The 219,475-nt window shown below is 44.8% G+C and overlaps 4 protein-coding genes and 4 long non-coding RNA genes across 13 annotated transcripts; 6 read left to right on the forward strand and 2 right to left on the reverse strand.

Moving 5' to 3' along the window:
* Positions 1 to 6,367: 6,367 nt before the first annotated feature.
* On the reverse strand, positions 6,368 to 7,610 carry LOC26533135 (uncharacterized). Its single transcript, XM_033380637.1, has 3 exons — positions 7,047 to 7,610; positions 6,745 to 6,983; positions 6,368 to 6,688 (listed from the first exon to the last, which is right to left on the reverse strand). The coding sequence occupies exons 1-3, from the start codon at positions 7,075 to 7,077 to the stop codon at positions 6,464 to 6,466; spliced, it is 495 nt and encodes a 164-aa protein (XP_033236528.1). The 5' UTR covers positions 7,078 to 7,610; the 3' UTR covers positions 6,368 to 6,463.
* An 8,087-nt stretch (positions 7,611 to 15,697) lies between these two features.
* On the forward strand, positions 15,698 to 17,048 carry LOC26533476 (transcription initiation factor TFIID subunit 5-like). Of its 2 annotated transcripts, none has more exons than XM_015180927.2 (2): positions 15,698 to 15,835; positions 15,889 to 17,048. In XM_015180927.2, exons 1-2 carry the CDS (start codon positions 15,815 to 15,817, stop codon positions 17,020 to 17,022), a joined length of 1,155 nt encoding a protein of 384 aa, XP_015036413.2. In that variant the 5' UTR covers positions 15,698 to 15,814; the 3' UTR covers positions 17,023 to 17,048. The 2 variants fall into 2 exon arrangements, with proteins under 2 accessions (XP_015036413.2, XP_015036414.2); XM_015180928.2 differs by having other exon boundaries at positions 15,706 to 15,835; positions 15,877 to 17,048.
* A 3,047-nt stretch (positions 17,049 to 20,095) lies between these two features.
* LOC117183208 (uncharacterized) lies at positions 20,096 to 155,464 on the reverse strand. The gene is made up of 4 exons (XR_001451278.2): positions 155,450 to 155,464; positions 55,582 to 55,741; positions 20,484 to 20,988; positions 20,096 to 20,421 (listed from the first exon to the last, which is right to left on the reverse strand). It is a non-coding gene; the product is annotated as an uncharacterized lncRNA (long non-coding RNA).
* Positions 20,271 to 21,327, forward strand: LOC26532566 (uncharacterized). Its single transcript, XR_004469402.1, has 4 exons — positions 20,271 to 20,407; positions 20,475 to 21,013; positions 21,083 to 21,254; positions 21,313 to 21,327. It is a non-coding gene; the product is annotated as an uncharacterized lncRNA (long non-coding RNA).
* Positions 111,088 to 183,891, forward strand: CadN2 (Cadherin-N2). 3 transcript variants are annotated; one of them, XM_001357019.4, is made up of 13 exons: positions 111,091 to 111,446; positions 154,544 to 154,687; positions 160,263 to 160,378; positions 161,562 to 161,726; positions 165,155 to 165,292; positions 167,120 to 167,540; positions 167,655 to 168,575; positions 170,735 to 173,060; positions 173,432 to 173,602; positions 174,946 to 175,187; positions 181,910 to 182,140; positions 182,242 to 182,415; positions 182,489 to 183,891. In XM_001357019.4, the coding sequence occupies exons 1-13, from the start codon at positions 111,392 to 111,394 to the stop codon at positions 182,788 to 182,790; spliced, it is 5,406 nt and encodes a 1,801-aa protein (XP_001357055.4). In that variant the 5' UTR covers positions 111,091 to 111,391; the 3' UTR covers positions 182,791 to 183,891. The 3 variants fall into 3 exon arrangements, with proteins under 3 accessions (XP_033236527.1, XP_001357055.4, XP_033236526.1); XM_033380635.1 differs by lacking the exon at positions 111,091 to 111,446 and adding an exon at positions 146,921 to 147,026; XM_033380636.1 differs by lacking the exons at positions 181,910 to 182,140; positions 182,242 to 182,415; positions 182,489 to 183,891 and adding an exon at positions 175,319 to 175,482 and having other exon boundaries at positions 111,088 to 111,446.
* Positions 158,856 to 159,487, forward strand: LOC26532348 (akirin-2). Its single transcript, XM_015180931.2, has 2 exons — positions 158,856 to 159,143; positions 159,212 to 159,487. Exons 1-2 carry the CDS (start codon positions 158,946 to 158,948, stop codon positions 159,422 to 159,424), a joined length of 411 nt encoding a protein of 136 aa, XP_015036417.2. The 5' UTR covers positions 158,856 to 158,945; the 3' UTR covers positions 159,425 to 159,487.
* An 11,028-nt stretch (positions 183,892 to 194,919) lies between the features above and the next one.
* On the forward strand, positions 194,920 to 195,705 carry LOC26534257 (uncharacterized). 3 transcript variants are annotated; one of them, XR_004469403.1, is made up of 2 exons: positions 194,920 to 195,517; positions 195,662 to 195,705. It is a non-coding gene; the product is annotated as an uncharacterized lncRNA (long non-coding RNA). The 3 variants fall into 3 exon arrangements; XR_004469404.1 differs by having other exon boundaries at positions 194,921 to 195,501; XR_004469405.1 differs by having other exon boundaries at positions 194,921 to 195,049.
* Positions 195,706 to 209,964: 14,259 nt separating this feature from the next.
* LOC117184161 (uncharacterized) lies at positions 209,965 to 211,134 on the forward strand. The gene is made up of 2 exons (XR_004469406.1): positions 209,965 to 210,622; positions 210,770 to 211,134. It is a non-coding gene; the product is annotated as an uncharacterized lncRNA (long non-coding RNA).
* Positions 211,135 to 219,475: the final 8,341 nt, after the last annotated feature.

The following is a 219,475-nucleotide window of genomic DNA, read 5'->3' on the forward strand; positions in this document are numbered from 1 at the left end:
TAATTATATGCAAATTAAAGCCGTTGGAAGGCTATATCTCGGCTATTTATGGGCCGATCGGCGAAGGACCGACTGTACCAGGGTCGTGAGGATTCAGACTGTGGAACGGCGTCAAAATCTCGACTACGAAAATGAGGCCGATTTTTTGCAAATTTCATGATGTAACCATCATGATTTTTCGCGAAAATCGTGAACAAATTGATGTCCTCTTTTCCGATGGCAGTCGATTCGCAGGACTCTCCCGATCACGAAGAGACATGCCTCGCCACAATCGGCCCATAAATGGCCGAGATATAGCCTACAGAAAAAACCAGTATTTTAATTATATGCAAATTAAAGCCGTTGGAAGGCTATATCTCGGCTATTTATGGGCCGATCGGCGAAGGACCGACTGTACCAGGGTCGTGAGGATTCAGACTGTGGAACGGCGTCAAAATCTCGACTACGAAAATGAGGCCGATTTTTTGCAAATTTCATGATGTAACCATCATGATTTTTCGCGAAAATCGTGAACAAATTGATGTCCTCTTTTCCGATGGCAGTCGATTCGCAGGACTCTCCCGATCACGAAGAGACATGCCTCGCCACAATCGGCCCATAAATGGCCGAGATATAGCCTACAGAAAAAACCAGTATTTTAATGATATGCAAATTCAAATCGTTGGAAGGCTATATCTCGGCTATTTATGGGCCGATCGGCGAAGGACTAACTCTCCCAGGATCGTGAGGATTCAGACTGTCGAATGGCGTCAAAATCTCGACTACGAAAATGAGGCCGATTTTTTGCAAATTTCATGATGTAACCATCATGATTTTTCGCGAAAATCGTGAACAATTTGATGTCCTCTTTTCCGATGGCAGTCGATTCGCAGGACTCTCCCGATCACGTTGAGACCGTTGCCGTTGGAAGGCTATATCTCGGCTATTTATGGGCCGATCGGCGAAGGACCGACTGTACCAGGGTCGTGAGGATTCAGACTGTGGAACGGCGTCAAAATCTCGACTACGAAAATGAGGCCGATTTTTTGCAAATTTCATGATGTAACCATCATGATTTTTCGCGAAAATCGTGAACAAATTGATGTCCTCTTTTCCGATGGCAGTCGATTCGCAGGACTCTCCCGATCACGTTGAGACCGTTGCCGTTGGAAGGCTATATCTCGGCTATTTATGGGCCGATCGGCGAAGGACTAACTCTCCCAGGATCGTGAGGATTCAGACTGTCGAATGGCGTCAAAATCTCGACTACGAAAATGAGGCCGATTTTTTGCAAATCTCATGATGTAACCATCATGATTTTTCGCGAAAATCGTGAACAAATTGATGTCCTCTTTTCCGATGGCAGTCGATTCGCAGGACTCTCCCGATCACGAAGAGACATGCCTCGCCACAATCGGCCCATAAGTGGCCGAGATATAGCCTACAGAAAAAACCAGTATTTTAATGATATGCAAATTCAAATCGTTGGAAGGCTATATCTCGGCTCTTTATGGGCCGATCGGCGAAGGACTAACTCTCCCAGGATCGTGAGGATTCAGACTGTCGAATGGCGTTAAAATCTCGACTACGAAAATGAGGCCGATTTTTTGCAAATTTCATGATGTAACCATCATGATTTTTCGCGAAAATCGTGAACAAATTGATGTTCTCTTTTCCGATGGCAGTCGATTCGCAGGACTCTCCCGATCACGAAGAGACATGCCTCGCCACAATCGGCCCATAAATGGCCGAGATATAGCCTACAGAAAAAACCAGTATTTTAATTATATGCAAATTAAAGCCGTTGGAAGGCTATATCTCGGCTATTTATGGGCCGATCGGCGAAGGACCGACTGTCCCAGGATCGTGAGGATTCAGACTGTCGAACGGCGTCAAAATCTCGACTACGAAAATGGGGCCGATTTTTTGCAAATTTCATGATGTAACCATCATGATTTTTCGCGAAAATCGTGAACAAATTGATGTTCTCTTTTCCGATGGCAGTCGATTTGCAGGACTCTCCCGATCACGAAGAGACATGCCTCGCCACAATCGGCCCATAAATGGCCGAGATATAGCCTACAGAAAAAACCAGTATTTTAATGATATGCAAATTCAAATCGTTGGAAGGCTATATCTCGGCTCTTTATGGGCCGATCGGCGAAGGACCGACTGTCCCAGGATCGTGAGGATTCAGACTGTCGAACGGCGTCAAAATCTCGACTACGAAAATAAGGCCGATTTTTTGCAAATTTCATGATGTAACCATCATGATTTTTCGCGAAAATCGTGAACAAATTGATGTCCTCTTTTCCGATGGCAGTCGATTCGCAGGACTCTCCCGATCACGAAGAGACATGCCTCGCCACAATCGGCCCATAAATGGCCGAGATATAGCCTACAGAAAAAAACCAGTATTTTAATGATATGCAAATTCAAATCGTTGGAAGGCTATATCTCGGCTCTTTATGGGCCGATCGGCGAAGGACTAACTCTCCCAGGATCGTGAGGATTCAGACTGTCGAACGGCGTCAAAATCTCGACTACGAAAATGAGGCCGATTTTTTGCAAATTTCATGATGTAACCATCATGATTTTTCGCGAAAATCGTGAACAAATTGATGTCCTCTTTTCCGATGGCAGTCGATTCGCAGGACTCTCCCGATCACGAAGAGACATGCTTCGCCAAAATCGGCCCATAAATGGCCGAGATATAGCCTACAGAAAAAAACCAGTATTTTAATGATATGCAAATTCAAATCGTTGGAAGGCTATATCTCGGCTCTTTATGGGCCGATCGGCGAAGGACTAACTCTCCCAGGATCGTGAGGATTCAGACTGTCGAACGGCGTCAAAATCTCGACTACGAAAATGAGGCCGATTTTTTGCAAATTTCATGATGTAACCATCATGATTTTTCGCGAAAATCGTGAACAAATTGATGTCCTCTTTTCCGATGGCAGTCGATTCGCAGGACTCTCCCGATCACGAAGAGACATGCCTCGCCACAATCGGCCCATAAATGGCCGAGATATAGCCTACAGAAAAAAACCAGTATTTTAATGATATGCAAATTCAAATCGTTGGAAGGCTATATCTCGGCTCTTTATGGGCCGATCGGCGAAGGACTAACTCTCCCAGGATCGTGAGGATTCAGACTGTCGAATGGCGTCAAAATCTCGACTACGAAAATGAGGCCGATTTTTTGCAAATTTCATGATGTAACCATCATGATTTTTCGCGAAAATCGTGAACAAATTGATGTCCTCTTTTCCGATGGCAGTCGATTCGCAGGACTCTCCCGATCACGAAGAGACATGCCTCGCCACAATCGGCCCATAAATGGCCGAGATATAGCCTACAGAAAAAACCAGTATTTTAATTATATGCAAATTAAAGCCGTTGGAAGGCTATATCTCGGCTATTTATGGGCCGATCGGCGAAGGACCGACTGTCCCAGGATCGTGAGGATTCAGACTGTCGAACGGCGTCAAAATCTCGACTACGAAAATGAGGCCGATTTTTTGCAAATTTCATGATGTAACCATCATGATTTTTCGCGAAAATCGTGAACAAATTGATGTCCTCTTTTCCGATGGCAGTCGATTCGCAGGACTCTCCCGATCACGAAGAGACATGCCTCGCCACAATCGGCCCATAAATGGCCGAGATATAGCCTACAGAAAAAACCAGTATTTTAATTATATGCAAATTAAAGCCGTTGGAAGGCTATATCTCGGCTATTAATGGGCCGATCGGCGAAGGACCGACTGTCCCAGGATCGTGAGGATTCAGACTGTCGAACGGCGTCAAAATCTCGACTACGAAAATGAGGCCGATTTTTTGCAAATTTCATGATGTAACCATCATGATTTTTCGCGAAAATCGTGAACAAATTGATGTCCTCTTTTCCGATGGCAGTCGATTCGCAGGACTCTCCCGATCACGAAGAGACATGCCTCGCCACAATCGGCCCATAAATGGCCGAGATATAGCCTACAGAAAAAACCAGTATTTTAATTATATGCAAATTAAAGCCGTTGGAAGGCTATATCTCGGCTATTTATGGGCCGATCGGCGAAGGACCGACTGTCCCAGGATCGTGAGGATTCAGACTGTCGAACGGCGTCAAAATCTCGACTACGAAAATGAGGCCGATTTTTTGCAAATTTCATGATGTAACCATCATGATTTTTCGCGAAAATCGTGAACAAATTGATGTCCTCTTTTCCGATGGCAGTCGATTCGCAGGACTCTCCCGATCACGAAGAGACATGCCTCGCCACAATCGGCCCATAAATTGCCGAGATATAGCCTACAGAAAAAACCAGTATTTTAATTATATGCAAATTAAAGCCGTTGGAAGGCTATATCTCGGCTATTTATTGGCCGATCGGCGAAGGACCGACTGTCCCAGGATCGTGAGGATTCAGACTGTCGAACGGCGTCAAAATCTCGACTACGAAAATGAGGCCGATTTTTTGCAAATTTCATCATGATTTTTCGCGAAAATCGTGAACAAATTGATGTCCTCTTTTCCGATGGCAGTCGATTCGCAGGACTCTCCCGATCACGAAGAGGCATGCCTCGCCACAATCGGCCCATAAATGGCCGAGATATAGCCTACAGAAAAAACCAGTATTTTAATGATATGCAAATTCAAATCGTTGGAAGGCTATATCTCGGCTCTTTATGGGCCGATCGGCGAAGGACTAACTCTCCCAGGATCGTGAGGATTCAGACTGTCGAATGGCGTCAAAATCTCGACTACGAAAATGAGGCCGATTTTTTGCAAATTTCATGATGTAACCATCATGATTTTTCGCGAAAATCGTGAACAAATTGATGTCCTCTTTTCCGATGGCAGTCGATTCGCAGGACTCTCCCGATCACGAAGAGGCATGCCTCGCCACAATCGGCCCATAAATGGCCGAGATATAGCCTACAGAAAAAACCAGTATTTTAATGATATGCAAATTCAAATCGTTGGAAGGCTATATCTCGGCTCTTTATGGGCCGATCGGCGAAGGACTAACTCTCCCAGGATCGTGAGGATTCAGACTGTCGAATGGCGTCAAAATCTCGACTACGAAAATGAGGCCGATTTTTTGCAAATTTCATGATGTAACCATCATGATTTTTCGCGAAAATCGTGAACAAATTGATGTCCTCTTTTCCGATGGCAGTCGATTCGCAGGACTCTCCCGATCACGAAGAGACATGCCTCGCCACAATCGGCCCATAAATGGCCGAGATATAGCCTACAGAAAAAACCAGTATTTTAATTATATGCAAATTAAAGCCGTTGGAAGGCTATATCTCGGCTATTTATGGGCCGATCGGCGAAGGACCGACTGTCCCAGGATCGTGAGGATTCAGACTGTCGAATGGCGTCAAAATCTCGACTACGAAAATGAGGCCGATTTTTTGTAAATTTCATGATGTAACCATCATGATTTTTCGCGAAAATCGTGAACAAATTGATGTCCTCTTTTCCGATGGCAGTCGATTCGCAGGACTCTCCCGATCACGAAGAGGCATGCCTCGCCACAATCGGCCCATAAATGGCCGAGATATAGCCTACAGAAAAAACCAGTATTTTAATGATATGCAAATTCAAATCGTTGGAAGGCTATATCTCGGCTCTTTATGGGCCGATCGGCGAAGGACTAACTCTCCCAGGATCGTGAGGATTCAGACTGTCGAATGGCGTCAAAATCTCGACTACGAAAATGAGGCCGATTTTTTGCAAATTTCATGATGTAACCATCATGATTTTTCGCGAAAATCGTGAACAAATTGATGTCCTCTTTTCCGATGGCAGTCGATTCGCAGGACTCTCCCGATCACGAAGAGACATGCCTCGCCACAATCGGCTCATAAATGGCCGAGATATAGCCTACAGAAAAAACCAGTATTTTAATTATATGCAAATTAAAGCCGTTGGAAGGCTATATCTCGGCTATTTATGGGCCGATCGGCGAAGGACCGACTGTCCCAGGATCGTGAGGATTCAGACTGTCGAACGGCGTCAAAATCTCGACTACGAAAATGAGGCCGATTTTTTGCAAATTTCATGATGTAACCATCATGATTTTTCGCGAAAATCGTGAACAAATTGATGTCCTCTTTTCCGATGGCAGTCGATTCGCAGGAGATATAGCCACCAGAAAAAACCAGTATTTTAATGATATGCAAATTCAAATCGTTGGAAGGCTATATCTCGGCTATTTATGGGCCGATCGGCGAAGGACCAACTCTCCCAGGATCGTGATTCAGTCTGCCGAACAGTGTCAAAATAATAAGAAAAATATCCCTGATCCCTTGGAAAGGACTCAAACAACCCCAGTCCGTCATATTTCGCCAATTCGTTTCAAGGATTATTTTCGAACTATTTTATTCATCAAAAGTTAGCTTATTATCAATAAATGAACAAGTGGAAAACAGTTTTATCTATCTTACACCTAACAACAACGAGATCTATCTAGAGTCTAGCATCCCGCGTAGCTTTTCGCTTGGTTACCATAGTCAAAGTCCTTGTTGTCGATGGCCAGGTCGAAGGATGTCGATAGCTTGTTAGGTTAGGCCTGGCTGGGATAGACCTCGGTCTATCTCGAATAAGCCTCGGTAATGCTTTGATAGGACTCTGTCTGGCGGGAGAAATCGTAAATGACTCGGTTTGGCCCAAAGCGTAGGGTGGATAAGTCCTCTGTAAGGGAAGATATATTTTAAAATACATCCACAATTATCTACTGATTTACTTACTCGTCTCGAAGCTGCAGCCCAACGTTTGATATGAATGGGGTGGTTGCTGACATTTCCCATGGGCGTGAACCAACACTTCCTTCGTCGATTTGATCCCTGCTGCAGGGATCCTCGGTGAAACAGCAGCGGTATCAGGGCTATGGCCCACAGTAGGAAACCCAGTGGCTGCCACAGTCCATCCGGAAGACCAGAAGGGTGAAGCCCCTTGTAAATGATGTTAAATATCGCCACCCGACCTGCTAAAATGAAAGGAAGAGTTAAATAAAATAAATAAATAACAAATGATAACTTTATAAATGTACCTGGCGCGGTAAGAGAAGGGGATCGCGGCATAGCAGATTGTGGCCAGGGAGGGTCTCGGCCAATAGAGCAGGAGGGAATACAAACTAAAAAAAAGAGGAAAAAGAAAGAGTAAATGGAAAGATGAATAGGGGGGAAATAAGGAAATCTTACCCGGTCAAAGCCGATAAGGTAAAGCAAAGTGCAGTAGGGATCGTGGATGCAGTATCGATCCGGCAACACCCAAACGGGAAAAGCCGCCTGAGGTCGCCCGATTCTAAAAGATTCCAAAAAAGATTCCAAAAAGAGCGGAAAAGTGATGGTTAAAGACTCGGTCCACTTATCCGGGGAAATATATCATAAAATATACTCTCAGTAGGAACACAAATTTCGCAATCTTTATTGGGAGCTGTGATCATCGGTATTCAATTAACTTTCAACAGGGATCCCAGAGTCTTCGGCTCTGGCGTTCAGCCACCTTCCGCTAAACAAACACCCATACTTTAAAATACGCTGGAAACACAATAGAAAACAGAAAATAAACTCTGAAAACGAAATAAGCATATTTTTGGGGGAAAATATTGTGTGTGTTGGTTGTACTAACACATGCAAAGCGTTGCTGTGCGTTAGTGGCTATACCATACACAACTATTATAGTTTACTGTTTCCCCAAAATATGATCCAAAGGAAATGTTACCTTTCGCTTACCTGTAGTTCGTTTCCATTTCTGTAAAGTATACCCGAATATCTATTCCTTTCAATTAGTTTTTCCGCTTAATTGTTAATAAATATTTAAGGCACAACCAATTAGGCGTCCAAAAGGCAAGCGGCACAAGAGCCATTAAATATTCAACTCCATATAAGTGTCTGTCTGTGTGTTTGTCTGTCTGTGTGAGTGGGTAGATGTTTAGGGAATGCCCAAAAAATTAATTTGCCTTTGCCTAAAGGATTCCATTCCGCCTGCGTCCCTCATAATCTGCTCATATTAAACTAATTGCCGTAAATTTCAACAACAAACTGCCATAAATGTTGGCCCATACTTTTAGTTGCCAAGAAACCAGCGCCCACCAACGGGCCCGCCTCCAAGACCAAGCTCAAGCGCAAGCCCATCTTACCGTCAAAAACTTGTCTTAACTTTAATTAAGTGGCATTATGTTCAATTAGGCAAAAGTTTCCAATATGCAAATTAACACAATTTGTGTGTAAAGTGCCTGCCCCGAAAGGGAGAAGAGCCGTGCCGAATGGTTGGCGGTCGGTGTCTATTTCTGAGGCAGATAAATTTCCACCCCACTCAGACACACACACAGCCCACAGATCGGGGCTGCCTCTAATAGAAGTGGGCGTGACAGTTTGTTAATAAATTTAGCATATATCTACCAGATATCTCTTTCCGTTTGCTAAGATTGTGGCATTTAGCTGTTGGCAATAAATAATTTATTATGTCTCAAATGGCAATTGGTTTTGCCAGGAATTGCTACGGAAAGGATGTGGAGGGGGATAAAAAGGATACTTAGAATAGTCAAAAGTAGTGACTCAGCTTTCGGCTAATTGATCCAAATGGGATTTCAATTAATATAATGTATGTGGTGAAAATACTCGCTGGTGTCTGGGGATCCTTGACTTTGTAGAAAGTTTTCTTTGAACAAATAGAAAAGAAACAAAAGAGAGCCCAAAGTAAACATCTGATCGGCAGTACAGAATCACATGGATACCAGTAAATGTTATCCTAATTAAATTCATCTGTATGTGCAAACTTGAAGTACTCTCCTTCCCTTCCCTTCCCATAACGACATCCTTCAAAGAACTTCCTGTCAAACCATAGCACATTCCATCAATTCCACAAATGACTGTCCCTGCCGCAAAGTTGGCCAAATATTTCACATTTAATGTTCAATGCTTGTGGCTGGGGAAATGGCTACCCATGGATTACCCATGGGGATAACCCTCACTCCGTTCGGGCTTAATTATCAAACGCAGGACCTTGGGACCGAGAAGCCTCTAGTGCCGCCCTCACTCCGACCCCTTAACTCCAATTGACGATTAAATTTCAAATGTCTAATTTGTAGTTGATGGTCGGATAATTCCCCTATTCACACGAACATACGTACATATACACAATAGATACACATGTGTGTGTTTCGATGCTTGACAGATGTAAGGGGCAAATGGTTATCCTTGTAATCCTTGTCGGCCATCAGGCATCAGGCATCCGACATCGGGGCATCGAGCTTCTAATTGCAGTCGCCTTCAATGAGCATGGATTAGAAATTAATTAAAGTATAAGGCTAATGTGACATTTGCATGTGTGTTTTCAGACCAGGACCCCACCCCCCGCCAGAAAGGACTCGGCGCAGAGGCTCTCTCTCCATTTGGCATAATTGTATGCCCTTCAAATGTGATTAATCAGCTTTTGCTAATGCGGGACTTCGACTTCTGACTTTGTGACCGGGCTTTGGCGTTTGTCATTGGCTTTGGCTTTTACTTTGACTTTGACTCGGGCCGGGCTTTGGCCGGTATCCCTTTATGCCAATTCAATGGCCTGAGATTCCATTCGAATGGCAGCGAAAGGGTTATGACATTCGCCTCAATGGTTCTCAATGGTTTGCGTTTGTTCTTTGGGTTTGGGTGGCAATTGAAGATTCTTTTAGCATAAGTTAAACCTTACCTTAACCAATTGAACTATGTTGTCATTTATCTTATAACAGCTCCTCAATCTCGTAGGGTGTCCATTCCAAGAGCTCTCTTTTACTAATAATAACCCTTTTCTATTTGATAATCTACTTCATGAGAATCTCAATAGGCAACTTTTACAGAACAAAATTAAATTAAATCTCATTGCCCAACTCTTCAGATACGTGTTTGCTTTTCACGGGCGTCAAGAGGATCTCCAGCACAGTCATGCAGTGATTCAGTTCCAGCCAATAATCACAGTGCTACCAAAGCCACTGCTCATACCTATGCATACATACGTAAATAAATAATATCTTCAATAACGCCATCAGCATAATCGGCTATTGATCACCAGGTCGATAAAAGTAGGACTGCCATACCTTATAGGAAATGCATGCGGTGAGAGTAAGAGAGATATGGAATGTACATGTTAGAAGCATTAAAATGAAAAGGACCAAGCTTACAAAGATATAATTGCTGTTGCAGACGATGAAAATAGCAGCAGTGAGGCAAGAGCTCGGAGCGACGCGGTCAAATCTTTATTCGCGGCAGATGCCCGATGTTCTTCCAGATGGCAAAGTCGCGGGGGCCTCACCAGATGTCCAAGTCCAAGTGGCGACCCCACCAGACAGACAATACTGGATGAATATCACTCCAACGATACCTTAAACGACGTCCAAGAATTGCACCTATGCATAGAAATATAAATATACAATATGAAAACACAGGAAATCCTTTTTCGACTATAATTGACTGACTGTAATTTCATGTGTTTAACCAGATCAAATTACGATGACCATACCATAGAGAACCGATTCATCTGTAAGGGTATCCAATGGTACAGCGTTTTTCTGAGAAGAGTGCCCGACTTATCGCACCTTTCTGCCTTCCCTCTAGTTCAAGGTAAGCAACAATAAGAACTTGTGGAATATCTCATGCAGAATGCGGATGAGCTGGTGGAATCCACAAAGTGCAGATAATGCGATGGCAGCTGTGCCTGACCCGCGCCCGCACCCGCGCCTCCCGCCACACTCCCTATACCTTCCGCTGTCAGGCAGAGTTTGCTGTCAGCCGCGTTTCCGGTTTCCGTTCTGCCGCTCTGACTAGCGCCACCTGGCGGCCGCTGTTGTCGCTCTTCAGTCACGTGATAAAGTTATGTGTTATGTATAAAAAGCCTTTTTTTTATGCTTTCCTATGGTGTTTTAAGAGTTTTTTTTTGGTTGTCTTTGCAAATAAATTGCATTTTTGTTTTGGCACCCGCTTTTCATATTTTTTCTGCCAGCATCTTCCAGTTTTTCTTTCAGTTTTTCATCTTTTTTGTTCTTGTTCAGCTGCTTAACCCCATAGTGGCGGGGATTTTTGTTGCTGTTCGTGTATTTATTTGCGTGTAAACCCGGGCACGTTCGCAGAGGCAGGATGGGGAGCGCGAGGACGAGGACATGCTGCAATCAGCGCTTTATGCATTCCTGCGCACCAGAGAGGCAGTGCAGATAGAGGACTTACCGGCCCCTTTACTTCCCATTTCGGGTTCAGTGTGCCTCTTTTTCCGAGTCCTGCTCCTATTTGTTCCCTGGGACGAGGGGGCGAGGGGCGAGAGGCGAGGGGACGTGGACTCCCACAAAAGGTGCATAATTTTAGTTAAATTTTTGGCATTTTATGCACGAAAACGTTTCTGGGTTAATTTACGTGCGCCATTCAATATATTGTGGGCAGAGGAGGTCGGTCCACGTGCACCCACCCGCACCACCACACGGGTGGCACTCGTGAAATGTGAGAAATAAAATTGAATTAACAGCTAAATGAAATGAAATTTATGCACCGCATGTGCAGAAAATATACGAGTATTCTTGTCGTCCGGGGCAACAGGTGCACCGACAGTGCCACTCACACGGAAATTGTCATTTCAAATGTTGAATATGAGCTCACACTCGTGCAATAAACGACCGCAAAGTGTTTGGCAATAAACTATTTAGTTTAACTGTCAAATTGAATTGTTCTCAACGAGTATTGTTTTATATTGCAATACAATTTTGAAAGCATTTTTAGTTATTGTAATGGTTTTATTCGTTTGCGTTCAGTTAAAATTATGAAAATATATAAATATTAAGGTGCAATTTCATTGGAAAACAATATAGAAATAATACTAGGTATATCAACATTTACGCGAAAGCGTGCCTAATATCTATGCCCCACACTTCTCGATCGATCGCTATTTTCTGCACTTACTTTCCGCACAATTTCACAATCAAGAGGTCAACTGGCAATTAAACTTTTCAAACCCGTTCGGTCATCGAAATTTATGCACAAGCCACAAACTAAAGTAAAACTCCATGAATCGAGAACAGATTAAATGCCCAAGTAACTTTCATGGTCGCCCTCAGAGGAACTTTTGCTGCCTTCTGCTGATTCCTGCCGCCTTCTAACCGCTCCAATCGTTTCGTATAAATGTCACAACAATTAGGCAGCGGTTATCTGTCCATTACACCATGAAAGTCTCCGGATAGATGCACATCTCCCTGTTCTACCCTATCTCGGCCCCCCTCTCGTACTTCTGTCATCATAAATTCTGCGGCCCAAGGCATTAAACAAACTGGGACAAAACTCATTTGGTAAACAGGCAGGATATGCAGGATGTGCACAATGGCTTAGATGCGACTTGGCTGCATGTGTGTCTGTGTGTGTGTGTGTGTGTCTTTCAACACACATTTGAAGAGTTGCAGTTGGGAATCTTCAAAAGTTTCGGGCGGTTTGGCCAAACTTTTCGTTACCCTTGCCTGCCTTTTGCCGTTTGCCTTTTGCCTGCTGGTCATGTTGGCATGGATTTTGTTGCAGAATTTACCACGTTTTTTCACAGTTTTTTTTCTCTTTGGGTGCTTTCGGGGGCTTTGCATACACTAGTCCTTAGCCTTGGCAGCGACTCTGGCTCAGAAAAGTTATGGCGAAAACACGGCGAAAGCCATGTTGCCTGCAGGTTGCATGCGGTGCGGCCAGGCACAAAAAAACAGGAGGGAAAATACTTGCTAAAAGTAAAGCCAGGTCTAGGGTCGAGAAATGCTGTGAAAATGTGTTAATTAGCCGAGGTGTCTGTGTGTGTGTGTGTGTGTGCATGTGAGTTTGGGAAAATCAACACTTGTCTCTGTCAAACACAAGACAACTAATTAGCCCGCTCTCGGTTAAGTGTGAACACAATGTAATAATGATAGCACCCGAGGGACCGTTTTGATTTCGATGAGTGCTGCGAAATTCGATATTTATTTATGCAAAGTTTAAGGTGTTCTGCCTTAACGGGCTTAAAGAGTTATCCTGCTTCATTTTCCAAACTTTTGAGGGGATAAGAAGGGAACTTCCTGTTATTAGAATAATGAAAACTTGTACCTCCTCAATTATTTCTTATTCCTTCATTCCTTTAATTAACACAGCAAATCGAATATTTCTTAGCAAATTTGCTTATATGTAGCTTATTTAGTTGTCTCTATAATCAGACCGTCATATCCATGTGCGTTCATTAATCTAGTTGAAAAGTCACAAATTGAACTATCCACAATTGATGATTCCTGTCCGGAGATGTCCCTGCTTCTCCGTGTTTTGCCTGCCGCCGATATATCCAGCATTCCACTCATTTGGTTTCATTTGTTATCATCAGCAACTTGATCTCTTCTGGAGAGTGGGAGGGACATGCTTTTCTGGTCTCAATTTGATTCTGCTTCTGGTTCTGGTTCTGGCTCTGATTCTGGCTCTGATTCCTTGTTTGGCTAATTTATGCGCTTCGCTAGATAATAAATTTTATATTTACGTTAAACAAATACAAATGCAAACAAAAACTCACATCAGACTCGGGTCCATATGTTGGCCTTACACTGAGAAAAAAAGAGTATCAATATTTGATAATTTTCAATGCATATTTTTGACTTGCCAAATGAGTTCTTTAAGTTATTGAAGATTATCCAAAAACTACAACTGTTTTTATTTCAGTGTATTGCTTACTCTCTTTTGCGCTACCCAGGACAATATGTCATTTGTTCCTGAATTCGCCAGAGTCCTTCAATTTTTTCCCGCTCCTCCGGCTCTCCTTCTTTCTGTACAAATATAAATATATTATATATCTATGTATATCGCGTGGGGGTTGTTGTTGTTGCCTCGATTCCAAACCATTTGTTATCGAATTTGTTTCTGCTTATTTTGTATGCCAAACGGCACAAGAGTCCTGCCTGCCTGCCTGCCTGTCTGTCTGTCTGTCTATCTATCCTGCCGCAGGGGTCTGGGTTCTTGTGGGCTAAAACAACGCCAACAGGCGACATGTGTCCTTGTGGGCCCAACACGAGCATGGCCACTGCCCTCGCACAGATATATGCATGTTAATTTGCTCTGATTCAATAGGTTCCCATTGAGTTATGGTGACATTAGGCAGGGGAAAGCCATCTGGGATGAGCATTCATTTGGTGACTATCCGGGTGGGAGACAAAGGACATTCTCAGCGGTTGAATGACTAAAACAAATTAACTTTAAACGGTTGAAACTAATTTAAAGTGGGAGCTCTGTATACCCTTTCTCCTCTATCATTGTTCATATATTAAGCTTAAGCTCTATTTTTCCCCAAAGATTTCTCCTCCATTTAAAAATAACTTCAATTGACTTCACTTGTTACTGTTCCTGGCTGTCGCTGCCTTCCGTTTCCGTCCCTGGGCATAAAATTATGTTTAACATGTTTTCAAAGGAAATTCTTATGAATGTTTATGCATTTCCGTTGCGCATCCACAAACTGCTCCTCCGATATACCGAAGCTCATTGAAAACTTGTACAAACTGTTGCCTGCCCCGAGTCCTTTGGGCCCTGCCTTGCTATCTTCCTGCCAGAGCAGACCCAACCAGATCCAGCCCGACTGAGGTCAGGGGTTGGATTGAATTGGATTTGGTTCGACGTAGCAGACTGTTCAGGAATGGCTTCGACGTGGGTGGCTGCTGTGGACTGGCTTTGAGGAGGCTTCGCTGCGAAAAGGGGGCCTCTTGAAGATTGGCTTCAAAGTGGGAGGCTCTCCGCGATTCGCTTCGATCTGGCAGCCTGTTCAGGACTGTGTACAAACACTTTTTATGTGCAAGAAGTAGTTTTGTAGTTGGCGGGAAAGTGCTCTTATTGCCACTCGTCGTTCCATGGACCTTTCCCTTCCGGGTCGCCATTGATTGGCAAAATAGTGTGCCGGAGGGGTCTCGAAGGAGTGAACTCTTGTTCAGCGAATAATAAATGCCAACTTATGCCAAATCACGGAACCATTTCATTAGTTAAACCTTATTTATAGGTGGGTTCGGGTTCGGGGAGGAGGAGCAGGAGCAGCAGCAAAGGACAAGCCCAAGGATAAGCCACAAATTTAAATAAAACAACATTACGGATTCTCTTTTTGCGGACCCCCTCTGACATTTACATATACATACTACATGCAACATATGCCACACGTACATGCATCAGAATATTGCATATTAATTTTCCAGTTTGTTTTTTATGATTTTGTATGCTTTCCTGTTTTTCTTTTCCCTCCCCTGGTGCCGCCCTGGTGCCGGCAACATTTTTTGTTTTTATTAATTTCCGCTTCAAGTTGCTGGGGTTCCATCTCCGCTCTGGATCCCATCCCTCACCATCTTCTGTGGCCCATGGAAACTTTTGCTTAAAACAAACAGCGAACAGGGAACGTCACGTGATGGACGGTCCAGAAACTCCAGGAGAAACAACAATTGAGTTGACGGTCGCTCGGTCGCTCGGTCGGTCGGTCGGCTTGATATGTAAATCATATAGCCAGATGTGTACAACATTTCGAGGGAGGAGTCCCCACATCCTGATAAATCATCATATGCAACGCGTGGAAGGAGTCTGGCTGCGTGCAAATGTAGGGAAATATGGCACAAAATTTTTAAAAATAATTAATGATTTAGGAAATTTCATCTATCAACTTCTTAAGTGAAAACCCATATCCTGAGCCCAACTATAAAATGTTTAAAAAACCTATGGGTCTATCATTTACCTTTCAAACAATTGCTTTGGAAGATAGCCATGCTTTTAAATTCATTCGTGTTAGAGAACGTTGCATATTCCCTAAACCTCTGTTTTATATTAAAAAAAAAATAGCAGAACAATGAACCATCCAGAGATCAATGTAAGTAGCAAGTTTAGATACAAAATAAACGCAAAATGAAGTTCGTCTTAAAGCAAAATCAAAGGCCCACATCCGGACCAATGGAGGGAGCCCAGAAGGAGAGCCCGAAGGCCAACATTTTCCTGTGCACAGTCGCGGCACTCAACGAGCAGGTCGTCACAGCGATTTTCTCGGATAGGCTTTGCATGATGGCCCTGGGCACGAGCGACTCCGTGATCTACATGTTCGAGCTAAATTTGATTGTTTCCCGGTCGAATGGGTCGGAGGTGGACGAGGTGGGGATGGATCCCTCCAACTCGGATGATCAGTTCACGCTGCGGGGGCTGGAAGGGCCACTCTATGACGGCGCATTTTGTCAAAAATGTAAATATTTCGTCAGCTGCGCGGTGGACTTCACCGTGCGGCTGTGGTGTCTGAGCTCCCGATGCATCCTGTTCAACTATATCGGCCACTCGTGGCCCATCCGCAGCGTGGTGTTCACAGCAAATGGCCTTTTTGCCACCGCTTCGCACAGTGGCATTGTGACAATCAGCAAAATGGACAGCATCAAGCCCTACCGCCAGTTCTCTGCGGCCAACAACGAACCCCTTACGGCCTGCCTGCTCCATCCTGCTGCATACACGTATTACTGTATTGTTGGTTGCCTCAACGGCGCCATTCGCATTTGGGACTATGCTGGTCAGTGTTTCGAGTGGCGAGTCTTCCGCGGCCACAAGTCGGCTGTCACCGTCTTGGCTCTCTCGAACTGCACTTTCTACCTAGCCTCGGGTGACGCCAGCCACATAACCCTGGTCTGGGACGTTAGATATCAGTGGGTGATCCGCTCCCTGGGCCAACACTTGGGACCCATACGCTCGATCGACTTTTCCCTTGACAATAACCTGCTGGTGATCGGGGCCGGGGATAAGTATCGGCAGCTGAGCATCTGGGACTTTAAGAGTCTCAAGCAGGCTGAGCCCCAGAAGAAGGCCTGCAATGTTAGCCCTTTAAGCAATGAGCATCTGCTGGTATTCTCGCATGTCAACGTGGCGGCACCCATCGCCAAGATTCGCTTCATCACCTACGATATCCTGATGGGTGTTTGCGTAGATATCCCACATGTCCCTTGGCGGAATCGGTCACAGATAAGCTGGATTGACAGGAAATGCCAAATGAATGCCTTTCTCAATCAAAAGATAGCGAATTAAATTGTAAACTATTGTTAGTAAATTGATATTTAAAGGAAATAAGTTATTTTCACAGAATTATCCGACCTGAGAGGCATAGTGGAATGAGAAGCCATACACTATATGTTTCCAAGTATCTGAGATGACTCGTTATTGCTGCAGACACTACCAATGGCTTACTAGAAACCAGAACGGCTGATTCAGCAGTTCATATCGATCAAGAGCTCATGGCAAACCATCTGTAAGTCACTAGATAAACGCCACTATAGTCACCAGTCTAAGCAAGTTCAACCGAGCTCAACTCGGGCTCCGTACAACGCCTGGCTCTGCAGTTACTAGAGCCATCCCGGGCACACACCACTCCAGACTGTCAATCACTGGAAATGACTTCTGCAGGAGCTGTCGGGACGAGGAAGACGAGGTGTCGGTTCCTTACTTCTTCTGTTCAAGACTTCGATGTCTCCGAAACCAGACCAGGCTTGTTGTAGAAGCCGAAGGTGTGGTCGGTCTTTAAACTTTAATAGGCAGAAAGAAGGTCCCACACAAGGCCCAAGTGAGCGCGCGGGAGGTATATCTCCATCTCTCCAGTGACTGCCTGAGCGATATTATACAAGGCTATCTATAATGATGTCTGACGGTCATGTCTATCTACATGATGTCTCTACAAAAACTGTTAGGAAGTCATTGTTATTGAACCTTCAACACATGTGTTCGGTGCAATAACTTCTCCCGTCTGTACATGTCCTTCGAAACATTACACGACAGACAAGCATTATGTATTTCATGCTCTCTAAAGAGCAACTTTGGAACTGTATCTATTGTCATCATGTTCTGGTTCTAAAGAATCTATGGAACAATATTCTGAGCATTTATGCCCTTCAACTCACGGTGTCTACTAGCTGTTCTGTCTGGTCATACAGTGGATGTACAGTAACCGCCATGGACAGAGCACCTAATTTTCCAGTAAGGACCACTTTCCTTTGTATCTTTTGCCAGTCTTTGTCGGGGTAGAATCCCGTGGCTCATCCTCATGCCGGCTGGCAGTGCTTCTTGGTTACTTTAAAATGCACAAAACCCTGTCCAGCAGCTGGTCCTTTATGGTCCTGTTGCCGTTCCCCCCGCACTCCTCAGCTGGCTGCAGCCGCAATCCCGAAATCCAAAATCCAAAATCCAACGCTTTATGTTTGTGTTAACGTGTGCAAAATCTGATGGTTGGCACTAACTTGCGGATTTAGGTGTTGAAAATTATGTGTAAAATGTGTCACAGTTAAGCTCCGCCGTGTTCCGTGCCCCGGCCCGGAGAGAAAAGGCGTGGCCGCACTACGTGGCGAGTGCTAAATGTCGCCCAAGGCCAGGCCATGCCACTGCTTTCAGCAGCTCCTCTTGGGCCATCCCAGCCCGGGGTAGGGTTCCCCTACGCATCCAGCACCGACACGGAGGTGGGGCAGGTCACATTTTCGACTCGTAGTTTTCAGCGCTGCCATCCGTTGCATATGCAGATGAGCGGGAGCCCTCTAAAGTCTGGAGCTGCAGAAGGATATGGGTATGGGAATGGGGATGGTTATGAGGCAGGTCCTGGTTATGGGTCTGAGTCTGAGTCTGGAACAGGCATCGGTTGATAGGGGGAAGCGTGTGCATTATACAAATGAGTTTATGCAATTTTCGACTAAACTTGAACTTTGGAACATTTTTGGCCAACTTCATGCGGAAACTTTCGTCTCAGATTTAAGCGTTTGGCAAAACTAAAACTCAAATTCTGATTCATTAAATCACAATTTCTAATCTCTGAAAAGTTATTCAATCATTGCCTAAGTCCAGACTTTGAAGACGAAAGTTGGATTGAGTTTAATATTAGATTTGAATAAACTTTAAGTCATATTGTTAAATATTGTTAAAGAACAAATCTCTTTGGAAGCTCTTTTTTCATCTTCCATCTTCCACCTCCCTGCTTCAGTTTCATTTTGCTATTTTTAATTTCATATATCCATCAAAGGCATTTATGACCGACCCGTAACCCTTGGGTGCGTGTGTGTCATTAGTCAGCCCACATATTGCCACTCCATCACCATCTCGTGCTCAGGCTGGTGCTCGGCCCCAGCCCCAGCCTCAAGACCTGCATGACACTCAAATTTGATCCAGCCGCATCGAAGCTAGGCTGCAGCTCCTGCTTTGACCCGATGGCTTCCTGTGCTTCTTCTTAATTAAAATATTTATTAAGCACTTTTGGTGCAGGCAACAAATTAATACCAAAGACCCCAATCATGCTGCAGCGTGTAGCATGCGGCATACAGTATATACATACGAGTATATGGTGCGGCAGAGAGGCAGACAGGCCGACAGGAGGCAAGCAGCACCAGCAACAATTTATAAAACAATGTTGAGGACACTGGAGTAGCAGCCAGCCCGCATCAAGGATATATTTTTTCAGGACCTCTCCTCGTTTATTCTGCCATGCAACAGCAGCGTCAACATTGCAGTTCCAGGCTGCCAACTTGGCCAACTAGGCATAGGGCGACACGGACACCATGGAGCTGCTAACAATCCAGCGCCAGCCGGATGAACAGCTTGCCGCTTAGGCCATTCGAAATATGCAGCTGCTGCTGCTGTCCCATCCTTTCGGTAGTCGGTAGTGGGTATGGAAGTATGGGAGGGGTGCGGTTCCCTTCAGCCGCTGGTTATAAAAGGGTTTCCACTGTGACAGCAAAGTCTGGTGTGCAATAACTAAAATATTTATGCGGCCAGGCTCTGGCAACATCCAACGCCTGGCATCAGCCTGACATAGCTCTCTGCCATTGCTTCCTGCTCGTCAAAAGTTTGACGGGTGTGAGGGAGGCGCAGGCGGGGGCGGAGGCCCTGGGAAAGTCATACAAATTCAATGAAAAATTGAAAAACTATTAAAATTGTAAATGTAAGCAAATCAAAAGTTTTAGTCAACTATTTGAAATTGCAAATGAAATAAACACTGGGGACTACAACCGGGGAGCACTTTAAACGGAATTTATTTATTAATTTGAGGAATTTGTTTAATTCTGAGTGAATGAAATGTTTGAATTGAAATTCTATTTGTATAGAAATAATTGTTGGTAATGGGAAATATGCTCAATGGTACTTGTGGCGAAATTTATTCAATGCCGGAATGCATGGGAAATTCAAAAGAATGGTTATCATAATTTAAAGATTTAAAGTCTAAAAACTCTGGGAATTTCGCTATTTCTATGCCTCATATGTAACATCTATATCTATCTAGTGTCCAGAGCCATACAGGTCATCAAAATTTGAAGTCTTCAATATGATCATTTTGTGGTTTCTCTTATACTGCTACTTGTGCCTTTGTTGTTACGTTTATATGATCGAAATGTTTAACTGGTACGACGAAGTCGACCTACTCAATGTCGTCGATCTGATGGTGAGCACAATAGTCTATGTATAAGAAAAAGATATATATTTTACTTGCCTGTCCCACTGTTATGCAGGGTAATTACCTTTGAAAGACAGGAAAAACAGGCACCGAGCACTGCATCTTGGCCTGGTAGCGGCCTTCTTCGGTGTTGGGCCACCAGATTTCGTCCTTTTTCAACCAATGGTCTATATCTGTAAGGAGTAGGAACACGAGCCATGTGAAAGATTCCCGAAATCAGTCCCTTTGATGTATAAGGCCCCACGGATGATCGGGAATACTGTTTCAAATGCGCTTTGATCCGTTTATTAGATTTACATTAAAATTGTAAGTTTTCTGGAAACTTACATTTTTGTGGAGTGTTTTTCTAGGACGACTAAGATCGTTCATATTGTAAAGAATTTTCCAAATCAAGTAGCCCGAGAATTGGGCTGTAAGTACGCCCCTTTTTGGCCAGGTTTGCTGTGGTCTGTGACTACCTTTGAAGCAGGTCCCACAGAATATCTTCCATATGGTTTTTATAGAACATTTTCAGAAGCCCCGGAGCAGGACCATGCAGGAGCGCACTAGCATGCCGGATATGAAGAAACCTGTGGAGTAGAAAATGAATAATGAGTATTGAATACTGAATAAATGAAAAGACTATGAAAAAATTCGCATAAATTGTATGCAAAAATCATTTAGAAATGTTTAATTCGCAAACACCCGTTTTTTTGAGAGCCATAGTCCGAAGTTAAGCGCATTAAAGATAATTGAAATTTATATTATGTAAATTGCCAGTAGCGGGAAAAGTAAAAGTGGCAAATGGGTGCAAAAACTGTTTCCCAAGAATACAAAAAAAAGGAAAGCAAAAAATGTAAAACAATAAACAAATTAAGTGCGTGACCCTCACAGAATATCTCGTATTTCTACAGTTTTTTCTCATCATAATTGTGATAATTGTTTTCCAATCGATGGAGCAGAAACGCAACGCACGCCATTCAATCAGAAAGTCGGCCCATTTCCTCCTGCCCACCCAATCCATCAGCCATCCCCGGCCTGGTGTTTCTTTTGCTCATTTCGCATAAATAAACGCATGCAGAAACGAGACCGTTGATGGCCATTTGAAAAGCTGCAGCTGGACTTGGTCTTCGAATGAAAATTAACACCCACGGACACTGCATAATGGAAATGGTTTTTGGAAAAAGAAAATGGCAACTCAATCGGTCAATAAATAAATTAGTTTTTAGCTAAATTCATGCATTAAAATGGTGATTATTGGCAACCTCCTGACATTTGCTCATAATTGGTTTTCAGTATTTTTGATGTCGAATCATTTGAATTTAAATTGAAGACTACCGCCAGGCTCTGTATTATTCATGACGCTTCATTACGTTCACGTGCACATTCATACGTACATATATATTACGTATACGTAGTGTATACGAGCTTTAAAATTGATTACGAAATGGATATCCGGCTGGAAAATCATTTCCGGGATTTTAGATAACAAAATTATTTTTATATTGTGCGAGCATTTAATTTAAATAACTTTATGAGCGCCTGAATTGGTTTACATTTGAGGAATAATTGGTTATTGCGAAGCACCAGTGAATGACCTCGTAAGTTCTTCAGGACCTTCATAGGTCTGGGCATAAAGGGAGCTCGTTCTGCTAATCGCTCCACTGCCAGAGACAGTCGAGTTGGGGCCAAAAACTGGGGCGGTGCACCGCCTATGGTACTACAGAGGATTGGCAGCTGTTTGGATGACTGGCTGGGTGGATGGCTGGTTGGCTGGATGGCAAGGCAATTGAAATGGCCTACCGACCTGGACTGCCAAACACACAGAGACAGAGCAGCATACAGAGCAGAGCTGGAGAAACCACAGAGCCCCTACACGGTAATTATCTAACAAGATTACGCAAAATGTGCCTCCCCAGAGCCGGGAACGGAAACAACGACAGCCGTTGCAGCCGTTGCATCTGCAACAGAGGAAAAGGCATCCCTCCAACAACGGCTGATGACAGTGGGGCAGAATGCAAAATGTTGTTAAGTCGCTGCCAAAACGCTCCGTTGCACAAGTGGACTGTGTTCGCTCCACCCGGAATGGTGGTTATGGGCGGTGGTGCATGGCTGGAGGAGGCGTCGGATTACGGCTCTTAATCCTGTGAATTTCTCGCTTTTACAACTGGCTTAAAGTGAAAGTGTGTCAAACTCAGGTGTCCTTGCATCTGCTGATGAATGCCGTTCACAGGCGGATGCTTGGCAGGGGAGAGATACGGAAATCATTCGCATTCCCCTCCGCATGGAGGATTCAGGATGGGAACCGAGGTAAGCATCTGTTTGGATCTTTTTTTTGGATCACGTTTAGTTAAAGTCGAGGCAGTGCTTTTCCGGTTCTTAAAAGCCGTCAAGCTAAGTTATTCATCATTCATTTCAGTCGCTGCATATTCCCAGCTCTGGGATGTATTTTATTTTAATCTCGCGCTGACTTTTTAAAGATTTAACACATGCTCGCTTTTCATATTTGTTGTTTTCCTTGGCCGAATGCAATTTTTATGCACTTCAGATGCACGTGAGCGTGTACTCCACAAAGAGTTCAGTTCAGAGAATTCTGCATGCTGAACTCGATATTTTATGTATATCGGTGTTGTTGTTTTTTTAGCCCTGCAAAGGTCTGCTTTCCCCCTCCCCCCTGACTGACTGTCTGTGTGTCTGTCTGTCTGCGTGGGTGGACGAGTGTGCAGTGTCTGTGTGCCGAGGAAAACGCGCATCAAATGCAAATTTGTCCCATTCTTTGTTCGTAGTTTTTTGTCCCTTCGATGCTGTGTTGGTTCTGTTCAGTCGCTTGTTTACCCCGTGTCTGCATGTCTGGGTCTGGGGATTATCTCTACATATAAGTATTCCTCCATGGAGCCGCTGTACCTGTGTTCCGTACAGATTATACATATATTTATATACTGGCACTTGTATATATTTATAATATGTATATTACCCCAAAGGCAAACAAGTGCAAATGGTTTGCTCTACTATCTGTCGGGGACATAAATGCATTTTGTAAATTTATATTTTATTACTTGGTTGGTCCTTGGTTTGTTTTATAAGGTATTAGGGGTATATGTATCCCGTATGGGGCTTGTGGGCATTGCAGAAAGAACTTATGATGATGATTGCTTCAGGCTACTGGTTGAATCAACATTATATTCTACTTTCCAGATGGATTTCCTTCTCAAAGTCAAAGAGGCTAAGTATCCCTTAGTCGACTTTGTGATTACACCCACAATAAAGTGCTAATATTGGCACGATCAGCAGTGGGTTTTCCCATTTGGTTTTTGTGTGGCTGCTTTTTCGGGGGGTTTGAGGAATGGCAATAGAATTCGGAAATGTTTTTGTGCTATATTTTTGCGGCCACGATTTGCGGTGGCTGTGCAAATGTTTTGTTATCTGACGACGCTTTTAATTGATTTTCCATGTGCGGTCGGACGGGGGCTTGTAATGTTTTTAATGAACTGCAATTAATTTCAGCTCAGGGATTGAAAATCTGGCAACATTAACATGCCGCAAAATCGATTTCTACCCAAAATAAAGGCGTAAGAGGCAAAGGATACGACTGAAGGTAATCTTTCGGGGAAACCAAGTCAAGGCTAAGCCCTGGAATGGCCTGGGAGACGGGGGACGGGGAGATGGCGAACCACATCAAAATCAAGTCAAAACCTAGACAAACACACTTGTTGGCTTATCATGTTACCCATGTTAAGCGTATTAATGGCAGCGATGACGACAACACCAAATGGGACAAGGACAAGGGCAAGGAGCACAAGGACAAGGATGACTATGTGCCACATCTCTGGATGTTGATCTTCAGGCTCCAAAGGCCAACAACAATAAAAGGGCATCAGGGCGACAGGGCGACTGCCAGTGCGGCAAACAAACAAGCAAACGGGCCAAGTTAACAAAACGAAAAGAAGGAAAAGTAAAATATTAATAGCCAGCTACTAAAATAGCAAAAGCAGAGATCCAAACGCAAAGAATCAGCATTCAGCATTCAGCATCGGGGTCGTGCCACAGACGCACGAGTTTTCACTGCCTTGAAGGAGGGACCGCCAAGGAGCAGCAGGAGGAACAGGAACAGGGCTGGGTAAGCCACTTGCTGGGGCCCTGGCTTAGTCAGAACTTGGTATGCACCCAACCATGATGCCATCCACCCCACAGTCCCCCTCTTTCCCTGCGTTGGGGTGTGTGTGTGTGCGTTTGGGGGAGTACGAGTACCGGTATCTGTGTGCGAGTGTGTGTGGGGCTTAACCTCAAAATTGTGTGCGGATGCCTGTTAATGTGTCATCTTCGTGGCTGCGTGTCTATGCGCTATACGAGTACGAGTATGTGGGTTCTGTGCACGCAATTTATGCGTCACCGGGAGTTGAACAGAACGCTGGTCGGGGCCCGAGTGAAATGTCTACGTTTAATGGAGAGTGTGGGCGGTGGTAAGGGACAAGCTGGGAGTATTTTGAAGTACTGAATGCACAATGGCTATCCAAGATTATCCGAGATGTATGTATATGAACCGAAGATACAGGTTTTCCAAAGAATCTACTCTTCTAGGAGGAAGCATTCTTCGAAATTCTTTGACTGATGGATGATCATAAAAAGTCAAGAATCATATGGGTAATTCCTGCTAAAATTCAATGTTTTATTGTGGCCCGTTTCCAACTCTTCTTTTATGCAACATTTACGCAGCTTCTGTCCGGCTTTTCCCAAACATTTGCGAAAACTTGTCCGCCACTTTTATGGTGGCCGCTTTTGTTGGCCGTTTTAAATATGTATGGGAATAAATTGCTATTCATTGGCAACACCAGCGCTAAGCCGTAGGGCGTGGCCATTTGTCATGTTAAACGCTAAACACGGCCGGACGCCAACAACAGCCGTACAGCCCTACAGCCGTACAGCCCTACAGCCGTACAGCCGTGCACCCGTATGGGTATACGTATATTGACATATTGCCGGGCTTTAGTTTCCTGCTTTTGATACGACGACTGGCCGCCAAGCGACCGCGCCATAAAAATAATCAACATAAATTCTGAAGAGGCCATCGCCTGATGGGCCGGGGGCGGGGGATTGGTGTGGGATCTGTGGAGGGGGAAAACAATAACAATAAAAATAATAAAAAATAAATAAAGCAAAACAATGCCGGAATATTTATGGGCACTACGAGCCCCAAACAAAAAACAAAGCATCATGGAACGAAAAAAACGAGAAAGATTGTTATGTGCCCAAATGACTGTGAAAAAAGGCAACATTTGCCCCCGCTCTGGCTTTCTAAATATACTTTTGTCTGCGTCTGGCAGAGTAAGCAAATCAACGGACCAGCCAAATGCTGCACTGGGAATAGGCATCAACGCAAACACACACCCACACACAGATGCAAACACAAACACGAACACCCTGACAGATACAGAAAGCACACACACACACACACACGCGCGCACGGCCCTACAGGAGCCCCTCACACGTGCACACATGCACACATGCACACGCGTCGTTAGCGCTAATGCCTGGTTACCAGGCAACAACTGTTCGTCGTTGGTCCAGAATAGAGAGGAACGCGGTATCAGGGCTTTAGAGGCAGGGACCTACGGCCTATAAAGGGGCAGAGTGGCCTTCAAATGTGCTTCATTTAGGATAAGTCCAGGTAAAGCTGAGTCTATCTGATTTCGGATTGTATATAAATACTTAGAGCAGTGAAAAATTACAAAGTACTACATTTTTGTAAAGGGTTTCCATAAAGATTTTTTTTGCTTTCGTGACTTTCGTGCTGGTGAAGCCTTGCCATCTCTGGATTTTGCCACCTTCTTTGTTTTGATATTTATTTATTTATTATTTATTTGTATGGAAAAATATATTATTTTGCTGAAAACTATGGTAGATAAGAAATCAATTTTGGCTTAAAAAATAAATGTGTTGGATATAATTTATTGCATGCAAAATTTAACCACATATTTGATCAACATTGAGGCTAAAAATTGCCTAGCTGTTTGTAAGATATTTTCTGGGGAGCAGTATAAATCATACCAGTTCCCAAAAAATGTACCCAATTGTTCTAATTTATTACATTTTTATATTAAGACAAACATTTGATATCCAGTGAGGCTAAACTTTGTTAGATCTCTGTCTGCTAAGCGGTTGAACAAATAAACGTGCGAGTCGCTTTTCTCTTTACCGCCGCCTTATGCTCACATGGCGGAGGATGTGTGTGTGTGTGTGTGTGGGTGTATTTTCCGAGCAAACAAATTAAGGCAAAAAGCCGAATATACGGAATATGCAAATCTAGTTGTTGCTTTTAATGTTTGCTGGCACCTCAACGCCTGAAAGCTTGGAGAAATTTCGCTTTGTGGTTTTCATTTTGATTTCAGTTTTTTTTTGTTACATTTTTCTCACACAATTTTTGTTGATTTTATTTTCTTGTTTGTTGGATGGCAACCTAAAAGTTTCTTTATGTAAATAAGAAATTTATTTTTATGTAAGCGCGAGCCTTAAGTTGTAAAATTGTTTGTTGCTCGGGCTTCCTTCGCCGGCGACTGCCTCTATGTGGCACCCTCTTCATCGTCATTTTTCTGGCGCTTCTTTATGGCCCGGATCCTTAATTTAGTAGTTGGCTCTGAAGACGTAACTGTACTTTTGGGAGTTGGCCCACTGCAGGCCCTTGTTATTGCCGAGTGGATAATGTCTGTATTTCGCTTCAGTTTCTGCTGCTCTGCTGCTGCTCCTCGCAACCTTTGGAGTTTAATTTGCATTTTTATGCTGTTGATTTGGAGTAGCATAAGTGAGTTTTGGAAGTGGCTGACAAATTGCTTTGGCAGTTCGAGGGATACTGGAAGGGCCCTAACTGCAGTCCTGAATATAACCATTATCTTCCCCTTTCCCAAAGAAACTATTACTTTCCATGAATCCATCCAATCCCAAATGGTTCCTAGCATAATTAGAGAATCCTTGAATGTTCCTGCCGAGTCCCCACTCCACTCCTGACCCCAGCTCTAGGCCACACTTGGCTCGGAACATTCCTATTCACATGCATGTCATGTTTAACCCACATATCCGCGAGGACATAAAACGTTGTTGCCTACTTTTCGGAGCGTGCACGCAAATTCCCCCAACGAAACAAACAGAACAAACGGAACCGACCAAAAAAACATATAAAAATAATAATTTACAGGAAATCAATATTGAAACAAAAGAAAAATACCGAAATCAGAGCAATCAGGGGAAAACCATGCGGAAAAGCCAAGCCAAATGGCAAAGAAGCGGGTCAAAAAGGGAGAGGGGGCGGGGGCGGGGGCGTGTAGCACCAATTGGCACTTCATCACTTAAGCACCTGAAAGGCATTTTTCACTTTCAATTTCAACGCAATGCCCCATAAAATCAAGCAAAAATGCTGATAGCACACAGACAGGCAGGCCCGAGCACATGAGTAGAGATTGTCAATCGACCAGCTGCTCGGCAATTTACACGCACGGCACCCAAATTGACAGCCGGAGGAAGAGCAACAACCAGAGGAGCAGGAACATCGACAACAACGACAACCATCGGGAATTGTCAACCGGCGTACGTGTGCACTTTGGGCGCAATCATAAAAAACAATTGAAATGTAAAATATAACATTTGTTTTCGCTTTTTTCTTGTGCCCTACAAGGGAGGGTACATGGGTTGGACCTGCGCCTTAATTTCAAGATGATTTCAAAGGATTAATTTCGGAATATTATAGAACAATAGGTCATGCAAGAATCACACCTCTGGGAATGCATAACCCACTCGTAAACAACAGAAATAATGACTCTCCTGTCGAAAGTCGTTTCAAGCTTGGAAAGGATCATCTTAGGATGGGATCCGCGTTTTATGCCACCATCTTTTCTTCCCTATTGATAGGCAGGGCATCCAAACTTCTACCACTTTTTGGCCATATTCCTTTCCTTTCCTGTTGTTGTTTTGTATCACCTGGTAGCTGAAGATTTCCCTGCTTTCGGGGCTGTTGTCGATGCTTTTAGCAATCGCGCGCTGATTGCGTACACGACGAGTCATCCAAATGCACACACAGCAATTTCTATTGTAAATTGTTCGCATTTCTCACACAAGCTCAAACAGAATACATCGCAAAAGTAAAGAATAAAAGGATCCCAGGACCGTCGTCTTCTTCTTCTTCTTCTTCATATTTTTGGCCCCAAGGCTGGCAAACAAATTTCGGTCATAGCCCTTTTGTCTTCCCCACACATGAGCTTCCCGTCAGCTTCTTTTCTTCATATTTTTTTTTTGTTTGTCGCCTCAGGGTTTTGAGTGGAGAGGAAGCTGCGGCGACATGTTGTCAATAAATTGACAGCAATTGAAGGTTTATAAAACACTTTTTTTCCTCACTTCTGGGACAGGAAGTGGGGGACGGCTCGGGGGTGGTGTGAGCGGCAATATTTGGGGAAAAAGCAACCCAGACCCAAAAGCAATAAATTTTATGGTAAAAATGATTTTGTGCACCTTGTGACCAAGTTTCTGGCTCCGTCCTGGTTGGGTCCTTCTCTTTCTCTGATAATTTGAAATTTATTGTTCCTTTCCTCTGAATTTTCGTCTGCATTTTCCCCCAATGCTTTAAAGGGTTCTGGTGCTGGTTCTGGTTTCTCTTTAATTTTTCCGAATCATTTCCATTCCAGCAAAATTGTCTGAGGGTCTCGGCTGGTTGCAAAATCCAATTTCAGGAAAATTAGCCTCTTGTTCAAAATTAAAGAGGATTTCTCTGCAAAAACAAAGCAGAACTGGAAGGTTTTCCCCCCAACCCCACAACCCCCCCAATCAGCACGTCTCCACCCCAGCGCCAGGGACTCAAGTGGCATTTCTTTTGAAATTAACATGTCACCGCCGAGAGACATTAGTGGTGAGGGAATGGATGTTGAACGTTGGTTTTTCCGCTGCTTGACTAGTTTTTACAGAGCTGTGGATGGCATTCGTGCACACCACAGAGCTGTGGATGGCGTTCGGCAATCGGCTACAGCGCTGTGGATGGCTTCCGACAGACTTTCGAACACTGTAAAGCTTCTGTCACTGCCCCTTCTGTTGGTCTACAGAGTTCTCCTCCCTGAAGAGACTGAGAAATGTTATCTGTCTCCGTGTGATATATTTGGGCTGTGGTTCTACAGAGGCAACATGTGGCCCATCAGCATTTTTGATGGACATCTGTCTAGTCCTATCTTGAACCTTACGAGCTTGGAGAATGCTTTGTAAATTTTGTATATATGTATTTAAATTTCACAAGAAAAGCGGGCTTGAGTATCTGTATTTTATACGGAAATTGACATCTCAAGATTGTTCCTAGGAACTAATTTCCTTTCCATGAATTGCCAAAAGTGGAACCAATCGAGAGCTGTATTCTTGGAAGGATTGGGTGTGCTCTTGAAGGTTCAGGCAAGTGGAAGGTTCTATATTTATTTTACGAGCATTTCCCCAACCATTTCCTTATTAACGCAAATAAAACAAAAGTTAATGGCGGCGGTTCACACCTCATTAAACGCGCTGCGCATAGAATATAGTAATTATTTGCAATTAATCTTGCACATGGAAAAAACAGTTCACGCTCGCAGCGAACACAATGCTCAACATGTTTATCGCTAATTGGCAGGGAAACAATTGAAAATACAATACGGAAAAAACTGTGCAAACAGCAGACGATGTCGATTATTAATTAAACACATAAATGGCTCTGCAAAATTGCCACTCATCAGAAATTCTGGTATTGGTAATATGTAATCGACGGAATCAAGTGCTCGGGGTGGCGGTGGATCTGGGGGGATCTGGGGGATCGGAGGGGATCCGAGAGTGTTGTATACACATGAAAATTTGATATGTTTTGGGAGAGTGGGGATTGTCAAAGCGTTTTACCTGCTGAATAATGCATGAGGCCTGGGCATCGAGGACGCTTCGAGTCTTTCGGTTTGCAAAATTGGATTCGAAACGCAAGTGCCGGCCCAGGGCCCAGGGCCCAGGGCCCAGGGCCCGCCCGAATCGATGCGAATCAAGGCCACTTCAAATTACACCTGTCCCGGGCTTTGGCTAATCCCGGGGGCACCACACACTGGCATCCAAACACTGCCGGCGAATTATTGCCAAGTCAAGTAGCAGCAACTCGGCTGCTCCCTGGCTGTGGACACTAATCTAAGCAATTGTGTTGCCCTGCTATTTGCATGCCTCACATATGGACACACACACCTGCCCAGCCGTTCAAAGCCATGCGAGTGCATATAGGTATAGGCCGTATCTATATGCCGAGGCTGTTTGTTATATTTGCTAAACGCTCACTGCAAACCGACGAGCACGAGTGCATTGGGAAACGGGCGCCGCAACATGGGGCAATTACAGATGGTCAGGGAGACGGTGGTGAGGCTCCACTGCCGCTGGGCTGGGGCTGGGTCCCGTCCCTCCCCAACCGAAAGTCATTTACATGAATATCATTTGGGCGGCACTAAAACAGAAACATTATATTGGCATTCCAGAAAACGCCCTCGGCGAAAGTTTTGACTGATTTCAGGGCTCAGAGTTGGAGAGACTTTTTCCTGGATTCCTTGAGCTACTCATGCAGTCAAATAGTTGGAATTGTTTTCGATTCAGTGGAAATTGATTGCCAGAACATCCTTTATTACTGGCAAAGTTGGCCACGTTTCGCCCTTGCAGTGTTTTTGGCCAGTGGAAATTGCCTCACTTGCCCTCTCTCTCTCTCTCTCATCCACACATTCTCTGAGCAGAGTTTTCCCGCGAGGAACAGGAGAAGGGGCATAGGGGCCAGGGGCCAGGGTACAGGGACACAGGACACAGTGTTGGTCCTTTCGGTTGTCGCCCAGTGGTTTTGTTTGGCTGGTTGTTTAGTTGTCTCTGGCTGCTCTTGTTTGTCATTTGTTTGCAGATTTTTGTGTAGATTCTGCGGCTTCTTTGGCGCTTGCTTAGTTTATTTATTGTGCCCACTCTTCCTCCCAGAAGGAGGGCGAAAATATGTCAAGGTGTGCTACAGGAGAGGCCCCGTCGTGTCCCGCCTGCCACACCAGGCCGTTATTAACCTTGAGTAATGTTTGCTGTGGCCTTGTGGCAGGCGTCGGCTCAATTTTTTGGCGACATTGTAAATAATGAAGACTTTAAGCTCTGGGAAATTAGCGCTACACTGCGGCTGTACTCGCACTGTTCTCCGGGCCTGTCATAATGAACTTAATGCGGCGGCTTAATGCCTGCCACAGACACCGGACCCGCATACGCATACCGTCCCCCGTCCCCCTCCACAATACACTTCTTTCATTACGTAATGAACGTAATTCCAGACACATGTGCAGGCCTTGTCAGGGGGGGGGATATACTCGTGCGTAGTCGCACAACAAAACGGTTTTTTGTTTATGGCATTTTAATTGCGGAAAATTATGCATTTCGATTTATTTGGCATAATTGGGAATAGGTTCCTTCCTCCTTCGGTGGCTGATGGTAATGGAACATTGGGTGGGGCTTTTCATTCATATTTATGAGTGTAAGACTTGTTGATTCTTAGAAACAATTTGAAATTAATATGGGAAAAGTTCAAGGGAAGTGGAATACATTTTCCGGCTGAACGATCGTGTTTCAGAGATGGATTTTAATGAGGCGTAATTTTAATTGCTGACGGATACGGATATTCAGTCATCAGGCTGTAGTTTTCCGGCTCTTTCCTCAACACATTCTATGCTCCAGTGGGGTTCATAGATAGTTTAAGCAGTTCTCAATATTCTATAAACGCTTTGACCCCTTTGGCCTCATACTATTTGCCATTTTGATTCCGGCAAAGCCACACATTCTGCTGCTGGAGTTTCACCAATAAGCTGGGAGGGCAAAAACCTATTGAAAAAAAGCATTCTGAAATACTTCCATTTCCATTTTCCATGGACGAAATCCCGGCCTGATCTCCCATTCGCACTCGTCTTGCACTCAAATTGTAAATGCACTTTGTGTTTCTCGCAAACAACAATTTTTGTGGCTTGCTTTTGCCTTATTTTATTTTCTCTTTCACTTCACTTTGGCTATAAAACATTATTTTATTTTATTTTGCTCTGTTTTGTTTTGTTTTGTTGATATTTATTTTGTGTGCGGTTGCACGAAGACTCCGGTGGCTCTTGCTCTGTTTTTTTTTTATATTTAATTTTATTTTATGCAGAACTCGAACACATATTTGAGATTTCTTTGGTTGGCAGAGCTGCCCCGTTCCCAGGCACTATCCAGGCCCTTGTCCTGTCATTGTCCTGGCGGCTCCTAGAACTGTGAGGGGGAGGGGGGCGGCTTCTATCCAGCTTCTGGCACTGTCGTTCTCGTTGTCGCCTTCCCCCATGTCGACGTTTATTTATGCAAATTTAATTTCCATACTAAACGTTTTGTGTGTGTGCGAGTGGGTGTGTGTGTGTGTGGGTGGGTGTGTGTGTGTGCGAGTGGGTCGACGATGTCGATGTGTATGGGGATGTTACGAAAAATTCACTTTGCCTGGGCCATTTTTGCCTGATTTTACTTACTCTTTATTCCTGCCGCTCCTGTGCGGGTGGGAAAAGTATTTTTCCGTTATTGCTTTTTATCAGTCCTGATAAGTACGGGGCGGAGGCCGTCGCCTCTCCCCGCCACACAGTTCTCTGCGCTGGATGGAGGCAATTTTATTACACTGCGGCGTTAAAATTGTTTGCCTGCTAATAGAAAATGATTTTTTTCTCCACTCTTGACTCTCCGCTCTCCGCTTGGTCACACTCTTCATTTGCATGCCCCGGGGCCAAGGGAGCAATGGCCTTAATTAAGTGGCAACACGGAGAGCACTGAAGGGAGCCAGAAGAATGGAGGTCTAGGGATATCGTGGCGACACAAAGAGCAGGAGCAGGAGCAGGAGCAGGCGCTTAAGCTGCTTGTCATATGTGCTTGTTCAGTTGAGTGCCTCAGCCATCATAAAGTTAATTTAAAAATTTCCCCCTTTCTCTCTCCTTTGCTCTCTTGGAAGTTTTCCATTTGGTTTAGTTTGTGTTCGGTTCACTTTTTTCTGGGGGCTACGAAAAACCTTGCCAGAAATCGGTTTTATGTAAATGACGCTCAGCGGCAGATAAAGCATTTTAATTTTTTCCTCTTTTTCTGTGAGCTTCTGCTGCTGTTGCCGTTCTTTTTCTGGCACTTTGAGTTATTGGCAAGCATACAAAAGAGCTTGGCATTCGGACATCTCCCAGGATAATACACTCCCACAGCAAACCCCCCACCCCCCACAGCCCCCCACACATATTGACCAGGGGCAAAAGTTTTCTTCTTTATAGCCTTCCTCTCTCTCTCTCTCTCCGTCTCTCTCTCTATCGCTCTTTTTTCTGTGGCACACCGAAATGGTTCCATTCGTGTGTGGTTATGTTTTCATTAGGGGAAACTTTTTTCTAGCCTCGCCTGAATCGCTTCATTAAGTAAATCTCTGTGGCATAATTCTGGAAAATTATGCATTTTTTGTGTGAAAAATATTATAAGTGATATTGTGCATTTTTAAGCCTGAATATAATTCTGCGGATAAAGAATGATATGTTTTTTACTGGTAGAGGAAAGTTAGGAACTGTTTTACAACCTTTTACCGCACCAGCTATGACGAGTGTTCCACTACAGTCTCTCACGGCAGATGATACCTGTGTGATTTACCAAGATGACCTCTTAGGTGTCTCTGCACATGCTACTCCCAATTATCATGCTGAAGAATAATGAATGTGTTACTACGTGCTTTAAAGGTCACCCAAATGTTTTCCCCCGTCATATTTTCATATAGATTAGGAGCCATTAAAAAGTAATGTTCTTTTAATGATGTATCCACAAAAAACTATTCTCGTGCGAGTCGCTCCAAACTCGTAAGACATTGAACTTTGTTGGACCTGGCACCAGACCTTGGCCCCTCGGCAGGCACATGTGTGTGTCTGAGGTCCAGACAGACACAGACACACAGACACAGACACAGACCCTGTCGCTCACAGCGTGTGACCTATTCAATGCACATGAGGGATACAAATTTGGGAGAATGCTGGCTGCTGGCTGATGGCCTCGAAAGAACTGCACTGCATGTGGCATGCTGAGAATTGAGTAAATAAAAAGCTGTTTGCTCCCGCAAGTGGAAAGTGGCAAGTGGCAAGTGGCCGGGCGAGCAGTTCGCTCAGAATTTATCAACGCGCTCCTTTTGCTGCTTGAATTAATTTCTGGAGAGGAGCAGCCCGAGCGGGCAAAGCCGAAACGGAAGTCCTGCCATAACGCAAAGGCAAGCCGGAAGCAGCAGCAGCAGCAGAAGCTCCTGTCGTCGCGCGTGAAAGGAGCTCGGCTAAAAGGATTCAGCCGCAATTTGTTTGATGTTTGCTACGTGTTTTCAAATACTTTCCTCAGTTTTCTCCTGTTTGCTGTCGCTGTCGTCGTCGTTCCCGTCCTCGTCTATGGCGTTGTTTTTGTTTTGTTTGTCGCCAGGCGACAGTCGGTGGCCAAACTGCAGCAACAAATGTGCAGAAATATTTCATAGAAAATTCCTTAAACTTGTTCGGAAAAAACTTCTGCTTGTGTGTGTGTGAAAAAGAAATGAGCATTCTATGGTGTCTGCAAAAATATTTTATGTTTCATGCGTGGTGGGTGGGTGGTGGGTGGTGGCATGCCTAATAATAAACTGTCGTTGGAAAAAAAAAACTTTTGAAAATAAGCTTGCAATAAAATATATTTTCTGTTTACTTCCGTATTCGCTCTATCAATATGATGCATTTATGGGAATTTAAAGCAATGTGGGGAAAAGTTTTCGATAGAAATGTGGAAAATATATTTCATAGAGCGATAAATACACACAGTAGGGGTCTTATAAGAAGAAAACCATCAGCAAGAAGTACGATCTTTTCTCTTTACTGTATTTTTAAAGTGTGACCAGCCTTTTTTGCAAAAATACCAAAGCCACTTTGGGTCGGTGTGACCTTTCTACGGCTCCCGTGCCCAAAAACCATTGCTTTTCTTGATAGAGCGATTCCCAGAGCACTTCTTACTCATATGACTCCAAGCCAACTAAATTCTAGAACCTACTTCTCCTATAAAAACCGCACAATAGTGGGCCAAAAATAAAACCAAAAGCCACCTCCTCTCTTCAACAAAAAAGTACCAAAAAAAAGATGAAAAAGTGAAACGTTTCCGCTTCGCACTTGCCGCTAATAAATGGTGAGAAATTTCCATAAAATAAAAGTAAACGTAAAAAAGCGCAAGCACACACAGAGGCACACACAGAGGCACACACACACAGGCACACACGCAGGAAGCGGAAACGAAGTTTATGTCTATGCTGTGGGAATGGCAGGAAGTAGTAAAATCCCTAATAGAAATGAGGCGTGGCCGGGCAAAGCAAACCACACAAAACTAATTTCCCCAAGGCGCGTCGGCAGAATAACAACCAACAGAAATGGGAGTAACCCGGCCCTCGGGCAGAGCAAACACCACCAACTCATTTCAGCAGACAGGATTAGCGAGGTATTCGCATGGCGTGTGTACACTGCACCCACGTACATATACCACCCTATATATGGGGCATCTAGTGGGAAGCGTTTATATGGGGGCCGACGACGCGTCGTAGGATATTGAAATGGTTAAACATCATTTGTTTCCTTTTTATTTAGTTCGACAAATAGGTCTGAAGATGGTAGGTGTTTCAGAAGGGTATAGTCAATACCAAAATGGCGAAATGTCAGCAAAGGTGGTGAAGTAGTGGCACTCAGCAGACCCTCAGGACTATGTGGAGGAGAGGGGGGTTCCAATCTGATCATCATAGAGTCCACGTTGCGACGGTTAGAAACCAAAAACGAAGATTAAAAGTGTTCCTTATAGATCGAACATTTTTTGGCGTGATGCATCTATTGGTGCAAAGCCGAGCTCGATGTGGAAGCTACTCTGTTGGATCTACTGAACCATCTACTTGAAAGGCTGTCAAGGGGTCCCCCCACACGTCAACCTGCCACACATACTGGAGCGCAATAGCAAGAAGACGGTGAATAAAGATAGAGATAAAGTTCCGGGGAAGTGACACAACCTTCGATTCTTCTCGAACTTGAAACTTTTCTTCAGCTGAAATGATTGGGTTTTCAATCGCAAAAACCGGGAGAAAGTGTTCCAGAAATACTCAACCATTTTGGGAAAAAAATCGACATTCCATTTCAAAGCAATCAAATCACTTGCAAACTGATTAATATATGGGAAACCCCCTATAAAAAATTGAGTACTAATATCCTCATCATATGAATAGATTATATTCAATCTCTGCAGTGCAAAAATAGGAAACATAACTACATTGTGGGTTAAAGTAAGCAGGAAATAACTGTTTTGCTAAATTGTTCCACAAAACTGTTTAAAAATTTCCTTTAGTTCCTTTTCATAATTATTTTATATTAATTATTTTGTACTTTATTTTATTTTTCGTTTATTTTATTTGCACTTGTAACCTTCCTGATGTTTTATTTATTTTTCTTCTCCACGCTGTGTGCGTTTTTTCACGCCTCAAACAGTGCGGCAAAGTATAAAAAATGTGGCTGCCACACAAAGGCTGGCTGGAAAAATACGTACATATAAATTAGCAGCAATTCGTCACCGGCCTCGGCGGCTCTTCGGACTGGCGGCTCGACGTACTCTGGCTGAGTGTTTTTCTTATCCGTCAGGCCAAAGACTGTCGACCGACGACGACTGTCTGCCTCTTAGGCATAATTGTTGCTTTACTTAGCCCGCCCACACGGCCACGGAGCAGGACCTGCTGCCAGCCTGTTTTCGCGTTTTCCGACTGCACCTTTTCACTTGTCTGGCAGCGGCAGCACTCGGCCTCAACGTTTTCATTTTCATTTTCACTTATTTCCTTCCTTCCTTGATTTTTGCCGTTTGCCGTTTGCCGCTACGGCTGCTGCCTTTATGACTTTTGCCTTTTAGTGGCCTCTTAAGGAGCTCAAAGTGTTTGGCAGCCCACGCGGCGTATGAGTAATGCCAGGGGAAGTGATGCCTGTTATGGCGTATACGCCCATTATTCCCGTGTTGCTAATCACAAACACCTTTGGGGCATATCAAAGATGATTCAACGTAATGTTGGGAGTGTATATCTCCCTGACAAATGATTTGATCTTGGGAGCTCCGCAACTATTTTGCACTCAAACTAGGTGCATAATTAATGTGATTCCCAGAGGAACTGCTCTTCAAACGTAAAGAAACATAAGTCTGTTTGTTCCTCCATCTTTGAATCTATTCCAGTGGCACACTTGTGATTCCTAGAGGGCACTGTTGTGTAGGAAAACAAAGCCAGGTACAAATAAATTACAATTACATATCATTTGAGGAGTAAAGCTCCTCGGTTGGGGCTACTGCTGCTCTTCGGCACCTCCGAGTGTTTGCATTCCGGTTATATCGAGCTAATGCCAGTCGTCACGTGGAGCGGGAGGGTGGAGTGGGCTTATCAAACTCTACAGCTGTCGTGGCAGGTCTTAAGTCTGCTGTGCCCGTATTTTGAATATTTGTTTGCTTTTCCATAGACCCCTCTCGCCGTCTCCCTTTGGCTTATAATGTTTCCACTTGAAATTAATTTCTCAAGATCTCAAGTGCACATGTGACGAGAACACAAACACAGGCACTGGCACTGGGACTGGCACTGGCACTGGGACTGGCACTGGGACTGGTACTGGGACTACGACTAAGACTCCGACAACATATGTGCACGCGTATGTCTAGGACAGGATTCCCTTTTCCAAACACTATGCAAGCAAACAATATTTTGCTTGTACACATATTTACTCGTAAAATCCATACACGAATACATACACACATACATATATGTATACTATATTGTATACTTTGTGCTCTCGGAGTGAGAGTCATGCATTATGTCGTCGCTTGTGAAATCTGTTCAATCTGTGCGTGCGATGACATGTGTTTTGTGTCTGGGGCTGTAGGTTGTCCGACAGCTTAGCTGTGGCCAAAAATTCTGCATTCGTATATTAATAACTCACAAGATAATTCGACCGGATGCCCAGGAGGCCATCGACGTGAGAGTGTTGCCATTAAAATGGTTTACTTTCGGTTAGTTAGCCATGGAATCCCATTTGTTAGCTTATCTAATTTGTAAGCGATAGAGTACGGCCACTTGACCTGTCCTGAACCCCATGGATTCTCTGCGATAATTTGCTTATGCCAGAGTAAAAGCAATTTTTCAATCATTTTTTACAAAGTGCCCCAAAAACCGAGGCATATGCAAGGAGCTGCGAATATCCTCTGTGGAAGCATGGATTGGATTCGAGCGTTTATTTATTTCATTTACCATTGAGCACTTACGTATTGGCAGCAATTTTTCTGCATCAAATGAAATTGAAGTTCCGCTGCCCTGAGTCCTGCCCTTGCCCCCGCATGGCCCCGCCCTTTAATGGTATCAATATCGTGACGCGGCGTGGGGCAAGGCAATCAACAAGAAATACATTTACCCCGGCACTCGCTATGCGATTTTCCTCATCGCTGTGCGTCTTTTCTTTTCCATTTTGTTTCCTTATGAAATCTCGCATGCTTCATTGCTGATGGTTTTGCTGGAGACGGGGATACGGGGGTGGGTGGTGCCATGGAATGCTCAAAACATTTGTTCATTTCCGTTTCACGACAATATTCATATTAGCGGCAAATTTTCTGTGCCTTCAATTGCGAGATTTTTGGCTCAATAAACATGCCTGGGCATTGGTCCATGATGATTGCTACCCCCCAATGCCCATTCCTCCGACCCCCCCAATTCATTTGTGATTCGTTTTTTTGTTTATTTTAACTTTTGCTTCGATTCGGGAAAATGAATTTGAAATCCAAACATTTCCATCAGGCAAGAAGTACTCGTAAACGATATTATTTATAAGGCATTTGCGCTGATGTTTTTATATTTATGGCATTGGGCCGAGATTTATTTTTATTGCCAAGTTATTACGCATATCGATATGATAATAAATTTCCCAGCAACTGAAAATGCTGTCGATGCTCGAGTGAAAGCTCAGCCGGAGCGTGCCGTTTCCTTTCTCCACTCTCCTTTCTCCAGTCTGGCTTTTGCTTTTTGGGCTCCCGAGTGGATTAAATTTTACATATAGAATACACATATATAGTATTTTGCTTACATTTTGGCAATTTTATCATTTCCTTTTGCTCGTTCTCTTGTCTGGCTAAGCCCCTTGAATTAGTCTGGGTAATTTTGTTGCCAACTCGAGAGCTCCTTCCCAGGAAGATGCATGTGCAACTGGAAGGTCCTGGCTTTTGCAGGAGCTATTGCATTTTTCTATATTTTTCGGATTTTCGGACTTGGCCTTTGCATGTCATTGAACTTGGAGATTGTTTTGCTTTTGGCAACTAAATGTACCATAAATTTAAGGCACATTCAATCCATCGTCTTTGGGCCATAGATCTGCCAGTCGTGCTTTCTGTAATTGAAATTTGCATTGCGGCTTTCGAACGAAGAATTGTTTGTACAAAAATTATAAAGAGGCAGTTTTGGGTAAACTTTTAATAAATTTAATTTGCAAAATGGTCAACGCATCAACAGAGATTTTCTGTCGGATTGTAAGAGAATTGAGATTGATGTTGGATGGCATTTCATTTATTAATATTTGCTTTTAATTTGCAGGGGAAAAGGTATTTTTGGATCAAACACAAACATTTATGCGGCGGGGATGAGGATTCTACTTATAGTTACTCCTCAAAGGGATCATAAACACACACACACAATGGAATTAATCAACGGAAGACCTACTTTGATTGACCCGAAACATGTCCACAAATAAGCCTGATTGTGTATTCCATGACAAGGCAATGGCAATGGCAAGTGCAAGTGCATTTCCATTTCCATTTGAATTCGCATTTGCATTTGCGGGTTCATTTAAGTCCAAGGAAATGAGCTCCTCTGGCAAAAGGACAACTAAATTTCAATTACGGTTTAAATGTGAGCACCGTAAATTGCGGCAAGTGTCCACGTGGGCAATCTGTTTGCATTAGGCCGTGAATGAGAATGTACGATATTAATGGGTAATTATGCTAACAAGTCAAAGGCCCCGACCCCCTCCCCCCTAGGCCATGTACCCGTACAATGCGGAGTATCTAATGCGGCTAAATCAGTTTAATTATAAAAGATTAACCAGACGGTGTCTGACAGCCAGACACAGTCTGCTGGACCCGGCCCTCTGCGGCAGGCGCTCGGCACGGACCCTCCTCGGACCCTCCTCGGACCCTCCTCGTATCCTCCGTGTGATTTAATTGAAATGCCCCACACAAAAGTCAATTCGAATCCAATAACAATGCCGTTGCCGAGGCGGAAGTTTGTTTTCGGCAACTAATCCCAAATGATTAACGAAAATGCGCGTGAAAGTGTTGGGATACTCTCCGGTCGGTCGGTGCCTGTCTCCCGGTGGGTGGGTCGCTCTCTCCCTCTCTGTCCCTCCGCCCGAGGCACATAATTCAATGCGGCTTAGTTGTTGTTGCTGTTCTTGCTTGGTGTTTGGCTCGCGTGTGTCAATATTGGGGGGAGGAAGTGGAAAGCATCGACTGTGTGCACACTTGTCATAGCGATGGGAGCGTGAGCGGAAATGGAATTCGAGTAATCGTGATGTGGGATAATCATGTTAATGGCACGGATTGGTGGATTAGTTCTCCCAGGAACTCCTCCCATCCCATCGCTCTCTGCTCCACCCATACCTGTATCCCATCTCTAGCTCCTTGTGGTGACTGGCTGGTGGTATCGGTTTTGCCGGATAACCCGGAGAGGGATGGAGTACAAGGCGTGAGCGTGGGCATTATATGCGTGCGGAATTCAATAAAAATTCTAATGGTTTTCTGATGATAATCTCATGGCTGTGGAAATCAAACAGCAAAGCGTTTCCCAGGCAATATTTGCACTTTGGTCTCCGATTGGGTTTTGGTTTTCCTGTCATTCGTTTTGTTGCTGTTGCTGTTGCGTCTGGTTCTGGTTCTGGTTCTGCTTCTGCTTCTGGTTCCCAAATATTTGCCACGCTCCAGTCTGTCAACTTGGTAGCTTCGATTGAATTCCTTTATCTGGCGGTGGGGCCATCTGCCCCGTGCCCCGTGCCTCGTACCCCGTACTTGCCTTTTGTCCCGCTTCTAACTCCACTTCATGCTTCGTTAACTGTAAATTCCTGGCAGTTCTAGAACATACGTTTGACTTTCTCGCCCCATCTCTTTCGCTCTGTCACTCTCTCTCTCTCTCTTTCTTTTTCGTTGTCGGAATGGAATGGCGCACCTTTTTTGCAGTTCCCCAACACGAAGCTTACATATTTGTTAATACCTATGTATATCCCCCGACGGCCGGGACTGCTCTAGAAGATTGGCTTTAATCCTATTTGCCGCATTTGCTGCTTGGTTAGGTTTTTTCATTTGGCCCCCAGCACACCCGCTCCTTCATTTTTTATTTATCCTTCTCCCTCTCTCTCTCCCTCTCTCTTTCTATTCCGGTTTAGAAGTTGCACTTTGACATTCTGATTGGCATTGACAATATTCTTTCTTTTGTTTTAAAGTTCTCTCTCTCTCTCTATCTCTGTCTCTGTCGCTTTGTCGAACCCTTTTTTGCCAGGTTCTGAAATTGAAAAATAATATAAACAGCTTAAGCTTAAAGTTTGCTTCTGGCGGCTTCCGTTACGACTGACTCGTTCTCTCCGTTTGTTTTTTAATCTGAGTAAACAGCCCTAGGTGGCAGACGTCTACTAGATGTGCTCTGATTAAGAAGTGGAAAAAATGGGACCCATTTAAATGAGATATGCCTCCCTAGAAGGTGCCTGGCAAACGAATCGCGGAAGCTGGCGTTTTTGGCAACTTCTTGGAGCCTTTAGCTATTGAAGCTGTTGGCCTCCTTAAACTCCTTTGTATCCCCATTCTCCTGCCATGCCAGACCGTTTACTTTCATCGTTTCATCATTGATTTGCTTCCACGCGAAGTGTATTCCATTGAAACGCACTCGGCAGACACTTTACATGCACATCCAATACCACTCAACGGCATTTCTCTGGCCCATTTGTTGGTGCAACGTTCCTCTGGCAACGGTTTGGCTTACTTTGGCTTTGGCAAACTTTCACTCGAATTTCTGTGCAGCAATCACATGTCGCTTGTGCGGCTCTGTGGCCAGCCATTGGCGATAAGTCCACCAAAAAGTCATTAAACTTGTACTCCAAACTTTTTTCTCGGGGCGTGGCCATGAAAAGGCGAACGAGAGTCAACTTTTATGCACATGGCCGCCGTCAATTCAATTCAATTCAATTTCTTGGCACTAAACAGCTGCAGGGCACACACACATACTCGAACACGGGGAAGCCTGGGGTCTATTTCCGGTTGACTGCAGCACTGGATGCGTGTTTGCTTCCGCATGTGCGCGTGTGTGTGTGTGTGTGTGTGCGCGTATCTGTGTGAGAGCGACTTCCACTCTGCGTGCAAATGGCGCAACAAATTAGCGACAAAACTTTACGGACGCCACAGCAAACAGCAATTAAAAATACAAGTACAACAACAGCAATTACAAAATGCTTTTGGCGAAATGGAAAGTTTCGGGGATTCCGGGGTGGTTCGGTGGTAGGGGGGGGGGGGGGGGGGGGGGGGTTTGCTGGGGGAAATACTGCCACATCAGCGCAAGCAAGTAATAACAGTTTTGGTTGCTTGATAGAGTCTGGAAATGGGGAGTCGGGGAGTCGGGAAGGGGGGACTCGGAAGCCAGCCTCATATTCAATTTCGTGCAGCTTTTAATTTTAATTAGCGCCAATTAAAAGGGAATTCGCGCTGCTGCCCTCTCCCTATCTCCCAGCGAGAATCTCTGGTGCTGCTCCTCGCTCCTCCCTCCGCCCTCCGCCCTCCCTCCGCCCCACAATGTGCACACGCACACAGAAAACAAATTGTCGTGTGTTTTCCCCGGCAGCTTGTGCCGTCTTAAACGGAGATTCTTTTGCCATATAATTGCTCTACGAAACTACGAATTTTCGAGTCGAATTTCCTAACTCTCATTTTGTTTTTGGTTGAGGTGAGGCGGAAACCAGAGAGACAGAGACACAGAGAGACAAAAGTAGTTTCGGAAGTTTAAAAAAAAAAAAAAATAAACCAAAAATGCCACAAAGAAGATTCTGCAGACGGGAGAGAGGATAAGCCAGACAGAGAGACGGAGAAGTGGAATTCAGGAAAAGGAAGCTCTACATAATGTGATAAACGCACTTGAGATGCTCTGACATTAATGGGAATTAACCAAGTGACTAGGTAATCAGATTAAATGCGAGTTGAAGAGCCTCAAGAGCTGAAGCCACAAGGAAAGGGGAGAGGCTAAGCCAAGGATCATATAAGGATACCATCATGTGAGCAGCAAATACAGAATATATTCGTACTGCAATAGAAAACTAATGAATGAAGTGGTTTAAAATTCAAATAAACAAGATTAAAGGCAAATACAATTAACATTCAGGAATGGATTAATAACCAAAATCATTGAGGAATCATCCCAAACAAATGCGATGGCAGGTGCCAGTCCTCTTGATCTCGTTTTAATTATGTGTGCAACAAAATAGTACATTCAACTGGGGCATATTCCCTCCTGTTTCGAATTGGGGCAGAGGATGTCTGCCGGGGGCCGGGCCACAAATTCGCATTTTGTCGAGCGTGTGACTCCCTGCGTCGCCCTCTCTGCAGCTCTCTCACAGCTCCTGGGCGAGTGTCCTCCGCCTGTGTTTGCCTATGTTTAATGTGTGATGCGGTGTGCCGGTTTTGCCTGCGAGTGCACAAAGTTAAATGGTTTTTTCATAGACCATCCGCCAGCAGGACGCACTGTCTCTCCTTGCTGTTCCTTTTTGTTGTGCGATTTCATTCGGTTTTTGGTATTTTCCACATTCGTTGAGGGAAAAGCAGATGCGAATGAGTTTTCGGTGCAAATGTGCAAATAATAAAACCAGTAAAAACACTGATTCACCATTTTTTGCATTGATGGCTCTTCAAATATTACGTATACGCAGCGCTGAGTGCTGCAGCACCAGGTCCAGGTCCAGGTCCAGGCGCAGGTCCTCCTGCCTCATTGTGATGCACTCGTTTCCTGCCAAATCAACTGTCAAATAGTGAGCGGTACTTTTGATTATCAGCCATTTTGCATACAGACTCATTCCCGAAAACCCATTCGCCCATGGCTGAGTGCGTGTTCTGGTCCGTGTACTCGTCCTTGTCGGCAGTCTCCCGATCTCCCGGTGTTCTGGTGTCCTGGTGTTTGTGTTTGCTTACCGTTGCTTTGCCTTGGGTAGTCGTACATTTAAATTTCCATTTGAAATTGGCAGCCCACGAGGAGGGGGGACGGAGCAGGTGGGACCAGAGGGATCCAAACAGACAGCTGTTACAATATTATTGACTCATATCGCATGCACGGCACAAGCTTACCACCGAAACCGGCTCCAGCTCCTGCTCCAGTCCTCGAGGACACCCTTCAGGACACACTCAGACAAGCTGCCTGCGCGATTCCTTTTTGATTTGCCATCGACCCGGAATCATGCCCGTACCGAGGTAGTACCAGGGCGCCCGGCTACCCGGCTACGGCTGTGGAGGGTAGAGTTTTGAGTGCGGCGAACTTGGCATAAAATTAAGTGCTCCATTTTAATTGAATTGATGTCGACGTCGACCTGGTCCCAGTCCCGGTCCCGGGGAGTGCTCCGAAACGTGTTCGTCCTCCATTGGCTCAGGTACGTTTTGACAATCTTGTGTCAATAAATGGCTGTGGCAGTGGCTGTGGCAGTGGCTGTGGCAGTGGCTGTGGCTGTGCCGTGCTTCAGCCACATATGTTGCCACTTGTGGGGATGGAATACCTTTGACTTCGTGTTTTATACACTTCTTTATTTTATTTTCGGTTGGGGTAATCATCGGGCCACCCGAACTCGTCGGGCACGTCTTCACTTTGGGTTCCTGCCTCCTGCCTCCTGCCGCACTGGCAAGTGGCAACATCTGTTTGATAATGTCTGCCGAATGTTTATCACTTTTTCCGTGTTATATTGTATTTTGGTTTTATTCCATTCATGAATGTTAAAGCTGAGATTTGGCTTTTCGAGTCACTCCCGGACTTTCTTTCAAATTATGCTCCAAAGAAGATGCTCATATCATCATCATCATTGGTGATCCCCCAAACAAAAAGAGATCAACAAGTGGATATAATAAATCATAGCTCCGTGACTTTGCACTGGAAAAAGGCCATTTAAATGGCAATTTTCGGGCTCAATAGCCGCCAAACAGTGGAACAGTCGATGGGAAAAAAGTTATTTCCATTCACGCCACTGAGGCGTTAATCGCTGGGGCCCGCAGTAGAAGAGATCTCTATGGCTGGTGGCTGGTGGCATGTGGCATGTGGCACCGTACCGTATTCGTTACATTTAAGTGGCGTTTGTTAAGTACAACACGCTTGACATCATTATCGCGAGTGTCAACAGTGGCTGCTCAGCCTCGGCTCAGTCCTGGGTCGATGGTGTCGCTTATGTTGTTGGCGGAGTCTGAAGTTTGCCCTCTGATTGACAGCTTTTCGGGGGGCCGGGGGGCCAGAGGGTGACAACTTTTGTCAATTGTCGCTCGAATCCAATTTCACAGGCCCACACATCAGCACACACGCAGCGACAGAGCGACAGAGAGAGGCAGAGAGAGTCGTAAACAGCGTTTTAAACAGCCAGGCGACATCGAACAGAGTCGCCGAAAAAGGCATCAACATTATTGGCATCGTCATCGTTATCTGACAGTTTGTGTCAAGGCGTTAACGGGGCTTACTCCTGGAGGTGAGGTCCTGGCGGAGGCGGAGGCTGCCTGGCAACTGTCACAACTTTTTGCATCATGTCACGCACTCCTAACGGCATGGAAAGTTCCAAGGGAAATGTTTAGCTAGAGGAGAATATTTTCGTGGAAATTTAAAGCAAATCATATTTTCATTTGCTTTATTTTAAGAAATTTATTGAGGAATAATATTGAGTAAACTTTGTTTGGGCTCCCGCCTGTTGATTACTTTTGCCACACAACTTTCTCCTTTGAGCAAACACAGGAGCACATCTGATGATGTTTGCTCCGATGAGGCACGAAAACTTGCTGCCAATAATCTTTAGTCCACATTTGAGTTTGATTCGATGCTATTTGCCTAGCTAAATAAACAGAAAGAGTGCAAAATTGTTTCCTTTGACTGGCTGTGCTGTGCAATTACTCCTCTACGCCAGCCAGAGCCAGAGCCAGAGCCCAATAGAATGCACTTCCCTTCAACGACAAAATGCTCTCTGGCCCGAGTTCCCCCGAGTGAGCCGCAAAATCTGTGCAAATCGGAAAATCTGAAACCTATTTGCCACAAAAAAGAAACAAAACAAAAAAACTGCTCAAAAGTTGTGTGTTTTTTGGGGGAACATCCAGTCAAGCCAACTCCATTTGCTCAGCCATAAATATTTATTTATTTTATTAAAAAATATTTTTGGTATAAATTTCATGGGAAACTAAGCCAGAACAGGCATTTCTGCTGAAGGATATTCATTGGGGGGGCGATAATAATTATATTTTACTCCTTGCCCAGAGCCGGGCAGGCATCAAAAGCTAAACCTTATGCTGGGAAGGCATTTACAAGTCATGGAAAACTACTCGTAGTTTCCGTGCAGTTGAAAGCGTATGTATAAAAGGGGGCAGCATGCCTGGATTCCCCGGGGGAGTGATATTGGGAAATTTGTCAGCAATTTGCATTCTGGCCGAGAGTTGGTCAAACCAACACCTGTTCGGGCATTGTGGAAATGCAGAGAAACATACGAGTATTTTTTGGGGAATTGTTTCTCCTGTAAAGATGACTTGTCAGCAGCAGTCGGAACAAGGCAGTTTTTCCATTTCCTATTTCCCATTTCCATAAAATATAATTAAAAGCAACACGAGGCGACACGCAGCGGCGGGGGCTGGCGAATGCCTTTCAGGACTCGAGGGATTTCTTGCATATTTTGCGGTGTCGTGCGGTGTCTCAACATATTTGGCTTTGCTTTAAATGCAATTATTGTTACGATTATTGTGCAAATTTCGGTAGCTGCCAGCCCCATCTCCCAGTCCCAGGCCCAGTCCCAGTGGCTCTGTACTGCTCGAGAGCATTTCCCCCAAAATAATTGCATATTTTATTGCTGTTGCTGTCGTTGCTGTTGTTGTTTGCAGCTGACAAATGCCTTTTGTGCTGTTTGTTTAATTGTAACTATGTCTAATTGGAAGCATCAACACTTGTTTTCTGCAGACATCTTAATTAAAATACATGCACATATATATGTATATATCTGGCAGCCTTGAGGTCTGTCTTGGCAGTGACTAAACTGAGCTGACTCCTGGCAGCCGGCAGTAAATCTGCAAGTGAAGTTTGAATGACTGCCAGGCAGGCCGGGGAATCGAGTGCGAGCGAGTGTACTCGTTGGACGAGGAGTGTATACGCCCCTTGAAATATTTATCTGACATTTTCGCATGCTTTGTTTCGGGCACCGCCGACAGCCAGCAGCCAAACAGGCAAGAGCCTGGCCAAAAAAGTATTCACGCTCGATTTGAGGCTCATCTCGGAGGCAGGCTGTCCTGCCAGAGGGGGAGTCAGAAGCAGAGCCAGCGCCAGAGCCAGAGCCAACATGTACACGTAGGCGACAGCTGAATGGATCTCATTTGAATGACCCGACACCAGGCCTCCATCCCCCACACTCATTAGTTGGAGCCCCCCGACTTCCTATTGTCTGGGCTTCTGCTTCGCTTGACAACCCGTTTTGGGTTTTGATATTTCGTCACTTAAGAGCCCCGGAGGCCCCAGATATGGAACCAGAGAAATTGTTTTTACACAAACAGAAGACCACTCTGGCTTTTCAGGTCTTAGGCAGCTGGGCAGCTGGGCAGCCCCGCACGGGGACAGGCAATGTCAGTCATAATCATTCTGCTCCCCCATCTGTGTGAGTGGTTGGGCGGAGGAAAACGGTTTTAGGGGCGGAATAGTTTAGGGGGTTCCTGGGGGGCGGGTGGGGGGGGAGAAGCATCTCTGTAACCGAGATGGTCTCTTGTAGCTCAGGAGATTGTTGCCCCAGGCCCAGAACCTGACAGGATATAAGCCAAACAATGGTTAACCAATTTAGTGGAATGTGTGGTCTGTCAGGTCCGCTCTGGCCCGCTCTGGCCTGCTCTGGGGCCTGGCTATTGTTCGGAATTGATTTTAAAATTAGCTTAATATGCCGTCGAATGGGCACAGCCGATTGGGCTTTAAGTTGAAGTCTTAGGGGCTGCCAACAGGACAAAGTCTCTGTTTGAGAGCTTATCCTTATCTAAAAGATAGCTTCTCGGCAGAAGTACGATTTTCTATTTTCTCTATTTGCCGATCATTTAATAAGATTAGGCGAATTATGCATTCAAAGTGCAGAAATGATGTCAGACACTGACAGAGACAATGGCGGAAGGGCCAAGGAGTGTCGTCTCGGCGAAGACAAAGGGCAAAGATGGAACGCAAATTGCATACAAATGCAGCAGGAGCTCCACTAGTGGCTCCACTAGCACTGGAGTCGGTGCCCTCGCTGGAGCTCACTGCTTAGCTTAATGTATTTCCCCCAGGAACTGTGTCCGTCCTCTCCCCGGAGTTGCGACTTACTTCCGGCACATTGCGACCATTTTATTTGGAAATATTTTTGCCAAGGCAGAGACTCCCGTTTCTTCTTTCCACAAGTTTTGTTTTCGTTTGGCTTGATGTCAAACGATGGCTTCGCTGCTGTGTGGAGTCGTGAATGGCTTCAGGCTCTCAAGTCGTGAATAAAGTTGCAAGCCTCCCCTCCCCCTGCCCCTTGGAGTCAGAGTGGGCGTGGGAGTGGGAGTGGCACATCTGACAAATGTCCCAAGTCAAACAATGGATTAGCAGGGCCATCTCTATAGAGCGATGCGATGCGGCCCCGCGCTGGAAATTTAATTTCGTTGAACGAGTAGAATTATTGACCCAAGTTTTCGGGCATAAATTTTTCGAGTGTCGCGTGTAATTTGAGTTCTCCTCAATTCCGTTTCGAGTGGCTGCCAAGTTGGGATCGCACTTTCGAGTGCTATTAGTGCAGTCAGTCATGCAGCTCCGAATTGATGTCGGCTTCTTTGACTTACGAGGCTCTGCAGCGAGCTTTTTGGCGCATTGCCGCTGCGAAAGTCATAATTCCTCACTTTTTCTGGACGCCCCCCCTCACCGCCCCCCTGCCTTTCGGTGCCTTTTTTCTTGGGCGCACTTTAAGTGGTGGAAATTGGAGAAAAGTGAAAGAGCTGCTGCCGTGGGAATGCCGAGAGAGTGGGCTCCGAATCCGGGCAGCCCGACAGTTTATATTAATTGTTCGACTATCTCCGGCTCGGAGATAAGTTTCCAAGTTTTAATTGAATTATTACAAAGGGCCGCGGCCATATTTCGGCGGCCTAAACAAACTTTCGCTATTGAACGTTTGCCAGTTAGTAAATTAGAGTATTACAAGTTTTGGCACGCGGCCGCAGCCTTTGCATAATTTAATTATGCCAACTCTCATGCATATTTAATGGAAAAAGCCTTTTAACGCCTCCCATATTTATGTATTTTGAGGCGAGAGCCAAGAAAACCCCGCCAATATTTATATATTGTTATTGAAAGTGCAAAATGTTTTCTTTGGAAAGTGTTTTTTGCTCGCTCCTAATTAAGTTGCTAATTAGTGGAGACACGTCCAGGGGGGACACATCGATTTTCCAATTTCCATTTCCATTTTCCGCACCGAAATGTCGACCACAGAGACGGCGTGACATGGTGTTCCTCGACAGCGGCGTGTCGTTTAGATATCCTTCGATCTGGGGCGAAAATTGATATGCCAAAAGAATGCCCGCGCGCACAGGCAGATGGATGTATCTGTATCTGTAGCTGTATCTGTATCTGTAGCTGTTGGCGTGGCTTTTAAAAAGTGTTCGCCAGCCAATATTGATAGCATTTCCCATGTGTGGGCGTGGCGGTGGGGGTGGGGATGGGGGTGGAGTGCGTGGAGTGGAGAGGCCTCTATTGCTTCAATTACTGCAGCAGCAGCAGCAGCACCACCACCGCCACACGAAAAAAAGATGGAGAGCGAGCGAGAGAAATGTTTGCGCCGTTTGGCAACTCTGGTCAGTGGTCCAGCGGCTGTCTGTGGATTTTTGCGGATTCCTCTCACCCCCCCCCCCCCCCCCCACTCCGGGGACATATCAATTGGCCTGCGGTGGGCGTGGCCAGTTTGAGGAGGAACATTCATGTCAAATGCAAGTCTGGCCCCGTTCTGGGTGCCACATGTTGAAAATTGATTGAATATGAAATTAGTTTGTGCAACTAAGAAAATATTGGTTCGCCGAAACACAAATTAATTTGGGCACAAACCGATCCAATCAGCGAAACGCCCGGCATACCCTCTACAATTAGCGGCTGACCAAGAACCCAAAAAAGGCAACAATCCGAATAATCACAGCGAAATGTATACGAGTGTCTGAGGGCAGCAATAAAATTAAACATAATTACAACAATGTGCCCTCAGAGCCAATACAATACTCGTAATGGGAGGCAGACAGGGAAAAGGCAGATACATTTGTGAATCGAAATAGAAGATACTCTGCCAGAGATGAAACAGGCTTGAATGTACAAAGAACTGCTCTCCAAGCCACCTCAAGACACTTCTATAAAAGACCTTCCAATGAATGGTGGAGCATCTGCAGTGCCGCTGTCTTTGCATGGCAAACATCTTCCCAATATCGTAATACCTTCTGGGAGAGTATGAAAAACACTAGCAATACTCGAACGAACACATGCAAACATGTTATAATTTGCTGGGCAGTATGGAAAATATTCTCGTTAACTCCCGCATGGAAATGGGCGTTTGCCCGTAGAGGACTACGATATTGTGAATCGCTGGCAAAAACTAAACAACAAATATAAACCAAACACACACAGAGATTCGTGTGTATTGGACATTTACTATGTACAATAGATGAGCATAGAGCCGGGAAGGGGGAGAGGGGGAAGGGTATGGGGCCAAACGTGGCTTTTTATTAGCAAAAGCTGCTTGTTCGAAGAGTACGTGCCTCGAATTAGTTTTTTGCGATTTGAATAGAATTGTTTTGAATAAATTTGAATGCCACATGCAAGCTTACGCCACACCCCCCGCCGCCCACTCGTACCAACGAGTGCCTGCAATGGGCGCTAATAAATAGGCATCGGTTACCACTGTGGACTGTGTGCAGCCGACATTCGATTATTCCTGCAGGCAGTATTATAATTAAACAATTGCATAGACCACTCGATAGACAGCGAAATGCAAAACATTGTCTAATGAGGCGCCATGGGGTGTGCCGTTGACGATTGAAATGATTTGAATGCCACTGAAGGATGTGTCAATGATGTCCTGGCTTCATGGTTAATGGAATGGAGTAAATAATTATAGTAATTTGTAATTTTAGACATTCTACAGAAGCGTGTCCATCCATCCACTAATTACATTAAACGACCATTACATGGTTTATTTTCAAAACTATTATTTTCTTATCCCCGTCATAGGGCAAAATATTTATTTTAATTATTCCATTTAATTAACTTTTGCAGTGCAATTACATTATTTATTATTTTTCAATTAGAGTCAAAATCAGGCGAAACAAATTTAAATGCCAAACAATTAACTAAATCAAAATTAGTTGCTGTCCATTATAATTTTAGTTGGGCCTAATCGGGCACGAGGGGGCCAAAGGTCAAGGCAACAGCGAGTGGAGACATAAAATCCGCCCATAAAATATACTACACCCGTAAAATCGGAGCGGAGAGAGGGCTCTGGCACAATACACTCGTAAATCTATGCGTGTGTGTGGGTGTGTGTGTGTGTGGGTGTGCGCCTCGGTGTTTAGGTGCGCGTTAACAAGCCAAGAGCTTGTATAATATTTTCTAATTTCTCAATTTCCCACACATTGACATCCGGAACTAATAAAAATAAATCGCACTTTGATATCCGCTACGCTCCGCACTTTGTTCGTTCATTTAGCTCCTGGTTTCGTTTCGTTTTGTTGCACTCTGCAAGAGGGTACCATGGCTATAGCAAGATGTTTGCAAAAGAAAACCGAATCGATTCTTTTGGGTGTATACTTAATGATTTGCCACTGTATTGTGCACTTTTTCGCCGAACAATGTCTTTTAGAAGCATGAACTGAATATGCGAATGGACTGAAGGAACAGGTTTGAATCTGGATCATTCGCTAGTCCTGGTGGTGCCTTAATTTGACTCATGTTTGACTTTGAGCGCCTGAAAATGGGGACATAGCACCAATCAGCACTTTCGGATGAGGGGAATATTCTAAATTTCAACATAAGCTAAGCGGAATGGCAGCCCGTGAAGAACTGAGTGCTGAACCCAAGGCAAACCGTCTTGAGCAATATTATAATCCAGTTGAAATCGCCACAATTGGATCTCAACATGAAATAAATCGTTTGCAATCAAGCTGTAACCTTTAAATACCACACAACTAATTTAAATTTAATTACAAATACCGATTTTCCAGTTATCAAAAGAATATAAGCTAGGGTATCCACAGTTTCGGCTCTTCTCAACCGTTTTCTCTACGACTTTGTTTTACTTTTTGGTTCTCTCTTTTCAATAATCGTAATACCCACACTCGTACATAAACCCGCAATCGCATACCCCAATACACACACTCCTGTGTGTGTGTGTGTGTGTGTGTGTGCAGCTGTATCGGCTGTCAGTGTCCTGCCCCACTAACATTTTTATATCATTTTTAGTATTTCTTTTTCATTGTTTTTCCGCCCGCCCCTAGAATTTTTCCTCTTTTTTTTTTGGTCTCACGAGTTAGCGCCAACAATAAATAAATACGCTCACATTTTCACACACACACACACAGCCCATAGTCCAAACACAGATGGAAGTAACAGGAAATTTATAGAGCTGACCGGATGTGCGTCTCTCTGGTGACACACGGAACGAGATACGATACCAGAAATGCCAGTGTTTGCCAGACGATATGGAATAGTTGGAGAGCAAGCCTCATAGCTGGTGAGCACTGTATATATTACAGTTTATGTGCAGGCATTTATGCCTCTCTGTGTGTGCCTGTGTGTGTGTGTGTGTGTCTCTATTACAAATACAAATAACAGCAAAATGACCAACTAAATAAATAGTTTTGTAACCACACAGAGACAGAGAGACAGAGAGACACAGAGTCAGGCGGAACAGGCAAACAGCACTACGAGCACAGCCAAACATGGCCCCATCCTTCGAGGACCTTCGAGGGGGGGGGGGGGGGGGGGTTGGGCACCCAATGCCCAATTAGATTGTGAGCGGATAATACGAGTATTTGCAGTAAATTAAAGGCAATAGTTTGCGTAATTATAAGCGGTACTTTCTGGGGGAAATAAACTATAGATTAGTCCACGAATTGGGGAAAAAGTCCATCTGGATAGGTCCAAGATGCAGCGAAGGAAGTGTTAAGTATCTCTCTTCCCCCTTCGACCAATAATTGCAACCCACCAACACCGAGACAAGAAGAGACTTTTAATGAAATTTCGGATACATTTTAGGACCGAAATGAACCCCAGAGTGCGTGCAAATTATCTGCAACGATTGTCTATCCGACGAATTAGAATCCCTTTGATCGATAATTACATTGCACCTGGACAAATTGCACCTTCTCGAGTGTCCCTGCTCCGCCCTTGGCTCGACTACTCCCCCAATCAATTGTTCCAATCGAGCACTTGGGGCTCCCTTGGGTGGCGATTCCACTTGAAAATAGAGACAACTCTGCTTTTCTGCTTATTTCCTGCAGGTCCTTGCGCTGCTCCTGCTGCTCCTGCTGCTGACGCTCGTAAATCCTGCCAGAGGAATGGTATATATATCACCAGCTATACAATATAAGGGACTCTGGCCAAGACGAGCCAAGGCAAGCGTATTATTGCTTTCTTTTCTATTTTTTATTCCTTTTTTTTCTGCTTGTGGTTGCAGCACAATAAACTTGCTCGAGTTGATGATGAGGAGCAAAACAGTTTCTGGTTTAGGTACAGATACTCGTATCTCGTATCTGCTCGTGTGTATGTATCTTTCTGTTCTGCAACAGGATGGAGCAGGTCAGCAAATGCAACAAAGCTGCTTATCGTTTAACGCTCTGTGTAATGCGTTTAAACTTGATGATTGATTCTGGGCCAACACCCCCCCCGCCGCCGAGCCACCGAGCCACCGAGCCCCCATATCAACCGCCTCTTTTCGTGGCAGGGGGGAGGGGCAGGGCTCCCCCATTAGCTGCAACTAAGTGCAGATACAGATAGAAGCTGAACAAAAGTTTCTTGGTCAAACTTTAAGGGGGGAGGGGGGGACAGGTCCAGGACTCGGTCTATACATTCCAGCCTAGGCTTAACTATGGGGAATCCTTCTCTCCGGGTCCTGGAACCCGCTGCTGGCGCCATTGTTCCATTCATTTTATGTTGTTGCCTGCGTTTTATTGACTGAAGTGTGGCCCGCTATGGCGATGGCTATGGCGATGGCGATGGCGATGGCGGCCATTGTGCCCTAAACTAAAACAAAGTACTGTTAGAAGCACTTTCTCTCCCTGTCTCGCAGTGTCAGTGTATGTGTGTGTGTGTGTGTGTGTACTAGTTATAGCCCGTTATATGCGTGCGTGTTACTGCGCAAAGATGCGCCATAAATTTCGCGCGTTTTCGCCTTCAATTTTTTTCGTTTGACTTTTAGTTTGGTTTAAACTCCTGGAAAGGATATACTATATATGTACTCCTACCCCATGATTTTTACTCTATACCCACCCGATCAGTTCTAGGGATATTCGACACCCTACAAAGTCCCATACCACTATCAAAGACCCCCCTATAAACTCTATATTTATTTTCAAGGGTATCCACATATTCGTATCCCTTGAACAAGTCTCCTCTTGTCGTTTTTTGTTTCGTATTTTTTTTACGAGAATGGCACAATTATTTTTGTTGCTTCTAGTTTTTTCTTTTTATTTTTTTTGCACTATGTGTGGCAATCTTTTTCTAAATTTAATGACTTTGGCAGCTCTTTGCCAGTAAATCAAATTGTTATTGCCCGCTCTCTTGCTTTTTGTCACTTAAATTAATTTTATGGTGTCTGGGATGGCAAGTGTTTGGTCTGTGGGGCCTCCCATGGCTGGGAAAAGGGCAAAAAACTTACCAGTCTCTTCTTCGGCTGATCCCCAGTCCAACTAATTAGCTGAAAGGAACTGCCACGGTGCACTGGGTAAATTCCGAATGGGTTCGAGGGGGGCAGATATTGGACTTCCGAATGCTGGAGGCTGGAGGACCACCTCCGGGACTTCCTTCGGCCGGGAGCTCTGGAGGAAAAGGCGAAAAAGTCATAAATTTGTATCATTAATGCAGGCACAAAAAGCTGTTGAGCTGTTGAACTGTGAACTGCATGGCCCAGAAGTGGTTGCCCTTTCCTTCAGTGGGAATTTCCGTGTTCTCAAAGAAAATTTCGATTGAATTTCTGCATGGGAATTGGCAAAAGTGGAAGAGACCTTAAGGCGATTGATTGATCTATTAGCATCTTAAAAATATAAAACAAATATACTTATCAGAATTGTGTGAGGACTCCAGCGGAATACCTTTTTGGGTGAGCACTTCCGTGCAGAGAAATTTATGACCCGATGCTGTAGTCAAATATTTTGTCCACGCACTCAAGTGCCAGAGGCAGGGACAGAGCCAGAGGCAGGGACAGAGCCAGAGCCAGAGCCCGTGGCGATGGCGATGGCGAGTGGCAAGTGAGACTTTTGTTTGCATATTTTTTGGCATAGCACTTAACGCCCGTCGCCGAATCGTTGAGCTGACCACAATGCCCAGGTTCAACATGGGGTAGCCCCATGCCGGGCTGTGCCACACCACACCACCCAGACCAGACTCCACATCGGATCTCGGTTCGGAAAGGAAGGCTTATCCCCGGCCTATGGTCGGTACGGTTGGCACTTTATGTACTTGCATTTTCCCATTTTCCCATTTCCACATTTAAAACGCGGCATTTTCCTCTTTGGTTTCTGTTTTTTGTTTATGTTGGTTTTCCATTTTTCCCATTTCCATGCCGTCGTGACGATGACGGGGGCTCAGGTAGCGTTAACACTTGTTTAAAAATTTGTTATTGGATTTCTTTTGTTCCCATCGTTTATTTATTGTGGCACTCGGCGACAGGGAAGGGGCAAGGGGCATGGGCACGGGCATGACAATGGCCATTGGATCGGGATGAGACTGGTCGGCAGAGCCGGGAGAGCCTGGAGAGGAGATGACTGACAAGTTGGCCTCATGTAGGTCAGGCAGGACCCAGTCCTTGCCGCGGGCCTGCCCCTCCTCTTCCCTCCCTCCTTTTGTGGCAGCTGATTGGGCGGGAGCGCTTTTGTCACTTTGCATTGGCTTTATCGGATTGCTCGTAATATTTCTGACAAATTGAATACAATTGCGCTTAAGCTGAAAAGCGCATTAACCAAATTGGATATCAACGTATCGTATCGCCGGGCTATCAAAATTAATTTAAACCGGCATATGCGATGCAAAAATCGCAACAAAATGAACAGTCGCTTTGATTCGACGGACAGGGTGGGGCAAGGGTGGAGCTCTTGAGAGGAGGAATCGCCATAAACAACATAATTATAATTCCTATAAATGGGTGCATTAAATATGGTTTATTTATTGACTTTTGTTTCTTAAATTCCAATGGAAAAACTTGGGTTTCCCCATCCAGGATTACTTTAGCAAATGTCTGTCCTTTGTCGTTTGTTGCCAGCAATAAAATATTCCATAACTCACCTTTTTGTATGCGAGTATTAATATAATTAGCTTTCCAACAAGTTGGCTCTCCCCTCCCCCTCACCCTCCCCCTGCTCCTTCGCTTTCTCTTTCTCTTTCCCTAATTGAAACGACAAAACTTCCCACTTAAGCTTCGTTTCTTGTCTCTTTGCTCACATGCGAGGAAATTGGCCTGGCTGGCCAGCAAGTAAATTAAGTTAATTAGAACCAAATGAAATATGAGAAAAGTTGCCATTCAAATGCGGCCAAAGACAAGTCCGGGCCCCCGGGCCAGGGCGCATTATGTTTTCGGGGAATTACAGGTTTTACACGGGCACGTTTTACACTTCAACAACATTTCCGCTTGTTAAATTCTCTGGCCATTACAATTGCGTAAAATGATTTTGTTGTTGTTTAAATTAAAGGCCACCACCGGGGCCCCCGGCCAGGTCTGTGGCTCCAGGTCGCCGTCTGTCTGTGGCTACTGGCCTCGTCCGGGCTCTTTCTGTGGCTTCCAGTCGGATTTGTCTGCCAGTCTGTTCCCGTTCCTGTTCCCCGGCCTCCTCGTGGCACCCACAACAACGGGCGGCGCCGCCGTGAACAGCTGCGCGTAATTTTAATGAGAATATTCATTCGTGCCCGCAATTGAGACAAGCATAGAGCGGAGAGTCACGTGGCCACGACGGTTGCTTGGTTGTATTGGCCTGGCCCTGACCGAGCGCCGGCAGCGGAGTTGGTGAAAGATTGGCCAACACATTTACCGGCAGGCAGCACTTAATGTAATGTAATTTTATGCTCTCGGTTAATTATTCAGCAAATTTGCAGCCCGCTCTTTCCCCGAATGGTTAATATCAGTTTACCAAACACTTTGATGTCGCACTGCCGAAACAGATTTTCAAAGCATTTTCTACAGAGCGGAGATCCCCCTATGCCCTGGCTGGCTCCTGGTTGCTGGTTTTTGGGTGCAAATTAGGGAAAACGCAATTCAATTAGTTGAATTTCTCAAGTATGTTTCCTCCAAGAATTTATCAGGCCATCGGCTGCTGGCGGGGAGGCGGGAGGCGGCTGTAAGTGAGCACTTAATTCCATCTTCTTCTCGGTGATTTTTCTTTTGTCACTTTATCCATTCAATTTCGAACACATTGCGAAATTCCGCATTAAAAATTAGCCTCATTTTCGTGCCCTGCCCTGTCATCCGGCCATTAGGGAAATGTCACGACCAAATTTTAGACCGCTTTGATTCTGGTTTCGCATTTGATCTCAAGGCATAATTTGAGTTTGCTTTGCCGCCTCTCAGCCCCCCCTCATGTCTGTCTTGAGTGGAGCTTTATCTATTTTTAGGGATTTTTTTTTCTTTGCTGCCAAAATCAATAGATGATGAAAAGAGGGCTACATATATATAGCTGCGGCAGAAAGCAATTTATGAATTTCCCTTTGAGCTACATTACTCCCCCCCCCCTCCCCTCTGTTCATCGTCTTTGTAGAACGGCAGACTCTTAAAAACAGCTCCAAGTGCGTCTCCATTTCTTCTCCGGCTTGTGGTTTTTGGTTGCATTACAAAGAGGTAAAGACCATCCTTTGTCCTGGAAATAATTTAAGGCCTGGCCGGAAATAAATGGCAGGTGCGTGGCGTTACATAAAAAAAGGAAATAAAAAAGGAAAAACAAGAAAATCTGCATTAACCGAAAAGGCATTTAGACACGCCCACTCTGGGCGGGGGGGCAGTGGCAGGGGCAGGGGCTGTGGTTGGGGCTGCTTTGGGCTGCAAAAATTAAAAGCAAATTTCCGACACTCGAGAGGCTGGCCTCTTTCTCTCTTTCTTTCCCTATCTAGCTTCCCTTTCACTCTCTGTCGCCCCGTCCTTTTCTGGCAGTTTTACGAGCCGGCTTTAAAATCACGTTAATGATATTTACAGCGGCGGTCGTGAGAACTGAGCTGAAAATTCGTAACTGGAACGCCAGACCCACTCTCGGCCTTTGACCAACGCCTCGTCCTGGCCGAGACGCTTCCGTTTTGGCCCTGGCACCCGCCCTGCCTCTGCCCCTGGCCCAGAGTGTGGACTGTGTGAATTTCCCGGTGTTGGCCAGCTCTACTCATTTGCATAACAAAGTCCAACACCCACCCACTTTCTCCCTCTCTCTCCCTCCACACACACACACACACACCGCTGGTATTTACAACATTTAAATTAGACATTAAATTTGAAAGATGGGCTGCCAGGGAACTTGGGCCATTTCGTCCTCAGGTGTGTTCGTTTATGCGAGATTTGGCCCAACAATCTTCGCTTCCTGTTTTTTGTGCGCTAGATTTTCTGCCAAATTTATTTAAGCTGCAGATAATTTTCGGTTGCTCCTCTTGATTTACTTATTTACTTTACTTTTACTTTTATGGCCCTCAAATGACATTCTTCTGGAGCCGCGATCTCCCCTTTGTTTGGCTTGTTGTCGGGGTGTGTTTTCCTCGGTCGGGGGCGATTCGGCGATAAGCGTAATGCCCTCGGTGCCAGACCAGTCTATGCATTAAGTTATGGCCAATTACACAGAAAATAGCCAACAGAAACGGGAGTCAGCAAGTTCCACAATCGTAAATATCTTCGCAGTGTTTCACTTAGTTTAGTGCGAACGTATTTTATCGCGATTTATGTGTATTGGATTGTAATTGCTTTTTGTGTATCGATGTTTGAGGAATTTTGAGGCATACGAGGTCGAGAATTGAACCAATCCACAGAGATTCGGTATAGAGATTTGGTATAAAGGACCTCAGAAAGAGTTCCTGAGAAAGAACAACATTTCGGAGGTGGATTCACTAGCCAACTATTACTAGGCCAACTATTAGTTACACGTTTGAGTCTTATATAAGTGCTAATGAGTCTAGTTCTGTGAAATAAGCTTTTATAGATAATTAATATGCACCAAAGAACACCCAATAATCATCAGAAATAGCGTACAACAAGCGGGTGCCTTGTGAGCCGCGGCAAGGGCAGCGGCTCTACTCTAATACCCATTAATCAGGTCGTACGAGTTCGTGTATATCTAGTATGTAATCTTATGACTTATGTAGCCTATACCTTCTATTTAATGCGTAAATATTTCGCTCACCTCCTCTAGGGGGCGCACACTGGACGAGGAAGAGTTCGGTAGAGCTCGTGGAAGCCCTTCCGTAGCCCCCACAATTTCATATCTTCATTCCCTTTTAACAGTGTGATATCACAGTAGTCTGGACCCAAAAATTGGTTGCTCTACTTCTCAAAGTCTCTGAAATCTAGGCACTCATGAAGCCGGATAGACAGACATGGCTCTATCGACTCGGCCTTTGATGCTGATCCAGAAGATACACACTTTATTGGGTCGAAAACGCTTCCTTCCGTGTGTTGCACACATCCCCAAATCTAATCTAAGAATATTTGTAAGTAGCCCCTGGCATTCCTGTCACTCCTGAAGATTCCCTAATAAAAAACTCAAGTTACCCTCGGCCAAGACCAAGTCTCATCATCATTACTCGTACTTCTTGTTGAGATTAAAGATTTCAAGCCACATTGGGGCAGAAGTACCTGCTGCACTTCATATACAAAATATGCCCACTTACAGCCATTACGACTAAAAGCATAACAAAATACAACAGCCAAAAGCGCAAATTAATTCTCATACAAAAAGTTTATCGCTTCCGACTGTCTGTCTGTCTGTCGGGAGAAACCACCAGATATGGAAGAGAAGTGGCAGGACCAGACCAGAACAGACCAGACCAGAGGAGCACTAAGGAAATCAGCACATTTGGTTTTAACGACTATGTTTCCCGGCATTTTTTTCTGGCTCTTCCAACGGCCACAAAGAATATGCTACAGTGCTGGGCTCTCTCTCTCGCTCTCGCTCTTCTCCTTCTTTTTTCCTCCGTTATTGTTGCTTTTTAATGTGCATTTGGTGTCGCCGGTGGTGGTGGTGGTGGTGGAAACACTGGCGCTAGTGGTGGAAACGTCGTCGCCATTTGAACATTTCGGCATTTCAAACGTCACCCGACGAGACTCGAACATTTGGTGGGTTTCCTTCTGTTCCTTGGAACTGTTATGGGTATACTGATATTTTGGCAGCGCTTTGGCAGTTCCTTCTTCCAGCTAATGATCGTTGAAAAATGGTTTCCATTTACATGTATATTTTTTGTAATACCATCAAAAAGGTATCCATCTGGGGCTTTCCTTCTGTTAAGTTGGCAGCGCTATGGGGAATTTCCAGGAATAAACAGATTTCCCACTCATTCTGCGGCTCCTCAACGAATGCCAGGAGTAAATATCCAAATATCCATCGCGCATTCATAAGGCAATCAATCTTCGGCTTTCCCACAGTTCCGTTTCGTAGGGTGACATTTTGAATAAGTTGGCAGCGCTATGGGGGCTATAGGGGGGCTGCTGGAACTCTGCCAAAGGCATCATCGCCGAATCACATCAAGTATGATTCTAAATCTCATCAGATATGCATACCCTATCCATTCACATTCATAAGGCAATCCATCTTCGGCTTGGGGCTCTTCCCCATTTCCCCATATGGTCTCTGTGAATTCGAGCAGCTGAGCAACCGCTCCCCGACTCCCGACCGAAGGAGCACCACAATAGGAACCAATGATGGCAAACTGTTATTATGCAAACAAATTACATGGCGGACACCAAAGGGGGGATGCCTTGCCCTCCTTCCCCCCCCGACCATCTCGTGCCGTCCAGCTTTTGGGTTATTTTTCTAAGCGTCGACGTACGGGTATTTGCAGAGTTATTATTTGGCAATTTGTGTGCTCCGTTTATTGCCCAATGTAATTAAAATATCCAATTAGAGTGAAGAGCGATCTGCATACGCCCCGCCCTGCCGTGGTCCTGGGCCTGCCCTCGTCCTGGCCCTTTTACGAGCTGCTTCTCCTCCACATAACTAATGGGCCAACAGGACATCAGCAGCATCAGCCTCAGCCTCAGCCTCAGAGCCTGGAAGGGAGAGAGAGAGTAACATAAATTCCCTTTTGGGTAAAATTAATAAAAATGATTGCACTCGGTTGCCCATCGCCTGTCCGGCGTACAATGAATGAATGGCGCATGCCAGCTGTTGGCCAAACATGCTTTTGATTGCCAACAACAACAACAGCAACAGCAACAGTAACAGGCCAGCATTGTTGTAAGCCAGAAACAAAGCGGCCCAAACAGCAGAGCAGAAAAAACGAACTGGAGCTCGTCTTTCATCAGCGCGTGCATAACAAGCAGCTCGGCTCGGCTCAAACTAAAGCTGGCGAGAGGCCTGCAAGGGCCAGGACTGCCAGGACTGCCAGGATTGTTGGACTGTGGGACTGTGCTGTCCCGGGTCGGACTTGAATGTCGCTCAAACTTGGCTCACATGAGCAGCAGCCCGGGCAGAGCGGGCCTGTACTTGGAAAACCATTTCGAATGTCCTTGGTGTCACTGCTGTCCCTGTGTCATGCCACTGCAAAATGACAAACAGTTCGCGGAATGTGATACAAGCTCAAAGCAAACGAGGAAAAATAAGGGAAATTCAAGCACATGTCTGGGGTTCGACCCAGGAGATACCTCAAAACAAGCTTGTGGCTCAGGACTCCCCAGTTCGAGCCGAGAGTAACCAGAAAACCTATAGACCCTTCGTGGGGGGGAGCGTAACACACACCATTTGTGGGAAAGTCTCTGGCAAAGACCACTCCGAATGACAGACAGAGAGAAATCCTTAAACACAGCTGCCAGGACTACAGCCAGCAGCTACAGGCTCAGCTTTAATCCAAAGGAATCCCGAAAAATTGCTGCCCCCACGGCCCGGGGCAGGGCCCGGCAACCGCATTGCTTATAAGCACTTCACATCTAATCAATTATGCCATCTGCACATATCGCTGGAGCTCTTAGCGGAACACATTGGCCAATGGCCACATAACATTTAAATATGCATGAATTCTTTAAAGCCCCGCCAAGGATCCGGCGGAAAGAAATTCGAAAGGATAGCAGCAGCAGCAGCGACCAACGTGGAACAAACAAATAAACAATGAAAAAGAGCAGGAAAATAGAGGGACAGCAGAGGCAGAAGCCCAAAACAGAGCAGAGACAGCGGAGACCCTGGCTGGAGTAGAATCTGAATCCGAATCGGAATCAGAATCACATCTGCAACAGCAACAGCAGCAGCACGGCAGAGGCAGATTCAGAGAAAACAGAGAAAGCAGAGAGCGGAGAGCGGGGCACAGAGACAGGAACCAGAGCCAGCATTGCACGGCTCTTGGTGTGCTAATTCCGTTAGCAATTTCACTTGCCGGCCGGAAAAATAAGGCAACAAAAATCAAGGAAAGCGCGGAAAATTATGGCGCACTACCCCGAGGTCTGGGGATACTCTTACGAAGCGATACTCATGAATGCGATTCAATCTGAAGGTGTATTGGGTCCTTGACAGGTTTTAATAGCCAAAGTCCTCCGTAGTTTCCTCGGACCCATCAACCTTTCCGTCTAGTAGTTCCATCCGTTCAAGCTGCCACCTTTTGGGGCCACTTCAGGTGATCAAATTCAATCTTGGTAGAAGAGGAAACCCCGAATAGGTATCTGGGTCGACAGTTTTTAATAACAAACTTGACGCTGAATGTATTATGCTCGCCGGAACAGTGCCTGGGATATGGGAGTACAAGTACATCCATGGAGGGAGGGGGGGATGCTGCAATGAAAAACGAGGCGAAACTGCTTAACGGTTGCCGTTTTCTGCTGCCATTTGTCCTGTCAAATGTGCTAAGGAAAAGCGGAAAAGCACGCAAAAACAGAGCAACAGCCAAACAGAGCGAAAAAAAAAGAAGAATGAAATGGCCAAGCAAATTGCACGAGTGTGCGTGTATCTGTGTCCGTGTGGGACCGGCCACATTGCAACAGATTAACGTGCTTGCCCTGGCTTAAGCATTAGCAAACCAGAAAGGGCAAGATACAGAGAGAAAGAGATACAGAGATACGGCGAAGGCGAAGGCGGGGACCAAAGTGGACGCCGCACAAAAGCAACGTTAATTGCATTGGGGGTACACACACACACACACACACACACACACATGTGGGGCTCCACACACACACTCGTTTACGCCCTGCACACATCGCCTCCCTTTGACAACCCCAAACAAATTTTTAAATAAAAGAAACCACGCACTCGCGTGTTTGCTTTCCTTTATTTTTGCTCCTTCCGGCGGGTTGTTTTTTGTATTTATTTGCATTAATTGGATTTCAATGTGTAACCATCGGATACATTCAATATAAATTGGATACATGGCATCCGGCAAAAGGCTCAAAGGGAAGCGGCCAGCGCTGAAGGAACTTTAAACCAACATTAACGAGAGGCCATCCAATCCTCCATCCACAAGGAGGGGCCAAAAACGGAGGGAGCTTTAAACGGAGGGGGGGATACCTTTGAGACCGCAAAAAGTGCCACAGGGCCGGGCCAGTGCTTAAAGTAGTTTTAAAATCAATATCATGTTACCAATCCAATCCAATCCAATCCACTCCACTCGAATCCACTCCACTCTGAGATTAGAATTAATGGACTAAAATAATTAGTCAGCCCCTGGATTCTGGCTAAAATCACTGAGTACTTGTGGGCTTAGGCAAACAGATGATGTGGCTCTGGGCCCGGATATATGAGGATATATGTACAGCCAGGCCGCAGCCAAGTGCAGCGGTGACAATAACAAATGAACCCTGTCAGGGGCCATGACAATGCAGAGGACACGAGCGGGAGCGGGAGCGCCAGGGCTGAGCTCCAGCATATTGAGCGTAAAACCCAAAGATTTAAAGGTACATGAACAAAGAGATGATGCTACTTAGACATGTGTCTCTCGGCTCCCCTTACAATTTATGGTGGCGCAGGGCTCGGTCCTGGTCCTGGGGCCTGGTCAGTGCAAGCCTTTGGTCTTCCATCCATCATCTTGCCAGCTCCTGCTTTTGCATAGACCAAGTCAAGGCGATGCCCGGCCCTAGCCATAGACAAAAAACGGTGCGGAAGAGAGAGAGCTATTTCATTCTGCCAAGTGGCTGTTTATGATGTTGTTGCTGGGCGGAAGTTATCAGCTCAAGACCACCACCAAAACCAGACCAGGAGGAAGGCCAAGACCCAGGCCAAGCCCAAGACCCAGGCCAAGACCAAGACCAAGACCTAGACCAAAAGTCAACTCTTGGTGTTTCCCTAAAATTTCGTTAGTTTGGCATTTTGTTGCCTTACTTTTTGCTCTTTCATTGCAGCGATGTTGGTTCAACATATGCCCTCACTTATTGGGGGTAGGATGGTTTCCCAATGGGTTTTGTAGGGGCCAAAAAACTGTGGAGAGAAGGGCGTTCTTCAGGTTTCAGCTTCCTTTGAAGGGTATTCCACACTTCGTAGTCCACCAAATAAATTCTCCATATATATTTTTTCTTAGCCTAGCTGCAGGGCTCAGCCAACAAATGGTTTTCTTAAATTGTTTGCCCGCTTTTATTTTTCTTTTTTTCTATTTTTAGTTTATTCCAGTGCACTAGTGGCTGTTGTTGTTGTTGTTGTTGCTAGTGGCTGTTGAAAGCTTCCTTAAATAAATTTTTTGCAGTTTACAGTTTCCGCATTTCGGTGTAGAAGACGAGCCTCAGCCGGGGAGTGAAAAAAAAACATCCGCTTGTTGTCCTGGCCAAAGCCAATCATCGGCGGAGGCTTCTTCCAGAGCTGCAGGCCCTGTTATCCGCCAGCTTCCTGCTCTCGTTCGCTTTAACAATGTTAATAATCTTATTTTGTGCCTCAATGGAGCCCCAGTGCCCCCTGCCCCCCGTCCCAGTGCCCCCTGCCCCCTGTCCCAGTGCCATCCAGTTCCTGTTTTTCCTTTGGCTAGGAGTAGCCTTTGTTGGCAGCCCAGAAAAAAAGAACAAAATGTATGCATGGCATTTTATTGCATACCTTAAATGCAATTTTTGTAGCACAATTTTTGGCGCTGGCTCCTGCCCGGGTTCCCCTCCAGGGCTACCCCCCTGCCCACTGATTTTTGTGACTTTTTCTGGCCAATTTTTTGTTGCTGCTTCTGTTGCTACTCCCGTTCGGGTCTCTGCCATTTTTATCATTCCACGCAAAGTTGCAGCAACATTTGTCCTTTGGCCGGCCCCGGCCCCGGCCCCGGGCCCTCGTCCGGCCCTGGTTCCGAGTGCTTTGCGCCGTTTGCAGTGTCATCTGGGTAGTCCTTTTTTTCGGCTCGCCTCCCAGCAAGAAGTAAATGGCACTTGCTTTAAATGATTTCTTGTTTGTGTTTTGGCTTTCGGTTTTGGTGATTTAAAAGGCATTCTTAAAGATTTGGACGGCATTTGGGATGTGATTCATGGATGGGATTTCTCCATTTCAGAGCATTTCAGAGACCCTGCACTCGTCGGTTGTTATCTCGAGGAGTTTTGTCTCTTCGGCTCGAGGTTATAAATCGCACAAACTACAAATAAAATCCAGCCAATAATATCAGAGAAACAACAACAACAAATAGAGAAAACCAAACATCGAAAGGAGGTGAATAAAATCTTTTTACCAGATGATGACAGCATTATAGATGGGCGGCACTTGGGGGCGGTGCCAGTGGGTACCGGAAAAAATTATACACGAAAAAATAAGAAAACACAAACAGATTACCAGCAAACATGAAACGGAATGGAACGGAACGGAATGGAACGGAACTGAGGCAGGAGCCAGAAGTAGTAAAAAACGTGCGAGGAGGCGGAAAGCGAAGGAGGGAGGATGGGAATAAATAAATAAATAAATAAAATCAGGAGCCAGCACTGATTTCGTTAGAGGTTTCTCCCTCGTCCTTTGCCTCTCCGCAGGTCCGTCTGGTCACCGCCCATCCACATCGCTGGATCCCTGGATCCCTCTTCCTGGTCGGTTCCGAAAATGAAACCCAGCCAGGCGAAACTCAAACAATAAATGGCATAGATAATGCCCCAAAATATTCAATTAGTTTATGGCCACGTTCGCCATTTGCATTTACCGGACAAGGGGCTGCCCCTTGCCGGTTTCGACAAAACTCCAAAAACTTCAGCCCCAGAAAATATCCCAAAAATTAGATCCCTCTCCCGCCCGCATTTCCACCTCTTGATATATTGTGTTGGCTGCTTTTTTTCACCTGCTCTCCAGTCCTTTAATGGGCTGGCCACGGGGGCCATGGGGGCCAGGCGGCGGCTGTTGCCGTGAAATGAGAGAAACGGAAAAAATGTTGCATTCAAATATTTTTATTGCCTGCCAAGCACAAAAGGGAAGAAAGATTCTTTCCAATTGAAGAGCAGCAGCAAAAAATTGAATATAAAAATTAGGTAATGGGTGAAAAGGGAAACAAAACTCGTAGAACTTTTACAGGTCATAAACTCGGATTTTTAGCAGGCCGCTGATAATAATGAGTGGAGCTTCAAAAGCAGGGATAACAGGGCTCCGTAATTTAAGGGATCCTAGGGGCACCGTAAAGGGATTTTAAATGTATCTTTTATCCATCTTACCTATACCCAGAGAACTCCTAACCAGATCAATCTTTCTTTTCCCATGAAATATTCATCCTTACGTTTTGATAGGCTGCCCCTGCCGCCCACCAATCCCCCCTTCGAATCTGGCAAGAATCATATATGTCATCCTGCATCCATCTCACTTATCGCAGACACAGAGCCAGATACAATTCGCAATCAGTGTAGGGACATGGTATTCCACTCAGTCACTCATTATTCACGCGTTTGGCTGCTGTCGCAGACAAATTTCGGGGTTTAGCCTGCACATTTGCCGAGACCCTGACAAATTAATGCACATTTGCGATAACATCTTCAATTCAAATCACGCGACACACATCACACATTCTGCACGGGTGTCTGTGGCGGGGAGGGGGAGGGGGAGGGGGGTGTCTGGTGGACACATGACATATGCCATATGCCATTGAAAATCAAACGGCAACTCATTTGCTGCAGCCTCAGATGGTCTTACCTTCCAGCAAGACAACAGGGCGTTGTCCTTGTCGTTGTCTCTGTCTCTATCTCTATCTCTGTCGTTGTCGTTGTCGCTGTGTTGTTCTCCATTTGATTGTTGTTTTTCCGAGGCGCGTACATCATTGTTGCCTGGCAACGTCGCCCAGTTCCAGCCCCAAAACGCTCATTTGTGCGGCACCAAGCCGACGAAGGGGGTTTCATCTTTATTTCCATCGCATGGCAGCCTCGCAAATGCGCAACAATTCGCTCAAGTGTAAATAAAGCCAGGAGCCCCGGTCTGGAGCCCGGTCTGGAGATGAGCCTAGGTTGGCGTTATTCTTTCCGCTCGCCCCAGTGGCGTCTGCGGCATTCAAATGATAAAAAAAACACACCTGCACGGACACGCTTGGGCAGGGGCGGGGGCAGGGGCAGGGGCAGGGGCATGGCAACGGAAGAGACAAGGTGAATGTTTCTGATTCTGCAGTTATATTTGTTATGATGCAAAAGCAAACAGAGTCTCACCAGAAACTGGACAGCTTAGGGTGGACAAATCTCCACCCTGAGGACATTATTCTTTATAAATTAACAAACTTTAAGACGTAATCTTCCATGGGAACTTCTGTTTCATGGCAAACTTTCACCTGAACAAAGAGTATTCGCTCTTCATTTCCATCTGGCGACAGTTTTCCCGCTTTTCTGGCAGCTGTTGTAGCATGCCACGCCTCCTTTACATACTGCCGCACAGATATACATATAATATGTGCGAGCGAGTACATGGAGGATGAAGAGGCGACACAGTAGCATGACTGCATTGTCTGTCTATCTGTATCTGAGTCGGTGGCGGTGTCTGTGTCTGTGCCTGTGTCTGGGTCTGGGTGTCGCTGTTCTGTTCTGTCCTCCGCGAGGTGAACGCATTTGGCGCTCACGTGCTCCGGCATCCACTTCTGTATCTTGCTCAGACAGCAGTCCCCTGACTGCCTGGCTGCCTGCCTGCCCGTGTCCCCCATTATGTCAGGGCCCCTCAGTGTATCCGATTGTTAATGTATTTGCCAGGGCCCAAGTGGCTGCACCGATGCCAGGGCGACCTGTTTCGACGCCTCCCACTGTCCTGTCACAGAGGCGGGGGTGTTGGGGTGTCCTAGAACCTGGCAGCATGTTGCCACTGGAGAGATAATAAGTCTGGCGTAAATTAGTTTGCCATTTTGAGTTATGAATGCGCATTTCAACGGAGTGCTGCCAGTCGGAGTGTGCACTGGATCACAATGGATTTGGCTCAGGAGACAGCAGTACATTTCCGCTGGGAGCTCGTATAAGTCCGAGTCGTGGGTGGGGAAGTATTTCAAGGCTGTCGGACTTAAAGCTGACTGCCACTTGGCTCTTCTATTGGCACTAGTGAATATTTCATTCTAAGGCTGAACGCATAATTAAGCATTTGATGTCGACAGCCCATGTGCCGCGTTAAGGGTCCTGACTAATATGCCCAATCATAAAACTAATCCTCAAGGCACAAGGAAAACCTCATTAAAATAACGCATACGCAACGTTGTGTGTTGACAGAAACACAACCGACCCGAGCAGAGCAGAGCAGAGCCGCACATAAAACAAGCAAACAGAGGCCATAGTTAATGTGTCTGCCTCCGACTCCGTCTCTGGCCTCGACACTGGTTTTTGCGGCCAAGAAGTCCAACCAAGCGAAATTAACATAAATGAATTTGCAGCTGTCCAGAGGAAACCAGTCCGAACTCGAACCCGGGAACCCGGGGAACACTCCAGACAAATGTACAAATCACACTGACCTGCAGTTAAATGTGGCGAGACGTGTGGGTCGCTCTTAGTGTTCTGTGGGCTAAGGGCCTGCCTGCCTGCCTGAATTAAAGATGAATGAAAACTTGTGCTAACACCATATAAATCATTTATGCCATGCTAAGTCCAAGCCGAGGGCGAGAGCGAGAGCATGAAATGAATCCTGGCAAAGGTGCCGAGCATATTAAGTAATGCACCCAGGGACTGGGGACTGGCCTCACTTCGATCCCCGAGTCGGCTTTAAGGTTGGCGAGGCACTAACCTACAACAATACGCCAGATACGGCCGGAATGTGTGTCAGCCGAAGGGAATCGGCCCAGAACGGGGAGAGCCGCGACATGCGCACTGCCCAATGGAATCCACAAACAACTCGACTGTCGGCATTCGGCTGTTAACATTGACCAAGATACGGATGGCTGTTGGCTTTGGCTGTTGGATGGATGCCGCAACTCCGACGCCGTTGACGCCAGCATCCCATCGGCAGTCAGGCGGCGTTGCTGTTAGCGTGCAGAACACACACCTTCCTCGAGACAGGGGCCGTGTCGTCCCAAGCATCCACTCCACACTCCAGAGAGGCGCGTGCAATCGTCGTGATTTACCGGCGAACATTCCGTTCTGTTTGTTTTTTCCCCGTCATTGGTGCTAACTCAAGTGTCCCATAATTGACAGACCTGTCAGCGTCCAGCCCGGCGATAATCAAAGCCAAATCGAATCAAATTGAAGGAGAGAGCAAGTGGCAAAAATCGTTTCACACGGAGCCCCACAAAGTGTGTGTTTAGTGCTCGACTTGTTGCCAGAGCTCCACCGCCTCCACCTCCACCTCCGCCTCCGCCCACAGCCTCCTTTGATGGACGGTCGTGCCTCAAATTAAATGTCAAACCGGTGGCAGCACTCCGGTCCACTAATTAGCATTGGCCGCAGTCCTGGTAGGGGCTCTGTGACCCTATAGAGGATATTGCCAAGGAAGTTGGAGGGCGAAACACAAATCAAAATACTAATGAAGCTCAAATGCAAATGCGAGACAGAATAAATCAAAATTTCAAAAGAAAACACACTTCGTGAACTCATCAAAATATACACCGAAAAATTTAAATAAATATTCCACAAATAAAGAATCACAATAGAGATTTATCGAAATTTATTAGTGGCGCGAGCATCAAAAGAAATTCAATAAATAACCCAACAAATAGCCACAATAAATTCCGTATTAAACGATTATATCTTTTCATTGTACAACCGAATGAAAAAGTGAACTCCCCGGCCAGATGAATGCTGCGAATAAATCAAATTAACCAATCGAATAGTTTGTGGGATCAACAAAAAAAATTATAATAGAATTTTGCATGACCAAAATACATACATATATTCAAAGGCAAAACAAAAAGTGATTCAAATTAATCAAAAGCAGCCCGACCATCTGTGTATGCGAGTTGGTGTGTGTCTGTGTGTGTGTGTGTGTGTCTGCCATTAAAATCTGCGGCTAAAATCTATGCACAATCCATAATCGCAGAGCTGCGATTGTCTGGTGTTTGACCCAAATCTGTGTTAATCGGCGGAAAAAATTGAACTCCGATCGAAAATTGAAGCAAATTTCATTGACAACAAAATGGCGGAGCGCATATAAAATGCAATAAATAGCAAATGGCAAAGTTTCAAAACGGCAAACGGCAATAAATCAATGGCATAAATGCATTACCCAGTTCTCAGTTCCACAAAATACGATTGGATCTGGTCTCGCTTAATTGAGCATGCATTAAAATAATAGCGAAATATAAATTAATCCCGTCACCCCACATAGAGGAATGCTTACTTGATTTGGGCTCTTGCAACATTCAAAGCCCCTGCGTAGAGCATACAAATGTTGCATCTGTGAGTGCGAGTGCGAGTGTGTGCGAGTGCGAAGGTGAATTAAGTGCTTTAATTAAATGCACGGCATTAAAACACGGACAGCTCGGATTACCCCTGCGAATACAGCCAGAAAAACGATACAATTCGGTAAGCAATTTATTCTAGATTCAATTTAAAATACTCGCAAAGCAAATCAAGCAAAAATATAACCGAATGAAGCATTTTTATGGACACTAATTGACACTATATAAATTCAGCAAAATGATAAAATAGATAACAGCTGGCGATTGTCAATCAATTCAATTGAATTTTCTCCATAAATTTATTAAATATTTTTTAAATAAGTAAATTATATAACACAAATCTCTGTGAAAATTTCAAGTTCAGCCAAAGAAATACATATATTCAATAAATTATTCATTGATGCTAGAACTTCGTCGGAAAAGCCATTGAGGCTGAAATAATTTGCCAAAAAGGACAATAAAAAGTAGGAAGTGCGCAACATTTGTTTTGATTTTTATTGATTTCCCCTCGGCATAAAAGCGAAATTAATTGATTTCTAATGTTGATGCAGGGCGAAAATAAACAGAGCACTTGACAACATTCACTCAGCGTCGCAGCGTCGCAGCGTCGCAGCGTCCTGGCGGAGTGAGTCCCCATCCCGAGTTCTTTTTAAGTCCCTTCCCCAGTGTATGGTCCCCTTGGAAAGTAATTTGCCGGCGTTTTTCTTGTTTTCCCGCCCCAATCTTGGTTCTCGGAGTTTGCTTTGAGTGTTGATTTTGGGGCAGCAGCGGCGGGAGAGCCCGCCAGCAGCTCTCCATCAAACAGCGACTTTGTTGCTATTGCATGTAATTAATTTTCCCGCTGGAAGCTGGCGTTCGTTGCCTTGGCAGCGAAACTCTGCTATAATTAATTTAAATTTAGCTTAAAATGTTTTGATATATCGTCCAGGACTTGCCTCGTGTGGCTTCGCGTCGCAGCCTCCGCGCGGACAAAGAGCAAACGTCGCACAGTGCGTATACTTAATAATTGGAAGTCATGAATTCGTAATACCTTGCGCCCAGCAGCGTGGCTAAGTCCTTGCTAATTGGCACCATGAATTTTGTTTAATTTTAAAGCGCCTGTCGGCGACTTTTCCCGCCGACTTTGAGGAAGTTCTGGCAAATGCAATTTTCTCAAATTGATCTCAATGGAATTTCTGCGCAAACTTTCCGAGAAATACTTTTTTGCGACCGTTTGAGTCGACTTTTATGCTTTGGACTTTCTGAAGTTTCGCTCCACAAAGGCGAATGGATTATGGATTCGGGGGGCCGGGGGAAGGCCTACAACATTTGCTTAATTGGCGAGAAGTACTTTTTCCGCTGCATTACTCGATGGGGGCATGCAACAGGAAGGGATTTGGGGAACTAAATCCAGGGGAAGATAGGTTTTTTTTCCAAAAAAGCATACCAATAAATCTGTACAGAATATCGAGAGCATCTCTTGGGAAGGCTCTTACTCCTCTTTGGATTATCATGCTGAATGCAAGCTAAGCTCGGATTACGGCGCTAATAGTCACGGCTGCAGCACTCTCCGCTGAATCGCACTTCCTTCCTGCCGCGTGCGCTGCAGCCGCAGCATCCACAGCATCCACAGCTCCTTGCCGCACCGCAAACGGCGACGTGCTCAAGTGCATGACAAATATGTTGAGGTAAGCCGATCCAAGGCAAATGCTGCCAGTGGCAGACGTGGCCGACGTGGCAGCTCCAAGCCATGGCCATTAGCGCCACCGCACCGCTGCCAGCCTGCCAGATGCACGGGCAGCAGTCGAACGACGCTAACAATTTGTAAGTCATGTGTAAACATCATAAGTCAGGGCGTGCATTCGTTCCAATTATAAGCACTTAATGTATCTCCCGAGAGCGGAAGGCTACCCCCCAGCCCGCTCCATCGTGTCCACGTAGGCGCATGCTGCATATATTACGCATACGCCACGTAGCACACTCTGCCAGTAATAAAAACAAACAAAATATATCCGCATATGTATGTGTGTGCTTGTAGAGGAAGCTGTCTGAGTCCTTAACGTCCCCCCTTCCCTTAACCCCGGAGCTGGTTAAACAGCAAGCAAGTAATTAGATTTTTCCACATGAAACAGTCGCAGACACGGACTCAAGCCCGGAAGCGAGGGAGAGCGAGTCGTGCCGAGCAGTGTGCAAATACGAGTAGTTTCAAGTGCAAACAAAGAGCCTGCCACGCCCACGAACAGCTGCTTGCCGCCCATACAATTCAATTAAAAAAAAAATATAAAGAAAAACCGTGGAATGGCGTGGAAAACTTTCGCTGGGAAAAACTTAATGCATTTAATGCGTGAGGGGCAAGCAAATGGATTAGTGAGCAAAAGGGAACTTTTGTTATTCCCGTTAAGCCACACAACTCAACGTGCCCCGCCAAAGGAGCAGCCCCCCCTCCGACCCACCTGCCATAAAGTAGTCGTTGTCATATATACATTGCCATATGCCACATGCCACATGCCAAAATCTCTCGAGTGCCTGCACGTGTGTGTGTGTGTGCCCCGCAGAAGGAAAACAAAAATATCCCAGCTCCAGAACGAGCATTGCAGCCCTTTGGGTATAATACTAGTGTGTACCCTGGATTCGTGGCACAGGAGGGTATGTTGTTTGCCTGTCGCAAAGGCAGAATCTATACAAAGAGTAGTTATGGAAAGTGCTCACAGTTTAGGCCTGGGAGAGGCTGCAGAGCCACAACTTTAGGGGTTCATGGAATCCACTTTCTACCCAGATTTGTTCCTCGATAATTATCTATCCTTCAAACACACCCTTTTTCCTACTTCTTGATACATAAAATGGGTATTCCCAGGAAATACTTTCACCCTCTCACGGGTATCTCGTAGTCGTTGCCTCAAATATTTCATGCTGGTTATATTTGGGTTTTGTGCGAGTCCCAAAAAGTTATGCTTGAATCTCGCATTACACGTCCATTGTACACACATACACATACACTCTGCATATATATATATATCTATAGATGTGTGTGTGTGCTTGTGGAAGTTTTTTTAGCGCCCCAGCAAAAACACCTGACTGCCGAGACAGGCGGCAAGTCTATGCAGTGAAACGAGTACAGAGGCTGACAAAAGAATTAATAAACTTTCCGGACGTTGTTTAATTACCCAAAAGTAGTTAAAGTTGAGATGGGCAAACTGTAATTACCGAAAAGTATGGTTTTTTGATCGGCTCTAGCGATACTCCTACTCGAAGGCTGCTCTTGAATGCTAATCTCTAGACAATGAAGCTTTAAACATGTCCATTGACTACTCAACTGTTTCGTGACTTTCATTGGAGCACAGGTTGCCTGTATTTATGACAGACTCCATCACAAACTTATAATACCCTGCTCTTTGGGTAAAAGACAACAAATGCTGGCCCCCGAGGCAGCAGCATGTTAAGCTGCCCAAAGTTTTCGCATATCAAGTCTCTCTCTCTAGCTCTGGGGCACAGATATACATGTATATTGTATGGGAAATGCATACGACGGACAGGCGGGCGTGGCGGGGCGGCGAGGGGAGGGGAGGGCTAGGCAGCTGCCTCAGGTTGAAATTTTAAAGTCCAATTTATGCATATTTTAAATAATATGGACTTTAGTGCATATGCAACCGCACAGAGGAGCTCAGGGTGTGCTGCATCTTGGTTATTGCAGAAGGTGAAACGCTGGAAGGCTTTGTGTTTTTGGCTCTAGACAGCGGGACAGCGGGACAGAAGGACGGCAGGACCCGGCTTCTTTTGTGGCAAAATATTCGAATATTCTACTCTGTGTGCACATAGCAGATAAAATAGCTGCACATAAATCATGTCATGGCCGAGATAAAGAGCGAAAATATTCTCTCTTTCTGCACTGTTCGGGGACAAAAGCGTAGGGAGGGGCGAAGCAAGTGAAGACTTGGTCAGGGGACTAAAGAAATACACAGGACTCTGTTTGATTCGGACTGAAATGCATTTGTAAAGGTCAAGCGGAATGGATCCACAGAATATAATTGAATTACCTTTGAGTGGGGTCCGAGGCGGGGTCCCTGAGGGGGGGATAACATGAGAAAGAACTTTCAACAATCAGTGGATACACAGGCAAAAGAGTAGTCATGCAATTTAATCATAATTTTCCTTCTTCTCGGAACTCTCGTTCGAATCGTATTCGATTCCCCCGCCAACAAGTTCTCCCCAAGTGTGACGCTAATCCCCAAGTAATTGTCTGCTTAGCGCTTACTGCCAATTTATTGAGATTTTTTGTGCTTTTCCCCTAGCGTTCACGCTCTCACCTGTCGCACGTCGTTAACTGTGTCGAAGGTCCTTGGCCAAAACCCAACCCCCACCCCAACCCCATCCCAGAGCCCGAGAATATGGCTGAAGTTTAGCTGGAAATCCCTGGCACACATAGTTATCACGTCGCAAACTTTGCACACTTCAATTTTTATTATGCGATTTTATTTATTTTGATTTTGCCCAGGGGAAACTTTTGCGACCCGATAGACAGGGAGCGAGCGTCTAATGATGTTAACAGGCAACGGCTTATCCGCCGAGCGAATCATCCAAGGATTTAATAAGTTTGATGAAGTGAGAGTGTACCTGGGAACAGGGAACAGGGAACTGGGAACTGGGATCACGGATCTGGGAACATTAAGTAACTTGTGCGGAAAGTTCAGGGCTTTGGCCCCCATTTTCCAGATGCTTTTCCCCGGTCCACTCGGCGCTCGAGTTGGTTCTTAATTAATACCAGGCGTGTGCTGAAATCAACAGTTTCTCTCTTGCCGAATATCCCCTCTTCACCCCCCCTCAACCAATGAACTGTCCTGCACTTAATATATTTTTCAGCTTTTTTCGTTCTCTTTTGCTTGTGAATTTTTGCCCCATATGCAATTTCAATTTTCTCATAAGGTAAGAGGAAAATGCAATTATTTTTGCGCCACTTTTGCACCCACTTCGCACAGCGCAAGGGTGGGGGGTGTGTGGGGGGTGGTGGATCCATGTCCTTTGGTGCTGCTTCACCTACAGCTTCGGGCGGCATTGATGGTCATAAATTTTTAAACAACAGAAATTACAATTACTGACCGCGCCAACAGCAACAGCAGCAGCGGCAGGAGCAGCAGGGACCCAGGGAGAGTGCAGAGAAAATTGTGAAAAATGCATAATGAAAGCAATCCATATTAAAAATATAAATCACGCACTGCGCCAAGGATTCAACAGGACAGGATGATTGCAGAATGGCGGATGCAGCCTGCAGGACATGCAGCATATGCAGGACTCTCTCTGGGAACAATAATCATACGGCCAGCTGTCAGTCAATGCGCCTGCGGCCCGGAGTCTGGTCAAATAATTAATTGGCTACATTATGGCACTCGGCCCTCAAAGACTTGGCCGCGACAGGCCATGTGTGGGCGGGTGTGGGTGTAAAAGACAAGGGGGGAGGGGGGGTAAACCGAAGTGAGCGGCAGAGCCAGAGCTGGAGCCACCTGTCAGTGGCATTCATTCCCTGTCATCGTCGTCGTCGTCGTCATCGGCCACCATTATGGGGCATAATTTTCAACTTGTTGTGGTCGCCCAATTGCCGTTCATTAAACGCGCGTAATTGTGGGCAAAGTGGTTTGGCACTCGAGTGCCCCGCCACTCGTTCGGCGGTCGAGTGGTCGAGTGGTCGAGTGGCGCCCGCACAAGTCTTCGGGGCCCGGCCTTTTCGCCCGCAAAATAAGAACAAAACGAATGGCATTCGCATTTAATTGCCTTGAAATTAAATAAAGCTCTCGGTGGGCCGCAATTTGGGCTCCCTAGCAAAATTAATTGCAAAAGAATGCACCATTAGCTCTGCGGGAAAACATCAGTTGCCATATTATGAACTATGAACTCTGTAGTAATATATTTCTCAGAATTTAATACAATTTTGGGCAGAGAATTTCCACAGCTACAAAGCTCTGATTCCGAAAAAAGACCAAAAAATAACAGAGTTCAAAACTAAAAATCCAATTTCGAGCCTGCTCTGTTATGCTGTATATTAATTAATATATTTCCTCGTATCAATATTCAGCTTTTGCCGTTTGTTGATGTTTCTGCCCGTTCGACCGAATATATTTATTTATTTTAAATTCAGCCCCAAGGAAGCCCGGCAGCTGCATTTTCCTTGGAGCGAACAACATTTCTGCACTCTGGCTTACGGAAAAGTCAAGACAGAGACATGCCAGGGACAGGAGCGAGGACGAGGACGAGGCCCCAGCACAGCCAATGGATATTAGCCTGCATTCGGAGCAGCTGTTGTGCCATTGTCGCTGGGTCTGTCCTTGTTTTTATAAGCTTTCTAGCATGTAATCAGTTAGGGATATTCATGGGCATGACTATGATTTTAGTCCGCCCGAAACGCACACACAGGCGTGTACATGGACGTGCACATGTACATGGATGTCTGGCACAGATTTGTACATGGCTGGCGCCAAGTCACAGCAAGAAAGCAAGAAATCCAAGGAAGGATAAAAAGAAGGACACGGGCCAGAAGGCTGCAATGCCATGCAAATCCTGCTGAGCAACAGAACTCAACATGAGTGCCGAGCGATGGAGCCACTTGCTCTGCGCCGGGTCCTTGCTCATCAACAACATCCGTGTCCAGCGGCAGGGCGGGGACCAGGACGTGTGTGTGTGGGGGCTGGCTGGCCCTAAGTCCATAATCAGGCGATTTGCAGGCATTACCGAGGGGCCCGGCCTGTTGTCGTACGTCAGCTTTTGTCCATGGTTGATCATTTGCTGCACACTGGATTCTGTTCGTAATACTCTTGAGAATGTCTTGGCCGGTCTGGGCACACATGGAGCGGCACTCCACTTATGGAGGCTGGGCTGTGCCGGCTCTGATTGGTTGCCGGGATCTGGTGCGGCTCCTGCTCGTTCAATTTGCTTATGCAACAGACTTGCTTAACTGCAGCTTTGTCTTAATGTTTTTGCTCTCCCCCCATTCTTATCGGAGCCACTAATCTAAGGTGGACCGCAAAAAGGGGCCGGCAAACTGTCATCTATCTTCGGGCCTTATGGAAATCCGTTTTCCCACTTCTTGGGACGGCTTTTCCTTTCTTTTGCTCGCCTTTCGTGTCGTCTCTGCCTCTCTGCCTCTCGGTTTTTTGTCCTTGGTCCATGGTCCATTACTAAAGTACAGGACTCGACTTTTTATGGCTCCTCACTGCATATGCTGACATCTTGCACAATTTCCAGCAGAGTCCGCTTCTTTCAGCTTTCATTACGTCTCTCCCTGCAGTTGCCACTGCCCCTGCCCCTGCCACTGCCCCTGCCACTGCCACTGCCATTGCCATTGCCCTTATTTTCTTGTTACACTTGCTCCAAGAATTATTGCCTTTTGCATATTCCACTTTATTCTCCGACTCTCTCTTTGATACTGTCTCCGTCCCTGTCCCTGTCTTTTTTCTTCGTTCTTTTTTCCACAAAAATGGCAGCTGACACTTGCGTTTAACCGCACAGATTTGCTCCTAGAACGCTACGTATCGTATATACCCTTTCCTTTCTCTACCCCTCTGTGGCCTATCGAATTGCGGTCCATCTGTTTGCACGTTCATTCGAAGGCAAGTTGTAATTGTCGTTTGTATTACCACCGAAACGACGTCAGGCCCGAGCCTGGCTCCGACTTTGGGGCGTTGTGATTGCGGTTTCTCTACCTTTTGCTCACACTCCGTCTCCACCTTTTCCGAAATCCTTCTCCTTCTGTGGTTCTCCCCTAAAAAGGGAACAAAAAGCTTGGAATTCAATTAAGCCGAGACATTTCCTGTAGGCCTCACACTTCAATGACTTGTCTTTAAGGATCTTGTCGCTCTATATAAACACCGAAATTGACGTAAAGTTAATCTGTTCCGATTTGTAAATGAAACTGGATGTTATTCCCATTTTATTTGGCCTTCTGTATACATTTGCATCCAATTTGAGCCCAGTTTTCGGCTTCTGATGGGTTTTTGAATGGGTTCGGACTGCTTACACGTTTGCTTGTTTCGGCTGAAAAGCCAAAAACAATTTGCATTTGCCCCCCCCCCTGCCACCCTTCTCCGTTTCCAATATTTTTCGATGGCCCACACGGCGTATGATGAATTTTTTGTTACTGCCACGCCCCAGCACACTTGCAACCGACTCAAAAGTGGGGCATAGTGAATAGTTTTCTTCTCTTTTTTTTTGGGGTGAAAAATGTATACATTTTTGGTGTATTTTTTGAAGGAGAGTTAGTTGCAAAAATGTTGCATACCCTGCAGGATTCTCCATGGGGTGAGTGGGGGGGGACTCTTCCACAGGGTACTCCTCCCGTTGAGTCCTTCATTTTTGTTGGGGTTTTCAATAAATTTTTGCTTTCGTGTTATTTGAACTCCATCTGGCAGATTGTTGTGCTGGGCATATGAAAAATATCCCAGGATTGGGTTGAATTTTGTATTCCAAGGCACTCAAAATACACAAAATAAACAAAAATACACAAAAATACATTTCCGATACAAGGGAAAGGTTTCCCGTGCTCTTTAAGGTCATGTTTTTGGGGCCTGCTTAACTTTCTAATCATCCACTCGAACATAAAGTCCAAGGGTAAATGGCTTAGAAAATGTTCGCCAACAATTGCCATAAATAAACCCCACTGCCCTGCCACCATCTTGCCACCAGTCCTGGGACCTATTGATGATGACAAAGCCGACAATACGCAAATAAGGTTTGGCTAAAAAATTTATTTAATTTCATTTTATTGGATGAAAGTCAAAGGCGACACAAGTCGCCAGACAGCCAGACTAAAGAAAAGCCCCAAGGGGTGGGCTGCCCCGCAGGAAATGCGAGGGGGGGGGGAGGGGGAATGTTTTCCAAAGACCAGCGCGAATCCAATGCGAAATCATTAATCTTTTCCCGCTGAATCAGCTCAAAGAGCTTTGGCCCCAAGAAGCAGAACTTCTGGCGAGACGGGAAAAATAAACAAAATAACCAATTTGATGCCAAGTCAAAAGCAGGCCAAAAGCAGGCCAAAAGCAGGCCAAAGGCAGAGGGCGTCTCCGGTCTGGCCTGGTCTTTGAGCCATTTGCAAATGAGTCGCCAGCATAATGATAGCCATGTAGCTATTTACTCGAGAACAAATTGCAAACCATTTTGCACACTCCATTGACTTTGGTTTTCGGGTTTTTCCTCCTCTTTCGGCGGCTTGGGGCCTGTTCAATTTTCATTAATTTACTTATAATTATTTGCTGACATTTTCATATTGACTTTTTCCAAGGCCTCCTCAGCGCCGCCTCCGCCTAAACAATTGAAATTAAAAATTCAAACGGAAGTCGGGGACCCGGCAAATTGGTTCTTTTTGTCCCTCAGCAACAATAAAAAGAGGATACAAAAAATGAGAAATATGCGCCTGTTAACTTGTTCATTACCCTAATGGAGCGCTTTTCCATGCATTCTTCTTCGTAATATCCCCTGCCCATTCCCATTTCCAGTCCCACTTCCTCACACACATTTCGCATCCCTTTGGCCTTTTCTTGTTTTTTTCCCTGTTGCCTTCTTGGAGTCGGCCTTCGTCGAGATGTTGTCCTTTGGCTCGTTACACTTGTGGCCCCCCCCCTTCGTTGTGTGGGGCCAGGAAACATGCCTGTCTGCCTTAATAGAGTGAAATTCCTCACTGTTGTATATTTCATTTAAATGACATTTTAATTAATGTCAACAATTTTGCTATTGCCGCAAGTCGACGCACTCATTATGACGGCCCTTCGGCGCACATTTTCCTGTCTGACGCCTTAATGTGATTATTTCTAATTAGATATTGTCATTAAAATATGTAATTCGTTGAAGGGCCTCCCCACTGCAGCTGTAGTTATCACCTTTGCTTGTTGCTTGTTGCTTGGCTACGAAAAATAATAAATAAATGGCATTCCATGGAGAAAAATCCACAGCCAAGTCAAGTACTAATCACAGCTTAGTGTCTGGATTAGACCCCACCCAGGTCTCTGCCGACAATCGAAGGTTTTCCAAAGGCAGAGACAGAATTCCAATACCCCCCCCCTTTCCGGGGCTCAATCAAATTATACACAAGAGACCGACAAAATATAAAACGAAACAGAAAGGAATGGAAAGGGATGGAAAGGGACTTCGCCTTTCTTCCATTTCGGTTGGAAAACTTTTAGTTACAATAAATTATATGCAACAGTTTAAGGGGGGGAGCACAGTGGCCCCAAACGAAGCCAGAAAGAGTTAACGACGAGGCTGTGAGGGCGGGCCCTCGACATGTTTTTCGGGGCCAAATAAAGCACTTGAGGGAATTGCACATAAAACGACTGACGGATGGGGTCTCGGGCCCTAGGCCCATTATTGGCATGTGGCGAAAAAATCTTTTCATTTGGGAAATGCCAAATATTTGCAGGTAAAAAATAGAAGACGGCAGAAAAGGGACAAATCCCAATATGCCAGGCACTTTATTGCAATCCCTTTAAATAAGTTTTTGCCTTCCTCACTTTTTGTTGCTTTCTACCTGGGCCCAGGACATGACCAGGACTCCTCCTCCGTCACGTGCAAAGGCGCCAAGCACTTGGCATGCTCCCCCCCCCTTTCGAATCCTTTCTCTTTTGGCTCCCGGCAAAGGCAAATAAAATATGGAATTACTTAGCGGCTCTGTCAGAGCGTAGACACTGGGATTGTGTGCGTCTCTCTATTTGCTGGCGGTTGCCTTTGTGCCCCGCCACTGTGTTGGATTTTATTTGCACTGATGTGATTTGTTTAGAGCTCTCCACTCCACTCTCTCTCTCGCTCTCGAAAGCATACAAATGTCCCATATGTCAGGTTGTCTTTAAATTCTCGTTGAGAGTTCTCCGACTTTGCAGGGGAATAGCAGCAGCAGATGATGATGTGTTTTGAGGGCGGGGGAGGGGGGGATTAGGGGGACTAAGTGCTACACATGTATGTGCTCTGGCAGGGCTTTAAAAGTAATTTTTTGCCGTGTTTGTTCCAATTGTTTTTGCACTTGAATCGCAAACAGCTGCACACCCGGCGTATGATTGATATTTTCGTGCTGCAAAAGACAAATCTTTTTCGCAGAACTTTCCCATTAGAACAATCTTCTTATCGCATCAATAATTTACGAGTACTCGCGGATTTTAATCAAAATCACGAATAAAAACTTTGCCAACTTTTCTCTACTATCGGGAATTATTTCCGTTTTCCGTTTTCCGTTTTTCTCATTAAAAGTGAGCAACGGGGAAAAAAAAACTTTTGGCCGCTCGGCGAATAAATTTTTGTATTAAAAACGTTTTCCGTCTGACAAAATTCTGCACGCTTCATAAAACTGTGGCATATAAATAAAATTTTCATAAGAAAGGGCCGGGAATGTCCTTTGTAGAGGGTCCTCCGCGGTAGAAGGGTTGCCGCGAGGCCTGAGTATCTGAGAAAACTCATCAGCGATTCAGCATGCGTGGTTCTTATGAAAACTTGATGCCTTCGTGATGACACTCATTGTCTTGAGTGAAAAGTGTGGCAAATGACATGAATGGAGCCCTCCTCACCCCTCCCCTCTCTCTGTTCGGTGGAAATTTCAAGCATAACTGGCAAAGCTTTTATAAAATTGCCAGAACACCCACACAATTCAGTCGCGGCCCGATGCCTTTTGTTCGGAGGCCCCTCTCTTTTTAAACATTTGCTACACATTTCCACCGAACGGCAAATGACTTTCAAGCTTTCATTTCCTTTTCAGTCTCGGCTCCGCCGGAATCCACTGCCTCCCTCAGTCAGGTGTCCTCTCCCTCTCTCCTGTTCTCTCTCCTGTTGTGCTCTGCTGTGTGTTTCTTGCAGTGCATAAAAAGTTTTCTAATGAAAAATTCAGCTGAAACGATGACGTCAACGCCAACGACAACGACAACGACCACTCAGCCTTCTAAAAGATATACTGGAAGTGGAGCTAAACTAATGCTGTGCTAAAGTTTTGCTTATGCTGGAAAATGCTGGAGTGACCAGATAACTGGCAAATGTCGTATTCAGGAAAGCACTCCCTTAAGCACCCTGAAGCCGCCTCCAATTGCGAGATGAAAGGTAATCAAATTTCAGTTGCTAGTTTACAGGGCAAGTTTTCACTGAAAAACTTTTAAAGTTTTCGCATCCTGAAGGTGACACAAATGGAAATTAAGTCTCGCTTATAAATGGATTTATTCCGCGTGGAATTCGAATTTATTTAATTATGTCCCAGAGTGTTTTTGTGTCAGGAGCTTCGAGAGTACAATGGAATTTATTGAAGAGTTTTCTAACCATTCCTAGATAAAATATTGAGCCGCCTCTCTTTCCCCTCTCCGCAAAGACATTGTCTCGATTCTTGTTCAAAATTAATTTGATTGTAGTCAAAACATGAAAATTTCATTAAAGCCTGTGCCACTGCGACTACCATCCGCATAATTTATAAAGTGTCGAGCTGAAAACTGCCCAGGATCCTCCAGGAGGAGCAGGAGCATCCCAGCAACCAACCAACCAACCAACCAACCAACAAATCCGTCCATTTATCCATTGAGTGAAGGTCCAGCTCCGGACCATAACAAGGCGTAACTTACAGCGCACTTGAAGGGCCAGAGAGAATGAAGCAATTTTAATTTTCTGCTCTTGGCCGGGTAGTAAAACATCAGCAGGACTACCAGCGCCAGCAGCAGCAACAAGGCCAAGATAAAGATGGGGGGGTATGGGGGGCAGAGTGCCTCGACTCTGAAGTTTTTGCAGTCAAAATGCAGTGGGTGGGTCCTAAAGTGTTGAGCTTCATAAATAAAGACGGGGAAACCGAGACGAATGGCGGCGGCGAGTGAAAGAGGAAGGATGTGGTGAAGCTGGTGGCGGAGCGGCAAACTTACACACAGCCATCGCTGGCTGTGTTGTCCAGTGTAAAAGCATATTTTCTGCTTTTAATTGCAATATATTCTTTTAGACAAAATGACTGATGATGGCAGGGCTCTCGCCCGCCCTGGCACTGGCACCAGAAGCAGAAATATATTGCCATGAAATTTGCAGATGGCACAGGAAACGGAAACCCGACGGAGACAGGCATGTCTCCATGCTGGCAAACTCCGTTTGACTGCTAAATGAACAAGGAAAACCCATTCACCCCACGCTCCTTCCCGGCGATTCCTCTGGAAAAACTTACTCAAGGCAGAGCTACGGAGGCGCTGCGGTTGCTGGTCATTGCGGTCCTTGTTGTTCCTCGCCTGCTGGTTGCTTGTATCCGTTCTCGAATCCTTTCCCCGTCTTCGGGCCACAAATAACTCAGAGATACACTGGCAGGGATGAGCGGCTCTGCTCTAAAAAGGCCTCTGCGTCTGCCTCTGTCTCTGCCTCTGCTTCTGCCTCTGCCTTTGTCTTGGCCATCGCGACCGCCATTTTGGATGATGAATAAATGAAGGCCTTTGTGTTTTTGAGCGTGGCCAAAAGAGAAAATTGACCACTTTCATTTACTCGACATGCATTTCTCATGGGCCCCCCTCCCCTCAGCCACTCCCCTCCCCTCCCCTCACGGAATGGAATAATTAAAATGCTCTCTCTGGCCAAATGCTCTCCGTGGCACATCTTTAAACCTTCAGATCTAGTGGGGATTATGCAGTTTTGAAGTAATTTATAAACATTTTTTGCGGATATCTATCGTCTGCTTCAAGTATGAACTACAGCGCTCATTACTCAGTGAAGTTCTCTCCTCATTCACTCTCGCCGGCTTTTATATAAATTCCATAATTTATTTCGCACTGAGTTTTCAGCTTTTCCGAGCGGCAGGCAGCCAGACAAAAGAGAGCGAGAGAGCGACGAGCGAACAAATTTTCGCTGAACTGCAAAAATGGCAAATCGCTGAGAAAACTCATAATTTTCAACCGTCTGCCAGGCTCCGAAGGCGGCGTAAATTTTATTATTGGCAATGCCAAATGCACACCCAATCCCTCCCCCAACCCCCCCTATGAAACTACAACAAAGTTTCGGATAAAGTTTCATTATGCTATATATATTTTTTTGCTGGGGCTATCCAGGGCCCCCCCCCCCCCCCCGCGCCACCGGCCCAGCCACCCGCTCAAACAGATGATTAATGAAGCTTTGAAAAGTTGAGTGCAAATTTAATCAAGCGCACAAGCAAATCGAAACAATTGGAGTAAAAAAATGTAGGAGAACTTATAATAAGCTCGAAATTGGAACAATATGCAAAGGGGCAAAAAATATAAGAGCCTCAAATGGAATCAGCAAAATATGCCAAGAGATAGAGGGACAGAGAGAGGTGGAGAGACAGAGGGGGAGAAGGGGAGACAGAGCATCGAGCTTAGAAATAAATTATGCCATAAGTAGGACTTTGGCGCTCTGTGATTTATTACATAATTTTCGACATGTATTTATATTGTTTTTGTGGCTCTGGAGAGGGGATTGGGAGGGGGTGGGGTCTGAGAGGGGAGTGGGCTCTGCGAGGAGAGGGAGTAATGAATTATGCAAATTTCTAGCGGGGAAAATACGAGTAATGATAGATTCTTTCACAGAAAAAGGCAATTATTAAAGTTTAACAAATTCACTTCACCAGATAATTTATTAATTAAAAACTACCTCTAGATATGTAAAAAATAAATAAAAAATATACCTTTTTCTACTTGCAGTTGACTTCCGAAATACACACAGATAGAGGCGCTAAATGTGAGTTAAATTTATGTAAAATTAAGGCAATTGTATCTGTGATTATCTCTGAAATTATCCCCTAAAATCTATGTAAATTCGATAGTCTCTTTAATGCCTTGCTGTCGAACAGTTAAACCCACTTCTAAAATCCAAATTAAAGTCCTTCTTATGCCTTATTTAATTTTGAGCTGCAGTTCAAACACCCCTGATATTTCCAGTGAAAATCTTCGCCCTGAGTTCCTCATATCAGGACCCTCTTCAAAATATTATAGGCCCACTCTCTCCGCCCCAACTCTCTCTGGCGCCTGAACCCTTTTCTCGGGCACGTGTTTCGAATCGAATAGAAGGGGAAAAAAAGCCCGCTGTGGAATGCTTCAATCATTAAAGACAACTCCATTCATCATGCGCACCCTCCGATGGCTGTCTGTTTTATATATAAATTTCATTAAACTTTATTGGCTCCTCCCACGTCCTGCCACGTGGATGCCCCCTCATAATCAAGTGGCCGTTTTATGCGTATTTGTTCTGTGACGTATTCATGAGCACCAACTAACGCCATCAATTTTGGGCCAGCACAGAGACCTCCCTCCGACAGGGCCTGACAGGCTGGGGCTAACTTTTGGCATTTCTCGAGGCGCCCAGAGGCCAGACCTGGCAGCAGGATCGTGTTAGGGGGGCTCTGGCTCTGGCCTGGCTTCTGGCCCAATTATTATCATAATGCCAAATGAAGATGACAACATTGACAGCGTGTTGGGTGAGGAAACTTTTAATGATACTGTTAAGGTTGCTGCCCGAACTTGAGGGCCAATTAATCACTGCTGTTCGGGACCTGTTCCACCTTCCACCTTCCGCCAGTGTCTCGGTTTGAGTGTCACTTAATTTTTTTATGATGCCCTGGCAGTCCTACAGAGCCCGCCCCCGCCCCCCTCTCGGCGATGGGAAACGCTTTCACGTTCAATTGTTTTATGCCGTCTGCGCTTTGAGGTTACGAGTGGCCTCTATAAAGTGTTTCCCCCCCTCTAGTCTCAACCACAGAGAGTCGAGACCTAGCCGCCCCCCGTCCCCAATCTCCTTGGAGCGAATTGTTGTCGAGACTTTCGAGCAATTTTGAGTGGCGGGGCAGAAAGTTTTCTGTGTTGGCCGAGAATGAAACCGTCAATTTGCCGCAAATATACGTATAGTAAACCCGTACAGTGCGCACAGGGTACGGTGTACGGTGTACAGTGGGGGTAGGGGGAACTGCGAGAAGTTTTAATGGCCATTGAGGCCAGTTTATGCAGCTGCCACGCCCGACCTCCGACCTCCGACCGGCTGCCCCTCCGTTTGCTGGCATGTATTATTAAATTAGTTGCGGGCGATTTGTGGTAATTAGGGTGAAATTTAATAGCTCTTCGAGGGCACTCACAGAGGCCTGGGATACGCCATCAAGATGACATCTCTGTGGGGTCCCATTAGCCGGCATCATCGATTAGCCCCCACAAACGCACACATCTCTCGATTCATGAGGATCTCTGCATAAGCTCCAGTACCTCTAAATTGGAAACATAAATCCCATCAGGTGAATCCCATCCTCTTGGAGGGGATGTGCGTGCATGACGCTGAATCTTATTTGCGGCATCATCATCGTCGCCATCATTTATTTATGCGTGCCACAGCGTTGCATGGCTGCATCTAAGGACGACAACATCTGGGCGCAGGACTCCTCTCTGGATTCACGCGGTGTTAATAACACGTCAGCATGCAGGGGCACACGCACACGCCCATCGAGAGATGGGATCCTGTCACCTGGCACTCCGCCGGCGGAGGAGTGGCCTACGAGGGCGCTCGGAAGAATGCACGGTGACAGCGGCTGCAGCTAAACGCATTTAATGGCCATCGCTGTCGTCCTAGGACGCCCTCCTGCTGGGTGCAGCGTCTCCAGGACATGCTTCGCCTTGCAAATTGCAATTAATTAATTGAAGTGCTTGAGCTGCTGCCGCTGCCGCTGTTGCAGCCACCGCGTGGCCTATTAATGTCTGCACAATGCCGGTGGCTCACGGGCTCCTCTGCCGCACCGCTTAAATGGCTGTCCTCCCCACCAAGACACCGCCACACACCCTCGTGTCTTATTTATGTGTCTTGTGGCAGAGGCCCCCACACACGCCAGTGGGGCATGCTTTCTTAACGGGTTAAGCAGCAGTTGCCCTCGCAGATTGAATGGCAATGGAAAACTCTCGCTTACGCCTGGATGTCAATGCCTCGAATGAGTCGCTCTTGAATTGCATGTCCACAATGGTCCCATTTAAGCGGATCTTCCTTAACGAAGGCGATTCAGCAGGCGCCCGGATGGGCCCAATTATAAAGGATAATGTGGTAAATCAATGAGAGAACCCGCCAGGTGCAGGGCTGGGGGGAATAATCAGGCATAATACCCGACGTAATGAACGTATCTACGCGTACGAGATTGGCTTTAATTAATTTTCATCTTGGCCAAGGCTGAGAGGCATGGTCGAAGCTGGGATATGCCCTGAATTATTTTTCAAACATTTATTTCTGTGGAATTTAAGGGATTTAATGGCGTCTGCAGCCAATGATTGGTGCATTCGAAAAGACCTCTTCCTGCAGAGGGTATCACAGGCATGTGGCAAAACATTTCAATAATTTGGTGGCATAATAAAATAAAGTATTTCTCAGAAATACTCACTCAAGGAGAAGTGCCAAAGAGTATTTAAGCATAATTTGCTCCAAATTCCTGCCACCTGTGTGCGTGTGTGTGTGTGTGTGCGTGTGTGTGTGCGTGTGTGTGTGGCTCTTAATTCCACTCGTGTGTTTGTGGGCGAAAAACAATATTTATTGAAATTTCTGGGTAATGACAAAATAAAAGCGAATGGCATAAAAAGAAACGCGTGGGTGAATCAAATTAAAATCGCGCGCACACATTTAATATTCATTGAAAACATTTTGTAACAGCAATAATAACGCTGCCATCGAAATTGAGTGGCTATATGGGGGAATATTCGTGTGTACGCTTCAAATATGCCCGGAATACTGGGCCATTTGGTGGGTTGCTGCCCCAAACCGAAAGGCAAATAATGGAACCCCACATTTTGATTAAAATTTGAATATCTTTCTGTGCCAAAGATATCCCTGGGTGTGGGCTGATCCTTGAGGAAAGTTCCTAGAACATTCCAAGGCATATTTCACGAGTACTTTTTCTCGAATGAGTTACCTTTGCATTCCAGTGAGTGGCCTCATGATTCACTTCATTTGGCAACTTAAATTCCCTCGCACATGGACACATATCATATCTGTCTTGGGCATTTGATTAAACGTCCATTTCTAGCACATGCTTACTGCGAGTATATTATATATGGGAGGGGGAGGGGGTGTATATGGCCATGCATCTATCAGCTATAATGAATTCAATTAATTTACTCTAGCCAAAAATGTTAGAGGACACACACAGCCCCCTGCTCGTCGTCTGGGCCTCATTATGATGAGTGATTGTGGCTGCTGGCCGTGTCTGCGTGTGTCGAAGATTTCTCTCGTGCAATACCCTAGCTAGGGGGTTTATCCTTGCACGGCAAAGAGGAAAGATTCAATGCTTCCCCTGGCTATAATGGTAACCATGTCTCTGTTAGGGTATCCCCATCTTCGGCTCTCGAAAACCCACCGTTTCTTCTCATTTCTTTTCTTTGTTGCTTTTGTTTGACTCACGTTCCTTGCGGTTTTATTAATGTGTGCTAAATGTGCCGTCTACTCATAATATACGATCCACTCATTCATATACACTTATGCACTTCAGCCACGGCCCCAGAGCCATTCGCTGGCTTGTTTTTATGAACTTGAGGCTGTGCCCTCCTCTCCATACACTCCCTGCACTGCGCTCGCTCCTTTGTGAGTGATTTCTTTGCCCAAGATGATGCCAAGGCCATCTCTGTGAAGTACATCTCGAGTGCCGGCAATTTTCATGTGATTTTTCTCTCTCCCTCTCTCGTTTTAGGTGCCAGGACAATAACCCGATGGCTATTTATTATTTTTGCCCGACTTTATACCGGAGGGGGTCATGGGGTCATCATGAGAGGGGACCCGCACTCGCAGTGCTTTCCTGTCGATTTCCATTTTGATTTTCAATTGAGCCGATCTAATCGAATAAATTCTGAACCGTATCTGCGTTGAAATCATTTCGGGTCCTCGATTTATTTTTCCAAAAACCTGCAACCAGCGACATTTCAAAAGCCAATTTCACTGGGCTCCAATTTTCCGCCCGAACCCAAACTAATGCATAATTAGTGCAATTTCCGCTGCTGTCAATGAGAGCGGGGCATTTTCACAGTTTTCGCCGTGCGGCAGTCCCGGGCTGGAAAATTTCGTTGCCACTGAAATGTCCAAAAATTTACGTAAATTAGGGGGAAAATTTATTAAATCGAAAGTTTGCGGCCAAAGCCCTATTAAGGTTTACGACCCACAAAAGCCCTACAGCTACTGTTCCAATGGGCTCGTCTAATCCCAATATTAAAATCAATCCAATATCAATTTTCCCTCTCCAAAAGTGTTATATTGGAAGGCTTTCCAGTGGGCCTTTTCCCCTGTTCTGTAGTCAAGTGTAAACTGCATTTGCCATAAAATATTTTCCATGTTTTTTGGCCAAAGAAAAAGCTGAAAAACAAATAAACATAATGCGTCTATTTGCCACTTAATGAATTTTTTCCAGAGCAACAAACAAACCCAAAAAAGTCTACACAAAAAAAGGAGAGATGGCAAAAGTCGCACGGAAAGAGATAGCAAAGGGTGAGAGAGAGGGGGAGAGAGGGAGAGAGCAAATGGCAAACCTGTGTCCTGCATTGTTCGGCGGCAACTTCATTTCTTGGCTTTTGCCAACTTTCAGCTTTCAGCTTTTGTCCCCCAGCCCCCAGTCCCCAGTCCCCGGCCAAGTGGCAAATAAAATATCGCTGCCACTCCTCCAGGGTGGGATGGGGGGTTCCGCTCCGTTCCGTTCCGTTTCAGGGGAGGTAAACAAGGTCTAGGGGCTGGCGCAGTGGATGCTCTGGAAAATTTCCGCTTCTGTCTGCCAAGTTAAATGTAATTGTAATTTTTAATTTTAAGTGCTGTGCCGAAAAAAGCAGCAACGAGTGAATGCGGGGAAATGTTCTGTGCGCCAGCATTACAAATGTTAATTGCGCAACACATAACTCATAGAGCAGGAGGCGATTCCAGAAGGGGGCGGGGGGGGGGGCCGGAGATGTCTGCTGGCAGAAGGCGCAGAACTTCCCTCCGAAGCAGTTTTAACGAGTTCCACAGCTCCGGGATATTTTGAGAGCGAGGAAGGGAGGGTTTCCCATTGTCATTGTGATTGGTCTCTCATAGGAGCTCCTCTGATGGTTCTCTTTAATCTAGAATCTCTTTGGGAACTCAATTCCTACTCCTAGGAGTTCCTCTCTTAGTGGCGGGAGGGCCTCTTCCAGGGCTCTGCCGAGTACCTGCTGTCACTGGAGGAGGATGGGAGGCCGCCACTCAAAGGGGGACCTGCACAAATGTTTGCGATTGTCAGCGCGGCCCCATAAACTGCACGCTTCCTGCGTGTCCGCCAAGGGTGTCCCTGTCCCTGTGTCCGCCCTATAGGATTTCTGCACTTATGCCTTTTGTGCGATACTTATGGGCGGGACTGTATCAGATAAAAGGAGTTCTGTCGCCGCCACGCGTTTGCCATCGGCTTGCAGCCTGCAGCAGGACAAAGCATAAATTCGGCGTGTAACGGGGCCCACATGGGGGCCGCCCCCCTCCCCCCTCTCTTTTGGAGGCACCCGCACTGGCCATTGTCCAGGGCCAGGGCTCCCTTTTGTGCCTCGACTGTTTTCGCTTTTCCAGCAATTGCAATTGTTTTCTATGGTGCCAGCCAGCAGCCATGATACGGTCATGACTTGCCACTCCGCTATCTTAGCCATTTGCCCTCGTTTCCACTGCAGCCCCCTCTCTCCCCCCTCAGCCATTATTCCAGCTGTATCTGCCATTGTCGGTTTTAATTTTCGCCCTCCGTGCGGCATTGGCTGCGATTTTAATCAGCCCGGAATCGTTGAATGCCGGCCACCATTGCCAGCAGCAGGGTCTGTTGTGCTGCTCACTTGTAGTTGATTATCGCATTTGCACTTTGCCACCTTCCCTTCGCCCCCTCCACCGCCCGCCCCCAAGCCTCTAATGCGGACTGCTTTACGGCCCAATCATCAATAATCGCTTAAAGGCTTATGGGCGATGGCTTGGCAGATTTAATCTGTGACTTCAATCGAGGCAAAGGCAAGCGAGAGTTGGGTATTGTTTTCTTTTTTAGAGAAGCAATTTTTATATCATAAATGAACGGGGTTTTCCTCCCATTCAGTAGGACGACAAATAGATTACAAAATTAAATAATTATGAAAAATTTCGAATAGAAGGTATTCCGATACACAGCAAATGTTTATAGATAGATTTCGGTTTATTGTATACCAATTTTTGCTGCTTTCTGTGGATAAATTACAAATATTGAGCACATTTTGTTCTCTAGAATTCAAAACCTTCAAAAATAAACACACATTTTTGATGGTTTAGCACTGTGGAATTTTACATCTCATGTAACCAAAAGAGGACGGACTTAAGACTCTGCTATTTATATATTTTTAAATTTCATAAAACTGGCACAATTAAGAAAGATTTTTAAGTTTTATAAATATTTATATTTACTACAAACAAATTATATAAAATATAAAAATATATGTAATTTATAAATATTCATTAAATGTATAAATATTTATAGATTTCATTCATTTTTATATATTATATAATTTGTTTGTACTAAAGCTTTTCCAAAAAAAAAATTAAAATAATTTTAAAATGCTTCAAAAAGTATCTAATCAGCATCTCTCCTCTATCGCCGCAATCAGGAACCACAACAATCACTCCTACTACGCCTTCTTGATCAGAAATCTATTATCTACCCATTTCCCTAAGATCTTAATAATCTGGATACCCAGTCACATAGGCATAAAAGGCAGCCGAGATGAACACCAAATTTCCCCTCATTTACACCCCAAAGCACAACTCCACCGACATTGAACGACCTCCTCACAAACACCTCTACATGGTACCAACAAATTAGCAACCTCGCTGCCAACAACAATGCCACCAAAGAACAATATCCTAAATACTCGTAGAAGGCACCAGGTCATAGTTAATAGACTGAGACTGGGCCCACTACATGGACAAGACATTGCCCATGTCCATTGTGCATAGACCTACGACACATACTATACACCTGCCCCTTACTCTCCTCGCAAAGGTCCCTATCATTCCAAAACAAAGACCCCATGCAACGCATCTCAAAGCCCACCGACGCAAATTCCAAAACTATCCTCAAATTCCCAGTAGCCGCAAATCTCCTCCCAACACCTTTGTAAATCTGTATAAAATCTGGCCGAATTACCCTAGAGCTTAAGGCCTCAGTAGCTATAGCTCCAACCCTTTTTAATATTTAGTTTCAACTAGCTATTGGCATTACATAAATAAATAAATGTTTAAATTTAAACGTAATTTGACAGCAATTTTTAGAGCAAAATACGAGTAATAGAAGAAAAAAAGCAGAGGGAAAACAATGGCCGCTCGTATGAGATAAGAGTTTATTTGGAAAACAGTTTACGATACAACTCCGTGCAACCAGGAGCAGTGGTTTTACAGGGCAGGGGGGGAACGGCAGTGTTGCTGTGCCTGGCCATGGATTTGGGGCCTGCTGCAGGGCCTTTTCTGTCCTAAACGCATTGCCAATCACAGCAGCGGCAGAAACAGGGGAGGGGATGGGATAAATCCCAAAAAATAAAAACCGGAACACGAGCAAACAGATAACAAATTAAAAATCTGCTGTGTTTGCTTACATTGCGTGTGTCCATGTGTCCATGTGTCTGTGTGTGTGTGTCCATGTGTCTATGTGTGTGTGTGTGTGTGTGTGTATCTATGGCCGGAACTCTGACAGAACCCCAGGCCGAACGACCCCCTGCCTTCCATCACACCAGACACACCAGCAGGATGTTCCATATGTTCAGTAATATTTTTTGGTTACATAATTATTTTGGTTTGGCCTCTGGCGGATGTGGCCGCTTAACTGCATTCGGTCGGTCGGTCGGGCGGGTTGACTTTGGCGGGGACTCGGAAAATGCATTTGATGAAAATTTATTCCTCCCCAGCCCCAGCCCCAGCCCGTGCCACCAAAAGGAGGGAGAGAGCGGGAGAGGGAGATTCAATAAAAGCGAATCCCGCTTTCCCATTGTCGGGCCTGGTCAATTTTTCTAGCTAATGATTTGGTTTCCTGTCGGCCAAATGTGTGCGTGTCTGAATGTGGTTCCCCCCCCCCCCCCCCCCTAACCCCTTTGTGCCTCTGTGTGTGTGTGCTAAATTTATGGCTTGCCAAGTGGTTAATTGTGAATGCGAGTTCGCGGCCGGGGCGCTGAATTGTGGATAGGCCGCTGGATTACAAGTGAAATGGGTTGGAAATGAAAACACGAGCAGCTTGGGCGGAAAATTCTGCTTGTGGAAGTGTCTCTTTGAAGCCCGAGCAACGCTTATTGAAGTTCCTGAAGTTTCGCAGGAACATTTCTGCATGCAATTTCCATGGAAATGTACGGGAATTGCTCATTGAAGTGGCATTACTAATTCCCCATTCTCTGAGCCTCGGACTCGGCAAATCCACAACTAATGAGGTTCCACCTCCACCCCCCACTCGCCGGCAAGCGGCAAGCGGCAAGGCGCTGCTTTGCATATATGCATATGTATCTGTGTATCTGTGTATCTGTGTGTATCCCCTCCCCATTAGAGATACAGCCCAGGCATTCCCCCTCTTGGGTCGATCCCGAAACACCAACTAATGAGAAAACCCTGTTAAATTGCAAATTTAATCCTCGAACGCTGGGAGCTCCCCCGATGATTCCTCGGACTCGGCTCGGACGCCTCAGAGCGGCGACAAACTGTCAATCTCTAAGAGACCCCCGTAAACCCAGTCCAAACTAAAAACCGAACTGAAATATGCACAGGCGATTGAATCAATTAAAAGTTTGCCGCACAAGCATGCAACACCAGCGTCAAGAGTGGAGAAAGCCAGAGAAATTTTTGGTAAATTTACCCAAAAATTAAGAACAACCAAGCAACTGCATTCCCAGAGGCAGTCAGGGGGGGCGGGGAGGGGCGAAAGTAACTTTAACTTGCATGATAGGTAAAGTGCACAAGTTGTGGCAAATATTTTGAGCGCACTTTATTGACCAATAGTCGCACTCGCACTCGCACTCGTGCTGGTAGTCGTCCTGGCACTCGTCCTGGCACTCGTGCTCGTATGCGTTGTAGCTGCCAGTCTGAGGGGCAAGTGAGTGGCACAGGGGGGACAGCCATCGATGTGGGTTCTTGAGCAGCTGCCGGGCACACGAGGAGGGACAAGAAATGACTGACTCCTGACAAACTTCCAAGCAGCTCCTTGCAGCTCCTTTGCCGCTCCTTGCCGCTCCTTGCCGCTCTTGCAATGTGCACTGAATGGGAAAGATTGACATTTTTTAATTGCAGACAAGAGTTGGCAAAGCCATTAGGTCGTGTGAGTGGATAAACTCGAAGATTAATCAATTATTGTTAAGCTGGGGGATTGAAAACAATCCCCCAGAGGGAGATAAGAGTCTTCTTCCGGTAATCCCCCGAGCTGCAGAGCTGCAGAGCTGCAGACTTCAGGGGATACCACAGATTGCATGCGAGTGGCAGGAGCACTCGTTGAAGCCATACAAATTGAGGGTTTTGCACATTTACAGCCCGCATGCAAATGAAGAGCCCAGACAATTGCATTTTGTGTCAACTGAAATGCAATCGCTGGAAATTTTAATGAAATTGAACAGAGTTTGTGCGCTGCACGAGGCATAAAATAAGAAGTAATTGGCAAGCAGTAAAAAATTGCCAAGAAAACTAAGAAAGAATGGAAATCAGTTGGCAGGGGAAGAGGGGGGAAGGGTGAGGGGGGTTCCGCAACGACAGCCAATGGAAATGGAAATGGAAATGGAAAACTTGCAGTCGTCGTCCGTCGAATCTATTTGCACAAAGTGTTCGTTAGAAAATGTTTGCATAGCAGCACTCAACGTCATTCAAAACACATGTAGAAAGGAGAAAGGGTCTTGGATAAGGGCTGCCGAGGCTGCCCCGAAGACTGCTGAGGCTTTGCCGGAACGCAGGCCGTGCGGAAGACTTCGTCGGCGATCTGCTTGAGTGCGGGAAATCAAAGAAAATCAATAAAAGGCAAATTGACGTGGCAAAACAGAAATGTGCATCATTTTCACTTTATGCAAATTGCGAAATGTGTGATGAAGTCGACAGCAGCGATGATGGCCGTCCCGGACTGAATCTCGAGCGGAGTACGGAGTGCCAATGCGAATGCGACTATGAGTATATGAATGAATACAAATATAAGGGTAGGGGAGGGTAGGGGAAGGGGAAGGGGAAGGGTAGGGGAAAGGGGAAGACACTGTGTGTGCGCGCGCCTGCCACTGTGTTTGTCATGTGTAAATGCAATGGCTGACAAAAGGCATTTGCATATTTAATGTTATTACGTTATTTTGCATGGCATACAAAAATTTATGTTTGCATGCGACAAAACTCTCAGACATTTTCATGCTCATGCGAGTAACGGTAGATGGTAGACGGTACACCGTACCCCATGGCGTATACGTACTCTCATATTCGTTATATTTTCGCCGCAAATTTCACAATAATTCCGTTACAACTTTTTAGCAGTGGGACTCGTTGGGATTCTTGTTCGCCATCGTCATCACCATAAATAATAAAATTATTGTGCTGCCAGTTTGAATTTACGCCCATTTTCCACCGCCGCCCCCCATGCCGCCGCCCCGTTTCACCATTTTCCGGCAAACGCCAGGAAGAGACCGTGGAATAGTGGAGTAAATATTGAAAAAGCGAGCGGCGAAAAAGAAAATGAAAATGCCATTAAAAACACGTTTCAGATTTCATGATGAGAATAGTGTGGCACGGAGCATTTATCCCGCCACTATCTGTGTGCCCCCAAGTCATCAAGTCTGATTGGGATACAAAACTATCACTGGATGGGGATAGGGGGCACAGGGGGGGCACAGGGGGGCTATGAATGTCATCATCATTGAAGGAGAGCGAGTGGGAATCAATAATCCAGTGGTTTCCGGGTTAAAGGGTTGCTTAAAGCGACTCTCTTTCCCTCTTTAAGGGATAATGGCCACTGAGGGAGATAAAATTTAATGTAGCATACTTTCCCGGGCAGAAGCAGCAGGAATATATATCAGCGGCAGGCAGCCCTCCTCCATTTATAATTTTAAATTCTGTATCATCATAATCAAAGCTTAATGTAGTAGCACATACGCAAGAGGATCTGCCTCAAAGGACACGCACATGGCTCTAGGAGTAGCCTGCTCAAAGGACGCCCACACAGGGCTCCTGCTGCTGCTGCTGCCTCAAAGGACTCGCACACGTTTCTGTGCTCAGAAGCGAGCGGCCAAAAGGCAAAGTGTGACTCCAGTCACTTGACATTGGCAGGAAACCAAAGGCCAAGTCAAGAGTGCGATAGAGCCCTGGCCTACATACATTATATGGAGACCAGCAGCCAGGATGTGTGAGAAACAAGGATACATAACAGAGGGGAAGAAGGAGGCAAAGGGATTGTGGCAACGGAGCCTCGGTGGCATCTTCTGGCCGACAATCATGGCAACCGCAAATCATCATGGATATTTCGAAAATTTCATTACGTTGTTAGGCTGTGCATTGGGGTAAAGGTGGATCCATCCAGTGTCGCCCCCCTTGCGACCCCCCTCTCACTTTCTCACTGCCTTCTCTGCCTTTGCCTCTGGCTCTGGCTCTGGCTCTCCCAGTGTGCACTTGGCTGAATGTTATCTACCATTCCAAATGATGTCAATGAATGGTTAGATGAGGTGTGCCTGTGTCTGTGTATTACATAACTCCACACACACACACATACACCCCAGTTAATGACGTCTCTGGCTCTGTGCAGTGGAAATTCCCTAGAAGCCAGGCACAGCCGTACAGCCGCCTTCCATTTCTACCATTTCTACCCCCAAACCAGTTCCCTCCTTCATCCATTTTTTTTGTTTTTGTTTTCCTCCGGACCTCCCGCCTGTAGTAGCATCCCTAGTAGCATTTCTGGTCTATTGTCTCATTGTCTGTGCGCTCATGTATGATTTTTTATTATAAATAAGCTTGTAGGCATGTGTCGGGCCGGCAGCAGCAGAGGCAGAGACTGGGGACTGGGGCCTGTGGACTGTGGACTGGGGGGACTGGCAGAGGAAGGCCCTGTGTGCCAACTAAAACTCGGGCCGTAATCTGAAATGGTAGCAGCAACAACAATGTCTGGCAATCATGTTGTAGCTGCCAGCAACAAAAACACCACCAGCAACAATAGTAATAACATCAGCAGCAACAAAAACAAAGAGTGAATGTGTTCTGGCATTAAAATTTAAGATTTCAAGGAAACATTGGCCGGAATTTCATTAGATGAATGCCCCTCAGCATTCTGTTGACTTTAAGCAGGAAGCCGTCGAAGGCAATGGATGCATATGCGATTAGGAAAATACGAGTATGGATTTGTTTTTCATTTTCTGTGCCGGAAACTAAATCTGAAATTGATAGATTACCAAGTTTTCTTGTGCCGCATAAAACTATCAGAACTGCATGCGATTTTCTCCGTAAAACAGGGGATTTTATTCTTCCTATTGGAATGCAAAATTAATGCTACATTTTCCATATTTTCTCTCTTTCTTTTCAGTTTGAAAAACAAACCCAAACTTGGAGACAAATCCCTAGAATGGTAAGCAAATTCCATCTTCTATTCCATGCCACCGTAAAGGACCTTAAATAGACCTCATTGAGGCAATCTAAATGCCAAGTACTCTCTTAATTTATTTATGAAAATGTATTTCGAGCATTTGCCTGCAATTCGCATTGAGCACCCATAAATACCTTGAGCAATGGCCGTGGCCTTACAGCGCAAATCTGGGCAATTTAATAAAAAATAAAGACACAATCTACACACACGAGTGTGGAGTACCCGCCCCCACACACGCCCCCGCCCTGCCTGCTGCATTTGTCTGTGGAAACCAATTTGGGGTTTATTTAAAAATTTCCCAGAACCAGAGACGAGCACAGGCAGAACAAAGGGGCGGAAAATCAACCTTTCACCGGCACACAATTTGTATTTCTAAATCGCAAACAAATCGAAAGCCGCAACCGCTCCAGAGTCCTGGCTGTCTGTGGAAATGTCTCAATTGCAGAAGGAGCTGTGGGAAACCAAAGCAAAGGCAAAGGCAAAAGAGAAGTGCCTTGGGCTTATTTGTCGATTGTTAAGAGGAAGGCGATGCAACACTTTTTCCTCAATCCCCAGGTTTAAATGAATAATGGCAGAAAGGCTCCCACCGCCACCACCTCTGCCTCCACCTCTGCATCCGCTTCCGTTCAAGCCAATCTCAATCTCTGTCTCTCTCTCCAGGCCCTAGTCCTGTTTCTGGTCCTGGAAACTGTGGCAGCGTCATTTCCATCAGTTGATTGCCATTATGTTGTTAAGGTGAAAAGCGCAGTGACATTGTTGCTGCTGTGGCAGCTGTATTGTGACACTTGAGGCGGTAGCATGGTGGCATGAATTGTCTACCGTTTCTCTTATTGTTCTGTTGTTGAGTGGAAAATGAGTTTACACTTAAGTAAATCACTTTTGCGCTTTCATATTGACAAATGAAATTATCCTGCAACAGGCACAGGAAGAGAGGCACTCGACACACGAGACAGGAAAAGTTGCAGCCCCGAAGCACGCACACGTAACACATTGCGTATACGCAATGTATCCTGGATCCAGGAGCACTGGTTCCTTTCGTGCCATCTCCATCTGCATCTGCATTGTTAACTTGTTTATTAGTTTATGGAATGGGACAAAGGGGGGCACAGAGACATGCCCGACCTGCCTGACCTGCACCCCAGTGACCCCCAGTGATAAAGGAAACTTGATTTCCACAGGTCAGGGGTGGGGAGGGGAATGGCGTACTCAATTTGCTGGCTAATTTAATATGCAGGCTGCAGCAGCAGCACGCCCAAAAAAAAAGGAGTAAAATAAAGGCATACCCGAATACATTGAGTTCTCGTAATTGGATTTTCCCAAAGTTATTGTCTTCAGGTCCCCACTCCCCCCCCCCCCCCCGCCACCCCTTGCTTTTGAAATATCGGAAAAAGTTCTTGTATATTCTTTTTGCCTGGATGGAAAAGGGGATAGGGTTCCTGGGCCCTCGCATGAGATATGCATGTTAAGTCATGGCTGACCAAGCATACGAAACTTTTAAATGACTTTTGCTTACTCTTCTGGCCAGAGAACCAGGAGGCGGGAGGGGCGGGGTCCTACCGCAGCGACAGTTTCGTTTCTCGTATAAAACAATAACTTTTCGCATGTAAGTTTAGTTTAATTAAAAGTAAAGAAAGCTAAAAAGAATCGTCAACTCCTGCAAGTTGCATCCGCATTGCATTGCATTCGGAGACTTGTCGACACAACTATTTCAATTTATGTAACACTGCACGTCGGACTTGGCAACTTTTTGAATTCTTTCTGCTTTACTTCCTGCCGGAAAAAACCTACATGAGCATACTTTTAGCCATCACTGTGCCCGTGTGTGTGTGTGCCTGGAATATGTTAAACTTTTGTACATCCCCCAAAGCGGAGCACAAGTTTCTCCTTGTCTCCCGTCTCCCATCTCCCGCCTCGCAGGCAATTATTTAGCTAATTTCACAGATTTCTGTGCAGGCTGCAGCCTCAATATGAATTCCCCAAATATTTACCAAGTCTCTTCTATCCATCTACAAACACAAACTCTCCTCATTTTCTGGCAGGGCTTGTCAACTCCAGCAATTACTCGAATTCTGACTGGTTTTCGCTACCAGAAAGTGATTTTCTTTTTGTTTTACCAGCTTGTATTTCACTCACTCTCCCACTCAGAAGCACACGCTGGTTGAATTCCTTGAGCTCTTCCGTCAGACGTCTATCACTTGCCGGGACGCTCCTCGACTTTTTAAGCTGCTCTTTTGAAGTCTCTGTCTTACCGCTGGGTACCCTGTAGGTGTGGCCTGAAATGGGGTTCTATGAGTCTCAAAGGGAGCGCAAATGGGATGACTAGGTGGAAGAGGGAGCTTTGATTGAGAGTAGAGAGATCTGCAGTTGATCTTCGAAGGCTCAGCGAGAGAATTGCTTCCCAAGAAGGGGGTACATATTTATTTGGAATATTTATAGACAAAGTTATGCGTCATATTTCGTATCTCTCGCGGTCTAGTTCCGAATACAGTTGATTTTTATGTACTTAACCTCTCATATTCCTTCCTATTTGGAGTATTTCTAGAAAAAGACATTCGACAAAGGACTCTCTAGTCATATTTCGTATCTCTTCGCCATTGAAAGCGGTCTTATTCCGAAAACACCCCACAGTCCGGCAAGTACAAATATTATATGAAAATGGTTATAGATTATATACTCTTTAGGATATACTTGGATCTCTCAGTTTCGGTTTATCTTTTTGTGGTAGCATCTTCATTTTATGCTGATTATTTTCGGCTGGCTGTTTTCTATATTTCACCGCACAATTTCCTGTCGCAAAGTATTAAAGGTCTGACTTTTGTATACCCTTGGAACATTTGGGTATAAATATACAACTGAAAAGTTATAGGAAGGAAGTGTTCCTCTCTTCAAGAAAACCAGTCTTCTTTTAGGCATCATGGCAGATCCTTTCTATGGAATTTGCAAGGCCTTAACCTCTATAAAAATCCTCCTAGCCGATCTCCGATCCCAAATAAACATTTCGTCATGGAAAAGACTTTATAGGCAGAGAGCTCCAAGGCTTTCCGCCATCTTTCAAAGGGTATTACAACCATCGCCCTACCCAACGTTGCTATTCATTTCTTTGAACCATTCCTAACGCATCCTGCCCCCCCCCCCCCACACACACACCCACACCCACACCCACTCTCGTGGCGGCATAATATTTATAATGAAAAGTGTGCAAAGTGCAGGCATAAGTTGCAAGTTTTTGCCAGGCCCTCGATTCATCCGCATAACCGTGCGGGAGCATGTATCCATAACAGCCCCCCTGCCCCCCGCCACAGAGAGCCCCCCCTCTCCTCTAGAGAGTGCCTTGAACCTGCTGCACCTTCCGCTGTAACTCAAAATAGTTTTTGTTGGCATTTTGATAACGTGGAGTGGTGTACGGAGTGCGGTGTACGGCGTACGGTGTACGGCAGTCCCTGCTATCAGCTGCTTCCTGTTGTTAAGTTTCTGGCAGCCAACTAGTGTGCAAAGTAGGTTAACAGCTGAGAACCCGTCTGGGCGCCAGGGAGGGCGGGGGAGGGGCGAATTTAATGCCAAATAACGAGGAATATTGCTTAGGCAAAAATCAATTCAATTTCGAAAACACACAGCAGAGCAGAGCAGAGCAGAGCAGAGCACAGAACATTATGCTGATGCTCATTGTAATCTCTTCCGACGACCTCCCAGGCGACCCGACACAATGCCAAGTGGTTGTAAAAATCAAATGTTATAGACACAACACAGCACAAGGCGGCGGGGAGAGGGGTGGGTGGAGGTGGGGGGGGGACATGAACAAGGGCCAACACAATCTGGCCAACACAAAAGTCAATATGCATCCTGCTGGTGCATTTCTCAAGTTGGATAATGCTGTGGGAAGGCCTGGCCTGGGGTCCGGCGGGGTTCCCCTCACATGCGAGGGGAGTTCGAGAAGTACCTTGGACAGGAGGTGGCAGGGAAACCCATAGAGCTGTTCCCTTCAAGCACCCCCCGTTCATTCCCCCACAGCTTTGTGCAGCGTCTTAGTTTTTAGCCAGAGTGTTGTCCTCTTTTTAGTGTTAATCGTGTGCAAAAACAAAATGTACTCGAGTGGCAAAAGTTCCAGAAAAGCAGCTGCAACCAACTGTGAATGCAAACAGGAGAAACCATCAGGCAGCAGGCTGCTCCATACTCCATACTCCAGGCTCCAGGAAGGAAACAGTTACTGAAAGACGCCCTAATGCGGTTTCCAGACATCAAACCCCTCTCTATCTGCATCTCCATCTCCATCGGGTTCTCCTGGCAGTTGTTCCTGAACTGTGGCCCCCAGAGTGCCTAATAGCAATTCAATTTGTTGTTAAACGTAAGCCTCAGAGTGGCAACAGCTTGAATTCGCACAGAGCCAGAAAGCTGGCAGGGCACAGGGCGCAGGGCGCAGGGCACAGGGACTTAAAAGGTACTTTAAAACTAGAAAGGTTCGAAATGATTAATTTTCGCATTCCATTACCATTTATGCCCGAGAGCCATGGCGGGAGTACCTTTAACGAAACGGAATCTGTTCCTTTGGCTCCTTAAACCTGCATTTATGAGGAATATTTTGAATGGAGGCCACAGCAAATACTTGCTCTTGGGCGAATTTGTGAAATATTTCCGGTAATAATAGAAGGAATTCGAAAGATAGTTACACAATTCCAAAGGACCTTCGCTGCAGATAAATTTCCACAACTTTTATGTGGAGCACACTCCGACGAGTATCGTCTCCATTTCATTTCATTTCATTTCGTTTCGTTTCACTCATTGTTCTTGCAACAGAGTTCCAATTAGCAGCCAATCCACAGACGAATCAAATGGAAAACCATCGAAAATAAAGGAAAATTCGGGAGTGAATCTATTATGAAACTAAAAGAGCAGGCGTGCCATTAGAAATGTGTTCCAGTCGAATATCAAATGAGGTTCTCCTCGGCCAGTGTTGAGCAATGGATGAATGAGGGAAAAGCTATTAGGACCAGTCGTAAATTCAACAGTTTATTGGCTCGGGAATGGCCCCCCCTTCCCCCCAACCCCTCTTCCGAAAAGTGCAGCCAAAATATTTTGCTCCTCTTAATTGAAAATGCACTTGAGCTTACCTTCTCGTTCCGTTGCTCGTCTCGTCTGGAGCATTTCTAATGAGCACTTAACAATTACGTAGCACCCGAGTGGGGCATGGCTCCGATGGGGCATGGGAGTTCTCCCCCTCATTTCTCTCTGTCCTCTGCCGGCCGGAGGAGAGACGGTGAAAAAGTTTAGCACATACTTTGCTCTACTTTATTTCCCAATGTCCTTTTAATCAAAAGGCAACTCGACCATTCCACCGACAAAGGCATTCCCATTCACATCCCCATCGACATCGACAAGGAGTCGACAAGATGGAGCATTGAACAGCCATCGAATTGGACGATGAAGGAGCAAGGAAGGAGGGAGCTCTGGCACTGGGAGCCATCTGGAGTGCACTCCAAGTCCAAGATGCACTCGTTTAATTGAGTGACCCAAAAATGAACGAGCTGCATGTTTAATTCCTCGCTCTTGTGCCTCTCAAGCACTGATTGAATTGCTCTTTAAACATTCAAAGATCTGCCTTTGGCAACGATTTGTTGTCCATCCCAAGAGGGAGTCCGATCTAGCAGGTTGTTGGCCTAGAAATGGGGCGGGTTTCCCTTAAATTTGTCCTTAAATCGTGGCTTCCTTCCGGCGGAGTCGATTGCATGTTGCTGGCGTATTAATAAACCAAAAGAAGTACACGGGGAGCACTCATCCTGGGGGACCCACGCACACCTCTGCCTCCCCTCTGCCCGCCCCCCTTGCCCTTAATGCGTGCACATAAAACCAAACTGTGATTTTTCCTCCTTCTTTCTGGGTTTCCACTCCACTCCACTCCACTCCACTCCTCCCCCTCTTTTTGGATACATCATGAATTTATGCGGCCTGCAGGTTAATGATACGGATACGGGGAGAGTCCTCGGAGAGCGGGGGGGAGCTAATTATGCGCATGTCGGGTGCTCAGCGGATGAGGTCATGCTCCAGCCACATTAGTTGTATTATTCTAATGAGCGAGGGACAAATTAATCGTGCAGAGGGAATCCGAATGAACCCAATGAAGTGAGGGAATTGCCAAATGAAAGGCCACTCCACTCCACAGCCCCCCAAGAAAAGCACTTGCGGAAAATGGCCAAACATTAACACTACCAGCTGTTGGGATCCACTTTTCCGTCCCCCCCCCCCCCCTCCCTTTCAGGTAATCGTTTTGCAGTTTTTCCTTTCCTTGGGGATTATTGCGGCTTTTATGCGACCCTTGATGCGCGATTGCTGTTGGTCATGGAATTGCAGCCATTTCAATAACAATCAGGACGCTTTCCCCTCTCTCTCGAGGCACTTAATTTTTAATAACAACCATTTAAAGCGTGCCCTGCCTGCGTGCCACTCGATTCGGATGCCATTACTTGAGTCAACATGCAATCAATGTGATATATTGTGCTCCAAGTGCAGAATAATGCACTACAATTAACAATAATTGCAATGCGAATGCAAGCTGTGGTCCGATTGTGGCGAAAATTGAATCATACATCATTGCAGGGTATCGCCCAGAGGCCGTTACTCTTCCATGGGGAGTACCATACGAGGGCCATACACTGTCTAGCTTTGGGTGTTTCAGGCCCCTACCTTCTCTACTATCTTTGCTTGTCTTCCACCTTTCTTTGGCCTCGATATACGTCCCCTGAGGGGTCCCCTTAGCCATCTCCAACTTCCCTAATTGACTTTTTCATAGCCAGAGATATCTGCTGGAACTCTTAAGCACACGAGTACATAAATCAAATCAGAGAAAGAGGCTATAACGTTGATCACGTAATTGATTATGTAATGTGCAGAGCCAAAGGGGTGGCGGGGGGGCACTCTATCCATTTCTGTTTCGCCAAGTGATTTCGCAATTAACAAGGAAAAAGTTGGCTGTCAAGTGTCCCCCTCTGGTATCAAAGAGGGGGCCAGGGGGGGCCAGGGGGCACACGCAACAACACACCAGCACGTGGGGCATAAAAAGTCTGGTCTTTGGGTCCAGTCCGACTGTTGGTTGTCGCTGGACTGCTGCTGGGACGTGACAATAAAGCGCCGAACCGTTAAACTATTGTGTGCCATAAGGATTAATGTCATTTACATAATTTGCCCATGTGTGAGTGAGTGGGGGAGTGGGAGTGGGGGAGTGGGAGTGGCAGCGGGAGTGGGTTTCGGGTTTCGGGTTTGGTTTTAGGAGTGGATGCCGCTACAAGGCCTTGACGAGGTGTTGCTGCCGTCAGCGGACGTTAACCCAAACAAGCAGGCAAGCCAACCCCAATCCCCACCCCACCCCCACCGCACCCCCAACCAACGGGAGAACACGCATTTCAGCATTTCGGGGGACCACTCTCGCACGAACAGCTGCTGCAACATGATTGAGCTTTCAATTTGCTGGGCCCGGATTCCGATTCTCCCACGGACACGGACACGCCCACTCCCACTCCAAAAACCACCGCCCACCGCCAAACAAGTGGCGCCATCGGAAGCTGGCACCCAGGAACCATCGTCATCGCCATCGCCAAAGGAATCCAAAATGTTTAGCTGAACAATTTATGAACATTTCTCTCTCTCCCTGCTCTCTCTCCCTGCTCTCTCTCCCTGCTTTCTCCCTGCTCTCTATCCCTGCTCTCTCTCTCTGCTCTCTTTGTATCGCCAGATGGAATGAAGATTTGTTTTAATTGTTGCGATTTGGGTGTGAAACGGAAATCCAGTCGACTGTAGCCCCAAAGCAATTCCTAATCACGGCTCTAGGCCACGCCCCCGCACCTGTCTGCCCCCCGAATCCGAGGCTGGGTTATCAGTTGGGGTTTTCCGTGGGATTTCCGTACTATGGCCATAATTATCCCTCTGACTTGTGCTCGTCCGTGCGTCCGTGTGTGTGTGTGTGTCGGGACATCAGTTGGAAATTTTTCGACAATTACAGGGACAACCGCAGTGAACAGTGAACAGCGAACAGTGAACACTGAACAGTGTTGCCGTTGTCTGTCCATCAGGCCATCATTCGCATTCGATGTAGTTGGGGCCAAGGGGGGCACGGGGGCGGAGTGCGGGGGAGAGAGCTTCAAAAACATAAAAACTTTGCCATGACACTGTCAAACCACAATGGAGTCGCTTTCCCTCCCCCCCCCTCCCCCCCACCATTCGCCCACTTCCCTTGCAATTGTGAAACATAGTTTTGGGGTCCTGCTGCTGCCGCCCCGCCCCGCCCCGCCCACTCGATCCGGGCATGGCATATCTCAGTAGCGACAATTGCATTGGAAATTGGATTAAGCACATGCCACAAAGAAATCAACAGCAGCTGTCTGCCAGAGCTCCGAAAAGGACACTCTGTGGGTTCGGCCATGGCGACTGGCAGAGGATTTGCGACATTTTCTATGATAGGTGAATGGATAATAATATACCAGGACATCTCCGAGGATATAGAAGTTTATGATGGGGATTGCTTAGCGGCGAAAGGGTATGGCGGGGGGGATCTATCTGTCAATAGAGATGGCACGATATTCGATGACATCAAAGACACTACGAATAAGGCTTGTGGAGCTGTTTTTAGCTCCTTTTATAGAGTGAAATATTGTCGGTTTCCATGAGAAATACTATAATAAGCTATATCCCATTGTTCAGTAGATTAAAACTACGCTTTCCAAAGCCCAAAAGAGCTCAACTACCACTCTACTCCTACCTACCTTCGATTCAAAACGATTCCAGAGGCAAATTTCAGTCATAATCTGTCGTAAAGTCCCACAAATAATCCATCAATGCAGTTGGGGCTCTGAAATGTTGCATCAGCCTGGCATTGCCTTGGCTCGTAAAAAATGCCGGCCATGTGTTGAACCGACAGTGACTATTGCATTACTCTAGATTCCAGGGGCAGACCGGCACTCGAACCACTCCACTCCCCTTGCCAGATCCCAGACGGCACCACAATCATAAAGAATCATAGAGAGAAATTGTTGAACATAGTCGTCATATCAGGCCATAACTCATGCTTTGTCCTTGTTGGCTCCACTCCCCCCCCTGTACCCCTCTCCTTTTTTGGGGGGTTCTGGATTTTGGTTTGCGTTGACGTGACGTGACGCTGGAGCTTCGCCTGGTTGGGCAATGACAATGCCAGCCAGAGACGGGCATGAGTCTTAGTTTCCCAGTCGTCTAGTCGGGTTTTTCCTTTTGTACAGCCATAAAAATATATACATACTCGTATATGAGGAGGGGGGAATGTGCCGGGGGGATTACACGTGTCAGGGGTCGTGTCAATTTTCCGAATGAAGTGCAAGTTTCCCAATGAGAACATTTCGACATTGATTGGCCAACATTGAGGGGTCTCATAATCATTCAACAAGTTTTCGAGGATACTTAATTCTGCACTTCCAAAGACTCCGCTTTTTTGGGGCTAGTTTGGCGCCTCCAAACTAATTAGGCGACTCAATGGAGACCGTGACGATGACACGCCAATGAGTTGTCGATGGAGATGCTAATGGCGACGATGAGGCAGCAGCAGATGCTGCCACACCACCGCGAGCACACGTTGAGCATTAATAACTTGTGATTTATAGTCGAGGATTAACTTTTTCCTCTGCAGCCACTGATGCAGCACAAAATGGTGTTAAATTGCTCGCAGCTCGATGAAAGTTTTTCCCCCCTGACTGCCAGTGTGTACACCCTGGTTAGATGGAAAGTTTTTCGTCCAAAAATCGGAAGGATGGGAAAAGTATTGTGATAAATGGTCTGAGATCAGCCCGTAATCCGATTAGTGGATTATGAATATCAACCAGAGTCAGAGTCGGAGTCAGCCGCAGTGCAAAACAAACATCTATTTGGCACAACGAAACGAAATCCATTTCAAGTGACAGCCAAAGACACTCGGGGATAATCACTGGAAACATTTGCATCCATTCCGGCTCAGACCAAACATAATGACAATGTCGGCTGGCCCCAGACCCCCTCCCTCTCCCTCTGTAGCCGATTTCTAAACTGTCGCACACAAAGGAAAAAGCCCCATGCAGGATAAGTCCCTGGCTTTGTGGGGGGGCATCCCCCATTCGCACTCATTGTGAGAGAGCGTCTCGGCTGCAGGTCCACAATGCCACAATGCACAATTTTTACGCGCTCTACTTCATAAATTAAATAGCAGCCGAGTGACATGCGACTCTCGCACACGTCGTTGGGGAAGCATTATTGTCTTGTGCGGTTGTTGGAAAACAAAAACGTCAAGAAAAGTAATTCATGGCACAAAAGCGACGGGCCGGGACGTCGAGGCGGGCAGGACTAGACGGACCCCGATCCAAGCCGGCTCTGACTCTGACTCTGACTCTGAGTGTGGCAACGTTCCCCCCCCCCCCAACGTTCTGCTCCCCTTGTCTAGTGTGCTGCCATTAAAGTGTAATTTCAATAAGAGCAGCCACAGCTGTGGATTGACGTCTTAAAGGAGTATCTTTGGGGCCAAATACTCGCCTAGAAGTGGGTAATCCCAATCTATGGGTACCGGATTTTATAGATGAATCATCCCGGCACTTGAAGAACCCTTTGGTTCTTGAAATTCTCATACATTTCGTCTAAAGGAATGTCCCAGGGTGCATCCCACTCTGAAAAGTGATGGAAAAATGAATACTTGTCATGTAAATGACTCCTTGAAAAGACACTCCATAATTGCTTCACAAAATAACACATTTTTGCCGCTTCAATTACTGGAAAAACACACTCTCCCCTCCCCTTCCCTGCCCTGCCACCGACTTCGGTGTGCTGTGAGCAAATTTGCCATTTTTATTGCATTTATTAATTATGCCCGACTGCTGTTTAACTCGTTTGCTCTTTTGGCTGTTTGGCCCATAAATATGTGCACAATATACATATTAAATATTTAAAAAAATGTGACACTCGTCCCGCCGCCCCCTCCCGACCGTCCGTCCGTCTGCCTGAATGCGGCAACAATTATTCAATTTGGTTTTTTTTTTTTTGTTTTTGTTGCTGCTGCATTTATTGCATTATTAATCGCACTTAATATTTCAGTTTGTCGCTTGGGGGGCATTATCCATGGGCATTTTTATTTTCATTATATTCATTATTTTCTTGTGTTCAATATTTATGGCGGCCATAATTTGTGTGATGTTTGGAATCGGCAAAGAGTCACTGCCACGGCCTTTGTCTGCAAGGATTATGCTTAATCAATCGAACAGGTCGAAGCCGCAAAAGAACAACAAGAAAAATGTTTGAGGATAATTAAAAATTGCAAATTGCAAAGCCGTTTTTTTTTTTCAAATATTTTCCATGGCTTTAAGGCCAGTGGAAGACCTTCTGCTTTCTACTTTCTGCTTTCTACTTTCTACTGTCTCTTTTTCATCTTTTTTTCGAATGTAATCTAATCCTTTTGCGCTTTCTCTTACTCTTTTCCAGAACAGCCAACAATTTAAGCTCTATTCAATGGGAAATACAAAATGGCAATAATTGCCAAATCTAGTTAAGGATCGTCCCCCAGAAATAGGGGAAATAAAAGATAATTTAAAGCCAACCCAGAAGGGGAGACCGCCCAAATTGCCACAGAAAATTGCATGCAACTGCAACAAGGCGACGGCGAAAGAGATAGCCAAAGAGAGATAGAGAGAGAGAGCAGGCGATAGAGAGATAGCCAACAAAAGACGGCGACAAAGGACGCAGCAAGGACCAATCCTAACGGGGTCAGTCATTTACTGCACGATTGCCGAGTCGGGGCCAGCGAACTGAAAGTTTAATTGCCTCTCCTTCCTCCCCGCCCCCCACCCCCCCGAAAAACAGGGAAAAAACAAAGAGAGAGAGAGGGGAAAAACTTGAACCGAATGCAACAATTAAAATCAAAAAGTTTTCGACAAGATGCTGCCGCTGCCTACGCTGTCGAGGCGACAACAATTCTCAACTGCTGAGCGAATCCATCGACAAGTCGCCGAGGAACACGAATAGAACCCAAGAACCTTCCACAGGCGGCAGATCTCAGTGGCAAGCGGAAGAAACCTTCAAAGGGAGGCCAACAGAGGGAGAGGGAGAGAGCGGAGAGCGGAGGCACGCTTGAGAGTGGCGAGGCCTCATAAATTGTCTGCTTCTAATTTGAATGGACTCGGCAGCATTCGACATTCAAATGCATATTTGGAAACTTTTGTTAATTGGTAAGTGACAGTCCGTGTTATTCTACGCCCGATGGAAGCGAAAACTTGACCAGTCCTTGGGCCGAACTTGGACTCCCAGAGCACCAGTAAACAGCCGAGGCCCGAGGCCCGAGTGGGCCAATGCGAATAACTGAATGCTAATTTCAAACTTTCAACGCATCTTGAAGGGGTTTAAAAAAATAAAAGACAAGAAAGGGTCTACCGCTCGGCGGGGGGGGATGCAGCGCACTTGGGATGCCCTACCAGCAGCCGGGAGCCATTTCTGCCTTAGATTGGGATTACCCTGAAGAAAGGACTGGCCTGGAGATCCCCATCGAAGCTTGCAGATCCCTTCATTCATTTAGAGGCATTTACCAACCGATTCTGATGTGGTCTTGCCCAGATATATGCCCACATCTTTGTTATATTCCACTGAAATTTACATGATTCAGAAATACTATAGCACCCCCTTCGAGAGGGTATAGAAAAAGGAACACCCGGCCATAGCAGACCCTCGAAAATAAAGGGTTCAAAGTTGCCGCTCTCATATTTTTCTTCCCATTTTTTGCCGCTCCTTTTTCCCCTCTGCTGTTCATATTTAACTTGGCCAAAGAGTTCTTCTTCTCGACTGTTTTTTATCGTGTGCTTTGTGCTGTTTTTCCTGCCAGGCTGGTTTAAACAGTACTTTCACCTACTTTCTTCCGAGAGTCCGAGGCGACTCCCGTCTACTCGACTCGAGGAAGTTAAAGCGGCTGGAGAGCGGTAACCCGCAGGGATATACGTACACCCGGGTGCACCCCCTCGAGAGCATGTTGAGGCTTTTAATTATGAAGCAATCTCGCCGCGTGCATCCACCGGGCGGGCGTTTAGTTAATTTCTTCGTGGGGTTCAAGTTTATTAGAAGCCAGCCAGCCAGTTTTTCATTACTGGCAGAACAAGTTCTGCAAAAATTAGTTGGAGAGAGCGATAAAAGAAGCTCCAAACTGACAAAATCTGATGAAATTGCTTGGCCAAATTAACAGGCAATCAATGGCAATGGTTCAATTTCAATTTGTGGCCCGCATTCTGCTTCCGTTCCAGTTTGACATGCGATATGGCACTGCCACTGCCACCACATGCTCGGCACTTAATAAAGTTATTTATCTAGACCCCAGACTCCGAGGTGGAGGGCCATCCCCAGTGATTGATGACATCGATAAGTTCTTATAAATGGCAGAAGCTTGTGCCAGACATGCAGACATGCAGACATGCATCTGGCCCCGACAGAAGAGCTCAAGATCCACCGAAAAAAGTGCATTCCATGGCGCAAAGGAAAAAGCAATGCTCGTTTTCCCACCTAAACCGAAACCCTGCATAATTACTCTCTCAACTGATTTCTCGACCCCAATATAAAATTCCACTGCACTTGAGACCGTAAAAAAACGGCTAAAAGCGGGCTCGTAAAATGGAAATTCCTGAAAACTTTGCCACCAAATACTTAGTTAATGAGTGGCTCATAAAAATCCTCATATATATGCCAGTAAAGGTCCTGTCCGGGACCGGGGAACGGGGACCGGGGAGCAAACACAAACGTCAGACACAAACAGAAACCTCAACAATTAAACTTTGACTGAGTTCCACACAAACTGCCAGACCAAACTGCTTTATAATGTATGAAGGTTTTTCTGGCAATTGCCAAAACAAAATGACTGCAAATTGCACAAACAACACACGGCTGTCTCCCCCTCTCCCTCTCCCCCTCTCTCTGTGTGTGTGTGTGTGTGTGTGTTTTGGAGTCATTGAAATGGACATCTGTGCAGTACTTTGGAGATGAGCACAAGAAAAGTGTGTGGCCCAGACATGTGGTTAAGTTGTGAAATCATTTTCGAAAAGTTTTTGCCAATTTTTAACTTATTTTTGACTCCTTTGCGAACAAAAAGTTGACAGTTTGCTGAAAAGCAGCAGAGGGCAGCATGAAGCGAGGGACCCATGTCTATCTTCTAATAATTTCACATGGAATACTCTCCACAAAACTTTCTAAAACATCACAGCTTAACGAAAGAATTCCTATAAAAATGGCCAAAGCTTTTTGCCATAAAAGTTTGCTCAGGGGAGAGTACGAGTATAAGAGCTTGTTCGGTATGCTTTCGACTTTTGCGACACATTTACAAAGGGCAATGGCTTATAAGACTTGCCTATAATATAAGATAAGGTTAATAGGAGCTTGGAGAGGAGGTTCCTTTATCCGAAAAATTATTGTAAATTAGAAGAAAGCAAGAGAATTAAGTTAGAGAGTATAAGAAGAAATCAGAATGCTTTTGGTAAACTTTCGACTTTTGCAAGTTTCCTATAATATAAGTTGAATATATACCAGCCTAGGCAGTAGGTTCTAATATCCGAAAAATATTTATAAATTAGAGAAAGAGACAGAAATAAGTGAGAATTGAATTAGATACAGTACAAGAATAGTTCAAAAAGCTTTCAGTACACTTTCGACTTTTGAGACGCAATTATAAAGGGCGGTGGCATATAAGAGTTTCCTATATTACAAATAAAAGTTATAAGACTTTAGGTAGGAGGTTCTATCTTCTATCCGAAAAATTATTGTAAATTAGAAGACAGGGAGAGAATTAAGAAAGAATTGAATTGGACGGAGTATAAGAACAATTGTAAAAACTTTTAGTATACTTTCCACCATTGATGATGACTTATAAGATTTCCTATAATATAATATATAATATAAACTTTAGGCAGAAGATTTTTATACCCGAAAAATTATTGTAAACTAGAAGAAACCCTTCCAAATGAAATTTCCTATAATTTTCCTTGTAAGATAGAAGAGGTTTATCTATACGTTGTATAAGTCCAATAGTTGTAGAAGACTTAATCTTTGAGTCGAATAGTTTCGAAATATAAGAGGTTTAGAAGACTTTAGGAAATCGAAATTATACTTTTTATGGACTTTGAAAGTTCATGTTATATTCTTTGCTATAGAGCTTTTGAAGCTTTTTCATAGGTAGGAGTAATATACAAGGACAAGCTATACAAGAATATACGAGTTTCGAACATCCTTTTTTACGTATAAGACCACAAGTGCTGTTGGAAAGCATCTGCAGGGATATTATACAGTAACAGAGTTCAAAGCATACCGAAAAAATGCTACAAGGGAGGTCTTATACAGTGTATAAATTCCCCGTATTGGTGCCATACTTTTCTTATATATATTTGAGTTGTATAACAGGAAGTATGGGAATCTGAATGGGAAGAAGGAAGGTACCACCGGCCAGATCTAGACCAAGTCAGCGTCTAGCCAAGTACAACCAGATCTTGCGCTTATATATATGTATATCTTGAAAATTTCACATATTTCTGGTTGTGTAGTTGTGCAGGCCTGCTGTCACGCCCTCCACTCAAAAGTCTACAATTCAATTAAGATTAAATGAATGTTAACCCCTGCAAGGAGTCAGAAATGTGGCCCCAGCCATGCGGCAATACAATAAACAAATTAGAAATTACGATGCGATGAAGATGACACTCAGAGAGACAGACAGACATACGGGAAAGCCAACTAACCAGCAAAACCATTGAGAATGTTAGCACTGTGAAGATAAGACCAGAAAGAGCATCCATTCGGAGGGTGAGCCGGGTGGGGGGGGGGGGGGGGAGAGCCCGAGGAAAAGCCAGAGGGAAAGCCAGCTTGAAACTATAATTTGTATGTTGTTGCAGTCTGTGTGCCAAACCAGAAAGCACACACTCAAAAGAAACACCAGAACACACACAGATACGCCAGCAGAGACACAGATACACCAGAACACACATAGATACGCTGTACATATGAGAGTCTAGGGGTTTTTATTATTGTGGCTTCATTTGCAATGCACAAAGAGAGCGACGGAGGGGGAGAGCCGAAAGCGTGGCAAGTAGCGGCCGCATCTGAAATGAAAAATCTCAAGAACCCACAGACACAGATACACACACACACACACACCAGCACAAAGGAATATGCAAGGAACGAAAATATTAGAAAAAAAAACTCGGAATACACCGATAAAAAGTAGAAGTTTTCCAGGAGATTCAAATGGAAATCCAAACAAGTTTCAATGCCTGTCTACAATTGCTCGAAAATCATAGGCGAAGGGTCCCAAAACCACCTGCAAATCTCTGCCTGAAATGGATCTTATTTGTTTTTTAAAGTGTATGCGGGATATACGATCTCCGGCACAACACTTGTGGCTTTTTTGGGGGCACAAACACAAACACAAACAGAGACCAGCCCCAGTCCCAGCCCCAGTCCCAGCCCCAGTCTCGACTTTAGATACATGAAACACTCTCGAACACGCAGTTGTTGCGGGTGTTCAAATGGCCGCAGCCACAATTTGTGCTGTCACGAAGTAAATGTTGACACTTGACATAGACAAATATACAGGCACACATGGGGCAAGGGCAAGGGGCAAGGGGAAAGGGGGCGAAGAAAGAGAGCCACTAAAAGGGACAGAGAGGGAAAAAAGAGGTGTCTGCAAGCCCGTTAGGAGTTTGTTTTATGCTTCCGCTCTTTTGACATTACACTAGCCCCCCTCCCCTCCCCCACACTCCTCCCTACCCCCTCACTTTCTTCCTTGTTTTGGGTATCCCAGGTTATGATGAACCCCCTGCAAAAGGGGGTATTCTTTACTGATTTCTCTACTTGTTTAGGGTATCCCCACACCCCCCCACCCCACCCTTGGGGCACCCCCCGCCCCCTTGGGCCACCTCCTTTATTGTCGTTCGTGCCTTTATTCAATTTCCATTCGACTGCTAAGCCAGGCACCTCTCGAGGCAGCACCCACGAGGCGTTTAGTTTAGCACCATACACCCCTCATCCCCCCACCCCGCCCCCCCTGTTCGTGACACTCTCTGATAGCAAATTATTACAGTCCGATGAGTCCGTCCTGCTGATGAATGAACGAATGCTGTGGGCCAATAAATTGTGCCCTGGGCGAAAAAAGATAGGGACTCGCTTTCTCACACTTTATTTTTTTGGGAAATCTTTTAGTCTTGTTGTTGGACGGGGGGGTGGGGGTGGGGCTGGGACCACATCAATTTGTTTGCTTTATTTAAGTTTTTGTTTTCGCAAAAATTGTTTGCATACTTTCCGAAAGTCAGGGCCTGGTCAAAGTCTTGGCCAAAGTCCCTGCCATCTACGATTGTCCGGCTGCCTCGAGTCCCCGATCCGACTGTTTTTCCAGGCATTATGGAGCGCACAATATTTTCGTAGGACACTGCAGAAACCCGAAAACTGTCAATGGCCCTCAGGGGGCACACGGGGGTCACACGGGGGACACACACGGGGGGGGGTCACACGGGGGTCACGACTTAATTAAACTGCTTTTAAATTTGGGGAATTAACCGCGTGCATAACTCAGCGGGGTCACAGGCTGTTCGCAGGACCGCAAAACGGGCCCCCAACCAACTTTCGGTTGTGCCAAAATATTTTCAAGGAAATTAATTACGCAACCAAGGGAGTGCGGTGCGGTGCGGTGGGGGGGTGGTGGGGAGGGGCATCCTGTTGTGTGCCACATACCAGAACCTCTACCTGTGTGTGCCCCTTATTGGCCGTATAATGCGGTAAGTGGCCAAATGCATTCCTCGAGACGGGATTCCAGGGCGGATCCACACCGCAATCCCTGCGAAATAAACTACCTTGCGGTTCAAAGTTGATGGCTGAAACTTTGCGAGTGCCGCGCGCGTCCGCAAGTTAATTAAAGTGCTTTGTATCCTTGCAGTTGGCAGTTTATCTTGAGGCGGCCCTCTCACCCGAGCGCTTGAGAGGGCATCTGGCATTCGGCGGGCCAGCGATTCGGTGGCAACAATGAGATTCAATTGGGCCTGCCACCACATTCCAGTCCGGTCCAGTCCAGCCAGCCGCTGCGGGCCGTCTATTGATTGATTAATTCGATTACGTATACGCCACCGGCGCCGCCGCCGCCGCTGCTACACTCTCGATTGAAAAATTCAAAGCTCGCGACAAAGGCATAATTTGCGGCGGCATTCAATTGAAACGGCGGATGGCGGGTGGCGGGTGGCGGGTGGCGAGTGGCAAACAAGGTGCAGATAAAAACAGAAAACTTTAATGCGACAATTTGCAGATGCCACCGATGGAGTCGGCAATGGAGACAGACAGACAGGAAACAAGAAAATCACTGAAAGACAGCGGGAGAGATCACAGAACGGAGGGGGGGAAGAAAAAAAACGGAAAGACAAAAGGCAACTGCCACACACAAAAGTTGCAGCTGTGAGGCGAACCGGAAGCAGAAGTTCCCTGCAACTTGCCGACTCCTTCGGATGAAAATGAAGTTGTTGGTTAGAGGAAAACCCAAGCGGCAGGGAGAGGGGGGGAGCTGGAATAACCCCTAATGATTGCAAGAGTTTTTGATTGTGACAAGGCTTTGGCTTTTCAGCTCTCTCGCCGAGGCTTTGGCTTGGAGTGGAATATGTGTGTATGTACTCTGAAGGCCACCCCCTAAACGATGATAAATGTCCGAGCCCGAGCAGGCGACACCAATTTGTCAGTCCTCTGGAAATAGTTTTCGATTGAGATCTTCCTTTTTCGGGGGACCACCCACGGAAGGGTGCGTGCGGAGGCATAGAAAACTCAAATTAACTGCCGGCCAAAGGCAACATTTGTCTTTGATATTACGAGTAGGCCAGCCGATAGCTGATGGCCGATAGCTGCAGATATTAAACAAATATTTATGGGCTCTGGGGCCCCCAAATCAAAATCCAAACGATAAGAAACAGCTGTCAAAACTTGAATCAAAAGTGAAAAGTGTGAGATTTTATTGCCAGGAGGCAATAGGGAGGGTTTATCTTTATCCTTGGGCTCCTTTCACCTGCATCTTGGCCATCTTTTCTGGATTGTCATTGGCGGCGGAAGTGGAAGACGGCTTCCGTGGCTGTCTTGTCTATTGTTTGCCCCAAACCTTTTGTTCAGCCACGGTGTCTCTTGCCTCTCATTGAGTGCCACTCCCACTGGCACTTCCTCCTCCCGCTGCTGCTGCTTTGGTGCTCCCTGACATGGCCCCAAGTTGTTTAAGCCGGCACTTATTTAATTTTCATGTAAAGTTGCTGCTGCAAAAAAGTTTCCCTTTCCCTCCTCCCTCCCTCTGTTGGGCGGCGCTTTTGTTTAGTAAAAAGTTCAACTTAAACTGTTTTCAGCTTCAGCCTCCCCCTCCCCCTCTCTTCCTCTGGCCAAAAACCAAACAGTTTCCTGCGCTGCGTATTAGAAATTCCAAAGTTGTTGGCAACGCACCGGCTTCCTTTGACACAAGTCGGTGGCTTTTCCCAGTTTCCTTTGCTTCTTCATTCACTTGCGGTTGCCCATCCCGGGGGCCAGCCCCTCCTTTCCCCCTCCTCCCCTCCGTATTCCCTGCATAATTGAATTCCAGGCAGCAGCCGCCGCCGCAGCCGCAGCCCCAAAGGTCAACAGGTTGTTTAGTCACAAATGAATACTATAGTATTGGCTGTCGCTTGTCGAGATTATAATTACCAGATTGCCCCTGCCCTGCCCTGCCCGGCCCCTGCCCTGCCCTGCCCTGCCCTGCCCCTCCCCTGCCATTCAATTCCCATGTAATTAGTTATTTATTTGCTGCTTTTTCTGCCATGTGTTTGCCGAGTTTCATGTCAGGATTCTGCTTGTTGGATGTGTGCTTTTCATAATTGATTTTGCGACTCCCAAAAATCTCCCTCCTACAAATATTTGGAAATTTTGCAGCCACTTGAAAAAATGTTTTCACTAAAATATTTTCATAGCTCATATATTTCTGGTTTTTTAGGGCACCCTTGGCTCAATTTTGCGCTGTTTTTCCATCAAAATATTAGCATAAATATTTTGTTAATTTATTTTGAAGGGCTGCCCACACACACACACACACACACACACACACACACACACACACACATGCACTATTCTGACAGCCTTCCGGTTTTGTAACATGCCAAAAATCGCGCATTTTCCGCAGTGCATTTGCATTGTTCTTGAGAGGAAAAAAGCTTCGAATTTCAAAGAGGAAAGTGTACTAATTTTACAAAATAAACGACAAGTCGTATTAAACGCATCGTTTGGTATTCGCGATGGACGTTCAAAGCCCCTTCGCATGGCATTCCATGCACCTCATTATTGTAATTCCCCTAGTTTAGTTTTTCCCGCAATTTGTCACGTTTTCCGCGGAGTTCGATCCGTGTTCCGGTGGCTCAAGGCCGCCAGCGGAGACGCTAACGAGTGCCGCAAAGAGCTGTCTCCTGACGTGTGGCAAATCGAACTTCATTCGGTTCAGATGCGGCTTTAAGATGGGACCAACTGTGGCATAGAGTTCACTGCCCCGCACTGACGCACGTATACTCGCCTCTAATGTCCACGAGAGTGCATCTTTTATTTCAATTTACTGTTGCATAAACCGCGGCGCAGCAGCCAGTAATATATGTACATTCCCCCTTTGACAGCGCGTGTGTGGGGGTGGGGGGCAAGAGGGGGAAATGAGACAAATCAACAACAATTCATTCGAAACGCAGCAGAGGCAGCGGCAGCGGCAGAGTCGAGTGCCTCCGTGGGGGGCATTTATGCAACGCACTCAGTCATGCAGTTAGTGTGTCACTCAAATGAACCCTGGCAACCCTGGCGTAACCAGCGACGCATCGCATCATTCATAGGAGAGGGGGGGGGGGGGCATATCCCATTGGCATTTATCTTCGTTGTCTTTGAGCTGCTGCCATTTTTGTTTCGGCTTTTGTTCGAGGATTTGCCCAGGTTCCAGGCTCCAGTTTGCAGGCCCTGCAAATGCCATTTTATGTGGCCAGGAGTCCTGCCGACAGACACTGAAACATGTTAATGCATTCGACAGGCACTCCTCCTCCTTCGAGCGATTCTTTGGCCAGGTTTTGCAATAGTTACACACGTGGCGTCCCATTGTCAGAGACAGGGCTTCCGCCTGGCATTCACTTGGTTATGCCACAGCCATCGGCCATCGGCCCCCATTCCATTCTAATGAACTGGTTTCCCCACATTGCCCACATTGCCAGCCCCAATGGCTGCTGCTCGGACTCTCCGCAGAGTTAATTGAAATTTAGACCGCTCCGAAATTAACTTTTCAATTATTCGCCTCGATATGGGGCCGGCCGTGGCTGGTTTTAATGTTCGTCCTGCACTCGCTCTGGCACTGGCACTGGCACTGGGAGGGTTTATGGCATGTTAAATGTGCTTTATGTTGCCAGTAATCGTTGACAGTGTTGTGCCCGCTGCTGCCGCTGTTCGGGGATAAGTGATCGCATCCCCAGCCCCATCCCCATCTCCAGCTGTACTTATCCACACTGCATCCTCCACTTCATGTTCTGTGCTCGGATCTGGGCTCTTGTCGGTGGACAGCTTGTTGACAGCAATAACAACAGGAGCATACATGCATGCCTCGTTGCAGAAATTATAGACATAAAAGCCATGTCCCCTGCGCACAGGACACACAGGACACACAGAAGCACACAGAAGCACACATCGAGCTGAAATATCGTTCTACTCGGCCGGAGCTGACATGACAGTAACTTCAGCTGCAATGCCACCAAACTACAGCAGCAGCAGCAGCATAAACTGTTGCACTGTCTTTGCCTCCGGAATGACATTCATAGGTGGCTGGAATGGAGGGTCTTTTCGTAGGGGCGCTGCAGCGTGTGGCATACGAAGTTCTGCTCCAGCTGTGGGGATAAAAATTGCATTTATGCATGTGACGTGTGGCGCCACGGCAGCAATTTGTGCAGAAGCAAAGTCTTTGGCTCTGCCTCGGAGATTCGCCTGTCATTGGCGACCACCAAACGACCGCACGACCCGCAGAGCGGACGTGTCGGCTGTGGCCCAGGAGCTCCAGAGACAAAAAAATCAAATTTTAGAGGTTTCTGGGTGTGAGAGAGCTCCTGCATGCCGGTCCTGGGTGCATTAAGTACTCATTAAAGGGATTGACTCGTGTGTCTGCAGGACGGGAAGAACCAATGGGAACTTCTTGGCCGATGATCGAGTGATGATCAGGTCTTTGAGGACTTAATTGTGGTTGATAGAGTGCTGCAACGACTAGCATTTGGCTTGGAAAAGCATACCTCTGGGAGGCATCCCCTCCCCTCCTCCATTTAGTGTTTTCCCAGTGGAACCGCCGTTCGAAGGGGGCTGCTCGAAGGGGGGCCCAAAAAGAGAGTGGGAAACCCAATACCACTTGTAGAGACACTTGACAGGGACTCCCTGCCCTCCCCCTCCCCCCACTTAATGGGAAGTGCATCTGTGTATCGAGCGTGCACACACGTATAAATTTCCACCATTTCGGGTCAGTGGGGATAATGTTGATAGCCTGCTGCTGCTGCCTCTAACGCACATGTGCCAGTAATTTACATGCCTGTCTATTTGGTATGCTCGGCGTCAGATCCGTTAGAAGGAGAGACCGAGACGGAGACATAGAGATGAATGGGCGGGAGGAATACGAAAGCGAAACGAAAGCGAAAAATTTGACATGTAAAATTCGGTGGAAAACACTGCCATAGCCATTGCCAATGCAAAGGCAGTGAAAGGCAGTGAAAGGCAGTGAAAGGCCAGCGGCAACCTTCAAAACAGTTGCATGCATTTTTCAATTTTTGGCATGACGAGGCGGCGGCGCCTCCCACGAATGCCTGCCGCCTGCCACAGTCGGGTTGTTGGCTTAAAATTTCACCGCATGACATTCATCATAGGGCCGGGCCCTAGACCCGGTCCGATTCGACCCGACCCGACCCGATTCGACGACCCCCAGCTGTGTGTCGAAGGAGGAAGGCCCTATGCCACTGCCACTGCCACTGCCACTGTGCTCTTTGTGTGCTTTAGATATTTGGGTTTGTTTTTCTACTTGCATCACACACACACACACCCATAGAAAGAGGGGAGAGAGGGAGAGATGGCTGTGTGTGTGGCCAGAACAAACATTGCAAAATTTATGTCGTCTCATAAATTTGTAGCATAATTCTGGAGCTGCTGCTGCAGCCGCCACCACTCGAAAATGTTTGGCCTGCAATTTTGTGCCACGCCCCCACACCCCTGCCACAGCCACAGGCACAGCCACACAGCATGCAAACCCGTTTGAACGTCCCAAAAGTCGGTTTTTGGCCTTTGAGTCGTTTTCCTCAGTTTTCCTTTCGTTTCGTTTCGTTTCGTTCCGTTTCGTCCCGTCTCGTTCCGTTCCGTTCCTATGTTTGTTGCTCTAACGAACCGCGTAAATGCAATTCCTTCGGTTCTATCCTCTTTCTCCCTCTTTCTCCCGCTTTTTTCTTTGCTTCCTGTTGGCTTTTGGCTTTTCTGCATTCTCGTAGAAAACGGCAAATATTTTGAGAACTAAGTTTGAGCTCAAACATTTGCATGGGTCCCCCATGCCCCCCCCCCCCCCCCTGTGTGTGTGCGATATGGGGCATTCGACTTTGACTTTGGCTCCGACAAACAAAGGATATACTTCGAATATCAAACAAAATTTACAGATTACAGATTCAATATTGTTATCCGAGCCGCTAACTAGATTGGGACAACATTATTGCGGGTTACGTGACTGTCCTTCAGGGAGGAATGTAAAGGATCCTACTGTATGCTATTATATTCGATTCTGTCTTATATATTCTGTTGCAGTACTATATGAAGAATTTAAGGGCAAAAAAATAAAAAAAAAATACGAAAAAAAAATTAAAAATACCGAAAATATACCACAAAAAATACCAAAAAATACCGAAATTACAAAATAGATACCAAAATATACAAAAAGTGAAAAAATACCAAACAAATACGAATAATTTTCAAAATACCGAAAAATACCGAAAAATACCAAAATCACAAAAATACCAAATAAGTACATACAGATACAAAAAAGGAAAAAATACCAAAAAAATAAAATAGTTTTTAAACTACCGAAAAAATATCAAAAATACCAAATAACTACCAAAAGATACAAATAACGAAAAAATACTAAAAACGAAAAATACCAAAAAGAAAATACTAAATATCCAAATTAAAATCACAAATTATTAATATTAATATTATATTAAATATTGTAAAATATCTCAAATAAAAATCGGTATGCGTTTTTCCTTCAGAGGATATATATTTTTCTAGCCCATTCCAAAGAAGTGCTTGATTATGTCCCATATTATGGATGCCTGTTCCTATATTGAAATCAGATATTGATTCCGATGAATCACTGATGGCGGAAATCACAGAAGCCAACCCCCACATCTTCGTAGATGTCCTACGAACCCATCCCTAACCTCCAAGGACCACCACAGGCCTGGCATTTGACATCAAAATCCTCATCAATAATTGGCATTCATTTGACGGTGTCACAGCCTTCATCGAGTGGAAACTTGAACTGTAAAATTCAGTGAAATATTCAAACCCCTTGGGGCCATCGACAAGTGCCAAGAAACTTTCTGCATATTAATTGAAGGCAGCGCCAGAGCAGGCCATAATCAAGCCGAAACTGCGATCCTGAACAACGAGTGAGTGCGCGACGAGTGAGGACCTGTCCTCATCAATTATTCTTGGCTTCCTCTCTCTGGAGCGATGCCTATGCTCTATGCCGCCTAAAAGCCCGGCTTAAGTCACTCGATGTGCATCACATAAATCACTTATTAAATTATTTACCATTCATGGTCGGATGCGATTCCTTGCGAGGCGATGCGATGCGATGCTCTTGGGTTAATGGCTGACTTTGGGGGACTTTGGCTGGTGCGGGACTCACTAGTTGGCGGGTAATACGCTTATGTGGAATTAGGCTAAGACTCGAATGCTTTTGAGACAAGGACTTGGTTAGCAGATTGCGCATACGCAGCGTATGCCGCCAGCAAACCGAGTCTTTGGCCTGTCACTCAAGCAACCTTTGGCAGAGGCTGGGCTCCCAAGGCTCCCCCCACCTCCACCTCCCACTAACTTATGCATATGCACTTGGGGGGGGTGAGGGGGAGGCCAGAGTAAGCCAGTTCCAAGAAGCCAGAAGCCAGAAGCCAAAAGCCGAATCCAATGCAAGTGACAGCAAAGAAATGCCAGGGCGAAAACTTTCCCCGCTCACTGTGCTCTAGCGCTCGGCCCCGAGGCGCTGCAGGAGCCAACTTGAAAGTAAATTCATGAATTAATAATATGCGCAAAGTGATTTTGCCAGTACCTTTGTGCGGTCAGATTTGAGTGGAGCTTAAGCCAAGTTGTGCCTCTCCGATTATGGTGGATAATGGCTTGTTATTATCATACCGTGCCATACAATAATTTACTCCTAATGCAGAGCCGAGAAATGCTTTCGAAAACTGAGTTGGGCAAACGGACCCCAAAGCCGGACCACAGCAATGCTCCAACTTTTGCCGGGGTGCGGAGGGGGGAGGGCGTAGGGGGGGAAATATGAACTGTTCTACAACGACAGAACGACTGAGCGACTGAAAGACTCAAATTGTTGCCCTGGCAATTATTTTTGCGGCTCGTTGGCAAACAAAGGCATTGCCCAGTACCTGAAAAGGAAAGGCAAAGAGAAGCCTTCCTGAAAATCCTCAGGATGCCACTGTGGGTGCCTCCCCAGACACAGAGACAGCCACATACACAGACCAGCCACAAAAGTGAAAGCCACCTTCCATCCTCCTGTCTTCCTGTCTTCCTTCCTTTCTGCCTTCGGTCTGAGTGACTTTTTTGCCGCAAAGTTGACTAGCAAAAATGGTAGAGAAATCGCTCGACAGGCGTATACTTGATATGCAGAACGATTTGACCTACATGCATGACAAATATCCTCCGAGGCGACTGTCCGAAAGGTAGACAAGGCTATTAGGATCCTTCATTCAAACCCATTCGAACGAAGCACCAAAATGTTCACTTTTTGCAGAGTTTCGTTATTGAATTTGCATTTTATCGCTTCTGAGGTTGACCCCAGCCTTAATTCCCGGATTTATAAATTACACAAAAAAAAAAGAAAGAAAGAAGAAAATTTTGAGCAATTTGTGGCTGGTTTCGGGGGTCCTTAAGCTTTGTCATTAATTTGGCTTTTGGGTCAGCAGATTTTTAGTAGACCACAAAAAATGGCTTTAAATCCATTTTATGGCCCTGGCCATTAACCGAAATTTGTCTGTCATAATATGCATATGTAAGGGTGGAAGGGTGAGGGTGGGGGGTTGTTGGGAGAATGTTTACGATGATTCACCATACGGCTGCCATGGAGGACAGGCTTTTAATTTAACGAGCGGTCTTTGCCTCGAGGTGAAAGTGTAACTATCGGCCATTCGGATGTTTTTGTTGCAGGGAAATCACGCATACGCCCTGCTAAACGTTAGTCGGCTCCGAATACATTCGTTTATGTGTGGCATTGAAGCGGCAAACTTTTATTTCGGGTCCCCCGAAACTTTGCTCATTTAAATGCTTATTAAATATGCCTGGTTGGGCTTTTCCTCTCAAAGGGGGGAGGGGGGATTCGGCTAGGGGATACCCAAAAGACTCAGAGTAGAGGCGATCTAGAGTGTGTTTTCAATGGAAATGATCAATATTCGATGGAATCTCTTCAGCTGGAGAACCAAAGACCCCTAGGAAACCCCTCTATACCATTTAATGGCCAAAGGGTGCCGAAACGAGCTGGAAAACTGCTGTACCCCTGGCACAGTGGCAGGAATATAATCAAAATAGGAATAGAAAATGTTGATTTTTCGTCTCGCTGCGCATACTAACGAGTTTTGGAGGAGACTTTAACCCATACGCACACGCACGCACACACACGCACATTCCCACCCTTAAATTAATGTTAATCCCCCCCTTCTGCACACCCTTGACACATTTTTACGCCAGCGAGCATTCGATTTCATTTTGCATTCGAGGTCCTTGCTTCCATGTTGTGTTTTTTTTTCGGGCTCCACCGCCAACTGGCGGCTCTTGTAATTTCCGCCGTGTGTTTGAATTTTTTTGCCCGATTTTTCGGGTTCTGTTTCGTGTTTCGTGACCCTTTTTTCACTTTCGCTTTCCTGCCTTGCCGGGGAACGCCTTTCTCCACAGCCATTAAGCCCTTTGAATGCCTTTGCAGGCCTCCAGCCACACAGCCCCCCCGCCCGCTAAGCTGCGAAATGTCGCATAATTATCGTATTTCACTTGCGAGCTCTTACCGGGCCAAAAGATGTCTCTCTCATTATTCCCCGTATTGTCTGCTTTTTGGACTTTTTTTGGGGGGCAACATATTTGCAGCATTAAATGAAATGGGTTTTTATTAATTTCGGCAGGCTTCAAATAAAAATATATATTTGTTTGCCTTCACATGCATCTCCTTCGGGGTGGGGGAGGGCCGCCCCCCTCCTTTGAAGCTAATTAAAAAGGTTCCGGTGAAAGGGTTTTTGTTTGGCTTTGGCTTTGGGTTTCAGGCTAATCCTAGAACGTATCTCTGTGCATAATTCACATGCAAATTCGTTAAGAAAATGTTGATTTTCGAGACCTCAGACGGGAATCATAACTTTGACAAATTACTGGCATTACTAAAAGTTTTGGAAGGACTTTCCAGAGCAGAGGAAAAGCCATTAATGCCCGCAATAACAATTAAAATCATTTAAACCTTGTACAGTCCCGCACATAAGCATATACACATGTATTTGCAACTGCAATAACCATAAACTATTTGCACAAAAGTTTTCTCGTCGCGGCATCGTCGGGACAGTCCGTGGAGTGGATGTTCAAGTGTTTCCCGCTTCCCCCCAAACCCCCCTCGAACCGCAGAAACTTTCGAAAGTCCTGCACTAATCGTCTGACACACACACACACACACACACACACAAAGAGACAACTTTTTAGGTGTAGTTGAACACAAAATACAAAATACAAGTTTTGCTCCCCTTTTTTTATTGTTTGAGAATTATTTTTCGACTCCAAGTGCTCGGCGATGCCCTTCCCCAAAGGGGGGCTAGAGATCCCTGGCAGGAAGTACTTCCAGGCCCCCGAAAAGGTTTACCTTCGATCTGCAAGAGTATCCACTGCTTCGTTGCTGCCTGTCCCCTGCCTCCTCCCTTTGTTCCTTTTTTTTGGCGCCATTCTGCGCATAACATCTCCAAGTCCTTCCCACCATTCCTGGCTTTTCTGTTGTTTATATCTGGAGTTTTTACGAGGGCTCCCAGCGAGCGCAAGACAACATTTTATTATTTTGTAGCATTTTATTTCCGTTTACACTCAGTTTTTTATGCCCAACTTTTTCTAAGTTTAAAAGAATTTGAAAATGTTTGTTTCTTTGGCTTTGCTTTATCCCACGTTTCGTGCCTAAACGTTTTATTGTTCCATAAATACTTAAAGTGGGTTGTAATTGCTTTTAAGGGTTTAATGGGGGGTCCTCCCTGGGATTCTCCTTCCCCCCTTGTGGCTGACCCAAACACATGTCTGGCGTGGCAAGCAAAGTGTGAATTTAATTAGAATTCAACTGATGGCAGATTAGTTTTTGGGTCTCGGCCAACTTTCAAGTGGGTTAATAAGGTTGGAAAAGGGGCTGCCATTGCCGGAGAAGGGGCTCCAAGGGGCAGGAGGAGGGTAAGCTCCCCAATACATCCCAAATCCCCTTCAATTACGAGTTGTTCTCCCTTCAAAAAATACATATATATATATTCCTGTGCTGTGATGTGGCTATAAAGTTGCTATTTCATGGCCAAGGCAATTGTCGCAATCCCATAAACTCCCGCCCTACCACAACATACACATACATATATGTATCTAGTGTATATGTGCGACAAAAGATAGCCCCTGCAGGACATACCATTGCACGTACGTGGAGCTGGAGGGCAGTCTGCAGTAAGCTAACAATATACAAAAGGCGACAAATGCCAACAAGAGTAAAAAGTGGCCAAATAAAATCCATAAATCGCCAGACAATGCAACAGAAGAAAAGGCAAATGTACCCGGGGTTCGGGGGTGGAGGGGGTGGAGGGGAGGGGAGGGGTGCCACAGTTTGGACTTCATTTTTACAATTGCCAGAGAACGTGGCGAGAAATGCATCTTGTTGTGGCAATTTTCGTACTATATTCCATGTCCATCCATCGTTCAGCTCGTTTTTAATAAAATGTTCCAACCTTCTCTCGGCTCTCGGCTCTCAGCTCTCGACGCTCAAAATCAAGTCAGGTCGTGTCGGCCAGGCTTAGATTCAAAGCCCAGTCAACTGTAGTTATTGCTATTCGAGAATAAGAGTGGAGGAGAGAGTGGGCTGGGGATTCTGGATTGTCCAGGGACAGGGCAATATCAAAAGCTGTCGAATCGTTCTGGTTTTGGTCCTGGCTCTGGCCCTGGCTCTGGCTCTGGTTCTGGCCACAGCTCTGGACACACATGCGGAGCCGGCTAAGAGGACAGCAGCAGCAGCAGCAGCACTTGACCACATTTGAAAAGAGTTATGAATATTACAGCCAAGGTCTAGATGGGGGTTTGCCCCCCCTGCCAGTATTTATTGCACTATGTGCATGTGTGTGTGTGTGTGTGCTGTAGAAATTGTTATTTTCCTTATTTATTTCAATTTATGAGATCTTTTATATGCGCACTTTTGTGGCTTGAGCTCCGCATGCAGGTCTGCCGTGTATATTGCCTTCCAAATAAAGACCTTTTTCCTCTATCAAATTTGTTTGTTAATAACAATGGAGGGCGGGGCTGCTGGAGGGGGGTGCTGGCCCCCAGATATTGATCAAAGGTATGCGACCCGTTGAGACAATGTCCCACATTTCAGATGCTCGATAGAGAACCCTCTGAAATCTGGTTCTAACTTTTAATGAACTGGTTGCCAGCTGCTGCTGGGTTTTCGCAGCAAATTATCACATCCATTACTTGGCAGCCGGCTAAACCATTCGAAGATTAGGAAGCCCAACTGCCAATGCCACTAATTCAATTTCAAAGACAAAAAGGAGCAAAAAGGAAAGCACAGCGAAAATCGAGGACGAAGGAGAAATGCAACTCGGTCACGAACTGCCATAAAAAGCGCAGTGAAAATGGGCAAAAACCCGAGTATCCGAACGCGAATGTGGTCTGTGGGAGTCCTGCGAGTCCGGGGAGTCCTGCGAGTCCTGTGAGTGTGTATTGGAGTTGATATTTGCGCATCAGTGCGCACATTGAACTGTCAATGACAGAAAGAAGCTCCAGCAAAAGAACTAGAATAAGTAGAAGTGCGGATGGGGATGGGGATGGGGATGGAGCATCCCTCCTTGCCTCTCCATTGCCAATTTATCAATTGCACTTGGCAATTGACAAAGATGCAGCCATTGGCATTTGACCTGCGAAGAGGAGAGCGGGGAGCACGGAGGGCAGTCCCTTATCAAGTGCGTGTTGAAAAAGTAATTACATCGCTGACTTGCAACAATAAATAACCTTAAAACGGGTACACCGAAGACACTCGGGTTTTATTGCAACTTTAAAGTGTCACTTTTGGGGCATAAATTTCCCCACAAAAAGTATGCTCCCGGCTACAGGCTCCCCGTTACAGGCTCCCGGCTACAGGCTCCCCCGGCTACAGGCTCCTCTTTCCACAGACTCTTTTCTCAGTCGGCATAAATCAACGTAAATGAATGCTATTTAGTTGATGGCACAGGCCAGGAAATGCGCCGCTTAGCCAAGACAGACACACACACACACACAGATACGCACGCACACTCCCACAGATACAGATACAGATACAGAGGGAGAGTTACAGTTACAGTTACAAATGCAGTCAGTGGCTGGCATTTTCCACATGCATTTCTCAAATGTGTACGGAAACCGAAGCCAAGTGCAGCCAAAGCGATGTTGCCAGCTCAAGCTCAAGATGTATGGCCCAAAGAACGAAAGAGATGCAGATACATGCCTGTCTCTGCCTCTGTCTCTGTCTCTGTGTGGTTGTGTTTGGCACTTCCGTTTGATATTAGCCCGGACTCTCTCTCTCTTATATATGAATTTAGTCAACATCCACAAACATTGGCGAAAACTTAAGCTCCTCTTCTCTCTCTTCGCAACACTTTCTGGGTTGGGGGGGGGGGGGGGGGGGGGGGGGGCGTAATGCATTTCTGCGGTTTCTGCCAGACATGGGGCGGGGGCAAGATGTTTTGCCTGCCAGCAAAATGCCACAGCAGAGGCGGACCAAGAGGCAGGCCATAAATCCATTGCGGAAATGTATGATACACCGACCGACTGGCAGGTTCCATCGAATCGAAATGATTTGTGCCCCCCCCCCCCCGCGACGCTCAATTGCTGGCCGTGTTCGATCATAATGGCTCGGTGCTGGGTGCCAGGCAGAGCCTTTGGGCCGGGTCTGAACTAGTTGGACTTCCAGTTGTTTGTCTTGCGAAAATCTATGACATAATTCTGCATAAATCTGTATTCCGTATTTTCATTGAACCAAAGACAAACACGAATTTCATAATTAAATCTGTTTATCTCTATATATATTTTTTTTTTTTGCAGGTAAGTGGCCTATCGTTGAATACAATATTCAGAGATTCGGGGAAGCGTAAGTAAAGGCAAAAACAATACAAGAAAAAGCATTTCAGCATCTGCTTTTGTTTACACCGATTCAAAAAGCCAATGCAATGCGCAAAGCAAATAATCAACAAAAAAAAAAGGCAACCAATACGCACAAAATAAATAAGTTTTTATGGGATTACACACACTCTCGTGCACTATTTTTCGCTTTCGTTAAGTGAAAGCTTGTTTCTGACTTTCGACAAGCCTGCACAGCGATGGCCACGTTTTTTAAGGGCTCCGGCCGTATAATGCCTTTGACGGGGACAGCAGAAACACTCTGGTTGGGGCGTCGACAACATTGTTTTATTAAATACAAAGTAATGGCGAGTGCCAGGCACGCACACACACACACACACACACACACACACCACACACACGTGCAGACAGGCCTGGCCCTGGGACCCTGACTCCGGAACGGCTTAAATCATTTTCCAACTTTCCAGGCTTTTTTTTTACCTTTTTTTTTGTTGTTGTTGTGCGGCACTTAAATTATGCAACAATCGTCACACACACACACGTACATTGTACACCCCCGCATGAGTTATGGGGACATTTTCCAAGTCGGCCTGGGCGTCAGGCGGCAGCCTTTAAGGCTTATATCGCCAGCTTAAAAGTATAATTTTATTGAATAATATCCACTGCTGAGATAATTGAAAATATCTTCACCCAAAAATACGTAGGTCGAAGATTTACTGAAAGTAATTTAATTTACTTTTCTTGGAATTCTGCATGGGGCATTGGATTATACAGTAAATGCTAGCCGTTGAGCGGCTTAACAGCGAAAGAGAGGCTGTTAGAAGAGAGTCATGACTGCGACTGTTAAAGAGTTTACAGAGCCATAGCAGGCGCTTAACAGACGAGAGAATGGCAGCGACTGTTAACAGGAGTAGCGGATGGCAGAATTAAGAGTGTAATGATGTTAGGGATATTTTAAATAGGCAGCAATGTTAATGTTAGCAAACTTCTGTTAAGCTAAACTTAACAGCAAACTGCTCTCTGCTTTGGCTGTTATACAAAAGGCATTACTTTATTCGACTAAGGCGATTATTTCTCAACGAAATACAAATTATTTCGAAATGAAATTTGTATAAGAAAATACTAGTATTTGTTAGCAAATTTTTGGGAATATATTTTAACATTTTACCTGTTATTTGTTACTTTTGGTTTCCTTAGGACTGTTGTCCGTCTTTGTCTTAAGAAATATCTTTCTTTTGTTCGTTGGACACACAAATAAATCCTAGACCCCCCAAAGGCTCTACAATTCCCACCAAATGTGCGAAGTACATGGACTTGTTGAGTGGACATCTCCGCCGTGGGAAGCAGTGCTACCAACTTCTGATTAACATCACTGTAAGGCGTTAGCAGCAGCCGGCTTTCTCAGGCCAAGAGTAAATTTCCCTCCAGAGGCCGGCAGGCGGCAACCTACTAACCTACTGAAGAGACCGCACCGCTTGTTATCGCATTAGGAAGCGTAGCAGCGGCAGGGGCTGGGGCTTAGCAGTAACTGCTACTGTTAGAGCTACTGTTAGAGCTACTGTTAGAGCCACTGTTATGGCTACTGCTGTACTGTCCAGCATCCGTGGAGCCTTTGGATGGGCTGTGGATGTGGCAGTCAGTACTTTCTGAGTTGTTGACGGCGGAGTGCGCGTTCTCGGCATCCGTGTGTCGTGTATCGTGTGTGCTTGGGGCATGTCCAAGTTTATGTGCGTGTGTGTGTGCGTCTCTGTTCGTGCCTGAGAAATTACACCCGAAATGTAAAGTTAGACGAGGGCCAATGCCAATCAAGAGTGTCCTCCTGGAGTGTCACACATCCACGGCACAGCAGTAACATCCACAAATAACGCAAGAAGATAAATTATTTTAATGTGATATGATAGCCGAGAATTTATGTGCTGCCTGCCGCCTGCTGCCGCCTGCCTGATGCCCGATAGAGCACCCAACATTTTCACGGCAATCATTTTTGATCGAAATAAATAACGCAAAGAATTAAATTTAAAAAAATAAAAAAAATAGAAACCAGATAAAGCTGTAATGTGTGTGTGTGTGTGTGTCCTGGTGTGCGTGTGTGTGTGTGTGTGGTGCCGCTTAAATGCCAGTTTATCATAATCAAAGTGTTCGTGCGAATGCTTTAATTAATATACAGCCCCCGCCCCCCACTCCCCCCTCCCCACCACTGATTAATGGAATATGCAATCAATTAACTCGAAAGCGATTGAAAAAGAATCGTGTCAAACTATCTATGGAATGTGCGTGCAAATTAATTAAGTAATGTTTTGCGGTGCGAAAAGTTTAAAACGGAAAAAATAAGAGAATTTGGAACCTAATGGACTCGCTTGCCTGGCAGCAACGATGCGGAATACTATTTAAATTTTAATCAATTTATTGGAAAATAAACAGCATAACTGATTGCACGCTTGCCACAAAGCGTGGCATCCAAATAGAGATAAACAGGGCACAAATTTAAAGCCCAATTCTAGCCCAAGAAACCCTCACACAATGGACTTTTATCGGGTTATCCGTGCCAAAGGCATCCTGCCCCTGCCTTCGGGAGGGTGGGGGGTGTGTGTGGGGCCCAAACAAATCTAAGCACTAAATTGTGCGCATAAACCAGGAACAATTATTGACAATGCAATGCACTGTCGCCAAAGCGAAAGCCGCTTAAGTGCCGGCCATGTCGGACAATGTCAGTGCCCCAAATGCCCATCAGAAGCATGATTAATCTCCATTTATGACATCAGCAGTGGCCAGTGGGAGGGAGGGAAACTCTGAGCCTTTTTGTTTATTTTTGATTGCTCCTAACGATCAAACTAGCCGGCAATCAATCAATCAATCAGTCAATTTATCAATCAACACTTTCGCGATAAACTTTGTGTTTGCTCTAAGCCCCAGCCAGAGCCCTAATTGACTTTTATGGGGCTGATGATCCACAGCCACAGACTCGTATGTGGAGGGGCACTGAGGAGGGGAGGGGGGGCAGGCTCTCATCATCATACATCAATAAAGACAATATGATTTATGCAGGACGATAATTAGTCGATGGCTGTGGAGCTGGAGTACCCGTAGCTGGAGCTGGAGCCGTGCCCCCAATGCTCGTGCCGCAAATCGCTTGATAAAATAATAATATTCACCGAAAATTATGCTTTAGCTAATTAGTTGCATAAATCAAGCCATAAACCGGATGGCCACACGCTCCCTGCCCCCCTCCGCCCCCCTGCCCCCCCTCTCTTTGCTCATTTCCTGCCGCTGTCGCTGCTAATTGATTTGAGCTGTAATCGTACGAGTACTCCCGTTTTCCGGCTGGATAGACAGGACTTTTGCATTTGTATTTGCATAATTAACTGCCGCCGACATATGCCAAGTTTATTTCGCAATAAACAGCAGCCCCCCCGGCCCTATCCCTCCGCTCATGTCCAAGGAAAGTGACACCAAATCTCAGTTATTTCACACCTGAACCACAGATTCTGCTCTCAGTTGAACTTTCACTTCCGCTCCACTGGCGCCTGCAAGTGACTTGTTTGTTGGCGGAAGCCCCCCACCACCCCCTGTCTCCCTGTGCCCCTCTGGTGGCTCTTAATTTATCATTTGGGGTTCATTTGTTCCCCGTCCTCCCCCTCAGTGCTGTTTTGTGGCTCTCTCCTTGGGTTTGCGGCACATAAAAAGTGATGCGTGGCATTATGATTTGGGTCCTACGTGTGTCGGCATTGTCGGGCATAATGGAGTCGCAGGCGCTGAGAGGCGGAAAATGTTGAGCCAGTTTTAACAAAGGGAAGCCCTCGGCCCGACAATAATCCTCGAGTAAATGGTAGTAAATCCATCTGCCCCCCACCCCCTGCACTAGCATTAAACGGTGGCATGTGTGCCTCCCTGGACGTCTGGGGGCAGGGAGGGGGGCCCATATCCTCAAGTGGCGGCCCGCAGACCACTGCGGGACCCAACGAGATAAGCAGCCCTGATTTATTGCATCTAATTGCTCACGAGCCGATTCGCGAACGTGCCCCAATAACATTTTCGGGGGCATTCACACCTCAGCAGATTCATGGAGCATCCATGCTCAATGCTGGATGCCACAAATATCACAGAGAGCGCCATTCCGCCGCTCTCCGCCCTCTGGCGCACGCCAATCAATTTAAAGCCAAGAAGCCGCCTGGGCCACGCTTCATTAAAACCAATTTCGGCCGCAGTTTGAGCCGCAGAAAAATATGGGATTTGATTTATGTTCAGAGAGCCACAAAATGCTCCAAAAATATGGCAGAAATTGATTCGAACTCGTGGGAGTCGCCAACAAAGCGAATACTCGCCCAAATCCAAGAGGAAGACCTTCAAAATATGTCCAAAAAGATACCCTCCAAAAGGCAGTTCATTGTTCAAGTAATGAAAATTATCTTCCTCAGGGATTGGGAAATTCCTGCAAGTATTTCTCATTAAATTTCCATCAAGACACATGCTTCGAACTTTTTGCCAGAGACACAAGATTAATTATTCAGAAATGTTTGGCTAAAGCAAATGAATAAGCGATGACTTCGTGACAACAATTTAATCAACTGCGTAGGAATTTCAAACCTAATTAGCCGCCCCCTGGCACGCCCCTTTGAACTGTCGGCGAATGAATAACTTTACAACTTGTATAACTTATTTCGTGCCACTTGAACGCCTTGCACCTGCCCCGAATGCCCCCAAATGAGCCCCACTCATCGATGGAGCCCCCGAAAACTTTCGTGGGAAAATATCAAACAGCTGGCTGAAATACTTTAATCTCTCTGAGATTTGTAGCCATTCCACCTGTCTGTCAATCATTTATAGCCCCCCCTCGCCGTCTATTGCCCCTGGCAACCTTTCAGGCTGTTGAAAAATGTCCATCGCGTGCCATCCTTCGTTTCTAATTAGGGAACCTTCGAAAATTGACAGCCAGAAATCTAAGCCATATCCAGGGAGTTTCCATAAATGTTATAGTTCCAAAAAACAGAAATAGAAACAGAAACCCTGAAAGGACTCGAAAGTTTGCTCCCAACTTTTGGGCTGTTGTTCAAAAACTTTGCAAAAAAAAACCATAAAAATGGCAAAAAATAAAACAGAAAACCGAAAACTCAAAAGAATGGAGCTCGTTGTTATTGTGGGGCCGAGTAGGGCCGACAGCGCGTATTATTTCTATGGTTCAAAATTTGCACCCCAAAAATAAAGTTGTAGAAAAAACCGGAATTTAATTTCAACATTTTGGTCGTTGTCGTCGGACGAAAACAAAAGCAAAAAAGAACGAATTAAAGTGGGTCAATAAAATGCAAGTAATGCATAAATTTGTAACTGAAACAGAAATGGCAAAACTGTAACTGGAAAGTGGGGAAAGTGGCGAAAGTGGGGGAAATGGGAACTGTGCTATGCCCCCAGAGAGAGAGAGAGAGGGAGAGAGAGAGTGGGTGAAAGAGAGACCAGCATTAAAATAAATAAAAATTAATTGGTATGTTACCAGAGCCCTGGCGGAGAAGAGGAATAAATGCGAGAGGTGCTCGATGGTCGGTGCTCGGTGCTCGGCACAAGGTGCACAACACAATCCACGTCCTCGTCCTCGTCGTCGTCCCCACTGGGCAGCTGGGCAGCTGAGTCAACTGCTCTCGAGAGTATGCTATGGCCAGGGTCCATGCATATGCATGAGTGGGTCCTGGGCGTGGCTCTGGGCGTGGGTTATAGACAGACTGGTTGAGTGGCCTCTCCGCCGACTCTGCCGGGTGGCCGGCCAACACTTTCAAGTTTATTAACATGCCAAATAAAGCAAGAAAACATTACACGGAAATGGAGCGATGCGCGTGGAACCCTTTGCACCAATTTGGTGGCTAATTCGTGGGCCAGCTGCCACCCGGGAGTGTCCAAGGCCCAATGAAACGTGACGGGTCGAGCCCGGGGGCGGAATATTCTATGGAATGGATTAATAAGTACAAAAGAGGCAGATCTTAAGGTGGTATTGAGCCAGTTTCCTTCTTCCAAAGTCCCCTTTAAAGTTTGCTCTGCTTTTGGGCCAACTTCTTGCCAATAATCTGCTGTACTTATGGGGCCATTCTTGGCTAGCTCTTCCTCGGTTTAAACCTGCTCAAAATGCAACTTCTGCTCAACCTTTGGGGCATATGAAATTGTGTGCCTGGGAGCTCTTTCCTCAAATCATTTTATGCGAGGCAGATGCCTGCCACAAATAGTTGCAACTCATTTTTTTCCAGAAACTCGCAGAGATTAGGGGCAGGATGGGAGTGGGGCTGGGGCGGTGACTTGGCTAAATGGGTCACACGGCTCAGTGCATTTTTGGGCGCGTCAAAGACGTCGACGTGCAGCAGGCAGGGAGAAAGGCAGGGAGAAAGGCAGGGAGAAAGGCACGGAGAAAGGGAAAGGGTGGCCGCCTATGAAATATGCTAATGATCAACTTGAGACATGTTCAAATTATTGCCGCCCCCCGTCCACCCCCTGCTCGCTGGCCAACTTGTTGGACTCCTTTCGGGGTATCCTTGCCGGTGTCGTTACTCTTTAAAACTGCAAACTTTGGCCCCAAGTTTGGGCAACTTTTCGGAAACCACCCTGGGAAGAGGCCTCCAGACGGCTCTTTCTGCTAATTAAGTCGCTGGCTGCCTGCTTTATTACTGGCGTCACATTTTTACTTTTCCCCCATTTTCCTTCAGTGTTTTCACTGTTTTCCCTGCTTTCCCTGCTTTCCCTGCTTCACCGTTTCACTGTCGCGCTGTTTTCGCGCTTTCTGTATTTTTCTGGTTTTTTCCTCGTATTTTTCGCGCTGTTGCTGGTGGCAACGTTTTGGCACTTTTGTCTGTTGCCGCGCAAATTGCTCGCAAATTAATTCTTATAAATTTAATTAGCACTGCACGCCGGCCCATACAGCGGCTCGAGGCAATTTGATAAACTCGCAGCAATTGTCTGTGAGCCAGCGAGCGACGGAGAGGGAGGGGGGAAGTATCTGGTGGGTCTCGAGACAAAAAGATATCCCCATCTATCCGCCGAAAACGAAACACACCGTGTTGGAGGCTGAATCCAGTGCCAGCCTCTTAAATCCTAGAAAATCCTAGACGGCTGAAAACGAGACCCCAAGGCACACAGCGCGTATCCGATTGCCAGGACACATTTTTGACTAATTGGCAAACAAATCTATGGCGTCCTAAAGAGCCATCAAATGGGAGACTGATATTCCCCAGAATTTAGTGGGGAAAGTGATACCGAATGCAGGATTCAGGGACCTCCACTGGCCACTATTGATAGACATTCGAATTGATGGGCATTTCCATCAATAATTGCAGGCGAGTGGATGCTTTTCCAGTCGACGGATTAGTCAAAGATTATTTATTTGCCAGAAATCTCTCAGAGCAATGTCCCCAATCTGTTGGTGTGCCCTTTTTAAAGCTTTCCTTTTGCTCCATTTTAATTTCCATGCTGTTGCTTTTGTGCTCGAGGTTTTCCTCGGGCTGTTGCTGTTGCTATTGTCCTGCTCCTCGCTGCTGCTCCTCGCTGGCGTTTCAGCCAACTAAGGCGCCACAGCGGAATGGATTTGGGGGTGGAGCGGGGGTGGAAAAGAAAAACAGAGCTGCACATTCACATTTTCCCCATTTGCAACTTGGCGAGCGCCGAAGGGGCGGGGGGAAGCCCTCCCCGGGTTCCAATGTGTGATTGTAGCCGCTGCAAGGACGAGTGCACAGGATCCTGCATTAGTTCCCCGCACGGTTCAGTGCTTCCAACTTAATCCCTGCCCCCTCTGGCCCCCTCTGCCCCTCTCGCCCGCGTGTATGTGCGAATCGTTAGTATATAATTTTAAAGTTGGATTAAGCCAAGGGGTGGGGGGGGGGAGCACGCAGGAGTGCGCTGTGCTGTGCTGTGCTGTGGGGAAAATCAGGTCAACTGTATGTGTCACTTTTACAGCTTATTATGGCAAACGGAATGGCCTCTGCCACGCCCACCGCTGCACTATCAGTTTGTCACCCGGCAGCCTTTTATGGGGCAACATTATCGCATAATGTAATCATTGGCCCCAAATGATGGCATGTCCCCAAGACAAATTCTTTGTTATATTAGCCCGGCTCAAAGACAGCGGCACGTTCCTGTAGTTGGCCATAAAAAGGACACCGCAACGGAGGTCCCCCGCAAGGCAAAAGGAAGCCAATAAAATAATAAAAGTAGCTTTAGTTGAGGGCTGCCTCCGCCCTATCTTTGGGCCATTAAATGTCCTATTAATTGGATGCCCAGAGAGCCACGAATCAAGTGAAAAGTCTCGACTCTGGATGGATGAATTTTTAATCCGTTTCTGCTTGGCAGGAAACATGATGAGGGTCCAGTCATCAAGTGCTTAACCCAATCACTTTTCGAGAGGAGGAGAAGAAAACTCCTCAGAAACAATGAAATGGAGTCCTTTTTTCATTTGCTGCTGGAGAAGGAAGAAACTAATGAGTTTCCGCAAAAGATTTGCACTTGTTCCGCGTCCAAGTCCGCGTCCAAGTGCCTTCCCCTCCAGCCCCGACGACGATGAGTGGCCAGCCCCCCTCCCGCCTCCCGCCTCTTCGAATCCCTCTCAAGTGTCCAATAATGCAGTTTTATGAGTTTTTCAGTTTTTATTTATTTGTAGTCTTTTGACAGAGAGAGAGAGAGAATTATTTGTTTATTACTTTCTTTTATTTTTGTGGCGCAAAGGCGGCACAGAATTTGCATATTTATGGGTGAGTTTTGGTAAGTCGTGGAAATCGAGGCAAATAAATCCGCAAGGACATCATGTAAATAAGGTCCGGTTGTAAAAAGTCCCCCCCCCCCCCCCCCCTCTCGCCCACTTGAGCTATCCGGCTTATTGATCTCTCTCTCTCTTCTCCTCTCTTTTACTCATATATTAAAAAATTTGTTTACTTTGCGACAGCAATTTGGCAATTTGATTTTGAAGCGCAGATACCAGCAGAAAACTGACAAATTTATGGATGTCTTTTGGCCGATAAGTGCCCGAAATCGCAGCAATCCTTTGTAACTTTTTAATGATCCCGATCAGACACCCCCCCCCCCCCCCCTTCGGCACAAAAGTGCTCAACAAACAGCAATTTGTCAGGCAGCAATATAATGCGAAACTTTTGTTCCCTCCACCATAATTGATTTACTTGCGAGTCCTGCCCTGCTCTGCTCTGCCCTCCCCCTGCCTGGGGTCTGTGTCTGTGTCTCGGTGTCGCTCTGGTTCATGTCGTCAATCAATTGACGTTGCCAACACTCATACGCCACGTGGTGCCCACACAGCATCCACAGTGCCACTCTCAGCTCCAATCCAAGTTCAAGCCCTGCTATAACGAGCAAACAACAGCAAAGGCAAACTGGCAGAGGCATCGGTGGAGGCATCGGCACCGCCATTACATGCTCCATTGCTGATAACGTGCGAGCATGAGGCACGAGTGTGTGTGTGTGTGTGTGTGTGCACGAGTATCTGTGCGCGTATGAGTGGCTGAGTATGTGTGTGAACGCATTAGGGGCGTGGCATGCCGCATTGATTGATGTCACTTTAACTGTCAGCCCAGCAGCAGGAGCTCAACGATACTCTCCTTCGCGCTGGCATTACCACTCTGCCACCATCGATGGCGAAAGTTCTGAGCGCGATCTGCCGATTGAGTGATGGGGCAATGGAATTGGTTAAAGGGAAGAGGGGATATTCAGTCCAGAGATCACTCCAGTACGGCCCCTTCCCTTCTCTGCTCCGAAGCACTCCCAATTTCCCTCTCACTTTGCCATCTCTAAGCGGAAGTACAGTCTCCCCCAGATGGGTTTCTCTGTGGGGTGGGGAGGGGGGGGCAAACTTTCGGCACGTGACAAAGGGCTGAGGGCGTGGCTCCATCTTCCCTGTCGGCCGCAAAACTGGCAAGCAGAAATAATGACGCTTATATTTATGAAATTTATGCGTGACACCCACTTGAATGAGCGAATGAGACTGCGAATGAGAGAGTGCTTGGTGGCAGGGTAGTGGGGGGGGTGCTGTGTCCTTGACGCTTATCAGCAGGCCGCCAAAAAGCATGAACTCCAGCCCATAGCCCCCCCACCCTTCATATACTCCCGCCCCAATATTGCGCTTTTGTCATTTTTAATCTTAATAAAGGAAAACTTTCCTTTTTTTGGTGCCAGACGAGGCGTTTTTATTGCGCCTACCCTCCACTATCGTGGGGGGGGGGGGGGGCACGAAAATGTTTATGTCACATGACAAAATGCTGTAAGGGGCGCGTCATTATTATCAATGCATGCTGTTCGCGCAGGGCGTCTGGAAGGAAGGCAGGACCAAGTTTTCGGGCAAAACTTTCATATGAAATAAAATCAAAATATCATAAACACTTGAGCCAGCGAGGGTCCACGGCCACGTCCTCCGCTCTGCAGATGGATATATTTATTTATTTTCTTATGCCCGACGACAAATGCCATTAGATAAATAATACCCAAAAAAGAAATGGCATCAAAAAAGTTTTCCCCACTTGAAGCCATCCGCCTGCCCCTCCCCGTGCTCCCCTCCCCATCGTTTGCTTAGTGTCAGTTTTCGGATTTCACTTTTAGGATTCTGCCAACACAGAAATAAAGCCAATAAATGGCTTGAAAATTGATGAGGTTTCCCGTTGAAAGTTTTCCAACACGTTGGCCTTGAGACCTTCAGGGCTTTGATGTGCGTCCAAAAACACGCCAATTAGGCAATTTTTAGGGCACTTATTTGAGAAACACAAATAAATATATTTGGTAATATTTCGTCTGGGGAATTTTGATGAAATCCGACGCTTTTAATTCCATTTGGCAGCCGTCACTCCGCCAGTCCAGGCCTGTCGAAATATTTCCCCGATATTCGATTGGCCTTTAACGTGTGTGAGAGGGGGGGGAAAAAGCCCCCCCCCCCCCCCCCCCGTAGAATATACACTGCAATTTTTATTGACTGTCGCAGGGCAAATGCAGTGCTGGCACAGGCGAAAAAAGGGCAGCAGAAATCAGAAAGGAAATCAAATAAACATTGCGCATAAAATAAATTCTCAGGCCGGGCTGGGGTGCCACCGAAAAACGATTCTGAGCAAATACAATACAATTTTCATGTAGGTTTCATGTAGGGGGCGGGGCAGGGCGGGGGGGGATTGGATTGGATTGCTGCAATACGGCAAAAGAAAATGTTGGCCAGCGGTGGGTGAGGGGAGGGGGGTGGGGGGGTTAAAGCAAATGCCGAAAATCAAATAAATCAAATGCTCGTAAATAAATCATTTGAATTTATTTTCATTTGGCCAGAAACGAGAGAAATGTTGACAAAATAAATGCACGATAAATACTCGACAAAAAAAAAACAAAAACGTACCAACAACATTGCACAAGGAGCTCAAGTAGCAGCAAAAAAATATATTTATATATAAGATACCAAAGACCAGGACTCGGAGTGACAGGCGACAGGCAGATGAGAGTGGATGGGGATGGGGATGGGGATTGGGGAATGGCAACTCGTGAGCCTGTCACGAGCCAGAGTCCTAGGAAAAGCTAAAATGTTATTTTCTCACTTACTGTTCCATTGTCGAGGGTCCTGCACGCCCCCCTCTAGCCTCTATCCTCTAGTGTCCTGCCTGGAACCACTGTTTGTGTGTGCCTTCCACTTGTGGTTAGTTATTTGGTCGTTGCCCCCCCCCCAAAGCACCCCCAAAACGGAATCTCTATGGTATTTTCGCCATATAAATATATAGCCGCCTTTTTGGTATATTTTTGTTGTATTTTTTTGAAGGACACGTCCCGTCCAGACGTCGCTGTAATACGATACTCGATTACGGGTCACTCTATCAACGATCCGGCAAACGTTGGCAAATCATTTGATTGTTTCTGGGCATATAAATTGGAGTCTCTAAATTGGAGTCCTCTGTGGAAATTAATATCAATTCATTGATTGGCCAGAACAATGATATCCCTAACTGATTAATAAATTCATTAGAGCATGGCTTTTGGCTTTTGCCACAATTACGGAGAGGATTTCCGACTTTCGACAGAGTTTTAGACAAATTAACAAACGGAGCTGCCGCACTCGACAGAGATTGCACTTTTGAGCCCCCCTTTTGGGGGGGGGAAATCCCCCTTAAGCCTGGCCAACAATTTCAACAAATCGTTGCCACAGTTCCCTGCGGCCTGGCTGCAGGACGGCAGGAGCCTAATCCCCGGTCTCTGGGCCAGCAGTTTAATATTGGTTTTCGGGCAACTTTCCGAAACTCTCGAGACGGCTCGAAAACGAAGACAAGCGAATGTAATTAATTACATTTTATTCGAGTTCTTGGATTCCCGATTGATTATTTGGTGTGCGCGCATATTTGGTGCTTCATTTGTTTTCCCGCGCTGCAGCCGAAAACTTCTGCCAAAGTTTCCACTTTTCCCCGCTTTTCCTGCGGTAATCCGAGGCCGCAGGGACGGGGCGGGGCGGGGTGCTTCATCCAGACTTTCTCGTCTCGTCTGGCACGTCTTACAATGTTTCGCTAATTGAATTGTTGAGCGCATTTGATGCGTTTGCCAAGTTGTTCTTAAGATGCAATTTTGTTGAAGATTTACCTCCCTTCGGCCCTTCGGCCCCTGCCAGCAGCTGCTGGAATTCAGCTTGATTTGCAAACATTTTGCAGCGTGAAGCACGTTGCCGTGGCAACACAACAAGCAGCAGCACAACGGAGCTGGGGCATGCCTCTTGAGGGTGCGCAAGGTAGCGCAGAGTGGGAGCCACCCAGAGATTATCCACAAGGAAGCTTCTTCGGTGGGGATTTTAGATCGGTTATGCCCAGCCCAGAACCCATGGATCCTTCGACCCTTCGAGGGGTACCCATTGCCTGGCCATAATTGTTTCCCCGCCCCTCTCCAGGCTCCAGGCTCCAGGATCCTTCTGCAACAACAACAGGATATACATATGTTGCCTGCTTGTTTGGGGCCCGGGCTTCGCTCGTGTTTTTACAACTTGCAATTTTTCATGTTTTTCCCCCCCTCTCCCCCCTCCCCACCCGTTTGTAGCTGTTTGCCAGCTGTTGTTGGGCCGGCGATGTGGGTCACTCACTTTTTGCGCTGAGTTAAACTCATTTGAATTGCACGTCAACAATTGTGAAAACAAAGCGAAAACTTTTGCCATTTGTTGGGGCAACAACTGCGAAACAAACAGGCAACACCCCCCCCCCCCCCCCCTCGCCCGCTCACGCCTTTCTCCGGAGAAAGCTGGAGTCCCTAAGCGGTCCCCTAGCTTTATCTACTAATTCCTGGGCTCATCCGCTGGATGGATGGAATAAAGATTGTCCAACAAAAGTTGGGAATTTGGCTGGGGAAAAAGGTTTACCAAAGACTGGGAATCATTTGAAGGAAGGATTAAGGCAGATACGTGGCGAGAGCCTTCTCTAGGGCCCACCACTTTTCCTCCCCCTCGAGAAACAAGCGATCTACTTACGGTAAACGTTCTGCAGTTCTGTGGCGGCGCCGCAGGTGTCCAACTGATTTTCCAGCAACCATTTTCCCAGATAAACATTGCGGCATCCCGCGCCGTGCCGCAGGACCCCGCCCCCCACCCCGTGGCAGCCCCTCATAAAGTTGTCATCCAACTTACATTTGCGGATATCATATTTCGTTCTTTCTTTCATTTCATTTCGTTTCGTTTGGTTCCTTCTTTCATTTTCTTGGGAGTAAACTCAACTAATTTACTTGTTTCCTCCCCACACCCCTCCCCTGCCCCCCTCCTCCTTTTGGGGGCTGCTTTTGTGGGGATCGAGCAAGTTTATATTCATTAAACTTCCGCCACATTTTGCGCTTTATATTTTGGCGCTTTCAAATGTCGAGGGGGGGGCGCCACTCGAGGCTCCACCCAAGAGGCTGCGGCGCGGCGCGGCTTCTTGGTTTCTTGGCCGGAAAGTTTATGCTTTTCCGTATTTCCGGCGGGGCTGGGCAACAGTTTCTCCTCCATCCTCCATCCGCCATCCTCCTTCCGTATAGTTTTTTCCTTTCCTTCCTTCGTTCTTTCTTTCTTTCTTTCTTATTCCGCAAGTCCTCATCTGTGGGCGGAAAAGTGCAATTTCAAAATTTGTGCCTGCATTGGGTCCGTCTTTGGCTCGGCTCAAAGAAAGAACAAGTTAAGAAATGAGCATGTTTAACTTTCTGGCAGGCAAAAGGCACAAAACGCCGTTTGCCGACTTAAATTTTCTCGAGTTACATGGATCAAGGCAGCAGCTGGCAGTCGGTGGCCAGAGTTGCATAAATTTGCATAAATTGCGTGGAAAGGGGGGCGGTTGGGGGCGGATTAGGGGGAGGGGGGACTGACGCTAATTTCTCTGACCTCGATTCCCCCTAAGCGCGGTATTCTTCTGCAGCAGCTCCACCCTCCCTCCTCCCTCGACATTTATTCATATCTGAAGACGCCAGTTGGCTGCCAATTGATTTGGCCAGCTTGCGGGTCGGGTCGGGTCTATGGGTTGGGGTTGGGGTGGGGTTTATGACAAAACCACCAATAACCCATCAAAGTCGGAAGCAGGCCATTTGTATGCGCGGCTCTCAGCGCCAGAGCGAAGCAATTGAGTCACTAATTACTTGGCCGCGGCTTTAATCGTTTCGGCCACACAAAAGTACGCACTTCCGGCTCCACGGCCATCTCTGAGATGGAGATGGAGACGGCTATGGCTATGGCTGTCCATTAAAAAGTCTCTTCCCAAATTGTTTAAGTACACTTAGAGCGATAGAGTGGGGCAGGGGGCAGGGGGGGGGGGGGGGGGGGCTAAGCCATTACCCCTTATGGCATAAACAATTAAATATTTAGGGGGGGCCACAGCCACGGCAACGGCAACAAGGAGTTTGTCTACGCCTCCGGATAAAGGTCAAGGCTGTGGCCGCCCTGCCGCCCTCTCCCCGTGTCGCCTCGGGAGTCCCGAGGATCGCGAACTGTGTGCGTTAATTGGCGCTGCTTGGACAGCCTTTTGTTTGGGCCCGGTCCAAAGTTGCCTAATGGCTGTTAACCGTTGTAGCTGGGCCCACTTGACGGCCAACTGTTTGAAGAGCGTTTGAGAATTTCTAAATGGCCAACCAAAGGGGGGCGGGGGTGGAAGTTTGCATCTAATTGCTAAGATTTGGGCCCTACCTTGCCCGAGGCTCACTCAAAACTAGAGCAGGGCCTTGGTACCTGCTTAACAGGGATTTCATCTCTAAGCCAAATCCTTTTTGATTATATCACAAACAGACAGAGGAGGAGGAGGCCTGCCGTCTCGACCAAAGGGATGTCCCAGGTGGTCTCTAGAGAGCATTAGGGGTATCCTCGATAGAAAGGGAGAAAGCAGGTTGCCATCCCTTTACCCTTCCACCCTGCAAATAAACTGCATTTAATTGTAATCCCCAACAAAAGTGTTTACATAAAACTAAATCCAATTTAATGCCAGCCAAAAAGCATCAACTGCACACGCAATTAGTGCCTGGTCTGGGCCTGGTTTAGGGTCTCTGGCAATGTCACAAGTTTTTAATAACCCCCCCGATTACGATCACACAACCCCGATAATGATAATGATAGCGATAACGACGAAGTGCGTGTGCGCGTGTCCGCGTGTGTTTGTGACATAAATAAACGAAAAATTTTAATTACCATGCCACCAAAAGCGGAGACAAGGACGACGCCAAGAGCGATTTTAATTACCGAAAACAAAAACTCAAACAAAAACAGAAACAGAGGCGGAGGCGGAGTGGCAGCTCTGTGTCAAGGGCGTGAAGGGCGTGAAAGTGAAGGAAAAGTTCGTTCAATTTGTATAATATTTTGTGGCTTTTGTAGTGAATTATGCAATGAGCAATGCGCAGTGTTCGGATTCAGATTTATGCAAATGCCGTAAAAGTGCACAACGAAAGATACCTCAAAGGCAAGGACCAAGGACCACCGCAGCAACTCATTAAAAATAGTGCAAATCAACAAAGGGGAAAAGTAAACTGATATATAAACTGGAGCTAGAAGAGCACACAGCCGGAGGGAAGCCGAGGACTGCCTGGAAGAATCCTTGGAACATTGACAGCAGCTAAAGGATATACCATATTGTACAGCTACAGCTCTCCCTGCCTACTGCCTACTGCCTACTGCCGACCGCCTAGCCCTGGTCTGGTCTGCGTAGTTATGGTCGATCCATTAAAAATCTTTTGGGTTTTGACAAATAGCACCTATTTGGGTAAGTGTGTACGCCGTACAGCCGTGTACGGCCATTTGCCTGTGCCTCTGCGTACGAACTAAGTAGTTAGATGTGCATATGATTATTTCCAGCCCCCTGAAGCCCCCCCTTGGCTTTGCCTTTGCCTTCGCCTTCCGTCTTTATGCTTATGTAAATGGTCTTGTGAAAATTTCATGAAGTGTAATTTGTGGGGCTTCCACAAAGCAGTCGCTGGCTTCGCTGGCTGTGGGGGGGGGGGGGGGGGGCTCGTGTGGGATCCAGGCTAACGACACCTTAGGGTTTTCGGGGGTTTCGTCGGCGCCTCCTCCTTCATGCATTTTAAATATGTTTGCATTTGTATTTCCGGTGCCGCCTTCCACTGTAATTCTCTTAGTAGATTTCTTGAGGCCATAATGAAGAGGGTTGTCCTCCGCATTTGTGGAGAAAACAAAGGAAATCCCCCACAGTAGAGCTGAACAAATATTTACCGAAATGTTTACCCACTAAGAAGTGATATTTTCTTCTAGGAAGTCGCTGTAGATTGGCCGAAAATTAATTCAATTTTCTGTGTAAATTAATTTCTAATTGCAGTGACTTTCTCTTTTTCACACACACATGGACTTGCAACGCAATTTCTATGCGAGAGAAAGTTTTTAATTGCGGCCCAGCCCTGCCCCTCCGGCCCTCCACCCTCCGCCCTCCACCGGATGTAGGTCGTAATTAACACGCCACTGGACCAGCATCTAACCCTGAATATACCACCCCGAACGTCCCTTCGCCCCTTGGTTAATGAACAGCAGCGAAACAGTCCCATAAACAAGGTCCTTGCCAGGGTCCAGTCCTCCCTCACCTTCTGTCGCCTTCGCACGGACTCATTATGACAGACAAAATATTTGTCAACTCATCAACGCCGTCGTCCCTCTCCCTGTCCCTGTCGCCATATTTTTTATATTGGTGCCCGAGCAGCATCTTGTTTTTTCATCATTTTCCTACACTTTTCAGTGTTTTCAGTGCTTTTTGTGATGTGTTTTGTGATTTTGGGCTTTGTTTTGTGGCCCTGGCACACACTTTTTAATTAGTCGTGGGAGGCCACCGGCGGCGGTGGCCAGCGGCTGCAAGGGTGAATAAAAAAACAACCTTTCTAAACATTTCATAAGTTTAATTAACAATTTTTTGTTTCGTTGTTGGAAAAGTTGAAGTGCAGGTCACTTCCGGCATCGGATGTTGGATTTACGCTAATGCCAAACGCCATCGCCATCGCCGAAGCCGACACCAACGCTAATGATGATGATGATGATCTTCTGTAATGAATACAAATATCCATAGGACTCGGACCGAGGGGTTTTAATTGAAATTTGCCTGCAAAAGTCCAAGTAGAACCCCGCACTCTTTGTGCATCATCAAAGTTAATGAGCTGCAAGGCTCAAAGGCCTCCAAAGTCCAAAGTCCGAAGTCCCGCGTTGAATACATGCCCGCGGCCCGAAAAGGTTATTATTTGGAATCCGTGGGGTTCAACGAGTTCATTAAATGGATTTAATTGTAATTTTTTCTTCGGCTCACAACGAACGGTAATGTGAGAAGGGTTCTTCCCCCCAGTGGGATTTGGGCTTATGCCGAATCAGAAAGGGATTTGGCCAATACCAATACCAGTTCATAAATCAGGCCTCAAGTGCGGCAGGAATTATAAGTGGATTTCCTAGAATAGTAATCGGAGTCCAGGCATTTGTTTGCTTATTTATTCGCAATATTAAAGGTTGAGCTCATAGATTGTATTGCTTACCTGTAAGAAGTCATGGCTCCTATGGATGTATCGAAACTAGTCAAATTCTGGCAATAAGAAGAGCCTCTACTCTGTCCAAGAGGACAGTATTCCAGAGACTGCTCTATCCTAGATAATTCCACTAAACTCCCGCCTTTAAAACCCATCGGACCAACGAGAGTCTCGCAATATTCTCGGAAGCGAACTCGCAAGTAAGCAAATTATTACTGATACATTTTTGTGTCGCAGAACACCTGCAAATGTTCGCAAAGCAGAGAAAGAAATTCTCGAAAAAGTCTCGCAATAGTCTCGCAAAAGACCCGCAAAAGACCCGCAAAAGTCTCGCTAAATTCTCGCAGAAGGAATGCAGAAGTCTCGCTGTAGGCTCGAAAAATTGTCGCAAAACTCTCGCTAAAGTCTCGCTAAAGTCTCGCTAAAGTCTCGTTAAAGTCTCGCTGAAGTCTCGCGAAGGCCTCTCTAAAGTCTCACTGAGAGCTCGCTAAACTCTCACTGCAGTCTCGCTCAGGTCTCGCTGTAGTGTCGCTAAAGTCTCGCTAAGGTCTCGCTAAAGTCCCGCTAAAGTCTCGCTGAAGCCACGCTAGCTCTACTTCCTGTGACAATCGCAAACAAAACCTTCACTGCCACAAACCGAATGACTAATGAATCCCATTTGTGTATTTTTTGATCCCCATACGAGAGTTCAGTGGGTTTAAGTCTCTTCTTTCAGCAGCAATGTTTTTGATTCATTACCAGGTACCTCTTTGTCGTGTCATTTCCTTGTCATTCTCGCATTTTGTTCATCTTTTTTGCACAACAAATGTCAAGTGTCAACAGCAGTTGTTGCTTGGGATCAAAGGACTGCCACCACAGCAATAAATTAACGTTAAAACTAATTATAACAGTCACACACACACACAGAGAGAGGCACTCATGAGAGGCTATGCCTGGGCTCTTCCGCATTTACCTAAATCATTTAAGGGCAAAGTCAAATGTGTTGCCATTATGTGAATGACAAATTCAGCAGCGAAAGAACCCTTTGGCTTATGAATACATCAGTGCATGAGTGTGTGTGTGTGTGTGTGTGTGGATGTAAAACTATCTGACAGTTTAAACTTTTGCCACATGACATGTCACGCATACGCCCTGTGAGCCCATCGCGTGGCCCATTAAACTAATAATAACTTTCACACGCTTCCCAGTCGCCAGCTCCAGCCGCCCACTCGATCATTACCCTGTCAATATTTGTCCCATGCCGGAAAGCAAAGTTTTCTTTTCTCTTTCTGGTTTTTTTTTGCATGTTACAGAGAAAACTAAAAGCGAAAACTTAATCCAAAATACATGAGTAAACACAACATGAGATTATCATAAACTTGCTGAAAATTTATTACGCAATGTGTTTTCTTTGTGTGGGTGTGTGGGCGTGGCCCCGCTTAACGCCTTCAGGATTAAATTATTGCCAAAGGACAAGGACAACACAGCACAGCACAGCAGCCACAATCACATCCGGTTATTTATTTGCAATTTATTTATTTGGTTTCATTTATTTATCTGTTTGTTTGCTTGTTTGTTTGTTTTTGTGTCCCAAAACTCGCCCCGAACCTTGAAAACTAATTAGTAAATTAAAAGTTGTAATTTATTTATTTGCCATCAAAGTTGCGCCGTAAAACTTAAGGCATTTTCGTAGCTGGATTTTTGTGCAAGGACCCAAGGAATGCCCGAGGTAGATTATGGGAAAATGCTACTCGTATTCGAAATTTGGCCCCTAATTAGGTCATGTGTTGGGGCTCGGATTACACTTGCATCGGCTACCAGGAGCTCCCAGCAAAAACGGTGTACTATGTGCTGGCTTTTTATGCATTAATGCAGGAGCTAATTACCAAAAAAGTCACTGGAGATCGTATAACACAAATCACTCTTCATACTCTTCAACTCTTCATAGAATCATAGGAATCAATGCACATTTTTTATACAAAATTTTGCATTGTATTTTATTACAATGGTAGTGCCATAAAAAGTCCTGCAATACATTAAATATGCATTTGAAAGGACTGCCAATTGAGTTTGAATTATGCTCTTGAAATAACACCAAACAAAAAATTCGGAAAAGCCTCCACTTGCTAAAAGAATGTTGTGCAAAAACATAAATAAAATTCTACATTCATTGAAATCGGAAACAATTTAAAATAGAAAAAACAGAGCCCGAAAAAATATTGCAAATTTAATGCACACTTGGAAGAGGAATATAAAATATTATGACTAGAGACCGACAAAGGCATTGAGAACTGGGATAAACTAAGGCGACAGACAGCAGAGACAAACCCATTCGATCCCCGCCAGCCGGCATCCCCTGTCCCCTGTCCACTATCCAGTATCCACTATCCCATCTTATCAAAGGGAATAGCATACCCCTTCTGCACCCCCCTTTACGCTGCCAGTTTTAATGTGATGCGCTTTGTTGCCTGTTGGAAAATGTTACTTCCGGCTGGCTCTTTGCCTTTGGAGCTCCACGAAACTTCCACTTTGACTATCGTCCCGACCCGCCTCTGTCCTGTCTATATATCGCTCTTCCTTCTCTCTGTGTCTGTGTGTGTGTGTGTGTGTGTGTGGCATGGATGATTTGAGCAGCTCTGACATTTGACGCCACTTTGCACACATTTTTCCCTTTACCATTTCACCCATTTCACCCATTTCGTTTTTTATTTATTTAGCTTTGCACGAAAAAGAAAGGACGGACAAAAAAACTACACCAAAGAAGGGTTAAGAGCATGAACCGAAGCTTTAAATACCCTTTAGGATAGAGAGACAGATGCGGAGATAGAGAGAGAAGCGTTGTGTTCCTCGTTGTTCCAGTGTTGAAGCTTATACGATCGTGACCAATCGTTGGAGTCGAAATTTAGGATCTAAAACGATTCCTTCCCCTCACTGGAAAGCCCCTCCTTGGTCTCCTAGCCAGAGCACCCTCTTGTAGAGCATCAAAACGAATTCTAAAGCTGCATATAAAATAGAGAAATGTGGGGCTGTGCTGATGTTTACTGGCTGTGCAGGGAGCGGGCGAGGGCGAGAGAGAGCCAGCTGCCAGTCACTCATAGACTGACATATGGCACACTCGCAGCGGGGGGCGGGTCGGGTTCTGGATTCGTGGGGGGTGGGGTGGCGGGCCTGTTGGCTTGTTAGTGTGCCAGTTATGCGGCCATAAATAGCTGACGGCTGCTGGGGCTCCTGACTCCTGTCTTTTGGCCCCACCTTTCACCTGCACGTTAATAGTTTAAAGTGAGCCCTTTTGACTGCCTCGCCAAGACAGCGTGAAGCACGGAGGGGGGGAGGGGGCGGGCCATGGTTGGGGGCAGTTAGGGGAAACTGGTGGCCTGATGGCAGGCTGATGATTGGGCGCCGTTCACTTTGCTGCTCAATTTAACACCAACAAAAAGTCGGCCACTTTGCCCAGGCAGAAGGCAAAGCAAAGAGGGGGGGTGTACTCGCAGGTATGGGGGGGGAGGAATATATTTATACACAATTTTAACGAGATTCTACAGTTTTAATTGCATTCTGCATAGAAATTACGATGCATTCGAAGGCTGGCACTTGCCAAAAGGCACTTCTTCCCCTCCACACCTCTCTCTATAGGGAGGTAGCACCCCCAAATAGTCCACATTTCTCTTTTTCCTTGCCGAAATTATGAGAGTGCCAAAAACAGAACTCAAGAATGTTGAAAAATATTTCTGCCCCCTTCAGTGCTTCATGATGAGTATTTTGTGTGGTATTTATTCAGTATTTATTCAGTTTATTGTAGCTACACGCACACTCTGCCATGTGTTGGGGCTTCTAAACGCTTTCCGCTCAAGCCGTTCTTGCCACATTTTCCTTTACCTTTGGCCCCTCTTCCGGGTCTTATTTATACGAGCTTTTTGCTTGAGCTGGTACTCGTCCTGGCACCCAAAAAAAAAACGAAAAAAGAGTGGCCTCTGTTTGTATTTGTATGTGTTTTTGTGTGTGTTTGTGTGCGTACAAGTGTGTGTACTTAGTTTTGCTCATTTCTCTTTCATTTTCGGGGCGCACAGGTGAAAGGGGGGAAAAGGGGGAAAAGGAGGAGCATATTACGTGCTTAACTTGGCCCCAAACTAAATAAGAGGCAAAGAGCCAAGTTCTAAATTAGATTCCATTTGTCTTGCTCTATAAACAGAAGCTCTTATGAGGTGAATGAAGAGGTTTACGAATTCATTTTTCATTTAGTTTTTGGCCGAAAAGATGCCTCAAGTTTCGGCTCTAAGATGAGCAGATCCTGAGGGGTTTCAACACAAACGGAAGGCCCTGCCATCGATTAAAGTTTAATCGTTTTTCTTGATGAAATTTAAGCTACATTTTTGGCAATCGAATGTCGAAGGTTTGCACAACACTTCCACTCAGCTGACTGCAAACTAATTTTCCAAATTTATGTCATCTGCAAGGCAAACATTTCCCATTGAATGCAGGATAAATAAATCGCAAGGATCTCGGGGCTCAGGCAGCATTTTTCACCATTTAAAAGGGTCTCCTTTGAGCCGGATTAAAGCACCGAAAAGAAGGGAAATGCATTTATGCAACACAAATATTTTCCCACAGAAACTGTCGTCTTTTCAATATCACGCATACGCACCGAGCGCCATATTAATTTTTCGCCCCCAAACCCCCTTGGCCCCCAGCGTCTGGGGCTGCCCGGCTGCTAGAAAATATACTTTTTCTGTGATATTTACACACAAGTTCGGTTCTGAGGCTCTTTGTGTGTTTGTGCTTTTGTGTTTTTGTTGAAAATTGTAACAGGAAAAACAGATTATTGCTTCCGTCCAAGTGGGAAAACGATACAGGCCCCCGACAGGCCCCCGGGGACACAGGGGGACACACGGGGAGGCATTTGCCGAGTGGACAAAAGGACACTTGCAGCCAGCCAAATGGAGTCTGATTTAATTATTTAAGGCATATTCCAGAGCTCACTAATGGAAGGCTGTGTCCTTTGAAGGGGATTTCATATTTTGATAAAAACTTTATCCCAAAACATAAGACGGTCTTTGGAAAGTTTCCCCAGGAGTTTTCGCCAAAAATCAAATACTAAATGCCATTTGCCATGTGGAGTGCAGTGCAGTGCTGGGGCCCTACCTTGAGACCCACCATTACCCACCATCGGATGCTCGGATAAAACTCATTAACGCACGTTCGTTCGTTCCACACAAAAACTACAAAACTATTCAAAAAGTTTTGTTAGGCAAGACATTAGCTGGAAATAAGCAAATAAAATAACGCAAGGGGGGGAGGGGTGTGGAGGGGGGAGGGGGGGTGGAAAACCACTTCACTTGGCTGTGCACTTTGTGAAAAGTTGTTTTCCTTTGGCCCGAAAACGGGGCGCCCAACTTTTCACTTTGCACAAGTGTTTCAGAGTTTTCCGTTGGAAAGCGCCTCCCCCTCCCCACCCTCCGCCCAAAAACCAGTCGAGTCGAGGGTTATTTGGACATCTGGACAGGGCCAGCATGTTAACAATTTACTAGTAGGCCGACAAATTAGAGAGGAGGCCCCCCCCCACCGTCCGTTTTATGCCTGCCACGTTCCACGCATAAACCGAGCCACTTTACGACTTTCTCGACCGCAAAGGAGGCACGCGCACAATTTGTCAATCAATAAATTTTCTATAATTAATGCTGCTTATTGGCATTTCATACACTTCACACACACATCCCTACACATACATATATATATATATATAAAGTATCTATGTATCTAAGTCATGGCTTGTGCTTCTTTTTATTTGCAGTTACAAAATTTGTACGCATTGGTATTGCCGACAAAAACGATTCACCGCCATATTTCGATAGATTTCTGTACGAGACTGAGATCGATGAGAATGCCGATTTGCAGAGCACAGTCCTCACTGTCAACGCCAAGGATCACAATGAGTGTGAGTAATCAAAGTCGAAACATCTAGAGGAAGAGTAATCAATATTCGAACGGCAGAGGCTAGTAATTAATATTCCAAACCCCCCCAACCCCCCAACCATTCATGAGAATTATCCTTCATCAAGAAAAATAATAAACTCTTCATCTGTATCTGTATCTGTATCTGTATCTGTGTCTCTGTCTGTCTCTGTGTGTGTGTCTCGGCTCCCATTTAATGTTCGTCTCAAATTGGATTTCTGCTTGAGAAAATGCCGGCGCAATCGAGCGATGCCCAGAAGAATATATTGCATAAATTGGCAATTGATTTAATTAAGTGTCTCTTTAATTGTAATTGTCGGGGCTGTACCACGGGGCCACGAGGGGGCCCAGGATTTGCATTCCAAAGATATTAAGCCGTAGACACAGCTGCTCTGGGAATACTTAGACGCCCTGTTGCTAGGGGAAACCCAGGCGGAGGGGCGGGGGTCTATGAAACGTAAAGGATTGCAGCTGTGGAGCAAAGTAGAATGTAATTTCCAATGTAAGACTTAATATTTAAGATCCAAAGCTACGCAGGATTACGCTTAAGGAAACTTTCAAGAAAAGATACATTAAATAGGCTTAAATCTAAAAAGGAATTATTCATTGAAAAGGTTCACTTATTACAAAATATTCAAGTACTTGAGCTATAAATAAGTAATCCAGCTTTTATTTATTTCAAAGCGTATTTTTCTGTATGTAAAGAATATAATTCTTTGGGAAATCTAATGAAAATCGGACTCACCAGAGAAAAGGCAACTCTTTTGAGGCCAATGAAATGCCATTGAATTTAGCTGAAATAAAATTGAAATGTAAACTTGAATTCAATTGAAAATGATAGTTTTGCTTAGAATAATTCATTTTATTACTCTTAAGACCACTCTGGAAACCAACGGAGGGCTAGACAAGTGTTTTTTCTTCCAGTCCAGTCGAAAATCCCATGAGCCTTTAGCCGGGCACGTAAGATATCACAATGGTCTACATGGAGAGGTGGAAGTACTCGTAAGTACCTCGCCTCACCTCTCCAAAATATCCCCTTATATTTAAGCATATTAATAAAATGCAGAATAAAATACTGAGCAGCCTCTAGAAGGAAGTATCTGCAAGCTATTTCTTGCTTTTTCTTAATGATAAAAAATATATATTTTAGAATAAATTATCACAGACAAGAAAAAATATTGATATTGATATTTGTTGTGAATTGATATGTTTAAAGCAATTTATATAAGAGTCTGGGGAAAAATTCAGTTATAAAGATTTGAGTCCATACAATGCATTAAAATAAAAAAGATTTTTTTTTAATTAATGTATATACCTATTAAATATTATATTAATGTTAAGTTTCAATAACATGCATTTATTCGAATTAACGTCGAAAAATGGGGTCGCTGGCCCCATGGCTAAATACCTGAAAATATATCAAGACATTTTTCTAGGATTTTTTAGGAAAAAATTCAAAGTTTTTCAAAAGAAAATGCGGGGCAAAGCATTTTCTGATATATAAGGATATTTCAGTGTACATTCTAGTCCCTCAAAGATTGAGGAATTAAACGATTTTTGAATTCAAAAAACTTAATATCTTTCTGGCGCAGAGAATCTATTGCCAAAGCAGAGATTCATTGGACATTAGCACACATTAAGCTCATTTAATAGTAGTGGACATTCATGTTAATCATTGCTTAAAACAAAAGCCAGCCTGAAGTGATGATTCGGCATTCCATGAATGCCCAAAACAAGGGGAAATCCATGCCTCAAAGGCAGTGAAATTACTCACAAAATTGACTGACAAAAACCTCCAGCAATTGTGTGGATGTGGGAGAGTGAGAGAAAGGCCATACAAAAAGTATTTTGTCAAATGAAATTCGAATCGAAGCACAGGATCATCGTGGAGTGATAGTCGAAAAATCGGGAAATGTTTAACATTTCACCTTGGATCGAATCGAATCGAATTGTCATTTCCCTGCCTCGTCTTACGTCAGAGAAGGGCAATAATAAAGTCATCTGGGGACAAATTCTTACATGATTTCTGCCAAATCATTTCGCAGCGACATTCCGAAGTAATTTTCAAGGCAGTATATGGCCTCGAACTTCCTTCCTTCCTGCCGGCAAGGACGCCAAGTAAAAAAAGCAGCGAAAAATTATGCGAAAAGATGCCATAAACATTTAGAAAAAACCAATTTGGCGATTTCCCTCATGGGGACGCCCCCCCAACCCCCCACACCCCATCGAATGTACGCATTTCTATGCATAAATATTAAAGCATTTCTGGCATGGTTCCGCCATAAAAATTTATTTATTTTAATACTGTTCGGGATTATTATTAGGCCCGGGCCATGTACCGCAAATATTTACGAAATATTAACAAATAAAGGCTCATTGAAGATGGAAAAAGATAGATAGATACAAGATACAAGCTACAATACAAGCCCATGCATAAATCCATAAAATACAAAGACAAACACAAATGGAAAGCAAGTGAGCATCTAATATGCGTATTTGTATATTCGTCCATTGATTCCCAAGCGGAAATTATTATTGCTAATACGATGGGGAGGGGAATGGGAATCCATAGAACTACAGGGGGAGCACTGGAGCCCTCTCTTCGTATCTGCGGAAAATACAATTTGCAGCATGAAAAACATTCAAAATCTCATTGAAAGCATTTAACAACTTTGTAACCCTCCAAAGGGAGACCACGCTGTGGCTTTTTGGGGCTAGAACTTTGTCTTTCGAGTCCGCAGCACAACAGCAACAGCTCCAGGGAACCCAACTAGAGACAATGGTGGAAGACGGGACGTCGCCGTCGCCGTCGCGACAACTGCGAAAAGGCATTAACCCGAATCGGGGCACACAGCAACGTGGCACAGAAACGTGGCACAGAAACGACCATGGAAACAATAATCTGCCAAAGAGAGGGAATACGGCGGAGCGCCAGCAAACGGAAAAATAAATGTGCACACGAAAATTGTTGAACTACTCGCCGCAGCAGGAGAAGCGGATACATAGAAGAGGGCTTTCCATGCCCCACACCTCATGCCTCGTGCCTCGTGAGGAATACCCGTAGTACACTCGTATGAATGGGTCCTGACAAATCTTTTATGCGATTTCTTGTTGGCATGTTTTTGTCTACTTTCGAAATACTCTCCTACAAATGGAGCTGTAAAACTTTCTTGGGCACCACATTCCAAATTTATGAGCGAAAAGATTATTTATTGAAGTGTTCCGCCGGCAATTCCTATTCGGGGGGCCATGTGCTGGCCAAATGTTGCCCCATTTTTCGGAATGGAGGGGTTTTCGTGGGAGTTTCAATCATTCAAGATCTATATAAATGAATCGATTGGCAAGCTGGAGAAGTAGAATCTCCCCCACCCACATATAGTCCCCATATTCTACCTCTACAAGGACTAAAATCATCTCAGACTCGAAAGCTAGTACCCCTGCTAGTCCCTGATATTCTTTAAACAACCTTTGGGGTTCCTTTAAGATGATATTCTGGGAAAAAACTTCTCAAATCACCACGCGGCTTATCTGGAGGACAGAATAAAACCCCAGAACCTTTCAGTGTTGGCCATAAAAACACTTTGGGGGCTGGAAACCCAAAAAAGATCAAAACAAGACGCAGAAGCAAATGTTTTTTCTACTTTTTAAAATGACTTTTCATGCTAAATAAGTACACAACGCCAGGGGGTGGCGTTTCGATGGGGGGCGGGGGGTGGATGTTTACTGCCTTGGCGGCTGCTCCCATGTGTGCCTCGTGTGTCTCTGGGGTGCCCGGACCCGGCCCAGACCCAGACCCGGACCCAGAGCGAGACCCTGGTGTCTGTATATTAATTTATTATCATTATCAGTGATTTAAAAATGGCGTCATGACATCGTAAATTATAAACGTCATTGTCTAAGACTGGGGACCACTTAACACGACTTTGCCGGAGCAACACTTAATGTCCGTGTTGTTGCTTTTACGGCCAGCCAGTGCCAGCCGGAAATAGACTGGAGACTCGAGGCAGCCAAGGCGCACCATGTGGCAGGCACATTGTTTAAACTGGAGAATGTTTTATGGCGTATCTTTAAGATACTCGTACTAACTGGAGATGTAGTCAGGCATTTCGGTATCACAGTAGGCCTTAAAAGAGCTGACGAAATATACGTTTTCACTATCGTATTGAATTCAGTATTTCTGTGAAACTCGGAGGCGACACAGCAAAATTATCGGAAAAAAATAACTATATAAATTCAAAAAAATGTCCTGTTTAACCCTGAAACGTTCTCGTCGCCTTGAGGATGAATCCCCAGACGAATATACCCCCAAGAAAGCGCCAAGGCTCAAAACTGGCCGTGGAATCCCCAAACGCTCGCAGGCCATGGATGTCGAGGCGCCAGACATCCTTCCCGCCAAGCGGCAGTGCAAGTATGGCCTGGAAACCCAGGCAGAGACCAGTGTAAGACTTTGTTGAGTGGGCACATCTTTAAGATACAATTGGCTTTCCCTTGGCCTTCCCCTCAGCAGAGTCCACCCAAGGGCGACCAGAAGCTGTTCACGTTCAACCAGTTGCAGGCCATGTGCTGCCGCATGATCAATCAAAAGGACAAGGAGCTGAGCGAGCACTACGAGTGCCAGCTGACCGAACAGCTGACGGCACAATACGACACGTTCATCAAGTTCACACACGATCAAATGCTGGGAGGGGGCTTGCTGAAGAACTCCAGCTATCTGTCGTAGAAAGCGTTCAAAAGTTTAAGGAGTTTGTGTTGGAATAAAGTTGATTTTCATTAATCCGGAGAACACTCCTCTCCGTTGTCTAGTGAAGCGGGTTAAGCGATTTACGCGTCGCTAATTTACGCTAATGTTTGCTCTCTCACATTTCCGCATTAATGCACAGACAATGTGGCAACACCATTTCCTCCCTGCGACTGGGGGTGGGGTCTGGGGCTCGGTCTGGGGTCTCGGTCTGGGATGTGTCACATGTGAGAGCATTTCCATATTCTCCCCAGTGTTGACAACACTTTTGCAGGCTGTTTAAACATTGAATAAGTAAATTAGACGAGTTGTTGTTGTTTTTCTGCCTCTTCGTGCCACATGGCAGCATTAGGGGGCATGTCTCTGGCTTCCTTTTGGTTGGAAAATGTTTTTTAATGAACTTAATTATTTTCTGCCGCCTACTGCCGTCTTTTTTGATCTTCTGGGAGGAGGCTTTTCGGGCGAATGTGTGGCTGAAAGTGCTCTAATTGGTGACTGATGGTAGCCAAGGGAGTGCTCTTAGACAGTGTTCTGGGTGCAGAGATCTCCTCCCGAAAGGTACAAAACATTAGATAATAGTACTTACGAATAGAATAAAAGTTCGCCCATCTTTCGAACCTGCCTTAAAGCCTTTTCAGCCCACCTTTTGATACATTCAAGTGACATATTTTCCACTCCCCCGTCGGGCATTTCCTTAACCCTCTTGCATTGGCCCTTTGAGCTCTAAATTAAATTAAATTGAATACATTTGTGCCTCGGCAATTTAATTAGCCAAGCGAGTGGAAAAATGAAATTAATTCTCTTCTCGTACCTTTTGCAGCGACGAATATTCGATACCAGATCACAGGCGGTAACATAGGCAATGCCTTTGCCGTGCAGAACACGACCGGTGTCATCTATGTGGCGAGTCCCCTGGACTACGAAACGCGGCCAAGGGTAAGTACCCCCCCCCCCTCCCGTCCTACTAAGGCCCTTGTCTTCAAGTTGCTGCACATTTTTCCCTTTTTTTTCTGCCTCATACGCATACATATGCGGGGGGTTTTTTTTTGTACCGGGTCTTAACTTTCTGTTGCATGCATAATTTATATATTTTTCCGCTCCAGTGATTCTACGCAAAGAACACAAAAAATATGTAAAACTATGCGAAACTTTTCTTCTATTTTTTTATATATATTTTTTTTGGGCACACAAAACTTTTGACAGATGAGCAGCGGGGAAGGAAAAAACGACACAGAGAGCGGGGGGGGAGGCTACAAAAAATTAATCCAACAAAACAGAGAAAAAAAAAGGAAAATTCGCTTACATGCAGGAAAACATTGGCCGGGCAGGAGTCGGTGGAGGGGGGCAGGGGGCTGAGGGCTGGGGGCTGGGGGCAGGGAGAGGAGACAGCTGTCGTTACATTTCCCAATGCGCATTTTTAACGTGATTGCCCCGACTCCCAGTCATCACCTACGCAATGTGTTTTGGCCCCCCTTCCACCGCCCCCTCTCCGCCCCCCGCCAAACGGTGCTGGGAAAATCCGTGTAGCTGTCAATGCCCAGCCATGCAACAAGCAGCCACACTGCTGCCACTGTGTGCCACCACTGGGCGCCGCCGTGCCAACAGCAGGAAGACAGCAGCAGCGAAAACAACAAGCCACAGCACACAGAACATGTGTTGCCAATTTCGTAGATTTTTTTTGGTTTTTGTTTTTGTTTTATCCTTTGCGAAAAAGTTTTAGTGTCCATTCATGCGATTTTGGCTTTTGTTGTTCAAATTGAGCCTCGACAGCGGCGGCAACAGCGGCTCGGAGGCAGTGGCAGTTGCACTGTGGCATCAACAGCAGCAGCATCAACAGCAGCATTAAAAACGTTTGGGCCACATAAATCTCTTTAGCTGATGGCTTTGCTGCTCTTTTAAAAGTTTCGTTAAATTAAAATAATTGAATTTCATAATAAAATTGGCGCTATTTAAAATGTTTTTGCCAGGTTAAGTAGGAAATGGTAAAAGTATTTACGCAAAGGACTCGCAGATAAACAGAGCGCTAAAATATTGGGGTTTCAGAGGTGTTCTATCAGCTATCACAATTCTCTTTTCTTTTGTAAAATTTAAAATATTTCCCATTCCTTCTGTTTCCCAGTTTGAACTGCGTTTGGAGGCCACCAGAAATCGCAAAAACAACTACACCACCGTTGTGATAAACGTACGCGATGTCAACGATAATCCACCGGTATTCGATCGTCAAACATATCGAACACAAATCACAGAAGAAGACGATCGGAATCTGCCAAAACGCATACTGCAGGTGGGTTCAGAGAGAGATTATATTAAACATAAAAATATCTATTTATTTTTAGAGAAATATATGAGCACTAATTTTATTTAATAGAAATTATTTAATGTAAATTATTTATTATTATTATTATTTTCTGTATTTTTTATTATTAATATTATTTTTCTGTATTTTTTATTATTATTTTTCTGTATTTTTTATTATTACTATTTATTTATATAATAATTTATATTTATTTATTATTTAATAGTATTTTTCATCAGTATTATTTAATAGTATTTTTCATCAGTATTATTTACTAGTACTATTTATTATTATTATTATTTATTGTTTATTATTATTATTTACTATTTATTATTATAATTTACTATTTATCATTATTATTCATTAGTACTATTTATTATTATTTATTAGTATTATTTATTAGTACTATTTATTATATTTAATATGATTATTTATTATTTTTATTTATTATTACTATTTATAATTATTACTTATTTTTTGTTTATTATTATTTTAAATTTGGAACAGAGTTCGATGTATTTTTCGATAATTAATTTTTAACCCTATTTAGCCCTATATAAAACAAGATTGATGGCTGAATTTTGAAGATATTCCACGAAATGTGCTCTTTGATCAGTACTTTCATAATCCACGTTTCTTTTTCGATTACATTATGGATATTTTCGTTAGCATCCCTTCCCATCCCCAAGTGAATTCGTGAAACTCAATCAAAAGTGAGGCACACTTTCCAGGGCAAGTGTTCTGGCCAACATTTATCGCCTTATTGGCTCAGAACAATTTAAATATTGACAGAAACAGCCAGAACAGCAGAACAACACAACAACAAAAGAGCAGAACAGCGGAAGAGCGGAAGAACTGAAGAGAAAAAAAACAGCCCACACATACAATACCCGATAATTTGCATAAAAAGCCAAAAACTTAAAAAGTAAAAAAAGTAGAATGGAAAAAAAAACCGAAAACAAACATCATGCAGCGCCAGTCGGTGGCAGTCGGTGCTCAAGTGGCACCCAGAAAAGAGCAGAGCCCGGGAACCCCCCCCTGGTAATGTCTGGTGAAAACATGGGGATTACGGTGCGAGAGTAAAAGTTCTGGGCCCGAGTGGCGGAGCCATTCGGCCGTAAATACAAATAAATACTCATTCATTAATAACGACGTGATAGTTGGGCAATGGCGGCCATATAGGCACAAATACCTACAAGCATACATCATATATACATATATATATACATTCGGTATATATGTATATGTATCTCCGAACAAGCAACTTTTATTCAAGCCATAATTTACGGAACATAAAGAAGGGAGGAGCCGAGGAGCCGAGGAGCAAAGTGAAACATGTTTATGGCTCCATAAACATTTAAATACTCTTTAACGCATGCATTAAAGAAATTGCCTTGTAGATGCCACACGAGCGTAAGCCTGTGACAATGTTCTATATCTAAAGGATAAAGGATAAACATCAAATGGATTGGCATAATGGCTGCTGTTTTTTATTGATTTAATTTGATATTTATCATAAGCTTCTGATGAAAAGAACGAGTATTTATCCCTCCACTGGGAGCCTGGAATTACTGGGAGAAACTGTCTCAAATCTCCTCCTTTTATAGAGCATCCCTGGGCCGCATCCTTGGCCTTCTCTTTCGGTTTTTTGCTTATTTTTGTACGAAATTTTAAATACAAATTAAAATTGCACAGCTCAGCACGCGACCGCCAGCCAGTGCGAATTTTTAATTACACATTTATGCATGTTGCATGTGGCAAGGAAAAGTGTGGCAGCAGCAGGAGCACCAGGAGGAGGATTCCATTGTCATTGTACGCCCAATAATTGAGGAATATTCTCGAATGAAGCACATAGAAGGCGGAAGAGGCTGGCGACACCTTTTCGGTGCTCAAATTGATTTCCAGTGCTTGGAAAATGGAATGCAAATATTTTTAATGCTGGACGCGGCACGGGAAAAAGGCATTTAAATGATGCACAGAAATGGTTGCCGCCAGGCGATGCCTGAAAGTTGTTGAAAGGACAATGGCAGGACGAGGGCTCGTTTCCGCCTCCAACGAGCGGGCGATAATAATGGGCACAATGCCGGCACGTAGACAACTCTTTTGTCATATCAAATTGTGTTGAACATTTAACGTAAATTGTAGCACTCTGAATGGGAATGGCAATGGTGGGGGAGGGGGGAGCCGGGATGGGCTGGGAGGAATGGGTGAAATGGGAGGCACTTAACACGTGACGATGATATAATGGACCGAGGACCCAAAAGGATATTGCCACAAGTTTGTCTGTAATTGTCAACTGCAACTCCATGCACGGCGCAGAAGCAGGCCTTTTTCCTCTTCTCCTCCTCTCCTCTACGAGTATTCTGTGTGTGTTTTTTAAATGCTCGGAATGTATAATAGAAATGGGTTACAGGACTCGTGCATAACTTTGTTTCCACAGCTCGAGATGGGCTGCATAACAGCAAAGCAGATACACGGAAATAATTGCTTTTAATTGCCATGACAACTGTTCGAGGGGGAGGAGGAGAGGGGGTACTCCTAGTGTTTCCCAAAGATGAAAAACAAAGCCACCCACATGGTGTTCCTGTTCTGGTTGTTAAATGGAGATTAGAGACACTCTTCCGAGGCGGAAAAGGGACTGCATTCGAGGGGGGCTTATAGAGCTTTTCCATCGGGCATGCATGGCCCATAAACTTTATGCCCAAGAAGCAAAACTAGTCACGTATTTATAAATCCCCTTCACTCAAGTCTCAAGGCCGTAAAAGTTGTGCCAACATCGAGTTTCCACAACGTTTTTCTTTCATTTAAGTTGCCCAAAAAATGTCCTTTATTTCTGCTTTGCTATTCATTTGATTTCATTCAATTACCAAACCCCCTTCGCTGACCCCCCCAATCAAAGGTCCAGTCGACAATTTGCCTATGCCCCAGAAAAAGGCAGATAATATTCCGAAAAAAGTCTCCAAAATGCTGATTTCATTTACTAGCCGCAAAACGAAGAAAATACAAATAAAACAATGCACAAAAAATGGCCCCAATCCGATTGAATAATTACATAAATCTCTGTTGTATTAGCATTTTTTTTCGTCTGTGGCCGGGACAGGGGAAAAAATCGAAGCATAAATTTACAAGCAATCTGGCCGGGAAAGAAAAGCCACCGGGCACGCCCACTGAACAGATTTTCCGCCGAGAAAATCCCCCAATACCCCCCAATACCACTTTTTCTTCCTTTTTTTTGCTTTCCCTTTCAGGTTGCCCTTTATTGGACATTTAAAGCGTTTTGCTCATTTGCATATTTGATTTATAGACTTCCAGAGTCCAGAGGAATCGCTTGACCCCCATAAGACCTCCCCCCCTCCCCTTTATTCTGATAATGCACTTTTTGTGACCCCCCTTCGAATTGTTTTGTTTCTTTCCAGGTTACCGCCACCGACGGCGATGTAGATAGACCAATAAATATTGTATATTTCCTGACTGGCCAGGGCATCGACCCCGACAATCCAGCGAATAGTAAATTTGATATAAATCGCACAACGGGCGATATTTTTGTACTCAAGGTAAGTGCCGCCATTCCCGCCACCCGCCACCCTCCCCACTTCCCCCCTTCCCACCTTTCAGCATTTAAACAGAATCCAATTTCGAGGGTCCCCTCGTAAAAAGGAGCGTAATGAAAGCCAAGGGGAGAGCTCCGCTCCATCCCGCCACCAAAAATGCGAGCCATGGGGGGCCCCTCGCTTTTGGCTGCTGACAATCGGGCCACAGTTTATGGCCAACAATGGAGCGCAGTTCATATTGTGTGACGAGTGGAACAGCCCCAAACGGGGGCTCCTCTAACCAGGGGGAAAAGGGCGCCTCAAATACTTGTGGGTGTTGAGAGCCTCGAAATCGTGTATCAAAAAGCCAAAAGCGAATACCCATATGGCCAGACGCGCCACGCCTTTGAATGTTTCATAACCGGGAAAACTCTGCGAAATGTTTTCAATATTTTAACACTTTTGACGGCCTTTGATTGCTATCATCGGGCCCTGCCCGGCCTCCATCCCTCCAGGGAGGGCGTTCGTTTCGGTGGCGTATGATTAATTTAAAACTGTGTCAAACCGCACAGCGTCCTATGCGCCCCGCCCTTGCCCCGCCACCGCCGGAAAATAATGACATTTAGATGCATAAAAACTGTCACCGTCGGTTGTCAGACACACAGACTCCAATTAATTTCACACAAAGTCCATAAAAGCAAACGATTCAACGGCACAGCGAATGGGTGAAATGGAGTGGCTACTGGCTGACCCCTGACCCCCCCAAGGCTGATGCCGTTGCCGTTGCCGTTGCCGATTCTGCATAAAATGTTCAAATGTTGCTGCTGGCGGTTTGCTTTATTTGTTTTTTAGTTGTCGATGGGTTAGGGACTGGCTGTGGGGGGGGGGATGTGGGCCGTGGGGGACAGCGACAGCGACAGCATGTGGCATTTGTGGTTTTGACGCTCTACAACCGACCACATGTAAATGACGTTTCGTCGTTCGTTATTGGTGCGCGGTCGCCGCCTCCCATAAAATCAGCAGGAAAGCAGGAAAGCAGCAAAAGTTTGTGGCACATCCCCGGAATGGACCAGGACTGTGGTGGGTCACTGGGGCTGCCACTTGCCAGCTACGGCATGACGGCATTTAATTTTGTAATTGGAATTGCATTGCGTGCCACATGGTGGCGGGAAACCAATTCTTTTGCCCCACGCCTTAATTGAGCGATGGTTTAAGGTTTATTTACCGACATCCGAATGATGGCCATTTCATCGGGGATCGCGGGGGGGGGGGGGATAACCAATACTTTAAATAAATTAAACATGTGGTAGAGAAAGTCACAAGAATAGGGACTCATATTCCTCATTCAGTGCCAAATAAATCCATGGTCTCCTCCATTTTTGGTCAATCAAATATTCCCTTTCGTCGCTGAGCTTTCGTTTACTTCAAGGGGAATAAATTCAACATTTACTCGCCTTCCTAGACCGGGTTTAAGGCAGACCCAGGCGGTGGCCAGACGAGCCTGGGATTGGCTCACATTTCAATTGATGTGATGGCTTTTATGTGTGTCATTGGCATGGCTGCAATTTAATGAGAAATCTAATAACAGGCCGGTGTCGGGGCAAAGCCACCATCAAAGCCAGAGCCCACAGACTGAAGGACTCAAGGGCTTCGGAAATGTGGATTTCGGAGTGCGGATTGCGGATTGGGGATTGGGGGGTTGCTCTGGGTCTCCAGTCAGTTACAGTTTACCGGCAGGCATAAAATAATTTGCAAACAAACAAACAGCTGCCAAATCAAACGCCTCTCTCTCTCTCTCTCTCTCTCTCTCTCTCTCTCTCTCTCTCTCTCTCTGTTCTCTGCTCTGTATAGCCCCTGGACCGTGATCAACCGAATGGACGGCCACAATGGCGCTTCACCGTATTCGCACAGGACGAGGGCGGCGAGGGACTGGTGGGCTATGCGGACATCCAAGTTAATCTCAAGGACATCAACGACAATGCGCCCCAGTTCCCGCAGGGCATCTACTTCGGCAACGTGACGGAGAACGGCACCGCCGGCAGTGCGGTGATGACAATGTCTGCCATTGACTACGACGATCCCAACGAGAGCACCAACGCGAAGCTAATCTACTCGATTGAGAAGAACGTCATCGAGGAGGAGACGGGCGCGCCCATCTTTGAAATCGAGACCGAAACGGGCCTCATCAAGACGGCCGTCTGCTGCCTCGACCGAGAGCGCACCCCGGACTATTCCATTCAGGTGGTGGCCATGGACGGTGGCGGACTGAAGGGTGAGTGGGGCCACGACCATACAACGTTTCTCTCAGTGCACCACTGTGCAATCTATCTGTATCTGTATCTGATGGGACGCTCTGTTTGTTGCCTCTGTTTGGGTTTCCCTGCAGGCACTGGCACCGCCTCCATACGCGTCAAGGACCTCAACGATATGCCGCCGCAGTTCACCAAGGACGAGTGGTTCACGGAGGTGGACGAGACGAACGGCACCTACATACCCGAGACGCCCATCCTCACCGTCACCGTGCAGGACGAGGACGAGACGAACACGTTCCAGTACAAGGTGGTGCCGAACAGCGGCTTCGGCTCCGACAAGTTCGCGATGGTGCGCAACGCGGACGGCACGGGCTCCCTCAAGATCATCCAGCCGCTGGACTACGAGGACCCCCTGCAGAGCAGCGGCTTCCGGTTCCGCATCCAGGTGAACGACAAGGGCGAGGACGGTCCCAGCGGCGGAGGCGGCGCCAGCGACAAGTACCACGTGGCCTACTCCTGGGTGGTGGTCAAGCTGCGGGACATCAACGACAACGTGCCGAAGTTCGACCGGGAGCACGTCGAGGTGTCCATCTACGAGGACACCAAGGTGGGCACGGTGCTGGAGCAGTTCCGGGCCACCGACGCGGACCAGGGCGGCCACTCGAGGGTCGCCTACAAGATAGTGCGCGCCACCAACCGCCGGCGCCAGTTCGCCATCAGCGACAAGGGCGCCGTCAGCATCCAGCGGCCCCTGGACCGCGAGACCCTCGACAGGCACCACATCCAGGTCCTGGCCGTCGACGACGGCAGTCCCGAACGCACGGCCACCGCCACGCTGACGGTGATCGTGAAGGACGTCAACGACAATGCCCCGACCTTTGCCCAGGACTACAGGCCCACGCTGCCGGAGAACGTATCCGGCAAGAAGATCGTCGAGGTGGCCGCCCAGGACGCGGACGATCGGCAGCGGGGCAACGGCGGCCCCTTCACCTTCCGCCTGGATCCCCTGGCCAGCGACGAAATACGAGCGGGCTTCAAGGTGGAATACGATCGGAGTATGTATATACCCGTAATTATTGTAGTTTTTAATTAGCGACAAAACACTTAACATAATTAATGAAGCAGTAAAAAAACATCTGTCACAAGTCCCCCCTACAGGGGGGCTACAGTGGGGTCCTGGCATTTGAATATTACATCAAATGGAAACGCCGAACATATTTAATGCATTAGCCTGATTAAAAATGTACTAGTAGTCACCTGATGGGAGCGTTTTGCACTAATTACGCATCTCATTTAAGTAATTATGCAAATTAATATCTCTGTGGATAGTGCCTTCTAATGTTTTTTTCGAATATTTATTTGCTTGCGGCCGAATAATTAATTCGGCATTTCAAAATCAATTATTTATTTCTGTCGCAAAGGACACTCGACACAACCCCGGCCAGGGGTCGCCAAAACGCAGATAAAAACCCATCAATGCCGAACGAAGCCCCAAACAAAACACCAGCCAAAGGGGGGACCCAAAACAAAGGCCCAGAATGCGACCTGAAATTCAAAGCTGGCCAACCAGCAACAAAAAACACTCTCCTCCTCGATGGGAAAAAAGGGAAAACCGACTGTCAATGTCAGCGACAGCCAGCCAGTCGAGTGACACCTCAGAATCTTTCCCTCTTTCTTTCTTTCTCTCGATTTTATTTGGGACTCTTTGGACCAATTTGGTTGTTTCTCTGTGGGGCTCTCATTTCAAACAAGTCCTGAACAATGGCTACAAACTAAGTTTAGAGCAATTTCGGAGCAATACAGGGCCAAAAGGAACACAAATAAAGGTATTCGAGGAGGAGTACGGCAAAGGTCGATTCGGGAATACACTTTGGGGAATTTTATCAACATTTAAGCTTCTATATTGGAAAAAGTAGGGAATATGATTTGTTTGGTAGAAATAACACGTGTGGGTTATAAGAAGGTTGTAACAGAACATCTAGATAATGCCTTTTTATTGTAAAAGTGCTTCAAAACACAGGGTGTTCATGGCAAGTACCACATACAGTAATTACATCAGGGGTATTCTCTTTTTGGATACTAGAAGTATTGTCAAATCCACCAAATATTATAGTTCTTTCTTTATTGAAGAGCAAAAAGCTATACAATAATTTGGCCCTTGATTTTAGGTTAAAATTTAGTTTTCAAAGACATTATCCTAGGCAAAATTCGGAATAAGTGACTTCAAAATCGTAAAGTTCTTGTGAAAAGGGAAAGCCGCAGCTTGGCTAAATATATACGATTGTGTTAAGCACTTATTTATCAATTTAGTGACTATTAAAAGATTAAGTTTTGTTTCATAAAAGTTCTATGGACCAGAGAAATATATTTGTTCTTTAATTAGACATTGAAAATGTGCCCGAAATAAACTCTAGAAAAAGGTAGCAATTCCTAAACGGACACTCTTTCCTTTGCATAATATTCTCCTTCAAAAATGATGTATCTACAGATCTACAGTCCAACTTATTGGCTGCCTGTCGAGCCTGTCAAAGTTCGCTCCCTTTAAAGTGCATAAAAAAGGAATCATCCCAACGATAGAGCATTTCAAAGTCCCACCTTGGGACTAACCAAAGGGACAACCCACAGAAACGCAATGAAGACAAAGGCCTGGCCTGGTCTGGGTCTGGGTCTGAGTCCTGGGTCCTGAGTCCTGGGTCCTTGGTCGACTGCATCAAGAGTGATGATTCCTGCAGGCAGTGCTCTCCTGCAGTTCTTTTCTCTACTTTACTCTGCTCTTTCGACATGCCTGTTCATCCAGTTGGCTTTTTTCTATGGTTCCTTGTTCCTGGTTCCTGGTTCCTTGCTTTTTTGGCTACCAACTTTGTGGCACAAACAATGCTGCTGATGATGCTGATTGTCTGAAACATAATTCAATCACCATTACTATGCAAACAGAGTCTGGTTTAGCGTTTCATTCGGACTTTGATTGTGCGGCAATTGCCTTGAATGAATCAAGTGTCCAAAAAGGGAAAGAGGGGGGAAGAGGGAGAACCCATTGATGTGGTTTTCCTGCTGGGTTTGTGGTTTTTGAATTGCTAGTTGCTTGCTTTTATAGCTTTTGGGGCAGATTCAGTTACTGTTTGGAAATCAGGATGCAAGAGGTCCCTGCAAGGACTGTGCAGCCCACCCAAAACAACACAAATCTAATCATCCTTTGTTCTATCCACCTTTCCAGGAGGCGACAATGGCAACGGCGTGGCCATCGTGTCCTCGCTGCGGCCCTTCGATCGGGAGGCGCAGAAGTCCTATGCCATACCCATCGAGATCAAGGATAATGGAGCCCCGGCCATGACCGGCACGAGCACGCTGACCGTGACCATCGGCGACGTGAACGACAACAAAATGCAGCCGGGCAGCAAGTCCGTGCTGGTCTACAACTACCAGGGACAGTCGCAGGACACGCCCATAGGCAGGGTGTACGTGAACGACCCGGACGACTGGGACGTGCCGGACAAGAAGTACTACTGGGAGGTGCAGGAGCACCAGCGGTTCAAGCTGGACACGGACACGGGCATCCTGACGATGCGATCGGGCACGCGGCGGGGCCGCTACCAGCTGCGCTTCAAGGTGTACGACAGGGAGCACGGCCAGGAGGACATTCCGGCCAACCTGAGTGTCACGGTGCGGGACATCACGGCGGAGGCGGTGCAGCAGGCCGGCTCGATGCGCCTGGCCCACCTCAGCGACGAGGACTTCGTGCGCACCTGGAACCCGCTGAAGCAGCAGGTGGAGCCCTCGAAGCTGGAGCGATTCCGCAACAAGCTGGCCGAGCTGCTCTACACCGATCGGGACAACGTGGACGTGTTCAGCGTGCAGCTGCGGGAGGGCTCCCCCCACCCGCTCACGGACGTGCACTTCGCCGCCCGCTCGGCCACCCAGCAGCCGTACTTCAAGGCCGTGCGGCTCAACGGGGTCGTGCAGATGCACCGCGAGGAGATCGAGCAGGAGGTGGGCCTCAACATCACGATGGTCAACATCAACGAGTGCCTGCACGAGGGCAGGGGCAAGTGCGGCTCCGGCTCGTGCTCCTCGAGGGTGGAGCTGGGCAAGAGGCCCTACACGGTGAGCGTGAACCGCACGGCCCTCGTGGGCGTCCGGCTGGAGATCAGTGCCCAGTGCGGGTGTCGCGCGAGGAACTTCACCGGCACGGACCACAACTGCCGCTCGCATCTGTGCTACAACGGCGGGCGATGCGTGGAGACGCGCAACGGGCCGCGCTGCGTGGCCTGCCCCGTGGGCTACGGCGGTCCGCGGTGCCAGCAGTCGACGCGGAGCTTTCGGGGCAACGGCTGGGCCTGGTATCCGCCGCTGCAGCTCTGCTCGGAGTCGCACCTCAGCCTGGAGTTCATAACGCGCGAGGGCGACGGCCTGATACTCTACAACGGGCCCATAGTGCCGCCCAAGCCCGGCGAGACGGTGATCAGCGACTTCGTGGCCATCGAGCTGGAGCAGGGCTACCCCCGGCTGCTCATCGACTTCGGCTCTGGGACCCTGGAGCTGCGGGTGAAGACCAAGAAGACCCTCGACGACGGGGTCTGGCACCGCCTGGACGTCTTCTGGGATGCGGAGAACGTCCGCATGGTGGTGGACTTCTGCCGCACGGCCCTGGTGTCGGAGATGGAGGACGGCAGTCCGCCGGAGTTCGACGACAACGCCTGCCAGGCCCGCGGCCAGATACCGCCGTTCGCCGAGGCCCTGAACCTCAACCAGCCGCTGCAGCTGGGCGGCCTCTACCGGCAGCACTTCGACCAGACGCTCTACAACTGGCAGTACGCGTTCAGCTCCAAGGGCTTCGACGGCTGCATCCGGAACGTGGTGCACAACTCGGAGCACTACGACCTGGCCTTCCCGGCGCTGGCCCGCAACAGCTTCCCCGCCTGCCCGCAGACGGACGAGGTCTGCCTGAAGACCGAGCACACGGCCCGCTGCTGGGAGCACGGCAACTGCGTGGCCAGCCTGGTGCAGGCCAAGTGCCACTGCCAGCCCGGCTGGATGGGGCCCGGCTGCAACGTGCCCACCGTCCCGACCACCTTCAAGGCCCAGAGCTACGTGAAGTTCGCCCTCAGCTTCGAGCCGGACCGCTTCAGCACGCAGCTGCAGCTGCGCTTCCGCACCCGGGAGCAGGGCGGCGAGCTGTTCCGCGTCAGCGATCAGCACCACCGCGAGTACGCCATCCTGGAGCTGCGCCGGGGCCAGCTGCAGTTCCGCTACAACCTGAACTCGCTGCGGAACGAGGAGCAGCTGCTGGCCCTCACGGCCATCGCCGTCAACGACGGACAGTGGCATGTGATTCGCATCAGCCGCTACGGCTCGGCGGCCCTCATGGAGCTCGACGGCGGCGAGTCCCGGCGCTACAACGAGTCCTTCCACTACACCGGCCACCAGTGGCTGAGCATCGACAAGCAGGAGGGCGTCTATGCGGGCGGCAAGGCCGAGTACACGGGCGTCAAGACCTTTGAGGTCCAGTCCGATTTTCAAAGGAGCTGCCTCGATGACATCAGGTGAGACGACCCCAAAATTGAGGCCTAATCTTTGGGCCAGCAGAAGGGTATCATGAAGAGGGGTTGCCCTTAACAGCAGGCAGTCTGAAGCGGTAGAAAAGGTGCCATTCTCGGACGGAGGAATGATCTTGGAGAAGGAATCAATGGAATCAATTTCTAAAGATAATCCAGGCCACTTTTAAGCACCAAATACCTTATAATTGATACCTTTTCCCTTCCAAATACCCATCCAATGAGGGTATTCCCGTCTTCGTTCCATCATTGCTTTTTGTTTACTGCCTCGATTGCTGAGAAGTGCCGCTTGTGCCCGGGATTGTGCCTGGGCTTTCGTGTAACTCATGCCCATTTTTTTTTACTCTCCTGTTTTGCAGATTGGACGGCAAACACCTGCCCCTGCCGCCCGCCATGAACGGCACCCAGTGGGGCCAGGCGACGATGGCCCGCAATCTGGACCGCAACTGTCCCTCGAACAGGCCCTGTTCCAATGTCATCTGCCCGGATCCCTTTGACTGTGTCGATTTGTGGAACGAATACGAGTGCACGTGAGTACCCCCCCTGCCCTCCTGTGGGGCTAATTAAATTGAATTGCCAGTGTTGAGGAATTTATGGTTTTTCCCAGCTAATTACTAGAACTTTTCCTTTGAAACGAGACACCGAAGGGGCAAATATGATTAATTGAATGAGAGTCCAGGCGGAAGGAAACAAATTATAACTTTTGTCAAAGGTGCTTTCGTCCTCCAAACAGCAGCTAGACCTGCGAGCAGTGCTCCACAGTTTCCTCTTACCATTTCCCATCAAGGCAGGACATCGATTTGTGGGTGGAGGGGGTGGAAAACCCCTCCTGCCAGTCTCCACTCTCCACTCTCCACCCGACAATGGCAAACAGCAAATTGACTCCGAATGCAAAACAAATAATATCAATTGTCATCACATGTCCTCTCGGGCCCTGCCAGACGCCGCAGGAAGCCGTACATACATATATCTGGTATCTGGTATCTGGGGCATGCCCCTTGATCCTAAGGTTTCTAGCTGCTGCCATCTGCAACACCTCATCGATGATGGGCTCTCTGCTGCTCTCTGCTGCCGAGCACATTTTCCACATCATTAGTTCTGCAGAGAGTGACTCCATCATCCAGTCCCACCTCCTGCCTCCACCCAATCTGGCACTGCATCATGTCGCTGTCGGTGTCCTGTCCTCCGCAACCGCACAGGACCTTCACTGCCAGAGCACCAGCAGCCACCCCCCGCATGGCCCCCGCTGAGTAAGCTCCATTCTCGCTCCATTTGCTTTCGGGAACAGAAACATCTGGGGGCCTGGTATGATTTCCCCGACACGTGTTTGCCTTGCACCATTTTTTAAATAAATTTAAATAGTGGCCCAGGTTTCTAGCTGCCGCCCCCTTCAGGTGTCGACGTGTCATAAATTATGCTTACTTTAGCCCCAATTCCACTGCCAGTTGTGGGCCCCGCAGCCGTGAACGCAATGCCTCTGGAAATTGTGTCAGTCGGAGACACCAAGACGTGGCGGCCACTCCGCTCCACTCCGGGGGAATGCCCCGGCTTAAATTCTAGAAATTTAAGCTTTAAATTTTCACCCTCCCCTCCCCCCTGGGACCACCACTTCACGCCCTTCGCCGCCCTTCGCCGCCCTTCGCAGTGGGCCACACAACTTTGGCGGCAAAAAAGTCGGAGCCCAGCGACCAGCCAGGGGATACTCTTCATCCTAGGGGATCTAGGCTCTCAGTACCATCTTCCCCCCCAAGCCCAATCATTCCTCCGTGCCCTGCCTCTACTGGGTACCATGTTCCAGCATAGATTTTTTGTTTTGCCCCTACAGTAATCGCCTCCAAAGTCCTAATCCCCTCTCTCTCTCCCTCCATTTCAGTTGCAGCGAGGGTCGCATCATGTCGTCGGACACCAAGGGCTGTGTCGATCGCAACGAATGCCTGGATCTGCCCTGCCTGAACGGGGCCACGTGCATCAATCTGGAGCCCCGTCTGCGGTATCGCTGCATCTGCCCGGAGGGCTACTGGGGCGAGAACTGCGAGCTGGTGCAGGAGGGCCAGCGCCTGAAGCTAAGCATGGGGGCCCTCGGCGCCATATTCGTTTGCCTGATTATCATATTGAGTAAGTACGAAATGTGGCCACAATTGTGGGGCTCTCCCTTCTTCTTGGCGGCGCAAAGCGGCTTCCAAATTTCCCCGTTCGTGTGTGTGTCAATTAAGCGGCTTAAACAGCGGGCATTCTTGGTCCCCCAGCGAGCGACTGTCCTGCCATTCGGCTGTTCTTTGGCCCTGTTTCTGCTCTCCCCATGCTAATGCAATTTCCAGTGGGTTCCAGAGGCTCCACACAAAAAAAAAACACTCACATGAATGTGCAAAACCCCCTACGACACTGACATCTGTTTGGACAGTCGTTGGCGGGGTCTGTGTATGCATATGGAAGAAGGACTCTGGACTCTCTCTGGACGAGGGCTAACGAGGGTCACGTGGCCGGGGGACCCTTGCATTTTCAGCAACACAAAGTGCCAGCAGAGGCGACTATTTTTTTGCTGCTTTCAGACAAGGGCAATTTGTTGGATTAGCTTAAAAATAAATGGGGTGAACATATTTTTTAGCGGCTAATTAATGCCAGAGAAATGGCTGAAGCTTTTACAGTGTGTTTTATCTTTTAATTTAAGCGAATAAATGGGAAGAGACTCCGAACTTAGGGAAGATACAAATACTCTCTTATATTTCAGGGAAATATATAGATAAATATTGTTAAAAAATACCTTTTCTTGGTAGATAATAAAATCACTTAAAAGACTTTTCCACAGATTAATAAAATTCTAGAAAAACCTATGAAATATTTTCTCCACTTCCTGGGACTTTCCCTCCAGTTAATTCCCAATTCCCAATCGGATTCCACGCTTTGTGTCCTTGGCCAGTGGGCGCTGCCATTTTGGCCATTTATAACCCCTGCCTAAGCCAATTTGCGCCATTTTATTGCTTACTTTTTCAAAACACACACACAGAAAAAATAGAAAAAATAGAATAAAATTTCAACAAAATTCTGGCACTTAATGGATTTCCCGAACGAGTGTTAAGTGGCTTTGGCCATTTGGTTATTTTTTGGTTTTTCTGTTTTTCAGCTTTGCTCCAGACCAGGCCGCTCTCTCCTCTCCCCCTCTCCCCTCTCTCTCTTTTCTCGTTTTGGCCATGCAAATGCGTTTTCTCGTACGCATTGCGCGACAATCTATTTTCGTTTCGCCGGCTCGTCTGGGATTTGAAAGGATTTTCAATTAGCGCGTACATTCCCCCCCCCCCCCGTCCCCTACCCTACCCCCTACCCGATCTGTGCCCCGCTGTAGGCAATTTATTTTTGGCCATATTTAAAAGTGACGCTGATTTATCCGTATCCCTGTGCCTGTGCCCGGGCCCGGGCCCCACTCTAATGGGTCCAAAACGTAGTCCTGCTCTGAAATTGCAGTGTAACAAAAGCGGAACCTTAAGCTAATTAGACGCTGCTAAGCCAGATAATTATCCAGTTGCCTGCGGGGCCCACCAGAAGATGCTCCGCAAACAATGGGCGATGCCAGGGAGTGGCCATAAAACCGCTAAACCGCAAAATAGGCGCAATAAATAAGCGACGAGGCACAAAAATACACTCCACTCTACACTCTCCACTCTGTTCTCTGGACTTTTCCCCCCACTTGTCCGCTTTATGATGTGCAAAAATTTTCAAGAACCCAAACCATAAAATCCTTCGAGGGGCTAACAGGAGCCCTTTGGCAGTCACAGCCCGGAACGCCTCTCTCTACCTATCTATCAGTAGTCTTTCGGATGATTTCTGGGGTCCAGAGTTCCCATAGTTCTCCCAGGGTATCCCAAGTTTCACTTCTCAAAGTCGTTGCTTGCTTTCTTGGTTCTTTGTTGTTGTTGAATTCCCATTTCGTGCCTTTAAGCGGCGTGAAGATGAAAAACAAACTAAACAATTATCCAACATTATTTACAGTCAACGCTTTTTCATGTCCTGTCCGCCTGTCCTCCTGTCCTCCTGTCCGCCTGTCCTCCTGTCACCCCGTGTACTTTGCTCCCTGCTCTTCTCCCGTTCCTGCAGCCGTGTAATCTGTGAATCGCTGAACTGTACTTTAGCATAAAGTTTCAAGTGGAAGAGCCACTACAAAAACCTGCTTGTTTGCACAAAACCCATCCCGATGGCACTTTTGATGAGCCCCCGCCCCCTCCCCCCACCCACCAGCCTGGTCAGCAGGTTCAGGGTTCAAGATACGAGTATTCCCTGCATTCCTTGGCTCCGTCCGTGGCTCCATAGTTGAGGGCAAACAAAGGCTGTTAAAGAGCTCTCCTTTCCGCTTTTGTTCCTGTTCAGTACAGGATATTCTTGCCTTTTGGCTTTTGTTTTTGTTTTTGTTTCTTATATGTAGGTTAGTAGATTTTGTTGGCTGTAGTTTTTCGGCTTGTGGGTCTCTCTAATGTTGATTAAAGGTTGATGAATGAACAGTTGGCCCTGGCCCGCTTACCAAAAAAAGAATATTGTGAAATTTGTGCAAGGGAATCAGCCATTAAAATCGGTTTTTGGGGCAAAGGGAAGTCCCCTTTTTAATTTGCCACAAAAATTGGATATTTTGAATAATTTAATGCTTAGAATTTGTGTAGGTATTGTTTGCAATGGAATTAAATTAGATTTAATGGCATTAGAAGGACATTAGGTTTTATTTATTGAGCAAATAAAAGCTGGGATTATCGCATATGTGTTGTAAAAAGAGTAAATACATTTGTATCTTTGTTTTTGTGTAAAACCCCCCCTTTCCTGCCAAGCCACACTGGAAGAGAGAGGGAGAGCGAGTCAGAGATTTAATTAAATTTCAAGAATATTTCCAACTCCCTTCGGCAGCTTCTGTTCGGTTATTTCTTAACTAATTAAAAACGCATTCAAGTTATAATTAATCCCAAAGAATGACATTCCTTCGATTCGCATAACTTTCCAAACAGATTTGGTCAGCCTTTGGCTTTGGCTCCCCCCCCCCCCCCCTCGCTTTTAAGGCGAATCATTGATGGGGCTGGAGGGGAGGGGGAGGGGAACCCCCCATTAAAAGCAAAACTTGTGTGGCAAGATAATTTAGAAAGTTTTGTCGCTCCTTTCTGCGGTGGGAGGACACAATTTAATGCACTTCAAGCTTCATGCCACGGCCAAGAACTGGCAATGAACTATTTTCGGTTTTTGGGGTTTTCCGGGCGTGTTGCAACTTTATGCTGTAATTGTTGCATTAAACTTGGGACGACAGAAGCGCCCCAAGGGAAACGCCTTGGGCTCCGAAGTGGCCAGGACAAAAACGAGTCGAGAGGGGCGCACGGCCACACCCCCATTGACAGCCATTTGCCATCTAAGCGGATTACGCTTACAGGCCAAAAACATTCGACATTCCACATTCCAAATGCACATTTCTAGTGCTGCCAGAAGTCCAACTTCAAGTCGTTCCACCATGAAAACTTGTTAAGTTCTGCCTTCAGCTCGCTCTCTCTCTAGCTCTCTTTGGCTCTCGGCTTGCCTTTTTCCTTGAGTTTCCTTAAGTAGCATAAAGTTATTAATAAGTTTCTCTCGGCTCCAGCCACTGGAACATATTCTCGGGACTGCGAATCCTCTGAACCATCACTCTCTGTGTTTGTCGTGTAAACAGGACCAAAAAAAAAAAAAAAAAAAAGCGAGTGGGGGGCAGGAAAGACGGTTTTGGGGCATGGGTTCTGTTCTCTCGAGTCGACATGCATTTTATCATTTGCGCTTCAGTTGACAGGAATATTAACTTGGCTCTGGCTCTGGCTCTGGCACTGTGGGGTTAAGCAAACAGCCAAGTAAAAATAATTAAAACTCTGTCTCAAATGACAGGATGTTGCTTTTTCGTACCACATTTCTTCGAGGCTAAAAGGCTAAGACGGGATTCATTAGTTGCCAAATAACTGCCAACCGACGATCCCCAAAAACGACAAAAACACATGCAACAAAGTTCATTTTTTAAAACTAAAATACTAGTATTTTTTTAAGCTTAATTCTTGGAATTGTTGAAGGAGCTTGACTGTGATTTTCCTTTGAGAAAAGCTATTTCGTACAGCCAATTACACAGAAATGTACATTTCATAATGTCCAAAAACACCAAAAACATCAACAAAATATTAATTACATCACGAACTGGAGACCAATTAAATGCGTTCCCTCTCATATTTATCAGTTTAGAACCTGCTCTCCACCCTCCTCCCTCTCGATTCTGTAAGTGTGCAAATGCAGGAAACGGCAAAAAGAATAACATTTTTCCCTACATTTAATTACCTTCATTAAATGTAAATGGAGTTGTTGTTATGGGGCCCTGACAGTTAACAGACACCCCCAACACGGACTGCCAGTCACCGCACCAGTACCCACTGTACTGGCTATTTGCTTCACACTTTTTGCTCCTCTTTTTTCCGAAAGCAGCAACGTTGGGAAGAAAAATAGAGAGACTTTAATGAGGAGCAGACAGGAAGGTTGGCGGAGAGTAGATAATGTAAATTAAACGAGAACTGTACAGAGCAGGATAGTTATTAAATGGAAAGATACTTTTACTGCAGGTAGAGATTTCAAAGTGCAAGTTGCAAGTGGGAATAAGAGATGGATATTCTCTTTATTATTATATTTAAATATAAGGGTCGTTTCTTTTCGCACTTACCCATAAACGCACGAAACGCACAAAATGATTTCCAATAAGAGCACAATTTTTAAGCATATTTATTTAAGGTGAGGCATTAGTGGGCGGAAGTTCGTGTAAACACACCAAACAGGAGAGAGTCAGATCAGCGGGTATTGCTAATGCCCCACCCTTTCATCAAACCTCACTTGGAACGAGAGCACTCTCTCCTTTTTGATTCTCTTGTGCACTGCATCCCACTACTACTCTCCATTAAAGGGAGTGGGAAAGAGACGAAACTTGACGAATTTTCAAGCACGCACACAAACACACACACATTGCTAGAACTCACGTGATCCAGCGAAAAAAAGCCGAGACAAGGAAAAAAAACACATTTTAGATTTTTACACATAAAAAAACGAATTTATGCAAAGGTATTATGTTTAACAACATACAAACATATATATCAAACATTGCACATATAAAACACATATTTTTTGCACTTTTCCTTCGTAGATTTGCATTTTTGCCGCCATTTTGCCTCCTTCTGCGCCCACGCCCTTTTCCAAACATATTTCTTGCACTAAAACACATTTATTTTGTACATTTATACATGCACTGCACTGAACTTCATTTCACACACCTGGGCGACATTTTTCCCAATGGATTTTCACCATTTTCTCGAATTTAAGCGCGGAGCTGACTTACGAACGCGCGCTTTGACCGGTTGATAAAATTTGAGTGAGAGCGCTGCCAATGCGTTCATTCTTTGATCTCTCATTCTGCTGCCAAGGGCGTACCCAGTATTTCGCGAAGGGACTCGTGATTGTTACGCGTTAGATGATGATATTACATGCATTTAGGAAGATTGGATGGGAGCAAAAACCTTTTCATTTAAATTTGCATAATATGTTTTCCAATAATATGTATGCTGAAGAGGCGACCAGCGATCCCCCTTCTGGCACATGGGTACGCCCTTGGCTGCTACTCTTCCTAATTGTCCTCTCTCCTCCCACGCTCGGCAGCGAAACGCGCTCTCTTCTCACGACACCTTTTGCTCAGTGCAACAGCAAGCTTGGTGTTTCTCTCTCTCTCTCTCGCCAAAAAGCGCTCTCAGTAGTGAGGAGCGTAACAGAGCTAGCGAAGCACCTTGAATAATTTCAACATGCTCCTTGTCGTTTGCCTCTGCTACTGCAAGAGTGATCAAAGGATTGTGGGAGCGGGAGTGAGATGGAGAGACTAGGGAGTGAGTTACAGTGCGCGTTGAAGGTGCAGCGTATGGTGAAATGACTTTGTTTTATTAAATTAACTGATCTCTCTTTGCAGTAGCACAGAAAGAAGTTTTAAAATCTAAAATGTGTTATTGTCTCGTTGTCCCGGCTTTTTTTCGTTTCGTTTTTGCAAAAGTAGCTGGAAAGAGAGTACGAGAGAGAGAAATCAGGAAGAGGAGCAGGAGATCAAAGAAAAAACACATTTGCAGCGCTCTCACTTTCATTTTACCGTCGGCAAAGCGCGCGTTCTGTATGTTAGCTCCGCGCTTAAATTCGAGAAAATGCGGAAAATGGTGGAAATCCATCGGGAAAAATATCGAGCAGGTGTGTGAAATGAAGTTTAGTGCAGTGCATATATAAATGTACAAAATAAATGTGTTTTAGTGCAAGAAAAGTGTTTGGCAAAGGCGGTGGCGCAGAAGGAGGCAATATGGCGGCAGAAATGCAGATCTAAGAAGGAAAAGTGCAGAAATTTCTGATATACAAATGTGTATATATTTAAGTATGTATGTGTTATTTACATATGTGGATAAACATATTTTTTTGCATAAATTGTTTCTTTTTTGTTCCGCTGCAGCGCGCTGTGTCGTTCCTTTTTTCTACATACATACATATACAAGGCACACATACGCTCAACGCGCGCTCTCTTTTTCTTGTCCCTTTTGATCCTCACTGAGCGAGTCGTTGCTCTCCCCACCCACTCTCTCACTCGCAATTCTAGAGGCAGGGGACAATAAAAAGCGGAAAATTGTAAAGAGGGCAACGGAAGAGAACACTGCAAACAATTTCGTAGAGCTCATCTCGGAATAAACTGAAAATAATACTTGGATCCGACATACATATGTACTTTTAAATTGTTGCACCTCTCGTATGCACTTATGAAAACGCGTAATATTAAATAACGTTTCGTTTGCTTTCAGTTCTGGCCCTGATCTTTGTACTGTACTCTCGGAAACGAAAAACGACCAAAAAGAAGAAGCGCTCTGGACCGGAGAAGGATGTGCGCGAAACGGTAATCAGCTACGAGGACGAGGGCGGCGGCGAGGATGATATGACGGCCTTCGATATAACGCCACTGCAAATACCAATCAGCGCCCAAGGTGGCGGCTCCATGCCGCCGGACATTGCCGCCTGCAAGATGCCCATCATCTGTGAGTAAACAGCCGCGATGTGGCGTGTGTCGTCGTGTGGCACATGTGCCCTCGTGTGGGAAGTGCCCCAGTAATTGTGGTAATGTTTGTCTTGGGTGTAGATCCTGTGATGACACTGCTGCCGCCCGGCCAGGAGCTGAATGTGGCCTATCTGATGGAGGAGCGGAAGCAGCGCATCGACAAGGATCCCAATGCCCCGCCCTTCGATGACCTGCGGAACTTCACCTTCGAGGGGAGTGGCAGCATAGCAGAGTCCCTCAGCTCGTTGGCCTCAGGTACCGCGTGCCCCTGCCCCTGCCCCTCCATAAGGAGCCCTCTAATGCAGCTCTTGTTCCCTCTGTTCTGCAGGCACTGATGATGAGAATCAAGACTTTAACTATTTACAAAATTGGGGTCCACGTTTCAATGCGCTCGCCGCCATGTACGTGCACGATAAGGCGAAAGCCAAGCAGCCCCCCACGGACGGGGCAGCAGCAGCAGCAGCAACACCAACACCATCATCATCATCAAAAGGAGCAGCGGCAGCAGCTGCAGGAGGAGCAGTATCCTTGCCGGCGGACAGCGGTGTCCTCGCTGTGGCTGCAACGGGCAGCGGTGCCGGGCCCGGCGGTGGCTGCCCCAAGCCCGATGCCGACAAAGTTGTATTATAAAAATAAATAGTTAAGTTGTAGTTAAACCGATGTTTCAGCTGTAAGCATTATGGCCATATGCCATGCCATTATCCGGCGGAAGGGTGTTGGCGAGGGGAGAGCACACTCTCCAACCGAAAATATGTTTTGTGTATTCGTGTGTCTGGCTAGGATTACAATTCAATGTATTATATATATATATAAACGGATATATTTGTGGTTTAACTGTGGAATTTAAGACTAATATAAGCTGATAACTGTTCTAACGAATAAGCTATAGAAGGGTGTGCATCCGATTTCGATTCCTACTAAAAGTATACTTCTTTCCCTCATTTCGATTTACTTCTTGGAAGCACTATTTTTACTACTGAATGCCCTATCTTTCAGACTCTTCCACTTTAAGGACCAACTTGTATTGCATTTACAATTCTGGGTAATTCTATGGGCCAATTTTTAGTAGAACTTATATTACTTTCTTCAAGGTTCTACCCTCTTCTGTCCTTACTTTATTTCAACCCTAAGGATATCTGTTTAGGTCCCTCTGTTCTGTATCTTCCTCTCTGTACATTCCTTCCTTATTCTTCTCAATGATTTTCTATCGAACCAACTAAGAAATCAAAGAAATTCAAGCGAAAAACACTACGAATATATAAGTACTTTAAGCCTACTAAAAGAGTTTATAAAACTTGAAAAATACTAGTTAAAGACCCTGTATAAATACGGCGTGGGCTCTCTAGCACGTAAGTCGAACCGAAAACCAGACCCCCGCCGTACGCCGGGGAAACAGTGCAACTTTGCGGTGCCACCGTTTGGGGAACGTGTCCGATTGCCCACCAGGTAGCACCTGAAGCTGTCGGTGCCACGGAGCCCACACCGGCGGACACCCACACGTGGCCGCAAAAGTTTCCGGAACAAAGGGGGGAAAAAAACAACTTTTGGCTGGAATTTCAAAAACTAAATGAGGGGGAAAAAAAACTGGGTGAATGTAACATAATTTTGTACATATTAAATTCTGTAATTGTATGATTAAATTAAATTCAAGGCAATTAAAGCGAAAACCAACTAATAGACTAATTAAACTACAATTAAACATAAATTTAATTACCCAAAAAACAGAAAAACTGAAAAAACAGAAAACGAGTGTTGATCAAACAAATTTCATATTTCTGCATTTACTAGCCAATACACTAGATAGATTCTATCCCCGAAAAGAAACAACAACAACAACAACGGAATCCAAAACAGAAAACGGAACACACAAAAATATTGAATATAATAATATTGTAATATGTATTAAATTATGAGTCATATGCAACAACAAAAACGATATAAAAAAACAAAAAATAAAAGGGTTAATTAAATTTACGTTAGTTAATGGACAATTTGTTAGTAGTTAGCATTTAAGAATACTTTTTTAAAAATCAATAAAGCCCCAAAACAAAAAAAAAAATACCACAACGAATGGGTTGCTCTTTTCTATGGGTTTTCTATGCGTTTTCCATGAATTTTCCATCAATTTTGGATGTTGGCCAATCAGGCAATCCGCTTGTTGACACTGCCTAATGATCCTTGGTTGTGTTTTTCGCATTCTCTGTGCTTCCTGGGCAGACATTCTGGCATTCCTCGACCGTAATGCCCCGTTAAGTCCCCGGGAAAGGTGTCGGCATGGAAGAGAACCGACTTTCAACGCCTGAAGGACCAACGAAGCGTTTGACAGGGGAACAGGCATTGCCTTTTACAAAAACCAGAAGCTGTCGGAGGCTGCGGTGCGGTGCGGAACCATTTCTTCTAGGCCATAAAATGGCTGAGCAACGACCTTTGAAATTTTTGTTCGGTTCAGGTTACTGCTGCTGGTGCTGGTGAAGCTCCTTCTACATAATAAATGATGCAGCTTTTGAGCCATCGATACCTAAACGAAGGAAAGCCTTGAATTAATGCCTGGTATTAGTTGAAGGCAGTTAAACAGGGTCCACAAGGGCCAAGCTAAATATTAGAGGGATTGAAATTGACGGTTAATCAGGCCCTATCCGCAATCGGCATTCAGGCAAACACGCGGCAAGTCAATTAGTGGCATTAACACCGATTCCCGACAAGCGGCCAAGGATGCCACACACGCACACACTCGTACATGCATCATGCCCCGCACAGATGGATGGGGCAACATGGCTACATGCCATAAGCATCGAATCATAACTCGAAGGACTGGCACGCACACTCCGGCCCACTCGATGCACTCGAAAGGGTGGGGCTTGGGGCTCCACAAAAGGAACTACTTTCAGGGCTGGCCAGAGAGTGGGAGAGAGAGAGAGAGAGCTGTTAATTTACTTTAACGACTAGTAGCTGCAACAACAGGAAAAAGTCAGAACAATGGGGTCTGTCGGTACTGGGATTTATGCTCTGTTTGCTGGGGGACTTGAAGCTGATCTTTAGGGTTTTGCTAATGAAGAACCTGTAATCTTTATGGGATAAAGAACATTATATACTCGTTGCTTTCATACCAACGAGTAGCGTGTGGTACTTGAAACCTTCTTGACTGTCGACAGCCGAGAGAAGGGGACTCGAAGGCTGTTGAATGGAGCAGCCTAAGACCCTAAGATGTGGACTCTGAATCATTGAATTTATCCGCATTAGACTTAGGCTTAGATCCCTCCTCCCTTCAGAGAACATTCAGAGAAACTCCCTTCGTACTTAGCTCCAAGGACTCTCCTTTAGGCTGCCATATCCTCCTCCTGGACACACTACAAAGATCCGATTCTGATTGGGAAATAATTGGTGATTCCTTTCCCTTTAAACAGTATCCCGAAAATCAACATATAGCCCACACTTAAATATTAATATTCCCTACCCGAAAATCCCCTGAAAAAGATACCTAATTTATGTTGGAATATTTTAATAATATTATTGACTTTCATGCCGGAAATACAAATGCAGTTTTGGTATTGCCCTCCATCCGAACCGTTGGCCTTCCACCCCACCCCGCCCCGACCCATGACCTGCCGTGCCCCCTTTCGACCAGCCCTCCAGTTAGTCAAATTTTATGCTAATTACAGAGATTCTCGCCCGATTTGCACCATGAGCTTGCAGTTCTCTAAATTATTAAAAATCATGCAATTTATTTAATTATTTCTATCCCCCACATTCTTCCGCGCCCGCTCTTTGTTGCTGGCTAAAAAAATCTTCATGGATTAGTGCTGTCGCTTCCACGCAGATTCATTTTTCCAGCCTTTTTCATAGGCTCCACTTCTCTCCTCTCCTCTCCTCTCCGATTTGCATTTGTTTTGTGAATTTTCCATTTCCATTCGCCATTCCCCGGGCCGTTACTTAGCGAAAATGGCCAACAACATTAGCCCCGATGTTTGTTATTATTTTTAATTGATTTTTGGTCTACTGAGGGGCGTTTTCCGCTGTACAATGGACTTATAGCGAGTGCATAGCAGGGAAATGGACACGGAAAATGGCCAAAAATGCGCAAGGCATTAAAATTAACCTACGGAAATTAAAATTCATTGAAATTTTAAATAAACGATCACATTAGCATCAAGTTTTACTTGCACGTGGCTACTTTGGGGATCCACTTTTAGAAAAGGTCAGAGGAATGGAAATCAAATGATGGGCTTATCCAGGGGAAATTCATATTACAGAAAATGGAAGAAAAAATCCATTTTCTGTGGAGGAAAATTAACAGAAGATACAATGATATTTCAGAAAAGATTTATACTTTTGGAATAATTACTTAAATTGAATGGTTTTCTCATTTTCTAAATATTTTCCAAGTTCTATGACAGTGAGCCCACAGATGATTATGTGTAGCAGCGAGCATTTCACAGAGAGCAAGTTGCTCAATAGCGCCACCTACTCCACATGTTGTAAACTATGCTAGCACTCCTACTTAACATTCATCTAAAGTAAACTACGCCATTTCAGTGTGTACACGCTGCAATTCCGTGAAATATTATTTGAAATGAATCGTTGCAGAAATCATTAGTTTATTTTTTGGAAACTTATCCTCTATAAATATCTACAGAGGAGCATGAGGAGGAGCCCCCTCCTCCATTTAGATACCAAAATATACAAGATTTTTATTAGAACTGTACGAAAGCGGCATCCAAGTAATATTCATATTTCTTAAGAGTTTTGAGCAAATAATCTTTTACACATTCGATCCCAATAACAGGACCCTGTATATGAAAATTCGTAGGTCTCTGGTGTACCCATTGATTTTCCAAAATATGAGGAATACCTGTTAATGATGGAAAATTATCTAAAGGTCTCCGAAAATGTAAAACAATTATAGTTTATATTCCAGAAATGCATTAAATGAAAGATGTCAAACCTTTTTAAATATTTAAGAGGTCACTGGATGATGACACAGCACTTTATTTAGCTAATCAAGAAATTGAATCTATTGCGTGGCCCCATTACAAAACTTAAGGTAGCAAAAGAACTCGTTCCTAACATATATTTCGGATGACTTTTAAGTTTTGAAAGCTTCTCCCTGAAGACAAATTACATTTATATGGACAGCACGGCAACCCGAACTAATCAGCGCACTTCATTGAAGAAAACAATTGAGAAAAGAAGCGAGAAATAGGGGGATTCTCACGCCCAAATCGGAGACCTACAAAAAAGCTTCGCGCGGACTATTTAGCTCCCCATGGAGACGCTCTCCATGCCACTGGCTGCTAATGCGAAACAAACGAAGTGGGGAATGTGGATTGAGGACTGTGGATGGGGGTGGGGTGGGGGGGGAGTGGAGGAGACCACACGTTGTGCGAAACCATCAATCATACAATTAATAATTGAACGTGTCAGGTGGGAAGAGACGGAAGACATGGCTGTCGGGGCTGTCAAAACTACCAGAAGACCAGAAACCCTGAAAACATGCCAACATCGAAATAAATGCCTTTAATCAAGGAGAAATTAAATTTAATTAGTGGCCCGAAATAGTGTGCGGCTGACTGGAGAGTGTGCCAGAGATATTTATTTATTTCTAGTCGGATAAATCAATTTAAATTACTAAATTTTTGTCCGCTGCTGACAGCAAGAGATGTATGGAAAAGCCGAGCAGAAAAAAACGATAGAAAGGCGGAAAGCTGACCGATAGATACCCTTAATGTGGGACGGAAAGATGGAAAAAGAAGTCGAAGGAATACCCTTTGAGGAACAGATGAAAACCTGCCGAGAAAAATAGAAAACTTTGGGCATGATATTTGGAGAAAGAAAGGCATATATTCATATGGAAATTATAGAAATACTCTTAAAAAAAATCGAAATATCTCCAGAAAGAAAGTCGACTAAAAGCCCCGAGAATTGACATTTCAAAACCAGATGAATGAAGGAATAGCAGCTAAATCGAAATCGAAAATAGTTTGATTGACATTTGAAAATATGATGATAAATTCTGCAGAAATCTCCCATCAAAATGCCGTTGGACACTCTTCAGATAAAAGTCAAGCCCCGAGCTGTTGAGTGTTAAAATTCATTTTTAATGACAAATGAAAAAAAAAAAACGGCGTTAATTTGTTGTCAGAGATCGTGGGGGGGAAAAACAAGCGGGGGGTAGATGTCATATGCCTCGATACATATTTAATTAATGAGGTTTTTAATCAACGCACAATTTGTTAATTATTAAAATAGACAACTCTAACAGGCAGTCGGCAAAATTTGCTGTTAATTGTAATAAATTTAAACACAATTTTGTTCAGCGTTTTTGCATTTTTCCATATTTTATGTTTCTGCGAGACTTTGACCAAAAATCAATAATGAGCTGCCAACTGGAGGCTGTTTTTGGGGAATGTTCTCTCCGGTTCTGCTCCCTTCTGCTCCGTTCTGTTCTGTTCTGGTTATGTTCTGGTTCTTGTGTGTTTTGTGGGGAGGCTTGTCGTTGACCTTTGCCAAAAGACCGCCGGTTTGCTCTTTGCTCTTGTTGAGTGCTGTTGATGTTGCGGCTGTGGCTGTGGCAGTGGCAGTGACATGCTTTACAACCTGCCACTATACCCTAGCCAAGGGGTCACAAGTTTTTGATTTGAAAGTTGATGAGAGAATGATAAATGAGAGAGGAGTCAGGATTTGCATTAAGGAATGGAATAGAAGAGCTGGTCTTTAAATTTCTCAGGACTACAGGACTCAGGACTCAGGACTCAGGACTCAGGATACACAAAAACACATATAATTTAAAGATTTTAAAGTCAGTAGAACGTACTTAAACTTCTTGGGAAGATCATTTAGATTAATTAATGGAACTAATGAAAATTTATACCAATTTTATTTTAAACTATATTTTACTTAATTTCCCCAAAAACTTTAAGAGCATTGAAAGCTTCAACAGAAATATGTAGGATATTTTTCGGTCTGTTTTACTCTGTTTTCATTTAAGAGCGGACATTTTTTAATGAATTTTGAGGCTCCTTTTGGGCTACAAAAAGTTTAAAGCTAATTTAGTGAAAGACTTATTGAGGAAGAGCTGTGCTTAATGCTGGAAAAGGCCCCTGCACACTCGCTTTCATCTTGCGCCAGCCCCTGCTATACATAGAGCTAATACATAGTTAGTACATACATAGTTAGTATGTATATTATGGGATCTATTATGGTTGAATAAACATCAACAAGCTGCTGTCAAAAGATGTATGGCATGCACTTTTTGCTTGTGAAACAACAACTATTGTTTTATTATTCATTTCATATTTAATCTTATCTTTAATCTCTTCCGTTTTGTCCAAACGAGTGACAGAAATTCCAAAGGAATACTCCGCCTTCAGGGAATGCCACCCCTGGGGCTGGGCTCCATCCAAACAAAGTTTCAATCAACTTCAACCTTAAAATTGAAATTAATTTATTTGCTAATATTTGCACCCAATTCCAGGACTGACCTCGTTCCACGCCAGCCATTTGTCTCGTCTGTCCACCCCCCTTCGCCCCCTTTTGCACTCTCAATCCTTTTAATCTTTTTTGTTGCCGGCCAAGCCACTGTTGTGGCAGCCAAACTTTTGGAGCTGACACTTTTATCGTGCTGCTGGCCAAAATGCAGGCAAGAGCATAATCTTTTTTTTATGCTGTTTTGTCAAAAAAGTTTTCTGTTTGAGAGCAGACGCGTCAGTTTTAATGACTGACGGAGCAGAGTGACTGCCTGACTGACGGACGGACGGACGCAATGAGAAGAGTCCCAAAAGCATGCCATGCCGTGACCCGCTGCTCTTCTCGCGGGTCCAAAAGTGTCCGGAACACACCTTACGCACGTCTTTCTAACTAATTTCTGCGCTTCTCAACTTTCTCGCCGCGACCCAACGGCGGCCCCTGCCAGAAGTTTATGAACTGTCCCCGGAGCCGCTCCTTCTGCTCCTCCGCCACCGATTCTAAACGGCCCTCATTCACATTAACTGGGGGCCGTGGGTTGGGGTAAGAAAGACAGTGGAATGGAATGGCGGTCGGAGTTGGAGGCAGCGGCATCTTGGGAGCATTTTGAAACGCGTGGCACTGTGGCAGATTGGAGCTTACTGTTTTGTATTCCCTTCCAATGGATACTACGATTTTGTGGAGTATTTGGGGAAGCACTGAAAGGATTTTCGACACCAGAGACCCTAGAGCGTATATATTGGAATAAAGGGAATTTATTTATGAATTGAATCCATTAAGTGGGCGCCGCCCTGTTTTCCCACAGGTCCCACAGATCCGCCATGATTGGATCAAAAACCGAATTTGTATCAAAATCCTCTATCTTATGGTATGTATATTTAAGGTATTATCAAAGCAAAAACTCTGAATATGCGGAATATTCCGAGTCGAAGTTAGTTGGAATAAATTGTATATATATTATAGGAATTACTACCAATCTTCAAGCCCTTCTATCGTGTTTGTAATCCAAACAAATACTGTTATTAACCCACTGAATATCTAAAAATTAATTAAAAATCTGGAAAATATGCACAGATAGCTCCTGTAACTCTTAAATATTCGTCTCCCAAAGGTACACCCGATTTCTCTTGTTTTTTTTTTTGGGATCTGCTGCTACCAATTGTTGTCTTCGCTTCTGTGGCTGCTGCACTGCAGTTTTCTTCGCTCCAAGAACTTGTTCCTCCATCTCCATCGCCCTTTCTCTTTCTCGCATACTCCCTCCTTGTCTCTCAGGGTCTCCCCTTGTTGGCAATCCATCATTCCACCAAATGGGTGTTACCTGTTAAGTGCGTTTATCACGTGCTGCGTTTGGCGGTTTTATGAGTTTTTCTTCCCATTTTTCTCTGCCTTCTCTTTTAGAACTGGTCTTAAAACATGGCCTTAAGCTTCTACTCGCTTTTAAGTCAATATATTTTGATTATTTCAATAAGAAACGTGCACTGTTTAAGAAATTAATTAGGTTCGAAGGGTAGAAGGAATGGGTAGAATTTAAGGGAATTTCCAGAAATGTAAGATTAAGATTTCATTAAAGCTGGAATGTCGGATATTGATCAGTGTTTTTGGCGCGAAAATCACTCAAAAATGCAGTAAAAACCAGGCCGAAAAGGAAGATATAATACATGTCTGGTAACTGGTAAATATTTAATCATCTTACCGCTTCCAGCCAGCCAAACAATGAGCAAATACCTCAATGATTAATGATTCAAGAGCCCCACCTTTCCCATAGCCCAGAAAGTGAACAAATGTTCGATATATTGTTCGCTTCTTCGTCTACTTTTTCGGATACTTGTCAAAGATTTACACATAATCCGTCATAAAGTGGAAAATCAAGTAACTAAGTGATTAAGCCGACAAAAATACAGACGAAGGCCATGGTGGGGGCAGGAGGGAGGGAGGAGGGCAGAGGAGTTGGAAAAGTGTATTTATACAGCGTTTGTAGCGAAAATCAAATCGAATATTATTCAATAGGCTTTTGCCTTCAAAGTCTCGAGTGGCCATTGGAAGCGGATTGGATTGGCTTGCCTGGGATTCGATTCGATTGGATTGGATTGGCTTGGATTGGATCGGTTTGCTCCACAAATGCATTTTAGTTGTTTGCCCACAGAGAGGGGGAGAGGGAGATGGAGAGAGAGAGACGACAGCGACAAGATTTACATAAATAAGTGCGCACCAAAAGTGGGATAAGAAATCGTTGATTTTTATACATTTCTCTATTTTTTTCTCCATTTCCCCTTTGGGGGTTTTTCATGCTACGGTTTTTTGATTGCCTCTTTTTTTTGTGGAGCCCATTTAGACAAACCGCAACGAATTTTCTCACTTTTATCGCATTTTAATTAAAAGCTGCCGAACCTTTCGATTCTTTCCACAACAAAACTGGATTGGCTTTCAGTTACGAGTATTGTGGAGTAGAGCGGCGGCTTTAGAGAAACTGAGAATCATATCTGAGATATTTATGAACACATAAATATGTCTAATTATTTATATGGAGGCGCGGATTTCGTATACGTTGAATATTAATACAAAATTATTCGATACTCGAGCAGTCGAGTGAAAATGAGAAATGAAACCAGAACCTGACTTTGATTGGGAAATTCCATGTATATTTTCAACCTAAATTATATCAAACTTTGGGCGGAATTCAAATTGAAATGGAAATAGACTAAAATTGTATTAAATAATCATAAGTTTTGTATGACATTCATTTGTTTATCAAGGGGGGAGAGGTGTGGTGGCTGTGTCCTTTTAGGCATACAGATATGTATCTCTGTCTATAAATTGTCCCATTTGAGTGCCCAAATATATCCCTTATACATTGGCTATGAAGCCCATTCCATTCCGAAACCTTTGATCTCTCTTCTTTGCTATATTTTACTCAATATATTGACGATCCTAAGTCTTATACATATCCAAAAATTGATTCTAAAGTGACATAAATTTTAACCATTTTTTAAATAAGATAAAACAATTATTTGAGTGCGTTTATATTTTGTTTATAAAACAAAACAATTGAGAAATTTTTATTATTTTTGGTATATAAAAATTGTTTAAACTTTTTGTCTTAAAAAAATTATTATAGGTACATAGAGATTTTTCAATCTTTTTTTTTCTTGTATATATGATACAATACTGTATGAATTTTCAATCTATATTGTGAAAATACAAAATAATCACTGAACAAATAAAAAAAAAATACCATTTATATTTTTTAATGGACAAAGATTATTTCCAAAACACTTTTGGAGTTTCCAAAGAAGTTCTGAAGTTCACCAATGAGCTTTGTCAAACAATTTAACCATAAGTATAGGTCTTGATTATTCCACATAGATACATAGTACCTTCCTAAATCTTCCTGCCATAACTATCCCAAGTTCAAACCTTCCAAAAATAGACATTGAACCCGCTAAAATACCTCCCAGAACCCCCTAACAATCCACAGTTGAGTTCCCCCCGGCCCCCCCTGCATAGAACAAATTCTCGAATTTCAGTTATAAGTAGACTATTTAGACGGCTTTAGCATCCGGTAGCAGCTTGTTAGCCCGTTCTTAATCATTGCCCACTGGCCCGTTGACCATTTAGCTCTCAACGACTTCCGTTACGCTTGAAAAGAATTCTTATTTATTTGTTTTTACTCGTATTTTGTTCCTCTCTCTCTCTCTCTCTCTCTCTCTCTGCTCTTGCTGCTCTTTCTGCTCGTTCTCCTCTTTTCCATTTTTGCGCTTGTTTTGTGAGGGCTTTTGTATGCGAGATGATTATCTAAGAGAGCTTTCTGTCCCTGTCTGGCGGCGGCTTTTGTCTATATGGGAAGTCTTTTGTTGTTGTCCGCCAGGCCATCAATATCTCGCCGTCGATCGCCTTTCATAATTGTCACACATTTTCAATGGCTCGGCCCGTGGGGAGTGGGGGATAAAACTGGTTCCCAGCCATCCATGACATTCGTTGTCTCTGGGTCAGGTCTGTCTCTGGTCTCTGGGTCTCTGCTCTCTGGCTGGGTTCCACATTAGCGCATTTTAGTGCACTCTTTCGAGGCTACTCCCGATCTCCCTCCTTGTCCGATCTCCCCTCTCACTCGGTCATCTTCACTTGCACATTTCGCAGTGACAACTTTTTATTTAAGTATTTTTTAACAGCACCATTTTTCGCCCTGTCATCCTTTTCGCTAAAGACCATCGGATGACCGCATTCAGCGGGTAATGTTTCAAGGTTGCTTATGATAACGGGACCAAGCTCCCTCCCCCCGGGGGCTATCGTGAGAACATTTCGAACTTTGGGTTCAACGAAATTTCCAAATCTAAGCGGACTTTCATCTGGAATGGTAGCAAAAGTTTGTAGATTAAAGACTGAAATTCCATGTTCAGCATTCGCTAAAGTAGTGCCACTAGAAGGTGCTACTAGAGTGATACTAGGTATGTCTGAAAGCTTTTCTGGACTCTCTCAGGAAGGGGTCAATAAGCCACTTAGTGGACTTATGAAAACAGCCCTGCACAATCGCCTCGCTTGTATTGGACGACGACCTTTCATATGAGAGATTAGCTGAGGGATTTTATTCAACTGCTTAACACATTCCTACAATCTTAAGGACTTGTTTAAGTAAACACCTTCAGAACTTGTTGGGAAACTAGTTAAAAAATTGCTTTCCGTCATTCCCTTTCCTTCTTCCCACTCTTTCCGATCCAATGATCAAAGACTACAGAAGCAAAAACATCGAAACTGGTGGAATATTTAAGGCCTAGTTTGGGTTTTTCGTTAAATATAATAACTAGTCTCACCTGCTAAAGTAGCAGTTGGCACTAATAGATCACTTAAAGGTCATGAAACCGGCAAAAATTCAAAAATCTCACATAGAACCCATTGCCACATTGTTTCAATTGAGAACTAATAGAAGATGAAACTTTATAAATTGCTCTTCTCTTCCTCAACTATCCCATCAGTTCCATCAAGTGTATTCCGCATTTAGCTTCTCTTTCCCGCCGGTTTTTCGTTCAAAACATAAACAGAGACGCCAGAGACAGAGACAGAGAGAGACACAGAGATCATTTTTGCCGGCTTTTTCAGTTGCTATGCTCTCTCTGGCTTTTGCCTGCGCTCTCTCTCCGTCTGCCACTCTCTCACATTATCATGTTTTCGCTCTCTCTTGTGGCAGCACGTGCAAGCACAGCGCCCTGCGCATGGGGTCAAATTGTGGATTCTCTCTGTGTCTCTGTCTCTCTCGCTCTCTGGCGTCGCTGCTGCTGGAAGAAGAAGATCCACAAAATCCAGATCTCCGCATGGCATCGCTCGAAGTTCGACACGACGCGACGCGACGCGAAGCGATCATCGTTGATCGTTCCTCCTGCTTCGTGCTTCGTCGCTTCGGCGCTTGGGCTTCCAGTTCAAATTTGAGCGACGAACGGTAAAGTAAACAGAGCAAGCGAGAGGCGGACAAACCGAAGCGGACTCGAAGGCGCGCGAATAAAAAGTGAATTCGAATTGGAGTAGCGGTAAAGGCGAGCATTACCATATTGATGGAGAGGAAAACAGGCGGAAAAATACGGAAAATATATAGCGCATAAATTACGAAAACTTTTTCGTTGCTGTTGCTTTGGTAAATGCGCTTTGCTTTGCTTACATTAGTGCCGACGCGCGCGCGTTGAAGTTATTTTCGGAGTTTTGTGCGTTTTCCCTTTCCGTACGTATACCGTTCGGTATTGCCATATCCATTCGCGGTTTTCCCGTTTCAACGGTACATTTGCATATTTTTTGCGGGCGGGACGACAACAGTCCCCTCCAACATTTCCGCTGTGCTGTGCGCAAAAGTGCGAGGCGAGTGATAAAACACGAGAAAAGAAGAGCGACGAAAAAGGAGTAGGAGAAACATAGTGTATTTATAAAATTGTTCTTTCCCTTTTGCCCATTCCAATTCCCACTCCCGTTCCCATTCCCGTTATCCGTGCCGTTTCATTGCCCCCTGCCACAGGGTTGCATGTGCCCCATGTGTTTCTAATAATGAAGTGTTTATTTTTAGTGCCACGAAACGCATTTGAATGCCACAAAGAGCCGCAAGCCACACAAAAAATAAAGAGATCAAGCCAAAAAGTTTAAGTGTTTTTCCGTTTTTCCGTTTTTCAATTTTCCTGTGGTGTGTAATTTTCACTTTTCAGAGGAGGAGAAACCCTGGACATTCGATTGGAGTGGACTGTATCCCTGGTAAGCATTATATCTGATATATCCGAACAAATTGTGATTTATGCCCTCATTGTGAAATATCCCCCCGCCCCGTCGCCCAGTCCTTTGTGTGAAATATCTTCCATTTAATGGAACCCCTCTTTCGCTCTCCGGCTATAATTTGTGAGATCTTAGATTTGGTCGGGAGGCCTTCACTTCTTTAATATAATTTCAGTAATTTTGTTTAATGTTTTAACAGTTCGTTGGAAGATGAATGGCTCTTGGGATCTGGCTTTATCTCTGAGTAGGGATCTGTGCCAAATAGCCAAGGGCTCAAGGCGGGTAAAGAGTGGCTAAGATTTAATGAAGGGGGTTAAGAGTACTCCCATTGAGGTAAAAGAGGGCTTTAGGATACTTCATTCACACAAAACCCATCACTCTTCCATCCCTGAGAGTCCCCACTGTACCATCAACAATCATCTTACTGCAGCACATTCCGACGACGAAGAAGCTCCATCATTCCTGGGCTTTCTGATGAACATTTCGCACAGATCTACTTTTTCACTCGCCAAAAACAGAGAAACAGAAACTTTATCTCTGAAATAGAATCTGTTGCCATACAAAGTATGTACTTGAGGCATTCGCGGAGCTTAGTTAACCATTTTTCTTTTGTCATATGAGAGTGTGTGTTGTGTCAACCCCTGGCCAAAGGCGCCCAAAGACAATAACAAACAACGCCTTGGAGCACAAACTTTTAAACAAAACCCCACAAATCACATTACCCATCAGCAACAGTAAAACTAGGCCCTGGCCCCGCCCCCTGCCAGGGAGGGGGCAAAGGGGCAAAGTGCATGGGGACAAACCTCTCGCAACATTCAAGCAACTATTTTGCACACATAAATCTGACTTATGACGCCCACGCACACGGACAATCGGCGACAGCAGAATAGCAGTCATATGGGAAAATTCTTGAGAATAAATTGGAGATTTGATAGCCAATAGTGTTCAAAGTAGTCTTATTTTCGCGACCTCTGCTGTCACTAGTGGGTGTTCACCGGAGAGACAAAGGAAGGGGGCGTGTCAGGGGCTGAGAGTTGGGGCCCTGCACCGTTCCGAATGCTGTTTGTTGATGATGTGTCTCTGTTAACAGGGCCCCACAGTCGTAGAGAAGGCTTTTGAAAATGAGAAATGCTGATAACTGCAACAAATCACCGACTCTCCACGACTCTCGTCGCGACTCTCCACTCGCCCAAACGAAAATGGCAAGAATGTGAGCTCGTTCATAAAAACATCATTTATGGCCCCAAAAGAGCTCTGGGGGCCAAAGGGAGGTCTCGTCTCGACCCAACCACCTTTTGTCTATATCCATGGCACCATCCGCCCATCCGGAAAGTGGCGCCTAATGATGAATGCAATTGCCGCAATTTTCTTTTACTATTATGACGACCAGAAACCGGGGAAAATCCGAGGAGGAGACCAGGGTGGCTGGGTGGCGGGGCGTCGTAAAATGAAAAGCATTTTTCGGTGTTTGCATTTGCCAGTTTAATGCAGGGAATTTTTGACCTTTCGGCAAGGCGAAAAATCGTGTTTGGCTATACACTCGGCCCGGTGGAATGAACCGTTTGTTTGGGGCCTCAACTGGGCTAAAGATCTCATGAATCTCGTGGATTGTTTTCACACAAAGTGCTGTATATTTGAAAGGTAATTACAGTTAAGCTGTGGGAGAAGGAAAGCAACGAAAGAGTAGGAGGAGGCTGTTGGAGGAGGATTTAAGGCTGATCTTTAAACATCTCAATGGAATGGCCACAGGGATCCAAAAAGTATACATAAGAGAGGGGGGATGCCCCATCATTTCACCCCACAAATGTCTGTTTGCTCTCCTCAGGTGTTTCACGCTCCTGCAGCTCCCTTTTATTGGACAACCAGAATGTCTTCATTGATTCTGTAGCCCAAGGGCACTGCACATTCGAGCACTCTTATGGTTGTTTTTCGGTTTTCACTGTCCCCGCAATTGACAGCCAAATAATGCGAGGGAAAAATTGCTGCTAACCACAAAGAGAGAGACCAAAATAGAGACAAGCCCCAGCGAAGGAGGGGAGGGGAGGGGAGACTGTGGCACCCACAGAGGCTGAGCGGTAAAGCGAATCAACGAGCAACAAAGCACACGAGAAGGAAGGAAGGAGAGAAGGCGCTTCGAAGACCGAAGCTTGAGATGCACTACCAGAACTTTGGGAGATTGTACTCTATACAATCCCTATATGTTCCCAGTCCATAGACCCCTTTAATTTTCGGTATTTTTCTCTTTGGGAAAGGGTATTCAAAAACAACCAGTGAATGCCTTGCCTCGATCCCGAACTGTAGCTCCTTCTGTGAGTCGCCTTTGAGTGAGGGGCGAATGCTGAGGGATGCAAAGATGATGATGAAGATGCGCGCGAAAATCGTGACGACCGATTTGTGCTGTATTTTATATATCGTATTTTCGGAGTGCGAGTAGCTCCCCTCCCCTGCACTCCCCTGTACTCCCCTGCACTCCACTCCACTCCACTCTACTCCAAAGTTGAAGCTGAAAGCAACTGCAACAAACAAATGACAGTGAGAAATTTGCGTTCGATAAAAGTTTTGCAAAAGAAGCAAAATCCAAGAGAAGCAGTGAATCCAGAGGAAGCAGCAGTTGAATTCAAAAGTTTTTCGTTCACTCCCGAACTGAACCGAAAATGGAATGCAATCCAAATGTCAAGCGAGTGAGCATGAAGTAGGGGCGGGGGCGGGGGAGGGGGAGTGGAGTGGAGTAAAATATTGTATTATCGATAGTTTTACAATATTGTCAGTTTGATATTTCTGACATTAATGACAGCACAGCGAACAAAAATGCTTCAGAAAGTTGCAGTTCAAGTAGAACGACCCGCAATCGGATTCCTTCTTCCATAGGGCTTTCCTTGTCTCTTTCTCTGGCCTCCCCCCAGTCCCCCCCACAGTCCCCCGATCCCCCATGCCCATCTCTTTCTCGTGTCTGGCATTTTGCTAAATTTTCATTTGTTCCCACAGTTTGTCGCTTGGCATAAATACATCGTTAGCCGCAGTTTCAGTTCCAACTACAGCTCCAGCTCCAGCTCCAGCCTCAGCTTAGCTCCAGCTTCGCTCCAAAGATCCACGAGAGGAGAAAGAGTGCAAAAAACTTGCAGGAAGCTTCCAGCACACAAAAAGTGGAACTAGACAAAGACAACAACCTGGAGTTACTTCTCGCCAGAGTCGTACAGAGTCTCTCTCTCTCTCTCTCTCTCTCGTAATAGTAGTTATTGCCTTACATGCACGTTTAATGTTCTTTGGAGGCGGTGCGACAGCAGCAACAAAACAGAGACAAATCCGTGTTTGTAGGAAAGGAAAAGCCTAGAGAAAGAAGTACAACGAAGTGGGGAGTACTCTATAATTAGGGGGATATTTGTGCCCTTGTGAGACTCTTCGGTAGATCAAGCTGCCTTCCACTGAGATCTTTCGCTACTCTCTGCTGGAATGGGAGCTTATTTAATGAAATATTCGATTCTGTTCTGCATTTCAGCCCCACTTTTTCAATCAGAACAGCATAAACCCCATAAAAGGAGCTCCCCAATTTAGATAAACTAATTCCCTGCACATAGTAGGGTATACAAAAACCCTAAGCCCCTATATATGGCCCCCCTGCCCGCGCTCTCACTTGCCCCCGCTCTGTGTGCCTGTATGGGAGAGGGGCTGGGGGTGGGGATTGGCAAGTGAAGTGTCTGTGAAATGGTGCACAAGTGAAAACAACAAATGGGTCGCCTTGTCAGAGAGCCTCTCCAGTGCGCGACTCCCTACCCCTCTGCCCCTCTGCCACTCTGCCTCTCTGGCGTCTGGCGTTGTCCTCCTTTAACGTTAAGCCATTGACGTTCACGTTTTTGTTTTTTATTTCGCCGTCGATTAGCTGGCAGTTCATGTCACTGTCTGTCCCACTGTACCTTCAGTCCCCCCCGCTGCTGTCTTGTAAAGTTTTTGCCGCCTCTTTCGCTTCTGCACAATTGCTCATCACTTTGAGTTCTCTCTCTCTCTCTCTCTCTCTCTCTCTCTGTCGGTCTCTAAAATGAGAAATTGTCACCGATTGTCACTTGTGTGAGACTCTTTATATGGCTCTCCACACACCACGTACACTCGTGTGTATGCTCTACTTATAAATCAACTGAATTCATAATTTTTCGCAAGCATCTTCCGTCCCTTTAATGAAGTTTCGCCAAAGGGTCCCCCAGTGCGGCTCTCCTCTTTGGACCGCTTCACATTTTGCCATTCCAAAGGAGGATAGGATGTTTCTGTTTATTTATACGAAACATTTTTTGCAGCAGGCAGTGCTTCGGTTCTTTGGTTCTTTGGTTCTTCGGTTTTGTGCTGAAATGCATTTTTGAGTTCATTAAGCAAGTTCTGTTGGAAGTGCCGCAAAACAGATCTCGAAAGAGCTGCTACAAGATGGGGACTGCTTAAGTCTTGGATTGATTGGATGTGGCATATACAGAGAGATGTACATAATGCATGTACATAAGTGTAGATACTTGGGGGGCAAGTGCCAGATAAAAGTGTCAATTATTCTGAAACAGAAGTTTTGTGAGAAGAAAACCATTAAAAATATCTTATAACTCATTCTTAAATTGAAATAAGGAAGGTTTTTTATATACTTAGAAGTATAGAAATATTTTAAAAATTATATAAAAATTTATTCGGATTCGAGAAACATTTTTATACACTACGAAATTATTCAGACATTCTTTGGTATCTGGTATCTTTTGTCATCGGTATCTGAATGATCTTTGCATGGTATTTAAGTACTATAAGTATCTTAAAACTAAAAGAAAATCATTGATCTTCTGTAAAGCTCGTCATTCCGAAAATTTCGGTTTTTTTTCTCGCTCACTCCCTGTTTGGTTTTCTGTTAGAGAGAATGAGCCAGCAATATAATAATCCGCTGTGCCCGCACTCGGTTTTTTAGTGATTCGAGTTAATTAATGAGTATTAAATATTGTGGCGTCATGCAGGGATCGATAGTCATAACCGTTAGCTATAAATCCGTCAATTACAAATACCCTACAGCTGTGAGAATGTTCTTAGAACTACAACTAAATATTCTGTACGGAAAACAAACAAAGATTTAGAAAAGATTTACTTTCAATAGTCCACACTTTCCCATTCAAAGCCAGTCAATAGTCAGCAGCTTGACGTCTCTCTTGAGGTCTGAATTTCAATAATCTGCCAGACCCGGGAACGACTCTATTCGGATGCAACACCTCCTAGGGCATTCTCTCACAATCGAAAATCGAGAGGAATGGAATTCCAAAGTCAATGCTAGGGCTAATTCGCTGGCAAACCCATGGCCACGACTCACGGAAGACGGGGGAACTCGGTGGCAGGCTTAAGCACATTTGGCTACCACTTAATTCCCGGCTCTATCGGTAGCAATGTCCCCCCGAGGGCCTGCACGTTCGAGTGCAACAGTTCTGTGGGCTCTCAGCTCGTTCCTGCTTGGCCAATAAACATATTAAAGACGTGCCACAAAAGCAATTACTTAGACAAAAAGGGAAGGTATATATGACCATCCACAGCCACGGCTGTACGGCTGCACACACTCACAGATACAGATACATATTTATGCAAATATGCCCGGCTTATATGAGCAGAGTCGACCAGTTTGTCAACCAATTTGGAGGAGCCGCTAGGCCGAGGCTCGTGAGAATCTTTTTGTGCTAAGCAGCGACCAAAAACGAAGAAGAAAAGATCCAAGTCACGCTCGCGTTTGGCCTGGAGTGGCACCGACTAAGAGATACGGATATACTCGTATATGGCAAGAGTTAAGGAGACTTACAGGCATAAAGAATGCTTTTTGCAGCCTCCACAACGTCAACCTCAACCTCAACCAGTCCTACAGTGCCGTCCCGTCCCGTACCGCACCCTCCCGTCCCGCTTCCATCCAGTCTGTTGTGTGGTGCGGGCGTGCAAATAAATCTTGGGGGCAATTACCAGACCCCAGACGACCAAAACGGGCCAAGGCTAACACACAACACAGAAACGGGTTCACAAGTGTTTGCCCAGAATGCAGTGCGACCTTTTATGGTGGGCCAGGAGTAAGCAGAATCCGTATCAGACTCTGGAGGAACCACTAGAGCCGTGTTCTAAGACAATTTTTAAATTGTTCTTCCTTCCCCCCCCCCCCCCCCCCCCTCTCTGACTCCCTCTCTGTCTCTGTGTTGGTGGGAAATGTTGCGTATGGATTTATGGTCAAAAGATTTCTGACAAGTTTTCTTGCCCCATCGACTAAGCACCGACAGAGAGCACTTTAAAAACGCTAAACAGTTTCCAGCGAAGACACTCTACAGACCTACAGTGAATGCTCGATGGAGTGGATGAGCGGCTAAAGAGTAAAAGAGTCTTTGAACAGAGATCATAGAATCTGGCCAGGATTGTAGGGTTATATATCCTTTTAATGATTGAAAATTATATGATTGAAATCCCTTTTATAAGAAGGAGTGTATTCCGAATGTATGCGTTGCAGAGGAACATTCCCCCCATCGAATACGCACTGTAGTGTCGGAGGATTCTCTCTGATTGAAGGCACGCCAAACTATGCGGCACAGATGGAAGGTGGAAGAGCAGAGCTAGACTGACAGACCAGACCGTAGGATCGAAACGATGGATGGAAACGATCCTCCGAGCTCTGGTCGGATTCGATCTCTCATGGCCCGGCCATTTATTTATTTATTTGTAGCTCTTTTCATGTCGTCAACTTGTTGTGACTCTGTTTGGCATACATAATAACATGAGGCACAGCCAAGAAAGCAGGCAACCAAACAACCATCCAGGCACCAAGCATCATCCATTGGGGCCAACATAGATCACTGACTGATCATCAATTCGCTGCTGGCTGGCTGGCTGCTTTCTGCCCGGCTAAATGCTTAATGTCATTGCTGTTGTTGCTGTTTGTTCGCTTGAGGTTTATTTTGTTTGGCATGTTTTATCTGCATCTTTCATGTTCGCATGTAATTTACTTTTGACTCTCGCGGTACCACCACTACCGCCACGATCATCACTCTTCATTGAGCACCCCTTCATCCCATACCATCCCATCCCATCCATTCACAGCGATCTCTGTCTCTGGGTTTGATCTTGTTCGCTGTTTCTTTTCGCATTTTCTAGTTAATTAGCTTTTGACTTGTCGCTGATTTGATTTGGCTTTGATTTCAGTCGAGTGAAGCGATGATCTTCTCCATTTGCCGTCAATTGTTCATGTGAAAAATAAAACGTGCCTTTTCCAAAGTGCTTAAATGGAAATCGAAGTGGAATTAGTTGGCCTAACGAGCCCCGACACTAAGCCCAACGAAGAAGAGTGACAGAGAGCAATGGAAATAGATCGATCAATTAGGTAATTAGGGCCAAGAGTGCCTGAGGATCGACTGTTTCACCGAGAGCATATCGGAATGATAAGTGCCTCGAAGAAGCTCAAGCAGTTATTGAGTAACTAGTTCTAAGAATCACAGCAAATCAAAAGACACGAGACATGAGAGATCAAAGCGATCGGAGGGCAGATCAATAGCGTCAATAGCATTATGATGGGGCATTTTAGGAATGAAGTAGCTCAAGTAGAGGCATCTTGGAATGTTTGGGAAGCTAAGGAACGCCATAAAGATACATTTTTTGGATGGCTGTTATATAATGAAGAAAGAAAGTATCATGTTCGAAGAGATCTGTCCCATATTTTGGACATCATTTCATAGGATCCAATGAGAACTTTAGTCAGGTAAATTTGGGAATAGTTTTGGTTAAAAAACATGTTGAAGTCGAAAGACAGTAAGAGAGATCTTGATAAAGATGTTGCATACTCGGCTAGGAAAACATCAGACGCCACTTGAGTGATAAATCTACAAGATAAGTCCCTCAGATAGTTGTGTATCTTGCGGATTCTCAGTGGTAGTCAGTGATGGATACATAAATGATACAATCAGATAGCTAAATATCTTATTCTCATACAAACTAAGCAGATTCAGAAGTTAGTCAATGATTTATCTAGAAAAGATATGCCTGAATGGCATATTTAGCATATCTTGTGGCCCCCCCTCTCCCATCCCCAGAAAAGCGCACTTTCCACATTCCCATATCGGAGTAAAATCACTGAGATTTATATCACCAACAGAGACAATCGGGGACAGAGACAAATTGCTACATTAAGCGATAACCGATCTAAGAGGAATAACAACAATTAATTCGATTTGCATTTTGTTTAAATAAATAAGCCTGCCCTATCGAGAAATCCAACAAAGAGATACAGCCCAAAAATGAAAATGAAAATTTTGCCATGGATATGCAAATTACAAAAGAAATCCAAAAACAACAAATTGACGGGGGAACGCCGACGATTGCCGACGAATGCCGACGAATGCCGAGGGGGCAGAGCGGAGCCCATCAAAGCCCGAAACAACAAATAGTTGTCGGCATGCGATTTTATTGAGCATTTCTGATTCAATTAAGGGTAATTTAATTTCAATAATAACTAGATACACAAGAGGGCCAAAGCCACAGCCCCAGCCCCCTGGATGGACACAAAAGATACAAATGTATCTGTAGCTGTAGCTGTATCTGTATCTGTATCTGCTGGACATCATCAGTATCAACAGGCATCGTCGTCGTCATCATTGTGGTTCCCTGATGATGGCTTTGGGCCGCAAGCCTCATCTAGAGATACTCTGTATCTGTATCTGAGCCTGTGTCTGGCCATAGTTACAGTTACGGGCAGATTGCCAATGCGGCCTGTTGTTGTAACTGTAACTGGTTTTCGGGCCTCCAATCTCTGGCCACAAAATGTTGATTTGAATGTTGCGTGCGGTAAATGCCCCCGAACATGGTGCCACAAATATGTATCTTTGTATCTGCGGGGCACAAAATGACAATGACTTTTCTATGTACTGGTCGGATTGGTGGATTGCCACTGCCTAGGCACTCATCCGACTAATGCTACAGTTTTTGCCTAATGCTTTTGATATCTGCCGGATATCTGTTGGAGTAATAATTCTTGAAGTGTCTGTTTTAAGTGAGAGATTCATTTATGCTCGTCAGATAATTGAGGCGATTCGTTGGAGTAGTGTAATCTGAGGTGTTTTTGTTGAGCATTGCCTCTCGGATTATTGCCAAACCATCTCTCAGAGACCACCAGTCATTGACTGCGACGCAATTACCATGTCGTTCTTTCTCTGTCTAACCCACACAGAGGAATACGCTCAACGCGCGCTCTCTTCATCTTGTCCCTTGTGATCCTCTCTGAGCAAGTGGTCTCTCTCCTTACGCACTCTCTCACTAACACCTACGCTGCCATGGTTCAGGCAGTGGACGAGAATAATAGGAGATGCAGTGGACAATAAGAAACGGTAAATGGTAAAGAGGAAAACGGTAGATAAACCTGCGAAAAATCTCGTAGACAATCGTAGAGATCAAAATACACTGAGAATAACATAATTATCGGACAGATGCATATCTAAGTGACAGCTAAAAGAACTAGAACTTCTAAATTTTGAGGCAAAGATTGAGTTTTGGGATTCAAACGCATTCCAGGGTCTTCGAAACTTCGATCTGCAAGGAAGAAAAGGTAAATGGAAGCCTTGCTATTGATCTTTTATGACTCTAAACATAGAAACCAATCCGTTCCCCGTCTAATTATGGAAATTTCTACACCACCTGCCGTACTTTCTTCTAAAAATTCTTTAAAAATGTTCCCGTTATCCCTCATCAACCTCAAAAGTAAACCAACAACAACGATTTTCTATTGACACACAGTGGTCCCCTGTGGGCCGTCAAAGTACTTTATAATTTGGCTGCCACCCTGCTCAATTTCAGCTAATTTGCTCATCACTTGGCCAAACACTTCATTCCCGCAAGAAAAAAAATAGGGGGGCCCCCGAATAATTTGTTACCTTGATATGGGATCGGATCATGGCAGGGTGAGAAGGGGGGGTCCCCCCTCCCTTCAGGGCCTGACTTTGTTGTGGTCAACGACAACCGCTGCTGTGTGGGTTTTTCATTGGTGGCGTGCAGCGTCCCGGGGCACGAAACAAAAGGAAAGACACGCAAATGAAATTCGTTGGGTTTTTGTGGTTCGTTTCGTTGCGTTTTGTTTAACATTTTGTTTTTTTTTTTTGGCGCCAGTGCGTGCTGCATGCATTTCAAAACTAAAAACTAAAAACTAAACAATTTTCGTATCGAAAAAACCGAAAATTATGACAACAATGAACAGCAGCCGTGAAAATGTTGTTTCGTATCCCATTGCACGCACACACAAAGGCACATGGACGACACCGCACATTGTATCTATGTTAATTAATTAACAATTAATTAGGCGAAACAACAGCAACAACAGCAGCAGCAGAAGCACCAGCAGCAGCATCGACATCGAGAGAGACCCGACCCGACCCGACCCCAAACGAATGGAATCGATGACGTCGCTAATGGTTAATGATGACTTTTTGAAAATTTCTTCCCCCTCCTCCTGCCGCAGTGTTTTTCGGGGTTTGGCCCCGTTTCCCCCGCGTATCGGGCTAGCGTGCCTAACCGAAATGTTTGACCAAGAAACACGAAAGAAAAGACGGTGGATGGGTAAGCAGAACGAAGTTCTAGATACCCTTGGATACACACAGGGCTATAGACAAGCATCTCTTTATGCTGTTCAAAAGATACACAGGAAGTGTGCCACCCAAAAGCCAGCATACCCTCTCACCCAGGGTATACCAAAGAAACGAAAAAGAAGCCGCTGGCCTGCCCCCTGCCCCAAACCATCGGCTTTATGCCACATCTCGAGTGGGTTTTGTCGTGCGGGTGCTGCAACCTTCCGTGCTGCATGTCGCCGTCGCCGTCGCCTTACTTTCGTCTTTCGTTTCGTTTCTTTTTATCTGGAGCGTATATCACATGCGAGACAGCTTTTTATTAGACAAACTCCGTTGTGGCCCAGAGCCCAGAGCCCGATCCCATTTTTGAGGCATATGAAATTGATTAATACAGCATGATAAATATTTTTCCTTCAGTTTTCTTCGATTAATTGTGTAAAATTCTTGCGATATCTTTGAGCTGCCATTAAGCCCATGATCTATAGGTTGTTCGATAAGTCCGATCCGTGTGTATGTCGGGGTGCAGCCTCCTTTCGATAATAATGCCAGCTGAAGCGTATCGAAAACCATTTTCGTTACAATCTCTTATTAATGGATTTATGTGAAGTTTATCTCGAGAGAAAATGATTAAAAAATTACGCATTAAAAGAGGAGAAAATCAAAAATCAAAAAACTATCTGAAGCCCAGATTAAGCCGAAGTACATTAGAAAGCGTGGAATTTGTGATACACTTTTGTATTTTATGTGAATGAATAAAAGATGTGAATTTATTTCGGGAATTAAATAATTTTCAATTTATTTTGTAGACACCAAATCATAACAGGAAACAATTAGTTTTATTAATCAAGCCAAAGAAAACAATTAAGTTGTATAAAAAACAAAAGCAGCTCAAAATTTCAATTAAAAACCAAATTGCTTTCCGCCGAACCCCATCCCAAAGAAGTACCTCCAGAGCTGAGGCTGAGGCTTAGGCGAGAACAAGCGACACCTAAGCAGACCATTTAACAAGTACAAAATCTGCGTATAAATCAGCTAATCTCTTGGCCCAACTCACAAGCCCATGGACTTAGCAGCTCCACGCCTGCACAGAACAGGGCCAGAATGGAGCTCGAGCGGAATAAGGGAATGAGTCAGAATTTGGTGTGGCCAAACCCCAGAGTCTGAAACAACTTCCGGCTGAAAGTGAACTTTCCTTTCGGTTAGCAAAAAGGCAAAAAAAAGAGAAGCGGAGAAGAGGTTTATATCTACTGAAAAGGGTTAACAAACTTCGCGGCCAGGCAATAAAATTCTGCTGGGTGAGGCTATAGCCCATCCCAATACCTGTCTGTCCGTGGCTTGTGGGAGTCACGTGGGTGTGGATGAAAATCACCTTAAGCATAATACAAATTGCTTGCATGTCTGAGCATTTTACGACAATGGCCGAAAACTTCTTCCTGTTCTTCCCGTCTGTCTGTTAATTAATATGTGCGGAAGGAGCTTCTTCTAGTGCCAAAAGCCTAGCCTCTAGAGGGGAAAAGCATTTAGGCATAAATGACTGATTGGCCTTAAGCAAAATGGTATATAATTTGATAAGCAAAAGATAAGCCGTATTTTATGGCTAATAAATCAAAAGAAATGTTAATTAAAATATAGCAAAATCAGTACACAAAATGTTGCTATAGTTTATTTCAGGAAAACTCAATATTTATTTTTTATTTATGGAAATTTGATAACAGAAATTGCAGCAAGCTCTATATTTATTTTGATTTATTCAACTTTTATTAGAGGATTTTCATGTGAATAAATTCAGAGCCCCTGTCTGAGGGGTGCTCCTGTTTGATATATGGTTTTTGGTCACCTCCCATTAATCTTTTCACACAAAAACCACAATCGAATGTGCGAATAGAAGAGAGCTGTAAGAAATCACCGCATTTAACCAAATGATGGGCAATCGAATGGGAAATTTCCCAAAATCATTAAATAAAGGGAGCACCAAGAGAGAACTATTAATTAGATTTGTTCTACGGTGAAGTTTCGGTAGGAAAATTCCTACTTCTATCAGAAATTGCCCTGTAATCGCCTCACACCATATGTCGTTGGGAGGTATTTCGAAACTTTGTGTTTTTTGAGAACACATCAGTCTGTACCACCGCCACCGATGATAAATGATGCCAGGAATCACTTGCTTTTGTTTTCTTCAGATCAACGGAAGTCAAAAACTGACGAAAAAGTCGAAAAAGTGCCGACATCATCCCCATCATTATCATAAACAACCGAATATCACATTGATAATAATCCCAACAAGTGGGGAGTCAACGTTTTTTAAGCAGCCACTTAAATATAAGTAGTCGTTCTGTATAATCTTTGAAGGATACATTCTGTTGAGGCTTTTGGGGGACTCTTTAGCTCTAATTCGGATGGGAATGGGCCATTCCGATTCTTGGGAAATCATTTAGCAGCGCAGCACTCCCTCTGCCTCGCTTAATTTCTTATTTATTTATACAAAAAGTATTGTTTATTGTGCTCTGGCTCTTAAATGGAGCAAACACTCTCGCAACGGCCACAGCTGGGGGGGATGGATGGCTGGATGATGACTGGGAAAGGCATTCATATACATATTTTGTATGATAAATGATGATGCACGCAAATTTGTTTGTGCCCCCAGGCGTTCTAATTGATGATCATGTGTGAGAGTACTCGTACCAGTCGCTCGGACGAGTACGGGAGTATTTTCCTCCTTATCTGTTTGGCGGCAGCTGTGAACATTTAGTGGAGCGAAACTTGTGGGCTAAACGTTTCGATAGTTGTCCATCCTGTAGTGGAAGGGTAGATGTACACTGAGAGAAACGACATGCAGTATCTGGAGTGGGAAGGAGGGGTTGAAGTTCGGTATCATTCCATCCATAGAATTACATTTTGTAGGCAAAAACTCTCCTTTCAATCTAGAATTGCCTTAATTTACATGGGATATATATTAGCGCCTAAATTGGAATAAAAAATCCCCATCTGCTGCTATATTTTCCCTGAAATTCTCTTAAAAACCATTAATTTTCCTCTAATTTTCTGCTTGGATGCTCAAAAACAATGTCTGTCTATTAGGTATTCCACATTCTAAGGATCTTAAAGACTTTTCCGAGGCGTTTTCTTAGTGAGGAAACCGCCTTAACCTATTTCAGGACCACCAGGGCCCAAGTCGTTAACGTCGTTCTCTCTCTCTGTAAATATATATATATATGTTTTTTATGGCATTGTAAAATCATCGCTAATGACCCAATTCGGTAAGCAAATTAAACAACAGGATTTATGCTGATTTACACACGAAGGTGCCACCCAGACCACACCCACGCCGCCCCTCTCCCACTCTCTTCTGCCGGTTTAAGCCCCGTTTTCAGCTGAACCTCAAGTTGTAGCCTAACTACGAGTAAACTCATAAAAATTGGCCACAAGAAAGCAACATAAAAAAGCAGCCATGACACAAAAGCGAGCGTGAAGGGGAAATGGGAAGGAAGGAAAATAAATCAATATTTAAATTATATTAGCAGTAGTAAGGATACGGGACAGCGACTTTTTACACTGAATTACCAAATTCGCAACATGTTGCAGCAACATTTGCTTAAGCATGTGCAGCTTGGCAACATGTTGAATGTAAGTGTGCATCATATTGCTATGTTATTACGTGATCATGTTAAATAAATACTTATAAGATATTTTATTAACATTGAATTGGGAACCAATTTCTGCTATGTTATTAACTGGTCAAGTTAAATAAATACTTATAGGATATTTTATAAACATTGAATTGGGAAAACAAATGTGTGAAGTTTCTGAAATTTACATCCTATAGAAAACATAGGTTGGAAACCTGGGTATCTAGATGTCCGTATAGAGGGTTGAATGGTAAGAGAACACAAATTAATGGAGATATATATAGGAGCACGCAAAGAATAAAATTATAATAGGAAGACATCAAAATTAATTAATGCTACTTAGAGTAAATATACGTCTGTCCCGTATCCTTACTACTTGGTGGCGCCACCTATCGGCGATAATGTGAACTAACTTCGATCTTAATCCTGTTTCTCAACCATGTAAAATCCTCTCAAATCGATCCTTCGCTCATTTATATTCTCTCTCCTCCCACTTACTGTCAATGAACCTGTTTTTACGATTGGTCCCGTGTTGCGATTCAAACAACCCTCAAACAGGTAGGTCATCCCTTTGCAATGAATCTAATGTGATAGTTTAGAGGTATTTTTTAAGTGTTTCCTGAAAAACGGTTTCGATGCCCTTGAACCTTTCTACTTTCTCTATAATTTATATTCCTCCTTTGTGTACCTACCACTGTCCCATAGCAAAGTGCCTATATAATAACTACTCACAGCTAACAGCTAGGACATAAACTAGTAATCTTTCAACAACGATGGATGACCTTGAAATCATTTTTATCGATTCCCAACCGGAATCAACCATAAATCTGGACTCTCAGCCGAGCTCCGTAGACCTGTCCTTGATTTTTGGGATTAAGACTCAAACCTATCTCGAGAGCAACTTGACCTGGTTAAGTGACATTAAATGGGATGATGACGACGATGACCCAAGGAATGCAACGTCTAATAATGATAATCCAGCATACATTTTCCCGGATGATGACAACATTTTCGATTTAGTAGATAATCAGGATGATGATAAAAGATCTCAACTCCAGGAACTACTTCGGGACGAAGATGATGATGACTTAATTGCTGCGGTAAAATTAGCTGAGGCGAAATTTTAATAATACGAATACATATTTATATAATAAGAATATTTTATGTATTTTTCTAAAAATAATATATACATATGTACATATATAATAAATATAACACATTTAACCACTATTTATTTTAAATGTTTCTGTTTTACTTTTGATTGGTTGAATTTCACTTCCTCTTATTACAAGAGAATCATAGGATTCGTTTGAAACAGGTTTCTTCCACGTGAGGATTACACAAAAAGAATAAGTGGATTTCAGGTAGAATACTGATGCTTTTGAATGAATTTATTGAGTAATGTTCACATCATTTTATACTTAGTTGGTAAATTTATGTAAGGGTATTTATATTTAAAAACGCACAGATTATTTCATTTTTAAATAAATATTATATTTTTCGCTTTAATTCCATGTTATGCTTAAATAACATATGCATATTGAAGTCAATTCTCAACCAAAACAGTTCAGTTCCTGGACATAAGTAACATCGATAAAATGATGATTTTGATTTTGAATAACTAAAGTTGTGGATTTTTAAGGTGTGTTTTTTCAGTTCATTGCGGGAACTAAAAGATGTTTTTAAATAACACAACTCGCAATGAAATGTCCTCATTTCGAAGTGAAAGTGAACTAACCTATCTCAGTAACTTACAGTTCTTATATAGGAAGTGAACAGCATATGAACAAAAATTCTATGCATTTTGTTCTGTTTATATAATTTTTTCATGTTGACGGTTATATAAGACCCAACATGTAAATATAATATTTGAAACAATATATACAGCAGTGTATCCATAATTTATCCCTTATTACTCAACCACCAATCAGACTTGAGACATCTGGCCATTACAGCTTTAAAACCATTTACTTATTATCACTCAACTACCAATCTGCTCAGATCACATTTGTATAAAATTGAATTAATGAGAGTATAAAAGATCATGCAATCTTTTAAATAATTTAGTATAAAATCGTTAGTAGGTTGAATAGTTTCTATTACTATAATGGTATGTAAGAATATTTAAATCTCTATATAGAAAATGATAAGCACTTCATCAAATATATACCTAGGCTTTCCTAGAATTACTTAACGAGACAAAGCCGGCGGTTGGATACACCAAGGTTGAGGACCTATGCATAGGATTTGAGTACAAGATCAATGGATGTAAAATCAAAAAAACATCATTTGGAAATAAAGTAGTCCTTTATTTAACTGATAAGGACAACGAACCGCTTTGGATATTTTTACCTAAAAGTTATGTGACCAAATTTTCCACAAAAACACCCTTTAAGATGTTGAAGGAGCATGGAATCTCACATCTTATATATAAAGGAAAAGAGATGAATAGATATAGCACTGCCCATTTCCAATTTATATGTAAAGAGTAAATAAAGAGTTCCCATTATATATATGTAAGAGAAGAAGAGACAACTATACATGTAAAGACAAAAATAAAGAAAAAGGTTACGAATATACACACATATGTAAAAAAGAGATGGCTAGATATAGTACTTATCATTTCCAATACATGGGTAAAGAAAAATATAAGGGAAACATAGCAAAGACGTGGATATAAAGAGTCCTGCTCTTTGAAACATTATCAGTAATAGATTCAAGAAGTCAGCTGCAAGATGCATGCCAAACAAATAAAACTTTTTTTAATGCAATTCGAGGAGATGATCTTCGAGGAGCACGTACAAATTCTTGAAAATTTGATGAGAATTTTGGAAGATCTGGAGGAAAAGGAGCTTCAGTACTCCAAGTTTGGCTTTCATTATAAGCTATGCCCCTGGAGTGATGACGATGCAACGGACGGACCTGACACATGCCTGTGTCATACCCTACCAAATAAGAAAGCAGAAGCTATAGACCTAATGTTAAAGTACTATAACTTAAATAAAAGAATGTATCCCAGCTCAAAAATTCAATAAACATCTTAAATGTCTCTGAAATAATATTGTGTTTTATTTTAAACGAATTTTCTTAAACATTTTTATTATTAACTTATCATTATAGTTAAAATCATTTTTCTTAAATTGTTTTAAAAAACAATTTAATGTTTTTTTGCTGCTTTTAAATATTCCATATAGGATACAGTAATGACCGCATGTATTTGAAAAATAACCTTGCAGTGGTTGTTTATTAAATGTAAACTTTATGGAATTTTTCCTTAATATTTTTAAAAATTCTTTATTTTGAGGATATTGACCATATGAATCAAAAAATTCGGCTGAATATTTGTTTTCAAAGTAAAAAGCAACCCAATGAGTTCCTGAATAGCTTGAAGAATCTGTGTTTGCTATTATTAAAGCAGGATATTTCGAAATTACTTGAGGCAGCTGATCAGAGGGATAAACTCCTTTAAAAATTCTTTTTGTTTTTGAATGCTTGGAAAGCAACTTATCGATTTGTAATGTATTCATTTTTACAATAGTACACGAATATTTCTATGTTTATCAATATCAATCATTGAGTCATATTCACAGTATACCAGACAAGTAACTGCTTCTGTAAGAGGCTCCGAAAATCGTCCTTCAATTCGGATGGCTCCTTGTGATATTAAATTTGAGCATACAGTTGAATTGTGATGGTCTGCTGTTAGGTCAAATGCTAATATAAAACTATTTTTATCAAACATTTCCTTTGTAATTTGTAAGCCTCGATCATAATGTTTTATTCCACTTGATCTGAATAGCATATTATATCCTCTAGAGCTTTGAGCATTTTCAGAGTTCGAGAAATCAAACTCAAGTGCCTGCGATGGTACTTGTACTCCATTAACCAATAGATTAAAGCGTTGAATTTTAAAATGTTCAAAATGGAAGGGGTTTAATGCCCGATTTCCAGAATATGATTTGTTTTTTACCATGCAAAAAACCAAAAAATTGGGAAGCTGTCCAATAACTGCATTGTCAATTGATAATGTATTATTTCCTGGATATATTGTAAATGATTTTACTTGAACTTTGCTGTATGGATAAATGGCATTTTTAGTTTGTAAAACATGATGATGAGCCAATAAAATGCTCGGATTAATAGTTATGTGGTTCATGAATAGTTGGGCCTCCAATATTTTAAGATTTGATTCAGTTTCAGATTCCATTAAATAAAATGCTGTTTTTTCAATGTTAAAAGTAATCCTCAAATCTACATTATTTATAAGCAGTTTTGGTTGATTAAATATATCTCCATGAACTTTTCCGAATAGTTCAACCTTATTACTGTTTTGAAAAATATTTTTGAGCATAATGGATCCATCGGTGTTAACGTATCTACCAGATAATAATTTACCATAATTAGGATAATAACCTTGAGTGGCTAAGTGACTTTCACTGGCATCACTGCCATAGTTTAAAATCGTTTGCAAATACGATCTATAATGATAGTTATTATCACTCTGAGAAACCAAAATATTATTTAAATATACGGACGAACTTCTAAACATTGAATTCAAAATATTATTCACTACTCCAACATCGTTTCCTTCAATGTTGGTATTATCACTTTTTCTTAGTTGCACAACAAGTCTTAAGTAAACACTTGATAGGTCTCGATATGTTTCCCCATTTCCTAAGCAAACGAATTCAATTGAAGAAGCACTGTCCAACGAAGCTATGGGGTTATATGAAACTTCTTCTGTTCTCAGAATAGAGCTTTGTGTAGGATGTGGCTCAAAGAGATCCAATTCGCTTTTCATACATTCAATATGGGTGGTCATTTTGATTTAGAAAAAATGTCTCTTATAGTTAATTTCTTTGTTGATTTTTTTTTTTTGGTTCTCGACTGCGTATGTTTGCTTCCTTCTTTAGATGATAAATGAGATAGTTTTTTCCTAGACCTTCTCTTTTTATTCTTTTTACCTGCCCCATTCTGGAATCGGGTTAACTTATTAATGGCTTTATTTGACAGGTTTTGCAAAGCAATTTTACTTTGTTCTTGGATAATAGTTCTTAAAGGTTTTCGACCAAACTCATTTATTACTGCCTTTCCAGTCTCAGTAGCTTGGTTTTTAATAGCGTTTATCCCCGAAAGGAATAGTGGTTTTATGTAATTAAAAAGACCACTAAAAAAGTTCCCAATTCCTCTACCTTGTTGGATAACTCTGGGTGAAACATAAAGACTTCCTATATGATTCAACCCTCCTCCACACTGATTTAAATAATATTGTTGATAAGATTTCGTCATGATGGTTATTTCTACTCTGAATAAATTTCCATCTTTACAGTATTATTTATAGCATTTCTTTTCGTTTTTTAAAGTGAAGGGTAACAAAAATTGGAATTGCTGAAGATTCAAATGGTACTTTATACCCTTTGGAATCGGTAATTAAGATCGAAATTTCTTTTGGAGACCATATTTCAATGGGATAATATTCAATATTGTTGAATTGTATAAGTTGCTCTTTTCCATTATAATGTAATACTCGAAGACATCGAGGTCTTTTATTTCCAACACATCTTGGTTTTATAATGTCAGTGTAAACAAAAATCAAACCATTTTGAAACTGTTCAGACTCTATTGACTCATTTTCATATCGAAATGTTTCTCCATTTACTAAGCTAATAACGAATTCTGTTGTTTCTTCAGATGCGATTGAGGTATTCTCAGGCCTGCTTTTTATACATTTATTTAGATATAAGTCTGTAATTCCTACTTCCCAGTCATCGTTCATGTTTTCAGGAATATTTACAATGTTTGTAAATGCACACTTAACGTTATCATGATATACATTTAACGAATCATTACTAAGTAATGTCACGAAAAACTCTGTTACATTTACCATTTTTAGTTCTACGTTCTTTGCAGTTTATTAATTATAGGATAACCAATTAATTTTGTTCTTTCCAATTTGCACGGCCTTACTGTTTCTAACAGCCCTCATCAACTTTTCTCGTCCACTTACGTATTTCAAGTCTTGAAATGGATTTGATTCACTTTTATACCTCTTAAGTTTTACTCTTAGCTTTCGCTGTTTATCAGTAAGCTTCACTTTAGTCAATGCTGATTTTTTTGATGCTTGAGTGTCTAAAAATGAGGTATCCTCAACTTTACGCTTATTAGGTTTTGAGTTGAAAGATTTTTCGGTCAGAAAATCTTCATCATCGATGTCGTTAGGTAAATCAGAGAACTCATTTGTGATAGAGAGTTCCTTTTTTGAGGACTCATTATTTTTATTGTTAAGAATGGAAGTGTTAGGTTTTACATCTAACCAAACTGACTCGTCTTGGGTTTGTATTCCAATGCTTTGAGGTGATGAAAGTCGTTTGTTCTGCGTAGTTCGTATATCCATTGTCTTATTTCTTTTCTTATTTTGATAGTAACACAATTCTTGACGTATTTTAATCCATTTATTAAAGTCGCTAGTTTTTTTATCATTTAAAATAGGCAAAAACGTTATATTTATTAAATCGTTTTTCTGGGCATTATTTACCAATTTTTGATATGCATTCGGATGCATTAAAATAACTTTGGTTAATTGATGCTTATTTTTAAGCATTGTTCAATATTTTTCCAAAAATCCCCGAAAGCAATGAACTTATTAAAACAGGTAAAAATCCTCCTTTTTGGATGAGAACTTTTCTCTTAGAATTTATTGACCGTTTTGGACATGAAATAAGACGTAATGCATTTTTATACTTTTTTAGAGCATATAGTTGCTTTTTTGATATCTTATGATTTCCTCGCAGAGTATTCAACACTATCTCCACTAATGCTTTTACTAACTCAATGTCACAATTACTTATAATTGCATTTCGAAGTTTATTATTTGCCCTTTTGAGCACATACAATAAATGTTTGTTCGCTTTCAGTCGATTTAGATTCTTTTTGTAAACCATTTTCATCTGAAAAGCAAACTGTATACTCAGAATTAAAAATATGTGTACGAAATCTAAGGAGATCATTTATTCCCTGAGTAAGATCAATAAGTAAATAACCATGTGGTTCATCTGTCACCTCCTTATATATTCTGAAGAGCTCCTGAGAATTTTCAGGATAAATTTGTCTTGCTAAGCATTGAAATTGTAGCTTATCCCTAGGATTTTTGAACGCAACGATGTATTTTGTGTTTAGTGAAATATCTCGAGTATGTGATGATTTATGAAATATATTTTGTGTAACCACTATTACGGATAAATTCCTGTGGTGTGATCCTTTTGTAAATAGCTCACAGACATTTTTATTAAATGCACCCATCATTAAGTCATCTAGTATTAAAAGAATAGGCTCATGATTTTCATTTTCAATTGTTTCGGGAACTCCTTTATAGTATTCGATGGTATTAAAATTTGGCTTAGCATGCTCCTCTCCATAACACCAAATTATTCGATTAATTGAAATGCTCAGCAAATCATTTCTTTTGTTTATTAAATTTTCTAAAAACGTTGTCTTACCAGATCCTGAAGGACCGCAAATAAGCATTGTAAAAGGATGTATAAATTGCTTAAACATTTTTGGGCTATGTTTTATTTATTAATATTTTATAAATGTTTTCTAACATCTAAGATATTCTAATTACGCGTCTCCTGATCGCGCTTTTTGGGGCAGTTTTTTTCTAAGTGAGTATCAGAGCCGCAATAATTACAATAAACAACTTGTGTGTATCCGCTTTTGTGAGGATCCTTTTCAAACAAACGCTTAAATGAATCCATTTTAAACAACTAGTTACTACAAGTGCTGAATATAAACTGAAAATCTAAACATATGAGTCACCATTACAGTAGATAGCGTAGTTAGAATTTTCCAAGATAACAAATAGCTTAAATAAATTATTTAGAGCACATCTAAGAGGAATTTTTTTGTGGATTCTACAGTTTGTAAAAAAATTTGGATAAAATGTGAGACTTTTTCCAATATCGATATCAATAATATTATTTGTTAAATACTTAGATAAAAACTTTTTTTTAATTTCACCACGTACAATAACGGTGCTAAATCTATTTAGTGGTGAAAGTATTTCACCTAAACTTAAATATGATATTTCACCATCTGACCATTCCAATCCATTTATGGTTTGACGATTAATATTTTGTTGTTTAATCATTTCATTATCCAATTCATTCAGATGATATGGTGGTTTGAAATGAAAGAAGTTTGGTGTTACTGTTCCGGTTTGCATAAACGCCAATTCCTTAATAAAAAGTTGTTTATTATTTCCAAAGACATATTGAAAATCAACTATAACGCTTGAATTCCTGTCGATTGTGTTCATGTTGGTTTGAGATTTTGTAAGAAACTGAATGAGTTGTTGATGCCTATCTCCTTTATATACAGCTCAATTTAGTAAGAGTTCTTAGTTTTACAAAAGCATTCAACCCAAATGGACACGCTTCAATCAAAAAGAATTAGGTCCACTAGAAAGAAGCAGGATCACGAAGTCATTTTCGGTCTCGAATATTATGTAGTACATAATTTAAAACTTAAATGCGGTTTTTCAACTACAAGAAAATTCACTCCAATGATATGGATGCAGCAAAGCAAAAACAATTTCGTCGGTTTAGATAAAGATGAATGGATGCAATTGGTTACATACAAAGAGTATATCCAATTGAAACTTGATCAGTATGATTTTTTGATGCCTGATACAATTATAGACCATCCATTATTACCCACAATTAAGTGTAATTTTAGATTTCGAAAATCAGATAAGCAGTATGTGTTTATAATAAATCAGTTTGGAAATAAAATTGAATTTGATAGTGAGTCCTGGAGATCGTTTTTAAGATTAGGCATTTTTTTTACCACATTTTTATGTTGGAATACGATACTTAAGCAACAAATTATATACCTCTACTATAATAATATTATTCCTAAGTGTGCAGCCTTACAAAAATTTGATGTTCAACTAGCTGATTTAGACGGTACTTATGATAGAAATGTGCAAATAGATTTAACCCGTTTATGCTTTGAAATTTCCAAAAAAATGTGTAATCAAATAAAACGCGATGTTCTTGAGTATAAGCAAACACTTTTAAATAAGCAATCATCCCAACATAACAATAGAAAATAAAAAATTATATTAAAAATGAGTAAGCAACAAGTTGTTAATGAAATACATAAGCCTGCTAGAAGAAATTTTATTCGTCGTAAATTCGTACAAAAGGGAATTAATGACACGTGGCAAATCGATTTAGTTGAAATGATACCCTTTTATAAGGAAAACAAAGGATATAGGTACTTGCTGACAGTAATTGACACGTTCTCGAAGTTTGCATATGCAGTTCCCGTTAAGTCTAAAACAGCTTTAGATGTTTTATCAGCATTGAAGAAAATATTAAAAATATCTAAACATAAACCTAAAAATATTCA

This window comes from Drosophila pseudoobscura, chromosome 4, assembly GCF_009870125.1.
Source record: "Drosophila pseudoobscura strain MV-25-SWS-2005 chromosome 4, UCI_Dpse_MV25, whole genome shotgun sequence".
NCBI classification, from domain to species: Eukaryota; Metazoa; Arthropoda; class Insecta; order Diptera; family Drosophilidae; genus Drosophila; species Drosophila pseudoobscura.

Coding starts and splice junctions, on each gene's coding strand:
- LOC26533135 (XM_033380637.1), bottom strand. CDS start 7,077: ATGCCGCGATCCCCTTCTCTTACCGCGCCAG. Junction 6,984..7,046: donor CCCTTCTCTTACCGCGCCAG/GTACATTTATAA, acceptor CTTTCATTTTAG/CAGGTCGGGTGGCGATATTT. Junction 6,689..6,744: donor GGGCTGCAGCTTCGAGACGA/GTAAGTAAATCA, acceptor CTTCCCTTACAG/AGGACTTATCCACCCTACGC.
- LOC26533476 (XM_015180928.2), top strand. CDS start 15,815: ATGAACCATCCAGAGATCAAT. Junction 15,836..15,876: donor TGAACCATCCAGAGATCAAT/GTAAGTAGCAAG, acceptor CGCAAAATGAAG/TTCGTCTTAAAGCAAAATCA.
- CadN2 (XM_001357019.4), top strand. CDS start 111,392: ATGGACTCGGCAGCATTCGACATTCAAATGCATATTTGGAAACTTTTG. Junction 161,727..165,154: donor TGCCAAAACGCATACTGCAG/GTGGGTTCAGAG, acceptor GTTTCTTTCCAG/GTTACCGCCACCGACGGCGA. Junction 182,141..182,241: donor CTGCAAGATGCCCATCATCT/GTGAGTAAACAG, acceptor TCTTGGGTGTAG/ATCCTGTGATGACACTGCTG.
- LOC26532348 (XM_015180931.2), top strand. CDS start 158,946: ATGTCCTGTTTAACCCTGAAACGTTCTCGTCGCCTTGAGGATGAATCC. Junction 159,144..159,211: donor AAACCCAGGCAGAGACCAGT/GTAAGACTTTGT, acceptor TCCCCTCAGCAG/AGTCCACCCAAGGGCGACCA.